The following is a 288,358-nucleotide window of genomic DNA, read 5'->3' on the forward strand; positions in this document are numbered from 1 at the left end:
CAATGGAGTATTGAAGATTACATGAAAAGGCATGGACAACACCATGATTAGTTTCAGAGAGAAGCAACTGATGTCTAATAGCTTCCATGACTCCTGTGCACTATGAATACTTCCACAATAGAGATAGTAACTAGGATTTTTGAAGAGCAGAGATCCAAAGTTGCTGAGACTACCAGCTATTATGAATCATGTTCAACTTGTTAGAAAAATCTGAAACAAAAATCTGCTACAGGAGTGAGTGAAGGATAGCCTTTATTATGCTTCTCTCAAGAGAAGCGGGCACGTGGGTGCTGGTTCAGTGGTAGAATCAACTATTTTGGGGGGGGGGGCAATGGGGTTAAGTGACTTGCCCAAAGTCACACAGCTAGTTAAGTGTCAAGTGTTTGGTCTGAGGCCAGATTTGAACTCAGGTCCTCCTGACTTTAGGGCCGGTGCTCTATCCACTGCGCCACCTAGCTGCCCCCTAGAGTCAACTTTTAAATAGTAACATCCATACTCCACCCACCAGGGCTAGCGTTGGTCTAGTTCATCTGAGTTACACTCTTCCTGGACAGCCCATCCCATGTTCTTCCATGTTCTGTTAACTCTGCTCACTTCATGCATTCTATGTTAAAAAATGACGGCTATCTCTGCCCTCAGGGTGTGTCAGTTAATATTCAATAAGTTTATTAAGCAAGAGAAAAGCCTTTGCCCTGTCGAGGTTCGTCCTTGACCCCCATGGGTTGCACCTGGTTAAGCCTCCAGGGCTCTTTCTTAAGGAACTAGTTGTTTGTGGAATGTTTGGGGCACTCTCTGATTGGTTGAGGAACTATCCACAAGATCTTGGAAGTCCTCAGAATCCCCTTGTTCTGTTGTGGAAGCCTAACTCCTAATCCTTTCTTACAAACTGGTGAGCTCAGGGAAGTTGCTTTCTCTTTTTAGTTCATAATCTTGAGACAGGGAGTACATATTCCTTCCACCTATTCTTTTCTAGAGGTAATGGTGTGTGTGGTTGGGATTTCTCTCAACATAAGGCCTGGTGGGAAATAAGAAGAGAACTAAGAGAAGGAGAGGATTGGGTACAACTGTCTACACATGAGCATTTGGTCTAATTCCCTTTTCACTTTATGCTATGTACAAGTATGTGATCATAGCATTCTAAGTGTGACTCCATGAATGCATTTGGAAATGATTTGAGAGAATGAAATCTGTTACTGGGTGAGAAAATCAGAGCTAAACCAAGAAAGCAGATTTCATTTTTTATTGTTTTGAACAATATTCCATTTCATCTCTTAGATTAAATTGGGAACCAGGTAACAAATTACAACTGTGTCAGTGACACATTCATCTGGGTGTGGTAGCTTCAGGAATCAGCCTAGTTATTTTCAGACTAAGAACTCTCTTGTGGCCTGAAGGGGTACTTTAATCCATTGTTGTTCAGTCATTTTCAGTCATGTCTGATTTTTTGTGACCCTATTTGGGGTTTTCTTGGCAAAGATACTGGAATGGTTTGCCATTGCCTTTTCTGGCTCTTTTTACAGATGAGGAAACTGAGGCAGGCAGGGTTAAATGACTTACCCAGGGTCACACAGCTAGTACGTATCTGAGGCTGGATTTGAACTCATGAAGATGAGTCTTCCTGATTTCAGGCCAGGTACTCCATCCACTGTGTCACCTAGCTGCCTACCACAAGTCATTAGGGAAGGGCTACCCTTGGCACTTTAGAAAAAGGGCAACTGAGAAGGGCTAGACTGGCAGCTTAAGTAGGTTAGCACCTGATAGGCAATTCTGATACTGCACTCACATAACCAAACTCCCTTAATGAATAATTTACACAGAAACATGCAGTTTTCTCATAGACTTAAGGAAGCAGAAATGTAGCCACACAACCAAAAGGTCCCCAAGGGGCCAGTGACATCTAAGACTTCTTAGAAAACTGTGAATTACTATAAATATGTAAGGAATTATGCTGAAAGATTGGACTAAGTTTTGTTATAGAGGGAAGGGAAAGCAAGTGGAAACTGAATGCCAGAGAGAAGGCGGCAGAGTAGGAAAAGCACAGAAAATCTTTGAGTACTTCATAAATTTGCCTGAAATAATATGGTTTTTAATTTATTATTTTATTAATTGTATAGACTTTTGAGAGTGAATGGATAAAATGTTAATAATGCAGATTAAACTTAAAAGAATCTTATATGTGTTTGGGTATAAATATATGTGTATACACACACACACACATATAGAGAGAAAGATATATCTTTTGAGGGGGACAGTTTTTAGTATTTATCAGCACACCTGAGTGGGAAGAGATCTTAAAGACCTGGTCCTAGTGTTTTTTGGGTTTTTTTCTGTAAACAATAATTTTTTTTGTAAATAGTAATTATATAGTTTTTTTAAAAAATTGTTAATTATTTGAGCTTATCTTAGCATGACTGCTTTAAAAATATTTATTTAAGATTGCTTCTTTTGCTCTATGTAAGTCATGTCAACAAGAATTTATTAAGTGCCTATTATGTACAAGGCACTGTGCTAAGTTCTGCGGATACAAAAAAAAGGTAAAAATAGTCTCTGCCCTCAAGAAGCTTAGAATTATCTAATGGTGGAGATAACAAGCAAATAACTATGTACAAACATATATATATATGTATATATATTATATATGTGTGTAGTATATGTTTGTGAATAAATATACATGTATGTATGTATGTATATATATGATAAAATTGAAATAGTATCAGAGAGAAGGGCATTAAAGGGGACTAGGAAAGATTTCTTGCAGAAGGTATTATTTGAAGGAAGCCAGGGAAGGCAGGAGGTGGAGATGAAATGGGACAGCATTCCAGGCATAGGCAACAACCAGTGAAAAGGCATGAATTTAGGAGAGAAGAGTGTCACCTTTGAGGGAAATCTAGTCACTGGATTGTAGAATACATGGTAGGGAGTAAGATTTAAGAAGACTGCAAAGGACCAGGATATGAAGGGCTTTAAAAGCCAAACAGAAGACTTTATATTTGATCCTGGAAGTAATAGGGAACTACTAATATAATATTAGTTTAAGTATGCAGAGTAATTGCCTTCTGAAGAGACAAAAATACTACTGCAAAGAATGGTTTAATTTATTTTACTTATCCTTGCTTCTATTATCCAAGTTCTGAGACAACTTTGACATAATGTAATAGCTCTCTGTTTTTTTCCTTATAATGTCTACAGCACTATGATTCCAAGATCCTGTAGGGGAAATATATAGATATAGATATAGATATATATATATGTATAAAACTACAAACAAATCTTACCAAACAAAACCTGAGGCAATATGACCTAAATAAAATACAGCACCACAGTCAGTACAATAACAGAATGAAACTAACTTCTTCCCCTTATCCTTCTGCCCTCTCCCCGTCCAATAAGCTCCTCTGAATACTCAATGAGGAAATAAAAGTACCTGCTTTCTGATATTAGAGCTACGAGACTGCTTAGATGAAAGTTTACTTTGTGCCTTCCTGAAAACATTGTCTTTTTTCCTGCTTTTTTGATTTGGGTGTTCACGGTTCTTAGCAACCCAACTCCCACCCTGCCTGGAGCAAAAGGTATGTTTCTATATTTCCAGTAAATTGATGCAATGCCTGGATCCTTATGAAATGTCACTGGCTCCCCTTTGTCAGTTTTGATTTCCTTAAAGAAAAGAATTGAGAAATTTGACAACTTCCTTATAACAAGGCTGTTCTAATCATTTTGAATGCCTTGCAAAGTTATTCATAGGAGTATGGGATCTGGGCTAAAAAGGGACTTTAGAGATCATCTTGAGCCAATGTCCACAGTTTACAAATGAAGAGCCTAAAAACCAAAATTGATGCTTGCATAAGGTCAAGTGGGCTGAATTGGAATGGGAATCCAGCTTTCCAGAGTTCCTGTTTTTCAATACCAGTGCAAGCAGGGTGTCTCATCTCCTCTATTTCCCTAACTAGAGAAAGCCTGTATTTCTTTTTTTTTTTTTATTAATTAATTTATTTTTAGTTTTCAACATTCACTTCCATAAGATTTTGAGTTTTAACTTTTCTCCCCTTCCCTTTCCTCCCCTTCCCCAAGATGGCATGCAATTTGACATAATGCTCCATTTATGCATTCATATTAAACATATTTTCATTAGTCATGATGTAAAGAAAAATTAGAACTAGTGGGAGGAACCATGAGAAAGAAGAAACAAAACAAAACAATAAAAGAAAAGGAGAGCAAATAGTATGCTTCGATCTGCATTCAAACTCTATAGTTCTTTCTTCTTTGTGGATAGCATTTTCCATCATGAGACTTTTGGAGATGTCTTAGATCCTTGCGTTGCTGAGAAGAGCTAAGTCTATCAAAGTCAGTCATCGCACAATGTGGTTGTTACCGCGTACAACGTTCTCCTGGTTCTGCTCACTTCACTCAGCATCAGTCCGTGCAAGTCTTTCCAGGTTTTTCTGAAGTCAGCCTGCTCATCATTTCTTATAGCACAATAGTATTCCATTACATTCATATACCACAACTTGTTCAGCCATTCCCCAATTGATAGGCATCCCCTCAATTTCCAATTCTTGTCCACCACAAAAGAGCTGCTATAAATATTTTTGTACATGTGGGTCCTTTTCCCATTTTTATGATCTCTTTGGGAAAAGGCTGTAATTCTTGATTGGAGCAATCAGTCAGAGGTAGAACTAGGTATGAATAAAGCCTTAAAGACACCTATTGGATCAATCAACTAAAGACTTTATACTAGGAGGGAAAAGTCTTGATTTAGTAGTCCTTAAAAGAATTAGGTATGAATAAAGCCTTAAAAACACCTATCAGATCAATCAGCTAAAGACTTTATACTAGGTGGGAAAAGGCTTGATTTTGTTGTCCTTAAAAGCCATTGGAGGAACGGGGAGTGATATTGGATGGGAAGTACATTTGGATTTTGTGAGAGACTTGGCCATGCCCTATGGATTAATTTAAAATAGAAAACCATTTCAGAACACAGAGAAAAGAGCATCTGCCTTTGAGAGGGAATCACTTGGGGGTTGGGAGGGAAAAAGAGACCTTGGCTTTCACCTTGATCTTGTGCTTTCTCCATTGACCCTTGGCCCGAGAACTCTGTGAGCTTCAAAAGGTCCAGAGGATTATGGACTTCTCATTGACTTCCGTGAAGACTCCCCAGACAAGCTGATGGTAGAATCCCTATTGGGAACCAATGGCAGGGGGATGAAACAAATGCAATGAGGGAAGGTAGCATCAAGGCTCGATAAGGAGCATAGCAGAAAAAGTTACAACATACCTAAGGGGAACACTTTGAGGTACTCATGAAAAAGACTTCCAGGAACTGTGATTTGGAAGCTAAGCTTGAGCCCACTTTCCTGTAGGGCCCAGGGGTGGAGAACCTTTGGCCTTGAGGTTTCATGTGGCCCTCTAGATTCTCAAGTGTGGCCCTTTGACTGAATCCAAACTTCATAGAACAAATCCCCTTAATAAAAGGATTTGTTCTGTAAAACCTGGACTCAGTCAAAAGGCCACACCCAAGGACCTAGAAGTCCATTTGTGACCTCGAGGCCGAAGGTTTCCCAGCTGTGGGCCCTAGGCTGTATACATATTTATGGGATAGTGTGCCACAGACTTTTGGGTGAATTGTTATACTAATTAGACCACTGTAGTAAATACCCATTTCTAAAAGCTAATTAAGTTTGTAAAGTGAGCAGAACCAGAACAATCTATACAATAACATTAGTATTTTTAAAAAGTGAACAATTTTTAAAAACTTGAGAACTGATCAACCAAATAATCAACCACAATTCCAGAAGACTGATAAAGGAGAATGCTCTTAACCTCATGACAGCAAGATGATGGCCTAATATGCAGAATAAGCAATGCATTTTTGGATGTGACTAATGTGAGAATTTATTTTGTTTGATTACACTTACATGAGATGGGGATCCTTCCTTCTTTCCCAGAAGGTGACAGGGAAAGGAGAGAGAAAAAGAGAATGCCTGATCTCTGAAAAAAAAATAATAAAAGTTTTTAAAACTAATTAAGGACTCCATATATATAAAGGGGATCATATTGCTTGCTGTGGGAGGGGCTGGAGGGAGTGAGAGAATTTGGAACTAAAAATTTTTTAAGTTAATGTTAAAAAATAAATATTTTAAAAGCTAAATCTGATTGGCTAATATTACTCATATTCAATGTGGGAAGACATAATAGTAGGAGTTAGTAGTAGGAGTAGTATAGTAGGAGTAGTATACTCCTAGAAAATCGTCCCCCAACCCCTAAGGACTACCTCCTAGATTCTGAGGAGACAAGTAGAAGCTAAGTTGTGACCTACTAGTCCACGTTGGAATTGGGAGAGTAGCCCTGGGGGCTACATTAGACTGCTTCTCAAATAAAGCAAAAAAAGACAATGTCATACTATTCAGAAGTTGTCATTTACCACATCACAATTGTACGCTAACCCCTTAGTTCTAAACTTCCTTGTTCTTTTTTTGTTTGTTTGATTTGGTTTTGGCTAGGCAATGAAGTTAAGTGACTTGTCCTGGGTCACACAGCTAGTCAGTGTGAAGTGTCTGAAGTCGAATTTGAACTCAGGTCCTCCTGACTCCAGAACTGGTGCTCTATCTACTGCGCCACCTAGCTGCCCCCCTTCCCTGTTCTTGAACCTCAGTACATTCTTTCTGTGTTTGGAGAGGCCGGAGGGCTCGGAGTTATATCACTCAGATATAGGATTGGGAAGGACTCTGTTACACACACACACACACACACACACATACACACACACACACTGTTTTCAGAGATGGGAGCATTCTGTAGAGATGGCTTTAGGACCTAACACATACTCAGTCTTGCCAGCTAACCACACAGTCCACCTTTGTTCTGTTGTGCCCTAATCTTCATTTTTCCCATGCTCCTACAAGTCAAGGTACATTTTAGGGTTGAACTCAGACTAGAGAAATCCTTATTGAAGTCACTCATAAAAATTCATACCTGAAAATACCTGCAAATACACTGACTTTGCGGTTGTTCAGTTGTTTTTCAGTCATGTCCAATTCCTCATGACCCCATTTGGGTTTTTTTTTTTGGCTAAGATACTTAAGTGGTTTGCCATTTCCTTCCCCAGGTCATTTTACAAATGAGGAAACTGAGGCAAACAGGGTTAAATGACTTGCCCAGGATCACACAGCTAGCAAGTGTCTGAGATCAGATTTGAACTCAGGAAGACAAGTCCAGGCCAGGCATTCTACGCATTATGGTTAGCTGCCCACATTGACTTAATCATTCTAACGCATCTTTGTCTCTGATTCACAACACTAATCTCTCCAAGCATGATACTAACTCTCCCTATACAATCCATTATTCCCTATTCCATGCCTATAAAGACAAGTTTCCTATTTTTACCGCACTGATTGCAGGCAATATCAGAAGAACACCCTGATTGAGCCTTTATAGCTCAGGGGAAACCAACATCTGTGGGCAGCTGTGAGCCCTTTGTGACTTGGTTTCTACTTCCCTCTTCAGAGTCCATCAGAAAAGCTCCTACAGCAATCCTGCTATTAAAAAATGCAGCAAAGTCCCTGAATAAAGTGATCTATCCTACCAAGTTTCAAGGACTTTGTTGTTATTGTTGTTGTCTTTTTCCCAATGCCTTTAGTTCTTTTATGAGCAGAGGATAGAAATTCACATTTTAGCATAAAGCATGTGAGTTAAGCATCTGTTTAATACTAAACTATAAAAGGGCCATTTAAAAACATCTTCTGCCAATTGTGACTCTCATGAGATTATGGTACTCCTTGATTTGCAGTCATATAGCTTCACTGGGATTAATACTGATGTTAAAAAAGATGGGCTTTGCAGGAGGGAGCAGCTTGGGATCATCATACACACGACGAAATTTCTCAAACGTCATCCAGCCTGGGCTCTTCCTTGTCGCTAGCTAAACCTAGCCAGGGCTAGTTCTTTGTCTTTTTGTAGCATTCATCTAGGATAAATTATATCAATGGGCTGTCCGTCCAAGTGAACTGCAGAGCCTGAGCAAAAAGGGTTTTTCATGACTTTGTGTTTTCCATGTAAATGGCTAGGCTAATTTCCTTTGTGTGATCTTGGACCTCACTGAGAAAGCCCTTCAGTGTTCTGGGGCTTGAGGTAATTAGAAGACCATCATCATAGAAGCAAGAGCATCTGTAAAACCTCTCAGTCAATAGGGAATCCTTCTATTTGGATTCTGAGCTGGACAGCCTCCATGAACCTGCCAAATCCTTTAGGTGCACTTTTCTCTCTCGCCCAGTTTCATGCCTGGCTTAATGCTGATATTCAATGAATCATCCAATGAAATTATCCTTGTGGTCTTATCTGATGTGGGATGTTGGATAGCCTTAACTCATGCATGGGAGTCACCTTTTAGCTATCAAAAATGGGAAAATATTTGTTGTTTTCTCAGCCTTAGTCACAAGTGAAGCATGAACAGACCTGGGCCTTCATGTGACATTCTGTTCATTACTACAAAATCTCTTCCTAGAAATCTCTGAAGCATCCAAGGAACTCAAAGGGCAGAAAATGCTAATTACGAGTTCAAAGAAATAAAAACATGAACATCTTGACATAGTGTTCTCTGGCATCAATGTAAAACATTCATTAAAAAAAAAAAGGAATTAAAAAAAAGAAAAAAAAGGAATGTTATAAATTTAATCTCCAGCTCTGACGTTGTTATATGTGATAAGAGCACAGATATACTGACTAACAAAATTGATGCTTAGGGTTCACCATTTCCATTTTTACCCAAACAACCAGACCATTGGCTCATCCCACCAAAGTTTTGGTTTCACAGTCAACTTTGTGCTTCTATGTGATCCAGTTTGTAAGTATTATGGTTGTTAAGTCATTTAGTTGTGTCCAACTCTTTGTGACCTCATTTGGGGTTTTCTTGGCAAAGATACTGGAATGGTTTGCCATTTCCTTCTCTAGATCATTTTACAGATAAGGAACAGAGTCAAAAAGTGCCTTGCCCATGGTCACACAGCTACTAAGTGTCCGAGGCCAGATTTGAACTCAGGCAGACGAGTCTCCCTGATTTCAGACCCGGCACTCTATCCACTGTGCCACCTAGCTGTTTCAGTTTGTAAGTAGGATACTCCTTATAAAGTTTGCTATTGTCTAAATAACTTGTGCCACCCCTGACCTTCCATGAAGCTTTTTATTTGTCATGTAATGAAGTAGGAAGATTGTTTGCTTCCTTCTTTCTATTGTGCACTTGTAACCACATGCATCTACTCTGTTCTTCATTATAGACTAACATTTCAATGCATAGTTCTCGTCAGACTGCATCTCTCCCCCAGCTTGGTTTCACATAAAAGAGAAGCATCTGCAATAGCTGTTGTTCAGTTGTGTTTCAATTGTGTGTAATACTTCGTGACCCCATTTGGGGTTTTCTTGGCAAGGATACTGGAGTGGATACATTTCCTTCTTTAGCTCATTGTACAGATGAGGAAACTAAGACAAACAGGGTTAAACGACTTGTCAGTGTCTGAGGCCAGATCTGAACTCACAAAGATGAGTCTTGTTGACTCCAGGCCAGGCACTCTATCCTCTGTACCACCTAACTGCCCTCTAGAATGGCTGATGGGTCCATAAATGTAGCCCCTCTATATTAAAGGAGTTTTACCCATTCCTGTATTCAAGTTTATCTAGTCTACTCATGATTGGTGTGTTTAAAGGTGCCTGGGGTCTGCTTATCCCAAATTCGTACGTTTACAAATTTCCTCCTGAGCATAAAAAAAAAAAAATGCTATTCCTAACTAACATGGAGCACTCAGAATTAGTTTGTAGTTCTGGGTAAGGCTGGTTGCTTCATCTCTCAGGACCAGAACATATATTGGGGGCAGAGAAGTAGATTAGTAACACATCTCTATCCATTTTAATATGTGTTTGTACCACCAGGAGTGTGCATAGTGAGATCAACTGAATGTAGGGTTGTATCTGTTCCTCTAAACCCCGTACCGGACTGTTTCAGCTCATTATATTGGCACAGTAGAGTTATTCCTTTCTGCCTTGATCTTTAGCTTATACCTCATTCCTGGCTAATATGCAGATGGGGCTGAAACTAAACTGCATCACATTTTTCAATTTGCCCTCTGTACAAGCTGTTATCCTGCTGAAATTGGTGAGTTGGGAAATATAGTTTAATACCTTTAGGCCCTCTAAATCAGCGCATATCTCCATGCACACTATCTTTTGGGCGATGCATGTTGCACAACCACTTTTCAAGGTTCATTTCTATGCCAATCAGCTTGGATACCCTTGATAGCTGCCTTGTCTTTTCCTGGGGCTCTGAGATATCACTCGAAAAGCAGATGTTGACTGTTGTCATTGCTGCTGATCCCAATTTTCCAACTGAGATGCCAGCTGAGATACCAGGATACCTCCAACGTAGCTGCAAAGAGTTGGAGGAGGGTGGATGGGAGAGTGGGGTGGGGCAGTGTATCCCTTTGCCAGACTTCTTTGTGGATATTGATCTGGCATAGTTTATTGAACAACTTGATTTTAATTTTGCATCTCCTATTTATTCTCCCAAAGTGGGCAGCTAGGTGGCAAAGTGGATAGAGTGCCTGGCCTGGAGTTAGGAAGATTTCTCTTCCTGAATTCAAATCTGGCCTCAGATACTTACTAGCTGTGTGACCATGGGAAAGTCACTTAATCCTGTTTGCCTCAGTTTCCTCATTTGTAAAATGAGCTGGGGAAGGAAATGGCAATCTACTCCAGTATCTTTGACAAGAAAACCACAAATGGGATCATGAAGAGTTGGACACCATTGAAAAAACAACTGAATCTGGGGCAGCTAGGTGGCACAGAGGATAGAGCACCAGCCCTCAAGTCAGGAGGACCTGAATTTAAATCCAGCCTCAGACACTTGACACTTACTAGCTGTGTGACCCTGGGTGAGTCACTTAACCCCATTGCCTAGCAAAAAGAAAGAAAGAAAGAAAGAAAGAAAAAACAGCCGAATCCCCCCAAAGACAATGAGATTTGCAGCATTTACTCCATGGTTGTATGATGCAGTTGGTTACTACTGTTCTTTCCCTAAGTTGAGCATCCTCTTTGAAATTGACAAACACAAGTTCAATGGAGCACTGTACTCTTACTAGAGTGTGGGTGTGTGATGGATAGTTGAAAGGCTAGTATGAAAGCCTGCCTGCCAGTACCTGAGAGAATTCTCTAGCTTTTTTTGGATCCATGAAATAGTGTATGTGAAAAGCTTGTGGAATCGTGAAGGAAGAGTGGTGGGCCACTAATGGCCAAGATTTTCTAAGTCATCTTTTTTTTTTCCCCTAAAAGTGAGATGGTTTTTCATATTTCCTATGTCTGTGGACCTCACCTTCTATGACGTAAGGTGTGAACATAACTGCTGGACTCTGTGGACTGATTCCATTCTCCCTAAGATGCTCAGGACAAATTCCATCCTTTGAAGAGCACTTTCCCTTTTTAAAATCTGCTTAATTACCAGCACCATTTAAATCCATATAATGTGAGAAACATAATTAAACAGAGAGGAACCACAGCATCACATCATCATCATCATCATAGCTAACATTTACATAGGCTTTCAGGTTTACAAAATGCTTTATGTGCATCATATCATTGACTCTCATAACTACCCTGTGACATAGATGCTGTGAGGAATGCTAACAGTTTGGTTCCCACAAAATTGATAAGAAAACAGGACAGGGGGAGATTAGGTTATTGATTAATTGATTTCTTGGTTTATTGGTTTACACAAATATGTAAACAAGATATGGGAGTACATCAGGCGATGTCCCCGAAGGTATCTTGTTTGTCCAGACTTTCTGGCTCTCCCCTCCTTTTTTCTTACTTTCCTGCTGAACCAACAGTTCCTTGTTTCGTGCCTTTTTGCAAACCTTGTTGCTGGGGAAAAGTTTCCTCGCTTAGACTGTGACCTCTGAAGCCCAGCCAATGGGAAGATGAGCTAGTGGGAGGGTGGGGTTCCACCTTAGGGTCTACATAAACTGGCTTTGAGCTACACTCCCTAGCACACCTGGTTGGAGCCATCTTGAGCCAATGCTGGGTGTGTCCTTTCTCATGAGAAAGCAATAAAACTCCTTTTTGCCTTTATTAAGAAAAAGTCTCTGGTGTGATTATTTTGGGGATCACAAACACCCCACACAATGCTATTATTATCATCTCCATTTTATGGAAGGGAAAATGAGGTGGAGAGAGGAGAAGTGACTTGTCCAGAGTCAGGCCGGTAGGAAGTATTTGAATTCAATCTCAGGTCTTCCTGACTCCAACTCTAATACTCTTTCCATTATGCCTCCTGATAGTTTTAGACTCAGGAAGACTTCAATTCAAGCACTATCTCTAATCATAGTAGCTATGTGACCAAGAGCAATTCACTCAACCTATCAGTATAACTCTCTATTCCATCAATAAACATCTATTTAAAACCTATTTGGGATACAAAGCAATGGGAATATTTTTTTAAAAGTTAATAATATTAAATCAATTATTTTAATAATGTGAAAAGCCAAGAACTAGAGATACAAAAACCAAAACCAAATAACCCCTGATTTTATGGAGTTTACAATTTAGCCAAGGGACACAATATGTATATTTCTGGGGATACACAAAATAGGTAAGATGATTTGAAGAGGAAGGCACTAGCTTCTGGGGTTTGGTGGCAATCAGGAAAGGCTGCTTAGAAGTAGAAGGTGAAATTTGAACTGAACCCTGAAGAAACAGGATTCTAAGAGGCAGAGGTGAGGAGGAAGTACATTCCAGATATGGAGAAGTGGGTATGTCGTCTTTCCAAGCAGAAAAGAAGAATGTTTTTCCGCTCTTGCAAATTCCATCCCTCATGCAGGTGTGCAGTGAGTGATTTTGCTTTCCACTCGGAAATTATGTCTAAATCACAGCACACAAAACATCTGATGGCAACCGGTGGTTCCAACTGGAAAGATAAGTTGGGGCCAGGTTGTGAAGAGTTTTCAATGCCAAACAGAGGAGTTTATATTTGATCCTACAGGTAAGAGGAAGCCAATGGAGTTTATTGAGTAGGGGAATGATATGGTCTGACTCAGACTTTAGGAAAATGATTTTGGCAATTGCCTATAATTAAAGATTAATTAAAAGATTATAAATAACTTACAAGACTATAAGTTATGGACAAGTTGCTAGACTAAACTAACTTAAGGAGTTCTCTTTATCAGTAAATCAAAAGTCTGGGCCAAAAAAATGATTAAACAGTGTTTGAGCTCCAGAATAACCTCAGGCTATGTAAAAGAGGATACTTTAATTGCATTGAAAATAGAATTAGTGGGGTACTAGATGGCACAGTGGACAGAGCTCCTGCCTTGGAGTCAGGAGGACAGGAGTTCAAATCCGGTCTCAGACACTTGACACTTAATAGCTGTGTGACCCCGGGCAAGTCACTTAACCTTGATTGCCCCACCGAAGAAAAAAAAAGAAAGAAAATGGAACTAGCTCTTGCTACTTCATAAATAAAGAATATGCTTCAAGGCAAACCTTGTTTCACCATGTGATGGTTCCTATTTCATGCTTTCATTGATATGCCAAATGGTGCTTTTGGTTGGTACCTAGTGCATTTTATCATAAATAACAAGGATGGGGCAGCTAGGTGGTGCAGTGGATAGAGCACTGGCCCTGAAGTCAGGAGGACCTGAGTTCAAATCTGGCCTCAGACCAAACACTTGACCCGTACTAGCTGTGGGACCTTGGGCAAGTCACTTAACCCCGATTGCCTCACTAAAAATATAAATAAATAAATAAATAAATAAATAGATAAACAAATAGATAAATACCAAGGAAGTGGTGCTATGCTGCCTTTAAATTCAATCACTGAAAATCTAATCTCAACTCAGAATCGTTACAAGAAGGAGGATTTTATTCCAGTTTTCAAAATAAATGCGTTGTATAGCTTCCAGAACAGAACATAGGACGGAATTGGGAGCCTGCAGATCACTCTCAACGGATTCATAACTAATGAAATTTTGAGGGAAGGAAGTGGAAGGAAAGTTGCCTAACCATTTATATTCTTAGTAGAGTGTTATTTTCCATCTCACCAAAAGAAACAAACCAACCCAAAAAATAAACTTGTCTATCTCTTATATAACTAATTGGTAAGTTTCAGGGACACTAGAAAGCTGTAGAGTTCTTTTAATATAAATTTTCTTTTAAAATCCCTGAAATTCTAAATTGGAACTTCACTCCTCCTTTCTAAGGTTTCAATCCCTACTAGAATCAAATTATTACTGGGGATGGAGCAGGCTAATGCTTATCAATCATTTACATTTTATTTTTGGATGAAGTTTCTGAGAACAAGTTTTGTTGAAGGAAAAGGGGAGACAGGGAATGTGAAACTATTGGTCACCTTTGGGTTAGTGAATGACAAACCATTGTTCTTTTTTTTTCTTAATAGTATTTTATTTTTTCACCAATTACATGTAGAGATAGTTTTCAACATTTATTTTTACAAAATTTTGAGTTCCAAATTTTTGTCCCTCCCTCCCTCCCTCCCCTCCCCACTCCCCAAGACAGCAAGCCATCTGATATAGGTTATATATGTACAATCATGTTAAACATATTTCCATATTAGTCATGTTGTGAAAGAAGAATCAAAACAAAAGGGGAAAAGCACAAGAAAGAAAAAAACAAAAAACAAAAAAAGTGAAAATAGTATGCTATGATCTGATTTCAGACTCCATATTTCTTTCTCTGGATGTGGTTAGCATTTTCCATCACGAGTCTTTTGGAATTGTCTTGGATCACTGTGTTGCTGAGAAGAGCTAAGTTTATCATGGTTAATCATTACACAATGTTGATGTTGCTGTGTACAATGTTCTCCTGGTTCTGCTCACTTCACTCAGCATCAGTTCATGTAAGTCTTTCCAGGTTTTTCTGAAATTCGCCTGCTCATCATTTCTTATGGAACAATGGTATTCCATTACATTCACATGCCACAACTTGTTCAGCCATTCCCCAATTGATGGGCATCCCCTCAATTTCCAATTCTTGGCTGTGAGGGACTGTCTGATGTTGGCTACTGCCAATTGGGGGTTGTGGCAAGATGGGGTAGGAACTGGATATTAGGAAGTAACTGGAGCTTATGCTCCTGAGGCAGGGGCTGTGCTAGGCGGAGTTGTGGTGAACTGGGATGGGCTGGATACGGAGAAGTAACCGGAGCTCACGCTCCTGAGGCAGTGGGCAGTGCTATGTGAGCTGCGATAAGCTGGGGAAGGAACAGGGTACAAGGAAGTAGCCAGAGCATGTGCTCCTGAGGCAGGGGGCTGTGCCACGTGGGAGCGAGACGGCAGAGGACGAGTTCCCTTTGCTTAATCCCCTCCCTAAGTGCAACGTCAACCCCAGACTCCTCCTTCCTGTGTCCTTCCTGACTTCCTGGGTCACGTACCTTCCCTTTGTGTAGCACTGACCCCAGACACCTCCTCCCGGTATCTGGGCCTGACTTGCTAGGTCATGTGCTCTCTCTTTGTCTATGCACTAATCCCAGACACCTCCTTCCTGTATCCGGTCCTAGCCTCCTGCGTCACTTCCTCTCCCTTGGTGCGCTAAACTCAGACATCCCCTTCCGGTATCTGACCCTACAATCATTGACTAGTAGGTGGGCTGAGGAGGAGGGGCTAAGTAGGTACTTAAGGAACGGTCCTGGTCGGAGCACGCTCTCTCTTTGCTCCTGCTCTCTTGCTCTGGCCTTCCTGCTTGGCCTTGCTGTGATGGCCTCTGAATAAAGCTCGGGTGTTGGCACCTCCTGGTCGGCTCGTCTCTGTGTGTTTATCCAGGTAGGCCCCGAAGACTGTTAAGTATGACTCTGGCAGCCTGCTCCTTATAGGAGGAGAGTGCACGGCGCGGCCGGCACACTTGGCCACCACAAAAAGAGCTGCTATAAATATTTTTGCATATGTGGGTCCTTTCCCCTTTTTTATGATCTTTTTGGGATACAGACTTTATAGTAGTATTGCTGGATCAAAGGGTGTATGCACAGTTTTATAGCCTTTTGGGTGTAGTTCCAAATAATTCTCCAAATGGTTGTATCAGTTCACAACTCCACTAACAATGGGTTAGTGTTCCAATTTTCCCACATCTTTTCCAATGCCCATTGTTTTTGATCTATAATCTTTCCCACTCTACAGGTAAAACAGCCTTCCTCTCTCCCCTTTGGGCTAATACTGAAACTTGTAGGTTTGTGCTTCAGTTCAGCAATTCAAGAAGGAAAGGTACTATTTCTACCATATTACTGGTAGGGGCTACAGAAGGAGAAGAGCAGGGGTCGATCAAGCCTGGCTGTTGCTGTTGCTGTAGTTGGTGAGGTGTTGAATCTTAAGTTTTGTCATTGATAGGAATCACTATGTAGAAGAAACTGTGGGGAAATAGGAAGGGTAGAGGTCAAAGAATTCACTAGTTTCAGATTCACCAAAGTTGGTAGTCAGAACCAATGAGCACAAGTGCTAGGAAGAATTAACAAGTCAAGGAGCCAGGCTGGAGTGGGATACATTGGTTTTAATGGGCAGAAATTAGTGACCCTGTAGTTCATGAAAATCTGAACTGTAAATATTCACAATGGATTGTGAGCCTTCTAGTGTTAAAAACCTCTGTAGCCTATTGGGAACTCATTTGTCTCTGAGCATCTGCTGCTGGAGAGAGAGCAAAAAAGAGAGAGAGAGTGAGACAGACAGACAGACACAGAGAGAGAGAGACAGAGACAGAGAGAGACAGAGAGAGGTTACATGGCATAAAGAAGATAACACTGGACTTGGAATCAAGAAGTTGGTTCAAACCTCACCTCTGACAAGTGTAACCCAGGGAAATTCATTTAAGACCCTTAACGTTCTGTGCAACTCTCTATGAATATAAATTACAGACCATTTGCAAATGCTTATTGGTGGAGAGAGATTCCTCTCTAGGCATTCCCTACACCAATGAAATCATAGTTCTGGGCAGATCATGTAGCACTGACAGTGAAGGAAAGTTAATGTTACCCAGGCTAAGAAAAGAGGGATGACATGTCACTTGTCCCATATAAATAATCAACTTTGAGAGTGGTATTTTGATCTTATGTTATTGTTGTTCAGTCATTTCTGACTCTGTGTGACCCTCTTTGGGGTTTTCTTGGCAGAGATACAGGAGTGGTTTGCCATTTCCTTCTTCAGTTCATTTTACAGATGAGGAAACTGAGGCAAATAATATTAAGTGACTTGCCCAGGGTCATACAGCTAGTAAGTGACTGAGGACAGATTTGAATTCAGGAAGATGAGTCTTCCTGACTCCAGGCCTGGCACTCTATGCACTTCTATAGGTCCCCAAATCTTTCCCTTTTGCTTTATTGGCTGACTTCAAGAGTCATAAGGTTGGTAATATTGAATTTTTATTAGGTTCAGAGTAAAATTTAAGAGAATCTAAAATGAATTCTGAAAATAATACTTAATTGTTAAATCTTAAAACATCAATACAATTGACCTACAATCATCATTCAAACTCTTTCCAGTTCACAAAAAAGTTAGTGTCCTTGTGACAGAGTAGATAAGGAATTTTAATTGTACTCTAACCCCTTGCTAACTTTCTAGATTATTAAATCATATGTGTAACAGGTAAATGAATGGAGATAGGTCAGTTCAGGTTTTGGTTAATGAATGTTCCACAATTCAAAACTCAGCCCTATGAATTTGGGTAAACTGGAAAGAATCCTTTTTAGAGCACATTGACAGTCAGGTCTTAATTACTTAAACTTTCCTTGCCTTTGTTTTTTCATGTGTGAAAGGAATGAAGAGCTATAATTAGGATAAAGTAGACAGGAGTTTGCCTCAAATACAGACATTCAGGGGAGTGGTACATTCTTCTGCTTAGACTATGTTCAGAGACCACTGTCCCCTTACATCAAACTCCTCCACCAACCTATACCCCATCAAGGAGAGTGAAAGAGAGTAGAGATGAAGACCAGTGAAGGCTGAGGCTGGGGTGAGGACAGAACAGACCATACCCACTAATCTGGAGTCAGAGAACTTGGGTTCAAATCTCTTTGGATCTGCTACTATTATCTGTGTGACCTTGGGCAAATAATATAACATCTCTGGGTCTCTGTCCTTCACTTGTAAAATGAAGGACTTGGCTGGATGGCTTCTACAGTCCTTCCAGATCTAAATCTATGCTCCTATCATCTACCTTTTCTATCATTCCTCGTTCCCACCCCATCCAACTCAACTGAATTGGCCCCAAGAGTCAAAGTTGCTAGTTACAGCTCTGAATGAAAAGCACAATGCCAGTGCCGGGTCTATAAAGTAGGCAGGTTTATCTTTAGTGCTAGCCACCCTTCCTAATCATTTCAGTGCTCCCTTCTCCGTCCTACTCTCATGGTGTAAAAACGGAAGAAATATGATCAAACTAATTCTCACAAAAGTGCTAATGGCTTAATCAGTTATCCAGAGAACATTTTAGAAGAGGACAATAGGTAAAGGAAATGAACTGAAAGCCATAAATTCCTAATGGTGGGAATTCAGATATAACAACAACAACAACAATAAAATAGCTAACATGTATGTAACACTTACTATATGCCTGGTACTGTGTTAAGCACTTTACAATTATCTCGTTTTTGATCCTCACAACAACCCAGTGAGGTAGGTGCTTTTTCTCCCCTCATTTTACAGATGAAGAAACTGAGGCAAACAGAGGTTAAGTGACTTGCTCAGGGTCACACATTTAATGAACTTGGGTCTTCCTGACTTCCTGACTCTGAGAAGCTAGGTAGCACAGTGAATAGAGCACTGGGCCTGGAGTTTGGAAGACTTGAGTTCAAATCTGGCCTTAGACCCTTATGAGCTGTGTGACCCTGGGCAAGTAACTCCACAAAATGGAGGTCCCAAGTAGAACACACCATTGGGAGAAGGAGGTAGGCCATGTGGAAGGATATTACAAGTAAGAAGGTTACAGGGAGATGTTCCAGGGCAAGCAGGCCTTGGGCACTAAGGAAAGTTCCAGGATAAAATAGCAGCAAAGGCATTGTTTGATCTGTTAGTCAGGAGCACAGCCAGGAAGCCCTCTGGGGATTCAGAGAGGTTAAGTTATATGCCCAGTTCTTGACAAGTCCAGAACTAGAATCCAGATCTTCTGACTCCTAGGTCAGTACTCTTGCCTCATTAAGTTCCTATGTTCCTTATACCACAAACAGCAACCAGATTATACAAGGCTACCAATCTGTTTTAAAAAACTTAATAGAACGCCCCCTAAATTTGTGACATTCTCTCCAGCCTCTAAAATTACGTAAACCCAAAATGATAATAATTATTGGCTAGTTGTAAAAATTCCAAATTGGGTCACATCACTTCTCAAGCCTCTGGCCAAGAAAGGAAAGATTTTTCATCAGGAAAGAAGTAGCTAACCAATTCACCCTCTCTAGGAGCTGGGCACACCAACTGTTTATATGTGGTACTTAAGAATTACTCTCTTAGCTACCAACTAATTGGACGCTGATAAATGAGAGATACTAATGGAGTTGTACCTAGAGGCAAATAAGATAGAAGTCATGGTCCATAAGTCTGCAAATGCAAAACTTAACTAGAAGACATGAAAAAGGAATTATTAAGAGAATAGGTTTACTGTTCTCTTTAAATCTCCTGAATACTGTCACTTGAGGAGTAAGGAATATTACAACAATAGGGTTAGAATCATGAAGCCTTCCATGGAGCTGGGCTCATCCTGCCAGGATCTTCCAACTTCTAAATACTTGTTTTCGACTCTGTCATTAAATATCAGGCACTGAAAGTATTACTTTTAAATTAAAAAAACTATTAAAATTATGGTGTTTGCTCTCACTTTGTAAATTTAGGTTTGTAGTTTCAGGTTTTCAAAAATAAAATATTCTATTTTTGCTGTTGTTCAGTTGTGTCCAACTCTTCATGACCCCATTTGGGGTTTTCTTGGCAAAGATACTGGAGTGGTTCGCCGTTTCCTTCTCCAGCTTACAGATGAGGAAACTGAGGCAAACTGAGACTTGCCCAGGGTCACACAGCTAGTTAGTGTCTGAGGCCAGATTTGAACTCAGGAAGATGAGTCTTCCTGATTCCAAGCCCAGTGCTTTATCCACTCCGCCACCTAGCAGCCCTAAATAGTCTATACCTTTCCTATAATTAAGGTATACTGGCAACAAGTACTGGTTGGTGTCTTGGTCATACAGCTTGAGACATTTTTGGAGGAAACTCAGATTGGGGGAGGAGAGGTCCTTTTTGCTTAAGTCTTCCCAAACTCCCTTTAATAGATTTTCAACTAGGTGTTTTCCACTAATTAAGCAATTCCTTAAGACTTTAAATTATAGGCAATTCTCTAAGACTATCAGTTGTACTGTAGGTGCAGATTGGCATCAGTGGAGAGAGTTTCCTCACCAGCAGCTCTTCGCATCAATTAAATCACCAATCCACCAAAAAAAATGATTAAAAAATAACTATTAAAACAGTTCAACATTCAGTACTTTAATGATGACAATTTAGAATAGCTTATAAAGAAATAATTACCTAGAAACAATTTGGTACTTTTCCTATTAATCTTTTAATCAGTCAGTCTTTAAGCATTTATTAAGTGTTTACTGTATGCCAAACACTGTACTAAGCACTGAGGATAAAGAGGAAGGCAACAAACAGACCTGGTCCCTTAACTGTTGGCACCTATCCTAATCCTAGTCTCATACACAAAACTGATCAAACTTTGCTTTTATAACTCACTGTACTGTTCTCACTCTATTTTTCTGAATATGGAGCCAAATTTCCCTTCAAATAATGGGTCTTCAGATGTTTGGCATCAAAGCCCTTTGAAATCTCCTTATCTCTCAAAGGCCTAGAAAGCTTTCTCTGACTTCCAACCATTGCAAAGGAAGATGTTGGTTTGCCTTCCTAATTCTCACTTCTCAGAACATCTGATAGCCTTTTTCCACAGCAGAAGCTGAAAGAGAATAAGCCAATGAGCAAGAGTTCCTTTTTGATGTCATTAAGAGCTAAAAAAAACCACTATAAGTTCTCACTAAACCTACTTTATAAATAATGGGACCTGTGATGAAGGCAGAATATTAATACTAGACTCAGGACAGCAGTCATTTGGCCTTGGATCAGTAAATAAAAAACGTGGTCTGTACATAAGGATCTCTACTGGTGGCATATTGACTTAGTTTTAAAATGTAATGTTATCTATGATTCATTGTATTTTTATTTATCATGTAAATATTTCCCAATTACATTTTAATCTGCTTCTGCTGCAAATGGGAGTGTTGCTAGCTGCAAGGGGCCGGTGGCATATTTGATACCTATCTTATGTCATGGGGGTCCTGGGCTAAATGTCTTCCAAAAAGCAGGACAAAAGATGGATGTTTAATAATAAGAAAGAATTTGAAATATTTTTAGAAAGAAAATCAGAACTGAAGAGATTATTTGCCTCTTGAACACCCCAAACAACAGAAATACCGGCGGAGTGAATAAATGAAGCAGGTAAAGACAGCAACAGTGATAGCAGAAAGACCAGCCTTCTTACTAAGTGTACTCCAAGAGACAGGGATGACTTAACAATGAAGGAAGCTGGGAGATTTAACAATGAAGAGACGGTCAGAGGGTGGTATGGACAGAACTTGGTGACACTATGCTACATGTGAAAGCTTCTTTTTCGGGACTACATTACAACATGAGAGGGTACATACAAGGGAGGGAGGGGAAGGATAGAGAGGAGGGATTGACAGGGGTCAAATCAAGGGCTGGCAATGAAGGGAAGATGACCTCTGTGATCTCAGACACAGAAGAGGTTAAAGGGGAGTGGATGAAGAGGAGGAAAGAAAGATCACAAACGGTAGGGAAAGAAGAGAGGCTTTACTTTGGAGGTGGGAGGCTGTTCCGGTGATGAATGCTCCAATGGGTGAGGAGAGATGGGGACTTTACATTGGATGAGGCCTGGGGGATTTGGTATGTGAAAAGTCTTCTTGGAATCCCTGGGGGCAACTGGCACCTGGAGGAGTGGGGGAGCCTGAACACAGGGAGGAGATTTCTAGGCAAATATAGAAAAAAAAGATCATTAAGAGAGGGTATAGGTGATGAGTGGGCTGCATAATCAGGGACATAGTGGGAAATGGCACAATAGAAGGGGGGGAATCCATGGATCAAACCCTATAAGGCAATGGCAGAAAGCACACAGAGGGGAGAGCCTAGAATGGATCCCTTGGAAGCTTTTATTGCATGAAGAATACAGAGAAAAGAGAGAAACCAGATAATTTTAGGAGTTATAAATCAGAGAATGAGGGTATAGAGCAGAGGTTCCCAAACTTATTTGGCCTACTGCCCCCTTTTTAAAAAAAAGTTGCTAAGCACTCCCCCCCCCAACCTGGAAATCTACTTTCTTTAACCCTTTAATTTTTTAAAAAATTTGTGTCATTTATAAAATATATTTTTGTAAAAGAAATGCATCTTAAATTTAATAATTTATTGTAAACTTGTGGGTTTTTTCCTGCATTGAAATTTTGATGATGAAATATTGTGTCATTTAACCAAATAGTATCATATTGTAAAGAAGTCATTACATGACATAATCCTGCCTGATACATGTTATACTTCCTGACAATGTGAAACACACTTGCCTGCCAACACCTGATTGTTAAGACCTGTTGGTGGACTTTACTACTGATGGCTTATAACTTGCATTTTGTGTGTATATTTGGAAAATAATGTAATCACTATGACTTTAATTCTGTTACACAATAGATGAAACATGTATGAATGGTTTTTCAAATTTTTTTTCTTCTCTTCTTTCCTTATGCTTCCCCCACTCCCCCCTTCCAATTGCACCCAAGGATACTACCCCCCCCATCATTCTAGCACCCTATGGGGGTGTTATTGCCCACTTTGGGAACTTATGAAAAAGAAAGAGATGATGAATGATAATGAGAACAAGAGAAATCTTTTTTGGAAAATGGTGCAAAAAACTGAAATTTCAAAACCATAGGAACAGGACTAGCTGAAGGGGAGAAGAGGAAGAGGGATTTTATTTGATTAACTGGGAAGAAAAAAGAAGATATAACCAGAAAAAAAGCAGGAGAGAAAAAGGAACTAATTAACAATACCCTAAAAAAGGAAAGGGGTATTACTTGAGAAGAGGGGATCAGGGGAGCGGGAGAAAGAGTCAGTGAGAACTGGGCCACCTCAAAAAAAGATGAAAGTCATAAACGAAGTGTTTACTGCAGAAGAGGGAACTCGAAACTGAAAAGCTTCAGCACAAACCATATTAACGTACTTAGGATGAGAAAGGAAATGGTCAAATGGGAAAAAAAATTCTTTGTATCAAATTTCTCTGATAAGGGTTTGGTATCAAGATAACTATATGTGCGTGTGTGTGTGTAATAGTCACTACCCAATATATAACTGGTCAAAGGATATGAATAAACAGTTCTCAAAAGAACTGCAAAGAATTCACAACCACATGTAAAAATGCTCCAAATCACTAACAAAAAAAGAAATGCAAATCCAGACAGCTTTGAGGTTTCACCTCATACCTGGCAAATTGGCAAAACTGACAAACAATGGCAATAGTAAATGTTGGACGGGTGGTAGAAAGATAGGCAGGCTAATACATTGTTGGTAGAGCTATGAAATAGTACAACCATTATGGAAAGCAATTTGTAATTATGCAAATAAGGTGACCAAAATGTCCAAGTCCTTTGAACCAGAGGCTCCATTACTGGGCTTTTACCTCAAGGAAGCTATCAATAAGAAAAAAGTCCCCATATACTCATAGCAGCACTTTTGTGATACCTAATAATTAGAAACAAAGTAGATATCTATCAATTGGGTAATGGCTGAACAAATTGTGGTACACGAATGTAATGGAATTGTGCTGTAATAAATAATGCATATGATGAATACAGAAATTTACCAAAAGATTTACATGAACTGATGCAGAGTGATAAGCAGAGCCAAGAAAACAATATACACAGAAACTACAACAATGTACATGGAAAGAATGACACACCAAAAAATCAAAAGTAAATGTAACAAAATTAAAATGATCAAGCAAGACTCAAATGAAAAACAATGAGAAGACACTCTCAACATACCCCTTCATGAAGGTGGGAGGTCCACTTTTTCAATGCATTGATCAGTTGTACTGACCCCCCCCCCCCGAAAAAATAGTGTTTGTTGTATAGGATGGCTCTCTGGTTGGACGAGGGGAGGGATACATGGGATACTATGATAATGTAGGAAACAGGAAAAATCTGTAAAAGTGTATTAAAAAAAAAAGAAACAAAGAAACGAAGTACTGTCAGGACTGGGGATCTCCGTGTACATGTAAGCCAAAGGCTTCCTCCTCCAACAAAGTGCCCGAGTATACCCTGGAAACTTTTCACTCCCTTGGCACTTTGCTCCCACTTGAGCTCAATCTAGGATCTACAGTATCTGGAATTTTACCAGGGATAAAAACAAATACCAAGGGTAGTTAACCAGTTCTTATAAGCACTCAAGATTACAAGGCTTTAACTTATACAGTGGCTTTATTTACATAAGAAAATACAGAGAAAGGATTCCCATCTGAGCTCACTGGGGCAACACTCTTTCAACCTGTGGGCAGCCATTCCCTAGAGACCAGTATATTCTCTATGATTTACAGTATTGCACTGGATGAGGTCCCAACTGCAGGAAGAGGGGAAAGGCTACAGGTTACGTCTTTCACAATGGTACTCCTTTCTAATGTCCTTTGGTACCACATTGCGGTCCTCTAGTCTGAAAGCTCTTTACCTTCTCCCCAACTCAGGTCTCTCCAGCAGATGGTGCTCATTATTTTATCTCCAGAGGACCAGCTTTCAAATAGTTAGCATAGTGTTTAGCCCTTTCAAGCCTGCAGGCCACATTCCCTCCAGCCTTTTGAAACCTTCTGTGGTTTGTGCCATATACATGTATGTGTATGTACACAAACACACTCTGGAGTTCCACAGCCTCACCCTCCACATAAAGGGTCTATTTGTATGGTTTTAGGAACAAATCTTTAGGCAACTGAAATGAATGTTTTCCACCTCTGGGTAGGCTCTTGATAACTGTCTCAGTTGTCTCCTTCTACTAGTTACTGATTGTGCTTCCTGCCAATACCAGCCCCAACTCCAACCCTGGCACTTCCCTTTGAATCTTGGGGTTAAGGGGACTGGTTTGCTGTCTTAATTCCTTTCCATCTCCCATCTTTAGAGCAACTGGGCTAGATTATGCAAATTATCCTTGTCTGATTCTCCAATGCTCTTTAAAAAAAAAAAGAAAAGAAAAAAGATTGGCGAAGCTGCTCTTACTGTTTGCCCCAAGGGTGAAGATTTAGATCCTTAATACAGATAGACCCCAGCTCCACCAGAACGAATTCAAAGGTGAACTGAGATACTCCCAGTTTTGTCAAACTGAATCCATTAGCTAGAAACGGAGGTGGGTGGTGGGTGGGTGGGTGGTGATTTATGACTCAGGATAGACTATATAACCTTTATGGTCTCTTCCAACTCTGAAATTCTATTGTTTTAGGATTCAAATATTTTTTAAAAAATCAACTTAAACCAAGTGCTACCATTCAGGATTTTGCTATTTTAAATAATTGTTTTAAATCAAAGACTGTGATATGCTAGATAGGAATACATCAGGCACAAGTCCCAGGCAAAACTGTGAATAGTCAAAGTTCATCTCTGCAATTCCAAAGGTATTTCTTCTGCCTCTTTTCCTTTTGTTTCTACTTGGAGGCACCCTCCCATCAAAACCTGTTCTCTAGGAATGATCTGGTGATCAGGCATTCATTCAGCCTTAATAACTCTGAGTTACTTCTCCTAGGGGCATTTGTACGTTAAGCCTTATCTCTAATTTTGGAACTAGAGTTTGTTCTGAGTTAAAAGAATGACAGGCATCAGGAAGCAGGTAGTGGAGGCATTTTTATTTTCACCAACAGGAGTTTTTGAAATACCAACTAAATAGGCACAGACAAGGCCTTAAAAGAACAGGCCAAGTTTATGTAGGTTATGGGCACCTCTTTAATTTGAAAGGACCATGTAATGCAAAGGCTGTTTGCATGGCAGTGTGCCATTTCCAGAAAATACAGCTTAGCCTAACAGCTTGAGAGAAAACAACAGCGCAAAATTAACACCAACTGGAAACGCCTTGGGGGAAAAATCTAGATAAGTGTAAGAATGCTCCAATCTGCAACCCCCCTCCCCCCTTCTCTCAGGACTTTTTTTTCCTTCCTAAAGAGATTGAGGGTAGAATAAGGCTGCTAAGGAGGAAATGGAATAGAAGGGAGGGTTTGCGGGTAGTCTATAATTTAGGGGCCCCTTCCGCAGGGTCAAGGTCATTTGGACCATAGCTCTACTCTTCCTCTCTCTGTTCCTCCCTCTTTAACCCAAATTTTGCTGCCCTAGCGGTGATGCAATTAAATTCCGAAGGACTAGGTGCAATCAGATTCCTCTGGACTAAAAGGTGGAGGTGGGGCGGCGGGGGCCGGGGGGAGGGGGGAAGGAAGGGAGGGGCTCAGCTTGGCACAGGATGGGTGGGTGAGAAACTTGTTTTTCCGGAAAAGGGGCTCCACTCTTGCTGGGCAGTAGAGGTGCTATCGACCTAGCGGAAGGGAGAAAGGGGGCCACAGCAGCAGCGGAGCACGCACTGGCTCCTGGCTGCCGCCTCCCGCTGCGCTGCAGCGTGTCCCGTCTTCCCCGCCCCCCCCACCTCCAGGCCCCCTCAGCGACAGCTTTCCCCCTACTCCCCATTTCCCGCCCCTTCCCCCTCCGCATTGCCCAGCCCAGCTAGCAGAGCAGCGCTTGCAGTTGCATCTTGGGCGCAAAGCTTTGTAGCCCCTTTCTCCACGCTCCACCTTTCCCTCTCCCGGCTGCAGACGCGTCCGGCCAGCTGCGCGGTTCAGCCCCGGAGGGCGGGGATTTTGCTTCAGGCGGCAGCGACTGGGCTGGGGTTGTGGAGTCAAAGGGCGCAGGATCCCTCCCGGCTGGACCGACGGACGGAGGAGAGGGTGGCCACTCAGCACTAGGGACTACGCGAGGGCGTAGAAGTGGAGGAGGAGAAGGAGGAAGGCTGCTAGGAGAACAGAGCGGTGGCGAAGCCGGGGGCGGGGAAGGTACAACTGCGGAGGCCCGCAGAGCTCTAGCTTTGGAGTGAGAGGGCCCTGGGAGCCACGAGCCGCCCGATCCAGGAGGGAAGAAGGTGAGTCCGAGGAGTTGTACCAGCCCGTTTCCTGGGCGCCCTCTGTCCTTCCCTCCTTTCCTTTGCTCATCTCCACCACCCTCCCCCCTTCTTCCCCATCTTTCCTTCTCTTCCCTTTCTCTTTCCTCTGCTGGAGTAACTTAGACCTCAGAGAGAGCTCCACGCTTCTTTCCTTTGGGGACCTCCCCCTCTAACTCCCCCTCTCCCTGGATTTCTGTCCTTTACGGGCGTTTTGTTGGTTTTCTGCTTTGTTTTATTTTCAGTTGAGTTCCAGGATCCGTTCCTGGATTTTATGGGTGAGGGTCGCCTTTACTTCTACGTTAGAGAGGGCATCAGTTTCATGTCGCTGGAGAGAGGGTTGCTTGCTGTCCTGGTGCCCCCTCCTCCCCTGCCAGTCCTGTATCCCGCTTCCATTCTTGCCCCCGGGAGGGGTCTGGCATTCTTTCCAAAGATTCTCTGCTCCAGTGGAGGTGGTTTTCCCCCCTCCATGTTCCTCATTAGCATGCTTGCGGTTTACGAATTCTTTTTTGTTCTTGGGTTCTGTCATTAATGTTAATGTCAAAAAATAAAATACATCCCCATCCGGAAAATGAAGTTGTTCCTGCTCTAATTGTGAACGTATCTTCTGCTGAGCTGATACAGGAGCGTGGGAGAAGAATGAGTTCCTCACCTCTTCCTGTATCCCTTAGGCTTGCTCTCTTCGATGTGTTTTCCTGTGTTATCACGGGGTGGGGGTTGACTTGGGGCAGGTGCAGTCTGGGGGAGGGGGTGTTTTTGGTGGTGGTGAGGTGGAGATGCCGTCAGTGGACATCTTACTAGGTGCTGGTCTGCATCGGGGTCCAGTCTGCATCCTAGGTCTCACTTAAGCTAATTTCGTGAAACGTGAAGGAGTGTTTCTCAAAAGATAGAGGAGACAGGATGCATTACGCTATCTGTTGTAGTGCACAATTGATGGTGTTGGGGTGAGGCAAAACTTTAGCGCTGCTGAAGTGGAAATCTTCCTTTCAACAGCACTTTTTTTTTTTCTGGAATGCGTCTTAAAGTACCAGTGTTGTAACTGACTTAATAGCTAAAATTTGGTAGAACCAAGGGTTTAAAAAAAATAGTTGTTTTTCATTACCTTTTTTTTTTTAAGCATGACTGATGAAATTGTCTTTGTGATATTGAGAAGCTGAAAATCCGTTTTTGCAAGACTTTGTACCTTTTTAATTTGGGAAAACAGAACTTTTTGTGGCTTTACCCTTGGAAAATTCCTCTGTTGTATCTGGGGGGGACGGGGGACCTCCAGCTCTAAGTTAAAGTAAAAACCCAAGGAAAATTGAAGAGGGAGTGGGTGAATCCCTGAAAGGTCTATTTATCTAGTAGAATATTTAGCAGCTGTCATTTGAAGTTGTATTACTTAATTTAAGGATATCAGGTGGGTCCAAATTTAGGCCTTTGCAGTGTGCTGTGCCCAGTGCTGGGCCTGGAGTGAAGAAGACTCATCTTCCCAAATTCAAATCTGGTCTCTGACACTTACAAGCTGTGTGACTCTGGGCAAGTCACTTAACCTGGTTTGTCTCAGTTTCCTTATCTGTAAAATGAACTGGAGAAGGAAATGACAAACCGCTACAGTATTTTTGCCAAGAAAACCCTAAATGGGGTTGTGAAGAGCTGGATATGACTGAACAACAAGAAGTTTCTGAATTTTCCAGACCAGCTGTCACTGTTGATGTATCCTTGTTAATGACTATCCTTTTAATTCCTTCACAGAATCCCCGTTGATGCTGTTCCCCCTGGTCTTTAAGTGACTTTTATATAAGGTAATTCTTTATGAGAGGAGAACAGTTTATTTCTAGACCTCATCTCTTAATTTGTTAAAGGGACAAATTAAATGATGGGATATCATGGTTAAAAAGTAGAAACTGAAGTTTTAAAACAATTTTGAATTTCTGCCAACAGTATCAGGTCCTTACTAGGCTGACTACATGTTACTGAATCAAAGAGATTGTTTAGAGGCCAAAAAAAAAAAAGTAGTGGGGGAGGATGTCACTCTAATATTATAAAGCATATAGAGGTTTAAGTTTTGTAAAGCAAATGCTTTATTTACATTCTCATTTGATTCCTTGGTTTCCTTATCTGTAAGACTGGGATAAAAATAGCAGTACTCTGTTGAGCCTTAATGGAGGACCAAATGAGATGTGCTTTGATAAAAGCCTTAAAGCATGATATAAATAACTTAAGTGCTATAATTTTTTTTATTTTTTTTATTCTCATCTTATATGCAATATGGAATTCAGATAGAGATGATCCTAGAACAGGTTACTATTCTACAGGCTCCTTTTTGTTTGTTTAATGTTTTCATGATTACAGAGGTGTGGATATAATGATTGCTTTTGTAAGTGAATAAAACTGTTGGCATATAAGTTCGTCTTTGTAGGTTTATTGAAAGTATCTTTGCAGCAACTCTAGTAGCAGACAGGATGATAGGGATGAAATATGCTTCATCTTGTGCACATATGGTTTTGACTTTTTTCCATTGAGCCTCTATAATTTGGAATCTTTTCATTCCACATAATTTTTTAAGTTGTATTTTAAAAATTCCAAATTTAAACTCCAAATAAAGTGGGCATTTCCACATACATAACAGAAGAAAAGGAGTATCTATATATGAAACTATATCTCTTCTTCAAATACACAATAAATTCAATATATGACTTTCAGAGCTATCCTCTGTGTCTGATTCTTCCTGGTCTTTCTTCTGTTCTGTGCATTTAAAAGTAGATGCTTCAATCCCCTTCCCTTCCTTCTTCTCTCCCCCCTCCCTTCTTCCTTTTTTTCTTTCCCTACTGTTCCTTCCACTCTCTGGAAAAGAAAAAAGAAAAAGAAAAAGCCTTTGTAGAAAATATGACTAGTAAACATTGTCCCTGTACATTGGTCCTGTCTGAAAACGTATGTCTCTGCATCTTGGGTCCATCATCTTTCAGTTAGACAGTGTGTAGTATGCTTCATCATCAGTCTTTCATTCTACATAGTCTGGAGGTTATGAATATTCATTATGGTAGTATCTATTAAAAATGTTTTTAGATTTTTTTATGAGTTACTTATGCTCGGTTGATTGTGGGCAAGTTGTTTCTGGGATGACACCCTGGTTCTAATACAGTTTATTTGTTGAGTTCTCAAGGATCTTTTGAGATTTGTCTTTGCAGTGTGGGGTTTTATCATTTGTTGGTTTGTAAAGGAGTGGGAGTATGTTATTTTTATTCATCTCATTCTTTGACGGAGTTCAGATAAAAATGGTTCTGGGACAGGTTGTCATCCTGCCATTATTCATTTGTAGTTAATGGTCTGCAGACTATTGCACAGATAGATAAAATAATGGCATATTATAATTGAATGGAAGTATTGGGATATAAGCTCACCTTCTGAAGGCTCATTGAAAGCATCTTAGGGACAAATCCAGGAGTAGACAATATGACAAGAATGATATACACCTCTAAGATGCTATTTTTATGAAATTTTGATTTCTTCTGCTAAGTTTCTGTGTTTTGAAAAGTTTTTGTTCTATATAGCTTGGAGATTGTAATGGTTATTTATTTTTTGTTTGTTTTTTTGTTTTTTGTTTTGCTTCTTTGGCTAGGCAATGGGTTAAATGACTTGCCCAGGGTCACACAGCTAGTAAGTGTCAAGTGTCTGAGGCCAGATTTGAACTCGAGGCTTCCTGACTCCAGGACCTGTGTTCTATCCATATGATGTTTATTTATTAGTTATTGCTATCTATTAATATTCTTGAATGTTTATAGTTGCGTATTATGCCTAGATGACTGTGGGCACCAGTTCTGTTTATAACAGTGGTCTGGTTCCAATACAGGTAAGTTGTTGAATTTTCAAGGTTATTTTTGAGGTCTGTATTTGTAACATGGAGTGTTGCAGTGGATAGAGCACTGGGCCTAGAGTGAGGAAGACTCATCTTCCTAAATTCACATCTGGCCTCAGACACTTAATAGCTGTGTGACCCTGGGCAAGTCACTTAACCTGCATTGCCTCAGTTTCCTCATCTGTAAAATGAACTGGATAAGGAAATGGCAGATCTCCAGTATCTTTGCCAAGAAAATTCCCAGTATAGGGTCACGAAGAATCAGGTAATACTGAAAGCACTGGACAACAAAGTTTATGAAAGAAAGCCAGCTTCTGATGCAGGTTGCTAGCCACCAAGTTATGTGTTGCTAGGTGTAGTTAGTGGCTATAGAGTAGTGCTATGCTGGTGACAAGATTGGCAGTCACTCTTTTTTTTTTTTTTTTGGGCAGTCACTCTTGCTCATCCTAAATGACTTTGGTTGGGCCAGGGTACTACTTACTCTTGACTTCCTTAACCCCATTCCCTTCAGGAATAGCTTTCCCCTCAAAACAACCCCAAGAAGATGTCTTTGGTCCAGACTCAGTGCCAGTCTAGCCCATCTGAGGGACCCAGTTTAAATATTCTTTCTGCCATAGGAAGTTATAAAAAGGAATCACAACTGTACAGTTCTGAGTCCCTAGCCAGAAATAGTACTCTAGCAAAAAAGGGCAGTTTTAATGCACTCCCTCCTCCCAGGAGGCTGTCTCCCAACTGTATATTTGAATGACTTACTTAGATTAGCAAAATGAGTGCAGTTATCCCCTCCGTATTCGGGTCGGCATAAGAAATTAATTGGGAGTTTTTTGGGAGTTTTGTGGGAGCCGAAGATGACACACGAAGGCTAGCAGATGACAGAAAAAGTTTAGAAACTCAGAAATGCATAAAATTTATGTATAGTATTACATAATATCAATATTTTATCTTTTAATACCATAAATATACACAATTTCTACTTCTCTGGTATGAAAGGAGGACCAAAAAATTTTGTGAGGATTTTCCAGATCACGGTAAACTCCCCTCCACTCACAATTTGGAAGGGATAACTGCAATTTACAGGACTTGTTAAAATTGCGGATTTAAAAGATAAAGTTAACTGTTTAAACAAACTTTTTAAGAATTGTACTTTCCTGTGCTAAAGAGTGTTAGCCTAAGGGGGAGAAGGGAAAAGCAGCTGCTGTAGCGTGGAGAGGTTTTCAGTGACAGTTGTCTATCCCTACATTGTTCAGTCACATCGCCTGGATCGTGGACTACTGGCAACCCTTTCCCCAACCCCCAAAGTTGCTTTAAAAAAAAATTTCCCACTTAATAGTATTTTATTTTTTCCAATTACATGTAAAGATAGTTTTCAACATTTACATTTGTAAGATTTTGAGTCCCCAATTTTTTTCTCCTTCCCTACCTTCCCTCCCGAAGACGGCAAGCGATCTGATATAGACTATACATGTACAATCATATTATACATATTTCCACATTAGTCATGTTGTGAAAGGAGAATCAGAACAAAAGGGAAGAACCATGAGAAAGAAAAAACAAAACAAAAAAAGAGAAAATAGTAAGCTTTGATCTGCATTCGGACTCTATAATTCTTTCTCTGGATGTGGATACCCATAGTAGCTTACTGGCTCCTGTGTGCTCCCTCTTCCCTCCTAGATTCTCTCCATCTTTTCTTCTTAGGATTTCTTAGAACCGTGGTAGGTTAGCGTGTCAGTTAGAGCAGGGCCTTACCAGTTCCAGAGTCTGCAGCTCTCTCGGGATCAAAGAGGGGATCGTTGGGAAGTCCTTATCTCCTTGGATACTCCCAAGGTGTTTCATGAATGCTAAATTTTTGCAACCCCACTGTATTGTGTTGCCCTTTTTGCCATTTGCATAATGTGCATTGATCAGAAGTCTGGACTCCTTAAGATTTACCTATCTGTAATATCTGTTGTCACTAACCCATGAATTGCCATCATGTAACTCCTCTGTTTTATTTAAAAAAAAAATCTGCATCATAACTTATTACTTATTGGCAGTTTCTTTCACATGTTATTGGATGAATTTATGTGGATATCATGTGTGGAGGGCCTTTTGGTTAATGATAACATAATGTTATTATCCTTAGGCAAATCCTATGAGGTACAGGTATTGTCCCCATTTTACAGATGAGAAACAGGCTTCAGATGTTAAATAGAATGTAAGCTCCTAGAACACAAAGGTTTTTGTGTTTTTGTCTTTGTATCCCTGGTCTGTAGCAAACTTATTGGAATGTTGCAGAAGCTTAATAAATCCTGGTTGAATTAAATTGACTTGCTCTTGGTTAAGTGGCAGGGGATAGGATTTGAACCAAAGTCTTAATGTTTCCAAGAACACTACTCTCTCCAGTTTACCACACCACCTCTCTAATATTGGAAGCAGCAATTAAAAATGTTTCCTGTTGACTCTTATTTCACTTTCGTGTCAGTTTTTGTATGTATAGTTAGCATTTATGTAGTGTCGTAATGTTCGTTCTTTTTATCCTCACAGCAGCGGGGTGAAGTAGGTGCTATTGTATCTCCATTTCATAGTTGAGGAGACAGAGAAAGAAAGCATTTAAATGACTTGTTCAGGTAACTCGAGATACTCCATTAGTAAGTGTTTGAGGTAAGATTTAAATTCAGGTCTTTCTGCTTCCAAATCCCAGAATCTACTGTTGAATTTCCTTGGAGTGCCTACTTCTTTAATTGACATCACAACCGCTCCCTAATTGACTTGACAGTTTTGTAATCTGTTAGTGTTAGAAGCCTTTGTACCTTTCTTTCTTTCTTTCTTCCTTTTTTAATAGTATTTTATTTTTTCCAATTACAGGACTATTTTTAACATTCATTTTTAAAATAAAATTTGAGTTCCAAATTTTCTCCCTTCCTTCTCTCCCTTCCTCCTTTTTTTCCTCCTCCTATCCCTAAGAAGGTAAGCAATTTGATGTAGGTTATATATGTGCAATCACGTAAAGCATTTTTCCATATTAGTCATGTTGTGAAAGAAAAAACAGAACAAAAGGAAAAAACTACACACACACACACAAGAATGTGAAAATAGTGTGCTTCAGTCTGTATTCAGACTTCATCAGTTCTTTCTTTGGAGGTAGTGTTTCTCAAACTGTGCTTCATGGAACCCTGAAACACCCCATGTCATTCATTTCCTGTATAAAGTCTCTCCTGATCTCCCCGGTCTCCCCCCACCGTCCCCAGTTATCAGTGCACCTTTCTACCTCTTAAATTCATTTCTTATTTATTTACTTTTCTGTATGTCCTCTTGCCCCAGTAGAACATAAGCAGTTTGAGGATAGGGATTATTTTTCTTTTGTTTTTGTCTCCTTTAGGGGCCTAATAAATGTTTATTGAATTGAATGAAGAAAAGGAGGCATTTTGAAGTGGTATTCTTTTCCCCTTATTATACAGGGTATGGGGATTAGAAGGGAGTATTGAGATTGGGGTGATAGTCAGAAAGATCTGCCTTATTTTTTCTGGCAGTCCAAAAAAGTTTTCTTCATGCTCATAATCCTTGGTGAATGCTGCTTCCTGATTATTTCCTCAAATTCTCCTGGTGGTGGTTTTTCGCAAGTAGGTCTTTGTGTACTTTTAGCAGAAAAAAACATCTAAATCTCCTTTTTCAAACATTGTTTTTCTTCATAAAGGACGATCTTATTAGAGTATTCCATTTTAGTCATTATACAAGGATATTAAAACAAGCAGGATACATTTTAAAATGGTAAGTTAGTACTTTTTTTTTTCAAAGAGCAATTTAGAACTTATCTAAATATGCCATTAAATGGTTTTTGTTTTGTTTTGGGTCATAAAGAGGCTTTTGCATTCTGTGATGGTTTTTAGTAGGAAACATGCAGCCTTGTTTTTAACAGTGTTGGTGGTGTGGTGGCTTTGATTTAGAGAGAAAGGAAGTCTGGGTTGGACTTTGTCTTCTGATATTTAAGAGCTGTGTGACTCGGGGAGTCACGTAACTTCTCTGTTTTTGTTTCTGAATGGGGTTAAAGTTTATTGGTACCACCTTCTTCAGAGGGTTGTTATATAGATCAAAATTATGTCATCAGACCATCCATCGATCTGTAGTTGAAAGGAACTTCAGAGTCTCTCTAGTACAGGGGTTCTTATCCTTTTTATGTGTAGGCAATCTGGCGAAGCCTCTAGTCCACTTCTCAGAATAATCTTTTTAAATATATAAAATACCTAATGAAATACAATTATCAAAATACTTTTTAAAAAACACCAAGTTCACGGACCACGGATTAAGAACGTCTGCTCTTGGTTACCCTTCTCCCAAAGTTTTATAGAAGAGGAAATTGAGGTCCAGAGAGATTGTGCCTTACTCAAGGTTGTGCAGGTAGTAAGCATCAAAGGCAGATTTTGAACCCAGGTCTTCTGACTCCTATACCAAGATTGTTTATATTATGCTGCCTCATGTAATTTAAGCTTGTAAGACCATATAAATGTCAGCAATGCCTTAGTGACTTCCTAAATGGGACAGAATTATAATGCAATAATGATTTGTTGGAATAGAAAACTTTTAAAAGCTAGATATCTCTCAGTATCATTGGAATTCTTGAACGTTGGCCTGAAATTGATTACTCTTGTCATTTTAAATCTGGACCACTGACAGTTAACTTGATACTAGCCTACATGCTTTAGTCAGGAGGGATCTATTAAAGCTCTGCTATCTTTCACTGACTTCCATTCCATCTTGGTTGTCTGAAGTCCTACAGCCTTTTTGAATGCTAAATTACAAGTGGGGGAAAACTTAGAATGATCATTTGGAGTCAATATTAAATTTGCTCAGTTAAAAAGCTATTTTAAATTGAAGTCATTTTTAGCATAACTCTATATCTTTTAAAATCTTTGCCTCCTTACTACTTGGTACTTTTTTTTAAAATGTAAAATGTGTTCAATGTCTTTCTGTATTTACATTTTTTTTTTTTTTTTGGCTAGGCAGTGGGGTTCAATGACTTGCCCAGGGTCACACAGCTAGTGTTATGTGTCTGAGGCCAGATTTGAACTCGGGTCCTCCTGACTCCAGAGCCAGTGCTCTATCCACTGCACCACCTAGCTGCCCCTTGGTACTTTTTATATGGTCAGTGCCCAGTAAGTGTTTTTGATATAGAGGAGAATTGGGGATTTCTTTCAGGAGCTTTACTGCTTCATTTCTTCAGCTTAAAGCATTTGTCTGGAGCACTTTGTCTTGATTTTCCTTAGCTCTTACCATACTTTGTGCACTTATTGAACCATGGAGCCTAAGAAGTGGTGAATGGGACTCAGTTTGGAAAGGGAGCATGCCTGCTGATCAAGTGGGATGAGCATGGGAGTACCCCTGCACTTCAACCTGGGTGAGATGGGGGGACCATCATCATCATCATCATCATCATTAATAATAACAATCATAAATTTCACAAAAATTAAAAATCTTTACAAATCTGAAAGCAACAACTCCCCTCCCCCTTTTAGTAGCAAGTGCTCAAATATGTTTCCATTTCATTATGAAAATTTAGGAGATGGTCATTTGGGTCACAGGGAGTAGATTGCCACATCTCTCCCAGGAACAGTGGTTGAGCTGATTTGATCATGGTTCCAGAACTGGAGAGAGGAGAGTTGGGGCAGAAGATAGCTAGGTAGTAGTGAGTAAAGTATATAGCTAGGATCTTCTTGAAATAGTGAGCCAGGAGAGGCAGACATTAATGAGAAGGGTGGTGGTGGTGCCGGTGCTGCTGCTGCCTCTGCCGCTACCTCTGCCTCTGCCTCTGGTGCCAGTGCTGCTGGTGCTTAGGGCTGAAGTTCCAGAGATAAAATGATTAAAATATACTGGCATGGGCTCTTGCCTGGCCAACATGGCTGTTGGAAAGAATGAGAAGATGGCTAGGGAAGTAGCAGGGAGATCTCATTTCCCTGTCTTGTATCACTATGGTGCATTTGGGAGGAAACTTTGAATTCTCCAAATCTTTGGGCCTTTGTAGAAAGCCCAATTTTCTTTGAATAAATTTTGAAGAAAAGAAGTCACATTCTTCCCTTTGAGTTCTTCCAATTGGACCTCGTTTTCTCTGAGTAAGACATTTGAAATTTTGTTTGTGTTTGGGGTGGGAGAAGGAAGATTAGTTTACATGTAACTGACCTGTAACAGATTAAATGTAACACTAGGCTAGATCCCAGCAATTCAATTAAACACACCTTTATTGAGCTTCTTTATATATAAGGTCATGAGTGATGTTCTTTTCCTTCCTGGTATGGAGGTAAACTCTGGGTCCTCCTCTTTGGCTGTTCCAGGTAAGTCGAGCTCTCTGGCAGGTCCTTTCAGCCTGGAAAGCCTTCAAGCAAGCACTGGACTAGGATCAAGATATATAGGTATTCACTGCTAGGTCTATATCCTAAAGACATCCAAAAAAAGGGAAAAGGATCTATTTGTACAAACATATTCATAGCAGCTCTTTTTGTGGTAGCTAAAAATTGGAAATCAAAGGGATGCCCATCAATTGGGAAATGGCTAAATAAGCTGTGGTTTATGATTGTAATAAAATATTGTGCTATAAGAAATGACAAGCAGCATGATTTTAGAAAAACCTGGAAAGACTTACATGAACTGATGCATAGTAAAGTGAACAGAACCAGGAGAAGGTTGTACACAGTAACAACAATATTGTTCTATGAAGAACTGTGAGTGACTTAGCTATTCTTAGCAATACAATGACCCAAAACAATCTCAAAGGACTAATGATGCACACTGTCTACTTCCAGGGAGGGAACTGATACTGTGTGAATACAGACTGAAGCCTGCTATTTTCATTTTTCTTTCTTTGTTTCTTTTTTTCCTTTTTCTTTTATTTGAATCTTTTTGTACAAAATGACTAATGTGGAAATGTTTTACATAATTGCACATGTATAACCTATATCTGATTGCTTACCATCTGGGGGTGGGGTGGGGAAGAGAGAGAGAATATGGAACTCAAAATTTTAAATAAAAATGTTTTTAAAAAAGATGTATTGGTATTATCCCAGAACCTGCCTGGCTAAATTTGGAGAGGCTCATCACCAGAAGTCTGACCATTAGGGGATGAATTTTTGCAGTCATACCAAATCAAGAAAGGTTTTTGCTGAGGTGTAGAGAAAAGTACCCATACCAGTAAGAACCATGAGTCCTTGAAGTATTGGAGAATATATTTATGTGCAGGGTACTGTGCCAGAGAGATATAAAACAGTCCGTGAATAAGAGGAGTTATACAAATCCTCATGGAATAGACCATTTAAATTCAATAGTTTATAAATGTTTGGGATAGGGCACATTTAAATCCTTTTTAAAAAGTTGACATCCATTTCTCTTTGACTGATGTAACTTTTGTCACTCCCTTTTTAAATAGCTCGGGTTTCATTGCTGTCAGAAATGAGCCATTTTTTGTTGGGAGGTAATTCATTCTCTGATGGCTTTGAAAAGTTGCCTAACATTTTAGTTTTCTTTATTCCTACAGCTCTCCAGTGAGGCAGGATTATTTCCGCAATGGTCTGTTGTCAAATAAGAGTGATTACAGTCTTGGAACTGTTTACCTGAGTGTGTGTGGTTTTTTAAAATGTACAATATTGAATAGGCAAAAGTGATATAAATTGAAATTTGTGATAAATGATAAATAAAAAGCAAAATAAAGATTAAACAGATTTGCCAAATAACCACCTAGAAGCAACTGAACACAGTAGCATAATCCCATAATCAAAATATAAGCAAGTGTTTATTAAATGCTTGCCATGTATCAGGCACTATGCTAGAGATACAGAGACTAAAACAATGAAACAAGCTTAATTAGGCTACACCCCCCCCCCCCCACACCACACACATATACCCAGAGGTTTGGATGTGACCTATACAGGAATTTGCTTTGCTTGACTGCCTAATTGTTATAAGAGTCTTATTTTTCTTTCTTTTCTTTCTTTTTTTTTTTTTTTTTGGTATGTGTGTGAAAATGAGAGGGAGGAAAAAAAACTTAATAATTGAAAAAAATTGAGAAATATGAGTAATGTAAAAAAAAATCAATAAAAGTTGGAAAAAAAACTGCCCTAAACATTATGCCATAAGGAGCTACAACAATGAACGAATAAGATGGACGTATATGCCCTTATTGAGTGGACCATTCTCTTCCAGTTTCTGAGCTGTTAAGACCCTTTATTTCCTTCTTGCTCAGAGACTTATTTGCCTAACAAAAGAACTCCCAGACTTGACATGAAAGGGAACATCCTTAGGATGGCGGTGCCTTCAAACATAAGTGATGAGGGTTCTGGGTTGCTGCTTAAAGATCAGTTGGTATTGAGGGAAAGAACTGTCTTTGTATCCCTAGCGCCTAGCACTATGCCTGGCACAGAGTAGGTACTTAATAAATGTTTATTGATTTGAAAAAGTGTAGTGGCTTATAAAGATATTTTGGATAAGACAGTGCATTTAAACCCTTTCAAAGAGCTACATTCTAATGACTGTACTAGAATAAGAACTCACTATTAGACAAAAACTGGGAAGTGATATAGCAGAAACTTGGTTTAGAGTAGCCCAACATTTCATACCATGTACGACAAAAAGCATGCTATGTATAATGAATACGTGACTTAAATATAAAAAGGTCATATCATAAACAAATTAAAAAAGACACCCTTTCATAGCTATGAATGGGGAAATGTTTTTGATCAAATCGGGGATAGAGATGGTTACAGGATATAAAACAGATAAAAGGTCGCATATGATTGAAAAGTTTCAGCACAAACAAAATTAATGTAGTGATAAAACAGTTAATGGGGGGAAATCTTTTCTGTATTTTCTTTGATAAGATCTGATATTCAACATACGTGGGGAATTGATAAAAAGAGGTAAGAGTCATTCCCTAATATATAAATGGTCAAATGATATGAACAAGAAGTTCTCAAGGGAATTAAGCTATCAGCAACATGAAAAAATGTTTCAAATCACTAGTGAATTTGAAATAAATTTAAAATATAGAAATACCAATTAAGGTAACTCTAAAATTCCATCTCTCGCCATCTAATAGGCAAAAATTACAGAATAGGAAAATGACAATTGTTAGAGGAGTAGTAGAAGAACAAGCACACTAACATGCTATTGGAGAAGTTGTGAATCGGTCCAACCATTCTGGACTGGTACCCCCAGCCATTTGGAATTGCACTTCCCAAATTGCTAAACCCTGTATATACCCTTTGATCCAGTGATATAAGTACTGAGCACATATCCCAAAGTGGTCAAGAAGAGAGAAAAAGGACCCACATGTGCAAAAATAATTAATATCACTTTGCAAAGATAGACAAAGAACTAGAAACAAAGTGCATACCCGTCAATAGGGGAATGGCTAAGTATGGTATATAATGATAATGGAATGTTACTGCACCATAATAAATGAGGAAAAGGATAGATTAAGAGAAATTTGGGTTCAAAGATTCCTGTGAAATAATGCAAAGTGAAGTGACGGGAATCAGGAAAATAATTTGTGCAGTGACTTCAATAGTATGAAGGAAAGCAAATTTGAAAGACTGGTCAGTGAAGTGGCTTATCATGACTCCGGAAGACTGATGATGAGTCGTGTTTCCCCTCTTGGCAGAGAGGTAATGAACTGGAGATGCAGAAAGAGACACTTTTCCCGCCATGACCAATGTGTGAACGTACTCTATTTGTTAAAAGGGAAAGATTTTTATTTTTTAGGGAAGAGGTGGGGGGGAGTGAGTAAGTAATGATTATGAGGCAAAAGAAGAAAAGGACATCAGTGAAACATTAAAAAACAGAACAAAAGATAATTCGAAAGGGGACACAATCAAGAAAGTTTTATTACTATTAATAATGTTAAGTTTAGTATATGCTTTAAAAGCTACCAAGTAGAAATTCACAATTCATATACAGCGCTCTTTATCTTTTCATGTTTGTTAATGTTTAAGTTTATTTTTTAGAAAAGTAGATGGGGTTTTGTAACTCTGAGAAAGAAATTTTTTTCATAGTTGTGTTCTTTTTATTTTTTTTTAATTCCAAAGGCTCTTCATATACCTCCTTATTGTTGTCAACAGTCCATTATCACTAGCAGTTTAAATAGTTTTATTAATGTAATTTAGCAATATAGTCCTAAAAAGCCCTGCATTGTTAGAATTCATTTTCTGATGTTCTTTTCTAAAAATTCCCTATACAATTTATAACTCAACAAAAGAACTTTTTAAAACAATTATTTAATAATTTTAACATTCATGTAAAAAACTTTTGAGTTCTGAATTCTCTCCTTCCCTCCTGCCCCTTCCCCACCCATTTAGAAGGCAAGCAATATGTCAGTTATACATATGAAATCATGCAAAATATATTTCCATATTAGCCATGTTTTTTTTTTTAAAGTAAGAAAAACAAAATGAGAAAATATACTTTAATCTGCTTTTGGAGTTCACCAGTTCTGTCTCTGGAGGAGGTTGGCATTTTTCATCATGAATCCTTTAGAATTGCCTTGTATTATTTTATTGATCAGATTAGCTAAGTCTTTAACGGTTGATCATTGTTACAGTATTGCTGTTCCTGTTTACAGTGTTCTGGTTCTGCTCATTTACCTTTGCGTGAGTTCATATAAGTCTTCCCAGATTTTTCTGAAACCTTTCTGCTTGTCATTTCTCATAGCACAATAGTATTCCATTACAATCATACCACAACTTGTTCAGCCGTTCCCCAGTTGATGGTAATCCCCTCCATTTCCAGGTCTTTGCCACCACAAAAAGAGCTGCTATAAATATTTTTGGACACATAGGTCCTTTTCCTTTTTCTTTGATCTTACAAGAGAGCTTTAAACCAGAACACTCAAGTACTCATTTCAGGGAAGCTGTGAGCCACAGTAACTCAATTTCTATTCGTGCTTCCCTTGACTAATGTCTAGGATGTTAGATGTTAGTGGCCTCTTCAAATAGAAGAAGCAAAATATATTCTCAAGTCCCAAATAAATGATTTTTGAATTCCCCTGCTTGTGAGAAAATGGATAGCATTTTCAAACTAAAATGAAAAGGAAGGGGAGAATTATCTAAGTGTTTGAAAGCTGAGAAGTGTGGTTTTGGGTTCATTGCCAAGAGTTTTCGTCAATTTTGGACATTTCCTATCAGTTTCGCATCTCTATTTCTTTAGATCAGCCCCTGAACTCGTCACAAGGCAAAGTTAATTGTAACCCAGAGTTTCTAATACTTCTTCCTTCCTTCTATTTGGATCCTCTTTTCTGGGCAACTGTTTTTACTTATGGAATGGATTCCAGATCTTAAAAGATATATCTAGGTAAACATTTATACTTTCACCTTTAATTGTACTGTGGCTACTGAGTGTGATATATACACACATTGCTCATTGTGGGACTTTATAAATATTGAATGGATTTTACTGCTTTATTTGACATCTATGAGGAGATGCATTCCTGCCTCACCCCCCCCATGTGGTTCTTTGTGCCATGAAGGCAGCTGTAGCATAATGGATGGGCATTGCACTTGGAATTGGGCAGGCTTGGGTTCAAATCCAGCCTCTGACAATTAGCAGCTGTGTGAACTTGATCTGGATCATACCAATCAAGGGGAGGGCAAGGATTGGCAAGGAGACGGCCGGAATGCTTTACTGGTATCCTTGTGATGTCAGGAGCAGGGGAAGGAGTCCAGCACATTGGGAAGACTGTAGAGTGAAATGATGGAAGGACTTAGACAAGAGTTGCACAAAATTTGCGAGGTATAATTGGCTTGTGATTTGCATGATTGGAGGGAACATCTGGATGGATGAGCTCATCATCAATTTGAGTAGCCCTGGGCAAGTCACTTAACCTTTTTGTGCTTCAGATAACTAACTCCCTGGGATTTAACTATTAAGCTATCTGGAGGAAATTCCCAGCTGGGAGTCCCTAGTGTAATCACAGATGCTTTTCATCTATGCCACAAGGAACAAGTCTCTCCTCCTTATAGTAGATTCATTCAATAAGCAGTGTGTTTTTTATAAGTAAATTTTTTTTTCTCAAAATTGGGTAGGAAATTTTAAGAATTCCAAGAATGTTCAAGGAGGAAAAATAGGTGAATGCATATAGTGTTGGTTTTACTGATGCCCCCAATTAGTAGAGATTTTCCAAACCCTTTCCTGTGCAGTCAGACTTTCTCTGCATATTCTCTGGGTGGAGCATTTATTCTTAGTAGGGCCCTATTATTATTATTTTGTTAAGTAATTATTTAAGCACATTATTTGTTTTGTGAGCAGTATTTTGTTAATTAATACTTCTTTTATAGCATCTATTAAAAAAATACAATTTCAATCTGTTGCTTGTTGTTTTTGAAGTCCAAACCGTACTGCAACTGCAGTTCTGGTCAGTTCTGTTTTATCTGATGGGGTGTCTGTTATGTATGATACGATTGCCTTAACCAAAAATGGTATTAGATGGATCTCAAGAGTTGCGTGTGTGTGTGTGTGTGTGTGTGTGTGTGTGTGTGTGTGTGTTCTGTGTACAGTTAAAACAGTAGCTTATTGTTCTTTTTGGCCCAAACTGTAGGCAGATTATGTTTACTTAAGGAACATGTGCTAGATTTGTACCAGGTATAAAAAGTTCAGTTTGTACATAGGAAAGGGTGTGGGTGTGGGTGCTCAGGATTTGTAATTTCTTCAGTTTAGAAAATTGATAGGGAAACTGCCTCCCTGAAGTGGCTAAACAACTCATTTGTAATTAATATTCGGAGACCTGCTTGGGGGCACTGAGAGTTTGAATAACCTTTTTGTGGTCAAATCAAGTCAACCAGTATTTATTAACTGCCTACTATGTAGCAGGTGGCATTTTAGCTGTGACTTGAAGTAAATCAGGGAATCTAGGAAGCAGAGGGAATTCTAGGCATAGAGGACAGCCAGTGAAAAAGCGTAGGGTCTGAAGATGAAATATGGTGTGTGAGGAGTGGTACAGAAGGGTGGTGTTGTTGGATTGTCAAGGGGATTGGAGGGGACTAAGATGCAAAAAGACAGGAAAGATAGGAAAGGGCCAGGTTAGGAAGGTCTTTAAAAGCCAAATAGAGGATTTTATATTTTATCCTAGAGGTAATAGGAAATCATTGGAGTTTAGTGAATAGGAGGGTGACATGGTCAGATCTGCATTCTAAGATCAGTTAGACAAATGAATGAAGAATATACTGGAGTGGGGAGAGACTTGAGACAGGCAGACCCACCAGCAGGCTGTTGTAGTAGGCCAGGCATGAGGTGATGAGTGTCTGTACTAGAGTGGTGACAGTGTCAGAAGAGAGAAGGGGGGGCGTGTTGAAGAGATACTGCAAAGGTGAAATCAACGGATCTTGGCAACAGATTGGGTATGGGGGGTGGGGTGAGAGATGGTGAGGAGTCCAGGATGATACCTAAATTGTGAGCCTGGGAGACTGGGAGAATGATGGTGCCCTCTACAGTATTGAGGGAAGTTAGAAGGAGGGAAGGCTTTGGGGGAGAGTTGAGTTCTATTTTAGACATGTTGTGTTTAAGATGTCTATGGGACATCCAGTTTGAGCTATCTAATAGGGAGGTGGACAATACACAAGATAAGAGTGGGAATATGGAGACTTTGTTAAGTTGCCTTAGTAACCTTTTTCTGGCTCAGTGAAATCTTTGCAGTGCATCATGGATGGCAGGTATTGAAGTTAGAGCCTTTCGTGCATTCAATTGGGACTACAAAGTTAAGTGTTGTTTGTTATTCAAATATGAGTTCTAGAATATTGTAGTGTTTTCAGTGTAAATTTCCTTTTTATCTTGTGACAAAATTTTGTCTTATGTTTATTTTGTTTTGTTTTGTTTTTATCAATCTATCTAGGAATGAATAAATTGGGACCTGAGAAAAGTTATTAGAAAAAATTATGGATTTTTGAGTCAAGTTTCAGGTTAGAAGGTTAAAAGATTAAAAAACAACAAAAAACCATAAACTAGACCTAGCAAGATGTATGATGTCTCTTTCTGTCTCTCTTATAAGCTTCTTTCTATAATAAATTAAAAATGTATTAAAATGATTTTATTATTGCCTTTTGTTTTTTACCACAGTCATTTCCTCTAGCCCTACCCCCACCCACTGAACCCTGATTTGTAACACGAACAACAACAAAAAGATAATTTTTTTTAAAGGTCTGAGGTAGCTTTATCCACAGTATAGTAGTGTGTTGGAGTTACAAAGGCTTTTACTCTCTTCAGTGATTTCAAGTCAATAGGCCTGGATGAGCTACGTTTAAGAGAAATGAAAAAACTTTTTAGGTGTAATTGCTGGTCTTTGAAAAATTGTGCAGAATGGGAGAAGGGAAAGAGAGATGGGCAAATGTGCCATTTTTTTTTAAAGGGGAAGAAGATAAAACCTTCAGACTATAAGGCAGGTATCTTATCATAAATTCATGGAAAAATGTTGTACATATTAAGAGGGAGATTTTTGAGCATTTAGAAAAAGAAGCAATGGTCACTTTCACCAAGAACAAGTCACATTTTGGAACTCTGTCCAGTGGAGTGGCCATTCATGACCACAGATGACTGTTGGTAAAGCAAACCTTGCACCTCTTGCCAGAGTGAGGGTGGGTTGTAGGTGTGGAATGAGGCCTACATTTCCAGAGATGGCCAATGTGCTGCTTTGTTTTGCTTGACTGTACTAAATTAGTCATAAAGGAAGGCGTGAGGAGGGAGGAGAGGAGTCATTGGGAAGTGATAGTGACATTTTTAAAAAGATAAAAGAACATCAATGAAACGGGAAAGGAACAGAGAATAGGTCATGCTAGAGTAACCTAATTTCTTTTTGGATAGAGTCATTAGACTGGTGGATAAGAATGCCTACCAATTATATCCTGAGACCTGTTTTATCCTGGAGTGTGGCCCACATGAGACTTTTTAAGTCAAAAAAAAGAGAGAGAATTTTGCCTAGTTAGCTAGCGTGCCTAATAACAGGCTAGCATTGCCTGGCCACTAGATATTTCTGGCTGTGTGGCCAAGCTGAGAACCACTATCAATGTTGTAAATTTAGAGTTAAGATGTGGTGGAGCTGGAGAATATATCTGTTTGCTAAATATCTGTATTTTCATTGACTTAATAAAGAATAAATAGTGACTGGTACAAGGATTGTAACTGTGTTTGTACAAATAAAGTACTTTTAACTTGTTTTTGACTGCTTTTATAGTATTGCTAAAATCTCTGGTTTTGAATAGCAAGCTTTATTTCACTATGTTATGAAAAGGTTCATTTAGTCTGAACCCTTGAATTTCTGATCATGTATCCAGAAACTTTTGAAAAAAACTTTAGCCTGGGTTTGCCGGGATTTCGGTGAAGTGTTTGGCTGCATGTCTTGTACTATCCTGACGGACAAGACGGAGAGATGTGGGCTAGATCCTAAGTTGTTAACTGGTTGTGTAAATTGGTTGATTCCTGGAACCAGAGAATAGTGGCTAGGGTGCTGTCCCAGATTTTTGTCAGATAAAAGCATAAGCAGCATGATTGTCAGATTTGAAGAAAACAGGAAGATAGTAGACGTGGAATCATGGGAATATGGGGATTGACAATCTTGCGGCTGTGGAAGGGATATGGTTCAAGCTGAGATCCAGGTCGTTAATGGGTAAGCCATTCTGAGATCAAAGTCAGAAGTTCATGAAGAGATTCAGGGGCCTGGACGGAAGAAGAGTGAACTAAATCTATGATGAAAGGTCTAAGGTGGTGGAAAATGAATACAGAGCACAAAGGAAAAACATCAAAGGGTAGAGGAAAGGAGACAGAGCTTGAGAAATTTCTGCCTCCTCTACATCTCTCACTTCCCACTCCTTATTCATACCACAAGCACCCCAAATCAGACCCATGTCACCTCTCTTACCAGGACTACTCTATTAATTAGATTCTAGTCTTTCCCGTCTTCAATTCTCACTCAACCTGGTTGCCAGTGATGTTATTAAAGGGTGGACATGATCATGTTACTCCCCTGCTCAGCACATGTCTGCTGCTCCCCCATTGCCTTTAGTAGAAAACACATTTATCTGGTTCTGTCCTGTCTTTCCACTTGATTACACACTAGACCCCTCATGCCCTCTTCCAGTCAAACTGGCCTGGGCTGTCTCATCTTCCTGCAATGTGGGCTCTCCCTTATCACTTCTGCTCCGGGGAACCTATGACTCCCCTCAAGTCTCAGGTCCAGTGTTCCCTTTTTGAAGAAGCTTTTCTTTTTCTTTTTTTAATTCCCCTAGTTGTGAGTGCCCTCTACTACTATGGATTTATACTTTATATATACTGTGCAGTCTTTAGCTGTGATCCTCATCTGTAAAATGGGGATCATAATAATAGTATCTCCCTCGCAGGGCTTTTGTGAAGATCAAATGAGATAGTGATGAGTAAAGCACTTAGCTCAGTGCCTGGTGCGTAGTAGGCTGTGTGTGTGTGTGTGTGTGTGTGTGTGTGTGTGTGTGTGTGTGTATACATATATACATGTGCGTTATATACATATATGCAGATATTTACATTCATATATATCTATACATATGTCTGTGTATGTATACACAGCTTCAGTTTTCTCATCTGTAAAATGGGGACAATGATAGCATCTACCTCTCAGGGTTGTGAGGATCAAATGAGATAATCTTCAAGTGCTTAGCACAGTGCCTGGTATAGTAAGTGCTTTACAAATGTTAGCTATATATAATTGTTAGCGATCATCATCATTGTTGTTGTTAAACTGGAGTCTGTTAATTTGTTATTTAAAACTGTTTTGACAGCTGTATTTCAGTATAATTGGTTTCCTTTGTGCTACTCTGTTTTTTTCTTTTGTGCATTTAAAAACATTCTAGCCTTCACTCTAGTAGGGGGAGCCATGACACAGAAAAGGTTTAGAATCCCAGTTCTTACGTGTGATTCTAGCCATAGAGTCTCGTCTTGTAGGTGTACAGTGAGGTATTACACGGTTTCTACTGTTTCCTTCTATGGTTAGTATTGATCATTGCAGGATTCCATAATCTCTGTAATCCTGAATTCCTCTCACAAACTCCTGTTTTTATAAACAAATCTGCATGAGGAGCCGTGTGTTCATTGCTTCTTTGTCTATATATTCTTTTTTTGTGTGTGTGTGACACAGTTAGGGTTCAGTGACTTGCCCCGGGTCACACAGCTAGTGAGTGTTATGTGTTTGAGGTCGGATTTGAACTCAAGTCCTCCTGACTCCAGTTCTGGCACTCTATCCACTGCACCACCTACCTGCCCCTTTGTTTATATATTCTTGTTTAAGGTCATGTGGATGTGCCACAGAGACGACCTTTGGATTTCATTGGTGGATCTTGGCTGTTTCATGGGCTCTATCTGGAGGAAAGCCACTTCGATTTAAATATGACAAATCCGGTGGCCTTTACGTCTTTTCCTCTACTATTTTTTTTGAGTGATATAGAACTAAGTTTAAACTGTTTAAAAAATCAAATGCTCTGAGAACATCTATTAATTTTCTTCTCCCTGTTTGATGCAGAAACATTAATCTTTCTATAGCTGCTTTAGGGTGATGGACTCTATGTTTTGGTGATATTGTATGGATTTTTTTAGGTTCTGTATAAATCTGTTAGTATCCATTTGATAGTTTTAAAAAAAGATTTGTTTTGCATAGGAATTAATTGCTTTGTGTTCTTCCTATTGAGGTTTGATTTTAGGATGCTAGTAAGTCTTCTGATATGTGCCATTTAGAGCTTTCTCCTTGATAGCTTTGTGCCTGATTAATATTTATCATCATTATTATTATTGATAGTAGTAATATATTCCCTGCTTTAGCCAAAGTAAACCACTCTCCATCCCCTGTTCTTCCCTCTCCTGGCTCCATGCCTTTTATGCTACTGTCTCCGGTGCTTTTACCCTTGCAGTTCTTGAAGCCAGTCTGTCCTGTGGGGTCCAACTGCCTCCAGGGAGGGGCTGCCTCCCTGAATTCTCTTTTGAAAAGGAGCTTCTTCCTGAAATCTCCCATAACCCATTGCTTGGTCTTCTCCTTTGCTCACTTGTTTTAATGTTTGAATTTGTGTACATCTTTCTTCTCTGTTAGCTTGTAAGTTACTTGAGAATGAGATTGGGTTGATTTTTATCTGTTTTAGGAATAGCACAGTACCATGCATATAGTCATTGTTTAATAAATACTTTTTAGAATAGAATTGTCAGTGAATAATTGTGTAAATTTTATAATAACATTTTAAAAAAGAGATAGTAAAAGATAATGACTCATATCTTCAGAATCTAATAATAATAATAGTAATAATAATAATTAGCATTTGTATAGGACCTACTTTTTTGCCAGGCACTGTGTGCTAAGTGCTTTACAAATATCTCATTTGATCTTTACAACAATCCTGTGAGATAGGTACTATTATTATCCCCATTTTTTAGTTGAGGAAACTGAGGCAGATAGGTTAAGTGTCACACAACTAGTAAGTGTCTGGGACTGGCTTTGAGCTCAGATCTTCCTGACTTCCAGGCTCAGTACTCTATTGGAGTATGTCATCCAGTTGCCATCTATCTGGCTGACCTGGACATATCTGACCTTGTCATCCCTCTATTCAGTAAATCTCAGTGACTTCCTATTACCTCTAGCATCAAATACAAACTCCACTCTTTGGCATTTAAATTTTTTTTATGTCTTGGCTCCTTATTTCCTCTTCATTCTCCATATATGTTAATTCCTCACACATACTCTATAGTTAACCCATACTGACTTAACTTGCTGTTTCTCATGCATAATACAACATCTGTCTCAGTCTCTCAGTCTCAACATCTTTACAGAAGACGTTTCTCGTATCTTGAATGCTTTCCCTCCTCACCTCCAAATTTTGGAGTCCCTGGCTTTCTTTAAGATTCAGCTTAAGTGAGTAGACCAGCCAAAAGATGGCAAAGTAGGAAGAAATACATGAGAGCTCTTCCCCATATCTCCTCCACAAAGAACTAGAAAATGCTCCAGGGTAAGTCTTGATCAGAAAGTTAAAAAAAAAATTGTCATTTTTCCAGCCTAGGTCAGCATAAGGAGACAAAGAGGTCTGTGGACCTTGTGGGCCTGGGCTAGCCGAAACCACTGGGTGGAGTGTTCTGGTGGAGGACTGAAAGAGTGAGGTTGTATACTAGGGCAAGAAGATGCCCCAGTTCAGGCCTGACCTTATGCAGACTGCAGGATGGGGTGCCAGATGGCATCTCCATCACTCACTACTCTAGGTCACAGACCCAGTGTGGGATTGAGGAAGGAACCTGTCTCTAGGGGTGGTCCAGGGTGAGACACCATCATGAGCCCTAGGCTCTGTACTGAGCAAGAAGAAAATTCAGAAGCTAGTGACAGTGGTATGCTTCTGACTTAAGGAGAGTGAGGTCTCAGTTCCACCAGCTCAATCTGAAGATAACAGTGGAATAACCAGGGCAGGAATTATACCCCAAAGGGGAGCCTGAAGTCCTTTAACTCTTACTCTAAATCTGCAGAGCTTCCAGCTGACTGGCACAGCCGAGCAGCAGTCTACTGGAATTCCAACCAGAGACAAGCCCACAGATATGTTGCTCATACCCAAGTCTACGTCAAAGAACTTGCAGAACTCAGCAAGGGAACATTTACAAAGTTAAGGACTTGAATAAATTTTTAGAAAAGTTATCTATGATAGACCCTTATAGATTATTGAATGGGAATATTACTCAGCTGTGCATGGTACCTTAACAAAAATAGATAGTCCCTTGACAAAAATAGACCATGTATTAAGGCATAAAACTGTCATAAACAAATGCAGAAAAGCAGAAATATTAAACAAATTTTTATGGTCCACAATGCAATAAAAATTATTCAATAAAGGACTGTAGAAGAAATGATTAAAAATTGTTGACTGTGTAACATAATCTTAAAGAATGGGAGGGTTCAAAAAATCATGGAAGCAACAATTTCATTAAATATAATGACAACAATGAAATAACATGCAGATTTTTGGGATGCAGCTTAAGCAGTCCATAGGGGAAAATTTATGTCTTTAAGAATGTTTTCATCTGTTTAAAAAAAAAAAAAAGGAGAGAAAGAACAGATCAACAAATTAGGCATACAACTGAAAAAATTAGAAAAGCAACAAATTTATCCCCACCCCCCATTAAATACCAGAATAGAAAATGAGAGAAGAAATTAACAAAATTGAAAACAAGATTCAGCTCAAGTGCTACTTTCTGCAGGAGTTCTTTTCTGCTCCCCTTAGATTCTAGGGCTTTCCCATTCAAGGTTACCTTGCATCTGTTTTATATGTATCAATTGTGTGCATGCACACACACATACACACGTGTATATACATAAATGTACACATACATGTGTGCACACAAACTGCCTGTCTTCACTGATAGAATATAAGCTACTTGAGTGCCAGAACTGATTAATTTTGTGCCTTTGTCTCCCCACCTCCTGGGACATACTTGGCACATGGTGCTTGACATATTTGTCTATTGATTGATGTGTTCTAAGTACTTGATGAGTACTCTCTCACTAGTACATTTAGTACACTAAAATATCTTTTAGCATATGCTCTGCTTTGATAATTGAATTTTAAAAAAGGATCATTCTTTTTTAGTCATGATTTCTAAGAAACTTCATTTATACTCCACAAATAATAGCTGGAATTATATAAGAACTCTGGACCTAGTAATTTATCTTTTGGCACGGGAAGTGAGGTGATTCAGTTAGAATGGCATTTATTTTCATTCATTTCAACCTTGTTATTACAGTGCTACTTCTGTTAATGAAGAGAATGGCTTTTAATGATACTTTGTCACCATAAACTTTATTATCAGATGTAGAAATAATAAAAAGAGCCCCAAGGATGGATATATTCCAAGATGTGGTTTCCCTCCCTACCAGACCCCCATAGGGTTCTACCTATAACTCCCTGACCCCTCTGCACTGTAGAGGAGAGTGGAGAGACAACTTTCCCTTCCTTCAGGGTAGTTACCATTCCAGTGAGTTGTTTGCACATGACCATAGCCTAGCGGTGTCTTTTCCACTCTCAGATGACTAATTTGTGCAGATCCCAGGAGTACTGTCCTCCCCCTGCCCTTGCCCAATGCCTCTGCTGCTGCTTAGTGCCCAGAAGGCCAGAACTCCCCCAGTTACCTTGTTCTGAGACTTATTAATGGAGATAAGGCCTCATGGTAACTTAATTTCAGTCAAATATGTAGTAGGTTCCATTTTTGGTGTGTAAACCTAATTGCTTAAGCTCCCTGATTCCGTTTTTAAATTCTGAGGAATATCTTTGGGATATCCTTGTTGAGCAGCATTTTCATCCAGTCCATCAATAAGCATTTATTAAATGTCTGCTGTGTGCCAAACACTGTATAAGATGCCTGGGATACAGATTTTAGAAATGAGACAGTTCTAGGCTCCAGGGAGCTCACATCCTACTAGAATCCAACCAGAGTCAAATTATAGTTGAAACATGTGCATATCTTTTGTTAACTTTTTATTTTAAAATGATGCAGCGTGTCACTGGGGAGGAAAAACAGGATTTGAAATCTGGAAGGACCTGTATTTAGAGCTTACTGGTACTTCCTGACTGCAGTGTCCACAGGCAAGGCATTAAACTTCTGAGAGCTGTAAGCAACTCCCTGAGACATCTTAATTGTAGGTGTAATTAAATAGTTGTGGATTGAAGTCACAAACTGGCTCTGAAACGTAATTATTTGTGTACTCTTGGGGAAACCACTTAACCTCTGTGGGCCCCAGTTCCTTATCTCTTTTTCTGAGGAGGCAGTTTGACTTTATTAGCCAAAGGCAGGCCTGGCACCTTACATACTCTTGGGTGGGCAGGTTCACTTTTTCACCATCATTGGCTTCCGACTTTGCAGGATGGCACTGGCCTGGTGGAGAGTGGCCACGTGGAGATCTTTCCAGTATTTATTTTTGCCTATGATGTACCAGACACTGTTGAATGTGGCCTGAGCATTTTTGTTGATTATGGTCCTCACAAAGGAGGTGGTGAGCTTTTCTGACTTGCCCTGTGCTTCAGCACCACCATGGTGCCCTAGCTATTGGCAGCCTGCTCAATGCCTACCAACTTCCCCATTGTAATGGAATGAGTTTTGTGCCTTGAGGTTGTTGAGCTTGGTGCTGCATGTCTGCTTATTGCACTTGATGAGGAAGCTGGAGCAGTTATGAAAGACCATCCATTGCATATAGGCCAACATGGCAGCCAAGCTGACAAATTATGGGCCCAGATAGGCAACAACAGACTACTAGGTGTCTTCCCTGCAGTATGACATGTCATCTAGTGATGGAAATAGGTTTCTTCGGCCTTTCTTGTGGCAATTCAAATATCCCACAATGAAGAGAACTATACTAGGATAGTGGTAGTAGAAATAAAGAGAAGGGAACATACGCAAGAGATATTAAGGTGTCCTGGATAGGATTTGGTAACCAATTGAATATGAGGAAGAGGAAGAATGGAAGAGAACGTTAAAATTATTAACATGGGAGCGCAGGTAATAGTCAAGTCAGGAGGAGAAGCAGATTTAGGTAGAAAGATAGCAAGCTTGTTTGGGGATATGTTGAGTTGGGAATCCTTAGGGTATGGGCCCAGGGTTGAATTGGCCTCTGAGGACAAACCCCAGCTAAATTACCAAGATGCTTACTAGCAAAAAGTTGGCCATCATGTTTTGATTTTTTTAAATTTTCATGTATTTTTTGGCAATAGCCACTGGGTTCCTCATCTGTGTCCATGGAGAGAAGGGTCTACATTGATTATCTCATGGATTTTTGAAGTATTAATGTAAGAGGAAAGATTGGGAGAGAAAGAGAAAAGAGAAAGAGAAGAGGAAAGAAAAAGAGTAAAGAATGCTGGGTGTAGACCCAGAACCTGGGTTTAAATACCAGTTCTATCATTTATCATCTTATCTGTGTGATCTGGGGTAAGTTGCTTAAACTCTCTGGGCCTCAGTTTCTCTTTTGTGAAATGAAGATGTTGAATCAGAATCAGAGATGCCAGAAGCACAGTAACCCACAACACTCCTGAACTAAATTAAAACATAATTGGTAAATGTTTGACAAAATGGGCAAAAATACAATTAGATATAGATAATATTAGTATGTGGCTTTCTTGGTTAATATGTTAATAGACATCCTTATGTGTGCTTTAGTGACCCGTGTTTCTATTTGAGTTTGACAAAACTGAACCACGTGACCTCTAAGACCTCTTCTAGCTTTCAATACGTAACTCTATGAGCCCTAAGTCCTCAGAGGCCCAGGGACCAGCGCTGGAGCTGTCAGACCAGACTACAGGAATATTAGGGCATCTATAGCCACTGTGGGGAAAAAATCTGCTTCAAACCTGGGCTTTATTTTTGTCATGCAGGTGAGGATCATTTTCTTTGTTGGAAAAGGCTTGCATTATAGTTTTAGAAAACACTTTCAGTTTCCAGAGGAGACTAAGAGAAAAAGAAAGAGAAGTAGTTACGAAAATGATTCCCTAAAGAACGGCAGAGTAGGTTAAGGATGTAGATATGGAGTGTAAGAAAAAAACATTCTCAGAGGGAATCTGGTTTGCCCTGAGTACCTGAACATCAAAGCAACAGCCCTGGGCAACAGGAGGGAGTTTGAAATATTTATGAAGGGCAAATGGAGGCCAAAATATTGCTTCAACATTTCCTCCTCTAGTCTCTCTCTTAAATAAATCTTGTGTTTGATTCTCAAGGCCTTGAGTGTTTGGCAGATAATTTGACCTGTTTCAGGAAGTTCTGGAGAAGGGTATTCTTGGTAGCATGGCATAGGATAACTAGCTAAAAGATAGGATAGGGGTAGGACTGAACTTTTGATTTAATGGTATGGGGAGCTCCAGGAAGAACAAACTCCTTTCACTAACATAGGTTGGTGCCTTCTCTACAGCTTTTAGTCTGAGAGTTACCCAGAGCCCCAAGGGCTTAGGTGACTTGACTAATCCTACTTACCTTGCTAAAACTCCATCCTGAGCTTGGTCCCATAAACAATAGAAAAAAAAGAAACGTGCTGGTCCTGTAACAAATGAGGAGTTCCAAAATCCTGTTCTTGCTCGTTCAGTTTTGTAACCCTTTCCCTACCCTTGCCCCCTCACTCCTCCTGCAAGCTGGCCCACCTTGCAAGTGGATATTTGTTATTGTTACTTTTTAATTAGAGTCATTTGAAATACTTTTTATTTTGAGACTTTTTCAAGACTTTTATAACTTCCTTTAAAATGATAGCAAACACTTCAAAATATCAGCCAGCCGTAGCTTACTAACTTTGGAAGGGACCTTTGGGATCATCTAGTCTGACTTTACAGTATAAACAACTGAAGTCCATACTGGACATCATATTTGTGGTTAAACTGCAAATATATTGGCATATTCACTAATCCTTGATGCCTTCCCTGATCATGTGTTTTTAAATTGCCTTGTATTTATTTATCCATGCATATGTTGTTTGCTATAATAGGGTGTGAGCTTCTTGAGGGCAGAAATTTTTTTTTTTATTCCCTAAGACAGGGCCTAGAACTTAGTAGATGATTCTTGAATTGAATTGAGTTCTCATACCAACTAATTCTTAGATTTTTTTAATATATTAAGATTTTTTTTTAAAAACCAACATTCCTTCCTTCCCTTTTCCTTTCTTCCTTTCCTTTCCTTTCTCTCTCTTTCCTGCCCCTTGCTTTTTCACCTCTTGTTTTCTTTCTTTCCCATCCCCTCCTCTCCTTCCTTTTTCCCGTCCTTCTGAAGTGACCATTGCATTTTGGTGTGATTGTCCCTCAAAGTCTGTTATAAATTGAAATAAGGCACACTATACTATTACATAGCACACAAGACGGTCTTCTACTGGGAGAGTAATGAATGTCAACTATTCCGTTTAGCTTGGCAGGGATTGAATACGGCCTAGTGGTGAAAGGGCATAATCAGAGCCAGAATGCCTTGAATCTCTCCTTGCTTCTCATGCAAAACTCTTTTCCTATGACCTCAGCTAAGTCACATACCTTCCCCTTCCACAATTATGCCTTGTGAATGACAGGACTGTTATTGAGAGACTTGTTCCTTACAAAGTTGTTCAGACTGACAGATGAAAATCCTTGTCTAAGCAAGAGAGTAGCAGTGATTTGCACAGTGAGATTCCCATGTTGCCTTTGAACAGTATGGTGTCTTCGGTTGTCTTGAAAAATGGTTTAAGCAAGCATCATTAGTAAGTGTGACTTGTTAGTGGTTATACTCTGTCCTGTGCTTATAAAGAACCAAATCATAAATGTTTCACTGGAGAGTACTGAGAATTTTCTTACTTCCAGGGCTGTAACTGGTGTGCTGGAGTAGCCAGAATCTGGATGTGATATCAGCCTGAGCATCTTTTTTGCTGTGTCTGTCTCCTTGCTTTCCCAGACCTTTTGAATCCTTTGTGGTTCCCAGAGAAAATGTCAAACTTCCAAAAGAGGAAATGGGGCAGGCCTACTGAGGCAAAGCTTCACTGTCTCGTACAAACAGTGAAGAGCAAAATCTTCTATTAAGCTGGATGGCACTTAAAATATTAGTGGTAGCTAGGGTATAATATAATTCCCTGATGATAATGATAAAGATTTATTCTTTATTTTTGAATCCTTAGGTTCCTGCACCTGAATTGAGATGATGGGTCTAGGAAATGGGCGTCGGGGGATGAAGTCACCACCTCTTCTGGTAGCGGCTTTATTAGCCTGTGTCATCGTCTTGGGTTTCAATTACTGGATTGCAAGTTCCCGTAGTGTGAACCTCCAGGTAGGATACTTGGATTTTTCTTTAGAGGTTGTAAAAAGCTTACAGTTGCAAGAGACCAGCTAGTTTCTTGCCTTGATATGTTTAACAGGCTTCACTTACTAAGCTCTGGCTTTTTCTCTGTTGGTTTAGGAGAAAGCTGTAGTGGCCTGTAAAAAATTCTGCTGCAGTGCCAAGCCCCCCTCCCCTAGCCCCCCTTGGGTTCAGTCTTGGCTCTGTCTGTGTAGACCCCTCCCTTCTCCTCTCTTAACACACGGTTTGTGCCGAATTTGCTTTCAAGCCAAGCCACCCCGAGCACTTTTCCAGGAGAAGCATATGTTTTGTCCAACCATCTCAGCCCTCTGTGAGTCTTCTCAAGATTTCTTCTCCAATTTTTTTTCCTTGCCACCCTTTCCCACCACTTGGCAGTTCTTCAGAGAGCCATGTTAAGTGGATATTGGCAAGAGTAATTGCCAAGCTGTTTTGAATATAAGCCAGTCCCAACTTTGCATCTTTTCCTAGCTTTAAATTGGTCTTCAGTCTTTGAATTTAAGTGTAAATTGGGAGATGATTTTGGAATTATTTTGAATGGCACATATGTGTAAATATGTAGATTAATATATTACACACAAATATATATTTAAATGTTCATTAGAAATTGTTGAACATCAATGCAAACAACCAAAGTTGCTTGGTAATTGTTTATGTGTAAATTAATTTTAATGCATACATAAAAACTCATAGCACTTTTTCAGTCTTTTCCTCCAAATCCCCATCAAAATTCTTTGTTTATTTTTATTCACTTTTCATTGTATGATAAAGGTTAATGTCTAATTTTTATATAGTGCTTATTATGTTCTAGGCACTATGCTAACTGATTTACAAATATTATCTCACTGATCTTCACAATATCCCTGGGGGAGGTAGCTACTACTACTATTATTATTATTATTATTATTATTATTATCATTATTATCCCCTTTTTACAGTTGATTAAACTGAAGCAGACAGAGGTTAAGTGACCTGTCCAGGGTCACACAGCTAGCTGGTAAGTGTCTGAGGATAGATTTGTACTCAGGTCTTCCTGACTCCAGGACCACCAGGACTCTATCCGCTGTACTACCTAGATCCCTAGATCATAGTGTATATGCCATACCATAATATTTCATTAAAGAAAATGATCGTTTTTTTGCATTCTTCATATTTGTTGTCCTTAATCACATAATAATATCCATTTACATTACCGTGTCACAATTTTTTTAACTTTTCCTTCCTCCCATTTTTTTGGGGGGGAGTCTGGACTTGTGATTTCATTGGTGTGAGGCAAATGCCCTCTATGAATGCAGATCAGTGATTTTTTTTTTTAAGTGAAGCAGTTGGGGTTATGTGACTTGCCCAGAGTCACACAGCTAGGAAGTATTATGTGTCTGAGGCCGAATTTGAACTCGGGTCCTCCTGACTCCAGGGCCAGTGCTCTATCCACTGCACCACCTATCTGCCCCCAGATCAGTGATTCTAATGCAATTTATAATCTTAGACAATTACCAGGGGTCTTGAGAGATTGGCTAGTCTAGAGTCTCATAACCAGTTTGTGTCAAGGTGGGGCTCAAACCTACCACACATCCTCCTGACTTTCAAAGCTTTCTTTTTCAATAAAGTCAGGTGAGATAAAAATGTAAAGTATCTTGCAAATATTAAGGTGATATACACACATATACATATATAGATATAGGTGTATCATATACACACATGTGTATATGTATTTCTGTATGGGTGTGTGTGTATGTGTGTATGCATGTTGTTATTATTATTCTTTTATAGGCTTATATATTTTTAATCCCCCAAATCTCTTACTACAAATGACATTTAGATCACTCCTATGTTGTTATGTTGCCTTTTATATTGCAGTCATTTACCACATATCACTTTTCATGTCCTTGAATTAAACTAGTTACTGTAAATGTGAGCTATACTATACTATTTCCCAGCATTATCTACTAACCTTAACTCTACCTTCTCCTAGGAACTCTTTTTCCAGATGAAGGAGGCCCTAGGGTAGATGGAATTTCTGACATCCTGAGCTCAGAATTCATTTTCCTGTAGAAAAACCATTATAAATAGTAGTTTGGAATAGTTGAAATGGGCCCCTGAACATTTCCATGTCAGTTACATTCTGAGTTAGACAGGCTTTTGTGGGATGGCCTAGGAATCTAACCATTTGTTTTCTGTGGGAAAATGCATTCTGAGCTCCAGATTATAGAGCTATAAATTAACTTTTAGAACTCAGTTATAAAGAGGGGCCTGTTTGTAGTGATTCTTTGGCTATTTCTGTTAAGTAGTTCGGTACATCTTACCTCTCTTCTATTGCTATTATTTCTGAGTCATTGTGGTCTACAGTGGTGACTGTTTGTCTGTTATATTTTGTTTTCCATTTAGACTCAGATCTTGGAGTTGGAAGGAAGAGTCCGAAGGGCAGCAGCAGAGAGAGGTGCCGTAGAGTTAAAAAAGAATGAGTTCCAAGGAGAATTAGAAAAACAACGAGAGCAGCTGGACAGAATCCAATCCAGACACAACTTTCAGATGGAGAATGTCAATAAGATGTACCAGGATGAAAAGGCAAGACCTGTTAATTTTTAGTCAAGTTCCCTTCCTTCTTTCCACCCTACCCCCCACCTCTCTTAGTGTTCCAATATACTATAAACTGTGGGAGTACAAGGGAGTCTTTGCATACTTAATTAAGCTTCTTGTCTCTGTGTAGTTTTTTTGGAATTAATAGTATGGCATTATTTTTCCCCTCTCTGTTATAGAAGGCCCTGAAGTGTATGCACTGTGAACTTCCTTGGGGAAAGAAATAATAATGCCTCAAGTAGAAGATAGGACATTTAATAATTGCTCAAGAAGGACATATGTTTCCTTCTGGAACTTCAGGATAATTCATCTTATTTTCCTTTTCCTGAAGGGATTAGGAATAGACCATATGTAACATTTTGTATATCTGACTTTTTTTTGCGCTAGACCCCAATGATGAGTGAAAATCCTCATTCATTAAACCATTTGAATGCCTAGCAATTTTGACATTAGTGATACTCTAGAGATCTTTTGAACCTGCGACCCTTTACAATCTGCAGATCTAGTATCTTGGCCAAGACATTTTACCAAACAGGGCCTCAGCTTTTCATTTGTAAAAATTAATAGTATTTTATTTTTTTCCAATTACATGTAAAGACAATTGAAGAATTAGATTTCGTGTTTGATCAGCTCCATTCCAGGTCCTGTTACTTAAGAGTACACTTCATTTTTATGGAAAGACCTGAATGTGAGTGAGTAAAGGAAAATCAAATGCTTAGAGAAATAATATAGCATAATTTGCATTTATAGTACTAGCAGCAAGTTACTAGTAACTTGTTAACTAGGAACATCAAATGACTTTATTTTTTAATAAAAATTTTTACTTGTTTTTCAATTTACAAGTATTTATTTTCTCCCACTCCCACTACTCATTCCATTAGTAGGAAAAAACACCCTGAACGTTTGTAACAGGTAAAATAAATTCCCACGTTGTCCACGTTCAGAAATGCACGTCTTGCTTAACATCTTGAATCTGTCGCTTCTGGTGGATGATGGTTAGGATGTGGGTAGCATGCTTCGTCATTCGTGCTCTGGAATTGTGGTCAGTCATTACATTGATCAGAGGTCTTAAGTCTTTCCGAGTTGTTTGTTTTTGTCATGTTGTTATTATATAAATGGTTTTCCTCATTTCACTCTGTTTTGGTTCATACAATTCTTACCAGGATTCTCTGAAATGGTTCCTTTTCTTGTTTCTGATTCTATTAGATTCATATACCACACTTTATTTGGTTGTTCCCTAATTGATGGGACACCTTTCCAGTTTCCAGTTCTTTATTACTTCAAGAATTGCTATAAATGTTTTTTGTAGCTGTGGGTCCTTTTCCTCTTTCTTTGATCTCTTTGGGATATAGACCTGTTGGTGGTACTGTTGGGTCAAAGGGTATGCACAGTTTACTAACTTTTAGGGAATAGTCCCAATTTTTTTTTCCTAGAGTGGCTAGACCAATTCACACAGCTCTACCAACAATGCATTAGTGTGCCTTTGTTCCCAGAGCCCCTCTAACAATTATCATTGTTGCCAATCTGATAGGTATAAAGTAGTAAGTTAGAGTTTTAATTTGTATTTCTCTAATTATTGTAGTGATTGGAGGATTTTTTTTTCATATAGTTGTTAATAGTTTGAATTTCTTCCTTTGAAAAGCCTGCTGATATCCTTTAATCATTTATTCATTGGGAATGGTAGATTTTATCCTGATTTGCTGATTGCATATTGCGTAAACTGTGTTATTTCTAGTTTAAAGGGTGGTTCTTTTTATTATGCAGTTTGAAGGTACCACACCTTCAAGGTATACCACACCTAGACTTAGAGTCTAGAAGGTCTGGATTGAAGTACTGCCTCTTATACTAATAGCTATATATGATCATGGTCAAGTCATTTAGCCTCAGAGAGCCTGAGGTCTTAGATCTTTAAAATGAGGATAATAGCAGTAGCACTAACTACCTCCCTAAGTTTGCTGTGAAGAAAGCACTTTGCATGGCTTCATGCAGGGGTTCTTAACTCTGAGGAGTTCAAGATAGATTTCAGGAAATTTGCGAACTTGTTTTTAAAAATATTTTGATAACTGTATTTCAGTATGATTGGTTTCCTTTGTAATCCTGTATATTGTATTTTATGCATTTAAAACCACTTTTCTAAGAAGGGGTCCACAGGCATCATCAACTGCCAAAGAGGTCTGCAACACAAAAAAGGTCACTTCCTCTGCCTTAAAGCATTTTAAAAGTACTAAGTTATTTTTAATTTCCAGTATAAATATTTCTATCCTTTTTTTGTGTGTGTAGAATAGTTTTAAGAAACCATTATTTCAACTCTTGCTGTTGTGAGAAGCAGAGAGCCCTGTTATTGTCATTCATGAAATTCTTAACTTGGTGAAGTGGAACCTGGGATTTTCTTATGCATATATACCTACCTAATGACACTCCCTTATAATGAATCATATAATATTGTTTTATCACCTGTTCTCTGGACTATTGTAAAAGCATCCTAATTGGTATCTTTGATTCTTCCTTCTCCAATATATTTACACATTTATATATATATATATACACACAATATATATATATACAATATATATATATACACAATATATTTACATTTGCTAAAGTAATATTCCTAAAATATAGTTCTTATCATGACACCACACCCCAAAAAGGAAAAAAAAAACAGACTTCATTTGGACTCCCTATTCATTGCCTCAAGAATGAACTAGAAACTCCCTGGTTTGGCATTTAAAGCTTTCTATAATTTGACTCCCATCTACCTTTGCAGACTTACTTCATATTTCCTTTGACATCCATTGTTCTGTCCAAACCAGACTATTTGTTCCCCAGACTAGGGGTCCAACCTCCCATTCCCAGGCATTTATACAGGCTTTCTGGTCTCCATCCCTTGAATAACACTTCTTCCTAACTACTCCCTAGTACAATTTTTATCTGGCATTTAGTCTTAGCTTCTTTGCTACACCCTGCAAAAAATCTTTTCTTATCTCCTCCCCCCTCCCCCAAGCTCTCTTTAATTACTTTATATTTGCTTCTCTGTGTGTATTTTGTATCCCCCATTTTCTCCTTCCTCTCAGCACCCAGGAGACTGTAAACTCCATAAGGAGAAGAATTGTTTCATTTTTGCTTGTATCTCCAGTGCCTAGCAAGGTGCCTTGCACATAGTAGGGACTTAATATGTGTGTTGAATCAAATTCAATGCAGTTATGACAAATATAATAGGTAGAAATAACATGTAAGATGGAGGGAAGGAACAAAGCCACTATGGCTTTGCAGGAAAAGAGAATCAGTGTTTTTTTCTGTTTTTTAGGCAATTGGGGTTAAGTGACTTGACCAGGGTCACACAGCTGGTAAGTGTCAAATGTTTGGTCTGAGGCCGGATTTGAACTCAGGTCCTCCTGACTTCAGGGCCAGTGCTCTATCCACTGTGCCACCTAGCTGCCCCGAGAATCAGTCTTAAACAAGGAAGGAGGAGCAGGAAGCAGGCAGAGAAAGATGAAGAGAAGGAAGGATGGTGATGTTTTCCTTATGTTGTTCATACCCCTTTCCTCTTCTAAGCTCCTGGAACTTTGGTTGTTGTTTCTTTGGTGTGGACATTTTGGAAGTGGAGGGACGTGTGTGTGTGTGTGTGTGTGTGTGTGTGTGTGTGTGTGTGTGTCTGTGTCTGTGTGTCTGTCTGTGTCTCTGTGTTGGATGATAATGTAGTTCCAGAGCACCTGGTGATTTTAAAATGACTTTTCCCACAATGGGCAAATCATTAGCTATCTCATGCAAGCATTTTCACCCTCTGCCCCCCACCCCCCTTTTAACATATAAGGAATATTTGGGATCTGAAAGGATATGTTACTTACCTTTTATCACAAATCTGGCAAGTGCCACAGATAAGGTTTAAATGAGGGTATCCTGACTCCATAATTGGTACTCTTTCCTGTACATCTTACTTGAATGTGGGTGGTAGGACAAATCCTACTCCACTTTTAAGTTCCTAGTTCATAGATTTAGAACTGGCAGGGATTTTAGAGGTCATCCCTTCTACTCTGCACCCCTCACCCCCTGATCATTTTATAGATGAGGAAAAGTGAGATCCAGAGAGATTGTGTCTTGCCCAAAGTTACACAGATAGTGACTGTCACAGTCAGGATTTAAAAATCACTCCTAGTCTAAAATTCCTTCCCAGGCCCAGTGAATTGTTTTATCTCTCTTCTTTTCTCCATGCAAACAGTGGACAGTACTTTCTTGTGAGTGACTTGGGCACATGGGCAGGAAGAACAGAAGGCATTAGCAGTCCAGAATTATTTGGCACAGAGAATTTGTCACAAGTAGATGAACAAAGCGCTGTTGATAATGAGCCATCTTCTGTCATGTAGATACAATTTTGTTTTACAGAACGTACCTCCTGTTGCCTCTATAAGGGATTTTATAGGGTTATTTTTAACCAAGGTGGTGTGTGTTTTGTTTTGTTTTTTTCTCCTGGCTTAAGTTTGTGACCTCTTTTAAAAAATTTGGAGACCTCATAAAGGATCTTTACATCAGAAAACGAATTATTGTGTCTTTACATAGTAAAACCAGTCCTTTATCAAACATAGATCTTTTGGAAAAAACAAACAAACCTTGTGTCTGCTTTTAAAAGTTTTTAATATAATCCCCTATTGATGAATTGTAGGCAAAATTACCCTGTTTCTCTTTTCAGTGGCCTTTCTGCCTTTCTGGAAGGTTCAATAGGTGCCACTGAGTTTCAGGAATGGAGATGTTGATGAGAACAATTGCTTCCTTATTTGCCTTGGGTGAAAGTTTTTCCTAGTTGGTTGTATGAACAATAGATACATTTATATGGCAAATTTCTTAAGTGTCTTTGGCAAATTGGTTATTATTTAGGCAAGAACATAAGACATTAACTTCTTTTCATATAGTTATCAAAATATTTTATATTACTACTCTTTTGTATTACCTAAAATAAATTTTTATTATAAACTTATGACTGTAGAATTTGATTTGGGACAGTCCTTAGAGATCTTCTTAGGGATAAGGAACTGGGTGCCTCTTGTCAGATTGCTCTCCAAAAAAGGAAACATCATTTTGACAAGAGCCCTGGATTTGATTTATTCAGATGTGAGACTCAAATCCAAGTTCTGAATTCAGGTCCAGAATTCTTTTCGTTAGGACATGCTGTGACTTAAGAAGGAGGTACCTCCTGGTTGTTATAATTTACTTGTCTCAGACAATTGGAGAGTTTTAACATTTTTTTTGAGTAATTAGTGATAATTGTTTTTGTCCCCGCTAGAATGGTATCCTTTAATCATTTATGTATTGGGGATTGGATAATAATCTTGTAAGGTTCTATCAACTCCTTCTAAACTCTTGTGTCAGATTTTTTTCAACTATGATTACTGCAAAGATTTTTTGCCTTAATATATTTTCTTTTTTATGTTGGATATATTGATTTTTATTGGGCAGGAACCCTGTCCTCCCTTTTTTTGGAGGCCGTCTGGGTTAAGGGACTTGCCTAGGGTCACACAGCTAGTAAGTGTGTGAGGTCAGATTTGAACTCAGGTCCTCCTGACTCCAGGGCCAGTACTCTATCCACTGTGTCACCTGTCTGCCCCCTTCATTTTTATGTAATTAAATGCATCTATTTTGTTTTCAGTAATTCTATTTTAGACCAAAAAATAAAATTCTTCAGAAATGAGATACGTTGTTGCTTTTTCATATTGTATAGGTTTCTCTTTTTTATATTGATCCATTTAAAATTTATTGTAATATGTAGTGTGAGGGGCACATCTCAAGCTAATTTTAATCCTGTTGCTATCTATTTTTCCCAATAATACAGTGCATAGGAAGAAGCTCGAGGAGGTCAAGGATGGAGAGGGGAAGGACAAAGTCCATAGGAATGCTGCCAGGCTGAAAATGATGAGATGGATGCCCAAGGTTCTCTCCTTAAATGGAGGATCTGGGAAGAGCTCTCTGATGTCTACCTTCTTCAGTCAGAGGGAGGCAGGGGGCCCAGGGGCAGGTATCATTAAAGAGTTATGACCTGATGACTTTTTTAAATCAGAGTCCTCTAGTGATCTATCTTATCAATCTTCTGAGATTAGGCTACATAAGTTATCTATTTCCCATTTTGTCAGTTTGTATATTTTATATACATCTTCCATTTAATTAAGGTCTCAAATATACCAGAATAATGCTCTTTGTAGTACTCTCTGATAGTTGTAGTATGTTTTTGTGTTCATTGTGATAGCTTCCTTTCATGTTTGAGTTTTCTGAGTTTTAGAAATTAAACTTGGTAACTTTTTATTATTTTTAAATAGAACCAAAGAGTATTTTTTAAAAGCTTGCCGTTTTAAAAATACAGTGTTATTGTGAAATGTAGTACATTATCAGTGCAATCAAACAAAAAATGAAAAGGTATTAAGATTTGGGAAAAAATAATGATCTAATGACAAGAATTGAAAAATAATTAATGGGCTATATGTTTATTCTTCTGAGATATTTCTTTGTCTTCTGCACTTGTTCTAAATTAAATAGGAATTAATTAAAAATTACTAAAGATATAACAATTCGAAAACCTAATTAGAGCCATTTTATTTCAAGGTGGCAAACTTAGACATATGCTCAGTTTTAAGTCTAGATTATTTGCTGCTCTTTCTACATTTTTATATATCAACCCCTAGCCTTTCCTTTAAGCTCTAGTTCCATATCACCAATTGTCCATTGGATATTATGAGCCGGTTGTGCCAGAGACATCTTAAATTCAACCTTACTAAAATTGAACACATTATCTTTCCCCTAAACCCTCCCCTCTTCCAAACCTCCCTATTTCTGTCAAAGAACCCACCATCCTTCTAGCATCTCAGGCTTATAATAGCATTATCCTTGGTTCAACTACACTTTGCCTCACTGTACATAATCGGTCAGTTGCTGGATCTTGACCTTTCTGTCTTTACAACATCTCTCAAATCCAGCCCTTTCTCTCTACTCATGGAACTACAGCCTTAGTTCAGGTTACCAATAGGTTATTGCAACAGACTCCTAATTGGTCTCCCTGCCTCAAGTCTCTCCCTTCTTCTGTTCATTCTTCACACTGCTAATTAAGCACTGATCTGACCATGTAAGTGTGCCGTTCATCCAAATCCAGTGGCATCCTATTTTTTCTAAAATAGACTAGACACTCCCCTGTTTAGCTTTTAAAACTTTGCATGACCTGGCCTCAGCCTGCTTTTCCAAATCCCCTTGGAGGTTACTTGTCCTGAACTCTATGATTCATGTAAACTGGCCTTCACTTTGTTCCTCATTTATTAACATTTCATCTCATTGTTTGATGCCTCTGTACTATCTTTCCCCCATGTCTGGAATTCACTCCCTTCTTACCAATGCCTCATAGTCCCTCTCTACCTTTATTTTTTATAGTTAGGAAAACCTGAATTCAAATCCAACCTCAGACACTTACTAGTTGTATGACTCTGGGAAAGTCACTTACCCTGCTTGCCTTGGTTTCCTCATCTGTAAAATGAGCTGGAGAAGGAAATGGAAAGCTACTTTAGTATTTTTGCTGAGAAAACCCCACAAGGGTTCACAAAGAGTCAGACACTACTGAAAATGACTAAAACAACAACAAATGATATTAATTATATGTATATTAAGTCATGCAATACATATTTCCTTATTAGCCATGTTGGAAGAGGAAAAAAAGGTAGGAAGAAAAAGCATGCTTCACTGTGCATTCAGAATTCATCAGTTCATGTGATGTGGATAGCATTTTTCATCATGAGTCTTTTGGAATGAATGGTCTCGGATCATTGTCTTGATCAGAGTAGCTATCTTTCACAGTTGATCATTGGCTATTGGTATTGCTGTGTAGTGTTCCTTCTCTACTTTTTAGAAGCAGTTTAAGTACCATTTTCTGGATTGAAGGCTTTCCTGATCCCTTGCGTTTCCCCTCATTTAAAAATTTTAAAACTCAGAAAGAAGATTATCGCAATGCTAATGCCCTTCTTTCCAAAATACCATTTAACTATATAGATATAAATAACTTTGTATTTCTGCTGTTTATTTTTATTTGTACTTGTCTTCCCCAGTAGAATGTAAACTCATTGTAACAGAGATGGTTTCATTCTTTGTGCTTGTAACCCCAAGCAGCAACTGGTGCCCAGCACATTATAGATACTTTATAAATGCTTATTGATAGATTGATAATCCTTAATGTTCTTTAATAGTGTGATAGGTTCAAGTAAGTGTGTGTGTGTGTGTGTGTGTGTGTGTGTGTGTGTGCACATGTATCTCCAGAGATTACGGGAGAACAAATACATGGACAAAAGTGAGGGGGTGGGACATGTCTGAAACATAATTACCCTAGGTCAATCATTTATCAGAGAAACACATTAAAATTGACACCCAAGTCTCTCCTGGGACTTTTCCTGCCTTAGTTAAACTTCCAGGTTAATCTCAGAATGGGAGAGGCAGGGGTGTGGCAAATGTACCAGGAAACATTCTTTTCAATGCCCTGCCTTTCTACCCAGGGGTTTTTCCCTTCTGCCTACCTGTAGATTTTTTTTGATTTTAGTATACCTGATATGTCCTTGCTCATTTTCAAGTCCATTCTACAAGCATTTATTAAGTACCTACTGTGTGCTAGGCTTAGTGTTCTAGGTGTTGCTGTTCAGTCATTTCAGTCATATCTGTCTCTTTCTGACCCCTTTTGGGGTTTTCTTGGCAGAGATACTAGAGTGGTTTGCCATTTCCTTCTCCAGCTCATTTTACAGGTGAGGAAACTGAGGCAAATAAAGTGAAGTGACTTGCCTGGGGTCACCCAGATAATAAGTGTCTGAGGCCAGATTTGAACTCTGGAAAAGGAGTCTTCCTGACTGCAGGGCCGGCACTCTGTCCACTGTGCCACCCGTGTTATGGGTGCTGGGGGTACAAAGACAAAAATGAATCAGTTGATGCCCTCATGGATCATGCATTCTACTCAGGAAACAACATGTGCCCAGAAGAGAAAATAGAAAATAGAAACATAGTAATTCCAGGAGCTGGGTGGAGAAAGCACTAATGTCTAGTGGGATCAGGAAAGTTATTGTGGGGCACAGAGACCTTGATCCATCTCTGGGACTGGGGATCCTGCCAGTCACTCGATACACAGGATTTAGAACCAGAACTCTTGACTCTTTCCTCAGACACTAACTGGCTGTGTGGCCCTGGGCAAATCACTTAATCTCACTCAGTATAATTTCCTCATTTGTAGAATGGGACTTATAATATCTGCAGCACATGCCTATCACAAGGTTGTTGTGAGGATCAAATGAGCTCGATGGACATAAAGTACTTTACCAACTTTAAAACGCTGCATGAAGCATCATCATCATCATGCTGTGCCCAGCCAGTGCTCTGCTAGGAGTCACGCTAGAAGGGGCACACCAAGATAAGATGCAGATGCCCACCCTTCAGGCGTTTAGTGTCTGGTTTGGGAGACAAAGTATGCGAAACTGTTAGAGCTCAGTTAAATGTTAGACGGCAAGGAGTTCAGAGAAGGGAGAGATGAATGTGGGCTGGAAGGTCACAGAACACTATAGGAAGGGTTGTAAGACCATGTATGTGTGCTGGTGGTGCAGTGGATGGAGTGCAGGGCTTGGAGTCAGGAAGACTCATCTTCTTGAGTTCAAATCTAGCCCCAGATACTTACTAGCTGTGTGACCCTGGGCAAGTCACTTAGCCCTGTTTGCCTCATTTTCCTTATCTGTAAAATTAGCTGGAGAGGGAATGGCAAACCACTCCAGTGTCTTTGCCAAGAAGACCCCAAATGGGATCATGAAGAGTCAGACATGATGGAACAACAACAAATATATATGCGTGTATGTGTATATGTGCACATATGTATCCATGCACGAATGTGTATACAAGCACATATGTGCACATATATACACATGTATGTGCATATAAGCATATACATATAGGCATGTATATGTATATTTCTGTATATATCTCTAGATTTAAATAGTTTGTTTAGGGAAAAAATGGACAAAAAATATCTTGATTAGCTTACAAATGAAAGAAGTTAGTTTGAGGAGCTTCAAAAATCTCTCTTAAACCCACTTTTGGATTTTTATACTTGGTATTTTTTGTTTGTTTTTTCATTTTCAATCTCTGGGACAAAGCTTCCTGGTACTAGCCCAGAGTCTCCTGAGGCCTTTCTTGGCCTCCTTCCATGTTCTACTTATATAATAGAAGAAATGGTATTGTAGCCCAGAGCATCATGCTGTTCTTTTATGTAAGATGGGGGAAAGGAGAAATAAGCTGTTGCTACTGTTGATCAGGTTAGAATATTTTTAGTTTTCTGTCAAGGGAAGGAAATGGGGAAGAGTGCCTGCCTGGTATTGGGGACTGCCTGGCCCCTGAGTCCATAGTCTACTTTTCTACTCATGTATTTCTAATTCTCCCCACTTATGGGCTCAGTTCTACCCACACCGTGATTGTCTGTTTGCCATTTGGATCTTTGTTATCAGTCTATCAGAACCTTTTTGGTAAGCCAGATAAGACCTCTCTTTGGGCTACCTTGTCCTTCAGTGGACTAGGACCACCTGGTGGTGATATTTTATTTGGATAAAAGATGGTCATATGGTTGTAGTCAGTGTCCATATTGTTTTCATGATTCTGCTTACTTCATTTAAAATTTTTTTTAAATTTTTTGTAAATAGTATCTTATTTTTTCCAATCACATAAAGATAGTTTTCAACATTCATTTTTACGAGATTTTGAATTTCAGAGTTTTTCTCCCTGCTTTCTTCCCCAAGATGGCAAGCAGTCTGATATAGATTATACATATGAGGTCATGTAAACATATTTATACATTAGTTATGTTGTGAAAGAAGAAATAGAACAAAAGGGAAAAGCCACAAAAAAGAAAAGAAAAGTGAAAATAGTGTGCTTTGATCTGCATTCAGACTCCATAGAATGATCTTTCTCTGGATGTGGATTCTGCTTTTTTTTATTTTGCATTAATTCCTATGCCTTCCTCTGATCCTCTAAATTTTTCATATTTCTTATTTCTTACCAGCACATATTCCATTACATTCATGTACCACAATTTACCTCATTTGTAATATACCTCATTTATAGTACCTCATACCACCATTCCTCAATTGATGGGTATCTACTTTGCTTCCAGCTTCTTGTTACCACAAAAACTGCTTCTATAAATATATTGGTGCATGTGGAGCTTTTATTTTTGGCAGTAACCTCTTTGAAGTGTACGCCTCGCTGGATTAAAGGGTGTGGACCTTTTACGCACTTTCTTAATATACTTCCAAATTGCTTTCCTGAACAGAGGTGAAAGAAACCTCAGAGTTATTTTGAATTGTATTTCTCATATTATTAGTGGTGTGCAACAATCTTTCATACAGCTATTGATAATTTCTGATCCTTTTGGTGAACACTTTCTTGAAGAACGTTTCTAGAAAAACTGAAACCACCAGTGGTAGACTTAAGACCCTATGGTTATCTTGACTGGCCCTGGAGTGGTGATTGGGACGGTGGTTTGTTATGTGTGGCAGCCAAATCATTTCCTACTCTATCATGTTTTGTGAAACCAAGATCATTTATATATGTAACACATCTAATGGGTCTTGGCCATTGATTCAGGCCTGAACCTGGTAGTTCATGGGTTTTTCTTTCTGAGCAAGTTATTTGAACTCTCTGCACCTCAGTTTTCTCACCCATAAAGTGAAAAGATTATATTAGATCCCTTCCAGAAGTCCTTCCAGTTTTCAGATTTTGATCCTATGATCCACTGAGATGGAACATTTTCATTTGCTTATAATTTGCATAGGGTTATAGAGACTCAAGTTCAAGGGGTGTGTGTGTGTAAGTAAGTGTGTAAAATCCAATGCTCCTTCCTACCTGTTCTAATTATTAGATCAGTATATCTAAATCTAGGTATACTATTTTTGTTGAGAGCTAGAGAGTCAGTTCAAGATGATTTATCTGATAAGGGAGTACACAATCCCCTGTTGACACAAAGAAACCGAAAGGTATTCAACACTGCACATTTCATATGTGGTAGAATGCAGGCTCTTTGAGGTCAGCTAATAATTTTCATTTTGCCTTTCTGTTCCTCCATTGCCTAGCACAGGGCCTTTTTCATTGCTTCTTTTAAGTCATTTCAGTCATTTCCGACTCTTTGTGACCCCATTTGGGGTTTTTATGACAAAGATATGGGAGTAGTTTGCCATTTCCTTCTCTATCTCAATGAGGAACTAAGGCAAGTGGAGTCCGAGTTTGAAGATGAGTCTTATGGATTCTAAGCCCAGTGCTCTATCCATTGGGCCACCTAGCTACCTTTTTTGAAAACTGGAGGCATTTAAAATGCTTATTTAATAGTAGGTACTCAGACCCATAGTAGGTACTCAGTAAATGCTTATAGGAAAGCAAGATTATTTTTTCTTTTTTTTTTTTAAAGTACACGAGGAAACTGAGCTTCAGGGAGTTTTGCCCAAGGTCACACAGGTAGGTAAGGAGCATAATAGAAATTTCAACCAGGTTAATAACATATTTCCTTTGAAGGTAGGAAAGGTATAGATGAAGTTAGGGGGAGACGACCATTAGGTTAATAATATTCAGATGACTTGCCATCATGAAGATAATCACTTGGCTTGTTTTTCAAGCTATGATAATAGAAACCTTCCATATTCTTATGAACTTGTAAGTTTGTGGAATTAAGTGGGTGTTTAATAAATATTTGCCAAAAGAATTCTTCATCTCCAGGGATAGTCCTTTGTCAGATGGCAGACCTTGGTTTTTAGTATCATCTTTGGCCATAGAACGAAATTGACTTGTCTGTCTGAGGATTGGAACCCAGTCATGACCTCATGAACATTGTGCTCCTAACCAACCGAGATATAATATAGTGTCTGAGTGGAAAACAGTTCCTGGCAGGAAATAATTTTTAGAAAGCTGCCTTATTGATTTTTTTTCCTCTAAAATACAATTTGAGAATCTATAGTTATGGGAATCTTTTCTCTGGACTGAGCATACTGCTGAGTTCAATGATGATTACATCACAAATTTAGAACTAGAAGGGTTCTCAGAGGTCACCTAATCCAACCTCCTTATTTTATATATATTGGAAACAGACTCGTAGGAAGGAGGAGATGTGTCCAAGGTTGTTAACACAGGTAGTGAGTGGCCAAACCATGAGTTGGACCTAGGTCCTCTGACTTCCGATGGAGCATTCTTTCCATTGTACTATGTTCAACTTTGAGCTAAGGAAGCTTAGCTAACATTGTTAACTATCAGTAAATCAATAAATAAACATTTGAGTGCCTGCTATGTGCCAGGCACGGAGCCAAGCTCTAGGGATATAAAAAAGGGGCAAATGACAATCATTCTCTACCCTCAAGGAACTAAAAATCCAGTGGGGAAGACAAGAAACAAATATATACAAACAAGCTATATACAGGAAAATAGGAAATAATAAAAGACAGACACAAGAACTAACAGACAGCTACGTGATGTACAATGTATAGAACACCGGGCCTAGGGTCAGGAAGACCTAGGTTCAAATCTAGCCTCAGACACTTACTACCTGTGTGACCCTGGGAAGATCATTTAACCCTGTTTGCCTCAATTTCCTCATCTGTAAAATGAGTCTGCAGAAGCCTCCTTCCCCTATTGGTACCCTCTACTTCCTTGTTGCCATCCATGTCAGCCTTTTCCCTTCCATGGCCTTATCCCATTCTCCCCTTCCTTACCTTTGTGCCCTGTGGAAGCTTCTTCTTTTGTTAAAAAATTGCCTTTCTTGTCATGCTGCTTCAATCTTCTAGCACTCACAAAAATGTGTTGTTCTCCCACCGTGACTCTCCATCGCTGGCTTCTCTCTCCAGTACTGGCTGCACCTCTCTCATGCCCCGCAACAAGTGTATCAACAAGGCATGCTCCATGCTTCTTGTTCCTGGATGCCACTTCCAGGCACTTCATCTACAACCATCACTCAAACTTTCCTCATACATGTGAATCAACCTTTCCAGATCCTGGTGGCCATTCTTTCTCCTTTCTCAAGAAGTTCAGGATTTTTTTGCTTGGTCTTTCTTCAATTTCTATCCTTGCCTTTGCTTTTGGGGACTTCAGTTCACATGTGAATGTCATCTCAAATAGCTTTGTTTCTCATTTTCTCGCCCATCTCAACATCTATAACTTGTACCTTCACTCCATTTCAGCCACTCACAGGGATCTTGATCTCTTTATTGTCCACAAATGTTTCACGTCCACAATCCATAACTCTGAGATACTTCTTGGTATTGTTATTCAGGCGTGTCTCATTCTTTGTGACCCCGTGGACTGTAGTACATCAGGCCCTTCTATCCTTCTCTATTTCCTGAAGTCTGTCCAGGTTCATGTTCATTGTTTCCATGACACTACCTATCCATCTCATCCTCTGCCATCTAATTTTCCTTTTGCCTTCAGTCTTTCCCGCCATCAGGGTCTTTTCCAGTGAATCCCATCTTCTCATTATGTGGCCAGAGTATTTAAGCTTCAGCTTCAGTATTTGACCTTCCAGTGAACAGTCTGAATTAACTTGTGTTAACTCATTTGATCTCCGTGCTGTCCAAGGCATTCTTAAAGATCTTCTCCAGCATGACAACTCAAAAGTGTAGCTTCAGCCGCACTCAGTTTTCCTTATATATACTTCTGTCTGACTCTGAGTCAACCTTTCCCTTTTCCCTCTACCTCTTCCTTCCTAAAACCTATTCTCTGTTTTCTTAAGCACAGCCTTTAGTCACATCCCCTTTTGCACATTTATTTCCCAGGCTATCTTCCCTGCATAGGCCACCTTTTCTTCCCTTCATAATTTCAACCCTATTGTTAACCTGTTCAACTTTACATTGTCCTCTACTCTTGACTGTCACTAATTTATTGGCTCTTGATGCTTGCGATAGAGAAAGCAGCTCTTAAGGTAGTTGTCCTCCAGATATTATGGGTGGAAGAATAAAGGTTCAGTGTCTTATTGATGGAGATAACTATCTTAAGAGTGGCTTTCTCTACGACTAGTATCAAGAGTCAAGCAAAGCTGAGAATGGCCTTTGACATACAACTAATTTAAAAAAAAAATGTTGCTGAAGGTTTAGTGGAAAAGAGTGCTGGATTTAAACTGAGTTTGAACCCTTGCTTGGCTACTGCCAACATGACCTTGGACAAGTCACTTATCCTTTCTGGGGCCAAATTTCCTCATCTATATAATGAGGGTATTTGGCTAAATGAGTTCCATTCTATGGTCCAATGAACGAATAATGTCCATTCCCAGCAATGGAGGTTGGTGATTGGAGGAGATTTTCGAGCAGAGGTACATTATGATTGAGAAAGTTAGATAACTTCCTTATCCCTACTAAATCACCCAATCAAGCAAAAAGCTTTTATTAAGAGCTTGCTCTGTGGAGGCAGCTAGGTGGCGCAGTGGATAGAGCACCGGCCCAGGAGTCAGGAGGACCTGAGTTCAAATGTGGCATCAGACCCATAATATTTCCTAGCTATGTGACTCTTGGCAAGTCACTTAACCCCAATTGCCTCGCTTAAAAAAAGGGAAAAAAAAAGAGCTTGCTCTGTGCCAGGCACTATGCTAGGTAGGAAGTAGAATCTCATAGTGTGACTTTTTAATTCAATTTGAAATACCATGATTTTTCAATTTAGTCTGAAGTATCATGAATTCTTGAATCATCAAATACAACCATATCTGAACAAATGCAAAAAAAGAAGTCAAATAAAAATGCTTTTTGGATTATTAGTTGTAGGTGATCCTTAGTAGTATTCCATTCCATCAGGAAGAGGAATTAGAGTTTTCTGTATATAAATAATCTAAAGCTTAACCTACAAACCAGCTAATAAAAAGACTTGCTGCTTTTCATTATAAATAATTTCTTAGAAGTGAAAAAACTTTGTACATAAAACTGACCCAAGTAACTTTCTTTAAAAAGAATCTATTGATGCTTTTTGCTTTTATATCACATTCACTTCTGAATATACTGAATATACCCCCATTCTGTGAGCCTTCCCTTGTAACAGAGAACAAAAAATTACAAAAAAATGTTCCACAAAACCATCCAGAACATCAAACAATGTCAGACATTATGTGTAGTGTTCTACACACATAATTCCCTCCCTTTCCTTCCATGAAAAGAAAGAGATGTATTTTCTCACTTCTCTTCTAGGGCCAAGCTTGATCAATATAATTGTACCGCATTTAGTTTCATGTTATTGTTCTTTCTGTTTACATCATTGTAGTCATTGTGTTTCCCTAAATAATCAGTCTTGGGGCAGCTAGGTGGTGCAGTGGGTAGAGCTCTGGCCTTGGAGTCAGGAGGACCTAAGTGCAAATCCGGCCTCAGACACTTGACACTTAACTAGCTGTGTGACTCTGGGCAAGTCATTTAACCCCATTGCCTAGCAAAAAAGCCAAAAAAAAAAATCTTCAGGCTTTAAATTCAGCAGGTGTGCATGTAATCTGTTCACCCTGGAGGGTAGAGTATTTTTTAATGAAAGAAATAAGGTTGATGAGTGTTGTACCTTATCCAATTAAGGAAAAAAACTCTTGGTTTATCATATCGGAATTAAACAAGCTCAATGAAAATTTATTAAATGCCTCTTGGTGGCAGATTACTATGCCTAGGTCCTGGTGAAGATGCAAAATTTAGATATGATCCCTGTGCTCATAGAACTTACAGTCTAACAGGGCAATAAGACAAACAGATAAACCCAATATAAATTAATATGTAAGGGTATTAGAGAGATGCAAATTAAGGCTATTAGTGATGGAATATCAGAAAATGCTTTCTGAAGGAGGTGGTATTTGGATTGAGCTTTAAAGGACATGAGAGGGGCTGCTAGGTGGTGCAGTGGATAAAGCACTGGCCCTGGAGTCAGCAGGACCTGAGTTCAAATCCAGCCTCAGACACATAACATTCACTAGCTGTGTGACCTTGGGCAAGTCACTTAACCCCAATTGCCTTGCCAAAAAAAAAAAAGACGTGGGAACTGAACAGGCAAAGAAGGGGAGGGGGAACATTTCAGGCATAAGGAATAGTATGGATTAAGATAATGTATAATATTACATACATTATTATATTACATATTACATTATTATATATTATATGTAATGTATATATAATAATAGAATAAGGTCCAAAGGTGGGAATGTACGGGGTGTATTTGGGGAATGGTTTGACTAGAGAATAGAGGAGAGTAAAATGAGATAAACCAGAGAAGGAACAGAAATGCCAGATTTTCAAGGACCTTGTGTGCCAGAGAAAGAAAATTGAATTTGACTCAGTAGGCTACAGGGAGCAAATAAAGCTTTTTAATCAGAGAAGTGGCATAATCAGATTTACTCGTAATGAAGATGACTCTGGCAGCGGTATGAAAGATGGATTAGCACTGGGAGAGAACAAGAGGAGATTTTAGAGTGCGTGAAGAGAGTCTCGTTGTCTCGGGGTAGGGAGGTGATAGTGTGGCGGTGATGTCAGTCAGGTTACCTCTGGAGGAATGTCCGGTTCTGGGCGCCCCCACAGTTTAGGAAGAACATTCATTGATAAGGTGGCAGGGGTCCAGAGGAGGGCAGGATGTTCAGAATGTTGAAAGGCCTTGTAATTGTGCCCTATGAAGAGGAGTTGAAGACTAGAGAAGAGAAAACTTGGGGTACATCCTATGAACATGACAGTTTTTCTTCAAGTATTTGAAAGACTCTTAGATGAAAAAGAGATCTGATTTGTTCTTGTTCCCAGAGTGCAAAATGCTAAGTAATGGGCTGCAATTAACAGAGTGGTGGAAGATGCAGGTTAGATGTGATGTAAGGAAAAGCTTCCTAATAACAATTAGAGCTATCCAAGGGCAGGCTTAGGAAATAGTGGATTACTTCTCACTGGGAGTAGTCAAGCAAAATTTGAATGACTGATTGTTGGGTATGGTATAGAAAGGAGGCGGCTGGGTGGTACAGTGCATAGAGCACTGGGCCTGGAGGCAGGAAAATCCAAGTTCAAATCCAGCCTCAGACGTTTATCCTAAGAATAGGGAGGTAACATGTATGGCCATGGGCAAGTCATTGAACATTTAACTTCAGTGCTTAGCACAGTGCCTGGCACATAGTAGGCACTTAATACATGTTTATCAATTGACTATTTGACTCAGTTTCCTCCACTATAAAATGGGGATAACAGTACATATTTTGCAGAGTTTTTGTGAGGATCAAATGAGATATTTGTAAAATGCTTAGCAGATCTGTCCCATATAATGCTTATTCCCTCTCTACTTACCCTTCCTTTTTCACTCCCTCCATAGAAAGGGTTCTGTTCCAATACAGGTTGGAATAAATGTCTATAGAAGGTCACTGCCAGCTCTGAGATCACTTGTATTAGATTTTGAGATAGCTGCCCTTTTGAATAGGAGAGATGAGTGCATTGCCAGATATGAAGAGAATATAGAGAAAATTATTTTAGTGAGGGATAGAGGTTAGGGTGAGGAATTCACTATATTTTAATTTTGAATCCTTTAGAAAACATTGCTGTCCATTGAGCATGCATAGTTATGGCTAGAATCTGCATATCCAGGTTTGACTATTGACCTACTGCCTTTTGAGAGGGGAGAGGGTTGGATAGAAACAACATTTTTTTGTGGGCTTTGGGAACAAAAGAATTCTAAAATAGTTACACTTATCCAAAGAGGCACAAACCTCCCCCCCACCCCCCATTTCCCCCATGTTATCTTTGAGTCAGGAGGCTGAAAACGAAATGAAATTTTAAGTGTCCTCTGTACCAGTTACTGAAAAACAGCAAAAAAATGTAGTGTACTCAAAGAAAGCAGGATGGCATTGGATGCACCATAGAAGATGGTGTTTAGGGAGAGACTAGGAAACCTCACTCTCCCAAGCAGACTCACTTTGCTAAGAGGGCTGTGGCTGCTTCCTGGTGTTGTATTAAGTTTTGCTTGCCAGCAGTTGGGAAAGGGGCGGGGGGAGGCGCGAGGATGGAAATCACTCCCTATTCTGCCTTCTACTTTGTGAAATTTGCCCAAATTGGTTTCTTTTTTGCTTCAATTAATATGATTTAAGGTTCAGACTTTGCATTTCCTTTTGAAAGGATATAATATAACATACAGTAACTATGCAGACAGAGAAGCATCATTGTAACTGTGTTTGTAATGGGGACACACAGTTCCTTGACTCATATTATTTGACTAGCCACTGTGGGCCATATTTCTTCCATTTTCCAGTATAACATTTTATGGCTCTATAAATAGAAATTCCCTTCAGTGCAAATGTAATTCTTTTTAAAGAAATTGAATTAGAACGTAATGAATTATTGTAGGAGCTTTTGAAATTTGTTCAGAGTAGGCTATTTTATCATACTGCACACAGTATGGAGCTTCTGAAGGTTACTCAATGACCCCTCAGCTCCTCTCGCTATTCTCTGTCTTTGGCATGAATGGGGTATGTCAGTGATATGTTCTTTGAGGCATACAGTGTGAAAAGTTGCATATTGCAGATTGACTGCACCTTTGTTTTTAATGTCAGCAAGAAGCTGAGTGAAATTGAGGTCTGTAGCCACTGGCCAGTGACCGAGATCTTGTTTGAAATGTCCTTCCCTATCAACTTCACTCATCCAGTTTATTACCCATTCTTCAGGCCCCAATGAAAATGCCATCTCCTCTGACATTTTCCCTGTTGTCGGTGAGAAGTGATCTTTCTCCATCTTTCTCTTTCACCTTGGATCTCTTATACTTTCACATTCAAATGCCATTTCTTCTGCAAAGCCTTCCAGTTTTCATTGGGAAGTAACCTCTCCTTCTGTTGAATTTTCCATGCTACTTCCACTTTGGGTCCTATTTTTCAATCCCTACCTTTTTTTTGTTTGTTTGTGTTTGGTACTGTTAAACACTGCCTCCTCTGAGAGGTAGGTTTTGCAAAGATTATTATTCCCATTTTGCAGATGAAGAAAATGAGATGCAGACTTGCCCACAGTTTTATAGTTAGTAGGTATAGAGGTGGGATTTTAAACTCAGATGCCTTCTGCCTCCAGGTTCTGCATTATCTGATAGGCCCTGCTACTAGAAGCTGCATTTCACAGACAAAACATTCTCTCAGTTTCTTTGCTATTTCCTTGACTGGTTTCTCATTCTCTTCCCAAACTTGTAACGTGAGTGTCCTTAGGAATTTGTTCTTGGTCTTCTTATCCTTATTTCCCATACTCTCCTTTGACATTTTCACTTCTGTAACTTCAACACAGTAATGTATCTCTCTAGCCGTGACCCTCTTCTGAGAACCAGTTGGCTAGAGGCATTTAGGTGGCATAGTAGATAGAACTCTGGATTTGGAGTCAAGAAGACTTGAATTCAAACAATAGCTCAGACACTTACTGGCATATATGACTGTGGTCAAGTCATTGAACTCCTTTGAGCCTCAGTATTCTCATCTGTAAAATGGGGATAATGATAGCGCCCTTTCTCCTAGGGTTGTTGTGAGGATCAAATGAGATATTAGCAAAGTGCTTTGCAAATCTTGAAATTCTATATTAATGCTAATTATTGTTACTATGACTTCAGAGGTCGTGATACTCTACAGTACTGTTCTCGGCACCACACACAGTATAGGGGAAGGACATTTGTATTTATGGTCAAAGGTCCTGGCTTCAAATCCCAACCCTACTAATTATTAGTTGTGAGACCTTAAGCAAGTCACTTAATCACTCTGTTTTGTCGGGAATAAAATTAGAGGTTTGGGTTAGATATCCTAGAGATCCTGAACAACACTAGTCCATATGTTCTACTTTCTAGCTTCCTTGATATATGGAAGGAATCTTTTCCCCACCCCACCCCCTTTTTTCAGTTTAAAGCTGTTAAGACTATTAATTATTTTGTTGTTCAGTTGTGTTTGACTCATCATGACACCATTTGGGGTTTTTGTGGCAAAGATACTGGAGTAGTTTGCCATTTCCTTTTCCGGATCATTTTACAGATGAGGGAGCTGAGGTAAACAGGGTTAAATAACTTGCTCAGTGTCACAAAGCTAGTAAATGTCTGAGGCCATATTTGAACTCAGGAAGGTCCAGCGACTCTATTCACTAAGCCACCTCACTGTGTCTCTCTTCCTCCCCCACCCCACCCCCTTTAAGATTATGGGCAAATACATTTTAGCAGCCCTTTAATGTACATTCTATCCCTGGTCCATTTTTCCTGTATTCTAAGCCAGGGATTCTTAACTTTTGTGTATATGTCCTGAACCCCTTTGGTGATCTAATGAGACACTTACAGACCTCTTGTCAGAATAAATTTTTTAAAAAATTCATAGTTGAAGGAAATGCTAAATATTAATTAGCGATTAGTCAAAGTAAAGATGGATTTTTTTTTTCCTAACCAAAACTTAATAAACCTTGAAATCTATATGTGACCCCTGGAGTCTGTGGACCCCAGGTTTAGAACCTCTGTTTGAAGCTATGATGCCGAAATACAGAACTTATTCTCAGACACCATTTTTACTAGCTTTTCATGTCTCCAATCTGCTTTTGTCTTTTGAAGCCCTTGACATCAATCAGTAGCAAAGATGAAAATTCTACACATGCCCTCACAGTAGTTAGTTCCTCGCCCAGGATTGAACAGTATTGGACTTAACATAAGCCTTAACAATGCTTTTTAGGGACCTAGAAACAGCTGTGTTGTATGTGAATCAACAGAAATGGGTAGTGGTTATCAGGTTAGATAAGCCTTGGGTGCTTCTCTGTTATAGCCTCGATCTATGACCTATGAAGGCAGTAAACCTCTATTATTAACGTCAGACTGACAAATAGTTCGCTTTTTTTCTTGCTTTTTCCGGACCTTACTGGTTGATCTCTCCTGACTGTATCTCTTTTTGCCAGTGCACTTAACTTACTTTTTACAGTTTCAGCCTTTTTGGTTCCCAAGTTAACTATATTTCTTTTAATTATTTATCTGTTCATTCATTTATCCATTATTATTCATTCATTCATTCAATTTCTCTGGATCTTGGGGGCTTAATGGATATCTAAGGATGGCCACTTCAATTACTTTTCATCTTGGTTCAGCCCATCTGATCACTCAAGGACCCTCTGAACTTGGACATTCTGTGCCTCTAGTAACTCAACATTGGGAGGCTATACTGACACTCTGAGGAAACCTTTTTTGTAGCCTCGGTTTTCTCATCTGTAAAATGGGGATAACAATAGCATCTATCTCATAGGGTTGTTAGGAGGACCAAATGAGGTAACATAAAAAAACCTTTTGCAGTCCTTAAAGTGCTACATAAATATGAGCTGCTATCATCATTATTATTATTAAGTTTAAAAAATGAAACAATCCCTACTCTCAAGCAGCTTGTCCAGAGTCACACAGCTAGTAAGGATTTGAACTTAGGTCTTCCAGACTCAGCCTCAAAGTGCAACATAAATGATAGACAGTCCTCTTCCTGGTTGTACACCTTTAAACAGGCTCTCCTTCCATGCTTGAGATGCTGTCATCCTCATCACCACGTCTCACAATTCCTTAGCTCACCTTAAGGCTCACCTCAAGCACAATGCCTTACAAGAGGTCTTTCCTGGTTCCCTCAGTTCTTAGAACTCTCCTCATCCAAGTACTTTTTCTTGCGTTGTTCCCTGTACCCCATCCACCCCAGTAGGATGGAAGTAAAACGGCTTTCTATTCCTACCACTGTGCCTGTCATGTAGTAGGTGTTTAATAAATATTTTGTCTAATTTTAGTTTCTTGATGTTGCTAATGAATTTAGGATTTAAATTAGGCAGTTTTGCATCTTACTTCAAATTATTAAGGATCGTAAGAATTTAGACCTAGAAGACATCTTATAGGTTATTTAGTTCAGTCCCTCATTTTATTGATGAGGAAACTGAGACTCCAAGAGTTGAAGTGACTGGGCTAAACTCACACATTTAGCAGGCAGTGGAGCTAGAATTCCAAACTATGTCTTCTGACTTCAAATTTTGTGCTCATAAGGAATCACAATTACTTTTTAAGATAATTAAAAAAAAAATTTATAGTTTTCAGCATTCACTTACGTAAGGTTTTGAGCTCCAAATTTTTCCCCCTCCCCAAGACGGCATACAGTCTGATGTAGGCAATACATGTATAGTCATATTAAACATATTTCCACATTAGTCATGTTGTAAAAGAAGAATAAAGATAACTTTCTTTTCAAATTTTTGAACTGTACAAACTTCAACAAAAATGAATATTTCCTTTTAAAAAGAACAGAAATAGAACATTGTATAAGACATTGGGAACTTTCTCTACTTTTTTTTTTTAAAACCTGTATTATGAGAGACGGTAAATAAATACCTCACTCATCTTCCTTTCTGGCCAGAATAGAAAAGTAAATGAAATCAGTGTTCCTTACTCCTCATCTAACTTACGTGTCACTTAGCCTGAGCTGCAGGCTATATAGGTCACAAGTGTGGACTTTCTGCCTGTGTCCTCAAGCCATACAGCCACGCCTTTTTATTCCTTTGGCTCTCTCTTATGAGCTTTTTTGTTCTCATACTGAGAGTCAGTGCGGTCTAAATAAAAAAGGAAAACACATAGATCAGAGCTTTCCCACCTAGTCAAAGTCTTAATTTTACTGGGAAACTTCCTTCAGATTAATGGGTAATATAGATTAATACTAGACTGCCCTGAGAAATTCTCTTATAACACAGTAAATGCATAATTGTGAGCTAACAATGCATTCCTGTGTCACCTGCATTAATCCCCTCCTCTGTACTGGGACTTAACCAACCCTTTGTAATTCCTTGTTCTTGGACTTCATCTCAGTGGTACAAACCTGGTTTTCTTCACAAAGGCCTTTCTTTTATGCCTTAAACACATTTCTCTGGTGTAGTGGTAACAAACTCAAAATAGAAACAGATCCCTGCTGCCCCAGATTGACTTAGAAAATTACAAATGAACATTATCTATGCTGTATTGTATTTTTATTTATTTTGTTAAACATTTCCCAATTACTTTTTTTTTGGAGGGGGGAGGCGAGATTTAAGTGACTTACCAGGGTCATGCAGCTAGTAAGTGTCTGAAGCTAGGTTTAAATTTAGGTCTTCCTGACTCCAGGGCCAGCGCTCTATCCATTATGCCGTCTAGTTGCCCCCTCTCCCCCCATTACATTTTAACCTGGTTCACACTCAGGAGTTTTTGGTGGTGTGAGTTGGACACCTCTGTTCCAGGACACTCACATTTACTTGGTAGTCTTCAGTAATCGTCTTGTTTGGCTGACATGACAACAACCTCTAGATAGAAGTATGACTAAAGGGACAGCTAGGTGGTGCAGTGAATAGAGCACCAGCCCTGAAGTCAGGAAGACCTGAGTTCAAATGTGGCCTCAGACACATAACACTTAACACTAGCTGTGTGACCCTGGGCAAGTCACTTAACCCCAATTGCCTACAAATTAAAAAAAAAAAGTATGACTAAGATGATTAGCTCTAAGATGACTCTAACATTAGTGCTATTGCATTAAATTGAGAGGAGAGAAAAAAGACCATCCCACATCTGAGTCAAGTCCCATTAAATCAAGAGATGAAGTCACTGTGCCTTCTGAAACCTTCCTTCCCCTCCATGGGAGACTCTGGCAGGAAAAGGGCACTTGCTTGCCAAGGTTCCTCATTAGTGGTATTAGTTAACATTTATTGAACATCTCGGCGTACCTCCCTGTGAAGGAGATGTAGTGCTTGCCATGAAGGCGTATAATTGAAACATCAGGAAAAAAGAGACATGAGCCACAAATAGCCCAGGCCTTGGTTTCATTTTTCTTTGTTTTCTTCTTTCTGATCCTTTTTTCAGCTGCTTCCATCTAGGTTAGGTGGGGAGCTGCTAAAAATAGCCATGCCCTGTCATTTATTTTTGATCTTAAAATCATCAGCTGTATATTTTTGGTTCTTTTTGTTATTTGAGATGTGTTCAGATGCCTGGAAGACTTTCAGAATTAAATTTTCCTGGTAAGGTCATGGCTGTGGGCCTCAAAAGGGAATGTAAATAGGAACCTTTTTAGCAGAGAAAATGAAGATGCAGCAACTTTGCAGATGGGTGGATTTCTGTATATGAGCCATATTTATTATGTCATAGCATTCCCTATATTTTCCAAATCCCCTTTCCTTAAAAAATTTTTTTATTGATATCTTTTGTTTTTTGTATCGCCTTCATTTCCAAATATATCTCTCCATCCTTCCTTACTAAGAGAAGCATCCCTTATAACAAAGAATAAAAAAGAAAGGAAAAGAAGACAATTTAAGAGACAACATCATCCAAGTTTTGACAGTATATATAATATTCTCGTAGTGCCCACTTGGCATGACTTTGTTCTTGACCTGAACTGTCTTTTGAGTATAAATGATTTATGTTTTTTACTCTTATTCTTAGTGGAAAGTTTAAGGGAATATATGGGCAAGAATTACCCAGAATGAGAAAGCTGCAGAGGAATGGGATCTTTCTGATGGAAGAAACACTCTCACCAATAAGATGATGTCCCAAAGGACTCTTCATAGAGCCCAGAGCTTAGCAGGAACTTGGAGGAAGGTCCTTTAAACCATTGGTTTAAACCATTAAACAATTAGAAATGGGAGCCTTTAAGCCATACCATATAAGTGGCTTATACAAAACACTTAAAGAACCACTGATGAACATTATGTATGTTTTATTGTATTTTTGTTTATTTTTTAATTATTTCCCAATTCCATTTGAGTAGGTTTGGTGGCACTGGAGTGTTGGGCTGCAACAGGTCCACATTTCTGCTTTAAATTGAGTTAATTCATTGATTTCTCTGTCCTAGGAAATATTCACATTCAAAAAGAGCAAGCTTGGAGTGAGGGTGATTCAAGCTTTGCTTAGGCTGGGGTTTGTCACCAGTCCTTGATACTCCATCCATAGTGGGAAGTAGTGGAGAGAGTAGGAAAGCTTAAAAAAAGACTTGAAGTTTTTAAAAGTCAGGTCTTCACACAGTGACGTTTACCTGAAATCTTGTGAATTTCCAGAACATTATGCAGAGCTATATCCAAACAGAAACACACACCCACATCCCAGAGCCTAACAGAAATCACTTTTGAATGAATCATCTGCCAGGGCCCTTCCCTGTAGCACAGGTAATTGAGAACTAAGTGTACTATGCTGGAGAGGCAGGGTATTGTAGTGGAAGGGGCACTGGAATTGGACAGTGGAGACCCAGGTACAATTTCTGCTTATGACACTTGGTACAGGTGTGACTGTAAGCAAGTTATTTTATTTCTCTGGGCCTCAGTTTCCTCATCTGTCAAATGGGGACAATATTACATGCACTATCTACCTCACAGAGCATTTGTTATATACATGCTATAGAAATGTGAGCTGCTCTCCTATTTTATTGTGAGACATTTCATTTTAAACCATTGTCATTCTGGGTTGAATTAATTTGAAATAGTTTTGGAAATATTCTTGTGAAAACCCCCAAACCACCTTCACAAGTGCTGTTTAAAGGGTTTTGGTGGGAAAGAGGGGGCAGAAGGATTTTTCCTAGCACACTCCAATTATTTATCCAAGTGTATTGCGTAACATTTTTCTGTATAAAGGAAGCAACTAGTTTTTAATCTTTTGGTTTTTTTTTTTTGTTTAAATTTTTTTTGGGGGGGGGGTTAGGCAATGGGGTTATGTGATTTGCCCAGGGTCACACAGCTAGTGTCAAGTGTTTGAGGCCAGATTTGAACTCAGATCCTCCTGATCTCCAGATCATTTTACAGATGAGGAAACTGAGGCAAACAGGGTTAAGTGACTTGGCCAGGGTTACACAGCCAGTAAGAGTCTGAAGCCAGATTTGAACTCAGGAAGATGAGTCTTGATGACTCCAGGCCCAGTACTTTATCCACTGCACCACCTAGCTGCCCTTGGCTTTCCCATCTCTCCTCTTTTTTTTTTTAATTGTTTATTTATTTATTTTATCAACAATCATTTCCATAAGTTTTTGAGTTTTAAATTTTTCTTCCCCTCCATCCCCAAGATGGCACTCAATCTGACATAGGTTCTACCTATACATTCCTATTAAACATATATTCCCATTAGTCATGTTTTAAGGAAGAATTAGAACCACTAGGAGAAATCACAAGAAAGGAAACAAAACAAAACAAAAAAAAAATAGCAAATAGTATGCTTCAATCTGCATTCAAACTCCATAGTTCTTTCTTTGGATGTGGATAGCATTTTCTATCATGAGGCCTTTGGAGATGGCTTAGATCCTTGTATTGCTGTCTCTCTCCTCTTTTTAAGAAGTCATATATCCAACATATTTTTCACCATTCTCCTCTGATCATTTTTGCATTAAAGCATTCAAGTATGTTAGTTTAGTATAGATTCCAGTCCAGTCCATTTTATAGATGAGATGAAGAAACTGAGGTCCAGAACAGACAAAGGGTTTATCCAAGGTCATCTTACATCCCAGGGATCAGGAGGGGCAGAAGCAAAAACAGCAACATTGAAACCAAATTGCATTTTTGTACCAACTTCTATAGGGTAGCAAAGGATCATCTCAGTGTGAGAATAAGCTCAACTTTGACAAAGATCTGTGTGGGCAGAATATGTTCATGAAGTGTAGGCAAACAAACCAAAGATTAAAGATAAAAGGGTGTGCTAGGTCACCCACTACTTGTACATCTGAATTACTATATAGTACAATTATTTTTCCCCCAGTTTATTCTCCCAGGTTCTCCTCTCAGAAAGGACAACAAGTAGAAGAATGTAATTCAGATGTGACAGGACAGAGAAAATAGAACAGGTTCAGCTTACTCCTTTTTGCCCACAGAAAAAAATCAGAAAATACTCACACAGCCTGCAAATAGTAGACAGGCTGCACCCAAATCTCAGGCACTTTAGTTACAGGTTAACTTTTGGCCCGAGTTTCTATTTAAAATTATTTTTGTTTGGTTGGTTGGGTTTTTTTGGAGGCAGTCAGGATTAAGTGATTTGCCCCGGGGTCACACAGCTAGTAAGCAGATGAGGCAAGGTCCTTCTGACAGCAAGGCCTGTGTTCTATCCACTGCACCACCTAGATGTCCCTGTTTGTTTAAATTTAAGAAAAAAGCTTTTAAATGTCTTCAGAAAGGGAAAGGGAAAGTCCTACGGCAAGAGTCCTAATCAGAAGGCACAGATTTGTAATTTTCTAGAATTTTTATATAAAACCAGTGTTGGCATCTGCCACTGTCATTGTGGCTAGTGTACAAATAGATCCTTCAAAGATCTGTGATTTCATTAGGGTAGGCACTCCTTTCACTGATTAGTAGACATTTAACCTTTGTGAGTTGCTGTGGCCAAAAAAACAAAAAACAAACAAACAAAAAAAACCCAAAAACAAAATCAGTCTGTTGACCCCAGGACAACAGGCCTCTGGGATCAAAGATTTTGAGCTGGAAGGGACCTCAGAGGCAAGTTAATTCAAACATTTTACAGAGGAGGAAACTGAGGCCCAGAAAGGTTAGTAGTGTTAGAGGCTGCCTCCTTTACTAGGACATTTCCAGCTTTGCCACTCTCTCCAATGCTGATCATTTCTCTTATTTCTCCCTGATTTGGTAGCACCCGTCAATGCTTTTGATGTTGGTAAGTCATTTCAGGTGTGTCTGTCTGACTCTCTGTGACCCCATTTGAGGTTTTCTTGGCAAAGATACTGGGGTGGTTTGCCATTTTCTTCTCCAGCTCATTTTGGAAATGAGAAAAATGAGGCAAACAGGGTTAAGTGACTTGCCCAAGGTCATACAGCTAGTAAGTGTCTGAGACTGGATTTGAACTCAGGTCCTCCTGACTCCAACCCCAGCACTCTATCCACTGCAAGCTGCCCTCCAGTGCTTTACTTGGCAGCATAAACATTCTGTATTGAACTTGGAGTCACAAAAACCTGAATTCATATCTTAGCTCAGATACCAATTGTGTGACCCTCAGTGAGTCACATAACCTCTCAGTCTGTTTTCTCATCCGTAAAATGTGAATAATAATAGCATCTATCTCAGAGGGTTGTTTTGAGGATCCAGTGAGACAGTAATGTACTTCGTAAACCTTAAAGCCCTACGTAAAGGCTAGCTATTACTATCCTTAGTGATCCCTACACCATTATTAGGCCTTAACGGAGAACTTTAGTGGAAGGGTGGGTGTGTGTTCTCGTGTGCTTGCGTATGCATGGGCAATAGTGGTTTGAGAGCTGGTTTCAGAGCCAAGAAGTCCTACTTCTGACATGTGTTCAATGTGTGACTCTAAGCAAGTCACTTAACTTCTCAAGATTCTAAGCAACTTTCTAAGACCATCCACATTGCAGAGAAGGTGCTAAGTATTAGAGTATCAAATACTCAAAAGGTAATTCTAGGGGCAACTAGGTGGTGCAGTGGATAGAGCACCGGCCCTGGATTCAGAAGGACCTGAGTTCATATCCGGCCTCAGACACATAACACTAGCTGTGTGACCCAGGGCAAGTCACTTAACTCCACTGCCTACCCACGCCCCCCCCCCCAAAAAAAATTCTAAGGGGTAAGCTAGGCAGCACAGTGGATAGAACACAGGCCTTGCTGTCAGAAGGACCTTGCCTCATTTACTTACTAGCTGTGTGACCCCGGGGCAAATCACTTAATCCTGATTGCCTCCAAAAAAATCCAACCAACCAAACAAAAATAATTTTAAATAGAAACTCGGGCCAAAAGTTAATCTGTAACTAAAGTGCCTGAGATTTGGGTGCAGCCTGTCTACTATTTGCAGGCTGTGTGAGTATTTTCCGATTTTTTTCTGTGGGCAAAAAGGAGTAAGCTGAACCTGTTCTATTTTCTCTGTCCTGTCACATCTGAATTACATTCTTCTACTTGTTGTCCTTTCTGAGAGGAGAACCTGGGAGAATAAACTGGGGGAAAAATAATTGTACTATATAGTAATTCAGATGTACAAGTAGTGGGTGACCTAGCACACCCTTTTATCTTTAATCTTTGGTTTGTTTGCCTACACTTCATGAACATATTCTGCCCACACAGATCTTTGTCAAAGTTGAGCTTATTCTCACACTGAGATGATCCTTTGCTACGCTATAGAAGTTGGTACAAAAATGCAATTTGGTTTCAATGTTGCTGTTTTTGCTTCTGCCCCTCCTGATCCCTGGGATGTAAGATGACCTTGGATAAACCCTTTGTCTGTTCTGGACCTCAGTTTCTTCATCTCATCTATAAAATGGACTGGACTGGAATCTATACTAAACTAACATACTTGAATGCTTTAATGCAAAAATGATCAGAGGAGAACGGTGAAAAATATGTTGGATATATGACTTCTTAAAAAGAGGAGAGAGACAGCAATACAAGGATCTAAGCCATCTCCAAAGGCCTCATGATAGAAAATGCTATCCACATCCAAAGAAAGAACTATGGAGTTTGAATGCAGATTGAAGCATACTATTTGCTATTTTTTTTGTTTTGTTTTGTTTCCTTTCTTGTGATTTCTCCTAGTGGTTCTAATTCTTCCTTAAAACATGACTAATGGGAATATATGTTTAATAGGAATGTATAGGTAGAACCTATGTCAGATTGCGTGCCATCTTGGGGATGGAAGGGAAGAAAAATTTAAAACTCAAAAACTTATGGAAGTGATTGTTGATAAAATAAATAAATAAACAATTAAAAAAAAAAAAGAGGAGAGATGGGAAAGCCAAGGGCAGCTAGGTGGTGCAGTGGATAAAGTATTGGGCCTGGAGTCATCAAGACTCATCTTCCTGAGTTCAAATCTGGCTTCAGACTCTTACTGGCCGTGTAACCCTGGCCAAGTCACTTAACCCTGTTTGCCTCAGTTTCCTCATCTGTAAAATGATCTGGAGAAGGAAATGGCAAACCACTCCAGTATCTCTGCCAAGAAAATCCCAAATGGGGTCACAAAGAGTCAGATAAGCTCATTTGCAAATATGGCAGATTTGGGGTTGGAGACCATTAGAATCATATGATCCCCAAGCCAGAACTGGGGTGGAGCTCATATGCAATCTAGTACAATTCCTTCATGTAAGTAAGGTGGATTTTAGTGTGTGTAAGGAGGATTTTGTTATTTTTTTTTAGATAACGGATCCCAGGATACATGGTCAAAATAGATATTTCCCATGAATTATGGTTGAAAACAACTGCTTGCTACTGCAGTGAGATACAGGGATGACATAATGTATGCCTGCGCTGTGCTAGGTCATGACGATACTGCTAAAGTTAACCTGTGAGCTTAATGTTGGCAAGATGCCTTCTTTGTCTGTTGCCCTATAAATTGAGTGGGCACTGGTCAGTGAGTGGGGAACCCATGTTGGGATTTGGATAACGCATAGAGGAATGCATGTACCTGCCTTGATCGGCCCCCATCAAAGGTTGGGGGAAATCTGTATTTGCCTCAGCTGGCCCCCATTGAGGCTTGAGGGGACTGGTAGGAGTTGTAGTTCCTACCATTCTTGTCTGCCCCTATGAGAAATGTGATTAGGGAATGCTGTAGGAGTTGGTGCTCCCATTATCAGCAACCCTTTTGAGAAGAGTAGACTAGAATACAGTAAGCTTGTTTAACCCCTCTGAAGCTGTCTTCCTGTCCTTCTCTCTGCCCAGATCAACAGTGAATCTGTTAAAGGCTAGAGCCCGAAGATTCTAGTGGCTCCATTGTTGTTACCTGTCCCAACACTTCAATTTTACAGATAAGGAAACTGAGTCCCAGTGAGCTGAAGTGCCTTGCCCATAGTCACTCAGGTAGTGTGTGCCAGAAGTAATTTTGAACACAGTTTCTTTGATTTCAGAGTCACATTCTACCCCCTATCCCCTTCTCCACTCTGCCATGATGAATATGTGTTGTGTACCATTTGTACACCCAGACATGGTGTAGACAGTGGAATGAACTTAGAGAAATCTTGAGACCTGATTTATCCAGATCTTTCTGGGACCATGTGGGGATGAAACTGGAGAAAGGACAACAAGTAGAAGAAAACTAGGGGAAAAAAAAATTTGTCAACAGAAGCAACCTGGTACAATGGCCAGTATTTGGAATCAGAAGACATGGATTGTAATCTCAGCTCTGCTGTTTACAACCTATGTGAACTGGGTGGGCAGGTCAGTTCCCCTCTTGGATCTGAGTTTCTTCACCTGTAAAATGACGTATTTTTTTCCTAGCTGAATTCTAAGATGACTTCCAGCTTTTAATAATATGATCCCCTTTTTTTTTTCCCCATTTCTGCAACATCTTTTTCTCCAAATCTTTCCCACTATTCCCACTATTAACAGCCTTCTGGATTATTGTAGTAGCATCCTAAGAGCCCACCTTCATCTTTTTTTGCTGTCCCCTTTGTCCATCCCCTTTGTATCATTGCCATTGAACTAATCTTTCTCATGGTTATGTCATTGTGTTGCAGTCTCTGATCCCTTTCCTATTCAGTATTGACTTCTTTGGACCTCATGTAGAACTTTCTTCTGCCTATCCATAATGCACTTGAAATGAATTCTTTTGTATTAGAATTATTTGTGAATGTTTCACAGTCCTCTGTTTGACTGTAAAATACATGAGGGCAGAGCTGGGTATCTAATCCCAGAAACTAGCACATGCAAGGTGCTACCTAAGTGATAGTTAAGTCAATGTTTCTAATAAGTTATCATCATCATCACTATTACAGTTACATTTTGATAAAGTAAGATAAAAAAAAAGTTAATAAAAACATGGATTTGGTCCAGATTCCCTGAATCTGCCTTTTGTGAAAAACCTTAAGTTTTGAAGTGGAATTTGACATAATGAAGACATGTGGGAGTAAAGCATTTGGCTTAAAGTTGGTCACCCTGAATCAGTTTAATACAAAGAAGTTAGTTGGGACATGGGAGAGTGATTTGGTAGTGGTATTTTTATTTTATTTATTTATTTATTTTTTTAATAACAATAATTGACATTTATATGATGCTTTAAAGTTGGTATAGTATTTTTAATAATCTATTTGAGCTTCACAACAATCGACAAGGTGCAGTATTCTGGATCTTTTTGTTCATCTGTTTAATGAGGTTCAGTGACTCAGCTGTGGTTAACGTAGCTAGCAGGAGCTAGCAAGTGTCAGAGGAAAGATGTGAACGCAGGTCTTCTGGATTCCACGTCCAGCACCCTGTCTGTTATGCCATGTTTCCTCTCTTGACTTTCTTTTTAGAGAGAAAACACTCACACACATATCCTCATATATATGTGAATCTCTATCTGTGAGTATGTTAATTAAAGAGGAAAGAGTGGAAAAGAGTAAAAACTGTCTACCCTTTAGTATCTTCAGATATTATCCATGTCCACGTGGCTCTTTTCAATCTCCATTGGCTGTCCTAAGTGTTAGTATTCTGCAGCACTTAAGCTTCTCGGTTCAGAATGTGGTAGTTTAAAAAAAAAATCCTCGCTAAAAATGATCCTGTTTTTCAAAACCGCACGGTTGCTGAATCTTCTCACCTTCATTTCCTGTGTACACAGTATTTTAATGGTTCGACCTCTGTCTAATGCACCATTGTACTGTTTCATTTTATGGTCAGATATACGAAGCACGTAAACTGCTTCTGAGCCTAGCTTTTCTATGAAGAGAGCAGCTGGGAGATGATGAGGTGATGAGGCTAAAGTCACGGAACATCTTGACCATTAAGTAACTTTGCTTTTAACAAACATGTTAAGTGAGACGCTGTGTCTGAGGCCTAAATAGGTCACTTCCCCATTAAAATGATAGGATGTTAATCCTGGACGGGACCGTAAGGATTCCCTAGTCTGTCCTACCATTTTGGAGAAATGGAGATCCAGTGGGGTATGGCCTCCTAAACCACCTCATTATACCCATTGGGAAGACAGGAAAGTAGGACCCAGTGGGGATGTGGTGGAAGGAGCACCGCATGGGTGTGAGTCCTGAGGACCTAGGTTTGCTTCCTGGGTCTACCCTTATTACCTGTGTGATCTCATGTAAATGACTGAACCTGCCAATTTCCTTATCAGTAAATAAAGGTATCAGACTAAGTGACCTCTAGGGACCTTTGCCAGCCATAAATCTAACCTATGATCCCAGGTGATTCTCCTGACATCACAAAACAAGTCTCTATGCTTAATGGGGTCTTGATGACTGACTGCATCAGGGTAATACTGGGCACAGCACAAGACTGGGTGAAAACCATGGTTCTCCCAACATATTTGTCACTGCCTCTTTGCACAGCCTCAGATGAGTGACCTCATTCAACCTGTTGGGAAGATAGGAACTGCTACCTCTCTGTCCCTCTCAGTCCCAGCTTCTGAGTATCAGTGGAGAAAATCATGAAATGGAGCTGATTTCACCTTCTGTAGATTTAATGTAAGTACATAACCTCAGCTGGACCTGCCCTGCTACTCACTAGATGTCCTACATTGTTGACTCCTGTTCTCATACCCTCATGGGGACTGTTCTAGACCTAATCCTCAGAATTCAAGTTCCCAATTTCTCTAATCCAACACTTAAAGCAAATAGACTTGGCCTTCAAATCCTGCCTCAACACTTTCTAACTCTGTGATCCTGGGCAAGTCATTTAACTGCTGTCTGCCTCTGTCTCCTCAACTGTAAAATTGGGATGGTGAAGCTAGGTGGTGAAGTGGTTGGAGTGCTGGACCTGGAGTCAGGAAGACTCATCTTCCTGAGTTCAAATCAGGCCTCAGACACTAGCTGTGTCACCCTGGGCAAGTCACTTAGTCCTGTTTGCCTTAGTTTTCTCATCTGTAAAATGAGCTGGAGAAGGAAATGGCAAATCAATCCAATGTCTTTGCCAAGAACACCCCAAATGGGGTCACAAACAGTTGGACACAGTTGAAAAACTACTGAATGACAACAGTGGAATTAGGGATAATAGCACTGACCTCCCAGGGCTGGCTGTTCTGTAGATCAAATGAAATAATATTTGTAAAGCACTTAGCAATGTGCCTGGCACATAGTAAGTGTGTCGTGAATGCATGCCTTTCCCTTTCCCCTCATAAAATGATATTAGATTGGATGATCTTTAAAGGCTCCTCCCACCCCTAGCTCTCATGATCCTATAAGTCATGCATTAAGAAAGATTTTCTACCTTTGCATTAATCTTCAGAGGGAAGAATGGTTCAATGGCTGTGCTTGTCAAAACTAGATTAATTGACTTTGCTGGCAGGTTGTGAAACCTGTAACATTCATGGTTTTGCCCAGCCCATAGCAAATCATTAACCTCTCATTGAGGAACTTAATCTCTGTCTTCACCACAAACTTCGCTCTCTCTTCTTCCTACTTTCATCAGAATCTCAAATTTATATAATCAGATCAACTTTATACTGGCTTCTACCCTTGAATCTCTTGCACCCTTCTCTGGTTCTCTGGTTCATTGCTTTCCAAATCCCACCCTGATTTGTCTTCTTTCCTGTCTCTCTGTCTCTCTCTGTTTCTCTCTCCCTCTTTCTAGGGTAAAGCCCTTTAAAATTTTTTTCACTTCCAAATTCTCTCCCTCTTCCTGCTCTCTCTCACCCAATGAGAAGGCAAGGAAACCAAAGCCTATTACACATATGTATAGTCATTCAAAACAAATGTATGCATTAGCCATTCCTTCTCCCACCCCCAAAAAATAAAGAAAGAAAAATAAAGGAGAAAAAAAATGCTTTCATCTGTATTCTTGAGTCCATCAGTCCTCTCTTTGGAGGTGGAGAGCATGTTTCATCATGGATTATGTTGGTTTATCTATCCACCCTGTGTCACACACGTGTGTTGACCAGATCAACTGAAAATTTAGATTATCCCACTCTCATCCAGGTCCCCACTGCTATGTGCTAGTACCTTTTCTTGACTGTTCCACTATTGCACTCATTATCATGTTGTTTGAGCCTTTTCTTCTCAAGCCACCTATACCACCACCTCCATTTTCCTTTTAGCAGAGGCCTTTGCTTCATCTTTCACTGAAAATTGGAGACTAGATTGTTTCTCTGCTCCCCAGTTCCATACTTGGAATCCCCTTGGTATCATACCCCATCCTTTATTCCTTTGCTTTGGTCTTACAGGATGGAGTGGCTCTTCTTGCCAATACCACTGCCTCTCCGTGTGCCCTTCGTCCCTTCCCTTCCTGTCTCCAAGATCTTATCCCTTCAATCAACCCTTCACTCTAACTTACAGGTTGTCCTTATCTGGGCTCTTTCCCTGGAAAGAACTGCCTTCAGACATGCCTGTTCTTAAATTCTCCATGACATATATTAGGAACAAACCCTTCGCTTGACCTTACCATCTCTTAAAGCTGTTGTCCAACTCCTAGAAAAAGCTGTCTACATTCACTGCCTCCACTTACTCATATTCCTTTCCCTTAACAACTTTTTGTAATATCTGACTTCTTTTCCCATCATTCCCTGTAGTCTACAGTCACCAATGCTCTCTAATGCTTTTTTTTTTTTTCCAAATCAGTCTTTATCTTTCTTATCCTCTGCAGCATTTGACTCTTTGGTCACTCCCTTCTTTTTTCTGAGTACTCTTTCCTTCCTAGGTTTCTGTGACACTGATCTTCCTCTTTGACCCACCAGTTCTCCTCTGCCCCCTTTCCAGGATCGTCATCCATGGACTGCCCCTTATACGTATCCCAGGTCTCTGTTTTATATACCCTCTTCTGTTCTTTCTGCATGCTTTTTTAGTGATCTCATCAGTTCCCATGGGGTTAAATTCTTATTGTCATGCACGTGATCGCCAAATCTTTGTAACTAGTCCTAATCTCTAGTTCTACATCTCCAGCTGCCTCCTGAACAGCTCCACCTGGATGTTCCATAGATGGAACATCGTATGTTGCATATGTCCACAGTAGAACTCATTAGCATCGGCCTTAAGCTTTCTTGTTTCTATCAAGAGCACAGTCAGACTTCTAGTCACCCAGGTTTGTAACTTAGGAGTCAGTCTTTGACTATTCACTCTCACTCAAATTCCATGTCCAATCACTTGCCAACATCTTAAGGATTTCTACCCCCTCAACAGTTCCCACATTCATTCCCTTCTTTGTTCACATACTGTAAGCACCTTAGTCCAGGCCCTCACTAATTCTCACCTTGACTATTAAGTTCGAATTTATTCTTGCCTCTTTTTAATCTAGCCTCCACAGCTACCAAATAGACTTTTTTTTTTTTAGTATTTTATTTTTCCCCAGTTACATGTAAAAATAATTTTTAACATTTATTTTTAAACCTTTGAATTCCAAAGTCTCTCCTTCCTTCCCTTCCCATCCCCCTCATTGAGGTGATCAGTTCGATACAGGTTATACATGTAGTTGTGCAAAACATATCCATAATAGTCATGTTGTGAAAGACAACATAGACAAAAGAAAACTCCAGAAAAAGAAAGTAAGTAAAAAAAAGCTATGCTTCTATCAGTATTCCTATACTATTGGTTCTTTCTCTGGGGATGGATAGCGTTTTTCATCATAAGTACTTCAGAATTGTCTTGGATTGCTTTGTTGCTGGGAATAGTTAAGTCATTCACAGCTGATCATCTTATAATATTGCTGTTACTTTGTACACAGTACATTTCACTTTGCATCAGCCCATTCAAGTCTTTCCATGTTCTTCTGAGAGCAGCCTACTCATCATTTCTTGTAGTACAATAGTATTCCATCATAATCACATAGCACAACTTGTTCAGCCATCCCAAATTGATGGGCATCCCCTCAATTTCTAATTCTTTACCCCCAGAAAAGAGAGGCTATCAACATTTTTGTACATATAGGTCCTTTTCATATGGATATTTCTTTTTTTTTATTTTGAATTTTTTTATTTTTAACATGTGTTTTTAAAACTTTGGGTTACAAATTTTCTCCCTTCCTTGCTCCCCACCCACCCTCATTGAAAAGGCAAGCATCTCGGTACAGGTTATAGATGTGTAGTCATGCAAAACACTTCCGTAGTAGTTCTTTTGTGAAAAACTAATTATATTTCTCTTCATCCCATCCTACCCCCCATTTATTCTATTCTCTCTTTTGACCCTGTCCCTCAGAAGTGTTTGCTTTTGATTATCCCCTCCCCCAATCTGCCCTCCCCACTATCAACCCCCTGCTCTCTTGTCCCCTTCCCCCCTTATTTTCCTGTAGGGTAAGATAGATTTTCATATGGACATTTCTAAAGCACATATCTGGCCATGTCACTCCTGTACTCATGAAGATTTAGTGTCTCCCATTGACTTTAGGATAAACTGTAGACTCTTCTGTTTAAAATGGTTTTTAAACCATTCAATCTATTGCTCCCGCTTCTCTTTCTAGGCCAGTTACATATTATTCTCCCTCATGAACTATATTCCAACCAAACTGGCCTATTTGTTGTTCCCTGCGCATAACATTCCGCAGCCTTTACACTGGCTGCCCCACATGCCTTCAATGCTTTCTGTCTGTCTATCTGCCTCTCCTCCCAAAGCACTTTTGTGTATGTCTTGTGTTTATTTATCTGTGTATATATTGTGTCTTGTCAGAAGGATAAAAGCTCCTTAAGAGCAGGAAATATCTCATTTTCATATTTATATCCCCAGGATCTGGCACATAGTAGGTGCTTAATAAATGCCTGTGTTTTGATCAATTGATTGGTCAGAAGAGAAGATGGGTGGGCCACCTAGGAAGAGCTAGAAATAACTTGATGGACAACTTTTGTGATTTGTTGTTGTTCTTGTTATATCAAAAGAATTTAAAGAAAGCATCTAATACATTGAGTGGTCCTCGTGTAATGAATTTATATGAGGACATGGACAAGTGTTGCACAGAATGGGCAGGTAAGGATGAGTTTCAATCTGTGTTTTTGGAAGTTTTACCCAAATTGATGAGATCACAGATTTCTTGGAGTTAATACATTTAAATGGAGTGGGGGTAGGGGTAAGGGTTGAAGGTGATTGAGGGCATAGAAGTGACCTGACCCCACTATAAACTTCTGAGGGGGGGCATTTTTTCCCCATTCTTTTGTCTTTGTGTGTGGTTTGTATAGTGATTGTCCACAGTAAGTGCTTAGTAAATGCTTGTGGACATAAATTTAATGTTAATGTCAGTCTCTCCAGTAAATGAGAAGGCCTTTTCATTGCTCCTCATTTCTGATTTCCCTTTGCCTCACTGCATTCTTACCCTTAAATATCCTTGTGCTTTTATACGAATGCTGGGAGTTTGAAGGGCTGCTGTTTCCTTAAAACCAACTTTTGTCATTGTCTTGGATTCTGTAGAAACCAACCCACTTCTGTTCTCCCACCTCCTATTTATCTCTTTAAAAAAAAATTAATACATCTAAAAGAATTTTATGATTTACAAATTAATGGTATATATTATCTCAATTGATTCTTGCAGTACCCCTGTGAGGGTAAGTAGTGCTTGTATTATTATTGTCATTTTCCAGAAGAGGGAACTGAGAATCACAGGTTGGCTTGGGTCCTCTTCCCAATCTACCAAGCAGTCAGCTATGAATTGATGGTAGGTACCATGGTTTAGTGAATGGAGTCCACTGGATTTGTGGTCAAAGAACCTGGGTTTGAATTCCTTCTGCAGATGAGGCAACTAAATTTTTAGGTTCCCTACCAATATTACTTACATGGAGATAGGAAATCGGTCAATCAGCAAAGTTTTATTAAGGGCCTACTATGGTACCAGGCTCTGTTCTAGGTATTAAGGGTACAAAGACAAAAGTAAAAGCCCCAGTGTTGAAAGAGCTTATATCATTAGTAGAAAGGTAGCTAGGTGACATAGAGGGCTGGGTATGCAATCAGGAAGACTGGAGTTCAAATCTTACCCCAAAATCTCACTAATTGTATGACATTTGACAAGTCATTTCATTTTTCTTGGCCTCAGTATGCTCATATGTAAAATGGGGTAGCTGGACTAGGTAACCTCTAAGATCACATTTAGACAGGGGTGTGATGGCAGACATATTTTTAAATTTAATCTACATTAATAATATTTTCTCTATCACTTTCTTAAGTTTCTAGACCATCAAGCAAAAAATAAACAACAATCAAATGATGAGCAAAGTCAAGAGAAACAGCAAATCAAGCCCTGATTTATAGCATTTGCTGATTTAGGAAATGTAAATGCTCGTGCCGCAGTTTTAACAATTGACTTATTCAGCACAACCCTGCTTCCAAATCTGAGTCTTTGAAGTGCTTACTATGTGCCGAACACTCTGCTAGGTGTTGAGGATACAAAGACATAAATTCCTGCCCTCTGGAAGATTACATTTTATAGAGGGAGACAACATATACATGGAAAAGCATATGCAAAAGATGGAGAGTTGGAAAGTTATCCATGGAAGGGAAAGAAATTTGCAGTAACTGATGCGAAAATTAATATTGTTGTTGTTTAGCCATTTAGTTACATCTGACTCTTCATGACCCCATGGACCATAGCATGCCAGGGCCTTCTGTCCTCCACTTTCTCTCAAAGTCTGTCCAAGTTCATGTTCATTGTTTCCATGACACTGTCCACCCATCTCATCCTGTGCCCTCCGCTTTTCCTTTTGCCTTCAATCTTCCCCAATATCAAGATCTTTTCCAATGAGCCCCATCTTCTCATCATGTGGCCAAAATATCTAAACTTCAGCTTCAGTATTTGACCTTCTGATGAATAGCCTGAATTAATTTCTGTAAGTATTGACTGATTTGACCTCCTTGCTGTCCAAGGAACCCTCCAAAGTTTTCTCTAGCACCACAATTAGCCTCAGTTCTGCAGTGCTCAGCTTACCTTATAATCCAACTCTCACAGCCATACATTGCTATCAGAAAAACCATAGCTTTGCCTCTGTGGACCTTTGCTGGCTATGTGATGATGTTTCTGCACTTATTAAACCATCCTTCCACGTGGAGGAACTTTGATCTCCATTAGTACAGAAAGTACCTAATGCTGATGAGTATTTCTTGGAATATTGAAATAATAAGTATTATTTGTGTGTTTCCTGGAAGTAAAGGTTCTAATGTTTACATGGACCAGTTGAGAGGATCCATTTGGTGGAATTATTAATCTATTCTTCTTCCCTTTATTTCTTCCTGTAGTTTGGAATTTATAGAGTGGGGTGCACAGAGCACACAGTCCTCACTTGGCTCAGGGGCCATAGAAGTGTAGGGTTGGGCTGAAACTCAGGACTGTTGGACTGCTGGATTCTTGCCCCTCTTTGGTTATTGAGTAATCCCGGCTCGTCTGTATACCAGCTGCCGAGGATATAATACTACAGCAGACAAATGTAACTTATGCTTTTATTTGTGAATGGGGGTGTGTGTGTGTTTTATGTGTGGGTGCTTTGAGCTTGAATGACAGGGAGCAAAAAATCTATTTACCCTTTTCTCAGGTTACAAGAATGACAGGTGGAAAGTGGTTCCTGAAATGCCTTCTCCTTTTCCCCTCTCCCCACCTTTCCCCTTTCTGCAGATACTGCCATCATTTTATTAGGTCTCTACTTGAATGTGAGCCTAGTACTGGTGACAGCTGCTTTGTGTATGATTTTGGTATTACTGGTACAGATGAATGTCTTCTCCTTTTCTGTTCAATGTGTTCTTTTCCTTAAAAAGTTACTGTGGGGGAGAATTTTCATGTTGGTTTTATCTTCTTTTCAGGCACTTTTAGTAAATAACATCACCGAAAGTGAGAAACTCATCAGGAATCTGAAAGGTATTTATTTCTTCTACATTTGCCTGAAGGGTGTCCATCAAAGACCAGCCTTTCCTCTTGTGATTTTTTTGGGAGTTTCGCCATAAGGCTTGGATTTTTGGGGGGGGACATTCTCATTTAAAATATTCTGTCCCAGTTGAATTTAATATATACTTAAAAAGAAAAGCAATGTGCCCATCAAAGAGATTTGTAGTATCACATACTTTTTTTGTTCTACTATGTTATGTGGAAATGCCCATTTTATTTGATATTTAAATTCACAATTAAAAATTTAAAAAAAAGTTTTGTTCTTTTGTCTCCAGAAATCATCTGGATGCATTGGAAATTCTAATATTTTAGTCAGTAGAAACTGAGATGAATCCAATCAGTTAGCATCACGATGAAAATATATGGTTCAAATTGTTAGTTGTTTATTTAGTTGTTGACCTTTGGCAAATCACTTAAAACTCTCTGGGCCTCAGTTTTATCATCTGTAGAAAGAAGGGTTGGACAAGATGGCCTCTAAGGCCCTTTAAGGTCTGAATCTATGAATCTTATTGACAAAAAATTTAGAATTAAGAGTATCCTAAGTTGAAGAGACATGACCAGCCCATAATATGAAGGGAGGTGTGCCAGTGGTGATAATTTGGCTGCAATGTTTCTATTCAATAAAATAAAATATTATTTGTACTAGTCTGAGCTAATATAAATGCTTGTACATTTATAGCAGCAAGATAACCTGATTTTAGATTTGGAAAATATGGTCACTGTAAGTATTGTGTTTATTTTTATGAATTAATGATAGAAAAAAACAAATGATCTCCCTTTCACTTACTAACTGTGTGACCTTGAACAAGTCACTTAAGCCCTCTGTGACTTATTTTCCTTATTGATGTAGTTAAAAGATGTTGGATAGTGGCTTCTAAATATCCTTTCAGCTCGAAATCCTGATTATGGATCTTTCTGTTTTTTACTCACCGTTTAAGTAGAATATCCTGAACACAAATTGTCCCCGTTTTTATTCAATAAGAGCTCTTGTTCTTGTAGGCCCATGTCTTTGTTGCTTTAATTAAATTCTGCTATTTGTAATTAGTTTTTCTCATGGCTCTTGATGTAATTATAAGGAAGTAAATGCATCAAAGGCCTTATAATTGCTATATGGAATTTTTGCCATTGGGTGCTCTTCATTTGAGCTGGAAGTGACCTTAGAAGATTTTGGGATCATGATTCTGGAACTAAAAGGGATCTCAAGAGGTCATGTAGTTTAAGTCCCTAATTTTATAGATGAGAAAACTGAGGCTGAAGGTGATCAAGTGATTTGCTGAAGGTCATGTGGGTAGAAAGCATAGAACATAAGGGTTTGACCCCTGGTTCTTTGATTCTAGATCAAGCAGTCTAAAGTCTCCGTTTTGTAGAAGAAGAAACAGAGAACAGAGTTGTAGGGATCTGCCTGGGTCACACTTGTAAGAATCCTAAGAACTTTAGGTAGCTGAGAGTGGAGAAGTCATGGGGAAATTGTGAGGTTGTGTAGTAGTATGGTGGAAAGCATGTTGGAAGGAGACCCAGAAGACCTGGTTTTTTGTCCCAGCTCTTCCCTTAATTATCTGTGTGCCCTGGGACAAGTCAGTTCATTGCTCTAGGCTTTAATTCTCTCATCTATAAATTGAGGATGTTGGACCAGTTGATCTCAAGGATCCCTTCCAGCTCTAACAACATTTTATAGCCCTGTGTTCAGTCTGGAGTGCAGGACTCTGTACTACATCATTCTTTATTCCGTCTTTGTATTCACCAAGATCATCACAGTGCCTTGCATATGGAGACATAAGCTAGATAGGATCATAGATTTAGAGCTTGTAGGGTCTTTTAAGGGTCATAAAGCCCAGCTCCCTCATTACAGATGGGGAAACTGAGGCCAGAGGAGTCATGTGACTTGCCAACTGGCACAATTCAGGTCCTTCTGACTCTAACTCCAGCCCCCTGCCTCTCATGTCATTCTCCTTATGCTGGTATCTTGCCCCCTCCTATTTTTCCCATGGAGCAGTGTGGCTTCTTTTCTGTTACAAGCAAAGCTTCAAGAGAATGGGGTGGTGAGGGGGCGGGAGGTGATCAGTTTCTTTAAAGGAAACATGTCAGCTTCTACATAAGATTGCTGGGTGAATGATTGCTATCCCAGAATCAGAGGAAAGCTTGGATTTAAATAAGTTGGTTGGTAGCTGTCCTTTGTGCTCTAAGAGGACCAAAACGACATCACTATGTCGGGGTCAATTTAAATTAGTAAAAGGAGAATATTTATTTATTTAAATACTCACCTGCTTTTTAATACATTTCTTTGATTTATTTAACCATTTAAATAAGAGTAGTTTATATGAGAATATTTGGATATATAAATAAGCAGGAGAATAACTAACGGAGTATAGGTCAGTAACTGATGGTAGCCCTCTTTGTGGAGATTGTTGCTTATTTGGCACAATAATAATAAGATGAGAACAACAAAAACAATTACTGGCATTCCTAAAACTCTTTCAAGATTTGCAAAGGTTTACATATGTTATCTTTGGGAGGGTAGGTGCTGATATCATCCCCATTTTACAGATGAGGAAACAAAGTGGTTAAATGACTTGCCCAGGGCCCTATAGCTCCTCAGTGTCTGAGGGGGTGATTCAAACTTGGCTCTTCTTAACTCCGAGTCCAGTGTTTTACCTGCTGTCCTACCTAGCCTATCTGCCTCAAATCCATTTAAGGAGTACATGGAGGAGGAGTTCAGCCTGGAGTGGGAAGGGAGTGTGGGATTCAGGTTCTTGGGGACAATCTCACTTTCTCCATCCTATGTGGCTGCTTTGCCTATGAAGTTTCCTCGTGCGCTTTTGCCTTGGCAGGAGTAGAAGGGCAGGCAAAGGTATTCAGAAAACAACTCAGATCTTTCTGAAAGTTGACCTGAATAAATAAAAAGTAGGTGCCGGATTCCATCCTCCAAAAGCAAGAACCCTTAGGAATTCAGTGATTAAATGTGACAAATAGAGATGGCCGGGGTGGGCAGGAAGTGGGACTATCATCTCACTTGCCTTCTTTTGCTTTTGCTTACTATTTCCCCCTCCTCTTCATCTCCCACATTTGTACCTTGCTGTTGGAATACTGCTTTTTTTCCTTCTCTTTTGCCTTTTTGTGTGTGTTTGTTCCCTGGGACCTGTGATCTTTTAGTCATCGCTGCTCTTGATTCTTGGCACAGAACATTTGCAAGACTTGCAGAAGAACTATGGCAAGCTCCAACAGGACATACTTCAGTTTCAGAAGAACCAGAGCAACCTGGAGAGGAAATTCTCCTATGATCTGTAAGTGTATTTATCGAATGCAAGCACAATTACTGTTGGAAATTCAGAAGCATTTTTTGAAAAGTCACAGGACAGCGTGGTCTTGTCAGCTTGTTTGGTTATAGCATAGCTAGACTGCAGAAAGATATACCATTGTTTTGTTTTGTTTCGTTTTGGCAGGGGGAGTGATGAGGAAATTGGGAAAGGAAGGCATTTTGTATTAATACAACATGGAGAACAGACACAGATAAATTATTTCCCAAGGTCACGTAGCTAATCAATAACTCAGACAGAACCAGATCTCTGATCTAAAAACTCGGTGTTCTGGGTAATTAGGTTTGCCTTATTTTAGAACATAATGAATTTTTATCCTATGAAATAGTTACATACTTAATAACATCATTTAATAGTTTCAAACACCTATACTTAACACCTACGTTAAGAGTTATCATTATACAAAGGTGTCTGCAGGCAAGAGAGAAAAACCTAAGTGTGTTAAAGAAAAATTTATTTAAATTATAAATTTAGTAACAATTAACAAAAACAAATAATTTTTGTAAACATACAAGAAAAAAGATACAAATTTACACAAGCCTTATTATTTCACAAAGCTGAATTAAGCAAATAAACAAACAAAAAATTTTTTTTCTTATTTAGGTCGATCTGAAGTTTTACAATCTTTGACTTTGTTTTCTGTCTCTTTTCCCTTTTCCCCCTTCTCGTTCTCATTCTCCTGCCTTCGTTAAAGCATACTGAGTTTTGACAGATAATTCTGGGTTCTTGGCTTATGCTTATTAGTTTTGGAAACTTCTTATTTCAATTTTTGTGATTCTCTTGCCTTGAGAAATCTACTGTGATCTTGATCACTTTTTCTTGGTAAGTGATTTACACTTTGTTGAAGCTTGCATTTTTTTCTTCCCTTACTGTTATATAGTTCTGGACTCAGAAAAGCTACACCTAGGTTTAAGGTAGTTTCAGCCTCCATCCAGTGTATTCTGTCATAGACCAAACCAGATTTAACATGTAAAATGAGTAAAATATTTTTAATGAAACAGAAGAGTCAGGTCAGCTAGATGGTACAGTGGATAGAGCTCTGGTCTTGGAGTCAGGAGGACCTGAGTTCAAATCTGGCCTGAGACACTTGACACTTACTAGCTGTGTGACCCTGGGCAAGTCACTTAACCCTGATTGCTTCACCAAAAAGCAAAACAAACAAATAAAAAAACCCAATACAATAGTAAGATAAATAATAAAGAAAAATTCCTTCATACACACGAGGACACATTCTACCATAGATTCCCATGCTGCTAGTAGAAGAGATAATACCTCTAGCCTTGGATGACTTGTGTTCCATGTTTTACTCTTTTGACACATCTCTTTGATTTTATAACTGCTACTTGTGGCCATCTCCAGTTGTCCTCATCTATATCTGGCCCTATATCTATCCAGATGGCTCCAGAGGAGAAAGTGAGGCTGGTGACTTTGCACAGATCCTCCCTCACTTAAATCCATTTCACTTGCAAGTCATGGCATCATCTTCTTGATGTCATAGTTCTCTTTGAGACTGAAGGATAAACCACACAACTGCCGCTTGATGCTTAGCTGGGTTGCTTCCTTCACTGTTCCTACCATCAGTTGATAATATTGTTTCTCTGCTCAGCTGCTTCTGGTATCTGTTGTATCTTCACAGAACTATCTCTGTGAGGCAGATCTTCCCATCCAAGGAGTCTCTTATAACTCTTTGGTTACCTAGTCTGTAGTCTTAGGTCTGCTTCAGCTTTTTTGTGAGTCGGTCATAGCTGCCCCTAGCCAGCATAGTAAGAGTCTCTCAAGTTAAGTCAGTTTTCTCTTTCTTCCTTTCTCTCTGCTTCCTCCTTTCTTTCCTTCTTTCCTCCTTCCTTCTCTATTCATCTGGAGCTGCCCCAGGCTCACTAGATATTTGAGTTTGGATGCATATATTCCCTTCCACTTCCATCCTGTCCCTAGCAGCCAGTGCCAGGGCCATGCAGATTATCCTAGTGCTTTGCTTAACAGTATTGAAGCAATAGAACAGAGCTGGAGGTCTTTCTTCTCATGCTCCTGCAACTCCATCCAAATCACTGTACCCTTTTGCAGTTATGTTGCTATGAAGAATCTAGGTATGATAAATCTTGGGTTCTTCATTTTCTACATCCTATCTATTATTTTTATTTATACTTCACTGGGTTGTTGTTTGGCCACTTTTGTGACATTTTACTTGATTTCCTATAATGTAACATTCAAGTTCTTTTGTTTTTCTAAAATTCCGGGGATATGAGTATTCTGAAATTGCTGCATCACAGTTCAAATCTGTTACTTGAGTCTATGTATTTTCCAATAATTTGGATAATTTGGCTATCAGTGTGTGTGTTTTTTCTTTTGAGCCCCTCCCTATTTCTGCCTTTTCTGCATTGTGTGAAATTCTGTTTGGTAATTTTTTTCATTTTCATTTACCTCTTACTGGACTTAGGATTGTTTTATTAGTGTCAATTCTTGCTCAGCTTCTTAGAGTATGTTCCTTATCCATTTGAGGACATATCTTGGCACATCTTGTATAGTTTCTTTTTCTATTTTTGTTGGTTTTCGTTTTTTAGCTTATTTAGTTGTCCTTTAGCATTTTTAACTGTTTTGGTGCACTTTTCTCTCTTTTTTTGTGTGTGTGCTCATTTTTACTTGGGTTTTGTGTGTGTGTTTCAGACATTTCTCTTCTCTGTATTTATTTTTTTGTGACCCCTGTGAGAAGTAACCTGCCTCCCAGGTTGCTGTCATGCCATCTTGGATTAGTGGTATGTTTTTGAGGTGGATTTCATAGTTGTAATAGAGAAGTACATAAGCTCATCTGATATTATTCCTTAATGACACGGTTGTGGTTTTTTTTTTTTTTGTACTTTTCTTTTGGCCTTTTCCCCCCTAAAGGAATCAGTGCATCAACCAAATGAAAGAGTTGAAGGAACAGTGTGAAGAGAGGATAGAAGAAATCACTAAAAAAGGGAGTGAAGCCATAGCATCCAGAAATCTCAGTGAAAAAAATATTCTGAACAATCTGGTGAGTCAGTACTTCTTCTGTCATGATTTTGATCAGTACTTACTCTTGGCATTTTCTTCCTTTTTTCTTTCATTTCTCTGCTTCCCTGTTAACTACAGTAGCCCTGTCCCTGCCCTTTCCAGAATCATTGGCAGATTCCAAACTAGCTCTGGCCTATTCTGGATAACTTGCTACCTTGGGCACTAGATCAAGGAAACCCACCCCTTTTCTAGTTTCTGTCACTTGACAGATGCATTATTATGTTTGCAGCATGGTGAGGTGGAAAGAGCTCCCTGGATTTGGATGGATGGTATTTAGCAATAAATAGAATCGTCTAAAACTTTAAAAAATAATTTACATTGGGTAATCCTTCCATCAAATCCAAATGCCATCAAACCTAAACCTGGAGTGACCTGAGTTTTTTCTAGCGCAGAATGTTTCCAAGTTTCTAGTATAATTAGATTTTCCTTCTACTGTGATTTCATAGGTTCATAGAAATAGAGCTGGGGGGACCTCAGAAGCCATCTATCCAACTCTTTCATTTTATAGAATGGGAAATTGAGGCCCACCTAGGGAGGTAAAGTGAGCTGCCCTTAGGTAGTGAGAGTCAAAGGTGATATTTGACTCCATGTCTTCCAAATCTAGAATCAGAGCTCCTTCCACCATACTATGCGACTATATTCAGTTGCTATTCTCTTCATGTTTCTGGCCCCAAAACATATTCTACCTTGATGTTATCTCATTTTGGAAACCATTTACTTATTCAGGGTAAGTAGTGATTTGTGAATGATTAGAAAATATTTCTTCCTTAACTCATTTTTCACCCTTTGGGAAGGCACATTGGTCTTTAGAAACAAGAACAAAAAGACCAGATGGATTGGTCAGTTCTGACAGAAATCAGATCCTATAATAACCAAGATAGTGTCATAGTTCTTTTGTGCTGTTGGAATTTTTGTTGTGTGAATAGTTTTTTAAATATGTTGACCATTTTTCAAATGAGAAGGGGTTTTTGTTATATAAATTATGCCTATTTAGATAGCTGGTTTACAAGCCCCCTATCTTATGTGACTCACAAGTTAATATCATCTGGTTCTTTGAATCAGAATTCAGGCTAGTCTTTCTTCTGTTTCTGAAAGACTTTGTTGTTCCTGATTGCTGATGACTCCTGCTGTTGTTCCTGTACAGTTTTATATTAAATTTGACATGTGATAGACCCTTAGAAATTAGGGTTGAAAGTGACCTTAAATGTTATTCAGTCCTTCCCAAAAGCATGAATCTTTTCTATAGTTTTTTTTTGAAAATTCAGAGGATGGAGAACTAGCTGCTGGGTCCTCCGCACCAGAAGTGCCTTGTGTTTACTTTTTATATCTTTTGTTTTTGCTTACGTGTATACATGCTGTTTTCCCCAATAGATTATACATTCCTTGAGGGTAGGGATTGTTTAATTCTGTCTTTGCATCCTTAAGCATCTCAGGCATAGTACCTGGTATGCAATAGGAGTTTAATAAATGCTTATTAATAAATGCAATTTATGTGACTGTGGGTGTTTTAGCAAACTGCTATCAATCAGCCAGAGCCCAAGCAACGTGAATCAGAACGGAAGGAGGTAGGAGTGCAGCAGGAGAAAGGAAATATAGTTCCTGAGGGACCCATCTCTCCTTCTGAGAAGACCCCAAGTATGATGAGACAAGAAGAAAAAGGAGGTAAATTGAATCTAATGAATTAGATCTCTCCTGACCCTGTTCAGTTAAAAACAAACATAAGTCCCCAGTAACCAAGTGGAAAGAAAGTAGAGCATAGTTCTATGGTGTGGGCTCACGTCTTCATGGTTTACAGGGTTGCTTCCATTTTGTTTTGTCATCTCTTGCCATAAGGCAGCAGTGAAAAAGGGCAACTTATTCTTGGAACAGTTGTCTTAGATGGATTAGGAGCAGATTTTGTCTTTATTAGGTCACAAATATGAATGAAGATCAGCTTGGGCATAAATCTTGTTAGAAGATGGATGAGTTCCATAATGTTAAGGTCTCAGAGATTAATGGGGCCACATTGATTAGGTCCATGGCTATTATAGAAGAGTATCGTACTCTGACAAAACAATGGATCTGAAGAATTCCTAGAAACATAAGAAGATTTATATGAATTGATCTAGAGTAAAGTAAGCAGAACCAGGTGTGTAGTATGCATAATGACTACAACAGTGTAGGTAGAAAGAATAAAAAATGAAATTGAACATGATGAAATTATAATAACCAAATGTGGATAGAGAGGAGAGTTGAGAAAATTACTTCCCTCCTTTCTTTGCAGACATAGGAGACTATGGATGTTGAACATTATGTATACTCTCAGACTCCCTTCATGTATTGGTTAGTTTTGCCGGGCTACTTCCTCTCCCCTCCTCATCCCAACCTTTTTTATTTTTTTAATTGTTTGTTCCAAAGGATGGTTCATTCTGTAGGGGATGAGAGAAGGATACATTCAGAAATGAGAGTGATTAAAAAAAAAAGGTATCAACAACATTTTTTAAGTTGTTAAAGAAGAGTAACGGGGCCATTAGATAAAAATGAATGTGGCCAATCTATTCCCTAGAATTGATGGATTCTCTGGTAGTTCCCATATATATTTTCTCTGTCATAAAGGACTGGAAAAAAAAGAACAAAACACAAAACTAGCTAAATGGTCATCCCTGGCTTCACTTGTGGGGTGACCACAAGACCAAACAGTTCTCCAAAAGTAACAGTGGAAAAATCCCAGGTCCAAAAAAGTGTGTGACTTATCTCCCTTTTTATGCACCTCTGGCCATTTGTGGAAAGGACAAACTTTATGGTGTAAAGAGTTCTTCACTCTGAGCCTCCTGGGAAGGCTGTCCAGGTTGAAGGAGGTAGGATTTGTCTATTGAGCATTTCTGATCATTTGTCTTTCAAGCAAACTGTGTTCTTCCTGCAGAGGAGACCAGTGACATCTTGACTCCAAGCCAAGAACAGGCTCAGCGGGAGAACCAGGGAGGTGAGCTTCTGCCTCCAGAGCCGGTCAGAGAGCAGAACTCTAACAAAAAAGGCAAAGAAAAAGAGAGTGCTGAACTTGGAGGATCTGTCCAGATCCAGAAGGGGCCAGGTGGTCTTCTGGTCAGCCAGGAAAATCATGAAGCTGATGAGCCAGAGAGGGACGAACTCATCGTTAGGGAAGATGAACAGGGCAAGCAGGATGGTGCTCAGGATGGTGCTAAAGATGGTGAGTAAAGAGGCTTTCTGGGTGAGGCTTAGGCTGGCATCTCTTCAACCAGGAACAGGTTCTTCTCTTCCTTACGGAAATAGATTCTGTGAATTTTGCAAAGCATGTGTTCACATTTTGGTGGTTCCCGAGGAAGGAAGGAAGAAAGCAAGCAAACAGACAAGCTTTTATTGAGTGTTTACTATGTGCCAGGCACTAAACTAAGTGCCGGGATACAGATACAAACCAAAAAGACAAACATTCCCTGGCCTCAAGGAGCTTACATTCTAATGAGGAAGACAAGGAGGAAGGAGCTGAAAAGACGAAGCGCAAGGATGGTCTGGGGTGGGGAGGAAGTATAGTAGGGGAGAGAAGGCTTAGAAAATTTCAACCTGGTACACCATAAAATGAGGGAGTAAATAGACCAGCACTGAGGGGCAGTGATCTGGGACACTTCATGCAACACGAATGTAATCCTTGTGGTGGTAGCAGTGGTGGTTGTTTTTAATAAAATAGTAGTGATGTGGTGAACTTGATTCTATCAACTAAGCTTTCTAGGCTCTTTTTTTAAATGTTAATTCAATCCTGTGAGTTCTTTGAGGTCCTGCTGCTATGTTGGGGGGGAGGTATATTCTTAGTTTTGAAATTTTGATTTATTATATTTTATTCCAATTTCTATTTTAAAATCTAATATAGTTTTACTGTGTCACTTTCTTACTCAAAAGCCTTATAAACTCCCTATTGCCTATAGGATAAAATGAGAATAGCTTAGATTTGCATTTAATGTCCTTCACAGTCTGTCTTCCACCCACCTTTTTAGCCTTCTTTCACCTTGCTCCTCATTCCCACATTCTGCGTACCCAGGCCGAGCTGATTCGTTAGTCTCAGTCTGGTCCTGTCCCACTGCTTTGTGTTTGTACAGGCTGTACCCCATGCCTAGAACATACTTCTTCCTTAACTTTTTAGAGGTGTTTCAAAGGGTCACAGATTTAGAACTGGAAGAAGAGAGACCTCAGGGGTGCTTAGTATGTTGTTGGGTCATTTCAGTCATGTCCAGCTCTTCGTGACTCCATTTTGGGTATTTCTTGGCAAAGATACTGGAGTGGTTTGCCATTTCCTTCTCCAGCTCGTTTTACAGATGAGGAAATTGAGGCAAACAAGGTTAAGTGACTTGCCCAGGGTCACACATAGTTAACTAAGTGTCTGAGGGCAGATTTGAACTCAGGAAGATGGAATCATCCTGATTCCAAGCCCAGTGCTCTATCCGCTGAGCCGCCATCTAGCTGCCCTGGGATTTAGTATAACCCCTTTATTTTACAGATGTGGAAACTAAGGTCTGTAAAGGTTACATGACATGCCCAAGGTCACAGAAAGTCATCAGAGGTAGCATTTAAACCCATGTCTTCTTGATGAAAGGACCAGTGCTCTTTGCATTATATTAAGATGTTTCCCAACTACTCTTTCTTCAAGACCTTTCTTAATAATATAGATGCCCCCTACCCCTTCCGTGCAGCTTCTTCTCATTTTCATCAACTCTTCACCTTCTTCTTTCCCCTCCCTCCCCCACCACTCCTGGGGTAGGAGGTGATCTCTACCTCTTCAGATTTTCTTACAGTATTTTGTCTAAACAATTACCTCCTCTGTGATGTAATACTCTCCTTGTCCCCCAGTCAAGGGATGAGACTGCATCATTTTTCACCTTTGATCTCCTGGCACATAGCAGCACACCTTGGCATGTAATATATGGTTTTTGAATTTAAAATTATTCTGGATCCCGGGATCCCAGATTTTTGAGTTGGAAGAGACCTTAAGACCACTTTACCCCTCTGGCCCTCATCTTCCTTATCTGAACCATGAGGAGTATGGAATAGATCAAAAGTGTCAAACACAAGGCCATGACCCACTACACTCCTGAGTGCAGTACATTTTAGTCATTGGGAAGCATTTAACAAAAAAGATAAAAATAGAATAAAACATAGATAATATTAATGTGTGGGTTTTTTTTCCCCTCAAGTCAACGAAACCCACAGGGATCCCTGTATATTATGGTTTAGTGGCTCCTTTTTCTATTTGAGTTTGGCACCATTGGATTCGATGACCTGTAAGATCCCTTTCGTCTCTACATCTTTGAACTAATATCTGGTTTTAAATCTCTTCTTTTTATTTCTTTTTTAATTTTTAAAAAAGTTATTCATTTATTTCTTTCTAGTTTTCAACATTCACTTTTATAAGATTTTTGAGTTCCAAATTTTCTCTCCTCCTTTCTTTCCCTCCCTTCTCCCCAAGACAGCGAGCAATCTGATACAGGCTATACGTGTACAACAATATTAAAAATGTTTCCACATTAGTCATGTTGTGAAAGAAGAATCAGAACAAAAGGGAAAAGCCACGAGAAAGAAAAAAAAACAGAGAAAATAGTATGCTTTGATCTGCCTTCAGACTCCATAGTTCTTTCCGGAGATATGGAGAACATTTTCCCCATCATGAGTCTTTTGGAATTGTCTTAGATCATTGCGTTGCTGAGAAGAGCTAAGTATATCAAAGTTGGTCATCACACAATGTTGCTGGTACTGTGTACAATGTTCTCCTGGTTCTGCTCGCTTCACTCAGCATCAGTTGATGCAAGTCTTTCAAGGTTTTTCTGAGAGTATCCTGCTCATCATTTCTTATGGAACAATAGTATTCCATTACATTCATACAACACAACTTGTTCTGCTATTCCCCACTTGATGGGCCACCCCTCAATTTCCAGTTCTTTGCCACCACAAAAAGAGGTGCTATAAATATTTTTTTACATGTGGGGTCCTTTTCCCTTTTTATGATCTCTTTGGGATATAGACCTAGTGGTGCTATTGCTGGATCAAAGGGAATGCACAATTTTATGGTCTTTTGGGCATAGTTCCAAATTGTTCTCCAGAATGTTTGGATTAGTTCACAACTCCACCAACAATGCATTAATGTTCCAATTTTCCCACGTCTTCTCCAACATTTATCCTTTTCCTTTTTTGTCATGTTAGTCAATCTGATAGGTGCAAGGTGGTACCTCAGAGTTGTTTTAGTTTGCATTTCTCTAATCAATAGTGACATAGAGTATTTTTTCATATGACTATAGATAGTTTTAATTTCTTTATCTGAAAAAGCCTGTTCATGTCCTTTGGCCATTTATCAATTGGAGAATGATTAGTATTCTTTTTTTTTAATGGTAATTTTTATTTATTTATTTATTTTTTGTTTTCAACATTTACTTCCACAAGATTTTGAGTTCCAGATTTTCACCCCATCTCGCCCCTCCCCCCACCCCAAGATGGCATGCATTCTAAATACCCCTTCCCCTAGTCTGCCTTCCCTTTTATCTCTCCCCCTCTTCTCTTATCCCCTTCCCCTTCAATTTTCCTGTAGGGCAGGATGGATTTCTATACCCCATTTCCTGTATTTCTTATTTCCCAGTTGCATGTGAAAACTTTTTTTTTTTTAAACGTGTTTTTTTAAAACTTTGGGTTCCAGATTTTCTCCTTTCCTCCCTCTCCACCCACCCTCATTGATAAGGCAGGCAACTAAATATAGGTTATATATGTGAAGTTAGGCAAAACACTTCCATAGTAGACATGCTGTGAAAAACTAACTCTATTTCCTTTAATTCTATCCTGCCCACCCATTTATTTTATTCTTTCTTTTGACCCTGTCCCTCCTCAGAAGTATTTGGTTCTGATTACTCCCTTTCCCAATCTGCCCTCCTCTCTATCATACCCCTACTCTCTTGTCCCCTTCCCCCCTATTTCCCTGTAGGGTAAGACAGATTTCCACACCCAATTGAGTGTGTATGTTATTCCCTCCTTAAGTCAAAGCCTATGAGAATAAGATTCACTCATTCCCTCTCACCTTCCCCCGTTTCCCCTCCACTCTAAGAGCCTTTTCTTTTCTGTTTTTTTTTTTTTTGTGGGATAAATTTACCCCGTTCTACCTCTCCCTTTCTCCTTCTCCTAGTATATTCCTCTCTCACCCCTTAATCTTATTCTCCAGATATGACCCCTTCATTTTCAACTCACACTGTGTCCTCTATCTGTCTGTCTATATCAATATATACGCACATATAATTTTTTCCCTTCCAACTACCCTAATACTGACAAAGGTCTCTTGAGTTACAAATATCATCTTTCCATGCAGGAATGTAAACAGTTAAACCTTAGTAAGTCTCTTATGATTTTCTCTTTCCTGTTTACCTCTTCATGTTCCACTCGAGTCTTGTATTTGAAAATCAAATTTTATATTCAACTCTGGTCTTTTCATCAGGAATGCTTGAAAGTCCTCTATTTCACTGAATGACCATTTTTTCCTCTGAAGAATTTATACTCAGTTTTGCTGGGTAGGTGATTCTTGGTTGTAATCCTGTCTCCTTTGCCCTCCGGAGTATTATATTCCATGCCCTGCTGTCCCTTAATGTAGAAGCAGCTAAATCTTGTGTTATCCTGATTGTGTTTCCACAATACTTGAATTGTTTCTTTCTGGCTGCTTGTAATATTTTCTCCTTGACCTGGGAACTCTGGAATTTGGCTACAATATTCCTAGGAGTTTTCCTTTGGGGATCTCTTTCAGGAGGAGATTGGTGGATTTTTTCCTATTTTGCCCTCTGGTTCTAAAATATCAGGACAGTTTTCCTTGATAGTTTCTTGAAAGATGATGTCTAGGTTCTTTTTTTGATCAGGGCTTTCAGATAGGCCAGTAATTTTTAAATTCTCTCTCCTGGCTCTATTTTCCAGGTCAGTTGTTTTTCCAATGAGATATTTCACATTGTTTTATAATTTTTTGTTCTTTTGGATTTGTTTTACAGTGTCTTGATTTCTCATAAAGTCAGTAGCTTCCAATTGCTCTGTTCTAATTTTTAAGGAAGTATTTACTTCAGTAAGCTTTTGGACTTCCTTTTCCATTTGGCCAATTTTGTTTTTCAGAGCATTCTTCTCCTCATTGGCTTTTTGGACCTCTTTTGCCATTTGGGTTAGGCTATTTTTTAAGGTGTTATTTTCTTCAATATTTTTTTGGGTCTCCTTTAGCAAGCTGTTGACTTGTTTTTCATGATTTTCTTGCATCACTCTCAGTTTTTCCTCTACTTCTCTTACTTGCTTCTCAAAGGCCCTTTTGAGCTCTTCCAAGGCCTGGGACTGATTCATATTTTTCTTGGAGGCTTTGGATGTAGGAGCTTTGGCTTTGTTGTCTTCTTCTGGTTTTATGTTTTGATCTTCTTTGTCACCAAAGTAAGATAATATAGTCTGACTCTTTTTGTACTGCTTACTCATGATCCCGGCCAGTTACTTGAGTTTTAAACACTTTGTTAAGGTAAAAGTCTGCTTCCAACGTGAAGAGTGTACTGTCTCAAGCTTCGGGGGTTTGTACAGCTGTTTTCAGAGGTACTTCTAGGGACCTGTAAATTTTCAGTTCTTCTAAGGTGGTATGATAAGGGGTGAGGTCTTTTCTCTCCACCACTACAACAAGCTCCACCACGCCAGCATTCCTCCTCGCCCCAGGACCGCCCCTCAGAACTGTGACCCAGATCCAAGCACTGGTAAAGCAAGAGATTCCTGCCTCAGCACTGGGAAAGAGATCCCTATAATCCCCCTCTGATCAGTCACTTGATTTCCCCTCAGTCTGTGAGCCAGAAGCTCAGGAAAAAGCTGCGGCCCTGGGCCACGCTCGAGACTTCCTGGGGCTGTGCTTGAGACTTGCGGCTGAGACCTAGCTCCTCTCTCACTGCAGTCACAGACTTTTCCCACTGACCTTCTACGTTGTCTTTGGTGTTCAGGGGTTGGGAAGTCTGGAAACTGCCACAGCTTCCCACAGTTCAGTCCTCTGAGGCCTGCTCCAGGGTTGCTGAGGCCTGCGGGTGCCCACTCCGAACTGCACTCCTCTACCCTACCGGCGCAATACACCTTTTTGATCAACCATCCAGGCTGTCTTTGGCTGGAAATTTGTTTCACTCCGTCTTTTTGTGGATTCTGCTGCTTTAGAATTTGTTTAGAGCCATTTTTTTAGGTATTTGGAGGGCTTTGGGAGAGAGCTCAAGACAGTCACTGCTTTCCCTCTGCCATCTTGGCTCTGCTCCCCGACAAGTATTGTTATAAATTTGACTCAGTTCTCTAAATATTTTAGAAATGAGGCCTTTATCCCACTGGCTGTAAAAATTGTTTCCCAGCTTTCTGCTTCCCTTCTAATCTTGGTTGCATTGGCTTTGTTTGTGTAAAAACTTTTCAATTTAATGTAATCAAAATGAGCCACTTTGCATTTCATAATGTTGTCTATCTCTTGTTTGGTCATAAATTCTTCCCTTCTCCATAGATCTGACAGGTGAACTATTCCTTGCTTTCCTAATTTGTGAATCTCTTCTTTTTAGAGGAGAAAATGAAGACCTTGAAAGAAGAGACTTGTCGATAGTCCCAGAGGGAGTAAGGAGGGGGAGAGGGCTCGGGGGGACGTGTCTCCTAGGGCAGGGTCAAGTTTCAACCTCGCACTTACACTTACATTAAGTCATAGGGTCATAGATTTAGAGCTGGAAGGTATCTCAAAGGTTTCCCCATCTACTTTTTCAGTTCTAGAACCTTAATCAAATCAATAACTGCTATTGCTGCCTTGAAAGAGTGTTAACCTATTTTCCAACATCTCCACTAACTTTCCAGATCACTATATCGTGCCCTGGTCATCCCTCTCCTATTTGTTTTTTGTTTCTTTTAAATTTATGGAAGTAACCATAACATAGTATAATAAAAAAAAAGATGATTGCACATGAAACTGCAAATCTAATTTGCTATTCCTTTTATATATATAATAAAGTTTATCATATAAATTTCTTTTTTTTCCTTCCCTTCCCCCCACCCTAGAGATGGCTACCATTAGGTGTGTGTGTGTGTGTGTGTGTGTGTGTGTGTGTGTGTATAAAACCATTCAATACATACTTCTATTTATTAGTTCTTTTTCTGGATGCAGATAGTGCCTTCCTTCATATGTCCTTTGCTGTCTCCCCTATTAGAACATAAGTTCCTTGAGGGCAGAAACTAACTGTATGTTTATATTTATATTCCTAGCACTTAGCACAGTGTTTGATGCCAAGTCAGCCCTTAATAAGTACTTTTTCATTCATCCATTCTTCTGAAGAGCTGCAGTAAGCAATGAATAATTCAATGTGGTATGAAGCTCTTAGCAGTTTTGCTTAGTACAGCACAGTCATGCATGGGGTACATTACACACTAGTAGGCCATTGATATAACAATGACCTTATCAATCCTTTTGTGTTCAAAGTACACATTCATTCAGCAAATATTTATTAAGCTCCTCCTACATACAGATCATGGGGCTAGGGTGCTTGAGCAGATACAAAGTCTTAATAAGACATAGCACTTGCCTCATGGATCTTATGTCCTCTCAGAGCGACAAGACTCCAGCTCATATATAACTATAATATAGTTACGTAATGAAGACATTAGGAAGGTACAAAGCAGAGTACTGTGTGATTACATATAGTGGAATCATTTGGTAAGAAGTCTGGTGTCTAGAGGTGAGGCCTTGGCTTTTGACTGTGTCTAGTTAAGGTTGTGGAAGATGTGATTTGATTTGTACATGTCCAGGTCCGTGTTATTAAGGGCATTTACCAGCTTGATTCTGACAACCCCATGTTGTAGCTATTATGGTGACTAGCTAATGTAGTTAATATAGTTAATTTTGATAGTATGACTAATAACCAAACAAGATTTTTCAACAAAAAGAATACTTTCAGTGTAATACCTGGTGTTTTTTTTTTCTTTTAAAAACATGTATGGATCCCATTTTGACATCTTAGCAACTTGGGATGCATATTTATTCTATTTTGTGAGCTCTTGTACACTTCTCTGTCCCTTCCCAAAAAATGTCACAGGGTGGGCAAACCTTTGATGAGCCTTTCTGAGTTTAGCCAGGTCAAGCAACAAACAAAACAAATACAGCCTCTCACTGGGCCTATACCAGAAGTCATTCCAGTATGGTAGGACTTGCTGGACCTTAAAGTCCACAGGAATGACCCTGGAAAATATGTGATCACCACAAAACCACAGTATGAAGTATGAGAGTAGGGTTGCAGGTACTGCAGATGAGCAATGAACATGGCCCAGAATTGAATAGAAAGGAGGGAGAGAGTAGTCTAGATTGTTTTTGCAGCCTTTCTGATATGGTCCCAAATGCTCTTTGATACATGTACCCATTTGTCTTAAGATACTCTGGTGATTTGTATAGGGCCATAAGTTGTGGAATGTCACCAATTGCTGAAGAATCAAAATTGCAGGTGACCCAAAGGGCAGCGGAAAAACATATGGCGAGCATTATGTAGGCTCCTGTATATTATGAGTGATAACCTGCATTCAAGAGGTGAAATAAAAGTCATCTCCCAGGTAATGCATTATCAGAGAAGGAGGTGGGCAGGTCATCTAGCAAGAACATGGGACAACTGCGTGCTGCCCTCAGACCCCAAATATTGGAGTGTGTTGGGTAGAAATGTTGCATTCTGAGAGGTTGAGACCCCTCAAAGATTGAAGTATGGAACGGGGTTGTCTGGAATGAATTCTCAGACTCAAGCATTCTTTAAGTCAAGGTGGCAAAGATTTATTGTTACGCTTTTCAGCAGGCAAGGATTCTTAAGGAACCTGTGAGAGACTGAGGATGGAGCTAGGGTCTATATGGAAAAGGGCATGGGAAAGGAATGCCAGGGATACTGATTAGGTAATCCAAAGGTCCAGGTGTCTTTGGGAGCTATCCGTGGGAAAATATAGGGAGTATACCAGACAGAGAGGGAGATGACAAAGGTATGGATCATGGGAGTCTGGCAGGAGGAAGAGTCCTTGGGCCAGCCAAGGGCGCAAAACTCCTTGGGCTGGGCAAGGCACCCCTCTCCCTCTGTTTTGATGAGAAAATGCTCTGCAACAGGGGAAAGCTTTCTCATAATACAGGAACTTACTAAGGAATTCGGAGGCTTCCAGAGACGTGAGCTGAGGCTGGGGCCTGAGCAGCCCAGCACTCTCTCACCCAACTTTGTGTAGCTGCACCAGGAAGAGAGATAAGGGTCTTGCTGGGACCCACACATGAGTAATTGCTAGGCACGGTGTTCTTGGGCTGGGGAGTGATTGTCAAAGACAGTGTTTCTGAGACTAGGGAGAAATTGGGGTCCAAGTACAAGCACCCCATCATTCCCCCCTTAAACAGATGGGACCCAAAATCTTTTGGGGTGAGGGACGAAGGTCTCAACTTCTGAAACTGCTTCCTGCTGGGATTGGGCATAGAGCTGTTCCTGCCTTGTGGAGTCCCTTCATTCAAGGGGTTGGTGCTTTAGCCAGTGTCTGGAACTTGGCCGATGCCAGGTCTAGGAGGTGATGGGTTGTGGTCTCAGACAGAGGTTGGTACCCAGCTTCAGCTGTCACCTGGAAGTGGAGGGCACTGAGCCTAGAGGAGACAAATCTGGCAAGGAGATTAAGCAGACAAGGGCCAAAAAAGAAGTAAAAGGAATATAATCAGGAGTGGGACAAGAATAGGAGTTCACATAGAGAGAAGCCAGGATCCCCAAGAAGAGGATGACCCTGGTGTACTAAGGTTTTCATGGATGTCTCACATCCAGGTGACTTTCTTTAGTCCTATTGAGCTCCACCTGTTGAGAGTTGTTAATATACATACAGCAGAAGGTGTTGGCCAGGGCACAGACACCTCCACTAAGCAAGTAAATAATCCAAAGCTATTTGATTATCCAGAACCACATTTGCCAGGGAATCCAGAGGTTACTGAATGTCCCGGAGACTATAAGCTGTGTCATTTGCCAATTGGTGAATGGTCCCTGTTAGGTTTGAAAGAATGAATTCATGTTGTAAATATCCATACCAAGGCATGAGATATTCTGCTCCCTTTTTAAGGTACCAGAGAACATTGTCCCAGAACCCATGCTTCATTCTTGTTAGAGCGGAGGGACTAGGTGTAGTAATATTGAAAATGGTCTGAGGTGGTGCCAGAAATTCAAGGCAGCACACACCAAAATCCTTATAATGTGTTAAACACTGGGTGGCTAGAACAACAGTCCTGAGGTCCTGCCAAGTAGTGGCATTTTGCTTTACTTCTTCCCCAGAATCCTCACCACCTGGCCCACCCATTCCACAAAGGAAGGAATATCCCTTGGGGGTACAGATGGGGCCTGTTTGTAAAAGGCACTGAACATGGATACCCCATGGATCAGTATGATTACATGCTAATATTCCAGGTAAGAGAGAAACTTTCAAAAGATCAACAAGAGTGTTATAGCTAGAAGGGGGCTGTAGCATTATGTGTCAACTGGGAAAAGAAAGTTGAATAGGGAGTACCTACTAGGAGAGTGGCAGGAGGAATTCAGTCATAGGTGCAAGTAGGGAGTGTTCCCTCAGAACAGGTGGTACAACTGGCAGAGGTAAAGTTCTGGGGACACTCATCACTGTAGGCATCCTTACAGGTGGTTCAAGTCAAGAGACCAGCAGAGACATTTACAATCCCTCCCCTGACAGGGGTTTTTACATTGTCCTCATGTCGTTTACTGACCACTTGCTCTGATCAGAGAAATCTACTATAAAAGGAAAAGGCAGGGACATGTGACATACCAAATATGACAAGATGGAACATCCTTAACTCTGTTTGAATTCAGATAAGAGTCACAGTTCTCCAATCATGCAGTATCAATTCCACATCATAGCCAGACTCAGGAATAGTCAGGTGGGAAACATTCCTTCTCAAAGGAACATAATGGGGAAACTGAGCCAGGAGGATCCCATCCTAGATTGAGGCTAAGATTGTCCTCACAGCTCTTTCCCAAATGCAGATCTCCACATGTTAACAGGACAGGATCATATTCCCTCTGAGTAGCTTGTGGCATTTCTCTCAGATATTGATTTAACGCAGACAACTATACCCAAATTTAAACTCAAAACAAAATTAGTTATAGTTCCAAGAGCCTTTTACCTCAAACAGCAAGTTTCAGTAATCACAGGTTAAAGCCAGATGCAGTTAATTTTACTTTCATGGAGTTGCAATAAGCAATAAAGATTTACCAGGACTCACATACATGAGAGATTTCACTTAACATCTTTCCTTCTCAAATTTAAACTTGTCCTGGTATAAAAGCCAATCACTAGAAATCATTTCTATATATAGTACATAAACTTGCAATTTCTCAGCAAGCCCAGTTCATTGTTTAGGAACTCCAAACGAGTTCTTTTCTCAGGGCAGATGACCTTGCCCACACAGATAGTTTCCAGGGACCTTGGCAAGTTTACAGAATAAGGGGAATTGCCACGTACCCCAGGGAGGTGCTGATCCTTGGTGTCTCTGCCTGCCGACCCCCATATTCCAAGGAGGACTGTTTTGAATGAGGGATAAGGCTTTTACCCAATCCCCTCCTTTTCACACACAGTAATCAATGAACAGTTCTAGGTTTTAACATTAAAACAGTAACTTCAAATAACTTAGTTAACAATCTTATAACTTTCATAAGTGATAGTCAAATTGTTTTAGCTATAAGCCCTTCTCTAATTACAGGTAAAGGTAAAAATACCTGGTTTTCTAAATGACAGTTATAAAACATTATAAGACAGGGTTAGCAGGGCTGACAAAGTAATATAATTGGTTTTACACAATTTTTCCACTGTCCTTTAGTTTCTTTTAAGTTCACATTTTAGTAACATACAAATTATGAAAAGCTGATTGACATAACGATACAAAAGTTTACCAATTTAAAACAATACTAGATGTTTAAACTTAAAACAAACACATTACCAATCAGGTGACTCCAATTCTGTTGAATGCATTTCCAAACTTCTTTACATAGAAAATCGGGCATTTCTTCACCATTGGCATTGTATACTGGTCACATCTAATTAAGGAACTAATAATAATAGTAGTTAACATTTATAATGTCTGCCCTCTGCCAGGCATTGTGTTAGGCACCTTCCAATCATGTGAGATAGACTGAGGTAACTTGCTTAATGTCACCCAGCTAACAAATTTCAGATCCATACATTTTCCCAATTTGCCTTAGTGCCAAACAGTATAATAAATTCTGACATAAGCATTAAATTAAAAGCATCACTTCATTTAAAATATTACCAGAATGAATTAAATTACCTTTTGGTTGTGTTCTGGTACACAAAAACTTTTCTCTTTTATGTGAGGCAGAAAAGATTAAGTGCTACTCAATGTGCCTCTCTTTTTGATCTTTTCTTTCTTGTCTTTCCCTCTGCATTCAAAACTTGGCCAGAGTTAGAATGTAAAGAGAGAGAGAGGGAAAAAAAAATTTTTTTCCCAATAATTCTCTGAAAGTTTCCAAATCTTTTACTCTCAAACCCTCTGTTCACACTGTTCATGTAAGTAGCTTGTGCTTTTCTTTCTACCCATACATCTCTCATTCCTACATGCTTAAACTTTCTTGCCTTTCCTTCTACCTACTTATCCCTCTGATGGACTTTAAAGCTGCACATATCTTACTTCTTTCTAATTCAGATCTGATACTTCGAGGATCCTTCTCGACTTGCTTTTTACCAATCATATAACCTAAATAACCAAGTTTTTTCTCTCTTTCTTTGTCCCATCCACTTGCTCCTCTGAGGCTGCTATAATCAGGGAGGGAGAGGGGGAGAGAAAGAAAGTGGCATTCCAGAGTCCAGCTGCAGCCTTGAGATGCTACTCTTGCTACCTGGCTGCAAAGGGTGTCAGATTACACATGGACACTCACTTGTACCACACAGACAAACACAGAACAGATACATGCTAATGACAGGGAGAATCCAAAAGCTCAGAGAGACTTGTCAGAAATCCCCTGGATAAATCAGACAATTTTTTTTGTGGTTCTCCAGATCATATGGAGACCAGGCAAAATTTTCCTTAAGGTCTTGGAGACTGAGCTTTCTCCAGTTCTGTAAAAGATAACCTAGGGGCGAATCTCAAGATGTAGAGGGAGATTGGCCCATCCTCTTTGCCTTTAAGCCTAAAAAAAAAAAAAAAAAGACTTGTTCCTATAGTCTGCTTGCCTTGACCAGCATCCTGGTGAGGGAGAAAAAACCTACAAAAGTTCCCAAACAAGGTATCCCTTGTCTTTTTGTTTTGGGTTTTTTTTTTGGTTTTTTTTTTGAGGGGGGGTGGAAATCGCAGTTAAGTGACTTGCACATGGTCACACAGCTAGTGAGTGTCAAGCATTTGGTCTAAGGCTGGATTTGAACTCTGGTCCTCCTGACTTCAGGGCTGGTGCTCTATCCACTGTGCCACCTAGCTGCCCCAAGGCGTCCCTTGTCAAGAGGGAGATCTTCTAGAGCCTGTTACAGGCTCGACCCAAAGCCCCAGCAAGTCTTCCTAGGTGCTTGAGGGGCGACCCAACTACAAGGCAAGAAGAAAAGGAGACTTGGAGAAGGCTTGAGACTTTCAGACAAGCCCCACGTGGGGCGCCATAAATGTTGCATTCTGAGAGGTTGAGACCCCTCAAAAACTGAAGTATAGGACGGGGTCATCTGGAATGAATTCACAGACTCAAGCATTCTTTAAGTCAAGGTGGCAAAGATTTATTGTTACGCTTTTCAGCGGGCAAGGATTCTTAAGGAACCTGTGAGAGACTGAGGATGGAGCTAGGGTTTATATGGAAAAGGGCATGGGAAAGGAATGCCAGGGATACTGATTAGGTAGTCCAAAGGTCCAGGTGTCTTTGGGAGCTATCAGTGGGAAAGTACAGGGGGTATACCAGACAGGGAGGGAGATGACAAAGGTATGGATCATGGGAGTCTGGCAGGAGGAAGAGTCCTTGGGCCAGCCAAGGGCAAAACTCCTTGGGCTGGGCAAGGCACCCCTCTCCCTCTGTCTTGATGAGAGAATGCTCTGCAGCAAGGGAAAGCTTTCTCATAATACAGGAACTTACTAAAGAATTCGGAGGCTTCCAGAGACGTGAGCTGAGGCTGGGGCCTGAGCAGCCCAGCACTCTCTCACCCAGCTTTGTGTAGCTGCACCAGGAAGAGAGATAAGGGTCTTGCTGAGGCCCACACATGAGTAATTGCTAGGCACAGTGCCCTTGGGCTGGGCAGTGGTTGTCAGAGACAGTATTTCTGAGACTAGAGAGAACTTGGGGTCCAAGTGCAAGCACAAGCTCCCAAGCACCCCATCCGAAACGCTAAGGATGATTTATGGGAGGAGATGGTAAATGACTGCATAGGATGAGAAGGCGTGTAAGGCTTGCACCATGCACTGTTGGAGAGATTGCACACTTGAGTGAGACCACAGACTGATAGAAGTAAACCAATTTAAAGAAAATGATGCAATCTGTATCCATTTTAATGTGGCTTTTATTCAGCCCTTGTTTCTTTACACTGCTTTTATTGTCCCTTCTCTTGCAGAAGTCGGGGTGCTGAGCATCTTGAGGGCTATCATTCTATACAACACAACTCTTCAACCTTCAAAAAAGAAAAAATACAGCTTCCAGGCCATTTTACTTATTAACCTTTGTTTGGAGCCAGTAGGAACTATTCCTGAAAAGTGCCAGTGGGGGAGGCAGCTAGGTGGCGCAGTGCATAGAGCTCCAGCCCTGAAATCAGGAGGACCTGAGTTCAAATCTGGCCTCAGACACTTGACACTTAACTAGCTGTGTGACCCTGGGCAAGTCACTTAACCCCGATTGCCTCACCAGAAAGAAAAAAAAAATTAAAAGAGTGGCAACTACTCTGAAAAAAAGCATTTCTCAAAGTAGGGTTTATCTCTTTTCCATTAAGCTTCTCCCCCTAAAAAATATTTAGTTAATTTCTGGATGACATTTTTTTCACCATCTCCCCCACATAGAACATGACTTTTAATTTGCAAGGATTTACAGATGCCATGTTTAAAGCAGGCATATATGCATGTCCCAGAAGTATTAGTGCAATGTAAAGCTTTTAATAACAAAATTGCAGTGAGACTTTTGGATACCCTCCATATCGATTATTACAGCATTAGCAAGAAAGATTTGGCGTTACAAGATTATTCAATCAGTGGTTTTTATTTCTTGGTATTCTATTTATAGACAGTACATAATGATATTCCTAAAACACAGGTCTGACTCAAATTAGTCTGTTGCTCACTAGGCAGGTAACACACATTTATTAAGTGCTTACTATGTGCCAGGCACAGTGCTAAGCACTGGGGATATAAATACAGCCAGGTGGCAAACAGGATAGAGCACTGGGCTGGGAGTCAGGAAGACCCGAGTTCAAATCTGTCCACAGACACTTTCCTCGCTGTGTGAGCCCAGGCAAGTCACTTAACCTCTGTTTGCCTGATTCCTGAACTATAAAATGGGGATAATCATAGCACCTACCTCACAGGGTTGTTGCGAGGATCGAAATTTGTAAAGTGTTTAGCACAGTGTCTGACGTGGTAGGAGCCTTATGAATGCTTATTCCCTGCCTGCTCTTCTTTCTGATCCCCCAAATACAAGCAAAAAGGAAGACAGGCTCTGCTCTCAAGGAACTCATGTTCCAATAAGGGAAGCCAACACCTAAAAGGGGGCTGAAAAAGAGGGATGATGGAGATCAGGAGGGAAGGGACCTGTGCCATGGCATGGTGGCAAGTTCCATAGTCAGAAACATAGCCAAGAGGAGAAGAATAAAGTATGACCTGCCTGGATTTTCCTCTGAAATGGAGGGAGGCCCTGAAAGGAACTCACCAGTGGGAGAAAGGGCTTGGCATGGCAGAAGTTCCAAGATGTTCCCGGGTGATAAGGCCCTGGGTATTGAGGGAATTTCCGGGATAAGACGGCAGCCGAGGCATGGAGGCAAAGTCCTTAGAGTCAGAACCAGAGCCAATACCTCCTACCTCTAGGGTCAAACATAGGCTCTTAGTATTTCAATTCTTCACAACCTGGCACCAGCCCGACTTATTCTACATTAGTCGCTTTAATACACTTTGTGGTTGAGCCAGTTTTCTTTTTCTTTCTTTCTTTCTTTCTTTTTTTTTTTATTTTTTTTTTGGATAAGCCAGTTTTCTTGCTGTTCCTTACACATGACTCTCCATCTTTCATCTCTGGAATGTACTCTCTCCTCAACTCTCTTAGAATCCCTAATTTCCTTCAAAGTTCAGCTTCAAGGGCCATTTTCTACATGAGGCCTTTCCTTGTCCCTCCATTTTAGTATACTCCCCTTCCTCCCAATACCTTTTTTTTTTAATATACTTTTATATGCCCATAGATTTACAAATCTATAACTAGAAAGTACTTCAGAACACCTTCTCATCAAATTCTTTCTTGTGTACAGAAGAGGAAACTAAGTCTCAGAAAAGCTAAATAATGGGGGCAGCTAGGTGGCACAGTGGATAGAGCACTGGCCCTGGAGTCAGGAGGACCTGAATTCAAATCCGGCCTCAGACCAAACACTTGGCACTTACTAGCTGTGTGACCCTGGGCAAGTCACTTAACCCCAATTGCCTAAAAATTAAAAAAAAAAAAAAAGCTAAATGATTTGCCCAAGGTGGTGCCAGTAGTACATAGCAGAACTAGGATCTGAATTTTGGTCCCATGATTCCCAATTCAGCAGGAAAGTTCAGAGCTCTTCCCATTGAATCAGGTTTTTTTTTTTTTAAGGTGATTCTTTTTTTTTTATAAATGTATTTTGATTTATCAACAATCACTTCCACAAGCTTTTGAATTTAAAATTTTTCTCCCCCTCCCTCCTTTCCCAAGATGGCTCACAATCTGATATAGGTTATGCATATACATTCCTATTAAACATATTTTCACATTAGTGATGTTGTAAGGAAGAATTAGAACCAATAGGAGGAACCATCAGAAAGAGGAAACAAAACAAAAAGAGCAAATAGTGTGCTTCGATCTGCATTCAAACTCCATAGTTCTTTCTTTGAATGTGGATAGCATTTTCCATCATGAGACCTTTGGAGATGTCTTAGGTCCTTACATTGCTGAGAAGGGCTAAGTCTATCAACGTTAGTCATTGCACAATGTGGCTGTTACTGTGTACTGAATCATGTTTTTGATGATTGTTTTTATATCTTTAACAGGAGTAAATCAGCCCAAATCAGGAATAAGTGAAGATTACAATGATGAAAATGAAGCCGAGTCTGAAAGAGACAAGCAGGCAGCTCTGGCAGGCAATGATAACAACCTAAGTGGTAAGTGTTGTTTGGAGTCTGGTCCTGCCTCCTTTTATCCCTCCTTCTCCTTGTAATGGCTGACCATTTCAATCCAAATCATTATCTTGTGAAGTTTAAACTTTTTGGGAGTACCCTCTCTTCTTCAGGAGACTTGGCAGAGGCCAGTTGTGTTTTTGAAAAACAGATTTATGTTGATATCATTCATTTTTACATTGTCTAGATTTCTTTCTTTTTTCCTCCTGCTGTCCCCTCCCAGAGAGTCATGTTTTATAATAGTTAAAGAAAAAAAAGAGAAATAGGAAAAAACAGTTCTATAAAATCAATTACAACATTACAAAAAATCTGACATTATATGCAGTCTTCCATACCTGTGGACCCTGACCTCTACAGAGGAGTGGGGCGGAGGTATCTTCTCATAACTCTTGTCATAGCTCCTCTTTGGGGATTAAATAACCAAGTCCTTTATAATTTTGCAGTGCTCAATTTCAGTTGTCTTGTAGTTCTTTCCATTTATGCTGTTGAACTAGATTACATTTAAAAAAAAATTGGGGAAGGGGGTAGCATTCAGAACCAAGTTTCATGTCAAGGACTTCTATAGAGATTACGTATTGTGATAAGGTCTCTGTAGAGTGGTTCAGTCGTAATTGATGGATTCATTCAATGTGTTTATCTTGCTGATGCCCCTCAGATCAGGGAGTGTCCCGTAGAGCTTTGCCCTGGGCCCTCTCCTCTTCTTCCTCTGTACTACTTCACTTGGTGATCTCATCAGCTCCCATGGTTTTAATTATTATCTCTATTTTGATAATCTGCAAATCTGTCTATCCCACTGTCACGTCTCGTCTTATGCTTCTTTCTAATTGCCTTTCAGACATCCCAAACTGGATGTCTGCTGGACATCCTCATATTCAGTAAACTCCTGTGGTTCCCAGTAAACTCCTGTGGTTCCCAGATCAAATATAAAATCCTCTGTGGTTCAAAGACCTGCATAACCCAGTTTCCTCTCCCACTCAACCCCTACCCTGCCCCGCCTCAACCTCTACCTTTCCAGTCTTTTTACACCTTACTCCCCACCATATACTCTTCCATCTAGTGATACTGGTTTCCTGGAAGTTCCCCACTGGAACCGTCCATCTGAAAAAGATGTAGAGATTTCGGTGGACCGCAAACTCAGTATAACTAGAGGGTGCTGTGGCAGTAAATGCTGGTTAAGTGTGAAGCTGCATTAAAAGGCATAGCATTGAGGAATGAAGTGCTTGTCTCACTGTACTTTGCCTTATCTGGAATATGGTGTTTGGGTATGGGGATTACATTTTAGGAGGGCATTGGTAAACTGCAGGGAATGCAGAGAAGGGCATCCAGGATTGTGAAAGACTTAAAGTTTATGCTTCATGTGAATTGACAAAAGCAGCTAGGGACGTTTAGCTGAAAGATAAAAAGCCTTAAGTGAAAATATGGTAGCTGTTTTCAAGTATTTGAAGGGCTGCTATGTGAAAGGGGAATTAGATACGTTCTGCTTGGCACAACAGGGCAAAACCAGGAGCACTGGGTGGAAAATGCAAAGAGGAAGATAGAAGCTTCATGTCAAGAAAAACTCCCAATTAGAGCTATCCCAAAGATGGGCTGCCTCAGGAGAAAGTGGGTTCCTCCTCACTAGGAATTTTCAAGTTGAGGCTAATTGACCACGTTGCAGATATTGTAGATGAGAGTTCAAAGCAAAAAGGGCTGCAAGCAGAAGTCCTGGATTCAGATTCTCCTTCTGATGCTTTATATTTGCTTTACCTTGGGCAACTCACTTCCTTGAGCCTCATTTTCCATCTGTAAAATGAGGAGATTGGACTATATGATCTACAATATGTCCTTTCCAGCTTTAAATCAGTGACTCTATGACTAGATGGCCTGACATTGGTCCTTCCAACTCCTGATATTTTATGCCTTAGTGTTTTGATGATTGTTATTTTATAGATTATAAAATAACCATAACAAGAGCATGTTTTCTTTACCAAACTGTACTGTTATAAATCTGTTCCTCACTATATTATGCTTTGAATCAAATTATATAAATAAAGTGCTTCTACTCCTATGAAGCTTAGGAATTTGAAATCTAGGCAGTTCCTACGTTTCCTTGGCACAGAATAGATATTATGGGAGCCTCACATTCCCTGCCTAATTAACACACATATAGCTTCATTCTCTAAAGTGGTTTGCCAGAACACAGAAACCATCGCACCAGGAGTTGGGATGCTGTGCTATGTCTATCAGAGTAATTCTGCAAAAGATGTTTTGAACCTCCCTTTAAATGTGAGGTCGCAATTACTTTTATAGCTTCCTTCAGAAGTGTTCTGAAACCTCCTTCTGAGAGCTGCTATTTGTGTGCTGGTGGTCTTTATTTAGTCTGAGACTAAGTATAATAAACTGAGGAGGCAGGGAAAAAAAAACAAAACAAACCAAAGCCCTTTCAGAGATGCTTCTTGGTGGGAGAAATACCCTAATCATCAAGTAGAGTTGTACTGGATTATCTCCTATGATATTTTGAAGCAGCAAAAGGATTTTGAAGAATTGTACGATGCAATAGACATCATGCTGGACCTGGTGTCACGACTTTGATTTAGATGCAGTAAGGGTCTCTGAAACAATGTAGGTGGCCATGAGCAAGCACTTCTCTAAAGCCTATTTCCCCATCTACAAATAGGAATATTTTCAGTGCCTACTGAAATTTCATGGGGAGATTTTGAGGAAAGTGTTTTTAAATTTTCAAGCACTGTAGAAATGTGAGTTATTACTGGAGAGGTGAGAAAAAAAAGTCATCAGTTAAGACTATAACTTTCGACAAATCCCTTTTAGTGGTAAGTATAATTATGAAATGTTTGCTTCATTTTTGATAGAGCTGGCCCACTGGTCTGAGGTTAAATTCATGATGAACTAGAGATGTAGGTGTGTATTATATACCCCTTTAAGTCTTTCACAATCCTGGGTGCCCACCTCTTCTGCATTCTGTGCAACCTGTCACTATCCTCCTGAAATGTAATGCCCAGACCCAAACACCATTGTGAGACTATCACTACCTTTGATAATACAAAGTACACACTTATGTAATTAACATAAATTTAATATTTAATAGAGGTTAATAGTTACTGCATGATCGTTGTTGTGACTTGTTGGTTATGTCTGTGGGATTCATTTAATAGTATATATCCTTAATCAGGAAACCTAACTCCCATTATAAGGTTGCTCCTATGAGGAAATGTAATAATCCACTTTATAATACAGTTTGTAGAAATTCATCCATTATGGTGGGAAATGAGTATGCTGATTTCTAATACTGTTAATACAGAGAATTTTCTTTTCCTTTTAGAACCAGATGTTGAAGAGCAGAACAAAGACAACATCAATGATAACTTAGTTGAAGAACGTGAAAAGAGGGATCAAACAAAGTGAATCCAGGGTTAAAGAGAGTGCTTACAACAGACGATCCCTGTGACAATGGAACGTTCATAAATATGAAGCAATCTAATGTGTGCACTGGGAGAGCAGTGTTGGGAAATTTTAATATGTATACAAGATGCCAATAATAGGGGGGAAAATAAGAATGTCAAATATTGAGACAAGATTTGGGTTTGTTTGTTTTTTCCCCTGGAATCGGCTTCAAGGCTTCTAAACGGGTAGAGATTTTTAGAAAGGAAAAACTGACCACTTTTTTTTTTAATTATTGGAAAAATGCATATAACCCATGAAAAGACTGTCCTTGAAATAGCCCAGGAGTCATATTTCAAGTATGATTCTTAATGTGGCAACATGGCTCCAATTATTCTTAAATGTTATTAAAAACTTTCTTATAAGAGTCCTGCTTCTGGTCATTAAGAGTGAAGTCCACTCTATCTAGAGGACCCTCATGGTTTTTCCTTTTTCTGCAGTGGAGTCCATTTCTCCTTTGACTGCTCAGTGTGTCACTTTTACATCTGTTCTCAAGGTGAGCAGCATGTGTATTGAGGACTGGATAGCTGGCTCTCCTGCTTTGAGACAGAGGCACTTCCTGGTAATTCTGACAATCAGAATAGCCCTTAAATACTGACTGTTAATACACAAAACATCACGAGCAACACTTTTAAGCAAGACTAAATGGAAAGTTCTTGTTTTGGTTGGGTGTTGCGTGCATTTTATTTTTTAAAAAAATTCATATAACACTATTTTTAAATGATTGTAACTTACTATGTGTATTTCCTTTCCAGTTAGGGACTTCTGTAGTCGTATTATGGACAAAGGAGGACTATGATTAACTTATAAACACAACTGGAGAGTGTTAATGTCACATGGGCATTTTTACAGCACAGGACACAAAGACAGAAATGTAGAATTGTTATTACTAAAGTGACTTTGATCTTGAAATGAATCCATGCCTACCTGGGTTAAAACAAAATTAATAGAAGATATATGATGTTCTGGATTTGGGAAGGTTTGGAGAGAAAGGAGAAAATGAGGGGGGTTTTGTCCTACATTTTACACATTAGCTTGTAAGGAGAAAGAAAATAACCTATGTAACAAGGTTTCTTCTGATCTGAATAATTTAGTTAGATGATGTTTATTTTTGGAAATGAATTCAACTTCTTTTGCTGTTTAATAGTTAACGTGACTACTTTGTTATAACACAGACTGTGAACACAGGTAATAGATTTGAAGTCTGTGCTTAATATTTAAGGGAAAGAGGCATCCAACAAAACTGTCTATGAAATTACTTTTTGAATGCAAATTTCCATAATTTAGAAATCTCTAAAATATTATATGGCATAGAATAAATTAAAAAAATAGAGTCTGTCTTTAAGATGTAGTTAGAAACATAGTTTTAGAATTGGAAGGGAGCCTTGGGGATCATTTCCTCCATCTCCCTAACTTTAAACACAAGCAGATAGAAGCTCATTGAGGTTAAATAGCCTTTCCAAGGTCACACAGAGCTAGAACAAAAACCCAGGTCTCATGAATTGCGATCCAATGTTCTTTTCATTATACCACACTGCACTGGTATGAGTTAATGTCACAGACAGGTTAAGATGAGAGACTTTTTGCCTTTTCATGCTACAATGTCTTTTTTGTTTAGTCTTATGTCTTCCTCCTTACTCAGTTACCAGAAACTTTTTAGAAAGCACTTCAACAATCCCATGGTTTCACTTATTGTGACCTTATTAGATTGTTGTGGCCAAAAACTGTAATCACTTGGTAGCCAGCCTTGGGGTGAAAGAGTATCTTTGGACTTTGCAGGCAAGGCTGGTCCTTAGAGAATGACAGAGACGGTGGCTGGGTCCCTATTCTATGGCTTAGCACAACCTGTCAGAACTTGTGCCATGCAGGCATAGCTTTTGAGAAACCAGGTTCACCTTCCTGCCATAACAGAAAAAAAAAAGCTGCAAACAATAAAGTCAACTGGAAGACATAAAAATGGACTTATAAATAAAGAAGGCCTTGCCTAAGCTCTTCTCTGTGGTTTTTGGTAACTTACTGATAGAAATGACATAAAATCTCTCCTGCCTTTGAGATGCTGTCTACAACGTCTCATCCTCCTCTTACTCATGCAGTGATACATTCAGGGATTGAAAAATAAAATCAGCCATTGTCAATTCATCCACTAAAATCATTTTGGTAGCCCATGAAAGAATCTGACACACCATCAGCAAGACAGCATATTTCACGTTTTTTCCCTTAGTGGTGGTGATGGTTTGGGCTGAGTCATCTACGTTAAATTCTGCGCCCTCTTGTGGCCACTGGCACATGTGAATGAGGCAGGAAGCTTCTGTGGCCACTGAAGAATTATCTTCTCTATAATAGGCATCTAATCCATGATTTTAGTTTTAATAGCACCAGGTGCTAATCAACTAAGGAAGGAATAATTTTTCTAAATAGCCAGCAAACGACTTGTCCAAGTACACTGTTAAATCATAGAAAATTAGTCTCCATTACTGAAGTTTAAGAAACTCTGTTTTCCCAAAATCAGTTACATTAGCCTCAAATAATATCAAGCATTAGGAATGTAGTCACCTTAGGGTTGTCTTTTCACAAAAGAGAATCTTAGGGTAGTTTTCCTTTACAACTTCAGTCATGTGTTCTGACCCCTTAAGCAACTCTTTTCAAGAGATACCATTAATAGTTTTATTGTGTTAGGTATATGAACTGTACCTTTCTGTAATGTAGGGGGTAGAATGGGGACAGAATTTACCCTTTGAAGTAAATCACCAGCTTACCACTGTTACAAATTTTGAAGGAAGAATAGCTTTGGTGTTATTTTTTTTTAATGATTATTCTTACAACTTGTAAGTGCTATTTGTTAAACATTTGCCTGCAGTAAAACCTGGAATGGTGAAATTAAACTGTGAAGAACTGTTTTAAAATCATTTTTAGGGTAGATTAGATCCATTCCTACAACTCTGTATTTGGCTTAGATTAGTTTATATTATGAAATAATGAAGGGGATAATGTTTACTGAACTTGGAAAAACTTGTCTAACATTTTTGTTTTCAATGTTTGCTTTGAAATTGTTTAACTTTAGAAAAAGATTTAATACTTTAAAATAAAAATGAATTCTGTTCTATGCATGGGTTACTGCATTATTTTATTCTGATAAACAGTTGAACATTAGTGTCTTTTTGATGATGTATGAAACTGGTGGCTACTCATCTGAAGCAGAGACTTAAATTTAACACATTTGCTAAGCAAATACTGATTGACGAGGATGGTAGTATTAAATATTTGTATTTATTCTCTATATATCTTGGCTATCAGACAACTGTCAGATTTAATAGAAATTTTGCCCCCCTCATTTGACTACTTACCTTCTTATTCCATATGCACTAATTTTATTGGTCCAACATTTTTCATTTTGCGTGATCAAAACTTTCTTTTGTAATTAATTGCCTCTATTTTTTGTTTGGTTAAGAATTCATGTTGTAGGGGCAGCAAAGTGATGCAGTGGATAGACCTTTGGCCTTGGAGTCAGGAGGACCTGGGTTCAAATCTGGTCTCAGACACTTGACACTTAACTAGCTGTGTGACCCTGGGCAAGTCACTTAACCTTGATTGCCTCACCAAAGAGCAAAAAAAACCCCAAAAAACATGTCATACCCGTAGCTGTCAATGACATACGACAGCCTTCTCTTTTATATGATTGTTAATATTTAGGTTGCTTATCCCTTTTGAATTTATCATGGAATATGGGTTAAAATGACGGTCATTGCCTAAATTTCTGTCAGACTGCCTTCTAGTTTTCTCAAAAGTTATCGAATAGGGAGTTCTCCCCTAAGTAATATGTTTATCACATTACTTTTTTTTTTTTTTTGAGACCAGATCTCCCTATTTTGTCCAGGCTTGAAGTGCAGTGGCCACTTATGGACCTGAAACCATAGTTGATCACTATGGAATCTTTACCTGTTGTTTCCAACCTTGGCTAGTTCACTCCTCCTTAGACCTTAGATATCCTGGTGCCCTCTCCTTCCCCCTCCCCCCAGTTTTTGGGGCTTACCGTGTTGGTCCTCAACTTATATCTAGACCCCTGATCGAATTAGCCTACAGCTCAAAACTCCCAAGCTCAAGTAATCCTCCAGCCTCAGCAGCCTCAGCATCCTCAGCAATAGGCATTACACACGTTCCACCACACCCAGCCATCATGTTTCCAAACTCTTGTTCTTGTCTGCTTCCTTCTGTTCTCTTTAGTACTTAAAAACATTAATAAAAAACTTAAATGGCTCTCTTTCTGTGGCAACACTGTAACTAGTTGTTCTCCCCACCCTCTATTTAAATAACAGGGAAAAAAAACACACCATGTAACAAATAAGCATAGCCAAGCAGAACAAATCTATGTAGGGGCCACGTCCCAAAACGTATTCTCTCTTTTTGCACCTTGAGTCCATCACTTCTGTTAGAACGTAAATAACATGCTTTATCTCAGATGTTTGAGAGATGTGGCTGGTCACTGCACTGAACAGCAGTCTTAAGACTTTCAGTTTTTCTTTATGATATAGGTTGTAGAAATTGTTCTGGTTCTTTCACTTCACTACACTTAGTTTCTATTTCCCAGGACTCTTTGAAATGGTCTCTTTCAATATTTCTTACAGCACAATATTTCCATTACACTCATACACCACAATTTGTTCAGCTATTCCCCTGTTGATGGGCACCCTCTTAGATTCCTCTCTTCTTTCCTCAGAAAGTTTATTTTGCTTGTGATTATTTTCCTTCTTGGTATTATCTTTCTGAACTAGCCCTTCTTATTCCTACTGGTGCCCTACTGAGTTTGATACTTTACTACACCAAACTGTTATGTTCAACCATTCTTTATCTGGTTTAGGTATGACTGGAGCTTGTCTGATGCCTTTTCCCACTACTTCGTTCATGTTTGTGTACTCTGTCTCCTGTTATCCAGTTATGAGAAGTAGCAAGTTCCATGTACTTTCTCCCTTCCACACTAGTAATCCTCTCTGCTTCTTAAAACTCTTAGAACGAATCTGCCCCATTGTTTTCTTATTTAATTCTCTCAATCCTTTTTGAAGACATTAAGGTTCTGAAGGGACACTTGTTTCTTCTCTCCCTATTAAAATCTTAGCACATCATCATACAGTTCCTTCCAGGTGCTCAAATACATTTACTGTTTTAGGTTTCTCAACTCATATTTGTCAGAAGTTCCTATTCAGCTCTAGTTTTTCAATCAGAAATACTTAAAAGCACTATTCCACTAAACGTCCATTTTTCTCCCTTAGGATTATATACTCAGTGTTACAGGGGAAGTTGTCCTTAGTTGGAAGCTTGTATATTTTGCCTTTTGGAATACTGTACTCCTAACTTTGCTTTTCTTTCTAGTTGAAGTTGCAACGTCTTGTGTGATTCTGACTGTGTTTTCTTGGTACTTTAAACTGCTTTCTGGATGCTTGCTGTATTTTTTATTTGATCTAAAAGCAGCTCTGGACTTTGGATATGACATTCCTAGGGCTTTGGGGAGTTTCTTTCAGGAGATGGAGTCTATTTTCTTCCTCTGGTCCTAAGAGATCTGGGCTGTTTTATGATTTTTTGAAATGCAGTGTGTGAGTTCTTTTTTTTCTTTAAAGTATAGTTTTCAGGTTGTCCACTGATCCTTTTTTTTTATTTTAATTTTCCCAATTGAATGTAAAAGCAATTTTTTGGCATTTTTTTTTCTTAATTTCTGAATTCCAAATTCTTTCTTTCCTTCTTTCCCCTCTTCCCTTCTAGAGAAGGCAACATACAGTCATGCAAAACATATTTCTATATTAGTCATGTTGTGAGAGAAAACAGAGCAAAAAAACAAGAAAATTTTTAAAAGTTAAAAACAGTATGCTTCGATTTGCATTCAGACTTCAGTTTTTTCTCTGGATGTGGATGGTATTTTCATCATAAGTCCTTCAGAATTGTCTTGTTTCATTGTATTGCTGAGAACAGCTAAAGGCATTCACACTAGATCATTGTACTATATTGCTGTTACAGTGTACAGTGTTCTCCTGGTTCTGCTCATTGCATTTTGCATCAGTTCATCTAAGTTTATCCAGGTTTTTCTAAGAGCATCCTGCTTGTCATTTCTTATAGCATAATAGTATTCCATCACAATTACATACCACAACTTGTCCAGCCATTCCCCAACTAATGGCCATCCCCTTAATTTCCAATTCTTTGCCACCACAAAGAGCTGCTATAAATATTTTTTGTACATGTCTCTTTGGGATGCAGACCAGGTAGTGGTATTGCTTGGTCAAAATGTATGCAGTTTTATAGCCCTTTGGGCATAATTCTAAATCCTCTTCAGAATGTCTGAATCATTTCATAACTCCAACAATGCACTAGCATCTCAGTTTTCCCACATCTCTCCAACATTTGCCATTTTCCTTTTCTGTCATATAGCCAATCTGACAGGTGAGGTGGTACTTCGGTTATTTTAGTTTGCATTTCCCTATTCAGTAGTAATTTAGAGCATTTTTTCATATGCCTATAGATAGCTTTGATTACTTCATCTGAAAACTGCCTGTTCATATCCTTTGACCATTTATCAATTCAGGAATGACATTCTTATAAATTTAACTCAGTCCTCTTAGATTTGAGAAATGAGGCCTTTTAAAAGAGAAACTTGTTTTAAGAATTTTTTTCAGTTATGATTCTCTCCATCCTATCTTCCCACATTTGTCATTCTCTCCCCTTTCACCCTGTCCATCCTTAAGTGTTTTGAAAGTGTTTTGCTTCTGACTACCACTACTACCTGCCTTCTTTTATTCCTTTCCCCTCCTACTGGGTAAGATAGATTTCTATACCCAAGTGAGTATATATGTTATTCCCTCTTGGAGCCAACTCTGATTAAAGGAAGGTTCACTTGCTTTCCCCCACCCTCTTTACTCGTCTCCCCCTCACCCCACTATGGTAGCAGCTCTTTTAAGCCTCTTAACAGATAAATTTACCCCATCCTACCTCTCGCTTCTCCCAATGCATTCCTTTTTCTCACTCCTTATCATCCCATCATAGTGTTGACTTGTTCATGTAGGAATGTAAACAGTTTGACTTTATTGAATCCCTCATGATTTCTCTTTCTCATTTACCTTTTTGTGCTTTTGAGTCTTGTATTTCAAAGTCAGATTTTCTATTCAGCCCTCCAATCCTTTAACGTAGAAGCTGCTAAATCTTATGTTATCCTGTTTCTTTCTGGCTGCCTGTTTATACCCAACATGCTCCTCTCCATTGTCCTTTCCCCCTTTTTATTTTTCAGAGACTTTTGTGTTCCATATCTCACAGGCATACAACAGGGTAAATACCAATACTGACAAGATGGTGGTTTCCTGGTGAAACTTGGGGTCATTAGTAGAGCTCTGCAATTTCCCGAAGACAATTCAGTCCATCTTCTTGCTCTTTAATTCTGGGTCTCCTTCATTATCCACTTATACTGTTTGTCCCAGGTTGTATATACTGATGGGCAAGTTGCTATATGTTGTCCATTCTACTTCATGTCATAATCTGAGCTGCATTCATCCTTGATCTATTTGCTTGGTCTTTAAGAATGGTCGGGCCAAAGCCTTTTTGGTTGATTACAAATCTTCCAGTAGTCTATGCAGTGTCCCAGGGCCTGATGACACCAGCACAATGCCATCTGTATTTAGAGTCATCTAGAAGTAATAGTCATTCACAGCAAAACTCTCAGCAACTCTGAATTTTATGCTACACCTCCTCCATAACAGTGGCAAACATCTTGGTAAATATCATATGTCTCCCTGTTTCATTCCTTGCCGGATGAGGGTAATAAAACAGAGCCTTCTCTGTTCGATCTTTGAAAGAATTTTGAATGAATGTGTAGATGGGAGCCACCTTGTTGAAGAGAACTACTTAAGTCATCATTTTTGTCAAATGGATTGAAAGCTTTTTTCAAATAGAGATCAGTGAGCTCTGCTACTTCCTAGGTGACATCAGGCAAGTAATTTAACTTCTCTGGGTCTTTTATTCATCTGTAAAATGTGGGAGTAGGGGGCAGCCAGGTGATGCTGTGGATAGAGCACTGGCCCTGGAATCAAGAAGCTCTGAGTTGAAATCTGGCCTCAGACCTTAACTAGCTGTGTGACCCTGGGCAAGACACTTAACCCCATTGCCTAACCAAAAATAATATAAAATAGAATAAAATAAAATGTGTGAGTTGCTCTCTAAGATCTCTTCCAGCTCTCGATATATCATCCTATGATAATGAAAAATGGGTAATGGACAATGTACATGATACCCATTCATTATTAAATTTCATATATAAGTTTAACTGTAAGTTAAATCTCTTGCCTTAACAAGGATTACATGATCATACAGAGCTTCCAAAGAGCCTAAAAAGCACCTTAATCAGGTAACACAGGACTTGCCCAGGATTACACATTACATTTAAAATAAGTTCAGAACTGTTATTTCAATTTTATAACACCTTTTTCTCATTTTTCTTTTAGCCATTTACTAATCTTTGTTCTGATGAGTTGGTGGTCTGACCAGATAGCTGATTCAGCAAATACTTCTTCTGATGTCTGTTGAACTACAGTCCATTTCATTAAAAAAACAAAAAACAAAAAACAAAACCCATTGATTTAGTGCTTATTCTATCCAGCATGTACCAACTCTTTTCTATAATCCCCTACTATACTCTTCTATATTGTGGATTACCTTGTGACTATACTTAAGTGAATTCATGGTTTTAATGATATGGTTGCTTGCTCTTCGTTGTAGTTTACTGTGTGGTGCAATGGATCATATAAGAGCCTAAGGGTTCAGATAAGCAATTTCTGAAAACAAGCAAACAAAAAAACCCAAGCCCCACAAAACATCCAACAACCCACCCAGGTAAAAGGCAATCAATCTACAACATCAAAAGCAGTCCAGGAAAGTAAAAGTCAATAAAAATCACCAATAAGGAGGCTCCCTGGAGTCTCAGAAGTATATTATATAATTGTATATCCTCCTTGTCTAAAGGATCATTGCTGCATCCCAGATCAATTCACCTGGAGCAAAGTTAACTCAAACTGCCCCAGGTTTGCTCCACAGCATTGACTTATAATAGCCACAGTTTTTGTGAAAGTTATGGAGGTCAGCTCCAGCCTCCGCAATTCCACTAGTGTCTTGGCCCATGATACCTGATTTTGGAAGCATCCTTTCAACATACTAGAGGCCTTCCTCTAGTTCCCATTTAATGGTTCAAAAATCCATGGTCAAGTTTCCTGAATTAAGTTGTAACCTTGCCTTCTGCCACATGATGGCTGTGACTCTGGGAAAGTCAGTCCCCACCAAACTGAGATTATAACTTGTAGAGCAGATGCTGATGTGCATTGGTAAAGGGAGTGTCTTTCTTGAGAATTCCCTACACCAACAGACCACAGGTTCAAAACAAACCCAAATGACAAAATACTATAAGTAGTCTACCATTCCACTTACGACTTTTGAGTACTAAAAGTATATTACGGAAACCAAGGGGGCAAAGAAAAACTAAGAAGTGAGATGATGTTGGTAAGCAACAGGCCCATGCCAAAGGTTGAGCCCCTCCATACTGAAAAAATAATCTTGCTAGTTCCAGTGTTATTTTTTTTAGGGATGATAACCTTATTTTTTCTAAACATATGTCTCAAGTAATACAGGGTTAGATAGGAATTGTCCTCTGTATGACCTATCCATGACCTTCCTTTATCTTCTTGCTAGAGTTCATACTTTAACCCTTCCTCCATCATAGCTTCTCAGGGTATAAAGGCGAGCTGAAGGGTCTAGGAGTCAGGCAGTGTAGGGAGGCTGTAGAAGGAAGGCCTGTGAGGTGAGGGGGGCACCAATAATTTATAGTTCGGAGAGGGGGTTGTATTCCATATGCAAAAACAACATTACTGGAGATGGGTTGGTACGGAGGCTCCAAAAGGGGAATAGGAGAAAAAGCAGCTCTTCCTATGTACTGGTCATTTATAAGTCAGTGGTTCATACGGTAGACTGAGTACAAAAACAAAGAATGGCAAAAAATCATTACTAAAATCATTATTATGCAAAAGAAAATCATGTACTAAACCTTAACCAGGGGGTGAGGAAAAAAATGGGGGGAAAAAGTCAAATACACAGTTATGTGAAACCATCTCCCAAATGTAAGCAAACTCCTTTTTGAAAAATGATACTAATCTGGGAAATTTTGCAGTTTTTGGAGATTATTATTATTTAGCTTTAGTATTAAATCACCTATGTTTTCATCTTCACTAAATCCAAGATGCTTAAAACCACTTTTCCCATGAACTGTGCTTTTCAAAGAGCCAAAGCCTTGTTAAAAGGTCCACTGAGATTTAAAAAAAAAAAAGGAACTAAATCCAACACTAAGTATGAACAGGCTTACAACTACATATACTTAGGCTACACCAACAAAGGCTACACATGTCCTTTTTCTGAATGACCAAACCTTTAACTTCATAATAAAAATAGAATTACTCAAATATCAAAGACCAAAAACACATCACTCAACTGTATATCAACAAAATGCTATTGTATTTTCTCCCAGGCAGTGCATTTTCAGTCAAGAATTTTATTAACCTTTACAAACACCATTTCACTCAATTCATTCATAAAAAATGATTTATGATTAAATCTGTAACAAAACCATACAATGTTGTTCATCAGTAAGATCAATTTCATCCATGGAACATAACAACAAACCACTTTAAAACAGCAGTTTTCATTCAGGTCATGTGAGGCTGTCAGATTCAAGGTACTCCATATGAAGGTTCTAGAAATCCATTTCATCTCAAGTATGTGGTGAGATTGATGTCTGTTGTCTGGTGGAATAAAAGTTCAGATTCTATCTCTTTAGGGTCAGTTTTTAAAATCCCTTTCAAACAAGTTTCACAACTGGAAAGTATTTGTGAGCAGTGAAGTCAAACTCAGGGGGAACCTGAAAGGGAAACCAGAAAGTCAATTCATCCATTCACAAGCATGTATCACACAAGGGCTTTTTATCAGTATGGTGTCCAGTTTTGATCTCTGTATATAGTGAGAGGCATGACATAAGAACTAGAGATAAGAAATGGGTTTTGTGAGAAAAAGGTAAAGGATTAGAAGCATTATTAGGGAATGTATATTGACTAGCTGTTTTTCATCTCAGTATCTGAACAAGCGGAAATGGGCTGAAACGTGGCAAGTTTAGCAATTTATTTATCTCTGAAAACCACCAGGACGGTGCATCAATGCCAGTGGGCATTGTCTGATGCATAAAAAACGGGGAAAGTAAAAATGGGAGGGGACAAACATGGGGTGGAAGAGGAAAGAAGAGGAGAAAAAGGGGAAAAATAACAGCACATGGAGTGGACAGAGCTGCCAAAACTGTCTCAGATGACACTGAGTTGCATCAATGTAATGTCATAGGTTAATAAGCCCTGGAATCTGAATAATGTTATCACTTGATGATAAAGCAAGTCCTTTATTTAGGTATTCTCCTGCTTGGAGGCAGAAAACAGCTTTAAAAATGTCTCTTTCAGCAATATGTTTCTATGAATTTTCTTTCACAATTTCCATCCATTCATTTTCCTGAAATATAAAACCCCTAGAATTTATAATTTTATTCAACTAAACTTGTAACCTTCAAAGAAAAATGGCAAACATAAATGTTAATGGCTGATATTCATAGAGCACTTTCAGGAGTCTAGAGCTCAGCTAAGTTGAGTGAGTTGGCCCAGGCTAATTCAGTCAAAGAGGGGTCAGATTTCCCAATTCCAAATTCGGGTTTCTTTCCATCACACCGAGTTGCTTCCAGCTTTGGTGCCTTTTTGCTTTTGGCACACACTCTATAACTGTTACAGTAATTAACTCTTCTTTGACAGATTTTTTTTTTTTGTTCCACATTTCTGAGTAGAACATTTACTGCAACATATTATGTAATGATTACATGACAACACATTTTCATAGGTTAAGAGATAAGGACACCAGGTTTTCTGCAATGTGCTTACCTTAGATTCCTTCTTGTGCCCTCCTGCCAACAACTTCATGACCACAATGTTCGGTTTGGCAACTTTTAGAATCCGACTGACCTACAATAAGCAATACATCTGTCAAAGCACAAAGTTATGGTGAATGTGTCTTACTTTAAGACACCAATCAAAATCTGCAGTGTGACATCATTAATTTTTCATTAAAAAAAAAAGGCAAAAAAAATTCTGAATATTAGTATCTAGGATTAATACCTTTGTTAGTAACAAGTCCCAGAAACACTCACTTCCTTAATTCTAATTTAACATAAAAAAGGAATTCTGCGGCTTTGAGCATACACACTAACCAAGTTTCTATAAATCAATGTCTTAGCAACTTGTTCCCTCAATAATAAGTGGTATAAAAAATAAAAATATAAGGATATAAGAATATACAAGTATAAGAATAACAGCATACCAGCAATAAAGCATGAACAACAAAGGCAACTGTGGAGTGTTCCATTACACTTAAAATGAAATTTTTGTGAAGGACACCAGTTCAACTGTCTCCTGTTCTTCTTTCTGATATCAGCATTCTCAGGACACAGAAGACTAAATAAAGTGTCAGTTCATGTACAAAATACAAAACACCAAAAGCCCAAATTTTATTTTCAACCCTGGGAAAGATCAACTAATCCAGTCCTTTATTTGTCACATTCTTTTGGCACACTGCACTAATCCACCTCTCAGACTGACTCCCTAATCCCTCAAGTCATTTAGTTTCTGCTCCAAGCAAGCTGAATGATCCCTAAATCTTAAAGCCTTTCTCCTAAATTATTCCATTGTTTTCCCAATTAAATTCTCAACAAACTCTATCTCCTTAGTTTTTTGCTGCTTCTACTGTTCCTTCTGTTATTCTGTATTACAGTCCTATTTTTTTTATCAGTTCCGTTGATGCGGACATTACTTGATCTATTTCTAAAGTACATAGTTTCACTACTTTGTTCTGAATTTTATTAGCTATACGCAATTTTTTTTCCTTAGATATCTTAAGAAACTTCCTGTTTGGTTCCTGACGTTGCTTCCGTACATTTTTTCTTTGCTATTTTTGCTGTATTATATAATATTCAGGAAATAGGGTATCCATTCCCAAACACTTCAACCAACATTTCTTTTACCTTCCATTTGAATATAAACCTGGTTTTCCATCAAGATACCCACTATACTAGAGGCCACTCTTTCTATTTCTTGATTCACAGGGCCAGGAAGGGAAGCTGGTATATTTCTTGCTCCCCTCTACCATTTCTCTATTACTCATTCATAACTTTTCTCTTCTGGAACCACTTAAACCCATGACACTTCTATCGTGTCACTATTGTCTACTATATTCCACATCACTTTCTAATGATTTTAGGACTTGGCTCATGGTCTCTACCATCCCATCTGCTTATGCTCAAGTACTGCACATTAACAACTTCTCTAATAAACTGACCACAAAATTTGCTCTTATCGGCTCTAGTGAACTCCTCTACTTCAGCTCAATCAACTACACAGTCAACAAGCATTTATGAAGTACTTGCCACGTGTCAGCCACAGTGCTAGGGATAGAAAAAAAGGCCAAATCGGACCCTGACCTCAAAGAATAAGGGAGACAACACACAAATAACTAGGTATTATAAAATAATTTATATAGAGTGTAGGGAAAGTAATCTCAGGTAGGAGAAAGGTATGGGAAGCTAGGGAAATTAGGAAAGGTATCCTGGTGAGATCTGAGCTCAGTTTGATGCTTGAAGGAAACCAGGGAAGCTAAGAGGTGGAGATGAGGAGGAAGGGCATTTCAGGCATGGAGAAGTCACTGCAAAGGCATGGAGAGGGGAGATAGTGTGTTATGTGCAAGAAATAGCAAACAGAAAAGCAAAGATGAATCATGGAGTGCGTATGTATATAGGGGAATAAAGTATAAGAATATCAAAAAGGTAGGAAAAGACCAGGTTGGAAGAGCTTTAAAGTACCAAACAGTGGACTTTAAAGGTACTAAGGAGCCAATGGAATTTGGGGATGTAGGAAGTGTGACATTGTTAGGCCTGTGCTTTAGGAAAATCACTTTAGCAACAGGAGGACAGGCTAGAGTAGGGGAGAGATTTGAGGCAAGGATATCAAATTAGGGGCATACTGCAACAGTCCAGGCTAGCAGTGTCAGATGCTTCAGAGCTCAAGAAATGAGGATTGAGAAAAAACCGTAAGAGTTGGCAACTAAGAAATCACTGGTAAGTTTGTAGATGAATGATGAGGTCATTAGTATAGATCTCACTACTTCTTGTAACTGAAATATATCACTCCAAGATCCAAGATGATGAAATTCCTCAATCTAATAAAACCAATTTTCTTTCCAATCCGCTCTTTTTGCTCACACTAAATCTATTCTTTACCAAAACAATGGCTTTTGGTACCTCAATCTATACCTATTATCCCAGGGTAGTTCCTCTACTTTGACTTTACTTACCTCTACACACAGCTTAAACTCCATAGTCTGCCATTTTAATATATTGCTAGCCACCATATTTAGAATCCTTTCTTTGCCCCTTGGATTTTCTATTCCACATCTGCCAAATCTTATCCTTCAGGAATACCAACCATCTAATTTTTCCATTATTGTTTGTCAAACAAAAATCCCTAGACGAAGCCACAAAATCATGATTTCACCCACTCTCATGGTCTATAACTACCTTGCTACTAATACACAATTCCTCTGTTCTACTCTTAATTATTTCTTCTCTCCATAGCAAGGATTTCAAATTTTTCTTCTCTCCTCAAACTCCTACCCCTCATACTTAAAGCAAATGTCTTGGCATCTTACCGCACTGGAATTGTGGTTTTCTCAAGAGAACCCCTCTTCAACATTCTGTCACCACGAACAGGAAGACCTTTTTTCAGTTCTCATCCCTCTGTGTAGCATCTGATACTCCTGAGTGACTATGCCCTCCTATGGGATATTCCCTCCTTCCGTGATTTTAAACACAACATCTTCACTAGTCTCTTATCCTCTTCTAACCCCGAGTATTCCCAGACAGAATTCTTTCTGCTGTTGTGATCTCTCCTTTCCATCCATTCTCTCCAGTACTGCCAAATTAATCTTTCTTATGCATAAATGTAGACATTTCAATTGTTGTGCTCAAATCTTCAGTGACTCCTTATTGTGTACTGAATAAAATTCATTCTTCTGCCTGACATAAACACACTCCACAATACAGGACAGCCCTACTTTCTCAGGTTTATTACTTTCCTCTAAACATTCTATGTTCCACTTTGTCCCTCCAACATACCATTAATTTCTTGCTGGTGGCATTGTTTATGCTACACTCAGAATGCCCTCCTGAATTCCTAACCATCTTTTATAGCCCAATTCATATGCTATCCCCTAGGCTTTCTCTGAAGTTTACTGTGGTAACAACTTAGATGCTTGGATTTCTTTTCTTTTTTTTTGGCTAGGCAATGGGGTTAAGTGACTTGCCCAGGGTCACACAACTATTAAGTGTTATGTGTCTGAGGCTGGATTTGAACTCAAGGTCCTCCTGAATCCAGGGCCTGTGCTCTATCCACTGCGCCACCCAGCTGCCCTGATGCTTGGATTTCACATAGCACTTTTTTTCTGTTCCTTTTTAATGCTATCTGTTTTTATGCCTCATCCTCCAACTACACTGTAACCTACACAAGGGCAGGAAACATGTCTTATCTAAACTTGTATTCCACCTAGCATTCTGCAAAGTAAAAAGTATGAATTAGTTGATTATAAATCCAATAAAGATGTATCTCATTACTGAGGCAGAAGTAAAAACATCTCCAAAATTTAGCCAAATTTTAAAAATATACATTACAGCAAGCTTTTACCATATATACATATATTATATATTAATGAATATCTGTATATATAGCAAGGCAAAACTCAGTGAATTCATGAAAACAAATTTCACTATATATGCATATAGATATATATATAGTAAAAGCTTGCTATAATGTATTAATATAGAAAGCTTACTGTAATGTGTAATACACATACATGTACATATTTATAAATTTATATATAAATAATCCTGACAATATAATATAATAGCATAACTATTTTTTTTTCATATTAGTAATTTCAGGCTATGGTACCCCTTGTGTTAAACTAATTTGAGTAAAATTTTGAGCCTACAGAGTTTATCAAATCCTTCGACAAAACATGCTCTATATACTTGGGTAGAAGGCATTTCTTCCCTGAACCAAAGATAACCATACAAAGTCAGAAACAATATAATTATATTTTTAAATGGTAGTATTAAGGAATGTGTATGGGGTAGGAGTTGGAAGGGGAAAAAAGAAGGGAAACAGACAAGTGTATGTGTGGGGAGGGGGGTGGGGAGAGAGAAAAAGAGAAAAGGGGAGGGGAGAGATCTTTTACGTTGTCTTATTTCAAATTTAATATACCAGTTTTTATGTTTAATAAATTGTGGATAAAACAAGTAAGGAGGAAACTTTAGCATTAAAAGCGGTGGGGGTATCAGGAACCTGTTTCCAACTTTCTTACTGCCTTCCTCATTAGTTTAAGTTCAGTCTCTATCTTACTCATTCAAGCCATGGTCAAATTGGTCCGCAAGTCAATTTGGTAAGAGAACAACCAAAGCTTTTGAGCTTCGTGCCAATAACACCACTGTGTAAATGAACCAACGCTAACTGGTTTGCCTGAAAAATTTATGGGATTATTTCTGTCACGTAAGTATGTATAAATGTCACCTAATTTCTGTATGCATCAGTTTTACCATTTACAAAATGGTCATAAGTGATAACAATGTCATAGAAATAACCCAAGATTACCAAGGTTATAATTGTAGTATTATCTGAAAAATTTGGAAAAAAAGTAATAGTATTTTTATCAACAATAATCTTTAATATCATATTAATAATTCAGTCTGCATCAAGAAACAGGGGGAAAAAGTGTTCTGCAAAGCTGAGTTGTCTAGAATCACCATTTCATTTGGTCTTACCTCGTGGTCTGGATTTGGGATATTCTCCAGTATCATTTTTGCCTGTTGAAAGTGTTTACTAGCTGCCATATATAGGTCAGCAGACTGAGGAGGTGGACTGTATTTATTAAGGTCAGACATTTCCTAAATAGAAAAAGAGAACACACTATCTAGAATATGTACAATATACAAAACCTTAAAATAGTCTTTTTATCAAAGGCATCTACATTTGTTGACTTTCTTTTCTCATGGATCATAAAATAAATCCATTACGCTGACCTATTTGTTTTTCCAAATGTTATTCAATTTCCTACCTTTATAAAATAATGTAATGTAGGCCATTATAATTGAAATAAAATAGCTTTAAGTAGAGGCAGTGTGGTATAGTGCTACACCTTCAATAAGAATATTTTGGTTCAAATTCTACCTCTGTTTATTCTTTGACCTCAGGCAAGTAGTTTAACTACTCTGTACCTCACATTTCTCCCTCAAGCTCATGCAGTAAGTCAAAGATGGGCTGCCATCGGCATTGGTGGAAGGATTTCCCACAATGGGAGTATCCAACACTTAGGAAAGTAGAAATTGTTCATATATTCACAAATTCTTTTGTTGTTCAAGTCTTTTTCAGTCATATACAACTCTTTGTGATCCAATTTTGGGGTTTTCTTGGCAAAGACACTGGAGTGGTTTGCCATTTCCTTCACCAGCTCATTTTACAGATAAGAAAACTGAGGCAAACAGGATTAAGTGACTTGCCCATGGTCACACAGCTAGTAAATGTGTGAAGACAGATTTGAACTCTGGAAAATAGGTCTTTCTTAATTTCAGGCCCAGCACTCTATACACTGCGCCACCTAGCTGTTCCAAATGAATTCTTTAAGACACTATAAAGAAAATGTTGCTGAAAGACCAAATAAAGCCAAATAATTTTCAGGTTATTTATAATCTTGCCTTAATGTTATGACAAGATTCCACATACTACTCAAAGTATTTGATGGTATTAACGAAGTTAACAATATATATAAACCTGTATCTAAAAGTAGGTCTAATGATATATGATAAGAGACTACATAATGCTTTGAGAATTACACAGTGTTTTTTTTCCTCATAGCAACTTCAAGGTAGGTACTGCAATTATTACCCTTATTTTACACACAAAAACTGATGCTCAGAGGAAAAGTGATTTGCCAACGGTCCAACGCAGTGTTGCAGCTGGGACTGGATCAGAGGTGTTTTGGCTCTAAGCCTAATTACCTTTCCACTGCATCAAGCTTTGAGGTATACAAAATCAAGATTGCCATTCAAATACAAAACTTTACCTTGAACTGCAAATAGTGCACTGGGGGTGGTGTGATAACACTGTTGAATGGAGCAAATCTGTGTTCATATCGAACCTGTTCACTATCCAACTCAAATTTAGGTTTTCTTACTTTACCATCCATGTCAAAAGCTATCATGGTCTGAAAGGAAAAAGTGGGTGAGAACGGTAATATCAATATAAAAATATTGATTACAGAAAAAAAAAATAGCAACATACCAAGTGTAACTCATTACCTGCAATATAAAAAATGAAAAACAATGTGGATTCTGATCACCATTAACTGTTTTTGCATTACTAGTTCTTTCTCTCCTCCCTCCTCCCCCAACCCTTTTCATTTCCTAAGCAGGGTTCCATGTCCATTTAATGTACTATTCTCTTCTTTTTTTTTCTTTTTGCTAGGCAGTCGGGGTTAAGTGACATTCCCAGGGTCACACAGTTACTGTCATGTGTTGTGTGTCTGAGATCAGATTTGAAATCAGGTCCTTCTGACTCCAAGGCTGGCGCTCTATCCACTGTGCACCTACCTGCCCCTAATGTACTAATCTCTATAGAGGTTAATCTCCCCCCATCCACGCACAAACTTTATTGATTTATAGATTTATATTATATATATATTATTATAGATTTATATTATTTATAGATTTATGATTCATAGATCATGCTTTCTAGGCAGCACTGAGATCTTCAAACAAAAGTGTTTTATAAGCAAAACAGTTTATAACTTGTTGACAGCAGAGAATAGCTACTGTTTTCCTCATCAGGGAAACCACACCTGGGCATTCCTGTTAGATGAACTATATTTCTTGAGAATATAGATGGGCCTCCAAACAAAACAAACCTAACCAGACCTGAGCTAGCAGGGCAATGAGGGATGCCCCCAGGGTTTGCCACTTCACCTACAGGTTCTGTGTTGTGCTCATTTTTATACATGATAACAATTGCAGCAAGATTTTAGATGTTGATAGATACTTTGGAGACTATTATATAAAAGTATAGAGAAAATTGGAGAATTCTCTGATCCTCTTCTCATAGAGCCAGAATAAATTTCTATGGAAGAGACCAAAAGATCATCTAATCCAATTTATGCATAAGAAAACTGACCTGAACCACTTGGCTAAAATCACAGAGGAAGACCCAGATCTCCTGACTTCTGGGCCAGTGGTTCTCTCCACCATGCCACTACTACCCTCCCTTTGATTTCATCTATCTGCCAGGGATTTTAACCCAGGTCTTCCTGATTTCAAGTCCAGTTCTCTATCAGAGGTATGATATACACATCCTTCAGGAACAGATGTAACTAATGCTGGTAACTTTCAAGTCTTTATTTCTACTCCTGAAATGGAACGACTCTTCTTTTATATTTTATTTATAAAATATTATATTTGCTATCACTATGTATGTAACGTTATGTGTGGGGCTGTAAAATGATTCAGAGAGGTACTTCTCTAAAGGCAAATAACTCAGTTATTTGTGAACAGGGCAGGCAGCAAGATGACCAGTCCAGCATGAAATGCTTAATTAGACTCAAATAATATGTTGCTTTGACTTTGAGGTAAGAACCTTACAAAAAGAGGTAAGAACCAAAGCCAAGCACAGAAGCATCCTGAAGCTGAAGCTTGGCGGGCTATGACAAGAAATGGTACCAGGTTTGAAAAAGAAGTGTCGATGAGTTTAGGTGCAGATAACTACAATTCCATCCTTTCTGCAGAATATAGCATGTATGCCACATGAGGAAGCTAGACTTCCAGCCTAGTTGTATACAAACAATGACTGAGCCTCCTATGGTCAGATTTTGGCTAAGATGTTTGCACTTTCTAACTCAGTAATTCTGCAGTTACACAACTTCTTTTCTCTTCCCTTTCCTCCCTCCTCCAAAGTTTCAATACAGTCTCCATTAAAGTCTGATTACAATCCTTAGAGTGTCTCTGAGAATGACCCCTTGGCCACTCAAGGGCTCTATTCGGCTGAACTGAAGCTCTCACAGTAGGTGCTCAGTGACAGACTGACTTTCCCTCGAGGACCAGCCTAAGTCTAAAGAGGCTCAGCATCAGAATGGACATGGGACAAGGGGGTTTTCAGCCACAGCAACTCTCAAATACCATCTATCTAAGCAGTAAGAGTTACAATATGCATTGGTGGAAGAACCTGAAGTAGCAACTAAAGGTTGAGTGGTTTGTCTCTTTTTAAAAAAGTAAGTTTTAGTCCCACATTTCAGCTTATCAGATATTTTACATGCTGTCCCATTCCATTGTCAAATTAAATTGATCTACCAAAAGTAGAACTGAATTTCTCCATCAAACCAGTTTCTCATAACAAACTGCCTTACTGGTCACTAATCATCGTTCATCATTGGGGCTGTAAGACCTCAGGAATCTCTGACTGCTGTACTTTATATACCCCAACAACCGCCAAATCCTATCAAGTCTTCCTGTCCAACATCCTGAGGCTATTTCCTCCTTTCCATTCCCACTGCTACTACTTGAGTTTAGGTCTGAGAAGAAAGTATCCTGACATTCCCCTGTCTCCTGTCTTTCCCCTCTTTAATCAGTTTGCCATACTGCCACCACATTAACCTCCCTTAAAAAATACTCATGTTTGCTCCCACTGCTCAAAATTTTTAAATGGTTTCCTTCTGACTACTGGATCAAGTATAAACATCTTAGCCTGGTATTCACAGGATTGTGTATTTAGATATTTAGATCTGGAAAGGAGATCAAGGCTACATAGTCTAACCCCTTTGTTTTATAAATGAAGAACTGAGGCTCAGAGATATTAAGTAACTTGTCTAAGATCACCCAGGCATAAGCCTCAGAAGGAGGATTTGAACCCTCTAACTCTGGTACTCTTTCCACTGTACTCTCCCACTTCACAACATCCCCCAAATGTGTTTCCTTGAAGACCTCTGGCAAGACCTCAGTAGCCCCAGAAGCCCCCCAATTCTAAATTGGCCACTTTGCAATTCCGACTTGTGGCTCTTAGTTCTCTCTTCTGACGCCAACCAGAACAAATGTAACTCCTCTTTCCCATGACACTTGTCTTCAGATTCTTGAAGACAGAAAGAATTTATCACATGCACCCAACTCTTCTCCAGGATAAGTACTCCCCAGTTCAGGGCACAGTACCAAAGTCGCAAACTATCTTTTTTTTAACTTTATCTAGTACTACTCCCTCACAAAAACCCTGGACTCTGGCCCAAATGAAATTCTTACTATTCCCCCAATACCCTTGCCCTTTGTCACCTTTGAAACTTTCCCCACCTTCTACCTCAAATGCTGGGGAACAGCCATTTCCATGCATCCTTCAGGGTACAAATCAAGTTCCAACTCCTCCAAAAATTGCTCCCTAATCACCTGAGCTGGAGACACTTTCATTTTTGAATTAAGTCACTCATATGGCACTAAACTATCATAAAATATATAAGAAATACATCAGGCATATGAATTACAATATATGCACCTTGTTTCCCTAAGCAATTTTAGGGTAGAGACTATCTTTTTCATTTTTTTATCTTCTTGATACAAAATGATATGGCACAGGACATCCAAACAAACATTTGTTAAGCAACAAATCAATCTACAACTATGGCTGACTTCCCTTTCAATTCAAGAAAAAGCTATGGGCTTGACAAAATACTCCAAGAAAAAAGAAGAGAAGCAAATAGTAAGTGCAAAGAGTTGTGTGTACAGTAATCACAACTGCTGTATACACAAAACAAATAAAAAGGAACATAACATAACTTCATATTCATCAAACTGCCAATTACCTTATACATTCCAGCACACATATTCTGATATGCTTGACTCATTGTGATTTCTCGGCTCAGTGGGCGAACTGTAACATAGAAAAAAATTCTGATGTATACAAATACCTTGTTCGTTAATACAAAAAGAAAGTTTACCACTCAAGGTTAAATTTCACTTTATAACAAGAATCTGTGTGTAAGATAGCCAAGAATTTGGGTATTGGTCCCCATTCTTTATGATATTCAATATAAGGAGATTCCAGTATAAGATGATTTGGACAGAACCTTTGACTTCACTACGATATCTGCCTTAAGAATATCTCACATATGTGGATTACTTTAGGGCAAGAATTGTTTCACTTTCACCTTGTACCCACATGTGTCTAGTTTGGTATCTTGTGCATAGGAGCTGCTTAATAAGTATTTGTTGAATTGAAAAAAAAAAAAGCATTTTGATATGACACTCTTTTAGTTTACAAATTAATCTATCTACTCCTATGTAAAGCAGTCCCATTTGGACATTTAAAAAACAACCAGTCAGTCAACTTCCTTACCCCCTGTTATGGTGGTTAAATCTTGATGAAAAGCAAAAACATGGGAGCTTCCTACTCCCTGTCTTCATGGATCATAAAGTATAGACTTCTGAAAGCATCCTGTGCTTCCCAGGCAAACTCTCTTAAAGTCCTAAGATGTTTAGAACATCTCTGTAGTACACAACTCCTCCCTATGCTGTCAGTCTAACCCATATCAAGAGGAGACAGACCAGGGTATCTTAACCTTTGCTGGTGTGGTGGTACACTCCTATAATTCTTATTAGTGGAGAGGCTGAGGCTAAAATCACTTGAAACTGGGAGTTCTGAGCTGCAGTAGGGCTAAAGGTGATTGAGTGTCCACATTAAGCTGAGCAGCGATATGGCGAGCCCCTGGGAGCAGGTGGCCACCAGATTATCTGAGGAGGGAGGGAAACAGCCTAGGAAGGAAAGAGAAGGTCAAAGGTTCTATGCTGATTAGTAGTGAGACAAGGCCCATGACCGATAGGGAAGGAGTAAGTATCTGTTAAGTGTGTATTATCTGCCAAAAACAAACCTTATTTTTAAATAAATGTCATGCCATAAATCTTTAGTTGTTCTAGTTTTAAAATAACCTGTAAGTACCTTTCTTCTTTTTCTTTGTTTTTTTACTACTACGACCTTTTTGCTGCTCTTCCATTATTCTTTCCTCTGCCATTTGTGAGCTATCAGCACGACTCAATGTTGACATCAACCAGGCATAAAGAAATTCAGATAGGTACCTAAAATAAGATAATTCGTGGTTATTGCTAAATGATTAACTCTTAAGACAATTTCATAACTATAGTTTCATAGATGCTATTTAGCTATAATCTATTAGGAAATATTAAATTATAATCTGTTAAAAATATCTTAATTGGTTCTTATTTTAACACTGTAGATCTAAACAGGGTGATCTTTTTTTTTTTCTGGTAAGGCAATTGGGGTTAAGTGATTTGCCCAAAGTCACACAGCTAGTACGGGTCAAGTGTTTGGTCTAAGGCCGCATTTGAACTCAGGTCCTCCTGACTTCAGGGCCGGTGCTATATAAACAGGGTGATCTTATGGGTAATTACTTCCATTTCTAATTTTCATGGCAAAGCTGTGCTACTGTAAAATGTTTCAGTTTCAGCCAAACTTAACAAACTGACATTTCATGTGAGGTTTCTTTACTTCAAACACATTAATGAAATGATTTCTATTAAGTTAACAGAGTTGAATTGAACTCATTAAAACATTATCAAAATGCTTATAGGTATAAGTAGATCTTTTATGTTAAATATGTTCTATTATCTGAAATGGTTCAACGACAAAGGGTACCTCTATGCATATAAAAGAAATGAGAAATGTTTTCATTATTTCACATTTAATAACATCATTTTCAGATTTATACTTCAATTTACTCATTTCACTGGAGTACTAAACAAGCATATTCTATGAATATTGTTTTTTTGGTATTATAAACTAGCCACCATCATGTTTATTTACACTCAAACAGTCTAAACTCTCTATGCACTTTATAAATGGCCTAAACCTCTATGAAACTAAAGCTCGATATACTTAATCATTTGAAATAGACCAAAGAACTATATTCAAGTTTTTAATTCTAGGCTGCATAAAATAATTTTCATGATCATAACCTGATACAAAGGAACCACAAAGTGACCAATATTAATCTATGGCCACTATCTTGGCAAAATCATCAACGTGAAATACCATCTATCATTGATTGGCTTGATTATAAAAACTGTGTTATCAATTGCCACATGGTGGCAGTATTACTAATAATTTTTCTATTTGGTTGAATAGAATCTAAATTTAAGAATTACCATGACACTTTACTAGACCAAAAAAGTGAGTCTTAAAATCCTGAATTATTAGCTCTGCCAGCTATTTTTCTCCAATTGCTACATTTCTATATCTAGAACTTCCCAAACAACATACCTGCTAGGCTTGCCACATCTTTCATTTATCAAAAGAAATGTGTTATTTTCTGTCTTTCACAAAGTTAACTTAAAAAGTATTACTATACTAAATAGTAGTTCTAAGTTAATTAACTGGTAGGATATGAAACTAATTTTTTACTCTAAATAGCAGAAGTTACAAACAAATGTGTAACTACTTTCTTAGTAAATTTTTAAAAAATGTTACTAATTTTAAAACCTGAAAAATCTGTTCACCAGGTTACCTGAATCTTATGGTTTAATAATGGTAGTATAAAATCAGAGCTGGAAGAAAAAGACCAGCAAATATGAGATTAAGCTTTTGGTTCTTTTTATTACTGACTATAATATACAAATGGGTGAGTAATATATTATAGGAGTCATAATACTTAAAAGGCTATAACAATAATAATATTATCAGCACCAATAACAATTTTACATTTAAACAGAACTTTAAAGTTTTCCAAGTTCTTTCTTTACAACAACACCGTGAAGCAGTTAATGCAAGTGTTGTCCCCATCTTATAAATGATAAACATGGGGCTCAGAGAAGTGCAATAACTTGCCTATGGCCCCAAACCTATTAAGTGTCAGCACTGAGACTTCAACAAACTGATCTATTTTTCAGGATTCTAAATAAGTCTTCTACTTGACTCACAATAAAAGTTCAAATATACTCAATGGAAAAGTAACTTGCAAGAATATTTTGCAATGGTCTCTTCTTTCCATCTCCTTAACATAGAACTTTAAACAGTGTTCCCTTACCAATATATGTAGTAGTATTCATGCATACTGTATAGTTCCAATTCAAAGCCACTTAGAAGATACTGTATCATAATTCGAAGGTTATGATAAAGGACCCAGGTACCTAAACAGGCCAAATGTTGTCTTTGAGGTTCCTGTTTCAACAACATACTGTGAAGCGCAGCATCAACTTTCTCTGCCTATTGGAATAAAATATTTTAAAACATTGTCATAAAAAAGAATTTTAATTAAGATAGTGGAGAAACTTAAAAAAAATAAGGCAGGACAATAAGTGAACAGAATAGAAAATACAATCTCATCTTCCCATAAAAATCATAAATTCTATTGGGCTTTTTGGGTTAAGCTCATCCCCCAACTCCTCACTTAGTAAAAGCTATTTCTTCTAAGTGTTTTTGCTATTATCATCTCCATTTTATTCTAGAAGATAAAAATATAAAGAGGGAGTTTCAATCAATTCTATACTCATACCACTAGATAATGCTCTATTCATAATTTACCTATAAAATTTAGATTTTTTTTTAGTATAAAGTAAACTTGGTACAAATAATACTAAAGCCCAATTTATAACTTCTCCTTTTTTTAAATGTTAAAAAACACTTCACTTTTTAATACCAGCTTGCAGGTTATTTCATTGAAAACATTAAATTAAATTTTTAAAATCTGGACTCCTTTCTCCATGAAATACTTTATATTTGCTCTTTAAATACGATCTACTCTATGAGATAGATTAAAATAAAAATGCTGACTCAGATCTGGAATGGTTTTAAGAATATAATCATTTTGCTGACAAAAATTAATTTTGTAAATTGTACTTTTCTAGTGAAAAACACTTGTTGGCTCTTACTTACCTCGTCCTGCAAGGTAGCAAATTCCTCAAGAATATGACCCAGTTTATCTCTCTGACGAGCCCTGTTATGCCCATGGATCTGAATAAGACTACAGAATGGCTGAAATACATACCATGTGTTAATCATTAATGTGAAATTCAATCTATAGACTTCACATTATAGAAATTTGACATTTACAAAAATTTTAATATCCGGTATTAGGATAAAATGTTGCATTTTATATATATATCTCAGAGTTACCAACAGTGAAAACAAAGAAGCTATTTGTGAGGTTTCTATGTCTTCTGCATCTGTCCATCAAAGTCTATCCTAAATTTTTTAAACTGTAGCTGTTAGGAAAAGCTGTGAATACTGAGATGAAGGGTAGAATTCCTTTCCTGCTTATTTCAGGCCACTCTGTGCTACATGCTTTTTCTGACATGCAAGAGACTTGAATATTGGTCCTTCTAGTACTACTTCTTTCCCATAATATTCATGAATAAATTTTAACTATAAAACTTCATCACATTCAGATTATAGATTTTTGTGGGGTATGAGGGAGTGGGGAAGAGAAAAAATAGTATACTACTTTTTGAAATAACCTATCACTTTATGTTTGTATCTTAAAAAAACTTTTACAGAAATTATCTTCTCTGATTCACACAACCACCCTGTAATATGGGAAAAAGCAAGTCTGACTGCTCTCATTTTGGCAATATAAGCCAAATGATTTGCCCAGTAGTGACACAGTGATAGTCAGTAGCAAGGATGGGATCCATTTCTTGACTTCTAACATTCTGTAAACTATACCATTTAGGCCATCTTACACCATATACCACAATAAGTTTCAAATACATTATATGACAATAGAAATGGTCACAGTATTAAAAAAAAAAACTGAGAAGAATGGAAGGAGGTACTTTTCAAAGGAGTTAGGGGGAGAACTTTTAACTGAGTAAATTAAGAAGATCAAAAATGATAATTCCAATTAGATAAAATTTTTAAAAACTTTTTCATGAACAAAATCAATGCAGTTAGGATACAGGAAACTGTTAATTGGGAAGAAAATCTCTGCATGAAATATTTAGGATAAAAGTTTGACAACCAGGATATATATGGGATTAACACAAACATATAAAGAATCCATAATATATAAGCATTCAAAAGGATATGAACAGTTTTCAGAAGAAAAAAATGAAAATGACCACTAAGTTTATACAAAAAGTGCCCTAAATCACTCAAAGTTTAGAACTCAGGTTTCATTTCACACTCATCAAATTAGCAAAGATGATTAAAAACAGAAATAGTCAGTAAAGGAGTAACAGGAAAATAAGAACATTAATAAACTATTGGTGAAACTGTGAACTGGCCCACATAATGATGTAAGTAAAGTAACTTTAGTGTTCATACTCTTTGACCCAATGATCTACTGAAGACTTCAAGGCTAATGACAAAAAAGCAATGTCAATGACAGAAAGGACATCCTATATATTGCAAAATATTCATATCATCATTCCGTGGTATCAAAAAAGTGGAAACAAAATGGGTTGAATTGATTGAAGAACAGTTGATCAAACTGGCACTGGAATAATACTGTGCCATAATAAACAATGAATAAAAAGTATTCAGAAAAACTTGTGAAGACTTGTACAAATTCATACAGAACAAATTAAGCAGGAACAAAAGAATCACAACAAATACAATGATCACAGTAAGGCAAAAGAAAACAACCCTAACAACTCAGATCAAATGCAGGAGCTAATCTTGACTTCAGAGGATTAAAGAAACACATCTATTTTCTGCTTATATTGGGGAGTGCTACTTGGAAATAGCAGTGGGATTTTTTTAAGCATTAAAAACAAGGAAACAAAAACATCTGGTTGCATGATAAGGAATAAAAATGAGCAAGACTATGCGAGTCTGTATTTGTATATAAAACAGCAACCAGAATAAGACCAAAGAAAACACCTACTAAAGTGCTTCATGGGAATTTACTTAATAAGTTTTTATTAAATTTATTTAAGATACAAGGTTTTTCTAAAAAAAAAAAATTAATTTTTAGTTTTCAACATTCACTTCCATGATATTTTTTAGTTCTAAACTGATAGAAGTTATTAAGTACAGTAAGTATGGCCAGCTCCAGGAGGCTGACCACCCTCTCTAAACTTTTTATCTCCTTAAGCATCTAGCAGGAGGCACTTACACAGGAGGCTACATATGCTACACAGGATGCACTTAAATTTAAGTGTGTTGAAAGTATCAATTCAAAGTACTTGAAAAATTACTTGAAGATGGCGTTCAAAGAGTTTATGCTTTGGAAATAACCTACTGAGCATCTAAGTTTCAACTTTTTTTCTTACAATCTTATTTGCACTATTAATTTGCTTGGTAAAACCATTTATTTGGTTTTATATAGCATAATTGGGAAGCAGCAGGTACAAATTTAACAGAAATCTCACATTAGTGGTCCCAAAATTAATGACGTGTTCACATATTAAAAAGTTTTTGAAATAAAAATAATCTATTGCTTCTCAAGTTATTCCTAAATTGTAGCTTAAGCTTTACACTATTATAAGCTAAATTAAAAAGTTATCTTTCTGCCTTGGAGTAAGGTATTCCTATAAATGCATTTAGATATTGATAGAAATAAGGCAATTTTAAATTTCAGGTTTGGGGAAACCATTTAATTTGAATTTTAAAAAAATATGCTATTAGGGTTTTGAAAAAGAAATAGGACTGTTCAGTGGCATGCTTATGCCCTTATATTTCTGACAGAAAACATGGTTACTTTAGTCATAGAGCATCTACTAAAGTTCAAGTAAGGAGATAACAGAAATCTATTAATTACTGATGAAACTGGGTGACAAAACAGATTAGCTAACACGTGTTACAATATACTAATATTGAGAGATTATATTCCATGTAGCATTTTACCAACATTACAGTAACCTGCTAGTCTATGCTGTCTATGCTAAGTGAATTCTTACCCGAACACAGTGAGTAACAAAGGAGTCAATACAGTCCTTAGCCTGGTGATTATTATACAGACAGCACCTGTAAGACAATTGTCAGGAAATTAAATTAAACTATATTTGGCTTGGGACAAGGATCAGCAATTTCTCTAAATCTAAGTACCATCAACTGGGCTACATGCCTGTGGGTGCCTCTGGCAAACCTAAAACGAAAGTAGAGGAGAAAGAAAAAAAACAGTACAAAAAGAGAAAATGGTAGGGAGTGGTAAAATGCCAACAAACGCCATCTTACATATTGTTATGTGGCACCAGGTCAAAAAAAGTGTCCTCTCTATCATGGCTGCCATTATAAGAAGGAAACTTGAGACTTTATGAGGATTGGGGGTATCAAATTTAGAATAATAAAAGCTATGGTGGGGGGATACTCAGGGTAGCTAACCTGAGGGGATGAACTTTCACAAAATGATGCCTAACTATAAAATATAGTTCTGTTATCCAAACTATGTCTCATGTAAACTAAATTTTCCACATCAAATGATACTGTTTGAAATTCCATTTACATTAATACGTTTTAAAGAACCTCTAATCTCTTCAATACAGGTACTCTCACTCCAACCAATCAGATCACAACCCATACATGCTTTCTTATCCTGTGACCATCACGTCCAAGTGCTTCAATAAATTCTCCTGGGGATTCACCCAATAGATTTGAGGACCTTCTTCTAGGTGTCAATATTATACCAATTCTAATTTAACACACAGTATGGAGGTGTGTGCGTGCGTGTGTATACACTCTTACCACGTTTTGCTATTTGGTCAATTTTCATTCTGGCTGTACCTCTTAATTTTTTTTACTTCTTGCACACAATTCATTATTGGTAGTATGTTCGCCAACTATTTATTGCTTGCCCTATGTCTCTTACAATGTCTTTTGAGTAACCCACAATTTTGATTTTTCAGAGATCTTTTAATCCATGACTCAAAGCCACCTAACATCAGATTGTGTTTGTAAAAGATAATTTTTTTGTTATCAAGGCAAAGCTTGGGGTTATTGAAAGTACCCATGTAATTATCCAAATGTAATTGAGCCCAATATTCTTATTCAATTCGGGGGACACATTCTTATACATCTGCACTAAGGCATATGGATGGATACAGAGATACAGATACAGATACAGATATAAGTAGACAGTTCAGCTCTATAGACTGTCCATGCAACTATATGGATAGTCTGAACCAAAGATATTTTTTATCCACTTAGTTTTTCCTCCATAGACTGTTACATCAAATTCCTGAATATCGTAAATCTCATTTAGGAGACTTTGAAATTGTGTGGGGCCCAATGAAATTAACATGTTACCTATATATAGAACACGTGAAGGATCTCACATTTAAAAAGAAATCCTCATTAAAACTGACTCTGGTGGCAGGTAGGTCAAATCCAGTCTCAGACACCTAACACTTACTAGTTCTGTGACCCTCGGCAAGTCACTTAACCCCAACTGCCTCCCCCCCACAAAAACAAAACAAAACAAAAAAAACCTCACTCTGCATTGGTTATCCTTTGTAACTGGCAAACAGATCTGGCAATCATATGCCTATGTGTTTAATGCTTTATTAACAATCAGTAAATCAGTGAACAGAGTTATCTCTCTTGAGATAACTTAAGACATCTTAGTATATGTCTGCATAACCTTAGTATATGCCTACAGAATAACTGTGAAGGGTGCATTTTGTTCTGCTGATTCAAAGCCTTAAAAACCCTAGCAATCAATAAGCACACTCAAATCTTGTATTTTGTGTACCTTTTCAACCTCGCAGTTGTAAAAATGTAGTTGCTAAAGTTTATCACTAATGTAAAATCCTGTCTACTACACTAAAACTACTATTGGTAGAGCACTGAATTGGTTCAACTCTTCTGCTAAACAATTTAGAATTATGTACGTAGTGACTAAAGTATTCATAACCTTTTTGCCCAAAGATCACACCCAGAAAAGAAAGGCTTCATGTTCTAAAGTCAAAATATTCACAGCATCACTTTTTGTGGTAGCAAAGAAATGGAAACAAAGTGGGTACCCATCGAAGAGAATGCTTGAATATACTGTGGTATGTGAATATAATTAAATATTACAGCACCTTAACAATGAATATGAAAAATTAACAAAAACATAGGAAAACAAGTATGAGCTGGTGTAGAGTGAAGCATACAGATGAGGAAGACAATATGCATGACTTATAATAGAATAAAGGAATAATAAAATGAGGCCAATCACTATTTAATCAGAATAACCAGATTTTGGCCCTAGAGAAGACGTGAAGAAATGCCCCATCCTCCTTTTATTTTGGGGTGGGGAAAGGAACATGGGTATAGATTGTGCCAGGTTCTATTGATGTGCCAATTGGTGCCACTATTGTGGCAGTTGGTTTTACTTAACTGTTTTTTGTTTGTTTGTTTATTTGTTACAAGACAAGGCTCGCAAAGTGGGGAATTTGGGGGTTTGGGGCTGGAAATGACGTTAAAACAAAAGGTTCTCTCAATACGTGTAGACTTCGTTTTCAAAATTTAATAGAGACAAGATAGTAGGCATATGGGTGGACAGGTATTGGTATTTTCTTGATTGCCTTTTTTTCCATAGGATTATCTGCTATGATATTTTCCATCCTTTGTGCTCCACTATTTCCAATTATCTTCAGAACTTTTCTCCCAATATCCTTAAAATACACACTTGGCTTGGTCCAGGGCTCTTTCCATCTTTCTTTTCTTTTCTTTTTTTAGGCAAATGGGGTTAAGTGACTTGCCCAGGGGCACACAGCTAGTAAGTGTCAAGTGTTTGGTCTGAGGCTGCATTTGAACTCAGGTCCTCCTGACTCCAGGGTTGGTGCTCCATCCACTGTGCCACCTAGCTGCCACTCCATCTTTGTTTTCTTTAATGTCATTTTTACTTCTAATACAGGACACTGGAAATTGATGTTAGAGCCCAAATATAGCAGATCCATTGTCAATTATGGAAAAAACAGTCCATTATCAAATTATCAATTCCTGACAGATTTTTTCCTTTTTCTGTTCGTTATTCTCCTTCCAATTCAGCCTAAAATGCTCTTGGGATAAAATGGCTTAACTGGATCTCAACCTAAGATTTCTATAAACTGTTTTTCCTTCCAATGCTTCTCATTGGTTTATGAGGCAGTACTACTCATAATTTTCCACTATGCTTGGTTACCGTATCTCTCTACTTGAGAAAGAATTTGCTGGCTAAGATACTACCTAAATACTTTTAGGCTAGTGGCTGTTAATTTACATGAAGTAAACTATCACAGGAAATAGTAATAGTACATGTTGGGATCTGTTTTTATCCATTTCCCTTTTTTTTTTTTTAAAGAATCACTATCTTGTTTAAATAGTTCATATCTTCCTTTTGTCTTTATCTTTCCTTCTACTTTGTTGCTGACTTTGACAATTGTTGCAACAATTTGATAGTATGGCTGTGTGCAAGCGGCTGATTTAGTTACATCTGTTAATACAGAATCAATTAAATTCTTTGTGGTGTTGTTCAGACATGTTCAGAGCCTTCTGACCCTCTTCTTGAAGAAAATATGATCTAAGTATGATCACTTCTATAAACATCAATTTAACTGTCAGGGTACTTCATGGAAGACCCTAGTCCAATGACTAACAAGTTGACTTATTACTTTAATTCAACCATCACACCAATATTGATATATTCTTACTAAATATGAAACCAAAACACAGGAAGGTACAACTAAATGGAAGGAGTTTCTTCTTGGAAAGGCAGAAACCGGCTGAGATGGTTTTATCATGGATTCAAAGGCAATAAGAATTAATTTCACAGGACACTTGGATCATCTCACTTTGTGGTAATGGGGATAAGCCTTAAATAAAAAATGCCACGATGAAGATTATCATGCACCAATTATTCATGAATATTTATCATGAAGGATAGGAAGGGAGGGGAATTCTACAAAGAAGTTAAGACCTTCCAGATTAAAATCAATATTTATTTTTATACTCAATGACATTACTAAGGGTAAGGAAGTTATCAGTCACTTACACATTTGTATATATTAATGTCATTTCTTCCCTTATAATTTAGCTACAAATTAGCTTACTAAAGGAGAAAGTAATTTTGGAGCACAAAACACTGTGATGCATAAATAAGCCTGGGATGGGTTGCTACAGTGGGAGATTTAGGGCAGCACAAAAACACTGAATACCTGAAGAGAGAACTATGTTAGAACAAGGTATGAAAAAGGAAGGTGGGGGGGATTCCATTCTTTCTCTTCCTCTCTCCTGTACTGACTGGCTCCTAGGACCAGGGATCAGGTTAATAATATTATTTAGACTTTTGTGGGCTGATCCTGGAAACTAACTATCATGTATATGATGCAATGTTTCTATAGGAAAAAACTCCAAAATCACTACTGTATTTGCTAATCTTTAGAACATATTTATAAATATATTTCAATATTATAGTGGTGTCTCAACTCCTGTTCTAAACTCAGTACAAATTTGATCACTTAGAGCTGGAACAAAAGAGATCAAGTTAAAAGGAATAAGTAAGAGTCCCAAGCCCGTTATACTAGCCTTTTGTTAACTTTGCTCAAACTTGTCACTTATAATCCTTCAAGTGGTCACTTTGATTGGCTGGAGTTAGTAATAATTAAAGAAAATTTCATAAAGAATTTTATCTTTATCCAGGTAACTCAACATATTTTCTCTTTTGTCTATACTTTCTTTATCACAAATCTAACATTGAAAAATCATCTGTATCTGCTTAATAGACAAAGATAGATGATCATCAAATGGTTGAGTCATTTGCTTTAAGTAAACATTACTTCACAGTATAAGTAAAGGGAAATTGCTTAAAATTTCTTAAGATACTTACTTAGGGGAAAGCACCGGAGGACTGACAAATGACCGAAGTGCATCTTTCACCATGTCTTGCATGAGATGCGTTCCAAAGACCTTTTTGTTATCCACTAGAAAAGTAGTCTTAAAGGAAATGTTAATTCTTTAGAAATATTTCCATGATCGTCACATCCTGCTACTATAGACAGCTGCCATTATTGAGAAATGAAAGGCTATTTAAGCTGCTATAAAGAAAGATACCAGAAGAATGAAAGACAATGATTAAAATGTCTAACTACATGAAAAGACTGTGTTATTGACTCATTGATGAAAAGTTATACATTTCCTTTCTGGGCCATAATGTACTAGAAGAAGAATAAGGAAATGGTGCTCCTGAGCTCTCACCCAAAATAAAATAACTAAAACGTAGGAAATAAAAAGCACATAGTAACTTCACTGAAAAGTCAGACCAGAATCTATGAACCTAGTCAAACTAAGATGAGCAGTGCAGTGCATTGAATATATTCAAATTCTTCTATAATACTTAGTTATTAAATCTAGCAACATCATATTGAAAGCAGTGTTGCATATGTAATATAGGGTTCATAATTTTATTTGTAAGGCTTTTTTCTGTTCTTTGTACATGGAAATGTTCATTTTTGTTAAGTACACAGTAAAATAGGAAACAGAAAGTGATACTTCAAAGTAACTTTCTCAAGCATGCCAAAAGTAAATTTTGAGCAACCAACAACATTTTGCATGGATTTTTAAAATATTTAACACATCTTAATTATTTACTGATATTTACATTAAAAATCAATTCTTCAACTAAAAGTACAGTTCTATAATAACTGAATTCCTTTTAAACATTTATTTTGCCTTTTTAAAAAATATATAACAATAAAAAAATCAGTATATAGGGACAGAATTCAAAACTAACTAACTTACTTGTAGGAGGGATCTTGAAAGAACACAGGGTGACTGCTCACTAAATTCACAGAAAAAATCCTAATACATATTCAGGGAAAAAAATTATAGTATTAACAAAAATTCAAAAGATCACATAATTCACATACAAAAAATAATGACATGGATGTAGCTAGTATTTTTTTTCACGGCTACAACAAACAAACATCTCAAGATGACAAATCTGTTCATTTTGCTAGAACTACCAAATTTTATTTATAAGCACAATGGACAATTTTAGGTCTCTTTTTGTATAAAATTAGCCAAGCTTGCTACAGTAACATAGATTCCAGAAGTTATTTTTAATGTGTACAAAGCATAAACATTAATAAATCAATAATGACTGACAAGTGCTTTCTTATTTCGGGGAAAAAAAAACCCAAAGGACTGGAAACGATTCTACTAAATTCTTATCACTGAAGTTGCTGGCTACAGTAAGACTTTAAAAATATTTATATATTTTATAGCATTATTCTAAGAGCATAACATTTCAATAAAAAAATCTTCAGATTTATGAAATCTAGAAAAAATATATTTGGGTTTTTGTTGGTAATTTAGTAAATGTGCTTAGCTAGGCATACCATCCTTTGTGGGAAGAAAGAAGGTGAAACTCAAATATAAAGTTTCTAGTTATTTCTCTTGCTGAAAAAGATAACTCTGTACATCAAGGGACAAATGACTACTATCAAGCCAGGAGGTGGCTTATTCCTTCAGGGATTCTTGGGTATCTCAATTTCAAATTAAAAAACAAGTATGCTTGGGCCTATTTGCACTTCTGTTCAATTTCCTTTTCCCTCCTTCTTTGTCCAATCCCTTGAACCTCTTGTTTACCTATGCATGTTACCTTTACTTCATATAGAACAAGTCTTCTACAACCTACTTCTGCTCCCACTTCTGTAATGAATAGCTCTAAGGTGACCACTAACTTCCTTCTTGGCAAAGCCAATGGCTTTTTAGTATTCAACAATTCCTAAAAGCTTAGAGTCCCAATGTCAAAGATGCATATTAACTAAAGTGAAGTTCTTTTTCACGCCAGAAATTTCTCTACTTACCAGGATACAGTGTAAATTTGTTAGATTGACAACTTCACAGACAGTTTTTATTCTATCTATAAGTTTTGCAAAATAGTTGACCATTTCTTCCCTTTTGATTATTTTTGCATATCGAGGGAAGGTAGGAGGAAGCAATCTCTGGTTAACGAGAGGCTCAAAACCCATCATAATAGGATGATCTAAAAGAAAAAAAAAGATTTTTTTCCTTCATCTTTCCTTTTAATTTTAACCTCTGCAATAAATAATTTAAAACATATTAAGTGAACCTCTGTAAAGCAGAACAAGATGTCAGCTTGAAAGTTTCCCAAACAAGTCTAAATATGTTGTTTTTTTCCCATGTATTTTGCAATTTTCTGTTCCTGAACTTGCATAATAATAAGACTGTTAAGATTTAATAACTTCAATACATTTGACCTGTATCTACCTCCTCTGGAGGTATGAATTATATACATAATGGAAGACATAATAAGATCCCTACTACCTTTAAGCAGAGTTAGTCTGCATAATATTTCAAGTAATTCAATTTGATTACAGGTCTATTTCTGGAATTCACATTATTTCAACTAAAGACAGCCTGTGTGAAGAAGATGAATAAGGAAGAACTGGTCTAACCCCTTCGGTAAAAATGTAGTATTACTTTTTGTGTTGATAGATACAAATCACCAGCCTAAACCCCTCTTTCTAACTTAAAAGTGAAGTGAAATAAGCTCTCCTTGAAATAAGCTAAATAATCAAGCAGTCTGATTTCAAACGACTTCGTTGATGGACTACATGCAGAGACAGGATTCAAACCAGGTCTTTTAATTCCAGATCTTACTGTTGCTCTTTCTGATACACAACACTGCCTCGAGTGACTATGTTTATTGTGATAAATACAACAGTTTTTCTGCCTTTATCTTACATGGTTTTAGAACATCTGAAAGTACATTTTCAAGCAGGCTTTCCCCCCCATGTCATCCTGACATTTATCATCTATAGGACGAAGGACAGATTCCCGACTCCTCCTAATTAGCCTCTACTTTCAGGCTCTCATCTCTTTATATATCTTTCACATAGCTGTCAAGTTAACATTATTTAGACTGAGGTCTGATTCAACCACTGTCCTGCTTAGAAATTGTTACTGGTTCCCTAGTACCTTTAAAATACAAATTTCTCAGCCTAATATTTAAAACCTTCCTCAACACAGCTTCCACCTACTTTTCCAGAATTGTTTCATATTATTCCCATTTGTACACTCTATTTTCCAGCCAAATTAATTTACAAACTGGTCTCCAAACTCAGTATTCTATTTCCTGTCTCTGTGCCTCTTAAGACTCTTTAAGCTTCCTTCAAGGCTTAACTCAGGTGCCCCTTTACCTGAAGCTCTTCCTCACCCCATAGCTACTGATGTTCTCTCCTTCCTCAAATTATATTAGTCCATACTTCTTGATCAGTGTACATATTTTATCTCCTCTGTAGACTGTGTGCTAAAAGCAGGAAATGTTTCAGTGTTGTCTCTGTATCCCGGGTGCTTATCACAGTGCCTTGCACATATGTAAAATGGTTGTTCAGTTGTTATTAGTCGTGTGTGACTCTTTGTGACCCTATTTGGGGTTTTCTTGGCAAAGACACTGGAGTGGTTTGCCATTTCCTTCTCAGCTCATTTTACAGACGAGGAAACTGAGGCATAGGTGACTTACCCAGGGTCACACAGCTAATAAGGGTCTGAGGCAGGATTTGAACCCAGGTCCTCCAGACTCTGGGCCTGGTGTTCTATCCACTGATGCTGCATCATATATAAAATAGGCACTTTTAAATTGCTTGTTGAACTGAACTGCATCTTTGGACATTGGTATAAACATTTTCATTTTCAAAGTACTATCGGATATACATCTGAAATGATGTCCATAATTACTCTTTTTCCATCTTAATACCACACTTTTCAGCTTTGAAACAGAAGCAGTAAGTTAAATGATAAACAGCAACTCAAAAAACCCTAAAATATCATGGTAAGTAAATATTAATGGGAAATGGATACTATGAACGTATTGTTTGTGCAATATTTTTTATGTTTAAACACCACAACAATCCAATTTAACATTCATTTTTGAAACCAATTCCTTAAAAGTATAAAATCCTCTGTCCTACTTACCCTACTAGAAACAAATTATATGCTAATCAAACAAATCTCATTTCTTGTATATACTGTTTCACCCTAGTTCAGCCGAAAGAAAGATATCTACATTATTACTCAGTAACAATTATATGTACATAAGTGGCAACAGCCAAACAGTAAAAGGATCAAAATTTCTATTGTTTATAATATTTTTAGTAAAAAAAAAAAAAAAGAAGTTTCATTACCCTTTTAGTTTTCAGTTCTTTGGTAGTCACTTCATCCCAAAGTCTTAAATCAATTTCTTACCTAAAACTAAATCTTTTTGGTCACTTTTCCAGGCAAATAGTTTGTTCAAATTATGCAGCTTAGATGAAAAATCTGTTTTTCTAAATCCTTAATTAAGAATTCTGTCAAGCTGACATAAATACAAAGTCTATATTTCTATTGAAAACAGCCTAAGGATTTAATGTTATAAATAAAGGACAAAAGGAAATGGTGCATGCACATGCACACACACACACACAGACAGACACACACAGTATACACGCACATATACAAGTTCGGTGCAAGATTATCACCAAACTGGAAAAGGAGATGAAAACTAGGGTATAACAAAGAGAGAAGAAATTATTTACTTGGTTTCCAAAAAGGATCTGAAGCAGTATGATACCTGAGAGTCTAATTTAAGAAAATTTAAATAAGTTGTATTCAGAGGGTAAAATCTTTTAGTTAGTTAAGAGCATATATCCTGTTAACAAGTAACTGTGAAGGGTGTTTAATTACGCAGTGACAGTCAAAATAATGCACATGGTAATTTTAAAGGAAATATAGGCAGCTTAAAGCGAGGGAGAGTAGAAGCTTTGTCAGAACAATGGTTTTTATGGTGGGGGGGATATATTCTTATGTCTTTCTGTGGGTTTACTATAAATCCTTTGATCTGCGCTTATCATGAAATTGTACTCCACCCAACCTTTTGCTCCTCATTCCAATTAAATTATAAGTACCTTTGATTCAGGGAATATCTTTTAGTTTTCCCCCTCTTTAAATTACCTTGAATAGACACTACATATTTACAACAGACATTCAATAAATACTAATTGAGGTTTGAATAAAGTTACAAATAGTCCAGAAGTGAAATTACCAGAGACTAGTTAAAGTGCAAGGAAATAAAAATCAGGAGAAGGGACACTGCTGCTAAGAACAAAGTACCCGGGGGTCTGATAAACCACCACACAAGGATGTTTCTCCATTGGAACAGAAGCATAGTGTATTAAGATTGATGATGTAAGAGTATAACATAGTCTTTTAGTCCTAACTGCCATTAACTAGGTGTATGACCTTAGCCAAGTCATTCAGCCACTCTGGCCCTCTGTGATTTCTCACCTGCGAAATGAAAAAATTTTTGATGGTCTTATTTGCTGTTCATTACAAATTAAATTAATAGCCTGGAAGCTGCCGAATAAATGTGAACCAAAAAAATGGTTAAGAGCAAAAAATCAGAAGTTTAATTTCAAAGTTATAAATAATTGGCTCTTTAAAAAAGAGTTGCTTTTTCCTTTGCCTTTTTTGGGGGGGGTGTGTGTGTATGTTTTTTGGAAACTTCTGAAGCTATTCTTTCTTCTTCCCGATAAAACTTTTGACATCTGTCACGAAGCCAGTCATCTCATTCAACCTCCCACTGAAGTTGTTTGATACCTGCATTATCTTTATTAGCCATGGCATTCATCCCAACATTTTCATTCAGCAGCTGACCAAACACTTCACCAGACAGAAACTAACTGAAATCACTGAAGGACTGCTTCTTGTTCTGTTTTGGTCCTTGAAGTGATCCAGCAAAGTCAACATCATCTGCTTTTTTCTACTGCTTTTTTTGTTTTTTTGGTTAGGCAATGGGGTTAAGTGACTTGCCCAGGGTCACACAGCTAGTAAGTGCCAAGTGTCTGAGGCTGGATTTGAACTCAGGTCTTCCTGACTACAGGGCCGGTACTCTATCCACTGAGCCACCTAGCTGCCCCCACTGCTTTTTTAAAATGCTGACTTAATCATCTAGTTCTCGAATACTTCCATTTTCTTCATTCAGCACATCCATGAATACACTTCCAGCTTCATCAATTTCTTCCAATTCTTCATCCATATGAACACCAAGGAGATCTCCTGTTCATCCAAATTACTAAGTCATCATCATCACTACCTTACAAGTCTGGTTCCTCACACCCATGAGTATTCTTAGTCCCTCTGGTTTTCTTTTTTACATTACCAGCAAAATTAAGATCATGCTTGCCAGTAGTGCTCAAGTAATTACTGTCTTCAAATGTGTCAAGTTAACTTCTCTCTTCATCAACTACATCTTCTACACTCACATTATCTGAAGATATCTGATGTTTACATTTTTTCCTTTGTCAACCTTCTAATACCTATAGAAAAAAAATTTCAGCCACTGGTATTTGGCTTTTTTGTTGCAAGGAACTCCTTACTGTTCCCAGAAACATTCTGCAAATCATTCATGATATAACTCTTGTACCTGACAGCTCCTTTTCAATCTCTCTTGTTAGATCCATATCATAGCCCCTAACTGTAGGTGCACTCTAAGGTTCTGTCCTGGACCTTCTTTTCTTCTTTCTTCACCTTCTCACTTGGAGACTTCATCAGATCCCATAGCTTTAATTATCTCTGTTGATGACTCCTAGTTCTATATATCCAACCCCAGTCTTTTTCCTGAACTCCAGTTCTGTAACACATCTCCCCAGATGTCCCATAAACATCTCACACTCAGTATGCCCAAAACAACTTCCCCACTGCCTACCCCCCAAAGCCACCTCTCTTGTGAACTTTCCTATATCTGTTAAGGGTTCCACTATCCTCCAGTCTTCCAGACTTCTAAAACTTCAGCTGCATTCTAGACTTCATTCTCCCCTCACCTTCATCAATTGCCCAATCTTGTCTTTTTCCCCTTCTACAAAACCTCATGTTTTCCCCTTCTCTACTCACACAGCTACCAGTCAGTTCAGGCCCTTATCGCCTCACAGCAGCTTCACAAATGTTCTCCCTAACTTAAGTCTCTCCCCTCTCCAATAAGTCTTCTACCCATCTGCCAAAGCAATTTCTGATCATGTCATCCTCCTACAGTAATATCCAGCATGATCAAATACAAAATGCTTTGACACTTAAAAGTCCCCTGATCAATAAATTCCAGTGACTCTCTATAGCCTCCAGAATCAAAAATAAAATTCTATTTGGCATTTAACCTGACCATCACAACCGGACCCTCCTCCATTTTCTTCCCCTCTCAACCTTTCCAGTCTTCTAATCTTACACTATTCTATATATATTCCAATCCAGTGACACTTGCTGTTACTTGCAAAAGAAATGGCATTTTCACTGACTGTCCCCTATGCCTGGAATTTTCCCTCTTCATCCCTGCCTCCTGACTACCCTGGCTTTCTTCAAGTCCAAGCTAAAACCCCATATTCTACAGGAAGTTTTTTCTGATATTCCTTAATTCTAGTGTCTTATTTTGGTTATCTCCAATTTATCCTCTACATAGCTATTTGTACCTTGTCTCTCTTATTAAACATAAGCTACCTGATAGCAGGGACTGTTTTTTGCCTTTTGTTGTATCCCTAGTACTCGGCACAGAGTACGCATTTAATAAGTGTTTACTGACTAACAACCTGGCTCCTCTCTACCATTCCAGTTTTGTTATACTTATTCCCTTCTACGTTAACTAAGATTCAGCTAAACTAGCCTATATGCTACTTCTTACACATGATGACTTTCCAGCTCCTGATTCCCCTTTCTCTGTCAGCCTTTTCACTGACTATCCTTAGAATGCTCTGCCTTCCAGCTTCTTTACATTTGTTCAAAACTCAGCTCAAATCCTATCTTCTGCAGGAAACCTTTCCCAGTTCCTTTCCTACCCCACTCCTGCCCCAACTAGTGCCTTCCTACTAATATTTACACTGTATATATCTTGTATATACATAATTACTTGTATGTTATCTCTCCCGTTAGAATATGAGCTCCCTGAAGGCAGGGAACATGTTTCTGCCTTTCTTTGTATCCACAACCCTTAAGCACAGTGCCTGATCATAAAGTGTCATATTCTAATGAAAGATTTTTAGAAATTAATGAAAAAGGAAGTATTTTATTTCTTCATAAAGATCTAGTCAGAAGGTTGGTCTTTACTACTAGTAGAAAATAACACAGCCTTCTTAGATAAAAAAAAAGCTGGTAACAAAATGTTCTGCTTATAGCTGAGCAGAACAAGTCACAGGATTAAAAAAGAATCAGATGTCAAAATTAAGGATTTAGAAATTGATTATGTAAGACCAAGTTTTAAGTTATACCCTCTTATGAAATGTATTTCTCCATATTCAGGCAGAGGATTTATAAAATTAGGCTTGTTATTAAAATAAAAATGATCATATACACTGAACTAAATAAGCTGGAAAGGATTTGGAAAACAGGTGATAGGTTGCCAAGGCTTTGTTACCTTGCCAAGTTGTTGTCTATTTGATTTCTGCCAGAAGTTTCTCTTTAATAAATACTCACATAAAAACGCCAATAGTCAACCACATTTGGACCTTGTGAAATAACTCTAATTAAATACACAATCCCCAACATAGGTTAAAATAACCTGAAGTATAAAATTATGTACAAAGCCAGATTATGTTTTAAGCTACTTTAAAATTAATCATTTCATAAGGCCCAATTGTTGATGCCCTTTCATTAATGTTTTTAAACATCTCAAGGAGTTCTACTTGGTGCAGTGTGCTGGCAATCAGATGTGCACAAGCAAACAAATAGTCTAGATTTGTGGGGTACAGTACATTCAACCTTTAAAATAATCTTTTTCCATTTTAAGCTACTACAATATCTACATGCTAAATATTTCTCCAAGGTTGTACAAAATAACTCTCCACCCTTATCAACTAGGTTTTTTTCTGTTCCATAGGCATAGCATCATCTACCCTTATTCCTCATCACCACAACCATCAAGATTTGATACATTCATCTTCTCATATTGTACCAGTTCCAAGGGCTCAATCTCAGCAGTGAGGTCTGTGGTGACAGTGAAAGGAAATAAGAAAAGAATACTATATTGATTTTGTTCCTCACCCCCATACACTAGCTTCCTCTCACTAATTTCAACTGTTCAACAATAGCTGGCAGCAGGATTAGCCTTAGGGCAAGGTACTAAAGCATTAACTCCCATTCCAAGCCCTCAATCACTACTTCTCTGCTTTAGCTTTAGCTGCTTTGAGGAAGAATAGGAGAAAAAGGTTTTCCAATGATACCTTCCAAGTTCCCCCAAACCCTCAAGGCCTATTAAAGCTCCTGCCTTAGGCCATATAAGCCTAATACCTTGGGACCGAGAGGATCTGTACTCCCATTGCCAGGGCTGCAGAAAAAAAGATGTGTCCCTGGCATGTCTTGATGGAACTCAGAATTAATTTCCCTAAAGGAGTATTTTTATAGACAGTGATTTGAAGTTAGATTCTTTTGTTTAGTGGAAAGAACACTTACAGTCAGGAGTCCCTAGTTCAAATCCCTGCTCACACTCACCAACTCTAAGATTATAGGCAAGTCACTTAGCCTCTCTGCATTAGTTTCCTCATTAATGAAGCAAACATAACCACAGACTATCTCAGGGTTGTTCTGAGGAAGGGACTTTATTATGCCTTAAAACACTATGTGAGCCATTACTATTCTTCAGTTATATGATGACTAGAACAACCTTTTACTGGTTGACTCGAGCACCTAGTGGTCTTTTCATTGTTTCTACAGGAAAAAGCATCACAAGATCCAAGAAACTTACACGTGTGCTGTGTTCCAAAGTTTGTTTGTAAATTGAGTACTGCCTGGTATTATGTTCCTGAAAAAGAACAGGAAGAAAAAGGATGATTACCTCCTTTTGTAGTATCATTCTGTGCCTGGATCCCATGATGTAATGAATTGTGAATTGCGGATAGAAGATCTGCTGCTTGAATCATCAGTTTCTGAGCTTCCGCAACAGCACTTGTCTGAAAAATCACCAACACAAGAATTTCAATATTAGGAAATAATTAGCATAATTAATCATATTTGTAGCAAAATCACATGATTATGTCAAAAGATACAGAAAGAGCCTTCCACAAAATATAGCAATTATTCATGTTAAAACAATGAAAAGCTTTGGCATGTCCAATGGGTCCTTTAATATGATCAGAAGTATTTATCTAAAGCCAAGAAAAAAGGAAATAAGTATTAATCAAATGTCTGCTACATGCCAGGCACTATACTGGGCATTTTACAAATATTATTTCATTTGATTCTCGCAATCTCCATTTTACAGTCGAGGAAACTGAGGCAAAAAGAGGCTTGCCCAGGGTCACAGAGCTGGTAAATGTTTGAGGCCAGATTTGAACTCAGGTTATCTTGACTTCCAGGCCCAGAGCTCTCTTCACTGAACCACTTACTTGCACTAGAAATAACATTATAGGCAAATGGAGTAACACTGGAAGCATGATTACCAAATTCAAGGGAAAAAGAAGTCTCTCCCTTTTCTCTTCTATTATTTGACATGGTACTAGCAATGTTAAAGCAATAAGACAAGAAGGAAATTAAACAGACATTAGCAAAAGGAAAGAAAATGTATCTCTACATGCATATGATATAATGGCTTACTAAGGAAATCCTACAGAATCAATGAGGAAACTAACTGAGATGATTAACAGCTTTACTGAAATAGAAGACACAAAATATGGACACAAAAAGCATCAGTATTTTACACGTATAGCACAGCATCTAGCAGCTAGCAGGCTTAATAAATGCTTGCTGATTGACTTTATATTAGAAACCAAAACCAATAGAATAACAGAAAAAAAAATTGCACTCAAAATTACTACAAAAAGTATAAAATATGTGGGAGGTAACCTAAGTGACACATGTAGGACCTATATAAATATATCTTTCAAAAAACACTATTTATACAAATAAAGGAAAATCTAAATAGAGATATAGATAATGTACATATCTGAGCTACATCAAAATAATAAAAATAACACTAAGTTAATCTATATATTTAGTGTTATACCAAACTACCAAGGGATTAACTTACAGACTGAAGTAAAATAACAGCAAAATTTATTTGGCAGAATAAAAGGCCAAAAATTTCACAAGAAATAATTTATAAAATAGAAATGAAGGATGCATAGTATTGGATGATCTCAAATTATTTTAAAAAGCAATATTCATAAAAATTAGATTAAAAACAAGAAAACAGGTCAGTAGAAAGAAATACATAAGAAAGACACCGAAGCAAAGTAATACAGAGAGAGACTCTTCCATTCAACAAGAACTTATAGGAAAACTGGAAAGTGATTTGGCAGAAAATAAGATTCTGATCAGTATCTTATACCATATGCCACAATAAATTCCAAATGGATACTTGACCTAAATTTATGATCACATAATTAAAAAATGAGAAGACACTATTAGGAGAAATGTTTCACAACTACAATGAGAACTAAAAACCAAAGGACAGAAGTAATAATACCAAAAGACAAAACTGACAATTTCAATTACATAAAATTAAGAATTTTGCAATGAATACAACTGATTATAAGAAAAAAAATCTTTGTATCAAGCATTGTTAATAAAAGTCTGACAAAATACATAGTGAATACACACAAACATATAAGACTAAGAACTATTTCCCAAATGTTAAGGGGACAGAAGAAATACCAACAAGTATGATACCCTCAACAAAAACATGCTCCAAATTGCTACCACTAAGAGAAACATAAATTAAAACAATTGTGAGGTTTCACATCAAATTCGTCAAATTAGCAAAGATTCTAACAGTCTGTTTTGGAGCATATGCACAAAAATGGGATAATCAGTATTGTGCTGGTGGAGCTGTGGATTGATTCAGTCATTCTGGTTATCAATTTGGAATTACATGAATAAACTGACTAAACTGTTTAACACTATGATCCCCTGGGCCTATCACTGGGAATATATGTGTATATATATAGATATATATAGATATATATATACACACATACACACACGAAAGAAGTCAATGACAGAAAGGTCCAGTATATACTAAAATATTTATATCAATGAGTTTATAGCAGCAAAAAGGTGGGGAAAAAAATGTGTCCCTGCTGATTGGGGAATGGCTGAATAAACTGTGGAATCCAAATGTAATGTACTATTACCATGCTATAAGGACAGTTTTGGTGGTGGTTGTCTTTGAAAACTGTTACTTCCTCAGTTTAGGGATCTCCCTGATGAGAAAACTCCTTCTATCTATGCAGAATGACGAGTGCTGGGTAGGCACAGAGAGGTTAAGTGACTGCCCAAAGTTCACAGAGCCAAGATATGTCAGAGGCATTCTTGAAGTTTGTCCTGACTGTAGTCGATCCTTAGCCATCATGCTTATTGTCTCTCAGGGAATGATGAACGTGAGGAAATCAGAGAAATACAAGAAAACATGGAAGAACCAATAAAGAGCAAAGAAGGTAGAATCAGAAAAAAAAATACACACATATATATAATAATTACAATAATATAAAGAAAATATCAAAATATAACAGAATTCAGATAAAAGGCAATGAATGATGTTAGACCCAAATGACTAAGTCAGAGCATGCTTCCTACCTATAGACAGGATATGGACTATAAGTATAGAATGTTATATACTCTCTAAGTCTTAGTCACTGTAAAACAATTTTGCCCGTTTTGGAGGCAAAGCTTGGCACAAATTGAGTGGAGTACTGGGGAAGTAATTGTGGTATAAAAGACAACGATGACAAAATATTTTAAAAAATAAGTCACAAAGTGTCATTACATATTTTCACTGATAAACAAGCTGTTCCAAAGGTCTTTGTGCAATTTTAAGCTATTAAACCTTAAAATTGCACAAAGACTTTTGGGATACTATGTATGTTGAAAAAAACCTTCATTTCATCTAAATGTTTTGGTAACATCTTTGGTTTTTATAAACTAATGATTTAATACTGGACTATTTAAGTCCAGCTAAGCAGGGGACCAAATATCTACTTCTATCTTTAGCATCTAATTATTACAAAATCTAATATAAAATGCTCTTGGGTTGCCCAAATATACCGCCATAAAATTTAAAACACATAAGACTGTAGGAAATTGGCAAACTGAAATTGTGACATTTCTAATTTAGTGTGGACTACAGTTTAAGAAAACTGGATATGGTATATGTCTTCATGAAAAGATCTGAAGGGCCAGGACTAGAACAGTTAGGTGGATGGGAAGAGCGCTGGCTTTTCTGTTCCCAGACTATTGATAAATTGATTATTTAGAAAACTGTCAGAGCCAGTAGTTAGTGCTACACTAAGCAAATTGAAAGAAAAAAAGCCACCCAAGGTTTGCTTTTTGGTCATGGATATATCATCTGGGCCTAGTTATTATTATTAGCTGATCAAGGAAGGCAGTTTTGCTCATATTTTATGAAACAATTTTCCTGTTACATAAAGATATTTCATCAGAAACAAATGACAAAATGAATGAAAGTGTCCTTACCTCTTTTTTAGTAAAAGCGATGAGAACTGTCAGTAGCACTCGAGTAAATTTCACTCTGCTAAATACAGCTAAACATTGCTGATGCTAAAACAAAAGAAATGCCTAGTATTTAGCAGATGCTTTTTAAGGGTACTTTATTTTAAAATAATAAATATTCTTTTAATTCCTAAAAATAAAGTCTCTCTTTTTCCATCATAAAAACTACATTATAAAGACATTCTTGTATGCTACTTTAAATTCCTTTGAATCGCTAACCACATAGCAAACTCAGCCTACATACTGATCTGAGTCCACAGAAAAGATAAGCTTCCAATTTATAAAAGTGATTGTTCCTGTGTGACTTGAAAGCACCAATTTTTACAAAAATCTAATTCATTCGCACTAAAAAGGCAATAATGATCAATTAAAAACAACACTGGGCAGGGAATCGGAAGTTTTAGGTTCTTGCCTTAACTTTTGTACAAGAGTCAAGGACCTTCTATATCTTAGTTTCACTGTTTGGAAAACAAACATAAAACTTCTTCCTACCTCATAGAGTAGGATATTTGAAACAACATATTTGAAAGTGCTTTGGCAGTCTTTGGAAGAAAATGCTAGATAAACCCAACAGATTATTATTATATCAATAAAAACACAAGGGAACTAAAAGCCCCTTGCAAGGTCCAATTTTTTGAAGAAATACCTTAAAAAGAGCTTCCATATATTACAACGCAGTTCATAAAACTATAACATTAAGAGGTAGACTTCTCTGATATTATCTACCAGAAAATAAGTTCAATTACTTCAAGTTCAACTTCTGGATCTCTTTCTTCTCCTTGTCGACTTCGAGTGCTCTAAAATTTAAAAAGTTTGAATTACAACCCCAAACTGTGCATCAAGTAGAAAAAAAGAAAAAATAAGTCAATATGATATGGCTATCATCAGCTTCAAGTTAAATTTCAAATATCATTAATGAGTATTTAACAATAAAAATAGAAGTAAAAGATGTTCTTCATATTAATTCCGTGAACCAAAAGCATAGCTCAGGAAGAAGGCTACCAAAAGTTACCTAATACAAATCACACAATTAAAATATGAGTGATAACTAGGTAAAAAGTTACAGGCACTTCATTTTATTTCTTGCTATTCCTAGAATGCAAACATTGTAAAACGTACATTTCACAAATCTCATGGGTTGAAAATAAACATCAAATTAAATGCTCCTATAACTATTCAAAACCCAAGAGATATTTCCAAACCAAAGATCCTGCCTATGTCAGGTTCTCATATATCTGGGCAGAGTAGAATCTCTTAACATATAGCACTATGGAATCACTGAAAGGGCACTACACAGAGAATCAGTGAAGCAGGTAAGAGTTCTGCTACTCCCTAAAAGGTTCTGTTATTTATTACTAGGAGTGAATTTATACAAATCCTAAGCTCTTTTGAGCCCCAGTTTTCTCATTTGTAGAATGGGAATAATATCTGCCTTGTGTATTTCACAGGATTATTACCGGAGCTGTAGAAAAAAAGACATTGCATATCCAATGTTTATAATATAATTAATATTACAATTACATTATATATTATATAAATATTATATAATTATATATAAACATTAAATAATAAATGGAGTTTTAAGTTCAGTAAAAATAGGTCAGACATTTACTTTCATGATAATTGGGACATTAACATTACTGGAGTTGCAGAAAAAAAGACACTTATTGTGTATTCAGTTTTTTGCTAATAGTCAAAAGTTATGAGATGATTAGATTTTCAATAATTAAAACAAAAGTGAAGTCCTCAGTATTAGTTCAGATAATCAGTAGTTTTTATTGATGTCCCACGGCATCTAGCAGAGTGCCTTTCACACAGGAAACATTTAACAAATGCTCTATGAATTCAATTAAATTTATATCAACATTCTGATTAATACTAAAAGTCATACCACAACAAAATTTTGAAGGAATCAATCCATCAGCATGAATCCATTAAGCACCTACTAAGTACCATGCACTGTGCTAGGTGTCAGAGATGTACAACGCAAAAAGTGAGAAAACACTTGAATTCAAGGAGCTTATACTCTAAAAGAAGGCTGCAATACATATAATAGAACAGTACCCAGGAAAGGGAGTTTTCATTCAAGCAGGCACAGGCCTTATGAGAGAAGTCCACAGAGTAGTAGATTCACACCCTTCCAGAGGCAGTGGCAGATTACTATTCCAAGAGCAAAATAGGGAGAGAAGGCACAGGGGCAGGACAAATGCAAAAATATCCATGCTAGGTGGTGCCTGGTATCTCAAAGTACTATCTCCTCAATTGTAACCCTGACTTGGAAGAAGCTTTTCTTTAAAAACACTCTCACAATGAGAAGGATAAAGACATGATGATGAAGAAAAATAAGGGGAAAATGCATACCTTTACTCTTCTTTGCATGTCGTCTTCTACATCTTTTAGCATGCCTAAAATACATACACTGTGGTTAAAAGGTAACATACTAATTTCACAAAGGATACATATAAAAATATAAAGCTTCTTTATAAACAGTCTCACCAGTAACTCGAAGATCTGTCACACTATTTGCCATTTTAAATCCGTAAGTCATTGACTGAAAATCTTCCTAAAGAGAAAAGGAATAATGATGTTAAGACTCAAATACTGAACTGCTAAGCCATTCGCTGTATTTTTCTTACATAACCGTTCCTTGTCTGTGAAGTGGAACATAACACAAGGCCTCTCACGCTACTTATCTAAATATGTTAATACCTAAACAAAGGAGAGATTAATAAAACTGAAAGAAAACTTTTGAACTAATAAAATTAAAAGCTGATTGTATGAAAAAAACAATAAAAAAGATAAACTATTAATTGATTTGATTAAAAAGAGAAAGAAAAAACCAAACTGCCAGTATCAGAAATGAAATGGGTGAATTCTCCACCAATGAAGATGAAATTAAAGCAACTATTAGGAGCTATTTTACCCAACTACATGCCAATGAATCTAACAATTTAAGTGAAATGGATGAATATTTACGAAAAATATAAATTGCCTAGATTAACAGAAGAAAAAACACAATACTCAAATGACCCTACCTTAGAAAAAGAAATTAAATAAGCCATAAATGAGTTCCCTAAGAAAAAAAATCCAGGACCAGATGGATTCACAAGTGAATTCTACCAAACATTTAAAGAACAATTAATTCCAATACTATATATACTATTTGAGAAAATAGGCAAAGAAAGAGTCCTACCAAATTCTTTTTACAACACATAGTGCTGATATCTAAATCAAGAGCAAAATCAGAAAGATAGACCAATTTTCCTAATGAATATTGATGCAAAAAAAAAATTAAATAAAATACTAGCAAGGTGGAACAGGTATGATTTTAACAAGTATGCAGAGCAGGTTCAATATTAGGAAAACTATCAGCATAACTGACTACATCAATAAGAAAACAAAAAAAAAATGATTATCTCAACAGATGCAGAAAAGGCTTTTGACAAAATATAACACTCATTCCTATTAAAAACACCAGACAGCATGGCAACAGACCTTTCCTTAAAATCAGTATTATCTATCTAAAACCATCAGTAATGTTTAGAATGCTTAAGAACCAATTGATAAAGTGCTCAATCATTTCAGAAGTATCCATTTACTAAGTGATATATATGTTCATTACAAATCACTTATATTTATTCTTTAAGAACCTTGACCAAGCAATATTTTTGAGTCACTCTACATACTACATCTCTTTAAAGATATTCTGTAAGTCATATGTTATTAAAACAAGCTTCCTTCTAATTAGTTCAAAGTAGGGAGATTTTATTTTTTAAGTGATTTTTACATGTATATTCACAAGACTTGCACCTTTATGAATTCTTCACCTGTAATTACATCCAAAGTTATGGAAGTTTCAACATCACTAACCTGAAGTTGCCAATGGGAAAGAATACACTCATCAATCTATACTAAAAATAGTTTTAGTGAGAAACTTAAGAATAACTTAAGCTTAGGAAGACAATATGATCACTTATGAAGAAAGATGTCAAAATAAAACAGAACTTTTTTTATGTGTCTAGGATTTTATTTAGAGAATGACATTTTCACAAACCAAGATTTCTACATTACCATCTTAGGAGACAAATTCAGTATCAACTCTAAAAACAAAACAAAAACATTCATCATATCTGATAAAACACAAATAGTCCCTTTAGACATTTGCTTTCATTAGCTCTCCCTTACATAAACACGATGATAAAACATTTCTGAATGACAAGTTACAAGAGCCTTGAGGGCAAAAACTACTTTCTTTGTAGAAGAATGGGGATACTAGGGCAGTGGGAGTCCCTATTACTAGTAAAAAAAGAAAGGATCAGCTTTACTATGTCTCTTCAATTACCATCACCCTTACTTATTAAGATGAAAAATTCCAAGTTAGCTAGTGCTCTTTAATAATAAGCAAAAACTAAAATATATTTCCTAGACATTTTCATTTTAATTAATAGGTCAAAAAACCATTTATTAAGTATATACTACATGCCAGTGTATAGTAGGTACTCAGGAAATGCTGCTAGCTGCTGGAATGAACAGACGAGAGTAACAAAAACCCTCTGTTGGACTACTACATTTATTAGTTTAATAACTAATGGTAACAAAATCTATTCCATAAAAAGCATTTTATTTATCATTTTTGCACATTTGATAGGACTATCATAAAATGTTTAAAAGTATACAGTCATTTTTCTTTTATCTTTTTTTATCAAAACAATCAGGTCCTCTCTACTACTCCGTGTATCTGAGCTGGGTCAAGGTGGCAGTAAGAATATAAGATATCTTGGGCAAATGGATATATGGGGTGGAAGTGAAAGGTGAAATGAACTATTATGATCTCCATGTCCTGGTCAAAGAAGGTAATGAGAGTTATGAGAGCCCTTGTGTGGGGCAGGCCTTGTATCTCATTTTTCCTACAGATTTTCTTGATGAAGAAGTCTAGTGAGACATACCTTTTCCCTCTCTCACTCCTGCCCTTAGAGTCATGGACTCTTCCTTCTCTTGCTTTTGTCCAGAACAGTGGGGGAGACGATGGAGGGCCTCCAGCACTTGTTCATGAGTTTATGCTGGCTCACTCAGTTTTAATCAAGTAAAATCTACCCATTTCAGTGTCATCTGGCAATCCTATATTGATGAGTAGCTGTAACCCTCAGGAGACTGGCTGGTTCTCCCTTAGTAAAGAATCAGATCTGGTCTTACGGTTGAGCCTCCATATGCTATAATGCCTAGCCTCTAGGTTCATTAACCATAGCATGCTCGCTTTCTGTGGAGCTGGGGCTGTACCACTCAAATAGGTGTCTACTGATTCATATAGCTTTAGTTTCCTCTTCAGTAAAATAGGGATAATATACCTGCAGTACCTACTACAAAGAGGAGGTGAATGTGGCTGCCTGTTGGATGAGCACCCATTCTTTACCTTCTCCTTATACTTCTCCTAATCATATTTCCCAAGATCAGCAAGATAATCCCTCATCTCCCATTTGTTATCCTTCAAAGCCCATGGCCATTTGTTTGCCAACTGCCTCGACTCTTTCCCTGCCGAATGCCAGCCTGGAAACCTACAAGTGTTTCTCACCTCAGCCTTGCAGAGGCCAACCTGTTTTGCTACAGAGGCATTTGCAAAAATATGTAGCTTAAAGTGGTCCTAAAAGGAACTCAAATTTCTATGCTAATAAGCATCTATAAAATAAGCAGGGCATATATATGTGTATATAATGTGTGAATGTGTGTGTATATATGTATGTATACATATATACGCACACACATTCACACACACGCACACATATGCAAAACCCCTCAGAAAACTTACCTCTTCAAAAACAGCAGCTTTATTTACTTTTTCCCTTGCAATGTCACAGATTTTCAGGATACCCAGAGCAAAAGCTTTCATAGCAGGATCTTCTATGAAGTCTGGATTATGGATGTAAAGACAAGTAAACACTGTCTGTGCCAACGAATGACCTTCTAACCAAGTTATCTATAAAAACAAAAATGTTTATGTTTTATATTGATTCAAATATGAGAAGCTTATAAAATCTAAACTGTTCCTGTAACTAATAACAAACCACTCCTCCAACACGATGACTAGTCCTCCAAAATGTAAGATAAGCAAAAGACCAAAGGGTTGTGAAAAAAAGATCAATATACTCAGTGTTGATTGCCGTCTATGATTCAGATTTACAGAAATCTACATAGTATGGTGAAATTAGCTGCCTCTAGGAAACACTCTCAAACACAGTACATCTTAGACCACAAATTCAGGCTATCTTCATCTTTAGAATTAAAGTCAGAATCACTTAGGATAGTAACAAAACTAAGAGGCCATATTGTTAATGAATCAATAAACATTTATTAAGTGATTACCATATACCAAGCACTATGGGTGCTGGGGATACAAAGATGAAAATACAACCAATACTAAAACAAGAACATACCCAATAAAACATAGCTGACAAATGGTCACCTAACCTTTGATTGGAAAAAAACCCCAAAAACAAAAACCTCCGAGTCCCACTCCTTATTTGCTAGGGCAGCCCCTTGTACTTTTGGACAGATCTACTGCCCCCAGCTTCTCTACCTGTATTCTTTGACCTCTATCACCTACTTTGAATTTCAAAATACCTCACATTTCCATAACATATATAGTCTATTATCACTACTTTGAACTTTTGCCAATTCAGTCTATTTGTCTTGCTATTCTTACTCAGATTCTTTCTAGAGGCTTCCTAATCCTAACCTGCCCAACAATGCATATTGTCCAATACTTTGATCTTTCTCCTTCCAAGCTATTCCTGACCTTTGTAGCCAAAATCTATGCAGCCAGTTAATCAGACTAGTTCTAAATGCATTATTTGCACCTGATTAACACCACAAAATTTCTAAACCAAAATCAAGTTCTCAGAAACTGCAAATACAACACAATCTTTGACATGTCTTATCAAGTTGAAAAGTCATTAGTATAAGCCTAGTGATGTTTCTGCTAAGAAAGAACTTAGATATTTAACCCAAACCCCCTCATTTTATAATGACTCACTGAATTCCCCATTGTTTCTTCCTAAACATTTCCAATCTCTATTTTCTAATCCAACTCAGCAAATGAACCCGCCTCCAACTTTAATCAATACTATACTACACATACTCACTCAACTTTCTTTAACTCACTTCAAAATATTTCAATATCTTCTTCTTCCCTCATGTTTCTGAGGAAATATGCCTCTATTCATTCCAAAGCTAACTCCTCAAACTTGTTTTTAACCCCAGCCTTTCTTCTCACTTTCTCCCTTTCATTCTCTCCCTTTCTCTCCCTTCTGCCTACATATACATACCCTGCCAACTTAATTACTTAAAAAAAAAAATCTTAACTCTGCCACTCTTTCTCCTCTCCTCCCCCTCACTGCTCAGGTTCTCAAAAGAACAGTCTATAATAACTGCCTCCACTACAACATTGTTCAGTCCTTTATGATTTCAGTTCCCTCTCAATCACTGCACTGACACTGCATTTTCTAAGTGTATCAGTAACTCCCAACACTAACCCCAATAGACTTTTCTTGGCTTCTCTGCAGCATGTGAACAGTCCTCACTATGTCTTCTGCACACTGTCATCCCTTAGTTTCTGTAACACTGCAACTACCTGGTCTCCCCCTACCTATCTGGCAGCACCTCCTGTCTCTGTCCTCCTGCCCTATTCACACTGGCAACCTGAGAACCCTGAGTTCTCTGTTCACATTACTCTTCTTTTTGAGCAATGATTCTCAAGGTTTCAATAATCATCTCTACGTAGATGACTCCCAAATCTAAATCTTGAACTTCACTCATCTCACAGCATGTGGTGGCCTCATTTTCCACGGTCTGACATTTTTACCTGAATTTCTAACACCACCTCAAATTCAATATGTTCCAAAAATAATCTTTATGGTGGCTTTTTCTTACTTCTTTACTATTAATGGCAACTGTCTACTTTCTTTTACTCAGGTTTGAAATTTCAATGTCATCTCCGATTCCTTCTCTCTATTTTCTACATCCAGTCTGACCCTAGGTACAAACTATTCTCTCCATTCTTATGAACACTAACCTAGTTTTAGCCTTCAGTGTGGTCTTCCTGACTCTAGTTTTACACTGCTATAATTCACCCTGTAATCTGTTGCCATATTAATCAGCCTACAGCACAGTTTTGACCAGGTGCTTCCCTTGCCCCCACACCTTCAATGGCACTTCGCTGACCTACTAGCATTGTCTACCAGCGACAGGGGTTAGGAGATATCCCTCTGTGTTGGTATGGGGAGCTCCTAGGGGGGAACAGCCTCTATCAATGCAGATCAGCACTTTCCCTACAACTTATAGTCTTAAAAGAGCTGCTATTTGCTGATATTGTTATTGATGTAATTAACGTGTCTCCTTATATATCACCAGAAAGCAACTAATCCATGATGTAATTAATTAAAAGCAATCTGTAAAATTGGTAATTTGCATATTACCACAGAATGATTTTAGATGTCATCTATTTCAACTCTCTCATTTTACAGAATTATAATAAAAATACGGTGAAATGGAGAATAATGAATGAGTTGTTCAAAAAGAAGAGTAAGCAAGAAGTATAGAAAAAGGAGAGTTGAAGAATGGGAACTTTTCATTTATACAACACTGTGTAACAGTCTCTCTCTTAGATGCTATATAGCAGACATAAACCATCTAGTCAGTATAGTGGAGCAGACAGAAATCTGGGTATTATCTTAAAAATTTTCCCAAGATCAGTTCATTCCCTCTGCTCTGATTCCACATTCACCAACAAACCTTCTCATTTCTAGTTTATAGTCTTAGGTATGAGGAAGAAGGTATTGTGAATAGTGGACACAAACATTCTGGACACTTTAATGGTATAGTCTTCATTGCAAATTGGTATTTTACTTTATAAATCAGTCCTTTGTGAATTTGGATGGAATAAATCACACTCTAGGGTCTAATAATAGTGAATTGTTAAAACTGAAATTCTGAAACTGCAAAACAAGAGAATTGAACTGTGTGTAGTTGTGACTCCATCATAGCATAGTACTGTCTTGAAGTCTGGACTGATATAGCCCCATAATACAAACAAGGAAGGAAATGAAAAGGGCTAATCCAAATTGAGGGGGTGGGGGGGGAGTACAGACAGGATTAATAACTATTCACATTTATATAGCATTTTAAAGTTTGCCAAGTGTGTTCCTCACAATAATCTTGTGAGGTAAGAAGGGGAGCAAAGTGGCCTATAGTAAGTATTTTAGAAGTGCAAAATTCAATACACACTACCTTTAAAATGTGTAATGTGAAACCATGAATGGGATATTGCCAGGAGTAATTGTAATATCCCATGGATGGGGAGGTAAAAGGAAACCTCTAGCTAGGCCAGTTGAGTGGATGGTGCCCAGGAGACAGTTGTGCAGAACCTGATCAAAGACAAAAAAAAAAAGCTGAGACAGAAGAAGATAGAGTAAGGATCCAGTGGTGGATACCAAGTGCAGTGACAGCAGTTAGAGTCTCAAGGAGGAACAAGACAGAATATCTAGAATGTTTCAATGGAGAAAATAAGATCTAAGCCACAAAACAGAAAGAAGTGAGTGAGAAAAGAAGGATCTTACTCTTATGAGGACTAGATGTAGGCTAAAAGACAATAGTTTGTCCAAGGACTGGGGCACAGCCTGCTCATTACATTATATTTTAAAAGTCCAGACCTAGAACAGACTAAAAGAGAATTATGAACCTAGAAGGCACTTATAGCCACTGTTAATAACAACAATAAGAATCCATACTTTAAACCTGTATGAAGATAATTAAATAATAAGCATAAATTAGACTCATGAGATAATTGCATATTGTTTGTAGCCAAAGATTTTCATGGTAGAAAGGTTCAGCATTAGTATATCTAAATTGCCTTAGGTGCCGTATTACATTAGAAAAAATGGAGAGGAAGAATACAGTGTTGGAAAAGCCTGAGAATGTGGGAGGAAAGGATGAAACTCAGGGGCTTAGTCATATTTGGAAAAAAAAATAAAAATTAAAAAAAAAAAAAGCCATTTCCCCTTCTTCCTTGCCCCTCCCCTACTTTTAACCAGAGGAAATCATGGCAACAAAGAAGGAACCTACAATACCCTAAGCTATCACATACTCCACTAGTTTTACCCATTTCTTACTGAAGATCCAGTATTAGACACTTTACTACCAAAAAATATACACATTTTTGGAAAGTGAACTTTAAAAAATTAAGTCCTAGTCTTGAAAGATGAAACAACTAATAAATTGTATCCAGTTCTTACCAAGCAACAAAAACACGTATCCATAATCCCTATCAACTCCGGTAAAGTTAAGTCTTTAATTTTTATGGTGCCATCCTAAAAAGGAAAAAAAAAATCAGATGTGAAAACAATAACCAAAAATTTATAAGTCATCAAAAAAACCATTGCCCACATAATTCAGTGATTTTCAAGAAATATCTAAGTAAATTAGCCCATAAGATGAAAGTCCCGAAGCACAACACTTATGCTGACATATTTGCACACTTTATTTGAAAACCAATTTGAATTTCTTAAAACAGCAATTCGAGGAAAATGCCAACTCATATTTTCCAATCTGGAGACTAGTAAGAATAAGTTAATTCATATTTTGGGCTCTCCAGAACATGAGTGAAGGAATAACAGAAAAATTCTTAACTTCACAAATCTGAGCTGGGGAGAAAGGTAGCAAATTAGTAAAATATATAACAAATTTAAAAAACAGAAATGCAGCAACATTACTTTCATGAACAATGAGTAACTCCTTAGCCTTACTTCTTGAAAGATAAGACTAATTTTTAATTAGCCCCAGTTAACTGAAAGGAAACAAGATTTAGCTTACTGTTTCCATTCAAGACAATGAATCTAAGTTCTAAGTCTCTGATGTAGCAGACTAAATCTTCTCATACTGACTTAACTGTGTGACCAGGGGCAAATCACAACTTCTCTTAGCTTGTTTCTTCATCTGTAAAATGGGCATAATAATACTTCCAATACCCCACAGGGTTGTGGAAAAAAAAATGCTTTATAAATCTTAGAAGTGCTCTATATACGTCAGCTATTAGTATTTTTAAAAGTTGGATCCCATAAACAAGCTAATTTTTGTTGTTCAGTCATGTCCAACTCTTTGTGACTTCATTTGGGGTTTTCTTGGCAAAGATAATGGAGTGCTTTGCCAGCTCCTTCTCCAGCTCATTTTACAGATAAAAAGAAGGAGGCAAAAAGGATTAAGTGACTTGTCCAGGGCCACATAGCTATTAAGTGTCTGAAGCCAGATTTGAGCTCAGGAAGATGAGTCTTCCTGACTCCAGGTCCAGCACTCTATGTACTATGGTGCCACCTAGCTGCTGCCCTTAAGCAAGTTTAATAGGTCATTAATTTTGCTAACAATATCACTTTCCTTAGTATAGCTTTTTTCCATTAATATTACAAAGTTAAGCTCCACTCTAGTTTATAATTGAATTCAAAATTTTCTTTCAAATAGATTTTAAATTAATGCAGTCTTAACAGTACTATATTTTACTTGTTATAGTGATAAGAAAATTTCAAATGAACTGTCAGACACTTTAAATGTATTTTTTTAAAAAAATTAACAAAATTACTGATGTAAATTCATCTCATTCTTTTAATGGACATTAAAAGTATTTTGTGTGTGTGTTTCAAATGAACAGTGGTTTCTTAAATTATGTTAAGCAGCACTTATCTGAATGTTTAAAGATACCTAGAAGAAAAACTGTCTCTTACAGTAAATATGACAGTTAATACAAATGGTTCTGTTTATCACTTTACTTAAAATTTTGAAATTATAAAAATAAGAGTATAATAATAATCATTGCACCTTGATAGCTTGCTCAAAATTGAGAACTTTCCGATTAACTTGATTTCCAATCATGCCAGCATCCATCTTGGGATCCATCATTTCAATGGCAGACATAGCTTCAAAAAGACCAAAGCTGCAGAAAAAATTCCAACAAATTATAGTCCTTCAACCAATCCATTAGTCTGCCTATAAGCTACAGTTATTGATCACTAAATTTTTTTTTGTAACAGTTTTTTCCAGTCTCTGACACTTGCATTTCAACTGAATGTCATCTACTTAATTACACAAAAATTATACACAAGTATTTCCTATCTAGCATAAAGAACTGGCTATGTAAAAACACAATAGTAGGAAAACAGTTTTCTAGGAGGCAATTCCAAAAATTAAAAAAAAGTTTACACATTCAGTCAGCAATATGACAATGGCAAAGAGGTTGACATGACTCTGGGATTCAAGCCCTAACTCGTATCAATTACCAACTGTCCAATTTGCATATCAAGCCATGTTACAGTAGGGTTTACTGAATCATTGAAGTGCGACTTGGTTACGATGCTGGTGACCACATTTCCTTCTGTATGTTTTCCTCTTTGCCTTCCAAGACATAGTTCATTCAACTGTTCCTTTTCAATCTCCTTGTCCAGATGCCAACCACAGAATATTGTTGTTCAACAAGGTTCTGTCTGCCGCCCTTTTCACTCTTCCCCTTGACATCATACAATCTAACCCCACATGACTTTTCCAGACTTAGCTCATTTTACCTCTTTCTATGGGCTCTCTGCAACATCCCAAAAGGATCACTCACTGTTCCCCAAGCACAGCTGAATTTTCCTACCTCCAAGCCTTTGTTTAGGCTATTCCCTATATTTTAAATGTTCTTTCTTCTACTCCTACCTATTAAACACTTAACCATTAGTTAAGGTCCAACTCAAATGCTACTTCCTGTAGGAAGCCTTACTCCAATTGTTAACAGTAAGAGGTATCACAACATTTTGTGAGCTTAGCCTATATTACTATAACTTAATCTCTCTTTTCCTAGACAATAAGCTCTTTATTAAACTTTGTTTCTCTCCTAGTGCATGACAAAGGGTTCTATACCCAGTAGAAACTTTATTGTTTGCTGAAAAAAAAATGCAAAATATTTTTTGCATAAGTCTCAGTCACTAGTCAAAGGAAGACATACATATTAATTACCACTGGTTAAAGAGCATTAGTTAATTTGGAATTTCACACTGTAACCCAAAAGATTTCAGAAGAGGAGTGGCAGCATAACTGGGCATAGATACTTTGTTGTTGTTCAGGCATACACTGGAGACATCACAAAACCAGATTCTTTCTACTGCCTAGTAGTCTTATTATTGCATCGCCACCTGTTCCTTGAGCAAAAGAAAGTAAATCACTTACATTTTTTTTTATATTTCATTTTTAAAGATATTTACTGAAGATTAAACACAGGAACAATCAACTTAATAGAGGATGAATTAACAAGTATGGCATGCTCTTATTAACATAAGGTGAAAAAGGTTAAATACATAATAAGCTGATACTGGCAAAGAAAGGTAAGGACATAAAACAGGGTGCTTTTGAATCACTTACATTTTTAACCCCCTTATTTGTACACTCTACTTTATTCCAAGTGAACAGTAAGTGACAACTATAGGGTCACACAGAATCCTATAGTGAAGATGTTAGGTAAGGAAGTAGACAAAAATGGCCTCATCAAATTAAAAAAAAGTGGTACTATGAATATCAATGTGCCTGGTGCCACAAAACAGTTCACCAAGTTGTATAAATGCTTATAATTAGTCATTTTTTTTAAAGTTCTAAAGTGTATGATTAGATAATTAATTTTCCATGAGAATACTACTCTCCAAGAGTTCGTATTACCTACACATTATCTAAAACAAATATTAAATCATCCCATTTCAAAGGCAACTTCAATAATATACTTACAGTTTGTCATGAAGCAGTTCTCCCAACTTCAATTCTAAAAACAAAGTAAAAATATAGTACTTTTAATTACAGAGTATAACATTTTTTTAAAAAGTGGTATCATAAAATAATACTTGTACATTTTAACCTGTCTCATAAGAAAACATTAATTTAATGCCCAGGATTATGCCTCACATAGAGTAGGTGTCCATATATCGACTAAACTGGACAACACTTGGATTAAGTAACTTGGAAACAAATTTAACAGTTGTGAGAGTAACAGTCATCCTAGGATTGTCTATGGCTCACCTTGAATCCCAACTGTATTCAAATCATTACTACTTCTTAAAAAAAGACTGGTATATTTACAACAAACTGAAACTGCTACTTTATTTTATTTTAGTTTAGTTTTTTTGCAAGGCAATGGGGTTAAGTGACTTGCCCAGGGTCACACAGCTAGTAAGTGTTATGTGTCTGAGTCCGCATTTGAACACAGGTCCTCCTGCATCGAGGGCCGGTGCTCTATCTACTGCACCCTGAAACTGCTACTTTAAAAAGCTGTTTTGGAAACACTGCTGCCACAAAGTAATCTCTTTGTTCAAATGTACTTGAATTTGACATTTCTTTACAAATATAAAAACTGATCAAATCCATTAATACATAATCAATGGTAAAAAAAAAAATGAATCTAAATATTGCCTCTTTCCTAAAGACATAAAAATACTATTAAAATTTAGACAAGATTCCACTTATTCTTTAATTTATAGGTTTCTAAAAGTATTTTTAAATAAGAAATTAAGGGAGAATAATACTTCTAAGACTACAAATTACATGTTAAAGAAGTAGGCATTGGTTAAGAAATAGGAAAGCAGATCAGTGAGCGAACTAAGTACAAAAGAATAAGAAATCATGAAACTCATATAAACCTAAACTCAATAAAATTAAGACAATAAATTACATGGGGAAAAGCTACCTATTTGATAGGATCTGAGGGCAAACCAAAAAGGAGCTTAGCAAAAATCAGGTTTAAACTAACATCTTATAGTATACATACCACCCCCCCCAACCTGAAATGGGTATATGACCTAAAGGGCTACATTACATAAGAGAGAGTGAGAGCATGAAATTGGTTATCTTTCACAATTAAGCGTTAAGAGAAGAATTCTTAACCAAAAGAAAGCCATAATCACAAAAGAAAATGACAGATAATTTCAGTTACATAAATCTGAAAAGCTTGTGAACAAACAAAATCAATGTGACTAGGACAAGAAGTAAAGGTGTCTATTTTGGGGGAAAATCATTCGCGTCAAATTTTTCTGATAAACTGCTTATGTAAGGAATTCACACAAGTATATAGGGACATTCTCCAAGAGGTATTATTAGGTCAAAGGACAGCAACAAACAGTTCTCAAGAAATTCTAACTATTAAAAACTGTATGAAGGATTGATCACATTAAAAAGTATGATCTCTTTGAAACTCAAAACAACTCTAAGGTTCTACCTCATGCCTGGTAAATTGACAAGATGACATAAAATTGGAAGAATCAATGTTGGAGAGGTCCCTGAAAGACAGACGCACTAGTATACTGTTGGCAAACACTAAACAGTTCCCCATTGGTCCACCCTTTCTAGAAAGCAATCTGGAATTATGCTAAGAAAGTAAACAAAATATCCAACACCTTTTAACGCACAGATCCAGTTGCTAGGAATATACCCCAAGGTGGTCAAGACAGAAGAAGTACTATATATATACCAAATGTTCAAAATTTTTGCATTCATTTTTTACAAAATTTGAGTTTCAAATTTTTCTTCCTCCCTCCCTCCCCTCCTCTTTTCTGAAAATGGTAGGTAGTTTAATATAGTTTATACATATGCTATAATTCAAAACATTATTTCCATATTCATCACAATTGTGGAAGAATCAAAAAGGAAAAAATCACACAAGAAAAGTAAAGTAAGTGAAAAAAATATGCTTCGATCCACATTCAGAGTCCATCAGTTCTTTATCTGGATATGGATAACATTTTCCTTCCTGAGTCCTTTGTACTTGTCTTGGATCATTCTACTGCTGAGAAAAACCAAGTCATTCATAGCTGATCATCACACGATGTTGCTGATACCATACATAGTGTTTTCCCAGTTCCACTCATTTCACTTTGCATCAGTTTGTACAAGTCCTTCCAGCTTTTTCTGCAATGTGCTTGTTCATCATTTCTTATTGCACAATAGTAGTCCATGACATTCATATACTGGTTTGTTCAGACATCCCCTCAATTTCCAATATTTTGCCCATGAATAGGGCAGCTATAAATATTTTTGCATACGTAGGTCCTTTCTCCTTTTTTAATGACCTCTTTGGGATACAGAGCTAGTAGTGGTATTGCTGGATCAAAGGGTATAGTTGCCCTTTGGGCATAGTTCCAAATTGCTCTCCAGAATGGTTGGCTCAGTTCTTAACTCCACCAACAATGTAGTGTCCCAATTTTCCCACATCCCCTCCAACATTTATCATCTTCCTTTTTTGTCATATTAGCCAACCTGATTGGTATGAGTTGGTATTTCAAAGTTGCTTTAATTTGTATTTCTCTAATCAAAAGTGATTTAGAGCACTTCTTCCAAAGCCTATGGATAGCTTTGATTTCTTCATCTGAAAGCTGCCTGTTCATATCCTTTGACCATTTGTCAATTGGGAAATGGTTTATATTCTCATAAAACTTGACTGGTTCTCTATATAATTGAGAAATGAGGCCTTTAACAGACACTTGCTGAAAAGACTGTTTTCCAAAAAAGCAGGACTATTTATGGTAGCAAAGAATTGAAAATAAAAGTTGATGCCTTAAGTTTAGCTATACATTATGGGAAGAGCTAAACAAACTGCTACAAAAATGAAATGGTATATTACTGTGCTCATAAGATATAATGTGCATGAATACATAGAAGATTCATATCAGAGTTAAGATTTATATGACCTGATACAAGTGAAATAAGAATTAGGAAAATAATACATGATGGCAACAATGTAAATAAAAGAACACAAAAATGAAACTGAGCTGCGTATAATTATAATGGCACAGCTTGGCCTTAGAGAAGAGTTGAGAAAATATATCTCTTTCCCTTTTTTCAGAGGTGGGGGGAGCTGGGGTGAGGGAGTGGGTATAATTATGGGTATGGATTATTACATATATTATTAGACCGTATTTATGTATTTGTTTTTGCTGCTTTTTTGCCCTCTTTTTAATATTTGTTTCAAAGAATGATGGGGAGAGATTTATTCTGAAATAAAAGTGACGTAAAAACAAAAGATATCAATGTTAACATTTTTATTAAAATGTTTCATTATGCTTGCTTTTCTAATTGCTGAATCATCCAAATCTTAACCCCTTGTAATCTGGCTTCTAACTTCACCACATGAATGAAAATACTCTCTCCAAGGTTACTGATGATCTCATCAACAAATCTAATGGTCATTCTTCAGTTCCTATCCTTCTCAATCTTTCTGTGGCATGTGACACTGTTGAACATCCCCCCCTCCTCTTCTTTCATGACTGCATTCTTTTTCTTCTACCTGTCTGATCACTCCTTAGTTCTAAAACCATGTACTGACAGAATAGCAATATGGGGTGCTAACCCAACTGTATATCATTGTTTGGATAAAAAGCATTTTTATCTATTTTCTTAAATCATCAGAAGGAATTCAGAGAAACATAGGAAGGTTAGTAAGAACTGACACAAAATAAAATAAGTGGAACCAAAAGGATAATAATGACTACAAACAACTACGTAAAGGAAATGATCATACACTCTGAGAAACTGAAAAACCAAAGAAGGTTCTAGAGAACAAACTGTTCCCCTCACAGCACAGGGGCAGACGAATGCTAGGTTAAAATATTGTATGTATACGTTGTCAGAGGTGGTTGAAATGTCTGATGTTTTTGCTTAACTGTCTTTCTTCATCCCAATGACTAAGATACAAAGGCAACAACAAAACATTTACTTTTATTTAAAAAATGCTCTTAATAAAGGTACAAAGTTTTCTCAAAGATTTCCTAATAAATTGTAAAACAGGCATAAGGGTTGTTAGTTATTGATGTTTTCTCAATCCCTTTTTTTGGCAGTAATAAGATTTGTGTCTTTTTCTAAGCATTTGGTAAATACTCTGTCTTTCTGAAAATTAGATTTTATGTTTTTCAATTAATAAACACTTAATTTCTCTATTTCCTGTCACCCTTTCCCTAACAAGGAAGGAAAAAAAAAAGAAAAGCAAAAGCCTTATAACAACTATGCACAGTCAAGCAAAACAACTTCTCATGTTGGCTGTGTCCAAGACTCTATATGTCATTCTTCATAATTGAGTTCATCACCTCTGTTAGGAGTTTGGTGGCATCTTCATCACTAATCCTCAGAAATCTAGGTTGGTCATCACAATGATCAGAGTTCTTAAATCTTTGATAGCTGTTAACTTTTACAACATTGTTAATACTGTGTAAATTGTTCTGATTCTGCTCATTTCATTCAGCAACAATTCATACAAGTTTTCTCAGAGTACTCTTAACTGTTGGTATCCTACTGCCCCCTTCTTCAGTTATCTTTAAGAACTGATCCCTCAAAACCCTCAAAATCATGTTATCTCTAAATGGACCTCTTCTGTATACACTTGGGTCTAGTCTTGCTGATCTTTTTTTTCCTTTAATACTATTTCTACTCCCTCATGCAATTGCAATATTGGAATTCAACTGTCGAGACTCCCCTGTTGTTGACAAAAAAATTTCATCATAGAAATCTTTAAAATCTTTCTGTTCACTGTCCTCCCTTTAGTTCCATCTTTTTTTTTTTTTTTTTTGCTAGTAATGTGGTAGCTGCTTAATTAATTAGTTTCATTAGGAGGAAGAGATTTGCAAATCCGGAATTCTCACGATCAGAATCCCACCTTGCTGAAGTGAAGACAGAGATTATATACATAAATCACAAGTGAGAAGGGAAGGAGGAAGGTGGATTATTAACAATCGTTCCCAAGGCCAGAGTGGTTTCACACGACAAAATGGAAGACAAAACAACAGTTCTGGAATCCTGTGGGAGCAATATTGCTCAAGTCCTTGGGGGTCATTACTTGGTGGGTCACAGGACCAGAATTCTGTGACATGAACTGGTTCTACAGTCTTTGATTCCATTCACTTTAGGTACACAGGCAGAAGGATGCCATTGATGGTGAGCTCTCTCACAAGGGAGGCAATTCTAACCTACTAGCAGATTCATTACACATTTCATAGCAATTATTACAAATATCAAAATTCCCTCCACACTGGGAATCCTGAAATGTCAGGGTATAGGGTGGGAGTCTGCCTGGAATGAATTCACACACTCCAACTGTCTTCCAATCAAGTGGCAAGGTTTATTGTAATGCCAGTAGTTAACAGGTGAGGTTCCTAGTGAATCTGCCCAGTTTCATCTTTAAATGCTGTTGCAATGACTTGCCTTAGGTGAATCACTTGCCCAAGGTTTCTTAACACTTCTTTTTATAACTTCTTTCCGTGTTATGAGATAATGCTGCTCAAAATCTTCCACCATCTTTGTTTATAAGGTTTTACAAAGTTTACATTTTAAATTGTTGTTTCCTTTTATTGCCACCTCAATTTGCTTAGCAAGAAGAGTGTGTTTTTAGGCTCTTTAGATATTATCATTATGGCAATTGACTCATTCTGGTAACACTTTCTTAGGAAAAGGTGATGGTTTCTATTTGTGTCTCTTCTATTATTTCCATTCTCTTATATCAATAAATGTTTAAATAGGTCAATCTGGAGATACCTTAACTGCATGTCCTATCTTCTACTACTCATCTTTAACCTCTCTTCTAATTTGTTATCGAAGTTGATCTTTGCTCTAACAAGTAGTTAGTCTCACTTTACAAAGATACAAAGTCAGAAATAACTTTAGGATATAACTAATTGTTTCCTGTTTGTTAAAATATAATCGAATTCATTTTTTGGGGGGAGTGATATCTGGTGCTTGCCATGTTCAATGCCCTAAGACTCATTTCTTGAAGAAAGTATTCTTGATATATAGCCAAGAGGCTTCTGTATAGGCTACAAACTTTTGGTATTTCTTGTTTCTTATTCTTGAATCATGTTTTTCTATATAACTTTCACAGTTTCTTCCTACATCCATCTTTGCTCTGAAGTTACTGGGCATCTGTGTAAACATGCTAATTTCATTTGGAATATTTTATTGGGTTTTGCATAGAATTTCTCTAATTCTTCATAGTGATCTTTTTTGCAAATGTTTATCATTGGCCTAACAAGACGACCAAGTGCCCCATGAAATGCTTCTTGTTGCTTTTGAATACACAAAATAACTAACTTCATAAACTATTTTTTCTCCAAGGAAAACCTGTGATCTTTAAAAAAAAAAATCACCTTTATATTCAGTTGAAGCTTCCCTTTGTCTTTTGGTTTCCCTTAGAAAGACTGCTATGATTCCCTTCATCCAGTAGTATAGCTATTTATTCACTAAACAAGGATTTCACATTTAGATTACCAACCACTAAGTTAATGTTCATGAGTGGACTAACGACGGTACTATTATTCTCAGCATCCTCTGTCCCCTTTCCCAATATTCTGCTACCATCACTATAGAAGCAGAAAGGGAATGTACATAATAGATGGACATTTAAAAATTTTCTTAACATCATGAATTCCTATAGTCAAAGAATTCATCACCAAGTAGAAAGCTTACTGGTAATGAGCCTCTCAAAATTCAACAAGATTGACTGTAGGAAAGAAAATACAATCTGTCGTTGGCCCCATACTTGAAACCTGTCTAGCATAGCAGAACCTGGTAGAGCTTGAATTTTGGGCCATAGACTTTTAGAATCAAAGGTCATCTGGATCTGATAAGGCATCAAAGGATGGATTCGTGTGGAAGCATCTTCTATAGTATTATGGAGATTACAAATTAGTCAAAGTATCATTGTTTTTAACTTTGGGTTTAAGTAAGACCAACCCAAAGGACTTTAATTTCCTGCCAAGAAAAGGGAAGGGAAACAAAATCTCAAAATCACAGACATTACACTGTAATGCTTATTTTTTATAGTTGTTTAATTTTACAATAGACTCACTTCTTCATTCTGCCCTCACTTATTCAAAAGTCCTGCATGGTCATCAACCTGAGAATAGGAAAAAAAACTAGTACATGAAATCACAAGTCTAGTCCTCCAGAAAAAGAAACAATGAATATGAGAAACTGAAACATGGAAAGATTTGCATGAACTGATGCAGTACAAAATAAGGAGAACCAAAAACAAAACATACAATTACAAAAATGTAAATTAAAAGATCAACAAAAGGAAGGTAATCTCTAGGCAACTGGAAAACCAATTAAGAATCCAGAAAACCAATAATAAAACACTGTTTTCATAACAGAGAGGTGGAGGACAAATACTACAGAATATCCCATATCATTTCAATTTCAGTCACTATATCAAATGTTTTTTTGCTTAATCACTCTTTAGCTCAAGGGAGGATTCAGTCGAATGGGGGTGGGAGGAAGATGGTTTTCTCTCCAGAAATGATCATAATGTAAAGACAAAACATATCAATTAAAACACTGTTGTATAGAATAAATTTGTTAATCTAAATTTCAGTGGAAGCAAGGAAAGAATCAATGCAAACTATCGAAAGTAGCGCTCTATAGTACAATACTTCTCTGAGTTACAGTTGGTAAAGTTATTTAAATTAGCTTATTTATTTCTCCAGTACCTAAAGATCCTTTCAGTACTTTACTTGCCCTTAAGGAATGAGTTCTGCCACACAGAATCTATCAAATAAATTTTGGAGTGCATTTTGGTTACATGACAGAGTCAAAGACACTAAGCTAATACATTAGGTTGGAAAGAACATCTTAGACAGTAAATAAAAACAGGAAAGATGAGATGAGAGGGAGATTTTCCTGATGGTAGTAGACAGTAGTTACAGGAGACTCTAAGTAAGTGTAGTGAGCGCACTGGACTTAAGAGTCAGAAGACCGAGACTGAGGTTCTAGTTCTCCCATAAACTTGCTATGAAACCTTGGATAAGTCACTTCCCTTCTCTGAATATTTTCTCATCTACAAAGTGAAAAAATTAGATTATCTTTAAAGGTTCTTAAGATTACAATGAATGTGTGTGTTCCCCCCCCCAAAGACTACCTAAGGTGGAACTGTAATGTGAAGCTAGGAAAAGTAAAAATCTAGCATAACAGTCTCCCTAAAGGAAGTAGTACACAAGACTTTGAGTCAAAGGTTTTACATTCTGACCACTAGGTAGCACTAAATGTCCCAGGACAGTTTTGTTGTTACCTAGAAGAAAAACATGTTACTTGTGTAGTAATTCAAGTTGGATAGGCTTAAAGTGGCATGCAGCTGCTCATGAACACAAATTGTATTTTTTTAATCTTTATTACACAAAAAATTAGCAAAGTAAACTGAGATTGACTGGATGTAAAATAAGATAGTTTAAATAAATGAAAACTTCCCAGAAAAGAGAAGCCTTGAACTACCATGAGAAGGGGAAGAATATAAAATGACAAGTAAAAGGAAGGAAATTATTCCATGGCCATGAAACACTCTGAATAAAGACAAGAAAGGGAAAACTTCAAGCAAGAGCCTCTCACATTCCATTTTGATAAGAGCTAAGCATGCAATTTAATGTAGTATAAGATGAGAAGATAGGTGCAGTAAACTAATTAAGTGTAGTGGCATAGTATAAGAAAGAAATATGAGGAGGCATGGAAAACAACTTGGTCTTCATCACAGAGGTTTTGAAAATGGTAAAAGCAACAGCAATAGATTTATGTGTAAAATTATCAGAACCTAGAAAAATTACACTATACGATTCACTAAAGAGGGGAGGAAAACCCACTGTGATAAAGGTTTATTTTAAAGAAAAATACCTCACTACTTTTATCTTAAAACAGAACACACAGCAAACCATGAGAGCAGTATTCTGAACTGGAATCTTCACTGTGAAACCTGTATGCTTTATTCAAGAAGAGGGAAACAATTTCCATTGAAAAGAAGGAAAATCAAATTCTCAAAGTAATTAGTTCCAGAGCTAGTAATATGCTATAATCCTCATCTAGAAAATGAGTAAATTTCTTCCAGAGGATCTATTTTTTGCGATAATAGCAGACCTAACCCTTAGTCATAAGACATTTTCAGTGTTCTGATAGGATTGGTAGTTCCAAGAGGTATGCTATACCAGGTACATCACTGTTCTTAGGACCTAGTTCTATACACAGGCTAATTGTGAAGGGACTGCTATTCTACCACAATACACACTATATCAGGAATTAATCTGTGCCTCCTGCTCAAGACTACTCGACAAAACAGCTTTTTCAGCTAGTTAAAATGAAATGACCTTTCCCCTACCAGAACTCCATTTCTTGGACTTCCTGGAAAACCCAGAGGTCTATAAAGAAGCAATAACAGTAGCAGGAGCAGCAGCTAAGTGGCACAGTGGATAGAGCAGCTGGGCCTATAGTCTCGAAGACTTATCTCCCCTAGTTCAAATTTGATCTCAAGCACTGACGAGCTGTGTGAACCTGGGCAAGTAACTTAATCCTACTTGCCTCAGTTTTCTCATTTGTAAAAATGAGCTGAAGAAGGATATAACAGCAAACCACTCCTGTATCTTTGCCAAGAAAATCCCAAGTGGGATCACAAAGAATCAGGCCCATCTGAAACAACTAAATAACAACAAATAGTTGCAATAATAGCAGCAGCAGCAAGCATTTACACAGTATTTTTAGGTACACAGAACATTTTACACGTTACCTCAGTTGAGGGATTTACTTTTAAGTGGTTTTTACTGTGCCCTCAGGCTCCAGGATCAATCCCTATAACCCCAATTGCCAATACCATAATCAGTAATAACTCACCCCAAGTGGACACTTAAGACTGTAGAGGTGGTTGGCTGGGCAGGCCTTGGTTTAAATTCTGCCTATATGGATCTTTAATTTCAAATGGCAATGGAAAAGATCAACCAGAGTCAAATGAATATAGGTAGTTTAAAGTCAAATACAGTGCATCATTTGCACATTCAAAGACAATGGAGGAGCAACTCCAATGAACGGCCTTTTCTCACTCTCCAATCCTTGGCCTCCCAGCAGTATTTCTTGCCACTGACCAGTCTCTTTTAGTTAGAACTCTCTTGTGACATTACACTATTTGGGTTTTCTAACTGATTTCTTCCTCTTTTTCATTTTTCTTGACTCCTAAATTGTGGGCCTCCCCAAGGGAGGTCTTTAGCTCTCAGCTCTAAGTCACTCACTCTCAGTTTCAGCTTTCTTTTGTACCTCACATCTAAGCAGTCATTTAAGTCCTGTTCATTCTTCCTTTGTAATATTTCTCATGTGTCTTTCCCTTTCCTTTCTCACTCTGCAATAATCACTCAACAAGCACTTATTAAGCACCTATGCTTTCATACACTGTGCTAGGTAATGGAGATATAAATATAAAATTAAAACAATCCCTGTCCCCAAGAAGCATGTAAACCAAATTAAATATCAAACAGTGACAGTAAATACGAAGTAATAACCATCTACCTGGTCTCTCTGCTCTGGTCCACCTTGTACATAGTTGCCAAATTAATTTAATATTGCTTTTATATTTTTACCATTAACATTAACCTGCTCAACACTTTCAATGGTTCTCTACAGCCTATACAGTTAAAAGTCTTTAGCCTGGCAATACAACTTACCTTTCCAACCTTATTTTCTTCTACCACATGGACCCTTTACATGTGCCAGTAGGTCTACTCACTGTTTACTGAACATGTACTGTGATCATACTGGTTTCTCTCCCCTTCCCCCACAATTGGAAATGTCTTTCCTTCTCATCTCTTGTTTTTCCAAATTCTACCCATCTTTTAACACTTAACTGTTTATATGAATGACCAGGGGCAGATCATAACTTCTCTGAGCTTGATTTCCTTATCTGTAAAATGGGGATACTAATAGCACCTACCTCATTACATTTTCTAAGGAAGTGTGTAAAATGCTTTGAAAACTTTACAAGTATTATAATAACAACAGTATTTATATGGCACTTTAAGGTTTGCAAAAGCCCACCCTCACACCTTTTTTGCCTTTCTTAGCATCCCAACACTTAAAAGTGCCTGGCATACAATAGGTGCTTAATAAATGCTTACTGACATTTCATTGGATCTTTAAGACAACACTGTGAGGTAGGTGTTATTATTATCCCTATTTTACAAATTAGGAAAGGGAGACTAAGAGGTTAAGTAACTTGCTTAGGGTCACAAAGCTAGTGTCTAAGAAGGATTCAAACTGGGTCTTCCTAATTCCAAATCCAGGACCCAATCCGCTATGAATGTCAGCTATTATTCAAGGCCTAGCTCGTAATCTACCTCCAAAATGAAACTTTCCTCAATCACTCCAGTTGGTATTCTTTCTCTAAACTTAAATCATATGCTGCCTTTCTTTATTAATTACTCACATAGGTCTGATTTACCTGAGACTACAAGATCTCATGGACAGCAATCTACCTCACTGGGTGATACTTCCTTATCTATGAAATGAAGTTATTGGTCTAGATCAGGGGTTCTTAATTTGGGGTACATGGACCTTCAAGGGGTCTGTGAACTTCAACAGGAAAAAAAATTACCTCTATCTCCACTAACCTCTAGACTGAAATCTGGCATGTCTGATCAATCACCTAAAAACATTATTCTGAAGAGGTGTCCACAAGCTTTGCCAGATTGCCAAATGGGTTGACAAGTCACAAGACAACGGAGGTTAAGATCCCTGCTCTAGATATCTCCAAGTCTTTCCAGCTTTATATTCTAGTCACATTTAACTACCGAGATGTTCCAAAGAGGCTAGCAGAGTACTATGAGCAGGGTTGGCACACATCATAGTCCAGAAGCCCCAGGAAGGTCCACTTGAGCTATTTTAGACACAATGAACTGTGTTGTGTCTTTCCCCATTTAGCATCCCTGAAATTTCCCGTGTTTGTAGAACTCAGATGTTGCACTGTTCAATTCTCCTTGCAAGGTTTATGGTCACCTATTCTGTAATGTTCCATCCCTAATGGGTCATTCCTCAGTGTTGTGAACCATAAATTTATGCCAATCATGCTGCTCACTGTATCAAAAACTTTCACACTGGGCCACCTTAGCCAAAGAGTACTGTGGACTGGTACCAAGGCATCTCTGAGCTGGCACAAGTTTTACCATCTGTGCTGCTACTGTACAATTCAGAAGTCCTGGGACTAGAGGGTGACTGTACAACAGAAGTAGCACGTGTCCTTACAGGTATCTTTTGTTCAATGAACAGCTGATGCAACTCATTAGTAAGTGAAGGTGGTAGTATATTCCTCGACTCAATCCTAATCTCTGGGAGGATAATGGCCCAACCAGTATAGCATATAAAATATTTTGTCTTATTAACACAACTATCTAGCTATATTTATGCCTAGATAGGTTAATTTGTGGAAAGTGTTATCAGAAGGCCTTTACAACCCTTAACTGAAGTCAACCATTTATTAGTTATCTTCTTTATACAATGCAAAAATAGTTTTATTTCACAAATACTAATAATCACAACATACAAGATAGGAAGGCAACTATGGTTCAGTAAAATAAGTACTAAATGTGGAGGCTGAAAACCTGGGTTTGAGTCCCAGTTCTGTGACTTATTAGTGGTATAACGCTGGACAAATAACAGTCTGTCTCTGTCTCAGTTATCCCATCTTTAAAACGTGGATAATGTTTTCATTACCTATTTCAAATATTAAGAGGACCAAATAAAAATGCATAGTTTTTTGTAAGTCTCAGAGCATCACTTATTAGCACTACATAAGAGTAATATATGCTTTATACAGTTCTTCAAATCCAATGTGCTTAATAAATACTTAATTTTTAAAATAAATATCTTATAATTGAAAGCTAGTTAGTTTCTAATCATTGTGACAAAGTGTAGCTTTTGTTCAATAAATATGGCCATAAATGGTATATGGAAAATTCAGGTCTGCAAAGGTATGTATTCAAGTCTTCTGTTGTAACAACTGTATCACAGATCATAGATTCACTGAGTTTGATAGAATCTCATAGACCACAGGTCTAGTACAATTCTCTGCCTTGTACATATAAAATCATCTATTTTCATCAGAATGAATACTTAGAATTTCTTAACTCTAAATTAGCCAAGCATCCCTCTGACTCACTGCAGTTCTAAGTGTCAATGGAGCAATAATGGAATTCTTATCTGAATAACCTTTTCTTGGTGGATAAACAAGAATCTAGGAAGGAAGAGATCTATGGCTGACTTAATATGTAGGCCCCAATCTTCCTGCTGCCTTCAGACTTTGGAAATTAGTCAAACAAAGGAATGATGAAGTAAAAAGAAACTGAAAGTAAAGCAGCACTACAGGTACTCCCACACTGTATTCATTAGAAGGATAACTTCTGAAGTATTCTCTCTTAGCACCCAGAAAAGATCACTGAATGATTTTACTACAAATCTGATTGACTGCAAGTACTCTCTATACATTTATTTTTACTTACAAAAGTTTTTGTAAAAAATATTGTTTTAACCAGCATCTGCCCTCAATACTTTATATTTACAAGGTACTTTTTGGTTTTCATATGTATTTTAAATTACAGGCAAGTGGAAACATAATTACAAAAATACTTTATGAACACGGCTTTCTTTTAATACAAACTGTGAGAATTTAGAACTAAAACTCAATTTTCTGTTTTCCTGATTTGCAGCACTTCTGATCCAAATTATCACTTACCTCGACAAGCCTCTTCAAAATCTTGAGTTATGTCTACCCAATTTGTATTTGTGCTGTTCTTTTCCATCTTTTCAGGTATACTAAGCTCCCATCCTGAATCATCATCTTCTACAGAAGCTTTCATAACCATTTTACCTGTAAAGCATGTCAAAATGAAAATGAATAGCTTTCAGTATTCCACAAAACTCAAGTATTTACACAATGTTCTCTCTGTTAAATTATTAGAAGAAGGAGTTACCAGTAGGAAAGCCCAGCCTCTACCACTTGCTTACTTGTGTGACCTTGGCCAAATTATTTCACCTCTCTTCTCTTGCGAATAGAGCCGATGATCACTAAGGTCCCTTTCATTCAACTCTTAACATTCCATGATTCTAACTCCCACCTTAGACTACCAGAACACTGGAGATGGAAGTAATTTTGTAGATCATCTATTCCAAGTCCCTCATTTTTACAAAGAAAGACAACGTGAAAACCAAAGAGGTTCCAATACTAATTTGTGATTGGTCAGGTCTGGGCACCCAAGTATAACTCCGCAAAGTGTCCTCCTAATTCTCAGAATGTGCCACTAGTCATCGGTCCCCTTTAACTGGAACTGCTTGAGGGCTGGGCACATACCTCCAGTTACAGATAGGAGGCCAAGGTCATGCATGGGACCCAGGTTTGGGCAAACTAACCCTGACAAGGTCCACTGCTGGAAGGACCATTATGGATTCTTTACAGACACCCTACAGGGGACCGAGACCAATGAGCACCACAGCGACTCTTTCTGAGACACCAGAAGACAAACAAAAAGACTGGAGGCCACTCTGCTGGTTCTGATGAATGCAGTTGGAGCGCTTTTAACTTTGAGGGCTAGTGGCGACCCTACTACCTCCTTCCTCCGATGACTACTCCTGCTCCGGACTCCCACTCCCCACGGCAGGACCCCGGGCTTCTGGGCGCACCGCCTTGCCAGGCGGCCTGAGGGGGCACCTCCACCTGCTGCCAGGCTCCCCACCCGCCCCCGCCCCCCCAAAGCGGGGTCGCATCTGCGGCGCCCGGTGCCTCGGGGGCACCCTGGGTCGGGCCCGGCCCCCGGCGCCGGCCGGAAAAGAGGCGCGTGGAGGAGCAGGCGGGGCAAAGATGGGGCTGACTAGCTTTCGCCCGGTCGCCGGGTGGTCGCACGGGTGACACCGGGAGGGCGGGCGGGGCGGGGCCGAACTGCTCGGGGCCCCTACCTGGGACGAGGCGGGCCAGGGGCCGCAGGGTGACCCGCCGGCTCCGAGGGTCCCCCGCACCACGGAACTCCGCGCCAAGACCGCGACGCTCCGAAAAGCAAAGCAAGGGATTTCCGGGGCTGCCCTATAACCGTCCCTACCGACTAGTTCGGCGGCGCCCCTGCCGCCGCGCACCGTACCGCCGCCGCTGCCGACCTCGGAAATAACGTCGCCGCCACGGCCACCCCCTCCCCGAGCAGACCAGCCCGGCGCGGCCCGGCCGCGTGCGCGCATGCGCGCATGCGTACACCGAGTTCATGAGACCCCGCCCCCTCACTTACTCCCAGGGGCCTTGCTCACCACGCCACACACATGCACACATACACGCACCCACACATACACCTGCACATACTACATACACACACACAGGCACACGCACAACCTCCTCCACTCAACTATCTCCCCAGCCTCGGCCAGGGAGCCTTCAATTCTCGCGTAAAAAAGAGACTCTCGCGATAGCAGGCCTCCCTTTCCTCTCTGTCCCCTTCCCAGTAAAGAGGGGGTTAAGTGGGCGGGCTCAAAGAAATGGGCGTGGCCTGTGCGTCTGTAAGTACGCGCGTTGAGGGGGCGGGGCGCTGCGCTGGTGCTTCCTGTCACTCCTGCGAGGGTGCACGTGCTGAGGTGTTTCTTCCCTGGCTTTCTCCGTGGTTCTCCCCCCCAACCCCGCAGTCTCGCACCTGGGCAAGCTCATCCCTGCTTGCTTTTGTCCCTGGCCTCGTCCTCATTCCCTACTTGTTCTCAGGGTGATGCTTCAAGTGCGGGAAAAGTGCGTTCAAAACAACGGCGTATTAACCGCAAAGGTTCCAGGAAGCAAATAAAGGGGCCTTTTGAACAGCTAGTGCGCCACCTTGCCTCGTTTATTTGACCCAGCGTAGTGTATAGCACATAATAGGTGCTTAATAAATGTTTATGGACTGACAAATCTAACCAACACTTGCACTTCCTTCTCTAGGAATTCTAGAGGCTTTATAGGAAAAAAAATCTCTCAAAACAAAAAAAGCCAAACTCACTTATTCCAATTTAAGAACCCGGGATTAAGAGGTACACATCATTATCTAGGTACAGTTGATTTCTAGACCTACATACCTATTCCTCATCTCTCTCCTGAATTCTACATTTATTTCAGGTCACAAAGTAATCCACTGTTGTCATTCTTACTGATCCAGTGACCCTGGCTTTTCCACCAGCAAATTCCTCTGGGCATTTTCTCTGGCTGTTCCCCATACTTGAGCTGTTCCCCCAACCCTGCTCCCTGACTTCCTTTAAATCTCAACTAAAATCTGGCTTTGTACAGGAAGCCTTCCCTGACCTCTCTTAATTCTAGTGCCCTCTCTCTGTTAATGATTTCCTATTTATCCCGTATACAACTTGCTTTGCATGTATTTGCTTGCATGTTGCACCTCCCATTAGATTGTAAGCTCCTTGAGGTCAGGGGCTGTCTTTTGCCTCTTTTTATATCCCCAATTCCTGGCACATGGGTGAATAATAAATGTTGATTCATCGATGGATTGAGGCAGTATGGTGTAAAGATAGCTGTCTTTAGGAGCCAGGAAAACCAAGGTTCACAAGATCCCAGATTTAGGCCTGCAAGAGAATTTAAGACATGACCTCCTCATTTCACAGATCAGAAGCCCTGACAAGTTGTGACTTGACCAAAGTTACACATGTAGCAAGTGACAGTGAGTGAACAACAGGTGTAAACACATGTTCTCTGACTCCAAATCTAGGACTGTTCCATGCACCTGATGGGGTTGGGATCTAGACCCCAGAAAAGAAAAACCCTGGATTTTCCCACTTGGCCAAATCTCTGACCTTCGCCTGAGGCTATAATCCCATCAACTGGCCTATTCTGTTAATCTAACCGGGCCTTCCTTTGTCTTACCTCCCTATGTATGGCTCCTGGCCATTTCCCATCCTTCATCCTAGCTGGGCTCCATTCTCCCTTGGCCATGAGGTCAAGGTCCCAGGAGTTCTGTTCACCCCAGTTTACTGACCACTCCTAGGTCCCTCCCACAGTCTTTCTGCATATAAGGTCCATCTTGTCTCCATTAAGATGCTCAGATTCCTAAAATCTAGCCACTGCTTAGATTCTTACAATCTAGCCACTGCTCAGATTCTTAGAATCTAGGCAAGGCTTGCAGACTCCTAGACTCTGCCCAATATGATGCATGTTCTAATAAACCTTGTCTTTGGCTGAAAGAAGGCTTGGGTCGAATTCTTTCAGACAGGACCTGCATGTTGTGATTTTGGGGTCCCAGCACCCCTGAACCCCTAAACCACATCACAGATGCTCAACTCCTGCTCTGACACATACTGCTTGTGTGACTTTGGACACTGTCACAATATCTCGCTGTCCTAAGAATGTAAGCTAAAGAAAAGTTGTCTATCTGCAATGGTAAGGGGGTTTCCACCTAGGAACTCCCAAGTCTGAACAAAAACAAACCAACAACCTTCAGAAAGATTACAGAAAGGAGAACTTCATAAATCACTAAGTGGTGACACAAATACTTGTGAAACAAATAGTCTTTAGTTTCCTTTTTGGACATTGTTGAAGAATTGCACTGTAGTCAATTAGCTGTCACTTTATACCAGCAAACATAGCCTGCTGTTTTGATTCCATGTAACTGGAAAGCTTTTCCATTAACAAAATCAATGTAACTAGCATTAGAAGCAAAAGTGTCAATTGAGAAAAAATATCTTACCTCAAATATCTCTGCTAAAAGCCCAGTATCTGTGCCGGTCGCGCCGTGCACTCTCCTCCTATAAGGAGCAGGCTGCCAGGGTCATACTTACCAGTCTTCGGTGCCCACCCGGATAAACACAAAGACGAGCTGATCAGGAGGTGCAAGGCCACTCGAGCTTTATTCAGAGGCCATCACAGCAAGGCCAAGCAGGAAAGCCAGAGCAAGAGAGCAGGAGCAAGAGAGCGAGCTCCGACCCCTACCGCCCCTATATACCTTCCTAGCCCCTCCTCCTCAGCCCGCCTACTAGTCATTGATTGTAGGATCAGATACCAGAAGGGGATGTCTGGGGTTAGCGCTGCACCAAGGGAGAGGACGTGACACAGGAGGCTAGGCCTGGATACAGGAAGGAGACGTCTGGGGTTAGCGCTGCACCTAGGGAGAGGACGTGACAAAGGGAGCTCGTTCTCTGCCGTCCCACTCCCATGTGGCACAGCTCCCTGCCTCAGGAGCACATGCTCCGGTTACTTCCCCGTATCCAGTTCCTATCCCAGTTCACCACAACTCCACATGGCACAGCCCCCTGCCTCGGGAGCGTGAGCTCCGGTTACTTCTTAATATCTTGTCCCTGCCCCATCTTGCCACAACCCCCACATGGCACGTAGCCAACATCAGACAATCCGTCACAAGTATCAAAGGTATATAGGAAGTAATACAACCATATTAGACCAAAAGTTATTCTTTGATGGATAAATGGTTGAAAGATATGAACAAACAGAAAGCAAATGTCCCATATTCAGAGGGGAACTGGCAGTCCCATAAAAGACAGTCCTGTGACATTGCATATGTATAGGGAGACATGATTCCTCATAAAGACTTTTGGAGGCAAACAGGAGAGAAAGAAGAAGCAAGGCATGGACTTTGAATGGTAAATAGCTGACTTCCAGCATTGAAGGCTTATGGGAAAAAGTCAAAACCTCAGTATGTCCCTTGATTCTCATGGCCTGCACTTTCAGAGACTATTAAAAATAAACTTATAGGGTAAGATAATTCTTTTCCTGGTGCAGCTGCTTCCATTTCACAAATTTTCCCCTAACTCTTATGTATTCTCTGGCCTAACCCAAGAGTTGGCAGACTATGGTAACTTAAAGCTCAAGGGCCAAATCTGGCTAGCTGACTATTTTTGCACTGCCTCAAAATTGAGTAGTTTTTACATTTATAAGTACAATAAACAGTATTTTTAAGTGTAAAAACCATTATTAGCTGTCTCTACAAAAATGGGGTAAAGGCTGAATGTGAGTTGTAGTTTGCAATCCCTTGACCTAAATTAATCTGTTTGGCTTTCCTAATTACATTTTTATTGCTTGCTTTGATAAACATGCCTACTTGCTATTCATAATTTTTTTATGTAATAAAGTGTTTTGTGGGAAAGGAAACTAAGCCAGCTCAGATTAAGTTAAGTATTAACCTCCAGGTCTGGGGCAAAACTATTTCCCCCAGGAATGACCATGGAAAGTAGCTTTTATCCTAAGCCCCAAAAGAATAATACTCCTTCAAATATCTGAGATATAATTGATAGATATAATTTTAGCACAATATCCTTCTTAAAGATAGAACAACAAGGGAGTAAGAGTCTAGTAGGCTGTCCACCTACCACCTATAAAGGTGAAAATCCAGATTTTTAGGAGAAAGGGGTGGGAGCATCCCCATATCCATCTATATAGTCCTATTACATGTGGTCTGTCCAGTCTTTTGTTACATGGCTCATTGTTACAAAGAATTACAAACTATAAATCATTCAAAAGACAGCTATAAATTATTAGTAGAAAGAAGAATGCAGGGGCAGCTAGGTCATGCAGTGGATAGAGCACTGGCCCTGGATTCAGGAGTACCTGAGTTCAAATCCAGCCTCAGACATATAACACTTACTAGCTGTGTGTTGCTGGGCAAGTCACTTAACCCCATTGCCTAACCAAAAAAAAAAAAAAAAGAATGAAAGAAAGAAAAATGAAAAATTTTTAAAAAAAGAAAGAAGAATGCAAATAAAAACTCTGAGATTTTACCTCACATTCAGCAAACCCACAAAGATGATAGAATATGGAGTAAGAAGGGAAGTTGGTCCAGTTCAACTGGTTTCTCTTACGGGGATGTAATGACAGATGATGAGGTGTTAATGTCTTAATGAGCAGTGAACACCTTCTGATTGTGTCTCAAGGGTTAGAAATTGATCTTGCTTCTGAAGGCCCATAAAAAGTGGGAGTTCAGATGCTCTAAGAGGTCATCCAGGCTAGAAGCAGCTTTGTGGAAGACACCTTTGTACGTATATCAAAGGATGATGGGAGATTAATTACCCCTCAATCCCATTACCCACGTCATTTTGAAGTAGAAATACTCACTCACTAGATGTTACATCTAGTTGAAGCCTAGTTGAAGTTCATGAAGACTCCATAAGAAGAGAAGGGACACTGAGGTCCTGCAGTTCCAGAGATATGAGCTGTCCATAGCTACATGGACTTCCTATATGTGTGCTTTACTTCCATTGTACTCTGAGTCTGTGGCCACTGTTTGTATGGAAACTATATACATTTATGGGAAAGTATGCCCCCAGACTAATGGAAGAAGTATTGTTCTTACTATTGCCATAATCACTATTCTTACTTTGCAATAAACTAATTGCATCTGCTAGCATGACTATTAATGGAAAACATACCAATGGAGTTCCACAAACCACATTTTACAACCTGGGAGTAGAATCTACACTATGAAGACCTGATCCCACCTAATACCTTGTTAAAACATTAACAACTCACCTATATTACATCCTACCAGGAAGAAGGGAGATCAGCCAGAAGGGTCTAGCTTTTCCTCTTACAGTGGTGTAACATGTGACTGGTCAATGAGTCTAGACCTCATTAGGATGTGCAGTATGCTCTGCTAAAACAATATTCACGTGCACTTGAGAATATGCAGGTATTGTTTCTGATCTGCTTACCTCAAAAAGAAGAGCCTTTTGATTGGCTGGTGGAACTGGGAAAGTATTCAAATGACACAAATCCATCAAAGTGTTTTTCTTGCTTGGCTGCATTCCAGTGAGAAAGACATGCTGTAAGCCTCTGGATGGAGAGAGGCTTTTAAGTCTTCCCCACCCATTGTCCCATGTGAACTTTGAATACAGGATCCTGCTCTTCTTACTTCTTTGTATTGATTCTTTTCTGATTTTAAGCAGAGTGTGGGAGATAAGCAAGGAGTATGAACTTTCAAGCTTTGAAAATTTGGACTGTGAAGTTCTAGAGTCTGTACAATGGGTCCATGTCAGAATTTGTTGGAGGCTAGGCATGGGTGAGGTGGTAGCTAAGGCTTTGAAGAGCTACTTGTTTGACCCAGCCCAGAGGCAGGAAGTGACAGCAATTTATCTATCAGACATGCCACATTTGGAAGTAAACGTGGTGGAGGCAAATGTATTGTAGCAAATGCTTTAAGTATGAACTTTTTCTTTCCAGTGACTGAGGTGATATATGAGAAGAGTATGACCTCTTGGTTCAGGAAGGAAATGCTTTGTAACTTTTGTTTCTGCTATATCTTTGCAGTAAAGATCCATTTGTAAAAGCTAATTGATGTTAATTGATTAAATGATACTAGGGTGTTAATGTCTACAGGATATTAATGTTATAAAGGAGCTATGAACTATAACAGGTAGTTAATATTGGGAAAAAACATATAAGAATGGGGGCTTGAGCTGATAGTTTTAGAAAAGATTCACCATGACCCCTCATGGGCACTGTTGGACCCCCAAGAGGATAATGTAGCCTTTCTCTGGGAGACCCAAGAAGTACTTGAGAGTGGGAATAGGGAGAAGGAGACCAGTATGTCTATGGGCTACATTCAGTGATGTGTTGATAAATGTTTAACAACTAACTCTTCAGAAAAAAAGGAGTGTGCACCACACACTTATTACAACAAAAACAACAGCTAACATTTTGTAGTGCTAACCATTTACACTATGCTAAGCACATTATAATTCTTATTTGATGAACATCTTAAGTTTAATCTGCATTATTAACATTTTCTCCATCACTTTCTCGATGAAGTCTAGAAGATTAACAAAACAACAAATCAAGTATTTGTAGCATTTACCAATTTCTAAGGTAAGAATGCTCACACTAAAAATTTAACAATTGGCTCTCTGGAGTAGGTTCAAGCTGCTTCCAACACAACCTTGGCTGGAAATAATATTTGGAAATAATCAATGTTGAAGAAGTTGTAGAAAGATGGGCTCTCTAGTACACTATTGGGGAAGCTTTGAATTGGTCCAACCATTCTGGAAAACAATTTAGATGTATACTAAGAAAGTGACTAAAATGTCTATACCTTTTGACCCCATTACTAAGCATTTTCCCTCAAGAAGGTGAGAGAAAGAGAGCAAGGTCCCCTATATACACAGATATTTATACCTACCCTTTTTGTACTAGGAAAGAAATAGAAAAAAAGCTACTCATCAATTGAGGCATGGCCAAACAAAGCCATACATGAATATAATAGAATATCACTCTTCTGTAAGAAATATTATGAAAAATAGAAAAATACAGAAAAATATAGGAAGGCTTGTATGAACTAATGTAAAGTGAAGTAATCAAAACCAGAAAAAAGATATATGCAGTGATTATAACAATGTAAATAGAACGAAAGAACTATATAATTGTAGTGATCAAATTTGGCCCCAAAGAAGAGAAGAGAAAATTTACCTCCTTAACTTCTTTGTGTAGGTGAGGAATTATGAATGTGGAACATTGCATATACTATCAGGCTTGGCTGATTCATTGATTAGTTTTATTGAATTGATAAGTTTCCCTCTTTTTTATTCTTTGCCATAAAAGATGGTTCTCTGGGGATGAGAGTAGGGAAGCGTATTTAAAGTTGAAGTTGATATAAAAATAAACAATATTGATAAACATTTTTAAACAGAGATAAAATAGTAAGAAAAACAGAATAAGAACATGTTTCCCACAAACTTGGGGCATTTTTTCTACAAATACATATACATACATACATGTACACACATACATATATACATATATACACATATATATACATACATACACACACATACATACATACACACATACATACATACATACATATATATATATATATATATACCATCAGTAGAAAGAATGGACACAATTAGGAAATATCCTAGGGAGGAGCATACATGTAAGAAATATATATGGCCAGGGTATATATGTGGAGGGGCAACTCATACCTCTGACACTGACTTCCCTGTCTTCCTTTAAGTTCCAATTAAAATCCCATCTTTTACAGGAAGACTTTCCCAACCTTCTTAATTCTAGTGCCTTCCCTCTGTTAAGTATCTCCTTTATTTTATTTCTTTTGATCTCCTTTAACCTTTTTTTCTACTTGAACTTTAGCATACTAAGTGACAATGAACATTGTTTATGGGGCATTTGAAAACACAAAGACATAGAAGCAGCTATAAAATGAGTAGCTTGGATTAAATTGTGCTATTTGTGTTTCTTCCAATCAACAACCATATATATACCAAGAGCAAATTGGTTCCTCTGTTAGGAGAAAAGGCAAAAGGGCTAGAGAAAGGTTCTTCTACTCTCTGATTTGTTGGAAAAGATAGTCTTCCTTAACTAGAGGAAATAAATTAGGTGGAAAAAGTGAAGAGGAAACAAGATTTTGAGAAGGCATATAGAAATCCTAATGTGTTAAGAGGTTGAAAGGTAGAATAGTATGATAAGAAGGGAAAGGGAATAAGGATACCTAGTCTAGAGAGTTGAGGTCACATAGTTTTCCCTTAGTATGGTAGATTTGGACTATCTGAAGAAGTAGATTATTTCATTCCCAAGATAATAAACAACCACAGATTTCATGATGAAGAAGGACATTTGTAACTGGTCATAGGAAGACACACTCCAGTCCTTCCTCCACTCAGCTGTCAAAGTGATCTTCCTAAAGCAAATCTGACCATGTGATCCCCCTTACTCCATTAACTCCATTAGCTCCCTATCACCTCCAGGATCAAATATAAAATCCTCTGTTGGGAGTTCAAAGCCCTTTGTAACCTGGTTCCCCTGCCAAATACTCCAGTCTGCTGATACTTTACATCCTCACCCTCATGTACTCTTCAAACAAATGATTCAGGCCTCCTTGCTCTTCCTAGAACAAGACACTCCATATCCTGACAGTACATTTTCACTAGCTGTTCTCCGTGCCTGGAATGCTCTCCCTTCTTATTTCCACCTCCTATTATTCTGAATAGCAACAGACCAGATCCTCCAACACTGGCATAGTTGGCAAGCTAGCAGGAACAAAATCTTGAATCTAGATTTATGTACTGTGGCTAGAGCAATTTGGATGGAGCAGGTTTGTCCAAGCAAGTAGTAGTTCCAGTGGGTTCCTCACTACAGACTTGGTATTATGACATATGTATAGATATAGATCTCTCTCTCTGTCTCTGTCTTTCTCTCCTGAAAGGATGTTTACAAATTTTTTTTTGTTTATGAGAATCTCAAATACACATAAAGTCATGAGAAGATCCAAATGTTATTTCTTTAAAGAAAAAAAAAATTGGTTACTCGGGATAGGGGCAAATTGTTGCTACACACCTGTATATAATTAAGGCAATAATTTGGAACAAAAGATTGAGGTGGAAGGGGATAGGTTTTTATTCCTTGCCTTTTCCCCTCCCTTTTATTTGCAAGAGAACCAAAGATACTTGGACCAAGGGGAAATTAAATTTCCTCACACCTGTGAAACTCTTGTGGGACTTCTTTGGCAGAGCCCTTGCCTCTGCAATAGTTTGGGGGTTCAGGGTCCCCATAAGGGAATTAAGTCAGAGATACAAGAACTTTCTAATGCTGAGTTAGGTCAATGCTTAGAACAGAAATCTTACCCATGGTAAGAATGAGAAAATGGTTCAAGAGCGCCTGTAGGCATGACTTAGCTAGCTGGCTATTCTGTATTACAAAAAAAAATTTGTCCCCTAGTGGCAAAAACTATTTTGGAAACAAACAAACAAACAAAAAGGTTCTGAGAACTAACATCTTCTCTTTGGAGGGAAATATAGCTAAGGATTTTTCCCTAGTTAGATCTTGGAAAAAAATATGTATATTATATGTAATACATGCACACTTACATTTGTGTATTCTATATTTTTCTTAACTCAAGGAAATCTGTAGACATGGATTAATATGCCTTAGCTATTTTAAGAAGAATGTTGTGCACTTTATGGACTTACTAATTTCTTAATCCTAATGATACCCTTGTGAGTTTAGCAGGAAACATATATTAGCTTCTTCCCAGAGTCTTTCTCTCACTTCAGCCACCCAAAGAAAGGTTGGCATTGTGTGGTACAGAGACTCTAACACAATTAAATTCAGAGACTTCTCAAGGTGGAAGAAAAAGTTACTCTATTACAATCTCGCAAGAAGGGGCATCTACTCCTCCAGTACACTACCAGCAGGAGAGAGGCGAGGCACAAAGGACAAAGCAAGGTTATATAACTTAACGCAAACAAGAAACTCCCACCCCGCCACTATCCCTTACTCCCATTGGCTGAGAGGCGGGCTTACATTCTAGGTGTGAAAATCTTTCCCATTCCCAAAGAACAAGGAAACAGGGTATAGCCAATCCAAACATACATGTCCTTATTTAGTATACCTAATGCTGACGTGGCAGTGGCAATCAGGAGGGAGTTTTTAGGGCCGAATTCCTATAGGTTTAGGTAATTTAAACTTATGGCCTGTTTGTTCTCTCAGAGCCTATCTCTAGTTTCGAGACAGTCTTTTCATCACCACCCTGAGAAGTCTTCACAGAGGTCATATCTCATTCAGTCCACCCTCTCATTTCATACTGTCTGAAGACTTCTCACACCATTGTCAATATAGTTCATCAACCAGCCTGCCACCTTGTTTTATACTATCATACCACACCCCTATTTTCATAGTCCCTGTTTCCCTATCATTATTCCCCAGATTTGCTGAAACCTGCTCCCTTAAAACCCTTAATTTAACAGATTCAGAATAAGCCACATCACTGTGGAAGTCTCATTGGTACTTTCAATCATCATCTTTATATTGCCAGAGCCTGCCCCCTGAACTCCCACTGCGGGTCCTAATGGGATAATCTTTAGTGAGATTATCAATCGTTGTACTAGTCCCTTATTGCATGGAACTATACAACATCCTACGGCAGTTAGTATTCTAACCATCCTTTTAATTAATTATCTATCTCAGCGTTCTCTGCCAACTCCTCAGCTAAAAGTGTTTAAACCTTGCAATGCCTTAGTAATGGTTCTATCTGGGGCTGTGCTACTGGGCAACATTTCATCAGGGGATTTTGAGGACTTAAAATAATATGGGAGAAAGTGAATGACACATTGACAAATTTAAAAAAAGGGGGGGGGGCAGTACCCTTATTAAGTACAGATACAGAGACCCAAAAGTGACAATAAATTGTCTGTTTGAAGCTTCAGAAGTCTCTTCTCATACAGCCGTCTGACATTCTGGACATCATCTGGTGAAGTCCTCTGGTCCAAGTGCCGTTCAAACAGTGTCCAGCAGACTCTCCTCCTACAGAGATCCTTCTTGTCCTCTCTCTCCTACAAGATTGACATTAACACAATTTTAAATTATCTTGCCAATAACTAGGGCAAATAATGAAAGTTCTCTCAACCCCCATGTCTCCACTATTACAAGGTCAAAATTGGAACCTTGACCAATTGTCATATTTTAAGAAACTCAAATTAGAAAAATTAAAACCTAGCCTTACACTCTGAATTACTTCTAGTTCCATACCTTGCATTAGTTCATTATTCATTCCTATTCATATTCCCCATCAGGAGGATGAGATTCCACTAAGAAATTACTAACACACTCCAATATATAGTAGTTAATTTAAAACCAGTACATATCAAATATTAAAACAGTCCCACCTTCTGATTATGTGCAAATAAATAATCCTTAATTAAAATGGATGCTTCTTTCAAGGCATTTACAAGATAAGTCACAAGCTATTCCTCTTTTAACATTAATTTGTAACAAATTGAGACAACTTTAACATTAACTAAGTATTAACTAAGTAACAAAATAATATCCTACTTCCACAATCTCGTGGCTAATTATCCCCTAATGACGGGGTATGGATCCAAGCCAACACCTTTGCCCCTGGCCCCGGAGAGAATCTGGCTCCCATTTGTCTATGGGCCCCAGAAAACCCTTATACTTCACTTAACTGGCCTATGTGGTTTATCTCCAACAAACCTCCCCCTGATCGAAAGAAGACCTGGGCTGACCTCCTTCAGGCAGGACCCTTGTGCTGTGACCTTGGAGTCCCAGCACCTCCAAACCTCCAGACCTCATCATAACCATTATGGGAAATTAAAGGATCCTGACTTATACACAGGAATATACTAGTAACAGATGTCAAGACTGAATACTTAATTCTGAAATTCTAGGCCAAACAACTCAATCTTAGACTTACATCTTCCTATAGCCTCAGATGTTCCTGCATCAATCTATTGTTTAATAGATTCAATATTTATGCTTATAAATTTATGATTGTAGGAATTTGCCACGAAAGAACATAACTAAAGTAAGGGAACACTGCTTCCCTAGAGTCATGTCAACTCCAGGCAGAAGTTACATATATATGACCAGTTGCATTGAGCCAGACTTAAAGTCTGCCAGGCGTCATAGTGGGGAAATTGAGTCAGGAGAATCCTACCTCAGCCATGCAGAAAAGTTGTTCTCCCGACCTTCCCACGACAACACCCCCTTGCAGCTCATCTATGCAGCTCACAAACCTCTTTGCGGGTTGTTGACGTCATGGGTCAGTAGCTCAATCAGTTCCTTGTTAACCATACCTGGAATTAGACTCAGAATAATAGTTCATTAACAGTCCCCAAGGTCTTAGATAGCAAATTCCCCTTACCAGTGTTTTCAGGTGGGAATATAATTTAATTCAGGAACATCTCCAAAGTGAGCTCTAAGTAGTTTGCATAACTTCTTACACATGTTCTGATTCCTAATAACGTCCTGAGTAAAACAAAGTTTCCATTGAGATCATAAGTAGCTATTCTAAATAAATTTGCCTCTCTGTTTCTCAAGCTTATTTATTCCTTTCTAACCATTCTTAATCTGAAAGAATGAGACACTTTTAGGACTTGAATCCTATACATATGATAAGTTCAAACAGTAATTTTAACTATTGCTAGGCCATGGAATGAATTCCGATCAAACAGTAAGATCTTTGCTATTTACAACTTATATGCTTTAGTATTAATCACTAGTCTTAGATCTCTGATGCTGCTTCCATTGAGACTACTTCTCTAAAAGCACCCAGTTAAGTCCAGTCCAAGGACACAACAAACCCAGGAATGAAACTCTAAGTTCATAGTAGGTTTGGACATAATTTTCTTGCAAATAGAATTTAGTAGGCCCTCTAAAAGAATATCAAAGATTTTATCAAAACCTTTTTTTTTAATGAAAGTATCTCCCTTTCTCAAAAACAGCTTACAATTTCCTAATTACCCTAAAATTCCTGATTACCTAAATTCTCTAGTCAAAAGGTGCCTATAAGAATTATGAGATTTTACAAAATCTTTTTTTTTGCATAATTATCAGGTTTCTTTTCACACGCAAACACAAAATATTTTTACCAGTGCTTGACATAACAATAACTCCAAATAGCTTAGTTAACAACTTTAAACTTCATAAGTGAAAGCCAGATAATCCCAGCTAAAACTTCCCTTTAAACATAGACAAAACTTGGAAGTTCTCATTTCTTAAATTACAATATTTAAAAGGAAATGTTACAAAACAGGACCATATAGAATGCCCCAAAAGCCTCGATTCATTCCTTTTTCTCTTTTCCCTGAAGGCACAATTAATTTAACAACATTCTAGATTATAAAAGAAATTGCCCTTCCAGCAACATAACTAATACAATTGCCTATCAGATTACATCATATAAGAAAATTCAGAAACAAGTAAGTAGTATATTAAAACTTGAAACAGACCCAATAAAAATCTTTCTTTCTTTCTGAACCCTTTCACCTGGTCCAACAGCCTCCAGGGACCATTCCCACCCCTATACTGGCTTTTTTCCTATTATCTATGCTAGTCCATCATTGTCTTTTTCCTGGCAGCCACAATGAAAGGCCAGTTGATGGGATTATCCAGAGATTTGGCCATGTGGGAATAGAATTACCAAGGGTGGGAAATGAAGTTTAGGTGGGACCAAGGATGGGAAGTGGTCTAGGGCCATAGGGAGGCAAGACAATGGAGGGGAGTCTGGGTGTAGCCACAATGAAAGACCAGTTGATGGAGTTATAGCCTCAGGGGAACGCCAGAGATTTGGCCATGTGGGAAAGTCCAGGGTTTTTCCTTTCTGGGGCCCAGATTTTAATAGCATCATTACCACAGGGCATACATTATAAAATTATTTCCACAATTGCAATAAACTTTGAAATGACCCATTATCAACTTTGATGGATGTACTTCTAAGTCACTTTGTATAGAAAATCATTCATCTCATCATTAATATGTTGAGACTATAACTTTAAACCACCATACATTTTTATAATAGTCAAGATTTTAAATAAAATCTGCTGTCATAGTCTTATAACCAAATACACTTCACTAGGTATTTAACAGTTTTCAAATTATCTCATCTTTATCACTAAAAGACCCCCTGCAGGTCAAGAGTTACTTTAACACCATTTCTATCTCATAATAGTCCCTCAGATTTTACAATCTAAGAGTTCTAGAACTACAGTACAATTTAGAAATACAGTAATAACTTAAACAATAAACTTCAGATAACATCAATTGCATTTCCATATTATCACATATAGAAATGATCACTCTTATTACACTTTTAACTTTTAAAATTAACTAATAATGCCACATCTCATAACAACCATTATTATTATTTTTTATAGAACAGTAAACTTAAATCCAATCAGATCTGAATTTATAATCACTAATGATAAATATTTAAAAACATTTTTGTTTTAAATCCAATACTCTTGGCCCCTTAAAAGGAAATATTTTCCACAAATTTACATATTCCCTTAGAAAGACACCTGGTGACAATTCCTGCTCTAAATTCTCCTTTTTTTCCCCTACTTCCTTAAGGGAACTAAGAAAAAGTCCCCAGTCCTTTTTAGCAGTTTATCAGATAAAGCCACCCACCTGAGAATCTCAGGCTTCAGTAATTTGAATCAATGTTAACTAGATGTAATCAATTTTCTCCCCTTAGGTAGAAGGCCTCTAGAGTTCCAATAAGTAACTGAACAGCCCAGTTTACATAACAATATCCAATCACAATGAGCTGCAAAATTTTCATTTTCAATTCTTCTACCCAAATTACACCCACCAAGGCTGGGGCAGCTTTGAGCTCTGAAGGGACATAAGAATTGCAAATCCAGAGAAAAGCACTATCCCCTTTTCTTTCTTGTCTTTCCCTTCACATTCAAAAACTTGGCCAGAGTTAGAATGTAAAGAGAGACAGAGAAATCTTTTTTTTCCAACAATTTCCAAAAGCTTCCAAATATTTTACTCTCAAACCCTCTGTTCACACTGTTCGTGCAAATAGCTTATACTTTTCCTCCTACCCAGACTCCTTTCATTCCTACATGCTTAAACTTTCTTGCCTTTCCTTCTGATAGACTTTGATTAAAGTCCCTTTAAAATTGCACATATCTAATTTCTAATTCTAACCTGACACTTCAAAGATCCTTCTCAACTCGCCTTTTACCAATCATATAACCTAAATAATAAAGTATTTGTCTCTCTTTCTCTCTCCCATCCACCTGCTCCTCTGAGGCTGCTGTAATCAGGGAGGGAGAGGGGGAGAGAAAGAAAGAAAACATTTTTTTCCAAGTAATAAATCCAGCTGCAGTCTCCACACCCCACAGGGCCTCAGACTACACAGACACACAGACAAATGACAAACAGAAACAAAGTCATGAAACAAATTCTGTTTATATTTTTCTTGTCTTTTTTTTTTCATTTTGATAGTGCACTTAATTACTCAATTTGTTCCCTATATTTTTGGTAATTCATCTCAATCCCTAAACCTAGCCCTTAAGGGGCTATCTTTCAGGATATCAAATGGCAGCTTCTGACCTGCTATTTTAGACTGTTCCTGCCCATGATTCTCCTACTAATGAGCAACACACAAAGGAATTTGATTGGGAGAGATCGCTCTCATCCCCCAGTCAGAGACTAACTCAAGAATTACAATTAATCACCAGAAGAGGTTGCCCTCTCCCCACAGTCACCTGAGCAGTCCCTCAATGTCGCCAGAAATTTGGCCAGGCAGAGTCACCTCAAAACCCCGAGTCAAACACTCAGCAATTAGTGAATTTGGTTGAGGGTTGTCGCCTTCCCTCCAGGTCAGAGACCTACTAATAAGGAGACATCAGAGCCACTTACCTCCGGGCTGTACGCATACAACTTAAGTGACTAATCCAATGCACCTTAATTGTTGCCTGCGGCCAGCCGACTTCACAAAATCCTGTTGCTGTCCTGAGTTTAACTTTCTTTCACTTTTTGCTTCCCCGAGCTCTGTCTTCGAGTTCTCACCCAAGCAGAGCGAAAGAACCCTAAGTCTGGCCTGAGGACTGTTGGAGAAAACTCTGGTGGCGCCCCAACCCTCATGGTCCAGATTTAGGGATCTCCCTCACAGGTGGGCAAATCTCAGTGGGACCTCCAAAGCTGTGTGGTACAGCAACTCTAACACAATTAAACTCAGAGACTTCTCAAGGTGGAAGCAAAAAGTTACTTTATTACAATCTCGGGAGAAGGGGTGTCTACTCCTCCAGTACATTACCAGCAGGAGAGAGGTGAGGCACAAAGGACAAAGCAAAGTTATATATCTTAACGCTAACAAGAAACTCCCACCCTGCCACTATCCCTTACTCCCATTGGCTGAGAGGCAGGCTTACATTCTAGGCACAAAAATCTTTCACATTCCCAAAGAACAAGGAAACAGGGTATAGCCAATCCAAACATATCTGTCCTTATTTAATATACCTAGTGCTGACGTAGCAGTGGCAATCAGGAGGGAGTTTTTAGGGCCGAATTCCTATAGGTTTAGGTAATTTAAACTTATGGCCTGTTCGTTCTCTCAGAGCCTATCTCTAGTTTCAAGACAGTCTTTTCATCACCACCCTGAGAAGTCTTCACAGAGGTTACTCGTCATGTAAGTGTGAGACATTGATCTCCGCTAATGAGGAGAGAGTCCCCTACTGATAGGCTTTGGGGCTCAGTTTATACACTACTGGCTTGAAGCCTCCTCCGCCTGGGGAATTGCATCAGTGGTACATTGCACATGCTCTCTCTCTCTCTCTCTCTCTCTCTCTCTCTCTCTCTCTCTGTCTGTCTCTCTCTCTCTCTCTGTGTCTCTCTTTTCTAAAAGGATGTTTACAATTTTTTTTTTGTTTATGAGAATCTCAAATATACATAAAGTTATGAGAAGATCCAAATGTTATTTCTTTAAAGAAAAAAAAATGGTTACTTGGAATAGGGGCAAATTATTGCTATACACCTGTATATAATTATTTCCTCTTACTTCCCAACATGAACCTTTCACTGCAGTCAGACTGGACTTAACTCTTGTTTAATTATTTTATTATTTATTTATTTATTTATTTATTTGGCTAGGCAATGGGGTTAAGTGACTTGCCCAGGGTCACACAGCTAGTAAATGTTATGTGTCTGAGGCCGCATTTGAACTCAGGTCCTCCTGAATCCAGGTCCAGTGCTCTATCTACCGCACCACCTAGCTGCCCCTTTTGTTTAATTATTTTACTCCATTAAAATACATATTTGTTATGGACCACCTCTTTGGCTTGATGTTTCCTGTTATGGCAATGAGAAGAAATATTTCAAATTTCTCCATCAAGGATAGTGGGGACCACCATACTTGGACCCTGACATCGCAGTTTCTGAGGTGCTTACAGAGGAAATAGAAAGGGTATTATTCTCTATAAGAGAACAAAGACAGGGGATCGGTTGGATTGGATTAAGTATATATAGAGGATATCCCTGCTGAAGGGGATATATCTGTGGACACTGAATGGCTAATTTATAAGGTATCTAAAGGAGAGGAAGACATCAAATGCCAGGAGAAAAAAGTCTGGACCTTATTAATATATATTAAAAAAGGATGACTCAGAGCATATGAATAACTCCTGACCTAAAGTCCTACACTCCCATCTATTTGAAATCTTTGTCAGAGTCATCCGTACATAAATTGAGGGCATCCTCAAAGAAGGTATTGGTAGGGAAAAAGCAGGTTTTCACAACTGATATTCAACAATGGACCATATCTTTACAATCTCATAATTAGCTGAAAGATTTAGTGAATATAAGATCCCATTGTGCTTATTGTTTGTTGATTACAAAAAAGAAAAAAGACAACGCATGCAATTTAGTAGAACAAAAGGCCACCTTTTAGGATCTTTTACAGCAAAGTCATCCAGGATTCCTTGGAGGATATCACAACATGAATAGTCTGTTCTACAAACCTTTGATCATGAATATCAAGTAAGACATAAAACAGGGAGATGATGCTTGCCAAAGTTGTTCACCACCAAAATGGAGGAGATCCAGCACAGAGCCCAGGTCAAGAAGGGATTCCCTCTGGATAGTGAGGTCCTCCAGATGTTCCTGTTTGTGGATGACATTGTAGTGATCATATCAAGGGCTAGAATACTGCAGAACTTCCTGGAAGAGATCAATAGTCACTTAAAGGTGTTAGTCCTGTCCATTCACATAGAAAAGATCAAATGGATAAAGAATATCTATCGCCTACATTTCAATGTTCATTTGGATGGCCAATATCATGTATATCTGGGGCCGGAGTTGAAAAGAGGAGGAGAGCAGGCTGGATTGCTTTGGGGAAATTACAGAGCTCTTTTACTTTCCCAAAGTTTGAAAGTAAAGGTCTATCCTTTCAATACTAATATTTTACTGGTGTTTCTAATTGACAGCAAGACTGCAGTATCACAGATCAGGCAATGAAAAGGTGCTTGATAGTTGTGAGCAGGGTGCAACATCTGACCAATGAGAAACTCCAAAGAAGAATAAGAGTAAAGGATGTCCTCAAAGAATGGTAGGGTAGGAAGAGAAGATTGGTTGGTCATGTGGCAAGAGTAAGAGACGACAAGTGTGATAGGAATAATTCTAGTAACCTAGAATTATGTAGTGCTTTAAGGTGTGCAAAAGGATTTACATGTTATTTCATTTGAGCCTCACAACAACCCTATGAGTCAGGTATTATCATTATCCCCATTTTACAGATGAGTAAAATGAGGCAGACAGAGGTTAAGTGACTTGCTCAAGGTCACACAGCTGGTAAGTATCTGAGGCGGGATTTGAACTCAGGTTTTCCTGACTCCAAATCTAACACTGTATTTACTGTATCACCTTGCTGCCCAACCTCACTGTGTACAACCAGAATGCTCCATTGGTCACCTCATAATGTCAGGAAAAAGAGAAGAAGGCCTCTAGCATGTTGAGTGGACCTCCTGTGACAAACTCTTGGAACGATATAGACAAAATTCACATAAGATGGGCAGTCATAGATGGGTTATGATTTGCATCATTGAAGAGCAATATGAGTATCTAAGAATGTTTATTGAGTATGACCAGCTGGCAGACCGACTAAATGCTCTCTCTGGATGGTCCCCTTTTTGATCTGAGAAAGACAGTTCATAATAGTGTCTTACTTTCACAGTGCACAAACAGGGAAGACAAAACAGGCCCTGGCTCGATATCTCTATTTTCCCAAACACATACACATAGGATTAACTCTGTGAGCTCAAAATATTAGGAAGGAAACTCCATGGGGTTATACCAACTCACACATGAATGCATAATAAGGTAGTTAGGTGACATAGTGGGGTTACATTCTGGTGAAATTTCTAAACTTTCAGTTGTACTTCTATTTGACTGCAATCCCTCTGCTTGAGTATCACAAAAAGCCTTCACGCCTTCTAGGGGTATTATTGTACTTTGTTGTCACATGACCTTTATTGTCACATGTTGGGCTTCCCTGGATGGTAGCACATACTGAATTCATGGTTAGTTAATACTATTATCCACATCTGGCAGTCAGTGTCCAACTTGGCACTGGTCAAAATATAGGTCACTAGATAGTTTTTTTATCCATACTTGAAATTTAGCTCCATACACATACACATAGTTTTGAAATGATGACTGTCCACCTCAAAGTCATCAATTCTAATTTCTGTAAGTTCGATGTCAGTAAGCCCTTAAGTGGCAAATGTAATTGATTTCTGTTGACTGTTCTTCTCTTTGTACAGGACAATTGCTAAACCTTCTAGGCTAGCATTAGTAGGCAGAACAAAGGGCCTGTATGGATCTGCCTAGGCCAGCACTATATAATACATGAGGAAGTTGACCAAGCGGTTGAAAAGGTGTTGACATTCCTCATGCAACAATTTCTGAATAGTTCCAGAGAATTTCGGTGAAATTGGCCTTTCCTGTCCTTCTGCATCAGGTTTATCTCAATAATATATCTTTGAGTGAGATCAATGAATAATTTAGGAATTACAGCATAGCTTTTTATAAATTTTCAGTAAAATCCACCACATCCAAGAAAAATCCTTAAGTACCAAAAATTTGTTGGACATAGATAAGTATTTGTATATTTTCTCATTACTTGTTGAGAAACTGTATGAGCCACATCCTTGACAGATGCTCTATAGAAATTTCTCTTGTCAATTGACAGCTTCTTGCAGCCAATCCAAGGTGTTAATCAATATCACTTCAGATTTTTTCAATACCTTTCAAAAGACAATGAGATCATTCAAGTACACCAACATTTTCACATAGTTCATGTCTCTAGCTATTTTCTCCATAAGCTATTCAAAAGTGACTGGGTGCGCTGAAGAGGCTTAGAGAACATGCTCAAATTGGTAAAATCCAGCTTGGCAGATAAAAGCTGTCTTTCTGTCTTCCTTTGCCATAGGAATCTAACAACATCTATTTCATAAGTCCAATATTGAAAACTACTGGCTGTAAACCAACAGTTTGAAGCATTGTGAATTCTTGGCATGGAGTACTGGTCTATGTTAATTCTCTTGTCCAAAATTCAACTGAAAGGTAAACTTTAAGCTAAAAAAGCTCACAAATTTAAAAAAAATTAAAGAGGCAGAGAGCTCCCGTATGTAAAGGAGCATGACCCTACAAATTGGGGCTACCGATTTACTTCCCACATTGGTTCTAATGTGGGAAGTTGAAAGTGGGAAAGAAGTGCCTACATGGCAATATTTATAACAGCCAGAAGATGGCACTCTAAACCCTGAGCTATCTTCTCACGCAACTGTGCATTGGCCTCCTTATACCTTAGCCACCCCTTACTCATCGAGCACACTTAACATTAATCAGGATTGGCTTTTGCTCCTGGTGTCTTCCCTAGGCCTACTCTAGTGTAAGGGTATGCTTAATTTCCAACAATGATTTATAATTTATCAAATGACTTTAGGCCCTATTTCCACAGGATCTATTTGAAAATAAAATTTTGTTATCTTACTTCACTTACCATCAGTTCATTTAAGTCTTACCATGCTTCTCTGTTTGTTGTTTCTTAATAGCACAGTAACATTCCATTACATTCAGGTACCACAATTTGTTTAGCTCTTCTCCGATCAAAGAGCATCTGCTTCCTCCACTCCCTCCAGATCTTTGCTATCACTAAAAATGCTGCTATAAATATTTTGATGTTCTTTTTGTCAGTGACCTCCTTGTAGTAACTGCCTGGCTGTAGAATCTTTGAGCCAAAAGTATGACCATTTTAGCCATTTTATTTGCATCATTCCAAGTTGTTTTCCAGACTTCTTATACTAAATTAACACACTACAATTTATTTTGCTATGCTTCAGTCTTTCAATCAAGGGGCATCTACTTTGTTTCCAATTCTTTGCTACCACAAAAGTATTGCTATTAATATTTTGTGTATATGGAGCCTTTATTTTTTATGAATGATCGCCTTGCCATATATGGCTATATAGCAATGGGTTCAGTCCTGGAGCATTTGCATAAGACTCTCCTCATTGCTGGACAGAATGAAGATTCAACTCTATTCCTATGTGAAGGGTGGAGTTGTCATGAGCTTTTGGGAGGGATCTTCTTCAGTTCTGCTTCTGGAGAGTACATTCTAGATCAGGGAACCTCAAGGACACACGTGCCCTGTTGGTCCTCAAGTGAGGCCCTTCGACTGAATCCAAACTTCAAGGAACAAATCCCCTTAATAAAAAGATTTGTTCTGTAAAACTTGGACTCAGTCAAAAGGCCTCACCCAAGGACTTAGAAGTCTATACGTGACCTCAAGGCTGCAGGTCCCCTGCCCCTGTTCTAGATTCTTTTCAGGGAGAAACCAGAGAGAAAGAGAAAAGAGTGGGAAGTAGCAAGAATGTAGAGGAATGTAGCATTTGGGCATGTCCTTATTTTCCAGTGTGCCTCCTTAGAGATTTTGGGGAATTTCTCCTGGAAGAACTTATTCACTCTCTACATTTTCTAGTATATTCTAACCTGTATAATTCTCTGATTTTGGCTTGCTATCAGCTTAGATAAATGAGTTAACTCATAATTCCCTATTTGTGATGGTCTTTGGTGGGAAGGAACCAAGCATTTGATGGGAAGGAACCAATCTTTTAGCTATAGTCTTGGGGTGCCCCTTCCTGTTTAAGGCATAGTGACCAGGAAAGCAATTTGAACCTAGGAAGTAATCATTTCCCTAAGACTAGCAATATTTAGAGAAGCAGATAGATATAATTCTAGTCTGGTATTTCCTGTCTGAGGAGCACAGAGTGACCAATCTTGTGGCCCCATTCCCAGTTTCTCTCCAAGCAGGAATCAAAGTCTATCTTGTAGGAGGGTAGGTGAGTTTTCATAGATATCTCTTTATATCTTCCCCGTTTAGAAAACCTATACGGATAAACATATAACTTTCATGGGCAACATATACCCTATGCCTCGTAGTCCCATAATTTAATTTCTAAATTTATTTTCCACATCAAATGTGACCCCCTCCTCTCCAAAAAAAGTTCACACTCATATATTAAGTACATTTGCTGAAGTGAAACAGAAAAATGAAAGGGGCAGGGTTAAAGCACACCATGATTTTAGGAAACCTGTAGTTGCTTGTTTTAGATTGAGGACATTCCAGTCTCTCTTATTTCTTTCTGGTTTTTTTGGGGGGGGCAGGGAAGGCAATCGAGGTTAAGTGACTTGCCTAGGGTCACACAGCTAGTGAGTATCATGTGTCTGAGGTCAGATTTGAACTCAGGTCCTCCTGACTTCAGGGCTAGTGCTATATCCACTGCGCCACCTAGCTACCCCTTCCTTCTGGTTTTCAATATGCTGAGCCACAGATCTTTGTAGGGAAGCACTCTGAGTATCTCCCTCTTCCCTCACCATTTGTGTCACAGAAGAAAGAGAAATCATCATTATCCTTGGCTTTCACTCCCTGGATAATCTTCGATTGACAAATCCTTTCTATAATAACACCTTCATGAGATGATCATTAGATGGCATGGGGTGTCTTCTCCCAAGGTAGTTATGTAACCCCTAGAGTATCCAGAATCAGCTCAGTTCCTGACATTATACATTTTCTCCTTCCTTCATTCACTAGTTTCTAGTATCTCTGGTGTCTCTTGCATGTCAAGCATCTTCCTCAAAGAACAATAACTCTCTTATGTTATGTCTTACTCAAAGCAAAACATTTGAACAGTGTCAGATAACTCAGTTCACATTAAATGGCCAGAAGATATACCAACCTCATATTATTTATTCTTTCTAGTCCCTAAAAGATTTTAGAAATGTATAGAGGAAAGAACATGGTTATCAACTGAAACAAAAGCTACCTCAAAAAGAAGTTACACTCTGATTGTGTTAGCTCCCTAACAACCTTGTAAACACACTAAAAGCCATGGTTAATGCTCCTATTGAATACCCAAAGGTATTTTCCACACTTTTTACCACATGAATATTTGATAAATTCTTGCTGAATTGAATGTAATACTTGTTACTAATCAATTTTCCAACAAACATTTACTAAGCATCTACTATGAGATAGACGCTGTACTAGGCGATGGAAATGCAAAGACAAATAGAAAAATATGAATTCTTGCTATTAAGTGTCTGCTATCCAAGAATGTACATTCTAATGGGAGAGATGTCTCATGCTATTACTAGCTTGTGTGATTCCAGGCAAATCATTGAACTTCTCTATGCCTCAGTTTCTTCATTTGCTAAATGGGGGTGTGTGTGAACTCAATGGCTTCTAAGATAAGTTCCAGCTCTAAATCTAAGATTCTATACACATTTATGCATATATACAATGTTTGTAAACATTTTTTAAGTGCCTACTATGTGCCAGGCATTGTGCTAAACACTGGAGATACAAAGAAAGGCATAAGACAGTCTCTGCTCTCAAGGAGCTCATAATCTAAAGGGGGAGATAACACATAAAAAGAAGCTGAAAAGTGGAGGGGGAAGATTACCCAGTACAGGGGCCGTGTTGAAGTCATGCAGTAGGGATAAGAAATGATCTGATATAGCGTGAGTTTCTAAGTTGATTCATTTCGCAGAATGATGAGTTCATCATCTGAAGGTAATGACGTCCAGGAAAGCAGTTGAGTGGCAAATGATGAGAAGTCCCTGAATGTCCCCCCTACCCTCTCTGTGTATATATGTTTTTGTATGTATATATGCATGCATACATGTGTATATGTATAACTGTATTGTATGTGTATATGCATATATGTATACACAAACATCTCTATGTGTGTGTGTATATATATGTACATATATATATGTGTGTGTGTATCTATTTATTTATCTCCTTCTAAATTAGTACCAGTCAGCCTATCTTTTATAGATTTCTTCAAAATCCTGTCTCAATTTTCTCTATTTAGCAGGACTATTTTACCATTCAGACTTGGAGGCTATTTATGTCAGATCTAAAAATTTAATTCCAGAAATTCCCCTAAAAGGAAGTCAGACTCCTACTTACATGCCTATTATTAAAGCTATTTGGGGAAGGACAAATTCTTTTGTTTGTTGTATATACTTCAATCTCCTTAAAATCTATTATATATCTCATGTCAAAAGAGTTCTTTCCCATTCTAACTTAGCACTACTTCTCCCCTCACCATATAGCAATGTAGTTAAGATCTGTTTTCTTGTTCCTTGTTTAGAGTAAATAAAAAATAAATGACGAGTAAAGGTAATCTCCCAGGTGCTTGAAGCTCCTAAACTTCCTTTGAGTTTTAGCCTTGAAAATGGAAGTTATTTTTATCCAATAATAAAGTGAAATGAACAAAACCAAGCACCCTTTCACATATGAACCATATAAAGTTATATCTTTGCCTTTTAGACAGTTTTTATGAGCTATAAATAACGAAGTGTACCTTTTAGCAAACAGCAAAAAATTTAGTAAGACGTTATTCTATGTTTTCTTAACTGTTTGACATCTGAAGTCTTTGGAGAACCTTTCAAAGCTAAATAAGGTGAGACAACTCAAAGGAAAAAGCAGAAATTATGAAGAGAATTTTGCTATTTATAGACTGATACTTTTCCATCTTTCTTTGCCAAATATTCTTAAAATATGCTCAATAAACAGAAACAAATGGTTTCATCTCCCATTGGTGATATTAAATGGGAACCTGCAATGAGAAATTGAAGAGAAGAATTTGACTTATTCAAAAGTGGAAGCAAAAAAATTTCCAAAACAGAACCATCTCTTGCTCAAAAAAATAAAAAGTACATATATGGTATGTAAAATGAGACTAAGTAAAATGTACTGGCATGTGTGTGTGTGTGTGTGTGTGTGTGTGTGTGTGTGTGTGTGAAAGGGAATCACCTGCTACAAACTATGATTAGTTATTTTCCCAGTAACTATGCTTTAGTTTTCGTCCTTTCTGAGTACATTCAAAGACACTTATTTGTTTCAAGAATGAACACTGTTGTAGCTATTCCTAGTCATTTGAAGCATTTAAGTATTAGCAGAAGCTGCAATGTTTGGAAATTATTTGGGAGCTATGTGAAATTCTTAGTAAAAATTCCAGGAAGTCTGATAGCTTCTGGGCTGCATTATCCATTGCTATCATGTTCCATTCTCACCAAGTGCCAGGAACCATATTTTCCCTTAAAGATGATGGCATTGTTTTGAAGGCTTTGAGCCATAATTCTTTTGAATATCCTTCTTGGTGGCATGTCTTCTTCCTCTGAAAATGGATATGATTTTGGAAAAAGCCTGTAGTCATTCAGAACCAAGTCTGGTAAGTCAAGCTGGCTAGGGCTATTTTTGGTCTCAAGGAAGGCATGAATAAAAAGGAATGAGACTAATTATCTTTTATGACTTTGATTCTAGAAGAAAAGTCCATGAGGAGTTTCAAAAATATTTAGTATGATAGCAGCTTCATTTTAAGCAAGGTATAATGTCTCATGGTGAGTACATTGAAAGGGGCAGCTCCAATAAAATCATAGATCCATTTCTCCCCACAAACAAAAGAAACAAACAAAAAAAACTGCCCTTGTACTTGATCTCCGCACAACTTTGGGAGGAGGAGAATACAGAAGGATTTTCACCCAGTCTTTGATAACCAACAAATTTCATGTAGTCACCAGTTTCTAAAGCGTCATGGTTAGTAGCAAAAGCACCAGTGCTTATAACCCTAATCCTATATTCCCTTCACCTCTAGCCATCTGGGTTGTAGCAGGAACAAGAGGATTAATTACAACAGGGATGAACTATCTTTTATTTGTCTCTCTAGACAGGATGGAAACAGGTGTGACAACCTTCCCCTTCAAAATGGCTGCTCCCAAGTGACAGAACTGATTGAGGTACCTGTGAGTCTTTTTCTATTTTTTTCTGCCATGAATTTCTTCATTATAAAACTGACCCAGAGCATCTCCTATCTGAAGGTATAACCAGGGCTAGGAATACTAGCCCCCAGGGAAAAATTTAATTTGAAGTGGGGGAGGAGAGTAGGAAAGAAGGGTGCATCCACTCTCGTATATGGTTGAGGTAGAATGGAAACAGGTCATTGGAAATGAGGAGAGGGAACTTCAAGGCCAGGGTGTTTGAAGTGGGGCAAGTTTTAGATGAAGAAGAAGAAGACTGTGAGTTAGGTAGTGGAAGGAAGAAGGAGGGTAACCTGGAGGTCCATAAGTAGCAGTAATAAAATTTTGGATCAAATGGAGTGAACTTTAAAGAGAGAATTTGTTACTAAATGATGATAGAAGAAGGATGTTCTAAGTAACAGTGGGGATCTAAGAACATGTCAATTGACCCTGTGGGCCAAAGAATGTGAGAGGAGAATCCAACCTTGGAGATGAGCCAAGAGAAGTGGTCTTCAGAAGAAAGCCAGTGTTCAGTAAACACTGGAATTTGAGAAATAGAAATCTAGGATGAAGGGGAGTTTGTTAGCAAAAGGAAAATTCAAGGAAGGGAAAAGGAGGATAGGAGCAGAGAATAATAGCATTTTACAGTGTTTAAAAGTTCGCAAAAAATTTTAAATATTATGTTATCTTATTGATCTTCCTAACAACCTTCGGAGGTAGGTACTATTATTATCCCCGTTTTACAGATGGAGAATCTAAAGCAGACAGAGGTTAAGGGACTTAGTCAGGACCACACAGCTAATAAGTGTCTGAGGCAGGATTCAAACTCGGGTCTAACTTGACTCCAGGTCCAGTGCTCTATGCACTGTGCCTCCTTGATGCCTATAGGCAGGTGGTAGGGCAGAAACTGACATATGCTGCTTTTCAAACTGATCCTCTCATTGATTCTTTGCTGATCCCACGGTGCCGTAGAGTCACAGGTTTCCAGACCAGTTAACTCATTTGTTGATGGGAGAAGTCCAAACAGACAGGAAGAAGGGTCCTAGCATCCTGGAGAATGGCAACCTAGAGAGCAGACTGGTGAAGGGGAAAGGATCAATCCCATTGCCTCTCCAGTAGGTGAATAACAGCCACATATATCTGGATCTATTGATGGCTTTGTGTACACCATTGTGTACACCATGGTTACATCAAAAGCAAGGTAAGTGAACAAGATGAGTTGTCAGGTCCTGTACAGTTTGAATAATCAATAAATTATTCATTCCTGGCCATACACTGCAGATCTTCAAGATCATCAAAGTTTCCCTTTCTTTTCTCTTCATCTCTGTCCCCACCCCTTGTCACTGGCTCCCATCATTTGTCACAGACAATTATTTGTCAATCATGGTGTTAGGATTTTGTGAGCCCATTTTTACATTTTAAAATATTTTCTTCTGAGGTATACAATTCAGATCTAAGGAGGGCAGTATTTCTCCACACTCCTCACTTTTTCCTTTATTTCTCAGAACTTTCCCCTACTTTATTGTACAATTTTCAGAATTCTGATTTGCTTACTAACTAAAATAACAGTTTTAAATGATGCCGATTACTTTTGATGTCTGATTATCTTGTGTTCAACACTGTAATTTTCTCAGAGGGAGCTTGGATATACAATTGATATCAACAATTTCTTCAAAAGATGATTGCTGTGACCTAGGGAAAAAAAGGCATAAGATGTGCCACTTTAGCAAAGAAATAGCATATGATAATATACAAAAGATACATGAAAACATGAGTGTATTGAAGCAGGACCTAAAATTTGTCAAATTTTACATTTTCTGATTCTACCTAAGATTAGAGTATTCAAAAGATACTGTAGAGTATGAGAAATACAATAATTATACACTGTCCAAATGGAAGCTTTTTTGACTTTATATACTTGACTTCAAACAATAGATAAGTGATAATTAAGCACCTGACCTGTACTTATCACTGGGTTAGAGGCTTTGAAGAACAAAGAGAATATGACATACATGGTTCCTGACCCAAGGAGACAAGACTATTATAAACAAAACAACTGGGACACAAGAACAATAGAAGAGAGAACATAATTAAATGCTAAATTATAGAACAAAAACTATAAGTGCAGTAGGTTCCCAGCCTTACATATATACTAGAAATGGAGGGTTCCATTCAATATAAATTGGATGTCCTGAAAATAGCATCCTGAAACTACTATATAGAATGAAAAGTGACTAGGGAATTAATATAGTATGGTAGAGCTTTGGAGAACTTTTTTCTTTTTTAATGAAATAATTTTGATTCTTTTGGTTTTTAGACCATCTGCATTTGCCAACGTATTGCTTTCCTCTCCCTCCCCCTCCTAGAGAACCATTACTTATAAGAAAGAATAAAAAAGTAAAAAAATGGTTCAGGAAAATTAGCCAAGTAACTAAAAAGGCCTCACATTATTTATAATGTTCCAGACCTGTAGTACCTCAAAGGAGGGAAGGAGTTGCCTTCTCATATCTCTTTTTGGGGGCTAACCTTGGTCATTATAATTTCATAGCATTCAATTTCAGTTGTTTTGTTGTTATTCTTTCTTTTTACATTATTATAGTCATCATATATATTTTCTTTCTGGTTCTTCTTACTTAACTTTTCATTGATTCATATGTTTTTCCATACTTCTCTGCATTAATCATATTCACTGTTTCTTACAGCACAGTAATATTCCATTGTATTTCTGTATCACAATTTGTTAAGTCATTCCCCAATTGATAATTAGCAACTTTGTTTCCAGTTCTTTTCTACTACAAAATAAATATTCCTCCCTTCCTTCCTTCCTCCCTTCCTTCCTTCCTTCCTCCCTCCCTTCCTTCCTTCCTTCCTTCCTTCCTCCCTTCCTCCCTTCCTTCTTCCTTCTTTCTCTCCACTGCCTTGGAATATATGCCAAGGAGTAGAATATTTGGGTCAAAGGGCATGGCTACTTTGATCATTTTCTTTGCATAATTCCAAACTTTATCCAGAGAGATTAGGCCAGTTCACACTCCAGTAATATATTAATGTATCTGTCTTTGGCAGGCCATTTTATAGTGACTATTCTTATTTTTTACCATCTTTGTGAACTTGCTGTGTGTGCAGTGAAACTTTACATTTGTTTTTATTTGGGTTTTCTTAGTAACAATGATTTGGAGCATTCTTTTATACGGTTGTTGGTAGTTTGCAAAGCTGCTTTCTCATATCTTTTGGAAATGACTTTTGGTTTTACATATTTCTGTTAATTGCCTACATATCTTAGATAATAGGCCTTTTTCAAATATACTTAATACAAGTATTGTTTCCCATTTGATTGCTTCCCTTCTTAACCTAGTTGCATTTATTTTATTTGTGCAAAATTTTTCAATTCCATGTTATCAAAATGAGTTTTGTCATTTATAATTGTCCCTATTTCTTCTCCTCCTCCTCTTCCTCTTCTTCCTCCTTCTAGAATTTACCACCTAGCCATAACTGTAAACAATACAAGATCTGGTCTCCTTCTAATTTTTTTAGTGATGTTATTTTTAATATTCAGATTATGTAAACATTTGGAGATTACTGTGGTATGTGGTGTAAGCTATTTAAACCCAATTTCTGCTCATTTCTTCTGAGTTTTCTCAGCAATCTCACATAGAGAGTTCTTTCCTGGCTGATGTATACTTTTGGATTTTATTGTACATTGAATTACTGAATTCAATTATTTCTAGTTCTTCCCTGTCCAGTCTATTCCATTGATCTAGTTTTACACATTTTAATCAATGCCCAATTTTTGGTAATTAATGCTTGTTAATAAAAATTGAAGCCTTTATACTCTATTCTCCCTTTCATTTCTGAATTTTCCCCCATGGCTTCCCTTGGTATTCTAGATTTTGATGTTCTTCCATACAAATGCTGTTATTTTGTCTAGTTATGTAAAATATGCCCTGATAGTTTGATAGGTATAGCACTAGATCTGTGGATTAATTTAGATAATATAGTCAATTTTATTATATTGGCATAACTCAGCTATGAACTATCCATCAAGTTATTTAAATTGTTCTCTAATTCTTTAAAGAGCATTTTGTAATTGTCTCTATGTATGTGTGAAGTGTATACTTTGATAAACTGATTCCCAGATGGTTTTGTGCATTTTGAAGTTTTCTTGAATGAAATTTCTATTTCCATTATTTCCTTTTGGACTTTGTTATTGCTATGCTATTGATTTTGTCAGTTTATTTTATGTCCTGGCACTTTCTTTCGATTAATTTATTTCTTGATTACTCAGCAAACAAGGATAATTTTGTCTCCTCTTTACCTATCTTTGTGCCTTTAATTTCTTTCTCTCATCTTTCTGCTATTGCTAACATTTCTACAACTATGGCAAATAATAGTGAGAAAAGGGAGAATTCTTGCTTTATTTCTGTATTTATTGGGAAATATTTTAGTGATTCCTCAATGCATATAATACTAGTTTGTGGTGCTAGATTTTTTTACCTTATTGAAAACAGGTCCTTATTCTATGTTTTGTAGGGTTTTTTTATAACATAATTGTCTGTTGTACTTTATCAAAGCGTTATCATGCTTCATCTATTGAGATAATCATGTGGTTTTTTAATGTTTTGTTTTAAAAATGATTCATTATGTTGATTGCTTTCTAATGTTGAACCATTCTTCTATCCCTGGTATAAATCCAACTTGATCATAGTGATCTGAACAACTTTCAACTAAAACTGTTCATAATTGAAAGATTTCATCCCTAGAAATCTTAGTTATTTAACTATAATAATGTGAAGGGAAACAACATTGAGAGACATTAGAATGTTGATAAATATAGTGACTCATCTTGGCTTCAGAGGATAGATGGTGAACAGGCCTCCTTCCTCTTGGTAGAGAGGTGATGGGATATAGGTGTAGAATGAAATTATCAGTCATCGTCAATGTCTTGGTTTGTTTTACTCTTCTACATTTCATTGGTGCAAGAGTGAGAGTTCTATGGGGGGAAGGTATCATCGGAAAATGACCAATGTCTTTTTTTTTTAAGCATCAATAAGTTTTTAAAAATATTACCTGCAACTTACAGTGATAAGCAACAATAAAAATTGACAGATTTTTATATCATGCTAGGTTTCCCCCCTGAATTTCTCAGAGAAAAATAAAGACTTTTAAAAAATTGTTAATCATTTAGATCAACTTTAGGAGACCTAAATCCTTTAGGCTTTGTTAATTCTCTATCACTTTAGGAAAATTTAGAAAGTTTATTTATGTCTCTACATGTTATGTCGACAGCAAGACCATTTTCCCTGGCTACTGTCTATCTCTTAGGCCTCCCCTTACTTTTTCTTGGGCCTAGTTGGTAAATACCACGCTAAGATTTAGTAACTAAGATCCTTGTGGACACATTCTTGCTGAATCAGAGTAAATTCTTGGAAACTTGGTAAGTGTATATCTTCTATGGAGCTCTGTTTTAACTTAGAATAGTAGAGAAATGCTTAATGCTGATAAGTATATTTATTAATCCATACACAATCCTATTTATTTTTGCATTCAAAGTGACTACAAATCTGTGACTTAACTACATAATAGCCTTTCTGTAAAAGAATGGCTGACCTTGCCTTTCTCTACTCTATTTCAAAAGCAACCAAACTCATTACAGCCAAAAATCCCTCTGCCTATTTAATAATTATTATATTAGACCAATGAGAAGATGCAGTAAAATGAAAATTAGCTTCCAGGCATCTGGGACTTGAGCAAGTTTGTCATAGGGAGATAATTGCTCAGCAAGTTGTTTCTTTGCCATCTGGAATGTTTTCACAAGCTGTGAAGAGATGATTGGGCTATCTACTAACCTCATGTTGTGCTTACTGTTTTGTCAGCTCATGTGAAAGAAAGTCACTGATCAGCATCTCTCAGGCTTAGAGATCAACTATGAAGCTAATTCTTTATTTATTTCAGATCCTGATCTTATGTCATTGCCTGATGAAATCAATCTCGGTTGTAGTTTGAGGAAAAGCATACTTCAAATCAATTACGTCAATTTTTCCTAATGGAGAAGGTGTATATACCTACAATATAGATGTATAGTGACAGTGGAGGATGAGATAACACCCTGACATCAAAAACCTTTTTTTTAATCTTTATAGATTTTTGAACAAAGATGTGTTTTACTCATTTCTATTATAGGTTTAAAATAATTTTTAAGAATTTTTTTCTATTCATTCATCTTCAGATTAATAAACAGAGAAGTTTTCAGTATTAGTCAGATATTGATGTCCACTATAACTTAATATGTGAATGAGTGGAGGTGTCAAGAGAATTAAATAATGAGGGCGGAGCCAAGATGGCAGAGTAAAAGTGGTGACTTGCTTGAGCTCTCCCCCAAACCCCTCCAAATATCTGTAAAAATTGACTCTAAACAAATTCTAAAGCAGCAGAACCTACAAAAAGACAGAGTGAAAAAAAATTTCCAGCCCACGACAACCCGAATGGTTAATTGGAAAGGTCTATTGCACTGGGCTAAGGGAGGAACGCAGTTTAGCATGGGAGTGCAGGCAAACAGGTCTCAGTGAACCTGGAGCAGGCCCTAGAAGACTGAATCACAAGAATAAAATGATGATATAAATTCATCAGTAGAAGTGAAATTTATAAAAATTAATAAATAAAAATTTGAAATGAGATTTGTATGTTTCTGGTCTCTCTTTTCTGCCTTGTGTTAACCATCAGACACACTCCTAATTTTGACTCTGGAAACAGATTCTCAGAATAAATGACAATTTCAAACCTTGGAATACTAAATACAAACTATAGCTATTTTATTATGTATTTTACAATTCTTTGCAGTTATAACTCTCCTGAAAGAAATGATTTTTTTTAAGTGACCACTGGAGAACAAATTTTTCCTTTACAACATTTCTCAGCTATACCCTCTTCTCCCCTCTGATAGAAACACAACTGTGGTACAGGGCCTCATCTCCTCATACCTGGACTATTGTAACAACCTGCTGTTTGATCTCTCTGTTGCTAATCTCTCTCCACTCTGGTTCATCCTCCATTTAGCTACCAAATGATTTTCCTAAAGCACAGGTTTAACCAAGTCACTCCAGTGACTTAATAAAGTCCAGTGGTTCCTTATCACTTCCAGGATCAAACACAAAATCTTCTGTTTGGAGTTGGAAACTCTTCATAACCTACTCCACCTCCTTCCTTGCCCTGCCCCCTACACCTTGCCAGTCTTTTATACCTTGACTCTCCATCTCTCAACTCCAGGTATTTTCAATGACTGTACCCCATTACTGGAATGTTCTCCATCCTCATCTCCATTTCCATCTTTCCTGACTTCCTTCAATTTCCAGCTAAAATCCCACCTTTTATGGGAATCTTTTTTCAATTCCTTTTACAATTTTTCAATTCTTACACCTTTTCTTTGTTGATTACTTCCTACTTATCCTATTTATAGTTTGTACATAGTTGTTTGTGTGTTGTCTTCTCTATTAAATTGTGAGATCCTCAAGGCAGAAGTACCTTTGCCTTTTTTTTGTATCCTCAGTGCTTAGCATAGTGCCAGGTGCATAGTAGGCATTTAATAAATGCTTATTGACTGACTTGACAGGAGAAACTGAATGTAGAGTCATTCAATAGCTCATGTGAATATTATCATTTTCATCTTTAGCTCTTCATTATCACCATTACTATGACTACCACCACCACATCTTTATTATTATAATATTAACATCATCAACAAACATTTATTGAGTCTGTGTTATAACATATATGAAGCAAAAAGTTAAGTGCTCTGTTGGGGGATAGCATTCAGTGGACAGAGCTAAATAGAGACCTGGATTAGGAGTTTTCCTTTTGGTGCTGCCATTAGCTTGGTCTTGGCCTCATTTAAAACATTTGACTTTCCTCATTTTCCATTTTCTCCATTTGTAAATTAAAAATGGTGAAATTAATTCATCATCAAAACTCCTTGTTATTACAAAAATAATGTTTTGTCAGACACTCATGAAAATTGACCCAGTAATGCCATTGTAGGGAATATACCAATCAATAAACATTTATTAAATGCTTATTATGTACTAGGCCTTAGTGACTTAGATATTGAACAAGTGAAGCTACCACCATCAGTCTTTGCTTATATAGAGAATTTTACAGGACCAAATATTTTATATTAACTTCCATAGAATGAAATACTCTGTCTCTTATTGCCTGGCGTCTCCTTACTAGCTGTCCCCTCTCCACCAAATCTTAGCCAAGTCCTATCTGAGTAAAAGCCCATGATTGTGAGATGCTGCTCACTCCCTTCCTTAGGTGGGGATTCTCCCTTGTGTAGGTAGGAGGAACCTTTAGAAATATGCTTTAAGATGTGTTCCATTATCCAGAATTGTGACCAGGTTTTATTACCACTCTATGTTAGTGCTGGTTCTGGCATGACCTTGCAGTCATGCTCAATGCCATTTCTTACAGCACAGTAATAATATTTCATCATGTTTATGTGTTGTAATTTGTTTCATTACTCCCTAAGCAATGGGTATCAATTTTGTTTCCAGTTCTCTGCCACCACAAAAATGCTGCTTTGAATATCTTGTTACATAGGGAAGCTTTCTTTTTGTCAATGATCTCCTTGAGGTATATGCCTAGCAGTATAATCTCTAAGTCAAAGGGCATGCACATTTTAGTCACTTCATTTAGAATAATTCCAAAATGCTTTCCAAAATGGTTCAGAATAACCTTTCTAAATGTATAAAACATATATATGATTACAAATTATATATATGATTATAAAAGAAGCCAATTATATTGTAATAGAGTTATCGAAATTTTTTTTTTTTTTTGCTTTTTTGGTGACTTGTGCAGGGTCACACAGCTAGTAAGTTAAATTTTTTTTTAAGACCAACTTCACTAAGAACCCTTGGACTAGGGACTAGTGAATCATTCCAACTCATTCTCTGTAGCTGCTGCTGAGAGCTCTGCTCAGATCCATTAAGGCCATTTATCTGAATTAACCCTTCTTCACTTATTTCCTGTTTTCTGCCCCTTAAAGAATGTAGCTGTTGACTGCTGTGGTAATGGGTTTATGTAATAGCCAGTGACTTAGGGCAGCTAAGTGATACAGTGGATAGAGTGCTAGGCCTGGAGTCAGGAAGACTCATTCCCAAGTTCAAATCTGGCCTAAGAACCTTACTAGCCTTGTCCTGTTTGAATCATAGTGACGGGGGCAATGTCTTCGCAGCAACTAAATATTTGTTTCCTCAGGCTGATTGCAATTCTAAATCAGCTTGATGCTGGCTGAGAAGGAAAGAGAAATATCTAAGCTCATAGGTTATTGTTGTTGTTCAGTCACATTCAACTCTTCATGACCCCATTTGGGGTTTTCTTGGCAAAGATGCAGGAGTGTTCTGCCATTTCCTTCTCCAGCTCATTTTACAGATGAGGAAACGAAGGCAAACATGGTTAAGTGACTTGCCCACAGGCAAATGACCGGCATAGGCCAGTCTCTGCATGACATCAAACCACCACACACCTGCCCCCTTCCTGTTCTCTAGCTGTATATCTGGTATGTCAAGACCTTTCTTTAAGATAGGTGAAGCCTGTGTCACGTAATCAGAGGGTTGCAGGATGGGAGGAGAAAAGAAGCACAAGTTGTGACATATGCAGCTTGGGGAAGGTGTCTCTCAGATGCTCAAGTGACTGCAGGGAATAGCTGAAATAAGGAGCAACTAATTGCACTAAGTTTTCCACCAGGGGATTAAGGATGCCAGAGCAGGGGTGGGGAACCTGTGGCCTCATGGTCACATGTGGCTCTCTCGGTCCTCAGGTGTGGCCCTTTGACTGAATCCAAACTTCACAGAACACATCCTCTTAATAAAATGTGTTACTTCTCTTTCCTGCGGCAATCACTGCTTTAACAATGACGTGTTGGACCAAGGGTAAATCTAAGAAATGGCCTTGAGGCTGCAGATAACTTCCAAATCTATACCTCCAATCTTGAACTTATTCTAATTTATAGATTCACATTTCTCATTGCTAAAAGAATAGGTCCACCTGGATATCCCACCAGTTCACCTTGAATTAAACACGTATAAAATTGAACTTATTATCTTTCTTCCTAAGGCGCCCACTAGCAAAAGTGGACAGTTGCACTTGGGTCTGCCTTAATTCTTTGTCTTGCCTCTATTCTTCTCATATCAGGTTCATTAAAAAAGGGAAAAGAAAGGCATTAACTGGCTGATGTTTTTAATTGGCTCCAGAGCCTATAGGTTACTTACTATCTTACTCCTTCCAGCATTTGTCTGTTTAACAACTCAGGTCAACCTCATCCTCAGCTCCTATCTAATTACTTCAAAATCTAATTACTACCTCTATCAGTCTTGCTTATTGTCTCCTCTGTTGATGTCTTCTCAGCTTCTTCTAAGAAGTTCATTCAATATCAGAGCAAGACCACCATAACGTGGGAAATGTTGGGTAATCTGCCTAGCTCAAAGACCAATGCCTGGCTTAGCAAGCTTCCATGGCTATGACACTGTAGAAAGGTTAAATCAATGTCACATGTGTATTATATTCTATTATAGTTATTTGTATATATGTTTTTCTGTATATTTCTCTGTGTGTGTGTATATATATATGTATATATACATACATACATACATACACACACACATATATATATATATATATCCTCTTAAGCTCTATAAGGATAGAGCCTTTGTCAGACTTCATATTTTTCCCAATGCCTAGTGCAGTTTGTTACAAGGTAAGTAGTAAGTAAATATTTGTTGAATTGAATTGAATTGCATCTATTTTGGGTCAAATGCACTGAGAGCTTTGGGTTTCTGGAACATATGAGACAGCACTTGCCTTCCTCAAGCATTTGGTTTCAGATAGTGATAACAAGTATGTACTTTTCTCCCTATCTCCATCTCTCAGGATTCTCAGTTTCCTTCAAGGTTCAGCTCAGGTGCCAGGTTCCATGGGAAGACTTTCCTGAACCTCTCATTGTTGGTGCTCACAATCCTCAAATTATATAGAATGTCCTTATCTGAATACTTGTCATATCTCCTAGTAGAATATAAGCTTCTTGAGGGCAGGTATTGTTCTTCATTTTTGACACTGTCATCAGTGGCTAGCACAGTGCCCTGCCCTTAATAAAAGTTCATTGAATTGAATTGTACCATTGTTATACACACACACACACACACACACACACACAAAACATCACTGTGTCTTATTTCACTCATCGCACAAAATCGTAGTGATTCTGTTGTATGAGAAATGAACTCCACCTGTCCAAGGACTCCTATTCCTCCTTCCCACCTCTCCCATCTCTTTTGCTCTACCTCTATTATTGAGTAATTATATATTCTTCTGTAGTATCTTATTTTGCTATTGACATACCACTTTCTTGATTTCCTCTCATCACTGCATTTGGAAACAACTCCCTTTACAAAAGGAATGTTCCCATAAGGTCATTCAGATGAAAGAAGTAATTGAATTAATGTGGGCTAGCAGTACAATACCTCAATAAGCAAGAAAGCCTTGCTATAACTGTAACTTGCTATAAGAGGGGAAGAGTCATTGGCTGCATACCAAATTTTCACGTAAGGACAAAAGCTAAACCTATAGTTTGTTATAGAATAATAATTAAATTTTATAATCTCTTTAGTGCTGACTTTGAAGAACTTTCCCCCCTACTGAGTTACCTATATGTTTCATAAATGAAAGCACATACATTTGTTGTCTTCTTCCATTAGAGTATAAACTCATTGATGGCAAGGACTATCTTGCTTGTATATATATTCCCAGCTCTTAGAACAGTGTTTGGCACATAGTAATTGCTTAATAAATGCTTTTTAATTCATCCATCCATCCATCCATTCATTCTTCAGGGCTCTATTAAAGTCATGATGCTCTTCTGCTATAATTTTTTAAGCTTTATGTTTAAGAAATAATTGATGGTAAAGACTTAGGAAGATTTCACTGGTTTCAATCCGCTAAATTATTTTAAAGTCAGAGCTCCACTCATGTAGCAGCTGTTGTCTGACTATAAATAAGTGTTCCATATTCTTTACTTCTACATTAAAATCAATATTTCATATTTGTGGTTAAATCTCCTTGGATCAGAAGTTTTGGTTGCTAGAGCAACAGACATACATTCATTATTTTTATAATTTCATGAATAATGAAGTTTGATTTCCCTTTGACTGTTAGCATATTAAAAATACCCAGCAGTATTTGGTTGATCTTGGAAAATGAGACATTGCTTGAATGATTTAGGGAAAATGAAGTATAAATTTTAATATAAAAATCAATTTGAAAAATCAAAAAAAGCATGTGGATTCCCAATGAAAGTCTCCTCAAATCACCAATTTTATTAGTATTTTCTATATTATATCCTATGTGATATTTAATTCAACAAATATTTATTAAATGCCTACTATATGCAAAGCACTGTGCTAGGTTCTGGGGGAGATGCAAAGCTTAGATAAGGCACAACCACTAACCTTGTGAAACTTATAGTTTAGTGGGAGGATCTGAGAGTAGAGCATAAGCTCCTTAAAGGCAGAGAGTTTTTCCTTTTTTCCCTTCGCATCTCTAGCCCTAAAGGCTTACACGTAACAGGTGCTTAATAAATGTTTTCCCGGTTTAATTGACACATACACAAGTAACTATAATTCACAACAATACATCAAAAGTGAATAAGAGATGCATAAACAAAATGCTATTGTCAAGGGAAAAAGAAAGTGACCATTGTGGGCACTGGGGGAATATTTCATGGAGGAGTTGGCATTTAAACTGGGTTTTAAAGAATGCGCATTTCAGTTGTTGGAGGGGAGGGAGCATGGTATTCCAAGTATAGGGAAAACAATGAGGAAAGACACTGAGATGGAAAGGCTTCAGAAGTGTGCACTATGGCAAGTAGCAAACAGCTATACTTGCACCTCATTATAGTGCACATGGAGAAGAGTAGCAAAAGAGAATACTGAAAAGGTCTGTGGAACCATACTGATGGGTCTTAAAAGCAAAACTGAAGTCTGTACTTTATTCAGTGGGCAAGAGGAAGTCATTGCTGAGTTTTGAATGAATGAGTTACATGACTTATGTGTATAAGGAAGATTCATTTAAAAGGATAGGTTGAAAGGTAGAAAGTTAATGATGGAAGACTAGTTGGAAGGTGATGCAATAGTGAAGGTGGGTGGTAATGGTTAATGATGGTCTAAACCAATGGTATACTTTCGATCCTACTATTTGACACCAATGGTATCAAAAGCAAATAGAAACTTGGGCCAGTAATTCATATATAAGGATTCCTGTGGGCCGCATATTGACTTAGTTTTAAAATGTAATATTTTCTGTGTTTAATTGTATTTTTATTTGTTTGGGTAAGTATTTCTTGATTACGTTTTAATCTGGTTCCTGCAGCACACAGGAGGGTTGTAGTGCATGAGTAGGGTGTCTAATACCTTTGGTCTATGCTAGGGTAGTAGAATTGGGAATGGAAAGGACAGGACAGGTATGAGAGATATTGCTGAAGCACCTAGTATAGTGATTTGTGCATAAACAAATGCTAAATTGAATTAAAGTTGACAGAATTTGACAACAGATTAGATGTGGAAGGCAAGGGAAAGAAAGAGTCCAAAATAACACCAGGTTTGTAAACAGGAATATGGGGTGGTACTATTGACACAAATGATGAAATAATAAAGAGGAACAGATTTTAAGGATAAGAGAAGCTTGGTTTTGAATATCAAGACAGTGATGAGGCAAGATAGGGATAGCTGATGTCTGAACAGTAGAGAAACAAGAGAAAAGAAAGGAAGATGCGAGAAATGGCTACAAGTTGAATTTCTTTTTTTCAAGCTTCATTTTAAAAATTAAATTAATTTTTCCAATGAACAAAGCTATTTTTTCTCTCTTTCACCTACCCCTCCCAACATTAAAAAAAAAAGAAAAACAAAACCCTTTCGACAAGTTAAGCATAGTTAAGCAGAACCAATTCTTTTGTGGCCATGTCCAACAAATATGTCTCGTTCTACACTCTAAGTCCATCATCTCCCTGTCAGTAGGGAGATAGTAGGCTTCATCATCAATCCTCTGGAATCATAGTTGGTCATTACATTGATCAGAGTTTTTGAGTCTTTCAGAGTTTGTCTTTAAGGTATTTTATTATTGCATAAGCTATTTTTTCCTGGTTCTACTCGCTTCACTCTGCTTTAGTTGATAATCTGTTTCACTAATCGACCTTTTTTTTTTAACCAATACCAAATTGTTTTGATGATTATTACTTTTTAGTATAATTTGATATCTGGTACTGCTAAGTCCTCTGACTTCCCACTTGTTTTCATTATTTGCCTTGAGATTCTTGATCTTTTGTTCCTTCAGATGAATTATATTATTATTTTTCTAACTCTATAAAGTAATTTCTGATAGTTAGATTAACTTAGGTTGTATTGTCATATTTGTTTGGACTTGACCTCCTCATGAGTAATTCATATTTCTCCATGGAAGCTGAATTTCTATTTAAGATCTTGCACATCACAGCTGAGGGCAGTTTCAATTTGCATTAAGGTTTTGGCAGGAATCTACTAATTATGGATCAAAAGCAGCTGAAAAGGCATCTTTCAAAAGAAAAGGTAGTGAAAACCATAGAAAAAGACAAGAAATCCTGTGATACACAAAGTCTGGCTCAGGAGTCCTCACTAACTTGGTCCCAGTATGGCAAAAAGATGCAGTGAACAGACAATTTGCTATGCCACATAGTCGTAAGAACTGACAGGAAGAAAAGAGAACTGAGCATCTTAGCTGATAAATAATTAATAATAGTATTAACAACTAACATTTATATAGTACCTACTATGTGCCAGGCACTGTGCTAAGTATTTTACAAATACTATCTCATTTGATCCTCACAACAACCCTGGGACATAGGTGTTTTTATATCCTCTTTCTAAATATGAGGGGATTGAGGCAAAAAGAGGTTAAATGACTTCCCAGGATCACTTAGGTTTTCCTGACTCAGGCTAGGTGCTTTATTTGCTGTGCCACCTCACTGCCAGGAAGTCTGGAGAACATGGAGAACACTTCCAGTGACCTGCAGAGATTATGCTATGTTTTGTTTCTGCTGCAGCCAAATGACAGCTAATTGTGCACAAATACAGGTTAACTTCTTTCCTGGAGGAGATGAAAGGAATGGAAAAATGCTTCTTCAGTCTCCAGGTTATCAAGCACAATGAAATGTTCCTTGAAAGAATAGAAGAAAGCTTTCAAAGGGAAAGCAAAAAGCAAAAAAAAAAAAAAAAAGAATTAATACAATAGAATATGACATAGAGCATTAGACTATGAGCTCCTTGAGAGCTGCGCCTTTTTTTGCTTTTTTTTTTGTAGGCTGCTTCAGGAAAGACTTATTACAGACCAGAAATCTTGGCTGTTTAAGACCAAAAGGTTGACTTTTTCAGAGACCTAGAAGGTGTAAAGCATATCCAGAGAACACCAAACATTCAGGATGGAGGGTGGAAAACACACACAAATGGCTTCCTTGATTGCCTTCCCAAGGGTAAGAGAGACACACCCACATCAGGGAAGATTCCAAGGAATCTTGGCACTACAGCCATACTCTAGCATCTTGATGTTCCCCTGAGTCTGAAATTTCTCTCTAAGAGCAACTGAAGGTACTTCAAGGCTGCAAAGCAGAGGACAGTCTAGTCTTAATGGCAATAAGTTCTGATCTTCCTCCTTTTAAAACTTCCATTTCAAGTTGCTCTTATATTTCCATGATGGTGACATAATCTAATTCAGAACTAAGTAGCTAATAGTTAATTCTGTCCCTTGAACTAGATGTTCTCACTTTCTCCACTGGCCTTGGCCGGAGTTCTGACAAATATGAGTTAACATTGAGATATAGCACCCATGTGATCTGGGTCATTATTTATAGGAGAGATGCAAATTAAAACAACCTTGAGATATAATTTTACACCTACCAGATTGGCTTACATGATTGAGGAGGAAGGTGTTGGAGGGGATGTGCAAAAATTGGGACACTAATTATTGTTGGTGGAGTTATAAACTAATCCAGTCATTTTGGAGAGTGGTCTGGAATTATGCCCAAAGAGTTATTACACTGTGTATATCCTTTGACTCAGCAATACCACTGCTAGGTTTGTTTCCAAAAATGATTAGGGAAAAAAGAAAAGAACTTATGTGTTCTAGAGTGTTTATGGAAGCTCTCTTTGTGGTGGCAAGCTATGGTATATGACTGTGGTGGAATTCTACTGTGCTATAAGAAATTATAAGCTCAATGATCTTAGAAAAACATGGAAAAACTTGCATGAAATAATGAAGAGTTAAATGAGCAGAACCAGTTGAACATTGTATACAGTAACAATATTGTTTTATGAACAACTTTGAGAAAAAAAGGACGACTTTGAGCAAATAAGTTATTTTGAATATTACAAATACCCAAATTAACTATAAAGGACATATTAAGAAAAATACTATCTGCGTCCAAAGAAAGAACTTTTGTGTTCAGTTCTGGGTACCATGTTTTAGAAAGGATTGAGACAAACTGGAATGTGTTCAGGGGAGAGCGAGTAGGATGATGAGATAACTGGAAGCCAGGCCAAAGAAAGACATATTGAAAGAACTGAGAATGTTTAGCCTGGAGGAGAAGTTAGGAATTGCAAGGCAGCTTCCCTTACATATGAAAGAGGGATTAACCTTGTTCTACTGCGGAGGGCAAAACTAGGCAAGCAGAAACTGCAGAATGGCATATTTAAAATCCCTATCAATGAGTTGTCCCAAAACAAAACGCATTGCCTCAGGGGGTGATGGGCTGAAGAGAGATCTTCAAACAGAGTTTGGGTGATCACTTTTCAGTCATATTGTAGAGGTGATTCCAGTTTAGGAATAGCTCTGAGGTCCTTTGCAACTCTGAAATCCTGTGATTTTGTGATATTTTGAGCTTAAAAAGACCAGAGGGGCATCTAATGTCTTTAATAAACCAAGTCATTCTATAGTTTAGATTGCTTTTTATCAAAATATCATTTAAATGATGTAAATTTCACAGTGGATAGAGCACTGGGCTTGGAATGAGGAAGACTCATCTTACTGAGTTCAAATCTGGCCTCATATGCTTACTAGCTGTGTGAACTGGGCAAGTCATTTAACTCTGTTGGCCTCAGTTTCCTCATCTGTAACATGAACTGGAGAAAGAAATGGCAAACCACCCCAGTATCTTTGCCAAGAAAACCTCAAATGGGGTCATGAAGAGTTGGACACGACTGAAATGACTGAACAACAACAAAAACCCCCAAGAGCTCAATGAAAAGAATTTTTACTCCCCTCCCCCAATATCACTTTTCATTTGTAATATTTTCAGCATATAAGTGGTTTCATAGAATTGTAGACTATTATAATTATTAAGAATCTTGGAGACCATCTGCTTCAGTGTCCTCATTTTACAGAGGAGGAAACTGAGGCCCAAAGAGGGGCAGTGATTTCCCCAAGGTCAAATAACTAGTTAGTGGTAGAAACTAAAGCCAGTTCTGTTTAATTACACTTTAGTACTTTTCCACTACCCTGTAGAAGTTACTTTATGTTAGTGGGATAGACTATTTCAATATACTGTGATGTAATATTTGCTACAGAACAAAGGACAAAACCATTATTTTTAGTTTGTGAGTCAGCCACACATTGCCATAGATAATTTTGTAGCTATTTTCAGTATCCAGCCCTAAAATGACCTTAAATTAAACAGATATTTTAAGACTTGTGAAAAAAATACAGAATAAAATGATTGGTGTTTAATGTCAACAAGGTAAATTTAGATAGAGTAAGAGAGGAAAAACTCTGAAGGAAATGATGTTACAATATGGGTATCATTATATAATACAATAGAATGTTGTCTTAATAATTATAAGAACTAGGTTTAACATTGGCATGGCATAATAAACACTTGGGACTGAATTTAAAGCATTCCCTCCCAGTTTTAAAATTCTCTGAACTAAAAAAATATTTATAACAGCTATTCAAAATAACTACCTCTGACTTCTGGTATTATGGTCTGTATCTGGTAAATATTGTTGATTACCTGACAAGTCCAAATGTTCATTGATTGACTAGCAGGTTATTACAGTCAGAAGGTGCTTTTTTCTTGCCTTTGGTAGAATGCTGATATATACACACATGCACTTCTTGTTGTTCTCAAGTTGTTTCGGTTGTGTCCAACTCTTTATGACCCCATTTGGGGTTTTCTTGGCCAAGATACTGGAGTGGTTTGCCATTTTCTTTGCCAGCTCATTCTACAGATGAGGAACTGAGGCAAACAGGATTAAATGACTTGTCCAGGGTCACATAGCTAGTAAGTATCTGAGGCCAAATTTGAACTCAGGTCCTTCTGAATCCAGGGTCAGTACTCTATACACTGTGCCACCTAGCTGCTCTTACATACATGCATACAAGCACACAAACATCTATAAATATATACATATATATAAATTTATACATATACATATATTTACAAATAATGTGATGCTGGTTCTAGGACTTATATTGGAAAAAAAAAGAAAAGAAAGGTATCAGATTCCCAAAGGGACATTTAAAAACCCATTCTCTCCCTCTAAAGTCATACATTTAAAAGATAATAATAATAATAATAATATACCAAGATCCTTTAAAGTTCTGCCTCTTCGAACTTCTGGCTGTCTGAGAGGTTTAGTTCAAGTGCTACCCTCTCTATGACACCTGTTCTTATTCCCTGAATTGTTAATCCTTTACCCGCCCACTACCCAAATAAGCACAAAATGCTTAACATATTTAAATTATATTTAAAAACATATAGATTTAACAATAATTTTATATTGATATTTTGTTAATATTAATGTTTTATATTTAAATTTTTATATTTACTTAATAGCATATATGAAATTTCCTGGAAATAGAACATAAACTTCTTGAGGGCAAGAACTATGTTTTGTTTTAGAACCTGGCACATAGCAGTTGCTTAACAAATGCTTGTTGAATTTTTTTGATTGGATCTAATTTAAATCCCAACCAAAACTAAAATTAATTTCTGAGGACTAGCGTCTAAATCATTGGCATCCTTGGGAGAAAAGTTGGGAGAAAATATTGTGTGGCATTAAGAAGCTTATTGAATTGAAAGTACTCTGTAGTCTCCCAGATGTGAAAGACCCTCATATCTTCCTATTTATTTAATTCTGGGCTCAGCTCATTTTTCATCTGTAGAGCATGTTCAAGGTTAATGTACTAACTCAATGGGCAGCCTATTCAGTTTCATGCTTTAATCTGAGTAATATGTGTTTTTTATCCATCCACTTTGTTTTTCTGGTGTAGATGGTTAAACTAATCTCTTTCTAATCAATTAACAAACAATAGTGTCTATTATTTTTTCAGGTAACATATTAGTCATGATCATGGTTTTCACGGAGGAAGCTTTGTAGAGTTCTGGTGCTTGGTACAATTAGTATAATGACATCTGTGAATCACTGAGTTTACTTTTGTTTGATTCTTCTCAGTCTATCATTCATGCCAAACACATTAAGTGAGCTTATTTTTTTGACATTTTCTTTGACATATCCCTTTGATGTCAATATTCAGCCACAGGCTGAAGAATGTTTTCTCTGTAGTCACATCTATAATAGATTCTTTTGCCATTTTAACCTAAGTATAAGCAACACCTTGTCTTAAAAAGGCTTTTAACACCCAAAAATATTTAACAGAAAAGACACATATAATGTAGTCACATTTTCCATTTTAAAGTTGTGCATATAATTTCTGCAGACTCAAAGAAATAAGCAGTTTTTAAACTTTCTTAAAGGTTATAGACTTAATGCTTTAAAGAATTCTGGACCTTTGGAAGCATATTCAAAATCTTTCCAATCCATTAACAACAACAGTAACAACTTACATTAGGTAGCACTTCAAAGTATGCAAAGCACTTAACATAGATAATTTCATTTGTGTCTCAGAAGAGCTCTTCCAGGTAGCTTCAGCCTGCTAGAACTTGTGGTCTTCTAGCACACCCTTCAAGAAAACAGGGTCAACTCTGCGCCATCATGAGACACTGAGAAATGGGATAGGTAAAAGGAGGAGTGGGTTAGTGTTCTAGTATTTATACTAGTGGAGGTTGGAGGCTAGAAAAAGGTACACTGAATAACTTACTTAAGACCAAATCCTTAGCTTCATAGGACTGTCAGGAAAGGCAATGTGAAAAGGAGAAAGTGAACTTTTAAATTTCATAGTAAATTCATTCTCTACTCCAACAGACCCTTGTCTCTTTAGCTATGTTTTAGTAATAATTATTTGGGGAAAATATATGTGATCACATGTTTCTCTGTTCATAGAAATCTGCTCTGAAGTAAAGTAATCTTTGAATAATGTCCCAAAGATAAACCACATCTAGGACAAGCATTTGGGCTTTGGAATTAACTGTTGGATTTTCGACTGAAGTGACTTAGGGCTAGGCTAGGTTGCCATAGGATTAGGGTTCCCTATTCCCAGCAAAAGGGATCAATTTTTTTCATAAAAGACAATAAAGTTGTCCCTGGGACCTGATTGGTTTCTGCCTCCCAGGATCCAGCTCCCTGGTCACCTAAGGAAATTTTTAAAAGTCCCATCCATGTAGATTCCTAGCCCTTCTGACTTAGTGAATATCTGAAGACCATATGAATCTCCATACCTTGCTCTGCTGACTAGACAAATTTCCACATGGAGATGCAGGGGCCTCTTTTAGAGAAGCTAAGAGCCAGTGTATCCTCATTGCATATCCTTGCTGTGTCAGGGCAAAGTAAATTTCATTTTATTAACTTCAGTGATTTTTGAGTGCCTCATTTCAATCCAATATCAAACCTGAATTAGCAGGTGTTAAGTCCACCCCTAACAGCTGTGTTGTAATGATTTATATTCAGGAGACACAAAAGGAATTTTTTTATATTTAGTTTTATTACTCTACAGTTGTTTCATTTGCTTATCCTGTCCTCTCATTGAGATTTTAAGGTTTTTTTTTTTTAAGGAAAAAATCATTTCTTGTACTGTACTTATTCTGTAATCTCCAAAGTACTCAGCAAATAGTAGACATTCAATACATCCTTACTGATTTGGACTAAAAATAACGGAGTCTTGGCTTCATAACTTCAAATTCCTTAACAGCCTACTTATACATCGTATATTCTCTTCTGAGTGTGAAACATCTCATAAATTCCAACCCCACTCATTTGGAATTTTTGTTAATTCAAGCGAATGCTGGGCTAAAAACTACCTCTAGACTGGTCATAGAAGCAAATGTAAACAACAATAGGTAATAGCCTACTTAAGAAAGTGAATCTTTTTCAAACACTTTAGAAACAAGTTTGCTTATATTCAATATGCTCATTACAAGTGATTCTTATATATCCATGAACAAATAGTTTTATCAGGACTTCTACTAGACAATGGGGTGCTCACCATTTATTTAAAAGTGTAGCAGGTATTCAGATATTTCCTCCCCCTCCTCATTCATAGGCAATATTCAGGCATATGTATTAGGAGGGATTTATTTCTGCGTATAAGAAAATGTGTGAACTTCTAGGAGAGTTGGAAATGCTCAATTATACATGGAATTGGGACTAGGCTCTTGTATAAACGTGGAGAAAAGACCATATAGGTATATATCCCCTACAAGGAACCATTTATACCAAAATGCCTTTACAAAAATGGAAATATTGAAACAATAGTACCATTGACAGTAGGGTTGGGGGGAAACAAGTGGATCTTTTCCTTGTTGGTGCAATCAATAATCATATGAACCAAGGAACAACCTGGGTCTGTTCTCATGCTGTTATTGTAAAGTCCTGTGTATTATATACGTCTTTTTTTATCAATAAATATTAATTTTTAAAAATTTTGTTACATTTTGAGTTCTGAGTTGTCTCCCTCCCTCCCTCCCTCCCTCCCTTCCAACATTGCATTAGAGAAGGCCAACATTTGATATAGAGATATATGTGGAACCATATAATACATTCTTCACACATATCAGTTCTTTCTCTGGAGGTAGATAGCATTTTCCTTCATAAATCCTTTCTAGTTGATTTGAATATTCATATTACTCAGAATAGATAAGCCATTCACAGTTACTCTTTGAATAATATTGCTGTTATTACTATAAATAGCATTTTCTTGGTTCTGCTCATTTTACTCAGCATTATCTCATGCAAGTCTTCCCATGTTTTTCTAAAATCATCCTGCTTATCATATTTTATAGCACAGTAGTATTCCATCACAAGCAGATATCATAACTTGTTCAGTCATTTCACAATTGATAGGAATCCCCTCAATTTCCAGTTCTTTGTCACACAAATAGAGCTGCCATAAATATTTTAGAACACATAGGTTCTTCTCCCTTTTCCCTGATCACCTTAGGAAACAGACCTAGTACTGGTATTGCTGAGTTAAAGGGTATGCACAGTTTTATAGCTCTTTGGACATAATTCCAGATTGTTCTCCAAAATAGTTGGATCAGTTCACAATTCTACCAACAGTGTATTAATGTTCCAATTTTTCTACATCCCTTCCAATATTTGTCATTTTCCCTTTCTATCATTTTAGGCAATCTGTTTAGGCAAAGTTGTTTGCCTAAGGTCACAAAAAGTCAGACATGATTGAACAAGAACAATAACAACACAATCAATAATGATTTAGAGCATTTTTTCATTTGACTATATATAGGTTTTATTTTTCTTCTAATAACTGCCTTCATATATGTTGACCATTTATCAGTTGGGGAATGACTCATATTCTTACACATGCAACTCAGTTTTCTATATACTTGCAATATGAGGCCTTCATCCATGAAACTCCACAAAGTGTTTTCCCCCAATTTTCTACTTTCCTTCTAATCTTGGCTACGCTGATTTTTATTTGTACAAAACCTTTCAAATTTAATATAATCAAAATTATCTATTTTACATACTACAATGCTTTCTATCTTTGCTTATTCATAAATTCTTCTCCTATCTATAAATCTAATAGATAATATGTTCCATGCTCTTCTGATTTACCTGTATCTCCCTTTATGTCTAGGTCATTTTGACCTTATCTCAGTAAATGATGTAAGATGTTGGTCTATACTTAGTTTCTGCCAGGCTGCTTTCCCAGCAATTTTTACCACGTAGTGAGTTCTTATCACAAAAGCTTAGATCTTTTTATTTATCAAACACAAGTTTACTATAAAAATTTACTACTGTGTATTGTATACCTCCTCTATTCCACTGATCTACCATTCTTAACCAGTATTAGATAGTTTTGATAATTATCTCCTTATAACACAATTTAAGATCTAGTACTGCTAGCCCTCCTTCCTCTACATTTTTTGTTAATTCCTTTATGTTTTTGACCTTTTGTTTTTCCAAATGAATTTTGTTATTATTATTATTTTTTGCATTTTGGTGAGGCAGTCAGGGTTAAATGATTCGTCCAGCGTCTCACAGCTAGTAAGTGTCAAGTGTCTGAGGTGAGATTTGAACTCAGATCCTCATGACTCCAAGGCCAGAGCTCTATCCACTGTGCCACCTAGCTGCCCCTCAAAATAATTTTTGGTAGATTAATTGGCATGGCACTGAACAAGTAGATTAGTTTAGGTAGAATTGTTATCTTTATTATATTGGTTCAGCCTACCCATGAACAATTGATAGTGTTCCAATTATTCAAATCTGACTTTATTTGCATAAAAAGTGTTTTATAATTATGTTTATGTAATCCCTGGGTTTGTGTTGGCAGGTGTACTCTCTGGCATTTTATATCGTCTATGGTTATTTCAAATGAAATACCGCTCACTACCTCTTCTTGCGGGATTTTTTGGTGTTATATAGAAATATTGATGATTTATATGGGCTTATTTTATATCCTGCTACTTTATTAAAATTATTGTTTCAACCAATTTTTAGTTGAATCTTTAGGATTTTCCAAGTATACCATTACATCATCTATAAAAAAAGATAGTTTTATTTCCTCATTGCACATTCTGACTCCTTCAATTTCTTTTTCTTCTCTTAATGCTATTGCTAGCATTTCTAATACAATATTAAGTAACACTGGTGATAATGTACATTCTTGTTTTGTTCCTGATTTTATTGGGAGGTCTTCTAGCTTATCCCCATTACAGATAAAGTTTGCTGATAGTTTTAGGTAGATGCTTGTTATCATTTTAAGAAAAAATCCATTTATGCCTGTAATTTCAGGTGTTTTTAATAGGAATGAGTGTTACATTTTGTCAAAAGCTTTTTCTGCATCTATTGATATAATCATATGATTTTTGTTGTTTTTTGTTATTGATACAATCAATTATGTTACTAATTTTCTTCATGTTGAAGCAGCCCTGCATTCCTGTTATAAATCCCATTTGGTCACAATGTGTAATCTTTGTGATATATTGCTGTAGTGTCCTAGCTAGCATCTTATTTAGAATTTTTGCACCCGTATTCCTTAGTGAAAGGAATTTTCTTTTTCTGTTTTTGATCTTCCTGGTTTAGGTATCAATACTATATTTGTTTCATGAAAGGGGCTTGGTAGGACTCCTCCTTTGCCTATTATTCCAAATAATTTATTTAATATTGGAACTAGTTGATCTTTAAATGTTTGGCAGAATTCACTTGTAAATCCATCTGGTCCTGATGCTTTTTCCTTAAGAATCTGATTTATGGTCTGTTTGATTTCTTTTTCTAAAACAGGTTTATTTTGATATTATATTTCTTCTGTTAATCTGGGCACTTTATATTTTTGTAAGTATTCTTCAATTTCATTTAAATTGTTAAATTTATTAGCATATAATTGGTCAACATTGCTCCTAATAATTGTTTCAATTTCATCTTTATTAGTGGTCTATTCACCCTTTTAATTTTTGATATTAGTGATTTGGTTTTCCTCTCTTTTAATTATATTAACCAATGGTTTGTCTGCTTTTTTCCATAAAACTAATTCCTAGTTTTATTTATTAATTCAATGGTTTTCTTTCATTCAATTTTATTAATCTCACCTTTAATTTTCAGGATTTCTAATTTGTTGTTTAGTCAGGGATTCTTAACTTGTTCTTTTTCTAGTTTTTTTTAATTGCATACCCAATTCATTGATCTGCTCTTTCTCTATTTTATTGGTATAAGTATTTAGAGATAGAAATTTTCTTCTGATTACTGCATTTGTTTTGGTATGTTATCTCATTATGATCCTTCTCTTTAATGAAATTCCAAGGTTTTTATGACCTAATTTATACTCAATTTTTGTAAAGGTGCCATGTACTGCTAAGAAAAAAGTTATATTCCTTTCTATTCCCATTCAGTTCTCTCCAGAGGTCTATTACATCTAGCTTATCAAAGATTCTCCAAATGGAGAAATTTCGAATACTGTGGATAAGTTCACTTATCCTGGCAATATACTTTCCAGGGATGTCTACATAGATAATGAGGTTGATGCACACATTGCCAGAGCCAGCTCAGCATTTGGGAAGCTCTGAAAGAAATGTGAGAGAGAAGTATTAGGCTGCCTACCAAACTGAAGGTCTACAGAGCCGTTGTGCTGACCTCATTGTTGTATGCCTGTGAAACCTAGATAATATACCAGTGCCATGCCAGAAAATTGAACTCCTTCCATTAAAGCTTCTGAAGATCCCTTGGCAAGATAAAGTATTGGGCATCGAGGTCCTTTATTGAGCTCAGCTGCCAAGCATTCAAACTCTACAACAGAGAGCACAACTTCAATGGGCTGGCCACATGGTTCAAATGCCAAATGTACATCGACCTAAAAAAACTATTTAATGGAGAACTCACACAAGGTGGGTGCTCACATGGAGGTCAGAAGCAGTGATACAAGGACAGTTCTAAAGTCTCTCTGAAGAACTTTGGTATTGATTGTGAGACATGGGAAACACTGACGTACAGGACCATACAGCATGGCATGCCCACATCAGAAAAGAAACTGTGCTGTATGAGCAAAGTAGAATAAAAAGCAATTAAAAAGAAACATGACAAGTGCAAATTTAGAAACGGCTCCTTCCTGAATGTTCACACTGACTATTTGTGCCTTGACTGGGGTAGAGCTTTCTGAGCTCATATTGGTCTGATCAGTCACAACTGGACACACTGTTACATTGATCCTTACTTCATTATATCATTTTGATCCTCTTCGAACATGAAGGACAAACAACAACATCTAAGATTCTATTCATTTTCTTGACTTCTTATTTATTTTTGTCTAGTCCTGAGAGGGGAAAGTTGAAGCCTTCCACTATTATAGCTTTGCTATATATTTCCACCTATAATTCATTTACCTTTTCCTTTATAAATTTGTATTCTATAGTATCTGGTGCATATAAGTTTAGTATTAATATTACTTTATTATCCAGTACCTTTTAATATAATATAGTTTTCTTGCTTTTATCTCTTTTAAATCTATTTTAATTTTAACTTTGTCTAAGATCATGATTGCTGCCTTTTTTTAACCCCAGATGAAGCATTCTACTCCAGCCTTCTACTCCAGCCTCCTATTTTTACTCTTTGTGTGTCTAGATTATACATATCCTGAAGGAAAGTGGGATCCACAGGAGGGCAGAATTACTTGATGTCCTCCAGAAAAGTAAAGAGAGTATTTTTTTAACTAATAGTCAAAGGTCTAGGATGTGGGTCCACTTTGTATTTTCGTCAGTTTACATGAAATCTATTCTACCCTCAATGCATACTTAGTCTGAGCGCTTGTAAAGAAGCTTAGGGGCCACCTAGGAAGAAAAAAATGAATTTAATACTGATGTTCCCAGGACTTCCCTGGGTAAAGCCAAGAGTCAGAGATATTTTGTGAGGAGCATGAGACAAATTCCACTGAGCTTCTCTAAGTGGACACATGAAAGATATACTCTTTCCCCCTCCTCCCTCCCAGATGAAAAATAATTATTCCTAGGTTTACTCTATCAGGGGCCGTGTTACATTTGGCTCTCTATATGTCCCCAACAATTCACTCTATTGTGGAACAGTGAAAAAAAAAAAGAGGTAAAATCAGATCAGCTAGATCTCGCTGAATAAGTTTGAACTAGACCTGGCTCAGAGTCAGAGCTGCTAAGAATCACTGTTCCCCAGGGTACAAAGAAACTTAGATTCAGCCATCAAAAATGCTTGATTCAGGAAGAATACCGAAAAGTCATAACCAAGAGACCAGGTGGTACCCTGCTACAACAGCAGACAAGGTGGGCACAGACATGCATTTTAGCTTACCTCAAGAGGAAAACCAAAGCATTGATCTTCCAGAGGCTGAAACTAACTAGATGGGCATTAGTAAATGGGGATGATGCTGGGAACAGGGGCTATCTCAGGTCCCTCAGAAATTAGCCTCTTCCCTAGAAAACCTTTCCTAGGTATTATGAATCCAAACAGAAAGGTCCAGTCAAAGGAAGCAATCTGGCTAATGAGCAAACAGTGGAGACTTGAAGATGTGGCTTGTTCTGCTGTGCTGGACAGAAGATGCCAGGCAACAATTATCTTCTAATTACCTTATGAAGAAAATTTGAGTCATAGGTCTCTGCAGGTAAAAGAATAACCATTGTATATTTTTAGGGGGTCCCCTCACACTCATTTCCCAACCCGTCCCACAGCCTGGACCCATGCCTCCATTGTCTTTGGGTTGTTGGCCAAAGAGGAGAGTATTTCCAAATCCTCAGAAATCTCTTTGTATCTTCCACAGTCCTGCCTTTGTCTTCTGTAAGGGACATAATTTTCCTTGGTGTTTGTGAGAAATGGAGAGTTGAACAACTCCAAATTCTCCTCTCCTTGCCATTCTGGTAGCCCTTTAGGGACCGAGGAATGCTTTAGACAGCTCATATGAGGCAGCAGCTGCATCACCCTCCCTTCTCAACACCTTTCCTACAGCTTTACACCTTCTACTGCTCCCACCAAAGAACCCAACCCAGCAGGTATGTCAGTGTTTTGAAGTTGTACTTATCAGAGTTCATAGATACTCTCCCATATAACAATCCTTAGTAAGGGCAGCAGTCATGGTGGCTAGTGAATCCCAAATACTCAGAGTAATAAACAGTGGTACAATGCTGTCTATGCTCTTACCTGCCTTGGTGCTTGCAAGGGTATGGTCTCAACTCCTCCAAAAAATTAGTGGTCCAAGATGAGCCCTAAAAATGTAACCTATTGGTTAACAGGTCATGGATATGTTTTTAGGAAGCATCTCACAAAATCTCTTTTTTTTATGCCCATCCACCTACCCAGGAAAATCTTGGAAATATCATTATCTGGTTTGTTGTGTTTTGCCTAAAAGGGCCCTTGACTCCCCTGCAAACAATTAGGCTAACAAGATATCAAATAAGCATGGATTTTATTTTGCCTGACCAATGCAGAATGGGTTCATATCCAAGTCCCTTATCTGTTAGGAAACCTCTCCTTCCACTTCTGGAAGTCATGAAACTTCCCATGAGTCCTGCCTTCCCTTAGGACCTATACAGTTCACGTGACTCAAGTACTGATGCGAAGACAGGTTTGGGTTACCAAAGACTGTGTCTGGTTCCCTACCATGATGATCCCTCTAGAACCAGGAAGAGCAAGACTCATGGGTTTCTCATCCCTATTGCTGTTCTGCTGCTATTTCCATGTCTCTATTTGATTTCAGCTTCTTAGTGTGCAGGGCTCCTTTGAGGGGCTCAGGCCTCTCTCTCTAGGTCCCTTATACCTTGGTGTCTCCATTCTCTTCTTCAGGTCCATATGTTTCTTCTTATAGTTGGAAGTAGGTCATGTCATATATATATATATATATATATATGTATATATATATATATGTATATCACATGGGGCATTCCCTGTAAATGAGAATGAATGGGGGGGCAGGGGACTTACCAGTATGTCACTATAAAAACAATACAACTATGTTTTTTAACTAATAGTTTTCATAATTTCATATGGGCTTTCTCTGAACCATTTAAAATTAGTATAAGGTCACTACAGTGGAGAAGACTTTCAAAGAAGTCAGCTTTTCATAGAATTCTGTATTCTCTCACCAATTTCAATGGATATAAGAAAATGAGATACTTTTCTACTAATATTACTAATGAAGGACTTGCTTCTAAAATGAGAACTGCTATCTGGAAAAATTATGTTAAACATGTCAAGAGTCACAAACTAATTATTCCTTTTGATCTATTAATCCTTTTAATGGGACTATAACTTAAGTGTATCATCATTGAGATTTTTAAATAGGGCCTGGTCCTGTGATTTCAATGGTCTAGGGAACTCTTGGGTGAAGCAATTCCTTCTAACAATGTAGGTCAGCATCTTCTAGTTTTAAAGAGTTGCCGAGACAACGAAAGGTTAAGTGACTTGCCCAGAATCACACAGCCAGTGCATGTTAGAGATAGGGGGACATGCCTAGAGGATCATAGATTGAGAATTGGAAAGGGCTTTAGGGCCATTTAGTCCAATCCTTCATTTTACAGATGAGGAAACTGAGGTCCAGAGACTGGCCTAAAGTAGTAAGTGACAGAGGCAGGATTTGACCTTAATCCCTCTGACTTCACACATGAATGTGTATAAATACATACGTTATTTGTACATATGTAAGGTGTTCCAAAAGAATTAGTACAGTTGGGTTTTTAACTTTAATAGTTTAAAATCACAGTAAGACTTTTGGGATGCCTTTTATATCAGTACTGCATTTACAAAGAATAAGAAATAATATAAATGACCTGTTTAAAATGACTGAAAAAACTATAGAATTTATGTAATAGAATATTGTAGTGCCTTTTAAAACTATAAATGTGAGGAATTTTTAATAAAAAATTTGGAAAGACTCATATGAAGATAGCAGAACCGGCGAGGCTGTGGGTGTGTGTGTGGGTGTGTGTGTGTATAGAACAAACCATTATACATATTGCCTATGACAAAATTAAAGGAAAACTCTACATGCGAAGAGAAAGATGAATAAGTACTGGAAAGGGATAAAGAAGGAACAGCCAATGAGCAGTTATAGACAGACTATAAATAGAAACTAATTTTTAATTATAAACAGTTGTAAATGTGTATTTATTTGGTTTTGTTGTTCTTAAAAGTTTTCATAATTTTTTTGAGAAAAATCACAGTTTCATCACTTTTGAGGTTCCCAATTCCTTATAGTCAGGTACATATTTCAATATTAGGCTCTAGATTCTCAGGTTATTCTTGCCTCCAACAGTTAGAAAGGCATTATACTTACCAAGATCTTTTATGTTTGAGTTAATGATTTAAGTGTGGTTGATCACATTGGTGTAATGGTAAAAATCCCTTAAAATCAGGAAATGTTTTCATGTTTAGTCCTTCCTTTTTATATGTCTAGGCTTTTAATACTATTAGATTTCAACAACTTCAACAGATACTGGTTGACTACCTGGCGCCACTCAGAGAGCGCTATACTGGGTACTGGGGGAGATTCAAACATTAAATTAAAACAAAACAAAACCTAGTCCTTGCTGTCAATGAAACTTACAGACGTAAAGAGGGGATACATAACACAAGTAACTTCAAACATTTTTTCCTTTATTTTCTTCTCTAATTATCCTAATTAAGAGATTCTCGAAGAAGGGGTGAAATTGAGAATCATTTAGGGAATTACTAATTTTTGTTTTTACAAAATGTTTATTTGCAAACTTCAGCAAGCTTTACTTTCAGGTTGTTTCTCTGGGGACACTGACTTCCACATGAAACTCTCAAGAGACAACAGTTGTTTCTATGTGGAAATTGTACGTAAGCTTTTATGACAATATACTTATGCGATTCATTTTAAACCTGGGACGCTTTTGCTAATAGTGAGAAAGCCATAGGGTAAATGATGCCTTCCATGGGATGTAGTTGGGAGGAGCTGAGCTCCTGAGTTTGGGGCTTGCTTGTAGAAAAGGTCATCGAACTTTGATCTTGAGGAGGGTTATAGGGTCTGAGAGGAGATGCTGAGCTGGGTGTATTGATGCATTTGTTTTTTATTCACATCTTTTATTATGATTAAAGAGCTGTACGTAGTTAATGCCTTTTGTAAGTGATCTCAATTGAAACACAGTAGTAGGGGATGGGATTAAAATAGAGCTTGGGTAGGAAGGAGGGCTAAGGTGTGATGTGATTGTATAGATCCATAGCAGAGAACACAATACAGGGAAAAAGTGCATGGAATTTGGAAACAAAGGACCTGAGTCTGAGTCTTAGCACTGCAACTTACTGTCTGTGTGACCTGGAACAAATCATTTAACTGAGCCTCAGTTTCCTTATCTGTAAACTGAAAGGGTTAGACTTTAAGAGTCCTCTCAGCTTTAAAACTACAAGCCTATTAACTAATGAGATGGGTATCATCACCTATGCAAAGGAAAGAGAGAGAGCTAGCGAGACCTCTCTATGGGATTTTTCCATTCACACCTAAAAACTCCCAAAAGGTCACTTTTTAGCCAGTGGAGGTGGCTCAGGAACTCAGAAATTTTCTATTGCCCTCTCTATTTTGAAACAACTTGTCTAGATCTGATGGTTGATTCTCTTTTCTTGATCAGTGAATCAATCAATAAGGGGTTATTAAGCACTTACATGTCAACCTTTGTGTTAAACACTGTGGATACACAGAAAAAAGTGGAAAAAAAAAGGTATCTGCCTGCAAGGAGCTTATATTCTAATGAGGATATAAAATATACATATATAGGCATATACATGGTACATATAAAGTAGGTACAAGGTAATGTTGTGTGGTGCCAACATATTGGGAGACACCTTGTTTTCTAGAGTTAAGGCCCAGCAAACAAGCTGTGCCCTGAGCTCGGCATAACAACAACCCTTTGCGCTCACCCTCTGGATGATCTCAGGCACAGTAAAATCCCAGAGTTGTTTCATATGGTTATTATATTGTTTTGACCAGAACCAGGTATTCTCTGAGCTTAGACAAGCACTGGACAAGCTCGGACAAGTACCCATGTTCCAGTCATGAAGCCCTGCTACGAATCAAACTTGTCTCACTGTTGTTGTTATCCCACATTGTCAGGGCTACAACTCACTACTTAGCCATAGATGTAAGTATTGAGATCTGCTTGCACTAAAGCAGGTCCCCTGCATTAAGGGCAAGGTTCCAGCACATGTGTGCTTGCTTGCAAACTACTTCCCTCACTTTGAAATTAAACTTCCGTTTGATTCCTGACTCTCCTGTCTCTGGCCTGCTCTGTTTTGCTCTGGCCACCCACAGTTAGAGGCCAGTTCCATCCAGTTGACAGTGGGAATGCATGGAGGTGGGAAGTGAAATGAGGTGGAGACTAGTCAAGGTCTCTTTCAGAATGTGTGGCTTTGGCTGCCTTGAAGCAAGCCAAGAATAAGAGTGGGAAATGAGTAGGAAGAACATTCACTAGGTATGGTAGATGGGCAGTGCAAAGACAAAGAAATCAGAGATGAAGCAGCTTATGAAGAAAAGCAAATAGGCCAGGATGTCTGGACCACAGAGTAAATCAAGGGGAAAAAAAGTAGTATGTAAGAAGATTGAAAAAATGGGAAAAGACAAAGTTGCAAAAAAGTTTTAAATGCCAAATAGAAGAGTACATATTTAGTCCTACAGGTGGTAGGGAACAAGTGGAGTTTAAGTAGAGATCTGACATAGTCAGACATGCCCGTTAGGAAAATTGCTTTGGCAGCTGTCTAGAAGATAGATTGGAGTGAGGAGAGACTTGAAGAAGGCAGACCAATTAGAAGGTTATTGCCGTGGGCCAATTGAGAGGGAGTGGGGGCCTGAACTAGGATTGGTGGAGAGAAAGGGATGTATGTGAGAGATGTTGTAGAAATAGAAATGACAATATTGGTACTAGCAGAAGACACTGAAACTACTAACCTGAATGACTGGGAGGATGGTAGCATCCTTGATGGTAAAAGAGAAGTTCAAAAGAGAGATCAGTTTGTGGGAAAAGGATAATGAGTTCTATTTTGAACAAGTTACATTTGAGATATGCAGGGGACATCTAGTTCAAAATTCTAGTAGACAATTGGTGATACGGCATTGAAGCTCAGGAGAGACTAAAGTGGGATAAATAGATCTGGGAGTTATCTAAATTAGAGATGAAACTCACAGGAGCTGTTGAGATCACTAAGAAAAAATATAGAACAAAAATAGGAGAGGCTAGAACAGTGACTTGGGGGATACTCACGGCAAATGGTCTTGACATGGATGAAGACCTTGCAGAAGAGATTGAAAAGGAGTGGTTAGAGAGGCAGGAAAGAAAATCAAGAGAGAGTAAGAGTTAGGAAAATCTAGAGAGGAGAGCTTATCCAAGAGGTGTTCACTAAGCTCAAATCTTGTGAGGAATAGGAAATAGGTGACTGGACCCAGAGTAAATCGAGGTTATAGTTGAGAGATCAAGAAGGATGAGGATTAAGAAAAGGTCATTAGATTTGGCAATTAAGTGATCACTGGTGCCTTTAAAGTGAGCAATTTCAGTTAAATTATGAATTCAGAAGCCAGATTGCTGTTTAGGAGAGTGAGAAGAGAGGAAGTGAAGGCACAAGTATAGAGAGTTTTTTCAAAGTGTTTGGCTGAGAAGGGGAGGAGAAATATAGATGAAGGCTGGTAGGATATTTCCTCATGACAATTTAGTTGTGTTTCTATCTCTTTGCATACTGACAAGCATGTGGGGGAGGTGATGATTTGTATAGGGCATAAACTGTCTAGGTCTCCCAGTCCTGTCCAAGTAGCTGGAGGGGAAGATGGCACAATTTCCCTTTGATTTGGTACCATTCCCCCAGGTCTTTTCTCCAAGTTAAATTTAGCCCCTCTTAAATTACCCACTTTAATTTTTTTTTCTGTCATCATCTGTGGTAAAATTTGTAGGTGGAGTTGCTAGTCTTTCTCCATCCCAGGAAAATAACATAATTTTTTTTCAATCTGTCTGACCACAAGCCACATGAATTGTGTGAGAAACAGCATAGCATAAGTGAGGAGAGGATTGGATTTGAAATAAGACAGTTCACACCTCAGCTCAACTGTTTATTGCTTGTGTGACCATAGGTGAGTCATTTCCACCTCTGGGTTTCAGTTTCCTCATCTGGTAAACAGATTGAAGGAATTTTGGACAAGATAATTTGTGAAATCTCTTTCAGCTCTAAATCCTATGTGGTAAATCTCTGATTCAAAGATTAAAAACCTTCTAGAATGTATCTGAAATCCAATGAGAATTTGTATCATCAATGAAACAAGGCTCAATGATTATGAATGTGGATCTCTTTACATTAAGAAAAAAATCTTTTGTTCTTATACCACATTCATTTCTGAATATGTACCTCTCCTTTCTCCAAACTTTGTGACAAAAAATTAAAAAGAAAGAGAAAAGTTAAAAGTCTAAGCTCTTATTAATTTTAATTAGGTAGGAGGAAAAGTTGAGCCAACCAGTAGTTTGAAAGAGATATTGATTAATCAATGTCAACTTTTAGAAGGCTCATTCAGAGGCCACAGCATTCATATTTATGTGATGCTTGGTTGCAAAAATCAGGTAGGAATTGGTTATTTGCTTTCTTCACTGATAGGTATAGATATCATTTCCTTTTTTAGAAATTACTGCTTATTAAGTGGGACCAAAAAGCTGCTGAATAATCCAAGCAAGTTTTCCTTTGCAAATTCCTTACACATAAAACTGTGTAGATAATAAATGGTTAAAAGACAAAGTGGAGAAGATGAAGGAAACTTTAAAGGTACTTAAAGCATGAAAGGTGAGGGACATGGAAATAAAAATAGGAGAAAATAAAGATAAAAAGAAGAAAATACATGAATTTGCATTGTGGAATAATGGGAACAGCATTGACCTTGGAGTCAGAAGAAAATCAAGTCCTAGTTCTGCAACTTACAAGGTATGTGTTTATCAGACTTATGGCCACAGTACATGAGGATATACTGAGGGAAAGAGCTTGTTTGTCCTGGAGAATGAGACTTAGGGGTGACATGATCACTGTGTTCAAGCATTTCAAGACTGTCCTGTCAAAGAGGGATTAAACTTTGTTATGCTTAATGCCAGAAGGAGATTTAGGAGCTATGGAGTGAGAGATAGAGACAGACACAAAGACAGAGATAAAGTGAAAGAGGAAGAGGGAGAGAGACAGAAAGAGAAAGAATAAGACAGAACGAGGGAGAAGGAGGGAGGGAGGGAGAGAAAGAGAAGAGAGAGAGGGAGGGGAGACAGAGAAGATAGGGAGGGAGGAAGGGGTTGGTGAGAGATAGCAGAGGAGAGCATTTATCTTATATAGCTCATTTTGTTCCCACCTAATCAAAAACTGGGGACTTCTTAAGTGAATTTGGGTATAAATATTCAGGTGCTACCATACTACTAGATCAAGGCAAAGAATAAGACGCTTAGTTGGACAGGAAACAAATGGTAAAATAACAGGGAAATAATATCACAGGTACAATCTCACTCCCCTCTCCCTGAGGTAGTTTGAGAAACAAGACCTTCCAAATTCTTTAGTGGAGGGAGTTCAATAGTTCAATATTAATCCAATAGTGGGGGTAGGCCCATGAACTTTCTGCAGCAAAGTCAAGAATAGGTAACTTCACACATAGTATCTACCTCTCCACTGGAGTCTTTAGGCAGATGTCTTCTCTTTGCTCCAGAGGGCCCCAGAGATGCTCCAGGAATCCTAGGTTCCTGATGCCCCCATTGAAGTCTCAGGTGGTCCTTAGTTCTCTCCATGTGGTCACTGACCCTAGTAGAAACTTCTTTTCAAAAACCCCTCCTCTTTTGATAAAACCCTTCACCCCAATATCTAGTCACACTATTTACAGAATAGAATTAAGGAAACTTCTTCAATGAGTGATTCTGCTCTTGGACCAGGCATTTTGGGAAATATAACCCTACTCAGATGTGTCTATTATAGCCTTCCTCTATCGACCAAAAGAAAAAATATGCAGCCTCAGCATAGTACCCTAAGGACGCATGTATAGGCTGTAGGTAAATAGTCTATGACATCCAAATTAGTGTTGCAAGATGTAGACCAAACAAAGAAACCACACATAATATATAGTATCATGCATCAAGATTGTGGTCTAAACACATAGGTCATATGCAGATACATTGTATAAAAAAATCACGTACAGTTGCATTTAGTCAGCTAAGTCTGAGAGGTAGGGATTTGGAATGCAGGAATGCATTTAGTCTTCTCAAGATGTCTTTAGGATTATGGCAGGTAGGTTTAGAGGTAGCGTTATGGTGGGGTCTTTGAAGGTGGTGTAGTGGATAGAGTGTCAGGCCTGGAGTCAAAAAGACTCATTTCCCTGAGTTCAAATCTTGCCTCCAACTCTTACTAGCTGTGTGACCACTCACCCTGTTTGCCTTACTGTCCTCATCTGTAGAACGAGCTGGAGAAGGAAATGGCAAACCACTCCAGTATATTTGCCAAGAAAACCCCATATGTGGATACGAAGAGTCAGAAATGATTGAAACAACAACAACAAAAAAAGAGTTAGTTAAATTCAACTCAATACGATTTAATCAATCACCTACAATGTGCCAGGCACTGTGTGAGTGCATGGGGATACAAAGACAATACCAGAATAGCCCCTGCCTTCAAAGACATTATAGCATAAAAAGGTTAGGGTGGGGAGGGGAAAAACAACATTTACTCATATAGGGATGATAGAAACTGGACTTGTGATTTCTTTGGTATAGGGAATTCCCCGCATGAGGAAATACCTTCTACCAATATTGTTGGCATCTTTTTTTTTTTTTAACTTAAAGCATTAGAGAGATAACCAGAGCAATGAGAGGGTAAATGACTTGCCCAGCATTACACAGTCAGTATATCAGAGGTGAGACTTTAACCCAGTTATTCCTGGTTCTGAGACCAGCTCTCTATCCATTATATTATGTAAGTAAATATGAAATATATACAATAAAACGTAATTGGGGGCAGATGAGACAACTAACAACTGGAGGATTTAGGAAAGACCTCATGCAGGAAGTGATATTCAAGCTAAGCCTGGAAAAGACAAAGAAATTCCAAAAATCAGAAGTGAGGAGGTAGAGAATTCCAGGCACTGGGACACCCTGGATGAAGGCATTGAGGCAGGAGATGGAATGCTGTGAATGGGAACAAGCAGACCAGTTTTGCTGGAGTGTGGAATGTTAGAGGGGTAATAATGTGAAACTAGAATAGAAAGATGGGCTGGGACCAGTTCATGATGGACCTGATAAAGAGAGGAATCTGTGTTTCACTAGAGACAACAGGGAGTAACTTAAGCTGCTTTAGCAAGGGAGTGACACGGTCAGACCTGTGTTTTTGGAATATTAATTTGTCAGCTGTTTGGACTGGAGAGGGGAGAGACTGGAATGAGGCAGACCATTTAGGAGGCTGTTTGAAATAGTTCAGGTAAGAGGTGATGAGGGCTTGAATGAAGATGTTGGCTGTGTGAGTGGGGAGAAGGGGATAGATTTGAGAAATGTTTTTGTTTTTGCCTTTATTTGTATCTCCAGCACACAGTACAGTTTAAGCACAAATTTAAGTGCTTAATAAATGTTTGCTGATTGATTAATTGATTTATTATGGAGGTAGGATGGATAAGATTTGGTAATTGATTGGATAGGTGGGAGTTAGCTGGAGGAACAGTTAAGGATGACTCTAGGGTGGTGAGTCTGAGTAACTGAAAGGATAGTGGTGCCCTTGATAGAAAAAGGGAAATTAGGAAGAGGTATGGATTTTTATGGGAAGATAATGAATTCTGTTTTGGATATATTGAATTTGAAATAGCTCTGAGACATCCAGATGGAGGTGGTCCAGGTACAGCAGGCAAAGTTGGTGATGATAGGACTGGAGATTAAGAAAGAGAGAGATGAGGGCTGGATATTTAGATACTGGGGTAATCTTCATAGAGATGATAATTGAATCCATGGGAGCTGATGAGATCACCAAGAAAGAGAGTGCATAGATAGAAGATAATGTGTTCATTGGATAATAGGACAAAATGGAAAGGCAAAAAAGGATAATAGGGCAAAATTGGAAAAGTATAAATAAATTTGAGTGACTCTAGTAGTGGCCCTTTTTGGGTAGTGACTGGTGGGAGTAGTATTCTGTTATTTTTGGTCCACTTTCATCTAGTTTTTAGGGAATTGGATTATAGATTAAGAATATTTTTCATACAGAGAAGTGAGGGAAGCCATATAAGATAAAAGTTAATGAAGCAGTTTTTTGCCTTGTTCATTTTTTTTAAAGATGTTATGACAGAGCTTGCTGAATTAACTTTCTTAAAAGTGCCTTATAAAATTCAGATCATGCTGCCCCAAAATTGTCATTGTAGTATTTCTCCCATCCCACTCACATGCCAAAAATCTAGAGTAATCAATAAAAGGAATGTTTCCTTTCAGAGGAAATGGCTTATAATGCCTGAACAGTTTGCACAAAAGAATAGACTTTTTACAAACTCCTAGTTAACTGAATTAAATTGCTTTCTTGGAAGTAGCTAAAAACTGACAGAGTCCCAGATCAGCTGTGTGGTGTGTACAATGGGGTTTGGCTCTTCAGTGGTTTTTGTATTCAAGATTCTACTCAACTTTCTCCTTTCTTTTAGCTACTGTCTCCTTTCTGCCTTCTTACAGTCATCAGCAAGAGCAGATCTTGTTTCACCTTCGCTATTTTCCACTTGTATTCTGTTGGCTAATGTTGTGACAGATTGAAGTTAATTCATATAGGAAAGAACTTTGTACTACTAAACCTGCCCATCTATTCAAGTTATCTCACTGAATCAGTAGTATCAACCACAATGTCAATGGGAATTAACAATTTTTTTTGTGCAAAAAGGAATCTTTTCATACTTATTCTCCAAAATTACATGTAACCCAAGCTCTAAAGCCCGTTAGTATGGAACCCTCTCCTCATTGATGGGAATCAGTGCTCCTTACCTGTGTGTGAGGGACAGGGTGGAGTTGATGAAAGCAAGAGAGAAGAGGGAGCTGTCTCTTCAGTTTCTTTAGGTTTAGAGTCAGGCTTAGGCATAATTATGAAGAATACAACACTTTTATTTGGTACCTTCTCAGAACTCTTTTTAATAACTTTCTCTTCACTTTCAGAGCCTTCATGCTCTTTCCCCTTCTTTCTGCCTAGAACCCTCATTACATCACCCTTTCCCCTAGATCTTCATCCTTACAGGCTTTCTCCTTCATCAAAGCTCCTGCCCTGTGTCCTATTCCTTATAGCTCATAAACATACTGTATGCACACATACTGTCTCCCTCATTAAATTATAAACTTCTTGAGGGCTGAGACTATCTTTTGACTTGTTTTGTTTTTTGTGTCAGTGTTAGGCACAGAGACTGACACATTTTAGATACTTAATAAATGTTTGTTGATTGATTGAAGAGCAGAAATATTGGAGGAGAACCAAATGGAGGGCAGTGTTATGGAAGCCAAAAGACGAAAGACTAACAAGGAGGTCAGGTGGTCAACAATGTCAAATGCTATATAAAGTTTTCCCAGGATGAGGATTGAGACAAGTCTATTAGATATGATAATGAAGATAGTAATGGGCATAGAGAGAACAGGATCAGTATATCAGTTCTATCGGTGTGGATAGAAGCCGGATTGCAAGGGGGTTAAGGAGTGGGCAAGTTGTGAGGAATTGGAAGGAGGGAGAAGTTGTCTAGAAGTTTAACATCTTAAAGGGAGGACAGATAGATGACTGTGAAGGCTGAGCAGGGTTGAGGGAAAGTTTTGACACAATATCTTCTGAGGCAGGTAGGATATGTAATATCTTCATTTTATAGATGTGGAAACTGAGGCTCAAAGGAGTCAAGTATGGACAAGTCCCTCCATAGCTCTGGGCTCCAATTTCATTTGTAAAATGAAGTGATTGGACTTACATCTGTCCAAACTCTATGGTTTCTGCCAGTCAGTCAAGAAGCATCTATTAAGGGCATACTATGTGCCATACTGTGCTAAACATGGGAAATACAAAGAAAGGCAAAAACACAGTCTCTGCCCTCAAAGAACTCATATTCTTTTGGGTAAGACAACATGCAAAAATTAATGTATACAATATACAAAGTATAAATAGAAGATAATTTCAGAGGGGAGGTACTAGAAGTTGAGACAGTGCAGACCAGGAAAGGCCTCAGGTAGAAGATGGAATTTGAGCTGATTCTTGAAGGAATCCAGGAGGCAGAAGTGAGGAGGGAGAACATTCCAGGCATATGGGATAGCCAGTGAAAAAGTGAAATTCAGTGTTATACTGCTAGTGAGTGGTTGAGCTGGGACTTAAACTCAGGTCTTTACGCTTCCAAATTTGGTGCCCTTTCTATTTTACCACATTAGAAAAAGCAAAAAGAAAAATCTCAGCTTTTGTCATTACCATGAACATTTATCAAACATTTTGTCTTTATCAAAATTTATTGAACAAGCACTTGTATGCACAGAAACATCCTCCACAAAACTCATTAGTCAAGTATGGAAAACAGTGTTAATTGCTTAATGATGAGATTTTTTTTTCATACAAATGAAAGAACAGATCTACATCTGTTATAGGAGATTGTTTCTCTTTTTTCCTCTCTCCCTTCTTCCTTCCTACTTTCCCAGATTACAACTCCTCTACATCTTAGTAGACATTCCATGAGTTCTTGTGACTGAGAAAAATTCACCTCCTAGTGGCCCCACCCTGGTTGATGAACATTTCTGAACCCAAACCTTGTTTTTGCAGATATACAGGCCATCATTTATTTTGTGTGGAATATTAAGTATATAATTAAATATACATATTGTCTCCCAAGAATAGGATGTAAGCTTCTTGAAGGCTGGGACTATTTCATTTTAAAGATTTGTATTCCCAGCATTTAGCACAGCAGCTGGCATATAGCAGGCACTTAATAAATACTTGTTGATTGATTCACCAGGGTTTCCGGGCTAAGACTTTTTAGTTCGCTAAAACCTGTTAGAATTTTGCTGTCTTGGAATAGCCTTCAAAAAACACAGGGTCCTATCCATGCTCTAATAAGGCCACAGAAGACCTCGGTTGGTAATTTGTTATAACACTATTTCATTTGTTTAAAGTCATTAATAAAAAAGAAAACTAAACCACCACCACCAACAACTGTTCTATATGCTGCAACAGTCAGTTTTTATATTCCCATAAGTCTGGCAGCAAGGAGTAATTTCACAACGTCCCTTCAGAGCTTCTTAGAACCGGCTAAGTTTTTTTTTTTAACTGCTTTCGACAGATTCACAGAATTTGGGAGTTGGAAAAGATCTCATCCGATCTCCAATCAAACCCACACCTGAAACGATAATTTACATTTTGCATGTATGCAAAATACACGAAAAAATATATGCTGGTTGTGTATTTGCTCGTATCGTCTTCTCTTTTTAAGTTTTATCTCCCCTCCACCTCCCTGCTGGGATCAAGTATTAGATCTTTGCGATTTAATTCAAAGCATGTGATAGTTCTGCGCGCTCAATGGAGATTAAAGAAGCCAGGTCTGATGAATTCCACGCTTTCGGGTGGGTGGTGGGTGGAGTGAAGACCAGTATGGTTAGTCCCGGGGAAAAGTGTGCTGTTTGATCCAGGGAGCACATGGCGGGGTTACGGGCAGCATTTTACACATGCATGCAAAGATGAGCTGAAGAAAGGCATATGGAGCCTAGCGAGCCAGTAATCTTGGCGGGGAGAGAGGCAGCGCGTGCCAGCAGTTGGCAGTTCGCGCCTCCAGGCGCCGGTTCCTGGGGCTGGGTAAGGATGGGGGTAGGGGTGGGGGTAGGGGTGGGGGTGGGGAGGCTAGGCCTAAGGAGCCCAGTATACTCATCATTCTTCTATGCCTCTTCTGCCCCTTGCTCACCCCACATTTCTCCTGCTCCCCGCACACTTTGCCCAAGCCTCCCCCTCCTGCCTTAAAGCCGACGGGGAGTGGGTGGGTGATGGAGGGGAAAGCCGAGTGGGGGCGGGGCGGCGAGGCACGGTGACAGCGCGTGTGCTCCCCCCGCCCGCCAGTAGGCGGGGGCCGAGGGGGGAGGCGGTGCATGCTCTCTCCGCCCGTAAGGGGCAGGGAAGGGGAGTGGGGTGGATCGGCGCCCGCTCCCCTCTCCCGCCCGCAGGGGCAGGGAAGGAGTGGGGGTGGGGCGGAGCGTGCTCTCCTCCCCTACCCCCCCCGCCCGCTAGGAGTAGGGAAGGTGGGGCGGGGGGGAGACGACGAGGGAGGGGGAAGCCGGTGGGGGCGGGGCGGGGCGGCGCGGTGACGTTGCCCGGGATGCGGACAGGTTCCGCCGCCGCCGCCGCCTCCTCCTCCTCGCCTGCTGCCGGGGTTTGTATGAAAACACCGGGCGGCTGGCGGCGAGTGACCCGTGGGGGCCCTCCGGGAGAAGCAGCCCCCGCCGCCGCCGCTGCCCGAGCCGGAGCCGGGGCAGGAGCTGGAGGCCGCCTTTCCTTCCAGGCCCGTCCCTTTCCCCGCCCAGAGCCGGTAAGAGGAGGTGTCGGCCCCGCTCCCCTCCCCGCCCCCAGCTCTGCGGCGGCGCGGCCGGGGCCCCGTATCCCGGCCCGGCTCCCGGGGGCAGGACGGGCCCGGGGCGGCCCGGCGGGAAGCCTTGACAGGCGGCTGGGCGGGCCCGGGAGACAGCGGATGCTCGGTGTTGTGGAGGATGAGGAGGGAGGAGGAATCTGGGGGGACCCAGAGGTGGGTCCCTGAGACCCTCTCCCCCCTCCCCTCGCCGGCCCCTCAGCCACACAGGGCTTGGGCTTTCAAGAACGTGACTGAGCTTTTTCTTTTTCTTTTTCTTTTTTTTTGGGGGCGGCGTATTTTTATTTGAGGAAGCGGGGGAGCCTGGTAGGCCGGGGATCCCGGTCTCTTAGGGGAAGTGTTAGGTCTCCTGCTGTTCTCCCGCCCCTCCTGGCTCGCCTGTGCATGGGGGCCCTGGATTGTCCCGGGAGGAGTGAGGAGTGAGGCAGCGCTGTTGCAGTGCAGCCCAGAGCTTCGCGGGGGGATTGCGAGGCGAGCTGCGAGGCTTAGGGGCCGATCTCTCCCAGCCCCGCTTTGCTTTGTCAGCCTTCAGTCCCGTTACTGAATCCCCTTCCTTTCGGAAACCTGCAGCAGGCCTTTTGGGATTGGGGTAGGGAAAAAGAAGGCAGTGAAGGAGGTGTAAGCTCGAGCTTGATGTTTATACTCTTCCCTAATGGGTTTGTGGGGAAGCAAGTGTTCTGTTTACTACTACTTGTCACCTTGTGGGTTTGGCTTGAGCAATCATCAGTTCACCCTAGATGACAGTGCATAGTTTTCCTGCTCTCCTCCCTAGTTATTCCTGAGGAAATTGCAAGTCGAGCACTAACTAAGGAGCTACGGGAGTGTTTTTTTTTTTTCAAACATTTGTGCTCCGTGTTTCAGTCTTGGGTGTGTCCCTTTCATTGTGTTAGGCATGCAGTGGTGTTTGTATTGGTGGGTAACCTTTCTATGACTTTTCCTACATATGCATGTGGACTGGCATTCTGTAGGGATACAGGAAGGAGGCTCTAAAGGCTAGCGGACAGGGGTGGAGGGTAGGTTTCAAATCCTGCCTCTGCCTCTTACTACCTGGGTGACCTTGGACAAATCGAGCCTCACATTCTTCATCCATAAAACGAAAGGGCTGGGCTCCAAGATGGCCTTTGAAGTCTTTTTATTTCTTTCTTTTTCATTTTCCTTAACATTTTTATTTAAAGTTTTGAGTTCCAAATTCTATTCCTCCTTCCCTCCCCTCCCCTCTCTGAGACAATAAATAATTAGATGCAGGTTATACTTGTGCAATTATGTAAAACGTTCTAATTGCTTTTGTACAAGAAGACTGGAATAAAAGAAAAAAATGAAAGAAAGTGAGAAATAGTATGCTTTAGTCTGTATTCAGTCAACATCAGTTCTTTTTTTCTGGAGGCGGTTAGTATGCTTCATCCTTAGTCCTTTGGGGTTGTCTTGGATCATTGTATTGCTGAGAATAGTTAAGTCGTTCCAGTTCTTCATTGGACATTTTCTATTACTGTGTACAACGTTCTCCTGATTGTGTTAACTTCACTGTGCATCAGTTCATGTAAGTCTTTCCAGGTTTTTCTGAACTCATCCTGCTTATTATTTCATGTAGCACAATAATATTCCATTGCAATCGTATACCACAACTTGTTTAACCATTCCCCAGTTGATGAGCATTCCTTTGATTTCCAATTCTTAGCCATTGAGGTCTTTTTCTACAATACATCTATGATCTGTGACATGTTCTACTTTCATGAGTATTGATGAAAACCCAATTCTCATTCCCTCCCCCCACTTTTCTAATATTGCTTGTCAGAGAAGGTTTATGATCGAGCAGTATCGGTAACCTAAAACTGTATGACACTTGTAGATAGTATTGTACTGTATTTGGATGCATTTTTGGGTGTCTTTGTAAAGTGAAGTTATTCAGCAGTTTTTAATCATTCATTTTTAATCAAATGTCAGTTCTTCCATTCAGAGCCAATATCTTTTATTTGTAAATATCAAATTGGGTAGATTTGATATTTGGATGTTACACTATATTACCACTTGAGTATAGAAATACATTTATTCTTTCTACAAATTTCCTTTGTACCAAGACAATTGGAAATTTATGCTTAGTGAAATAAATAGAAACGATTAGCATTTGTCCTTCATCTTCTGCACTTGAGTTAAATTAGTTCTGCACTTGAGTTAAATTACAGCTTTACTGGCTTAAAATGGCACTAAGACTTTTGGGACATCCTGCCTTTCTTTTAATGTTACTGATTAAAAAAAAAAATTAATGACTTCCCAGAGTATCTTAAAAAAAAAAACCCTGAAAATATCTGAGGTTTTTTTTTTTTTTTTTGAGTGCAACATTCTTGAAACAATAGTATCCTTTCCCTCTCAATTCCTTTAAAAAGATTTGGAAAAAAATTATTCAGAGACCTCATGTAAGTTATCCGTTATGTCAAAAGCCTTCACAACTTTCTCTTTATATTTCTATGAAGTAACAGACCCATTTTGAATAATTTCACATATTTCCTTGAAATGATTTTCCAGAAACTGAAATTGTTTGTTTACCTACATGAGGAGATGCTAAGTATAGAGCCTCACTTCTTTAACATCTTTAACTCTCTTATAATTAGGAGACAAGATTTATTTGGTACTGTATCTTAAAGCAATAAGCAGATTTTTTAAAAACAGGGTCACTTAAATATTGAATGGATTATAATTTTTTAGTGACATAGTACCAGCAACTGTAGTAATTTTGTGGAAGGAAAAAATATCCAGAGTACTTTACTTTTATATAATCATATGTGGTGGAGGTTACTTATTGCAAGTTTGGTTTAGGAAAACTGGAAGGAAATCTGGTTTACCATTCTGGTTTTTCCTATTTGCTCTTTGACCCTGGCCAAGTCATATACCTACTCTGCGCTTGTTTTTGATCTGTAAAACTGGCCCAAGAATACTTGCATTACCCACTTCACAGGGTTGTTTGGGGGAAACACTCTCTAAATCAGCTATCTAAATGTGAGCTATTGTTGGCAATCACTTTAGAAAATTTTGTGTACTTGTTCCATAATTGACCCTCTGCAGATCCATTCTTTCTGATTGGTCCCAGAAGTTGAGGAGTGATTGGTAATAGACCTGTCAGTGGCTCAAGTAAGCAGTCTTCACAGTTTGGGAAGACATCCTTTGGGACCTGAGTCACTACACTGAACACTACAAAATTTTTTAGGGTTAGCTTTATGAATATTAGAAACTATACTTTCTAGGATGCCTCACTATACTAATACTTGCAGTCATTCCAAAAGACCATGTAGCTCCAAATAGACTTTGGGGAAAACATAGTCTGATAATGCAACCCAACCCCACATTAAGGCTCAGTTGGATCCCTCTGGACCTGCAGCAGGGCTGGGTCTCACTGCTCTTGATAGCTCGAACCTGTTACTGAGAGCAGCGAGGATGCTGTCGGCATGTTGTGTCCCTTTTAGTGCTGATAGAATTTTGGACTGTCTTTCTGATATTAGCAATGTTTACCATTTTAGTTACCTGTTGTGAGAAGGTGATTATTTCCGTGATTGTATTCAGTTCTTCCTTCAAAAGTATGATCTTGTTAAGCCCTATTCGTGTACAGTATATTCATGAACCAATAATCTTTCAGTCAAAAAACATTTATACAGTGCTATTCCAGCTACCTTGCTGGAGGTATAAAGACAGAGGTGAACTAGTCATTGCCCTCAGGGAGCTTCCATTTTCTTAGAAGAGACAGCAGGTATGTATATAGATAACAAAATATTATTTATTCTTTGTTTTTGAAGGGGACTAATGACATCAAAATAAATACAAAATAAATGGGGAGAAAATCCAGAATGGTAGATAATCAAAATCACTTAAACTTGAGCATATTATGAATGTTTGATATTTTGGAAATGTCACAGTGTGAAGGTCTGACTCATGATCTGGAAACTTGTTGAGCCTCTCTATCCTGATCTCCCTGTTTACCTTCTCTCTATTTCATGCTGAGGATGAACTAGTCTAAACAGCTTTTGGGAAAGGATTATTTACTTACATATGAAGAAGATTCCTTATTGGGCTATAAACTACATCTGAGAGTAAAAAGTAATTCTGTTAATCTTAGAGAAAAATGTTAATAACAGTGTAAGTTATCAACTTCAGTTAATAGCTGACAATATTTAGGCCTCTTAAAAAGGACAAATTGATTATAATAATTTTTGAAGGATAGGGCATTACTAGACTTATAAGCATTATATATTAATGCCTGTTTTTGGAGAAGTAGACATTGGATGTTTTTAAATTTTATTGTTGTCTTTTGTTTTTATGTCACCATTTCTTTTTCTTTTTAAAAAATTAATTAATTTGTTTGTAGTTTTCAACATTCACTTCCATAAGATTTTGAGTTCTAAATTTTCTCCCCTCCCTTCCAAGACGGCATGCAATCTGATATAGGCTCTACATATGCATTCATATTAGACATATATTCACATTAGTCATGTTGTAAAGAAGAATTAGAACCAATGGGAAGTACCACGAGAAAAACAACAACAAAAAGAGAGCAAATACTGTGCTTCTATCTGCATTCAGACTCCATAGTTCTTTTTCTGGATATAGATAACATTTTCCATCGTGGATCTTTTGGAGTTGTCTTAGATCCTTGCATTGCTGAGAAAAGCAAAGTTATCAAAGTTAGTCATCGTACAATATGACTGTTACTGTGTACAGTGTTTTCCTGGTTCTGCTCACTTCACTCAGCATCAGTTCATGTAAATCTTTCCAATATAACCGTCATTTCTGAAAACATGCTTCCTCCTCTCCAGCTAGCCATTCCTTATAACAAAGAATAAAAGAGAGGGAAAAATAGTTCAGCAAAACTAAATAATACATGAACAGAGCTTGATAGTATATGAAACATTTCCACATCCATAATCCTCTACCTCTGAAAAGAATAGAGGGGAAAATGCATTTTCTTAGCTCTTCATTGGGACTAAGATTACTTATTTTTATTGGACAGTTTTTATCTTTCCATTTACATTGTAAGTTACTGTGTATATTATTTTCTTGGTTCTCTTGCTTCACTTTTCATCAGTTTGTGTAAGTCTTCCCATCTTTTTCTGAATTTTTCATGTTCATCATTTCTTATAATATGTAAAGAATAGTAATTATAACTTAGTATTGTCCCATTTCATTCATGGGACGTTTTGTTTAGCCAGTTTCCAGTCGATAGTTGGACCAATTCACAACTCCACCAAGAGTATATTAGTATGCCTATGTTTTTATAGCCCCTCCAACACTATTTTAATTTTTAGTAGTCTTTTCAAATTTACTGACTCTAAGGTGAAACCTCAGAATTGTTTTGATTTTCGTTTCTTGTAGTCGTTTGGAATAATCTTTCATGTAGTTGTTAATTGTATGGTGGCTTTGTAGAAAATAAGGGTCCTTATTTTTAGATAATTGTTAATCCTCCTAACATTTAAAAAAAATTAATATAAAAGAAATATGAGTATCTGCCTAGCCCTAGACTTTATCATTCCAGAAAGTATGAGCCATTTGGAACTTAGTGTATGAAATTTGAAAGTTCAGAAAGGTTTGTTTGTCTGGACTGACCTCTTTCTCTGTTACCCACATTTTTGTGGTGAAACTGCTGCCCACAATTCAGAGTTTGGTAGCATTCTTTTGCCTATTTGAAAATAGACCACTATATTTCTAAAGTATTTATTTAAATTGTCCTAAAAATGAGGAAGGCAATAATAACTAAAAGCTAATGATTACTAAAATATTTCTTCTACTTATAACCATATAGCAGCCATATAGATTGGCTTATATCCCCCAACTTAGGCAAATTTCTTACAATAGGAATAGCATCCCCAGCCAGGCAACTAAAAAAATGGATCTTCCTTTGTCTTTCCCTCATCTTCAGTGATTTCTCTCTTCTATTTCTGCTGTACCTGTCCACTGCTGTTTAGCTAAGCTGGCCTGCTCACTGTTCCTTACTTATGACACTCATCTCCTTGGCTTTGCACAGATTAATCTTTTTTTTTTTTTTTGTAACCATCAATTTCAGGTCTCCAGGGACTATTGTGTTCTGTGACTCATAGCCATCCAACATCACTGTAAGAATATTAGAATTAAAAAAGATAGGCCTTATTGATTCTTAGAGGAGGGAGGGAATGGCACAGAGAAGGGGAAGAATAGAATAAAACCCACTCTGCTGCTGTTCATTTATGTGCTCACATCCACTCGCATCTTCCCAGAACCTCTATCCCTGCTCCTTAGCCCCACCATAGTTGTATGGTGTCAGTACCAGGGTGTGATGGGTAGTGAGACAGGTCAGACTGATGATAGTCAGGACCCAGATCTATGGGGGCAGGACAGGAAATCTAAAAACATTCAAGCAGTTGTCCCTAAGAAGAAGACTGACAGGTAGGTGGCATATAGAGTTAATGTCAGCAGGTAGTAGACTGATTTTCAGGTACCAGGGAAGTCAGTAAGTGGATATCAGATGAAAGCCCCAGAAGTCTGTCAGATCACAACATTAGATTAGTTTCGTAGCAGATACTTGGAAAGTATAGGTAGAATAAGAATTATTACTTCTACTTTACAGATGAAGAAACTGAAGTTCAGAGATGATTAAGTAAATTAGCCAAGGTCACATGGCTAGTTTGTGGTATAATTTTGTCTAGAATCCAGATCTTTGTGTGATTCTCCCACCATACAATGGTGATTGATGGTCCTTATTAAATGAGCATATTTTTGGACTTTAAAGGACACAGAGTGAAGGAACAGATTCAGCAGTGACTTGGGGAAGGAGAAATTGAACTTCTGGTAAGGGTAAAGGCAAATCACAATTGAGGACTTCCCTAGATATGGCAGGGTTTGGCAGATGAGGTGTGGTAAGAAGGGGGAACAAAATCCAGGTGTATCATATAAGTAGCTCTATGGCCTTAGAAGAGCTAGATCTGAGTCATGAGGCAGAGGCTGTGGTACACGTGAGCCCCTATGGTCTCTATTCTTACAGCTCCAAGCCACTCATGATAGGGTTTCAGTGCCACATGTTGGGGACTCTAGACATTGGACCTTGGCACGGTGTCAGGAAGATGACTGGAGTGTATTGTGGAGAGATGGGGCATCTAGATATGGAAAACTCTCACAGATTAGGAACAGAGGGCCCCATGGAATGTTGGAGGCACTCTTATTGCCATGCTTTTGTGTTCTACCTTCCTCCTCTCACTCAGCATTCTTGACTTTCATCTAGGGCTCTCCATCACTGATTAGTGAGATTTCCTCATTGCCCTTCTCCCTCTACAGTACATTCCAGCAATCTTCCTGATGTATTGCTGAGTTCTACTTTCCTCCTCTAAACAAGCACTCCAGGTCCCACCTTGGGCCTGTGCCTTCATGATTAATGAGAGTTCACCATATCTAGCTTCCTGCAGACCCATCATGGTGTACGATGGCCATCTGCCTGACATACTGTTGCATGTACACCTCGATCGCCTCCTTTCCCCTCCCCCCCCCTTACTCTGGGAACAGTAATCAGATAAGGACTAACGTTCCTGAAAGTGACATGCTGTTCAGTTGCCTTATGACTTTAATCACCATTCCTGTGACTTCTCACATCAAAATACTCCTCCCTGACCAATACTTTACTATTTGTATTGTTTCACCTTATTAGAAAGTTAGCTCCTTAAGGTCAGAAACTGTCTTTTGTATTTTTATCCCTATTGCTTAACCTATTTAGATTTATTCTTTTCCCTTAATCATTCACTCATTAGAGACATTGCTTTTATAGTTGTGTGGTTATCTTTCCTTTCTGGGACTGGCATCCTGGCAAAGTTATTTGCTCATGAGTCTTGATAGCTGTAGCATCAAGACGAGCTGTTTGAAGGACTATTTAATAAAGCAAGATTTCTAAAGAAATCCAATAACTTTTTTTCAGGTTGTTTGCACTTGAACAAGGTGGAGCTTTTAAGTGGCATAGGTATCTTTTAGGGTTTTTTTTAGCAGTTGGCTTTAAAAAAATCCATCTTAGTATTTGAAACTTATTTGAATTATAAATCTGAAGATTTCATTGGAGGACTACTTTTAGTAGCATTATGTAGTGGAAAGAGCACTAGATTTACAGTGGGATATATGGGGTGTTCAGGAAGGACTAGCACCTCTGGTGTGAGGGTTTGCCACGCCTTTTTCAGGGCTGCTTATCCACCTTTTGTGTCTACCTTCACCCAGCTCTCACCAGTGGCTCCAAGAAGTTGTAGCATGCGTGATGACCACATCCTAGTAAAAAGTTGTTTTGGCAGGTAGGATAAACCAGGTTAAGGGTAAATGACAGGCCTGTTGGTGAATTAGGGGGATGTCTACCCCAAGTATGTGAAGACTTTCTCTGGTGAAATGAGTGGGTGAGAACTCTGTGGAGCACTAAGAGCTTGATCAGACAGTTTCATCCACTGCATCCTGGGTTGTCGCTGATTGTCTTGACTGCCACTGCCACTGAACTTCAGTGACTCTGGAAGTGAGAGTGAGGCTGACAACATTGTGCAACTCTGCTCATTTAAATCCAATTTATGCAAGAGTCAAGACATCACTCTGTAATGTCATTGGTCCTCTTCAAAACAAACAACAGATTTAGAATGGGTACTCCCACATTCGAGTTCTGGCTTGGATACCATATGACCATATGTAAATTATTTAACATAGGCAAGTTATTTAACATAGGGATAGCAGACAGAAGGAGATACTGCAATGAGCTGTGACAAAGAAGGGAGAGATCAAGGAGGACCATCAAGCCCCACAGGCCATTTGGAGTAAAAGACTTAGCTGAGGCTACCTGCCTATTCAGGGACTAAGGGAAGTTCCAGGAAAAGCTCTACTCTTTGCCTAACTTTCATTCACACACTGTAATATACCTTGCCTCCTTATTTCATTTGAATATTTCCTGTATCCTGATTTTTGCCTCAAACATAAAGAGGTGAGGAATTAGCTAGAGATCAACAAAATTTTAAATTAGGAGAGAAAGCCAATCCTCTTTCTGCATGTTGGGAATTTTCCTAAGGGCTCTGACCTAATGTGCTTATATTATTAACTCTCTTCGAGAATGAAGGATGAACAACAACAACAACAACATATTATTAACTTTTCATTTTTTGTACTTAATAGTATTTTATTTTTCCCAATTATATGTAAAAATAGTTTTCAACATTCATTTTTGTAAGATTTTGAGTTACAGATTTTTCTCCCTTCCTTCATTCCTCCCTCCCCAACAGTAAACAATCTAATATAGGTTATGCATGTACAATGATGCTAAACATATTTACACATTAGTCATGTTGTGAAAGAAGAATAAGAACAAAATGCAAAAACCGTGAGAAAGAAAAAAACAAAAAAGATGAAAATAATATGCTTTGATCTGCATTTAGACTCTATTCTTTCTCTAGATGTGGATAGCATTTTCCATTGTGAGTCTTTTGGAATTGTCTTGGATCATTGTACTGCTGTGAAGAGCTCAGTCAGTCATAGTTGATCATCTCACAATGTTGCTATTACTGTGTACAATATTGTCTTGTTTCTGCTCACTTCTCTCAGCATCAGTTCATATAAGTCTTTCCAGGTTTTTCTGAAATCCACCTGCTCATCATTTCTTATAGAACAATGGCATTCCATCACATTCATACACCACAACTTGTTCAGCTATTCCCCAGTTAATGAACATGCCCACAGTTCTTGGCCACCACAAAAAGAGCTGCTATAAAAAAAAAGAAAAAAAAGAGCTGCTATAAATATTTTTGTATATGTGAGTCCTTTTCCATTTTTTTATGATCTCTTTGGGATATAGACCTAGTAGTGGAATTGCTAGATCAAAGGGTACATGTACAGTTTTATAGCTCTTTGGGCATAGTTCCAAAAAGTTCTCTAGAATGGTTGGATCAGTTCACAACTCCACTAACAATGCATTGATTTTCCAGTTTTGCCACATCTTTGCCAACATTTATTATTTTCCTTTTCTGTCATATTGGCCAATCAGATAGATGTGAAGTTGTACCTCAGAGTTTTAATTTGCATTTCTCTAATCAGTAGTGATTTAGAGCATTTTTTTCATATGACTATAGATAGCTTTAATTTCTTCATCTGAAAACTGTCTGTTCATATCCTTTGACCAGTTATTGATTGGAGAATGACTTGTATTTTTATAAATTGAACTCAGTTCTCTGTATATTTGAGAAATGAGGCCTTTATCAGAAACACTGGCTGAAAAATTGTTTCCCAGCTTTCTGCTTTCCTTCTAATGTTGGTTGTATTGGTTTAGTTTGTTGAAAAACTTTTTTTTAATACAATGTAATCACAATTTTCTATTTTCCATTTCCTAATGTTTTCTATCTCTTGTTTGGTCATAAATTTTTCTATTCTCCATAGATCTAACAGATAAACTATGATATATCACCTTTTATGTCTGAATCATGTTCCCATTTTGACCTTATCTTGGTATAGGGTGTGAGATGTTGGTCTGTATGTAGTTTCTGTCATACTGTTTTCCGGTTTTCCCAGAAGTTTTTGTCAAATAGTGAGTTGTTATTCCAGAAGCTGGAGTCTCTGGGTTTATCAAACAGTTGATTACTATAGTCATTTACTACCGTCTTGATTTTATGATCTTACTGATTCCACCAATCCATCACTCTATTTCTTAGCCAGTATCAATTGATGATTGCCACTTTATAATATAGTTTTAGATCTGGTAAGGCTAGACCACCTTCCTTTGCATTTCTTTTCATTAATCCCTTGATATTCTTGGCCTTTTGTTCTTACAGATAAATTTTATTATTATTTTTTCTATCTCTATACAATAATTTTTAGTAGCTTGATTGGTACGGTACTGAATAAGTGAATTAATGTAGGTAGAATTGTCATTTTTATTATATTAGCTCAGCCTACCCATGAACAATTGATCATTTTTCCAGTTATTTAGATCCAACTTTATTTGTGTGAAAACTGTTTTGTAATTGTATTCATATAGTTCCTGGGTTTGTCTTGGCAGACAGACTCCCAAATATTTTGTATAGTCTACAGTTATTTTAAATGGAGTTTCTCTTTCTATCTCTTGCTGTTGGGCTTTGTTGGTAATATATAGAAATGCTGATAATTTATGTGGGTTTATTTTATATCCTGCAGCTTTGCTAAAGTTGTTAAGTAAAGTTGTCAAGTATTTTATAGTTAATTTTCTAGGATTCTCTAAGTTTATAATCATATCATCTTCAAAGAGTGATAGTTTTGTTTCCTCATTGCCTATTCTAATTCCTTCAATTTCTTTTTCTTGTTTTATTGCTAAAGCTAACATTTCTAGCACAGTATTGAATAATAGTGGTGATAATGGGCATCCTTGTTTCGTACCTGATCTTATTGGGAATGTTTCTAGCTTATCCCTATTACATATAATGTTTGCTGATGGTTTTAGATAGATACTACTTTTCATTTTGAGGAAAATTCATTTATTCCTATAATCTCTGGATTATAGGAATTTTTAAATAGGAATGGGTACTGTATTTTGTCAGAAGTTTTTTCTGCATCTATTGAGATGATCATATGGTTTCTGTTAGTTTCGTTATTGATATGGTCAATTATGCTGATAGTTTTCCTAATATTGAACCATCCCAGTATTCCTAGTATAAATCCCACCTAGTTATAGTGTAATATCCTAGTGATAAATTGCTATAATCTTTTTGCTAACATTTTATTTATAATTTTTGCATCTATATTCG

At 38.1% G+C, this 288,358-nt stretch overlaps 3 protein-coding genes and 1 pseudogene across 5 annotated transcripts in view; 2 read left to right on the forward strand and 2 right to left on the reverse strand.

Moving 5' to 3' along the window:
• The first annotated feature begins 26,996 nt into the window (after positions 1-26,996).
• LOC114026015 (Golgi membrane protein 1-like) lies at positions 26,997-133,062 on the forward strand. Of its 2 annotated transcripts, none has more exons than XM_027839590.1 (10): positions 26,997-27,209; positions 56,651-56,799; positions 59,212-59,391; positions 100,949-101,003; positions 104,209-104,311; positions 107,225-107,354; positions 108,886-109,036; positions 110,277-110,561; positions 127,578-127,688; positions 131,023-133,062. In XM_027839590.1, exons 2-10 carry the CDS (start codon positions 56,671-56,673, stop codon positions 131,103-131,105), a joined length of 1,227 nt encoding a protein of 408 aa, XP_027695391.1. In that variant the 5' UTR covers positions 26,997-27,209; positions 56,651-56,670; the 3' UTR covers positions 131,106-133,062. The 2 variants fall into 2 exon arrangements, with proteins under 2 accessions (XP_027695391.1, XP_027695392.1); XM_027839591.1 differs by lacking the exon at positions 26,997-27,209 and adding an exon at positions 54,287-54,410.
• On the reverse strand, positions 27,876-53,247 carry LOC114025670 (annotated as a pseudogene).
• Positions 133,063-141,649: 8,587 nt separating the features above from the next.
• LOC114025953 (N-alpha-acetyltransferase 35, NatC auxiliary subunit) lies at positions 141,650-207,765 on the reverse strand. 2 transcript variants are annotated; one of them, XM_027839495.1, is made up of 23 exons: positions 207,673-207,765; positions 206,316-206,450; positions 192,548-192,581; positions 190,616-190,730; positions 189,043-189,117; positions 184,563-184,730; positions 181,256-181,322; positions 181,121-181,164; positions 179,506-179,556; positions 178,724-178,807; positions 175,089-175,203; positions 167,086-167,264; positions 166,016-166,075; positions 165,105-165,211; positions 160,216-160,282; positions 157,250-157,348; positions 156,402-156,580; positions 154,301-154,437; positions 153,168-153,235; positions 149,403-149,543; positions 148,105-148,227; positions 143,123-143,203; positions 141,650-142,071 (listed from the first exon to the last, which is right to left on the reverse strand). In XM_027839495.1, the coding sequence occupies exons 2-23, from the start codon at positions 206,443-206,445 to the stop codon at positions 142,012-142,014; spliced, it is 2,184 nt and encodes a 727-aa protein (XP_027695296.1). In that variant the 5' UTR covers positions 206,446-206,450; positions 207,673-207,765; the 3' UTR covers positions 141,650-142,011. The 2 variants fall into 2 exon arrangements, with proteins under 2 accessions (XP_027695296.1, XP_027695297.1); XM_027839496.1 differs by lacking the exon at positions 207,673-207,765 and adding an exon at positions 207,533-207,632.
• Positions 207,766-276,362: 68,597 nt separating this feature from the next.
• Positions 276,363-288,358, forward strand: part of LOC114025963 (cytosolic carboxypeptidase 1-like) — a 173,093-nt gene continuing 161,097 nt past the window's right edge. Inside the window, 2 exon segments of the mRNA XM_027839511.1 lie at positions 276,363-276,466; positions 276,468-276,572. Coding sequence (XP_027695312.1) covers positions 276,363-276,466; positions 276,468-276,572 — 209 coding nt within the window.

This window comes from Vombatus ursinus, unplaced genomic scaffold, assembly GCF_900497805.2.
Source record: "Vombatus ursinus unplaced genomic scaffold, bare-nosed wombat genome assembly UNPS02014832.1, whole genome shotgun sequence".
NCBI lineage: Eukaryota > Metazoa > Chordata > Mammalia > Diprotodontia > Vombatidae > Vombatus > Vombatus ursinus.

Coding starts and splice junctions, on each gene's coding strand:
- LOC114026015 (XM_027839590.1), top strand. CDS start 56,671: ATGATGGGTCTAGGAAATGGGCGTCGGGGGATGAAGTCACCACCTCTT. Junction 101,004..104,208: donor ACTCATCAGGAATCTGAAAG/GTATTTATTTCT, acceptor TTCTTGGCACAG/AACATTTGCAAGACTTGCAG. Junction 104,312..107,224: donor AGGAAATTCTCCTATGATCT/GTAAGTGTATTT, acceptor TCCCCCCTAAAG/GAATCAGTGCATCAACCAAA.
- LOC114025953 (XM_027839495.1), bottom strand. CDS start 206,445: ATGGTTATGAAAGCTTCTGTAGAAGATGATGATTCAGGATGGGAGCTT. Junction 175,204..178,723: donor TCGCTTTTACTAAAAAAGAG/GTAAGGACACTT, acceptor GTGATTTTTCAG/ACAAGTGCTGTTGCGGAAGC. Junction 149,544..153,167: donor TGTGTGCTGGAATGTATAAG/GTAATTGGCAGT, acceptor TTTTCCTTTCAG/ACCATGATAGCTTTTGACAT.